The sequence below is a fragment of the Aythya ferina genome, assembly GCF_964211825.1.
Source record: "Aythya ferina genome assembly, chromosome: 3".
NCBI classification, from domain to species: Eukaryota; Metazoa; Chordata; class Aves; order Anseriformes; family Anatidae; genus Aythya; species Aythya ferina.
The window spans coordinates 22,819,865-23,055,436 of NC_140298.1; the positions used below are offsets into that span (position 1 = coordinate 22,819,865).

Here is a 235,572-nt window from a genome sequence, read left to right on the forward strand (position 1 = left end):
TCAAATCTAACAGGAGCAACCAGCGCTTCTCAGATGTGATAACGAAATATGGCCAAGCACCAAGGTACAAGAGTGCAGGGAGTCCAGACACCCACACCCTGGCTCAGCCCACCAAAACCCACTGCTTCCACAGAAGCTGCTAGAGGCACTTCAGTCAATAGGCATTACAGCCCCATCAGGACTAACTGGGAGATTTAATGAGCACAGACATTTGTTCCTCTTGCTGCACAAGCAAGGAAAATAGGGGGACTTTAATCATCTTTTTGCAGATGCATCAAGAGAAAAAGAGAAGTGCATTCAATCCCTTGAAAGGGCTTATTTTTGAGCAATTGTTGTCTGAAACCTGATACTCAAATGCTGTCCTCAAAGAATAAATGAAAGAGGAGGTGGCTCCTCTGGAGCTGCCTGCTTCCCAAAGATAAAGGAAGATGGAGTGCAGCACTCTGCCCATGCTGTACAGGAGGGTGAGAGTCATTGAGATAACTGTGAGAATTACTGTGGTGGGGGCATCTTGTTTGATGTAAGGGGAGAACTGGGATCATGCAGTGGGTTTCTGTGTATATGAGAGTTTTCCCAGTCCTGTTTAGAGAGGCTTCTCTGTGATCATAATTGGAATGAACTCATGAATAGTGCATGTGAGCAGAAAGCAAATCCGAAGCTGCAAGCTGTTAGCTCACCCTGCTGCATGGTAAGTAAGGAGACGTGTTGCATACTCAAGATATAGGGCAGAGAAGGACAAGTTCATCTTACCAAACAGGCAGAGCACTCACTAGAAAATTCTCAAGGTTTTTGAGACCTCAGCTTGCCCCAGGCTTCTCTGTTTTCCAGGCAGGTGGAGGTATGTAGTTGTCTATTGTTGCTCAGGAGGCAAATATCTACCCCAAGAAACTGGTGGCAACCCAAGACAGCTGTGTGCATGTCATGGCTGGTGATAAATGGACAGCAACAGCAGGGTAAAACCTACAGTTCCCCACTGGCTGATTTTATCCTGCATCCTGAACTAAAAGGTATTTATTTCTCTTTTACTGGGAGAGGACTTCCAAATGACAGAAGTGAATACCGTCGATTAGGAAGGTAGAGGGACACACTGTTACAGGCTGTGCTCCCCTTTTAGTCAGACAACTGTAGCCAGTACTAACAAGAAATGCTCAGAGATGCCAAACTGAGGCTTGGGGGCTGTCACAAGGCATTTCTTCCTGCTTGAAGAAAGAACTCAGGAACAAGTGGGTGTGGAGAAAGGCAACTCTTAAGCACACTCTTGGAGGAGAGGTAGACAGAGCCTTAGCCCCATGTCTGCCCTGGGGACACAACCCTTTGCCTGCATTCCTCAACTCCCAGGGAGAAGTGTCAAAGATATGTCACCTTGTCAGATCATTACTCGAAGTTACAGAAATACTTTTCTGATTGCTAAAAAGACTCCTAGATTATCTTGATTGCATTGCTGTGCTATTATCTGCTCTTCATAATACCATGAAATTAAACACAGAGAATTTTATACTTTTAAAGGTTTTACAAGATTTTCGGAAAGCATAGCACTGTTATCCAGTGACTATTAACTTCTTCTCTGAATCATGACCCACATCAGTACCTCCTTCATACACTCAAACTCGACAGCTCTCTACATGCACCTGTCAGATTCCTCCCCCTATGCTTGCCTTTATGAGCTTCTGGGCTTCCATCCTCTTCTCCTAAAACTCCAGACCCCACTTCTGGACACCAAAATACAACTATGGGCAAGAATTCAAAGGAGAAAATGTCAGTTGAAGTAACTTTGATAACTTGTGGAGGAATTGCAATATGTTTACTTAATTCCCTGCTCGGGTTTGGGGCTGTGTCCACACTCAATTTCCCTGGGCTCTCAGCAGCTCATCTGAGGCTGAGCTCTTAACCCCTAGCTTCTGCGGGCACTTGGCATAGCCAAAGAGGACAACTGGCTAGTAAGGGAGTTAGTCAGAGCAGCAACACAAATTTTGGCCACACTCTGAGTGTGGGCTTCTCTCTGTGAAGCACATGCTAGATATTGCTGTCAGCAAAGATCCCTTCCTGGATTTTGAACTCTGCTGAATTTCTATGCATAGTTAGAAGTCAAATCAAAGCCATCTGGGTCAATCTGTGGTATCTGTGGTAAGTCAGAATTTGCGACAGTTCAGCATAAAAAAAAAAAAAAAAAAAAAAAAAAAAAAAAAAAAAGGAGGTTAGGATTAGGTTTGTTTTATTTATTGGTTTGGGTTTTCTTTCAAGAGTGTATTTACTTTCTAACTGACAGGAGATCACTTCATTTTTAATGGGCTTAGAAATAACTTGCCAGCAATAAAAAACAAGTTTCTGTCTGCTTTCCATAACAAGAAGAAGTCAAAGTAGCGATGTTGCATTCAGAGGTCTCTGCTGAATTCATTGATCGTAGTTCAAACCAAAGTGCAGCACAGCCACTGCGGGAGAAGCAGAACAAGAAGTCAGACCATCTGGAATGTTCATAGGGTGCCACCAGGGCACTCCACGATGGCTCTGGGAGAAAAAGCTTGGAAAGACCGTCACCGTGTTGTAATCTGCTTTATGTTAAGGGTCCATCTGCTCTCAAACTTCATGGAAATTCTTTGCCAGGTTTGGCTTCAGACAATGCAAGTGGGGCCTCTTTCAAGGCAGGACCTGTTCTGCAGGGCAAGCTGCATGGTCTTTGAAAAATTTGAGATTATGCAACATACACTTTCAGCTAGATTTAACTAACTGTGACTGAAGGTCATGGGGCTTCCTAGCCATCTTCTTCCCTTTCAGTCAGTCCTCATCTGGAAGGATTAATTGGATAGACCTCTTGGGGTCTCTTCCAGCTGTTTCCTGAGATATATTTGTATTCTGCAAAGGGAAGACTCAAGCTGATTGCTTTTATAAAAGCTTCAACAGGAGAAATTTGCATGAAAAATAATAGGAAAAAAAGAGACCTGGCATTTTAAAAGGCCTCTTCTAGTTCTGGCAGATTGTTCAGTTCATTCTCTGCCAGACAAGAATATTTTCTTGCTGTGTGTTTTCTGATGAGGTGACCACTGCCTTCCAAAGCAGACAGTGAAACACACTGTGTAAACACCTTCTCAAGAAACCTTAGGTATTTTGAGTATATAAGGTAAACATTCATTCTACTACTTCAGACAAGTCTTCTGAGCTGAAGAGCCTTGCAATATAAGAGATGTTTCCCTTTGAATCATTGTCATGTTTACTACTTTATGTTAAAGAAATATTCTACTCCAGTCCATTACTGTATCTTAAAAAACATGGTATTTTAATCCAACCAACCTCACCTCTGCTAAAGAGAGCTGGACAACACCACTCTTTTTTTTATCTAGGAGATGGAACAGTTCTGAAAAGGAGAAGAGAGTAAAAAAAAAAAATAAATAGATGTAAACCACAGAGTTTGGCATGTCTTACAAAATGTAGAGGACTGGCCTTTTGCCACAATCTAGACTGGTTTTGTGAGAGAATACTACAGCTGTTCTTTCCCCTTATAAGTAATTTGTATACCACTTCATAGGGTAGAACAGTTAGATTTACAGCGGCAAACTGAGAGTTTGGCAGCAGGACAAGGACAGCATCCGACGCAGTAGCATCTGATATGATACAGTAACAAACCTGTAAATCAGATCTGAATGAGGACTGTAAGTGATAAATGGTACCATCTGTAGGAGATGGGACAACTTGGTGGGCAGAGCACTGAACATAAAGTGGAGATAACTGTAAGGCAGAAGATCATAGTAGGTTATGAAAACATATCCTCACGCTCCATGATCATTCAGCCAGTAAAGCTTTTGCTATTTCTCTTCTGATTTCTCAGACAAATGCATTTTTGCTGGCACTCTCCCATTTCTGCGCAATCTGTTACATTCACATTTAAAAAAATCAAAAATTTAATGAAAACCCAAAATTGTCAGGAATCCCCCTTGACTGACAAACAGATGCACTTACTGAACAGGGTCTCTAAGCGGATCATACAGGCCACAAAACCATCAAAGTCAATGGTCAGCTTGCTGCAGGCATAGCGGATGGCAATGCTGTGCTGCACCTGACTGTTGAGCGTGAAACCTGAAGACATGAGAAGAACAAAAATCACTGCCACAGCAGATTAATATGCTGTCTTTGATGCAACTTATCCATGAACTACTGCAGCTGCGGGCAGAGCTGGGTTGAGGACTGTTCCTCCCAGAAGGTCTGCTGGACTCCATCACTCACCTCTGCTGTGGGTCCTTTCCAAAGCCCATTGTGCTGGGTGAAGAGAGTCATGAATTTCTTCCACAGCATTTTGTCAGACTGCATATTTCACGTTGTTTCACAGCATAAGCAGTCCTATGTTCCCCAGATAAACCCCTAATTAGTCAGTCTTGGTGCAGCATCTGAATAGCAGTGATTGCAGTAGAGCCAATTGCTCACATAGCACATTGGGTTGTATTCAGGCCCATGGTAGTGATATTTCTGTCTCTGGATCTTTCACATAGACTCCACTGAGCATGAAAGATCAAAAAATAGTGGTTCTGTAGATACCACTGAGTTGGCTAGCACTGCTCCAAAAAAAGAGGATCTGGCTTGGTCATGACTTTATCACACTTGCACCTTCTCTACTGTAGAGAAAGATGGTGGGAGGAAATAAAGGAAAAGGAAGGCTTGGACATAGTTCTGAAAAGGAACAATTATGTTAGGAAATAATGAGGCCAAAAATAGAACAAGCAATAATCAGATGCATAAGAAATGATCACAGCATGGACAAAAATATCAATGGTTCCAAATGCAGAACAGAGGGTGGGTTTTGATGTCTATAACAGCAAAAGGACATGGCAGTGTGTGACTGTCTGGACAAGAGAATGGCAGTTGCAGTGCTGTGATCTAGGAGATGGGAGAGAAGTAAAGCCGTGAAAAGTCTCTACTGTTCTGCTGGTGCTTGTTTTTAGTGGGGGATAGCATCAATCTGATGGTGTCCCTAAGCAGTGCACTCACCTGCCTCTCTGAGGGCATTTTGCATCTCGTGGGCATTGATGGCACCGGAGTAGTCACTGTCCACTTTCTTATAGATTGCCTGCAGCAGAGGAATGAGGGAATTTGGAAATAGGTCTTCAATTACTCGCAGATACAACCTCAGGTTCCTGATGTCTGGGGCCAGGGGCTGCCCCTACCAGTCAAAGCTCTTTGAAATGTTAATGAGCAAAGGAAACATTTTAAGTAGCTACTGGCAAGTAACGCAGACTGGGAAACACATTCCCATGGGCTGGCAGTCTGCCTGCCTCCATGTTACATGGTGGCAGGCTGTTGAGGAAAATATCCTATCATTTGGCAAACACTGCAACAGACAAAGTCCATTTTGCTTAATATTTCAGACAAGATGACAGATGCTTCCCACTGCCAGCAGGTTTATTATCCAGAATTAGAAACCACCCAGACCTACAGCTCAGATTGGAATTGGCTCTCAGGGCTCACTCTGCAAACACCAGCCCCAGGACAAAGGAGAAATGAATGTCTCTTTGTGAGCCTCCAGGACAGATGCTCTCTGCTGACCACCATCAAGCATGATAGCAGCAGACTTTTCTGAAAAGGATGTTATTAAACAAAGCAGGTCCAAATTTGATGTTCGTTTAGACTGCTTGATTCTGGGTGAACTTCTTGGGATATTATATATTTAGTCAGAAAAAAAAAATAATTCTGCATTTGTGCAAGGTTTTAAAAATACAAAGACAAGTTTTGATAGGTCCTAAAAATATGTTTCTTGTGCATGCTAGGGCTCAGCTGGCAATGTAACATACCTCAGCAGCAGAGACATGTTCATATGAGCTTTAATACAGCAGGCAGCAAAGAGCTGTCTTTGCCAACAACAAAAGAGCATTAATCTGGTTTTCCAGAAGGTACTGTGGATTACGGAGAACCGTGAGGAAGTGAGAGAAGATCTGCTGGTGCCCTCTTAAATCAGAGATGCTTCTGAGCCCTGGAACAAACTTCAGCTATGAGAAGGAAAACTTCCATATACATATCTTAACCCTTCTCATTGTTCTGCATCTGCACTTCAGAGTTGCAAGAGAAGAGAGAAAAGTCAGAAATGTTATATTACCAAATACTTTTGAATCTTCATCCAAAGAGTCTTGAATTCTATAAGTCCCAAGGAGCCAGTCCCATTAGTCTGGGTATGTTAAGGAATGGTTCAAAAGTCAGAATTTGTCTATCCTTAGCAAAACATGAGAGCAACCAGTTCAGATAAAAGTAGATCACCCATGCCCACAGCTTTATATTTCCTTAACTACAGGTATGCCAAGAATTTCAAGGCTATATGCAGTCTCAATTAATGACATATGGATTGATAAATATACAAGCACAATTTTATATAGTTAACAGTAGGTTTAGGTCCTCTGGAAAACAAAGGACTTTGGAAAAAAAAAAAAAAAAAAAAAAAAAAAAAGGATTGGCTTTGTAGTGGACAAGTGTTAGAAACCAGAGAGAGGAAGGAACCGCAGAGAGTCAACAGTAGGCTACACAGTGCTTACCCATGTCTCTGAACTTCCCTTCCTACGGGAAACTATGCAGAAACAATGAGTTGGCCCCCATGACACTGTACTTTTTGAGCTGCTCTTTTGGTTTGGGAAACTGTGGAGTGCAGGGCAGAGGCATCAGTTCTCCTAATAGCCAGTGCTCCACAGCTGATCCCTTCTGACCTCAGCACAAACACATCACGAAAACACTAGTACAATCCTGGCAGCACAGCTCTTGACCCTCCTACTGCACTAACTGCCTTCCCCATGCATCAAAGTAGCACTGTTCAGACAGGCTGACCTCCCCTTTCCCTCTGGCTACTCATAGATCATTAGCTCCCATATGTCCCACAAACTTTACAGAAGGGGAAGAGCTCTCCAGCCTGTCTCTGTTGCTTTGAGCTCTGTGGTCTGTAAGCAGTACCTGATTTAGAGATGGAAGCTGGGGGTGTGCTTGAAACCTATCTCCAGCCAAGCAAGCTGTGTACATATCTGAAACTGTACCAGTGGTGCATCCAGGCAGAAGGTTCCTGCTTCTCTTCCTCTATTTTTCGGAAAAAGTTTAAGCAATGCGAGACACAGATTAGGTGAGAGAAACAGCTGAGGATTAAATGGTTCCGGTTTCTGACACCCTAAGCATACAGATGCTTGGCTCAATTTTATGTTCCCAGACAATAGAAGTATAAACTTAGCCTTATCTTGTTAAGAAGTTCTGCTAAGGAATTCCAGAAACTTTAAAGAAGATGAAATGACGTTCAAAGGATACATCTAAAAGGCTGATCATCTCCCTGCAAGTATTAATGTTGAATCCATCACTTTTAATATCCTTTCCTGTACAAAACAGAAGTCAAAGACAGAAATACTTTTAGACAAATACTTTTCTGCAGGCCATCCAGGTGCCAGCTGCCTTAAAATCTTGATAGTAAAGCAAGTGCTCTGCCATTTCTTCAACTATTTCCTTCCAACTGATTTACATGGATTTTTAAACAAAGAAGCAGGAGATGTTCTTGGTTTTGGGAGTGGTAAAAGTCTATCACCCATATTAGAAGTTCAACAAGCCAGGAAAAGCCCAGCTGGGATGAAAACCTCATTTTTTTTTCATTGTCCTTAGCTGACAAAGCTGGGTTTTGTAAGCATAGATCCCATTTGTGTGCTAAAATACTGACATGAAGATGTTCACTCTGGAGAAAAGAACAACTTTGTCTCATCACTTCAGCCCCTGCCTTTGAGCTCCATTCAATGCAAAGTACATAACAATACTCACTCTTCGCCAAAACCTTATTTAGAATAGTTTGAAGTTCAATTGCAGTCACTTCGCAGTCCTGGACAGAAAACAAGTTTTAGGTGTTAGCATGAAAAGCATTTGAAGCAAACTAAACTCATTCACTGTCAGACATCAGCATTATTTTACTTCCATCCCTACCCGAGGGCAAAACCTTCTATTCTTTTTTTAACACCACCATTGCCAGCTGACATCACATAGATGTTCCTCAGAAGCCATGAATATTTCCTACCCTTTCAAGTGGGAAATACAAGGTTTTTTAGGTGCCATAGGGACATGACTGAGTAAATGTTAACTTTTTAGCAGGTTTGACTGAGTTGAGGATTTTTTCAGCTATAAAAGTTCAGAAGAGTATTTGAGATTTTACAGGCTTAAGGAAACTACAGTCAAAAAATAAAATTCCCCTCTCAAAACTCACAAAAGCCTTTCTAACTAATAAGGTGTTTTCCCTCTTCATTGACACTGGCCACTTGTTCATTAAGAGCAAAGTAGTAGCCACAGGTTAGCATAGCAGCCAGTGGATACTGAGGTTTATAAAACACAGTAAGGGAGCGAACATTCAGCCAACAGCTTTCTGATTCCTGGACTTCTAAGCCAAAAGGAAGAAATTGGCCAAATAGCCAATTGTCAGAATTATATGCTAGCTCCAAGAGCAATTTATTTCACTATGCAATAATATTTTCACAGTCCTCACTCCCATCACCCATATTTTCAGTCATTGCATGCCAGAATTACTATGGGAACAAATCACATTTTGCACCAATAAGAGGGAAAATGTAATAGAACTGTTCTATTGTAAAATAAATTGAACTGAAGCTGTGAGTTAATAAAAGGGGAGAACGGCCTGGTTTTTGAAGACCAGACAGTAGGAGGAATTGGCAGGCCAAATATTTGCATAATCATAAGAGTGAGAGATCCCATTTTTTTAATTCCATTTTAATCCACTTACCTCTCCAGAGAGTTTTTGAAATAGAGTCTTGAACTCATCATCTATATCTTTGTTATCAACATGAGGCTACAGGAAGAAGATGACCAAGAGTCTAATTTACAACATGGTTCTAAAAAGCAAGACGGGCATGTGGTAAAGTACCTTTACAGGGAACAATCTATGACAAGGGAAAATGAGCACTTGCTTTACAGAAATAGCAAGACAGAAGCAAAATCAAGAAGAGTCATGGACTGGCTTTATTTGGGAGTAAATACTTTCTAAAGTTGATGAAAATTTTTTCTTCTGTTACCAAGATAGTCTTATAAAATAGCTGCAGATAAAATGTTCCTGCACATGGCCAGGGCAATAATGTGACTGTCTTAATTCAGTACTTTCTTGGAAGTCTGCATTTGCAGTTTCTCTCAGGCTTTGGGAATACTATTTGTTTCTATGAAAAGGATCACTCAATGCCCTCCTCACCTTATTCTACCTGTATGGGATGAAAGGACAGTTTAATGTATTTCAACCAAGTCTACAAGGGTGCAGTTTCTGTGCCACGTGATCCTAGGTACATGAAAATACATGTGAAACTAAGCCATAGAGATAAGTAAAGAATCAATGGAACCAAAATATATTTTTCCTGAGCATAAACACCTACTGTGATCTCAGCTCAGGAGATAAATAAAAATCCTGCATTAATTTTTCTTTCAGATAGTGGAGCAAAGTCCATTACAAAAAAACAGTCTGCCCAGTTAAGTTGTTTACCTCATATGGTTTTGCAGCCACCATATCACCAATCATCCTAAGAAAAAAAGAATAAAAAAAAAAAACAGGAATGATGACTGTACCTTTTGCACTTAAAATCATCATTAAAACAAGCTGTTTTAATAGAAGGTGTTACCAAACGCACAAAGCAAGCCTCCAGGTTCCCTGTTCCCTGCATTCCCCATCCTTCCTCTGTCTCCGACTTTTTTGACAATATTTTCCTTGACAAATCCAGTCTTGTTGCTCTTATCTTGGATCCTGGCTCCTGTTTTTTTTCACTCAGTGGCTGCTGTTGAAACAACCCTTCTTAAAACCATTATCCTACTCCCAGGTCTTTCCTCTGCACTCTTTAGCTGTGGGAACTTCTATTACATAGACCTGAGGTATCTAGTTACCACATCAGTATATGCTGTAGGCCACTTGAAGGGCCATGACTTTGCAACATGGATGTGTGTGTCACATATGGTAGGCCACAGAAGAAAACAGGTCCTAGAAATGGGCCTATTTTTCTGCTTACTGGCTGGTAGATAGAGCACAGGACGTGGGTCTCTCACACAGAGTGCAACATCTGACCTTTGCATTCATGTGTCTAACCAGCAGAAGAGGAGGTTTTACAAAGAAGATACTCACTGAGTTTTAGCCTGTTTCTCAGAAAAAACTCGAAGGCAGAACTCTCCATTTTTGTAAGGTTCAAATGTGGATGGCACAATGAGGTACTCCCCCTTGGGCAATTTAATACGGCTGGAGACCTCACGTAGGTTGACATAAGTCCCAGACTGGGCTATTGGTTGGTTCCTTGCGAAGAAAGCACGGTTCAGATGAATATCTGTGCTATTTTCCAGCTGTGGGAAATGCGTTTATGTTAGAAACCATTTGACAATTCACTTGCAAGCCAGACACCCTATTTAAATTTCAATGCTTAAAAGCTATCTCAGGTTTTTCTTAGCATAAAATAATAAACCCTCAAGTGACGGTATAAAAGATAACCACCAGGGTTCGGTCATGGGAAACAGTCAGGCAGATAATTAGAAGAGATATGTATCTTTCTCTATAAAGATTATCTTTTCATGTGTCTTTGTAATGTGTGATATAGAATAACTAAAAAAATCATAATGTGCACTCAAACGTGGTCAAACCAATACCTGTTCTTACTGATGTTGTTCATCTATTGAGCATTTTTTGCTTCCAAAGGCTTCATGTAAAAAAGTTTAAATTGTTGAATGTCTTTAAACCATTTATGGTAAGGGGTAAATGTTCTAATTGCATAGGAGTTGTAGTCTCTAATTTCTTTAAACAGACAGAAAAGAACAGTAAACAGGACAAAGTAGAAGTCATAAGGGTGAGACTTTTGTAGCTAAATTAGATGATTTACCCTACTTCTGTTAGCAATACTAAAGTTATTGCTTTGGATTATGTGGAAAATAGTACTTAACTTCTCCTTGATATCAATATATTATTAAACGTGAAACACTAATAGCTCACAAAACAGAAAACTGATATAGCAAGAAACAGTAGTGTATGAATAACATCTTTGCTTTAAATCTTCTATTCATTACTTTAGCTCCACAGGGATGTCTTTCAAAAAGTGTGATTCAGTGATCCACAATAACTGCTACATTGTTGACACAGAACATAAAACATTACACACAGATAAGATTTCTGGCTGTGTAAAATCAGAGCATAGAAAGATGTTATCAAACATTTTAAAATAAATCAGTATTTCTGTTGTAAAATGTAGAGTAATATGCCCTTTTCCCCTCTTTTGTTCCATAGATAAGATTGGATTTGGTATTTATTCAACTTTCCACTCTACCATAAGTTAAGTGGGAACTGCAAAGATTAAGAAGTCAGATCCCATATCTTTTTCAACATGTAAAGCTCATTTTCTCTTTGCATCTGCAAGGCTGTTAAAAGAACATACTTAATTGCTACAAAACCACATATTCATTAACTGAGAGGGAAGAATAGGGTTGAAAAGCCTAGGAGAAATTGGCAGTACAGAGTGCTGGACCTCAGTAATGAGTACAGACTATTCCTACTGCCAGACATTCCTGGGGTCTCTTTCTTCAGGAATGAAAAATCTCTTTAACTTGGTATTGACATTTGGGAGGATTAGGGAAGGTTGAGCTGGTTTGGTTTTTGTTTTTTCATTACTAGGAGCCCCAGCTCAGAACTATAAAAGGAATGAGTCCACAGAGTCTGGCAGTTCTTCTAAACAACATCAGCTACATTTTCTCAGTTTTGGAGTGCAAAGACTGTGCCTTCACTTCTCCTAAACAGGCAAATTCTGATCTCTGTTGTACACAATTAGTGGAAGCCAAATTTCAACAAGTATAAATGAGATCAGGATTAGGACTTGGATGTGTGTAATAAAGCCTCATGCCCCACAGTCCCCTGGAAAAGGTTATTCAGAACATGAAATAGTTATCCTGTGATAAAAGAACAAAGCTCTCCAGAAGAACTGTCATTAGTAAGGAAGAAATCCTCCTGGTAGCTAAATTGACACAGGAGGTGCTCATCCGTAGGCTAGAAGTCTTCCACAGCGATTACATACCTCCTGAGGAATCTGAAAGGAAGAGAATGAGTTGATGTTAAAGGGCTGGTACACAGGCACTTCTGTCATTAGAAATAAAATATCACATAAAGTCTCCTTCAGACACTTATTTTTCATTTCCACTTACAAACAGGTTGTATAGTATCAGTTATACGTGAAGTTCTGGCTTGCACTAACTAGAACTGTTCCAAAAGAAAATGTGATTTTCATCCAGAGGATTCTACACAATTGCTTTTCTCCAGATACGGTATTGTGAATGATACTATCCATTGGATACATTTTGGTAAGCCTTGAAATATTCAGTCAGGAGTGTCAACAGGTTAGCCCTACTTTGCTAAATGAAGACAAACGGAATTTATTACAGCAGACTCTGCTAGCCTGCTGTTACTGGAATGCTGATGAAAATATAAGGTTACTGTCACCAGCAGTTAGCCTGAGGATGACTAGATTGTTGTAAGGCAAATAAAACAAGCGACAAATTTCAAGATTTGTCCCTTCCTATATTAACTAAATATGTACAAATTTGTACCTTCGAATATGTTAGCTTTTTCAAAATCAGCTGGTGGTCTTGGAAGCAGAGATTCCATTGAAAGCCAAAGAGAGTGTGCTCCTAAGTCCCAGAAGAATTTTTGGAAATATCACTCATACAATGCTTCCGAACTGCCTGAGATGGCCTCTGGGGACCATGGATCTTGTTCCTTTTATCCAACACATTGGAAGGCCAGAAGCTCATGGATGGGAACATTTACAGTAATTGTCACTACATAGTTTGAGCTACATAACTTACAAAATCTTTGCAGGGCAGGTAGGTTTAAACACACGCATTTTCACCTTCTCTTATACAGATATCTGCTTTAGATCACCATCCAAGTTGTTCTAACTGGACCTTCTCAGACACAGCATCAACATCAATGATATAAATCTGCAGCAGCACATGGCCTGAGGAACTTGGATCATAGCTGCATGTCTACATGAGATGATCTAGCAGCTATTTCTTTCAAAAGAAATCCTTCATCTTGTTAAGAGTCACTTAGGTCTATCCTACTATGGAAAAGGTCCCAGAGGAGGCAGATGGGATGAAATAGATGTAAATAGAAAGAAATAGATGCTCTGCTATCTTCTCCAAGGTTGTACTCAGTGGTATGAGCAGGCAAACATCCTTAATGTGAAAATCCTAGGATGCCAATAGCCTGAGGTGCTTGATGTCATGCAGATAGCAACTCAAAAATGTACACAGTGAGAACCATTTACTTCAGAAACTAGGAAAAACCCTTCAGAGTTTAGAACCATCCTTCACAAGATTTATTACTAAAAGACAGCCATTCCCATCTGTGCCCACCTGTGATGTTTAATAATCTTTATCCAGAGGAATCTATACAACATTTAATTGCTTTTCTCCAGATATGATGTTGGGAATGATAATACTGTTTGGAAATTATTCCATTTATTTCTCTGCCCTCACATCACAGAAGTTAGAGGTGGCACTGTAGATTTTTTCCCTACATTATATTTATGGAGACAGAAGAAACACTGTGAAAATCAAAATAGGAAAAAAAAAAAAAAAAAGAAAGAAAGAAAGAAAGAAAGAAAACCAAAAACCCACTGAAACAGAACAATAGCATCATAGACAATGAATCAAAACAATTTTCAAATAAAAGGAGAAAGAAATAAAGAAAGCAACTACTGAGCACTAATGATAAGCTGTAATCAGAACCACTTATCTGGAATTGCCAGGCACCCTGAGCCTGTTCCCATTCAGATGCTGAAAAGAGAAGTCTCTCAATGAGACTGTTGCTAAATTAATTGCCTCCAATTTTACACCTCTCTCCTGTTAAAATGGAACAAAAATTGAACCAATTTTTTTCTGAATCTTCCCATATTATGTGGGTCAGGAAGAAATGAGAGGTTTTCAACCATCTTGTAAAACCCAGTTCTTATTGCATTGTAGTGCTGAATGTCAAGATGTAGCACATGGCTAATTTTTTCCAGGGTAACAGAACAGAGAATAAAACCTTAAATGAGGAGAAAAAAATATATATATATGTATATATACCTGATAGAGTGAATAACCAATACTAAGTAGACCTTCTCCCATTTTCTTCTGCCTCCTGCGGTTCTTCTGCATCAAGCCCACCAGTATAGTACAGCATGGCTCATTCAAACTCCCATCATGGTCATCATCTGGTTCATCCAGACGGATTTTAAACTGGGGATTGATCCAGTATGTTGCTAAAAATCCCCAAGACAAGACAAAAAGGGTAAGATTTTGTTATTGTAGCCAAAGTGGTTGTCAATAGAATTGCAGATACTGTTTGGAAAGACTTTTGCCTGGATTATATCCAAACCTTTCCAGTACATATGTAACATATGGTTTCATGCTTCTACAGCTATGCTGAGTATCAGTTGGAGCCATGGCAAATCAAAGCACCAAGGTATTTCCTGGGGTGTAATGACAAAGAAGGAGGAACTGATACCATTAATTCTAGCCAGCCATGTATCTACAGGAAATATCCTTGGCTAAGGCTGATATTGCAAGAGGACCAAATGCCAGGCAGCCTCTCTAGAGGTCTAACCCAAAAGTGAATGTGAAACAACACTACAACACTGCCACAAATCTGTGCCACTTTCCTGGCCTTCCTTTCTCTTTGGAGGATTGCTCCAGTCAGTAGCAAAAGCTATGTAAGCAAAGAAAGCACACAAAGAAAAAAAAAAAAAAAAAAGAATTCTGCCATGAACTAAACGCTCAGTGAGCTGACAACCCCTGATGAGGAAATAAGTGTGACTTAGATCTTGGTTTAGATTGCCAAACTTCTGCTTGCTATCTAAACCCCACAGAAAGCACTGAACCTCCAAACCTTTCCCACCTATGGCAACCCCCTGGTTCACAAGCAGTAATTTTCATGGGTTCGTTGGTTGTTTCACCAAACTACTAAGCTGGGTCTCCACCTGGGTAGTTCTGGCAACCCCCAGCAGTTGAACCCCGTCTCCACTGTCCATTGAACATGGTCAGGTCCCATTTGTTGACTTGGTTGCCTGTCAGTGTGTCGGGAGTCAAATTACAGATCTCCAGTCGCGTGAACTGCCTTTGAAAATCAGAAAACGCCATCCTGGTGCACGAAAAGATCAGGGTTAGTTCATCAGCCTGTTACAGTCAAAACAACTGCAGAAGGATGTCTCTCCCAGTGGAACAGCAAGCATTGGCCCTACAGAGCTGCCCAAATCCCCATTTAATTGAACTGTTAAACTTATAATAGGCTTTTGGGAAGCAAAATTTCCCACTCCCTGAATTAACTGTATCTTGTGAAGACAACCGTTCTCAACAGCTGTTACACATTATGGGCTCAGTTGTACCATCTTCTGTCATCCCTGGTCATGGGCAATACCTTGTGGATTTGTAAGTAAACTTAAACTCACTAAAACTGATAGATCAAAACATGCAGTAAGATGCTACTTAATGTGAGCAAGATTTGGTCCTTAAGAGTTACTCTGCAGAAAAATTAGCTCAGTTTGGTATTTTGTTTTAATTCACTTGTTGATGTTTGTTTTTACCATTCCTAGTAGGTCTGCATGAGTGATAGACATTGATCACCCCATGCTGCATGGAGAGGTCTGTTCTTTGCTTTTGCTACCTTGTGTCTCACACTGCTGATTGCACTGAAAGATGATGAGCAATTATCTTTCTGGTCTAGGACAGAGTGACGTGGGCTCAGTACTGACCCACAATAATCAACTAGCTTGGATGGGCTTTCCATTAGGTCTGGGTAAACAGACTCTTCCCCTGCTGCCAATCTAAACCTTTTCATTAGTGTGTAGCATTTAGGAAAAAAAAAAAAAAAAAAAAAAAAAAAAAAGCCTCAAAATATAGAGCATCTGAGGTTCATTCTTGCCACATCATTAATTTTATTACCATCTGGTCGCTATATTTTGGGTAAGCACTGAGTTATGCAAGCTCTAACAAAAGGTAATGTTTGAATGGGAAGGGAGATAAACAAGAGGCTAACAAACAACTCAAGCATGACACTATTAACTCTTCTGGTGCTGGCAGTTTCCCTCCATACAACTGAAAGGACTGCTTAAAAACTATACACGCATATAAAATGTCCAAAAGAATAAGCTAACTGAATGATTCTCACCAAAACTCTCCATCATCTATTTGCTTATCCAGAGCCTGCTTTTGTTTGGGATCAATATAGTTCCATTCAGGAGCACTGCAGACAAAAGACAAAAGCAGTATTGCTCAGCTGTATTTCATTTTGCAACAAGATCAGACAGTTTCTGCTTTCAGTCACACCTGACAAAGGACTATGTATTTCTGCAACAACTAGACCTTCTGCCCCTTCCAGGGGAGGTACACACTGCAACATACCAAACAGGGCTGGAATCAGACTGCAACCATATTTTCAACAAATAAGCCTTGAATTGAATCATCACTGTCAGGTGCCAAAATGTACGAATCACAGACTGTCTGGATTAAGTAACATGCAGCCTGAAAGTTGGGCAGAGCTTCTCAATTGTAAGAGCTATTGGGTTGCCTCATATTCTCCCTAGGGAAATGATAAAAATCTTCACTGCTGGGGTCACCAATGAACAAGAACACAAAAAGACGGAATTAGAAAATATGATTAAAAAAAAAAAAAAAAAAAAAACAGTATTGCCTCTTTCCCACTTCAATACTGTGCAACAAGCCAGATTCTGCTTCAATCTGCTCCCACGTGGCTGTGCAGTTTGGTACCTGTCTCAGCAGGGTTGTCCCATGGTTAAACAGGTGCAGCAAAATCAGGGTATGGCATGTGTGTGCTGGAGGCACATTATCTTGGAACCATGGAATGGTTCAGGTTGGAAGAGACCTTAAAGATCTTCTAATTCCAACCCCTCCTTGCCATGGGCAGGGGCTGAGTGAAGCAGCTCTGATAAAGATATGAATAATTCTGATGTTTATCTGTATTTTCTACATCAGCACCTGCACTGTGGTTAGGAAGGGAATATGAGATCTCAGAATAAGTGCTTGCAAAAAATACATCTTGGCCCAAATAATAGTAAAACCCATGCCATTCTAAAAATAAAAATAAATGAGGGGTTGTCACTGCCACTCCCATGAGATTCCAAGCCCTGACAGCTTTTGATAGCTATTCAAACTTCTTGTCCTTAGCTGAGTCAACATCCCCATTTCTTTCGTGATTCTCCTGTAGAATTCAAATATTTGCCAGATTTAGAGCCCAGCAAACTCAGAGCTGAAGCAGAGGCCTGCTTCAATGTTGTAGCCCTGCTGTATTTTTCAGCAATGGAATTAGTTTGCCTGTCCTGTTAAGGTCTTGGCAGTATCAATCGGATCAGTCTGAGAAAAGTCATCTTGCAAAATGACATGGGTATGGCTTGCATTAGACTGCTTGCAGTTAAAACTTGGACTGTTCTCTCTTATTAGAAAGCTCTGCCTGAGGCAGAATGGATCAATACCTAGCTTTCCTAACAAATTAATAGCGTTTTATTCCAACTGATTTACTATCTTTCCTAAACATGCTTTGTGATTTGATTAAACTGCATACTCCTAATTTAATTTTTAAAAGATACCAAAATATACTGAACAGGGAGAGGCATGAGCATATAAACACCTACTTATCGCTCCAGGCTCCAGTCCATTCCACTTCACCCCAGGGATTTCTAAGCCTCACAAGTTTCTCTGGCCATCCTCGGTAATGTACCTAAAAGATCCACAACAAACAGAACCTGAGCACTCCCATTATTCCAATCATCGTGGAGCAATTGCTTTTCAGAAAGGATAAAACATGATTTGTCCTCGAGTGATGCAGTCCATTACAGTTTGCAATAGTTAGATGTCTTCCACCCTAATTTTTACATTATCCTGTGCCACCAAGTGAGCCATTAACTGCAGCACTCACCATTTCATATAATGACAGCAACCTGCAAGGAAAAATATCAGCTACAAAACAGTGGAATATCTACATCCTTAAAAGATACTGTACAACACAGCAAGGTTAGAAAGAGATTACTTGGCACGGACATCTCTGTAATGACTCCAGTTTCAGAGAAATGTGAATATCTGTGGCAGGCTGGGCAGGTGAGACTGTTGGAGTTGTTCACTAGAGGCTTTGACTCCTTTCCCATTAGAGTTGATTGGCAAAGTACATGCTCCCACCTTATGCAGCATGAATACATGAAGCATTTTTAATTGGTCAGTCACAGAAAGACATCAGAAAGTTGAAGTCACCACACCGTTGCAAGCTGTTTTGTATAATGGCTGGTACAAACACTTCAGCCAGTCTGGATGAGCTGCAGAAAAGCTGGCTTACCTCCTCTGCTCCAGTGACAGAATAAGCGTGTCCCTTTACCAGCTTCAGACTTGTGATTGCTTCTGTTTCAGATGCACGAGTTACCTTGGGCATTAAAAATATTCACACTTACGGCCATATATTGTGTACTAACACAGCTTTCATTAGCAGGTTAATATGGGGGAAGATATACAAAGTGGTATGCACAACAAGTATAAATATTCCTGATGCAATGTATATTAAATAGAAGTGAGATTCACAGCAAGAGTTCACCTCCGGAGTTTCATGCCCTCAAATATGCAGTCAGAGAGTCTGAACAGCAGAGACTTAATTAAATTTAAATCTAGAACCGATTCCCCTTTCAGGTAACAGATCCAGTCACCTGCAGAGATATGCACATGTGAACTCAGCTCAAACCCACCTTGGTTAGGATCCAGCATATCAAAATCAGAGCTCTGGCAATCCTACATGCCATAAGCCAGGATTCAAAACAAGATTATGAAACAGCATATGAAAGGCATGGAGTTTCCAAAACACATACAGACATCGTCTGTAACTTGAGAGAGTTTGTAGGTATCAATTATTTTTTTGATTGAAAATCAAAGCCAGAGTCAGAGTACAAACTATAGCAAAGTACCCAAGTCAGGTACAAACCAAGGAGTGTATGGAGCTGACGTTACACATGATTTGAATGGGAAAAGATACTCAGAGAATGAGAACAGAGTTCAGGAAGACCAGTCCCTTGCTCATTATTCTAAGCATTATAACAGACTGTCTTATAAAAAGGGAGGCATGATGGGAGTTCTTTTTTTGGACCTTGTCCAAAGATTTTATAACTGAAATCAATTAAGTCTGCCACTGATTTCTGTTTGCTTTTAATTCAGACCTTCCTCCTTATGCCTAACATTGGTACAAGCCTTCAGAGAAGAGAAGAGAAGAGAAGAGAAGAGAAGAGAAGAGAAGAGAAGAGAAGAGAAGAGAAGAGAAGAGAAGAGAAGAGAAGAGAAGAGAAGAGAAGAGAAGAGAAGAGAAGAGAAGAGAAGAGAAGAGAAGAGAAGAGAAGAGAAGAGAAGAGAAGAGAAGAGAAGAGAAGAGAAGAGAAGAGAAGAGAAGAGAAGAGAAGAGAAGAGAAGAGAAGAGAAGAGAAGAGAAGAGAAGAGAAGAGAAGAGAAGAGAAGAGAAGAGAAGGCAGTCTCACATCAATGGAACAGCCGAGAAGTGACCCAGCTCTCAGAGCCTTCTGGATGATTTGGTACAAGTTTGAAGGAGCCCTCCGCAGATTATAGGACTCTGAGATGCCTCCAGTAAAATCCTCAAACCCTTCTACAGTGGACCCTCCAGTGAGAGCTTCGTAAGAGCCGTTTAGCCTGTGTGGGGAAATGACAGAGATATGTATGGGGCCATCTCCACTTGTAAGCATGTGCACTGCAGAAAGAAATAATTGATTATCTGTAGGTCTGTCTGATCATCAGTGTGATCAGACAACTTTTGAACACCCAGGAGTGCTACCTCCCAGCCAGCCACCATACTTGGCATAGGCCTTCTCCAGCAGTGCACTCCAGAACTCGTTGCCTTCCTCCGAGTGCACAAAGAGCAGCTTCCCATTCTTGGTAGGCAGCCGGTCATCCACCACGACATCCACCCACTCCCCATACTGCCAGAACTAACAAAAAGAAGAGATGAAGAGATGATTAGGGCTGATGTATAAATAATGACTCTGCACTACCACCTTCCTCTTCCTTGCAATTGAGGCAAATCCCTGTGAAATGCTGAGCAGGCTCCTTAAACACTATTAAAGAGTTGCTGATAGGTACCATTAACAGTAACTTCTTCTACATAACATCTAGAATAGCCCATTCTCCATGCAGAGATTACATAGTGAAGGGTCCAGAAAGCTAGTGAGTTGACAGGAGTCTCAAAAGTCCTGTTTTCTTGTCTAGTCTTCTAAGGTCCAATCCACGGGGGGAGGGAATCATGCCTCTAAAAATGCTGCAAGATGTCACCCAAAATGGGAAGCACTCAATAGTGCCAGTGCCTCCTGAAAATATTGGGAAATGTGTGAAACACTGCTAAGACTAATTTTTTGCACGAGCACTTGAACCATTTACAGTTCATTTACAGAATCTGACACAGTCCTGGAGGTAAAGGAAAGAGGATAATAAACACAATAACCCCTCTATTGAGATGAGCAGGAGGAAGGTATAGGTATGTGCTCTATAACATCTGTCCTCACCCAAACACCTCCTTTAGTTTTGCAGGGTGAATCCACACTGCTCATGCTTGAGTCTAACTTCTATGGTCTGCAAGCAAGGAAATGTAGACAAAGCAGTGGAGAGGGAAGGGAGGAAGTAACCTCATCAGCCTAGATTCCCTCTCAACAGTCAGCAAGACAGATGTTGGCATGGCTCTCATGGTATGATAGTTTGGCTCAGTTTACAAAAACTGTGTAACTTGCTACAGCCCTATCAGCTGTAAGACAGCAGAGCCTACCCAGTGAGTAAATGTCGATTAACATTATACAGCATTTAACTCTGTTCTTTTCTTCACCCTATCAATTTCACTTACACACTAATTCTTGAATATTCAGCCTGTGTCAAAGATTAAAAAAAAAAAAAAAAAAAAAAAAACTGCTTTTCCTCTTTTATTCTCAGTACACTAATGAGAGAGATACCTGGAAATGAAAGATGCCAGCATAGTCCTCCTGGAAACTTTGAGCTTTGGGAACAACACGGTACAGAACATCTGGATTCAAAGTCAGAGATGCAATGGCAGCCAGGAGCCAGCAATCACCTAAAAACATACACAATCCAAGGTGGAAAAGCTCATTAAAAAATAACATTTCGCTGAGCTGGTCCTTTCACCACTATATCACACTCCTACATAGACTAAAATGCCAGCATTATGTGTTTTGCAAGATCCTGTCAGATTCTATATTGGTTCAGCAAATAATTCTTGTTTTGTTGTGTATTGTAGGTTCTCTAAGGATGAACACAGTGGTAATTTTAATGGTCTAGTTAGGCTTTTGTTATTTTGATTTTTTGATGAAGCTGTGAAAGCAGGCAGTTTTAGCTAAGCTTTCTAATATCTTCAGGAAACAAAGAGCATAGCCAGAGAGAGCAAGCATTTGGGTTTGTGGGTTGCAAAGCCCAGCTGGGTGGTGCAGAGTAGATAACCTGTGCTACCTTAACTAGTCCCAAACCAGTGCAGCTGGGAGAGGTAGGGGCTTAGAAGGTGAGCAGAGGGCAAATGCTCAGTGTTGCTTGAAGGAGGGTGCTGGGTTCTTCATTCCTTTTTTTTTTTTTTTTTTTTTTTTTTTTTTTTTTGAGAAGATTTGATTGATAGAATGAAGTTTTACCTAGCTATTTCATTTTAGTTCTTTCTTTGAAGGTCTGACTTGAAGTAGCACCAAGGACTATTACAGCTCTGCTTATGAGTCTAATGGAAACTGAAATCTAGTGGGAACTCTGAAATCAGGTGAGTTTTTCTCTGGCTCACTGGCTGTCCTGAGAAGGGTAGGCATGCCTAGCCTGTACTGGAGACTAGGTGTTTTATAGCTTAAGCTGTTTTCTGGGTTGCTAGCTTGTTGTGGATCAAAGGTTGGGTAGGTGGAAGCCTTTGCTTGCTACTGGGAAATTCAGAGACTCATGGATTTCTTGGTGTATTTGCATATTGCAAAAAGTAGGAAGCATTTCTGTGGTTCTGTGTTACTTTCTGAGGTGTGCACAAAGTCTAGGAAAAAAATTTGCTCTAAAAGTGCTAAATTATCCTGGTTCCCTGTGGATTATTTGTGCCCAGACATAGTTTCTTTGTGTAGGTGCATATACTGCAGAATGAAGTGGCACAACTCTTGCTTCATTAGAAATAAGATAATGGAGAAATCAAGGAAAGAGTTCGATACGTAGCATGATTTAATATCTTAGAGCAGTAGATAACAATTTATATTGACTTAGGCTTTATGTTTCAGTACCATGATTACTATGATTGTAAAGATAAGATACTGGGACTTTTATAGTGCTTTCTGTTACCTGTACTCCGTGGGAGGTACCTGGATGCCTCCTATGAGCTGACCCAGAAACAGCTGATCCCAGACAGGCATGCAAAAACTTGTGAAACATCTGAAAAAAGTGCCCCTGGTGTGATGGCTGATCTGATTGGTAGAGGTCACCCACCCAATGTTCATAGCATAGGCATTTCCAATGGGGAGAGAAAATGTACATGTATCACCAGCCTTCCCCAGCACTTCTCTCTGCCATCCTGGCTGCTACATTCAGGGAATAGCATTCAAACTGGAAGGGCATAGAAGATGTCAAGGTTACCTTTTTATCCCCATCTATCTGCATCTCTTATTAAAATAATAATAATAATAATAAATTAAAAAAAAAAAAATCTTGCTCCTCCTATTCAAGTTTAAAGAGGAAGTGTGAGACAGGACCTTGCAAAAAAGCTGTTTCAGCCAAGAGCTCTTACTTGAAAGGTAAAGTTCCCCTTGCAGAAAAGAGGATAAATCACAATAAAAGCGTCATGAAATATTTAAACTAGAAATAGGAAAAAAGTTGCTGCTGTACATATAGAAGAGAGGATCAAAAAGCTTCAGCCTGTAGAGCAGCTATGACCAAAAACCTTCTCAAGCTCACCTTCAACCTAATTATTTTTGAAATTACTATGCATTCAGTGGGACAGGACCTAAGTCACTGGCTTAGAAGGTTCCTCTTAGCCCTAGACATCTGTGTGTGAAGTAAGTAAAACTGGAGAATTTAAGGTGGTGTGAAAAAAATATAAAAATAAAAGAACCTTCTCTCCCAAGAAAACATAGATGCAGGGAAAAAATGAGAGTGAGAATGCTCAGACTTGTTTTGTAACTATTTCTTTGAGTCTTTTCTTGGTACAGGTGTATGCCTTATGCTGTTATAACCTCTGCCTTTTCCTTGTAGATGTAGAAATAATGGTGGTAAGCCTGGGAAGTGGCCCTTTAGAGGAAGAAGGAAAGTTTTATAGGGTTAGACCAGAAAACCTAATTTTTCCAGCTTCTCCAGGCATTCTTGTTGTTCCTGAGTGAAGCACAGAAAGCTGTTTCTGGGGACATGGCGGAGCGGGACTCCTGGTGTCCCTGCCATGTCCTCCATACCATGGTGAAGCCAGAGGTCTGTAGCAGCGAGGAGTTGGTGCTTTCCCAACAAGCAACATCTGTAAGGGGTTCCTCTTTACTGGTTCAGGCCCAGTTTTTACAACTGGTGAAAGGGAAATTGCTCTGGGCTTTGCAGAGGATGGTACATGTTTGATGCACAATTAGGCAGAAGAGTCAGTGAAATGAGAGGGGTATACTTAGATGTGCTATTTACTTCTCTGACTCAGGACTAAGCAATTTCAGAATCTCATCCTTGCAAGATGCCAAATGCAGCATGAAATCCTTTACAGCTCTTTTATGGTATGAATTAACATCTTAGCATCTGGGAGAGTGAATGACATTGGCACTTCAGTCTCCTAAAAACTCATTATGCAATCCAACTTCCTGCGGAAGCACTAGGGGCAAATCTGTTTAACATGTGCTTGGGAAGAATCGTATTGGAAGAGTTGCAGCAGTGAGCTTGTCCTTAAAAATATCATTGCCTGCCTTGAGCAATGCAGAGCACTGTCTCTAAACCTTACTTGGGGGTGTAATATCTTTGGCTAAGCTTGTGTTTGAGCAGCTATTAACCTTCCCTCTGACAGGAATCAGCTGAGAATTGGCTGCTCTGCAGTAACTTGGTAAAATAAGATGGTTCACATGGGGTGCCTAGATGCGAATGGATTGGGACCACCTTTATATACAAGTAATGCATTATGTTCAGGTTCCTGTGATGCCAGCATTAACACAAATCGAAGAAGATACAGTAAGCTGTCCATATCAAGGAGCTCCCAGGGTGGAGCCTGAATTGTGCAGGTTGCCTCTTCTCATAAATCACAATGGGATCCTGGCTTAATAATAAGGCTTCTCAGCCTGTGATAACGATAAATACTTATGGCTTTTTGGTTCCTTTTTTTTTTTTTTTTTTTAAAAAAAAAAAAAAAAAAGTTCCTTTGGTTCCTTTTGGTTCCTTTTTTTTTTTTTTTTTTAAAAAAAAAAGAAAAAGGGGGGGGGAATATCTACTGACATATCATAGTGTTTATTTTGTTTTGTTTTCTCAAAGTTCACCATTGCTTTGCTGGCAGCAGCTATTACTGTTTTGTTTAGCACTAATGGTGCTGTGCCTGGAGTATAGTGTGGCAACATAAGCTCTCTGGAAAGGCAGCTGATGTAGGACCCCTAAAACTTGTCACAGTACAGCTAAAGGTTATAAGTCAATTTCCAAATTGTGAGGAAATGATTTGATTTCCTTCCTAAATGAGTGAATTTTGGAAGGAGAGGAAACGAGGCCAACTGGCCAATGAATTATATGTATAATTAGACTATATTTCCCACACAATTATAGTCAGAAAAATGACAAATTTCTGCTCACAACATACATTTTAAGTTGTACCCTTTTAGCTTTTAGAAATGAAAAAAGTCTTCTCAGCATTAGACCTGTGAGGCTAAATCACCTACAGGCACATATGCTGCTTCCTGCTCAATCTCATATTTCATGAAGTATTAGACAAGTGCTAATTACAATGTTTACTGCTGTTACTGCTGAATGTGCTAAAAAAAAGCCAGACCGATTCCTGGATCCAAAGTAATTTGTAATGTTGGTGATACTCTTTATTATTATTATTTTGAAATGGACAGTTATGACCTTGAGTTTGAGCTAGAGAAGGTAAATGTGAAACCTAGCTGTGGATACACATAGATACACGTACCTATATACACATACTATTTTGAAGCACTGCTTTGACTATTAGCCTGCTTGAAATACTCTCTCTGCCTGCACACAGACGCAGTGAAATGACCTTCATTCTCAACATTACGTAGGTGCTTCCTGGTTCAGTGACAATCAAGTTGCTGTAATGGATACACAGTCTTTGGTGATGTTGGAGCTGTGTGGCTCATCTGTGTTGATGATGTTTACCCAAGTGCACTGCTTGCACAGGAGCCATAAATTTAATGAGAAATTTGATTAGTTTCAGTTGCTATAAAGCAGCACTTGGTTTCTGTTTAGCTGCTGTCAAAGTGTCTATGCTCAGAACATCTGCACTTTTCAATGAAATAGTAATGGAGGAGCTTAAACCAGACATCCAAGTGTTGAGTTCCACAATCTAAACAGACAGCATAGGAACACTTCTGTACTGCATCCTCGCTTGTTGCTGGGTGCAGCAACAATGCTAGGTGTTTGGAAGGGATCAGAATGCAATACTATTGCTCTTGCTTCCTGCTTTGTCAAGCAGATTTAACTCTTGACTTTACTTTCTGCTGGGAGGGCTTGTTGAGAGCCCCTAGTACCTGTAGCATGCTACCAGACATCACCCTCTTTGCAATTTCTGGCAGTGGAGGCTTTATCTGATTTGAGGTTTCAAAGAAAGGCTTCCTGTTGTTTTATGGAAATTAAGATCTGCAGCTGTGTACTGAACAGCAAAGGACCACCCAGCGAAGGAACAGGTTTTATTCTCTTTGGGACCTGTAGTTAGCTGTGAGTGTATTTTGTATATCCAGGCAATCAACCCAGTAGAACAAGGATATGAAATACCCCTGAACTTGTGGAGCTGAACTTCAGGAGGTATATATGCAAATGTTTATAGCAAAATCAGTGAACAAGTCCAGTACTATAAAGCACTTTGCTGCCTACAGGAGCTCCAAAGGCTCCATTAACAAGTATCAGATCTATTGTAGAGCTGCTAAGCTTTGGATTGGTCTCCAGTCTACCTGGAATCTCTTCAAATCTGCTTTTGAGATAAGAGTAAGACAAAGCATGTCGGTTGGGGTCCTCAGCTGAGGTGCACTGGCTGCAGCTGCATTGGCTTCAGAGGACTTCTGGTGGCAGCCTAGGTCAAGGAAGCTGCTTCCTGAGCCTTCAAAACAAAGGTGCTCCATGAATATAACTTGTGTGGATCTGAAAAGCTATATTAATCCGAGAGGCTTTTGAGTATGTTTTCTATTCTTTAAATTAAATTTATACCACTTCCTTCCTGAGACCCCCTGCAAACAATTCTGCAGCTAACTTATTCAGATAGCTGCAAGGAAACTTTCTAAGTCACCTTTAATAATGAAGACTGTGACTGTATTTCAAGTTGTTACTAGGCTATCAAAAAGATATGGTTCAAAGCACTTTTAAAATATTTCAAGTCTTTCAAGTTCCCATGAAACTTCCCAAGCTGATACTCATCTAGCCTATACTGTTGTCAAAGAACTGTTTAATGGAGTGAGACTGACTATGGGGTTTTTTGTTCCTTTTGTTCATATAAACCCTGACCTGCAGTGTTATTTTAGAAAGAAATGAAATATGTCACAGAAGATTATTAAAAATAGGTTCTGTTTCCCTAAAGGACTTGTTAACAGGTCACACACATGGCTTATGTACATATGTAATAAGGGTCTGTTTCAACAGAAGTGTTTCGCATGACAGCTTTAATAACAAGTCCTTTGATATTTGAGGTATTGGATCAAATAACAGAAAAGCATAGTATACACCTCTGAGATGTAAAGCAAACACCTAAACACTAAAAGGTAAGTCCCATGCCTCTATTCTGAAGTTTATTTTGTAAAGGATCAGTTTCTGTAAAAGCAATTGTAAACTGCCCTTCAGAAACAAAAGTAGATTATATTTGTCCCCTCTTTTTTGGTCTTTCTGCCTGTGTGAAAATATATATAATATTCTTTTTCCACTTTTAGTGACAAAGGGAAGCTTGTAATAGAAGCAGAAGCAAATTATTGGGCTTTTCCTCCAGACCTGGGGGTATTTTTCAGGACCAGCGTTTGGGTTGCAGCCCACCAAAGGCTGGTTGGAGAAATCCCAGGAGCAGGCACCCTCCCCAGCTGCATAGGAGCCATTTGGGCCCAGATCTGTTGCCACCACTATTTGGTGCCTTTGGGCACTGCCCTGTGAAATGAAAGCCTGTTTAGCACAAAGGTCTGGGACTCCAAAGAGATGTTCAGGAAGTGACAGAATTGAAAAGGGGCTGAGGGTATTTGCATTCAGCTTCTAGGCTTAACACAAATAGTGTATTAACCTCTTCTAGTTGGAGAGCAGGTAGCATTCTTCAGTCCTTTAGCTTGTAAGCTGCCAAAGAAAATTAGGTTGTTTTTTTTTGTTTGTTTGTTTGTTTTAATATTGTTATAGAAAAATTGTGAATTGGAGATGACGAGAAATGTTGCTTTTATTACTTATCTGAACAATTCTCCTAGAATACAGTAAGTGATTCCCTGTATTCTGCTCCAGCATCCACCAAATAAATATCCTGGAGCTAGCAGATTGGGCGTCTTATTTTTAGCAGCTAGCATACAGGCCCACACACCAGGGAATTTCTTGGTGATTGCTTTAATGGTGCTGTGTTTACAGGAACAGCACTGGTATTATTTATCGTCAATAACTTGCTGAAATTGTTTGAATCTCATTTTCACAACAGATGGGATGGAGAAGCAGTAAGGTCAGGAGTACTGTGGTAAGCAATGCAGAAGGGAGAAAGGCTGATTTCTCCCTGTCTCATCTATTGAATTCTCATTACAAGAGTTTCAGCCTTTTTGGCTCTGTATGCAGTCAGGAGAGGGTGCTGCCGCTGTCTTTTGCAGCTGGATTTTATCAATGAGGCAGGCAGGAAAGAGGCCAATGCATCAGCTCTTGGGAGGCAGTGGGAGGAGGTGGATAAAAACTGTTTGCATAGGAGCTTTGTTCAGGTGATAGCAAGCACTAGAGAAAAACGGGTAAGAAAGATGGTTTTGCTATGGTGGGTCCAGGAGAGGGTGACTGCTGTCTGAGAGACATCTTGTCAGCATCAGGCCCCAATTCATAGAGCTGGGCAGCATTGCTTTTTTTTGTTGTTGTTGTATTTTTGTACAGCGTGCATGGTTGTTCCTTCCTTGTTATTTGATCCTTCCTGTGTTTGCTCACAGCTCTACCCAAAACACTGTACAAACAGTAGGAGCATTCAACATGAAGGGCTTGGAAAAATTTGCTTGTTATGGATGACATTACAAACCTGATGTGCTCCATTCTTTTTTTATTATTATTTTTATTTTTATTTTTTTTTATGATGTGGTCCATGTTCCTAACTCATGGGCCATCCTGCTTGGCTTGAAATGGCACATCATAGCTCCAGCCCCTGTACTAAACCAGTTCCTACTCTGTTTCCTGGTGATTGTGTATTTTTTCCTTGTGTGAAACTGTGGCTGGATCTTGTTCTGCCTCCCATATAAAAATCCTCAATGACCTGGATAAAGGGTGAAACTTCATTGGTGTCCTTTGGGTTTCTGGAGACTGTCTTCCTGGGACAGGCATGAAACCAAGTCTCTTGCTTCAGGGCAAGTGTTATAAGGTTAGTGTCCAGCTCTGTCTTAAAAGGTTAAAAAAGCAAGGAAGTCTTGCAGTCCACCAGGGATAATCTGCTTACTACCTGCAGGAGACAGTTTGGTGAGTGCCAGATTTGACACAGCTCTTAAAAATCTATGTGCACCCTGTCCTAGGCAGCAGTGCTGTTTGTTTAAGCGCCTTGATGGGAAATGAGCACCCTCGTTGGGTGTCTGCCTTCTTTTATACTACAGCCAGGGTGCCTGACTCAGGGCTGTGAACTAGATGCTGGGATGCTCAGCCTTAACCTGTCTATAAGTAGACAAGAAAATCATCTGTCTATGAGAAATTTTTAAAATAAGCTTCATGTTTTGGAAGAAGAAAGGGGGGGGGGAAAAAGTGCTGTACGTACCCAGCTCTCCTTGGCAGACATCTGTTCGAGTAGCTCCTCCAACTATAAACTGAGGGTTTGAGCATAACTCCTGAAAAGACACATTTTCAAAGTATGCATTACCCCTTCTGGTCTGAAAAGTTCCTACTTCTTGTTCATTGTTTCTGTGTAAAGGTTCAATAAATATTAATCAGTTTTATCATTCCTGAAAGTATTTATATAACTTTTGTCCTCAGGAAACAAAAGCCTCCCCTTCCTCCTAGGCATTCCCCATGAGTCTCTTTCTAGATGGCAGAAATGGTCAGTCCCCAAGAAGCTTAACTTGGTGCCTCACATTGAGAGCAGCTCAGACAGCCACCTGAACTTTCGGAAAGCAAGAGTTGTCAGCTATGAGCACAGCTGTCTCATATGTGTCCCATGTGTCTGGGCTGTGGAGGCAGGAACAACCCACGGCTTCCTTTTGCACGTGTGTCAGATCATGAATCTCTCTTCATGGTAGGTGTGATCTCAGCAACATCCTGCTTGCTTCTGAGGTTATCCAGCTGGTCAGCTGCCTCACAGATGTCTTGGCTAGGAGGCAGCAGTAGGTTACCTACCACACGGAAAAGATTCTTTTTTTTTGTTTGTTTCCTCCTTCTTTCCTCCCTCCAGACTGGTGATCTGTCACAGCTCCTGGAGACAGTCAGCTGTATATATGACATATGATATGACATATCACTCACTTAGACACCTGTTCCTTCTGAGCCACTGCCAAGTGCCACATACACCTTTCTCACAACTGTATCACCAGCTCTTCCTCTTGTATTACCCAATAAGTCTACAACAGTGGAGTGTTTGGCATTTGCTGTCTGCAAACCAGCAGGCACAACCCACTGGGAGATGACTTTGGCAGTAGATGTTTATTTTGCAGGGGGCCATTTCTTCAGCAGGTCTCCTCCAGGCCCCCCACAACTGAACAGTGATCCCACCAGCCTGCAGCCACACGCACTGTTTGCAGAGGGAGGGCTGGGATTTGTAATCCTACCAGAGTTCAGCCCTCAGTCATTGCTAGCCATGCTACATTTGTAATGGCCTCCACCTGCAGCAGACACAGTTTTCTTGCATGGGGAGCAAAATAGAATTTAGTGAGTTATCTGAGGTTTCCATTTGCCCAAGACAGGCAAAATCAAGGGGTACATTCACACTGCTTGTTGCTGAATCACCTGGTGATGTGTTGAAGTGGGTTTGCAAGGGCAGAAACTCAGCTACTGAATCTGCAAATTTCTTTTTCTAATTTTTAGGTAGGGAAAAAATTAGGCCATGAACTTTTCCTGCATATTCTTACCTCCTACCCCCCATCAGAGGAAGGTAAATTAATTTTGTTGTTATTTTTTCCTTCTTCCTTCTCTTCTTACTTTTTCTTGAGGTTGCCGGGAGGGGAAAAATGATGGAGGAGTAGCAAAGTATGTACAGAAACAAATGATTGAAAAATGAAAGCGCATAAAAATCTTTGAAGTCCAGATTTTGTGGCTTAAAAATAAATAAATAAAAACACAGTGTCTTAAAAATTCAATGCCTTTTTTTTTCCTGATGAAAATGACTATTTTAAATGAAAAGCCATTTAGGGGATGTGTCTGGGCAATAACAGTTTCAGTCAGCTGCCTTTCATCTGTTATAGGTAGACTGAAGTGGGGCAGATAGCTTTTTGGAAGTATTAACTTAATTTCCTGGGGTGCCAGCAGAAGGACCATGGTGTCGGTACTGTTGCAACTGATGGTCAGTGGCTCTTGGGCTGCCCTGCTCTGCCTAGATATGCAGAGGGAGTTTGTGTCCTTCCTGGATTACACTCTGAACATGTGGCTCTGAGGAGCTGGGATCAAAAGGGAGAAATCAGATTCCCAAGAGGCAGTTATAGGATTACTTGGTTTATGAAGGGCTTAGAAAATGCTGATTTTGGTGTTTTGTTTGTTTGCTTTCCCCCTTTTCAACCCTGCTTCTGTTTAAAACCACGAAGATAAGGCAGGATAGAATAGAACATAGAAACAAAACATAAAGGAGCAGCAGGCATTCAGCATCAGCACTGTTCTAGCATGGATGCGTCCAGGTGAGTGTTGATTAGACCTGGCCCCAACCAAACATGCCATGATAAAGCACTCTTACCGTGGGGCGCTTCCAGATTATCCCCTGGGTCTTGAAGGAGTAGGGTCCCAGGTCACAGTAGCCCAGCGCAGATGGACAGGCTGGGAACTCCTCATCCTTGAAGAGAGCACCAGCCTGAAGGCACCGCTGCTTCAGGACCTCGTAGTCCTGGTTCAAATACCTGACTGCCTTCCCGTAGGAGCCCAGCCCTTCTGGGGCTGCTCTGTCTTGGCACAGCCTTGCTGCCACCCTGGCCATGTCTGCCTGGCAGGGCTCCCTCCTCAGCCTCTGCTGGGCAGGAGGAGGAGGATGGAAGCAGGTCGCAGGCTGGGGTGGAGCTGGGGCTGCCCCAGGGGAGGAGGCTTAAGAAGTGTAAATATGTACCTGAGGCAAGCAGGCAGCCAGCCTGTGCTGCTGGGGGAGCGGGCACTGATTTGTGTGACTGCTCAATGGTTTGCTTAAAAGCTTGTGAACTCCCGGCTCGTTTCTAAAGCATGCTTTTAACAAGGAGCAAGGGAAAATGGTGTTCTTGCAGGCACGCCTGTTTGCACATTGAGATAATTGTACGCTGAATGTCAGGCTCCAGGACCAGGTCTTTAAGTGCCCAGGTGAGGATGCTTCAGACCTCCTTTCCTTCCTTCCAACATCTGTCTCTATGCTGTTGGAGGGCAGAACAACCACAAAACCTAGGGCTGGATGTCATCTGCATGGCTACGGAGATGACAGTTTTAAAAAACTGAGTAGCAGCAGCACTAGGAACTAGTTTCTGGCTTAGGTGATCTTATTCTAGACAACAGTCTTCGGCACTCTGAAAGGAAAGCATTGGTATGAATGAATTTATTGGCAGCAAAAGGTACAGAAGGCTTTTTGGACCTTAAAGAGAAGTGATTCCCGTTTGTGTCATTCATCTCGCACTGATACACGGGTGCACACCTCCTTGCTAAGTTGGCTTGAAACGTTTGTAGGCTTGAGAACTGAAGCAGGAGCAACTTTCTGCAGGGCAGAGCACACCTGCACTCTGCTTTCCTATTCCATGGTCAGTTTTCCCTAGGAAAGCCCACTGCTTGTACAGCTGGGAGCTGGGTAAACTGTTGCTTTGTTTGCAGGAGGACATGGCTGATGACTACACCTTGGTACATTTAAACAGAAGGTGTGGGAAAGGGAAGAGCAAATTTTTAAGGCAAGAAACTTGTTGAGATAAGAAGTCCAAACATAGGCTAGCCGAGTTTCTTGTCTGCAAATATTTGAAGAGCATGAATGCAAGAGAGGAAATGAAATGACTCGGTCAGTCCCAAGTGGGCACCGGTAGGAAAGACTGGGATGAGGGAATTATGCTGGATATCTAAAAACTAAACGAGATGCTGTTGAAATTGAGTAAAGAAGAGTGGTCAGGATTTCATTTCTATTACATTTCAGTATTTCTACATCTGTTTGTGTATTGAATCAGAATGAAGTCGATTAAGAAAGGGCTGAAAAGGGTGTTTTTTTTTTTCCACTATGGATTTTTTTTTCCTGAAAAATAGACTCATTTGGAGTTACCCCCTTTCTCTGATCATGGGGCAGAATACTTGTCTCACTCGCTCCCTGCACCAAATTCTTACTCTATTTCCTATGTTTTTGTGGCCCAGAGAAAAGCTTCCATTTTGCTGTGATTGCTGCAAGCCTTGGCAATGTTGTACATGGAAAAGCAAGGTGCTCTGGTATTTTAAAATTGCCATTTTGGTCAAGAATTCTTTGTTTCCCATGTATGGTTTTGGTCATACAGAGCATGCAGCGTATCAAATGTAACTCCAGTTGCCACTGGATGTGAGTGGCACAGAAGGGGTGAAACCTACAGCATCACTAGCACGCTGAAGTGTGATATGATGCAAATATAATCAAATTTTAATCTTCAGAAATGGCAGGAAAATATGCCATAGGATTTTTCCCATTCTGTATCTCACATTTGGGAAGAGGCTGAGGACAATTATTTTCTCTGATGGAGGCTTGAACCGGGTAGCCACCCAGTATGTCCACCACAAACCACTGCTCCCAGTAATCTGTAGGAGTGCATTTTAAATCCATTTCCAAACTTGATTAGCAGCAGCATGACCTGCATATGATACACAAGCACCATCTAGAGGATATAAAGAAGAAGAAAAGGTGATGACACTACAGTTGACTTCTCTTGGCAACTAACATATGTGCTATGGCGGGGGAAAGGTTTTAGGTTTTCCATGACTCAAAATTGCTGCTAGAGTGGTATTAACCCCTACGGGAAATAGGAACCAGGAGGGGGGGGGGGGGGGAAGATTAAAAAAATTATTCTAATGTGTTACCTCTGGAATTTACATATTTTTGTCCAGCTCTTCATGCTTTTCTTCACCTTTCTCCCTTTTTTGATAATAGCAAGAGGGTGAGATAATAGAGAAGAACAGAATGAACCAGGAAAAGGCATCATCTTGGTTTCAAAGAAGAATCTGCAAATTATATTAAATCAAAACTGTTCCATATCTGTGGAAATCCTTAGAAGAAAATAACTGCCACTTATCTAATGGTTCTAGACATTTTTTGCTGTAGTGCATTAGAGGGAAATGTCATAGCCCTCCTGCACTGCAGCACTCTGCTAATGAGAATTAAAGCAGCTTAGCAGTATTGTAGACCTTCCACTGTGAAAAGGGATTAGCTTGACTTAGAGAGCTCACATCCTCGTGTTCTGGATATATGGGCTCCTATGCATCATTTTACTCTGGAAATAGAGTGGCTATTAATAGGCAGACCAGTGTCAGCTATGAAACAGCCTAAACATGTATCTATAAGGTTATTCTTTTACAGTCATTGCCCAAGATATGAAGTTCCACAACAGAGAGGGGCTGATCCAAGGGTGGAGTTACAGCCCTGTAGAGAGCTGGGAAGTGCATTACACAAGACCATGACCCAGGCCATGCCACCACCTCTCGCTCTCTTGGCTGGTGCTGCAGTCTTGCACTGATGAAGAAACCTCTAGCTCCAGTGGAGAAAGCAATTCTTTGTTGTGAAACATCACTGCTGCAAGCCTCCTCCTTTGGGACACCACCCTCATCCTACTGTGCTCCTGGGGGAGGAGAGCAGGAGCCCAGCAGGTGCGTAGCCCCATTTTCCCCTTCCCTGGACCATTGGCCATATTTTCTCCTCTATCCTCACAATACTGTACTGACTCAAGTAGTACTCAAAATCACTTCTCTCTCCCGAATTGTGGAGTCACATATCCACACCTGCTGCCAGGCTGGAAACAGCTGACTTGTCAACATAGCTGGTTGCGGAGGGCTTGGTGGGTAGGCTGTTCAGTTGGCTATTTACACAGTCAGCTTCCCACAGAGTGAGTGAAATTCTGCATTACACCAACATGTCCTTGTCTGTCATCAAACCACCTGAGATAGTACAGTCCCTGAATGTTTGGGGCCACCCTAACAAGCCTTGGTGGCTAATGTCCTTCTCTGCACCATCTCAGGGACCTCTCCTACTGCCTCCTGGTTGCATTCTTGCTGGCTCAGTTTCCTTCTGCCTTTGTTTCTTTCTGTTCTCCTCTCTTTGGCTCTGTCTTAGCCCCTGTCCCACTGCAGAGATTCTAAGAAAACTCTGGTAACTGGCTGCACAGAGAGACCATGTAAGTTTCTTGTACACACTTGATCTTTTTGATCATTGTCCAAGCAAAGGCATTGGGCATGCTGTAGCAGACCCCAGAATGGTCTGTGAATGTCACCTATGGGGTACAGAGTAGATGAGTAAGAAAAAGAGCTATTACGTGACAAATCTTAACCTCACTGAAACTTCTGCATCTACTGGAAACTGGCCAGAGGAGTTCACAAAACAAAACTGGTTTTGTAGGCCAGTGAAAACCACTGCTTTAAACTGACCCTCGTTTGCTTTTACTGCAGCTCTGGAAAAAGAGGTCTGATCTGTGGCAGCTGTACAGATTTGAGCCACTATGTGGAGCCAAACAAATGCCTTTTGAGCAGCACTACGGTTACTGGATCCCTCACAGCAGGATGCAACTGGCTCATTGGTTAAATTATAAAGCGGTGAGTTGCTATTGTCTCTTTTTTTTTTTTTTCCTGATTAAGTGGCCTTCTTGCTTATGAAATCCGAAAAGTCCAAAGCCACCAAGCAAGTGGACAGAAAGTGGCCCTTGGTGCATCAACGAAGAAAAACAACCAGTTTGCAGTTTTCAAGGAACAATTCCCACCACATCTCAGCACGTGGTATTTTATGATTCTTTACACATTTTTTCAATCAATAGCATTAATTTTAGTCCACTAGAATGGCTCTGAACAGTTCTTCGGTGCGTAGAGGCCTCAGGACGTGCCACACCAAATGCCGTGCCTGTCCTTTGGAGGCAGGCAGCCGCCGAGTGCAGGTGGTGGGTGCAGCTACCAAGTGCTCTTAGCCTCCCCACCACCGCCTGGGGAGCGCTCTGAAGGCGTGAGTCAGACCTGAAACATGCAACAAACACTCTGAACCCTCCCTGCGAGGAACGCAGCGCTGTGCTGGTGCCAGCAGCAGCAGCGCACCCCGAGCTGAAGCCCCCCCCTCGCCGAGCACCAGCTGTGGACGGACGAGCACTGACAGAAAACCGGGACGGCACGGCAGGCCGTAACCGCTCAGTGTGATAGCAGCGGTTATCATTTCAGCATCGGTTTGGTTTGGTGTGGTTTGGTTTGGTTTGGTGTGGTGTGGTTTGGTTTCCCCCTCCCCGTGACGCGGGGCAGGGCGGGGCAGGCCGCGGCCATGGCGGGCATGGCGGAGGCGCTGGCGAAGGAGCGGGCGGCGGCGCTGGGCGCGGGGCGGCACGGCCACGCCGTCCCCTACCTGGGCCAGCGCTTCGGGGCGCTGCGGCAGGAGTGCCTGCAGGCGGGGCGCCTCTTCCACGACCCCTCCTTCCCCGCCGGCCCCGCCGCGCTGGGATACAACGAGCTGGGACCCAGCTCCTTCAAGACGCGGGGCGTCGAGTGGCGCAGGCCCACGGTAGGTGCCGGCCCCGGGTGGGTGCCCGCCGGGTGGGTGCCCCCCACGGTGCTGCGGGTGCAGTGATGCCGGGCTTGCTGTCGTCCCCAGGAGCTGTGTGCCAGCCCGCAGTTCATAGCCGGTGGAGCCACGCGTACGGACATCTGCCAAGGGGCCCTAGGTAAGGGAGGACATGCAGAAATCTGACTTTTCCGCACCAGTGCTTCCTACATCTTTGTGCATCCTACCGGATTTCTTCCTGTCTGATTGAGCAGAGATGATGCAGACTGGTTTTCTGATGTGTCTCTGAATGCTGCCAGCTCTTGGCTTGTGCTCCTCAGCTCAGCATCTTGGTTTTGCTGTTGAAACAGCATTTCTGCTGGGAGCAGCTGTGCCTGTAGCATGGTGCTTCTTCCCCCAGCAAGAGGGAGAGCGTGCTGCAGGGCAGGCAGCAGCCCTGCAAACCTGGCAAGTCGCAGAATGCAGACAAGAAGGGATTCCCTGCTGCTTGCCGGATCTCAGGGACAGCAAACCTGGGCTATCTGGGGAGAAACGGGTGTACATGCCCAGCCCCACCTGCAAGCTCTCTGCTTTTGCCATGCATGCTACTGAGTTTGTATGGCAGCGCTTTATTTCTATAAAAGCAGCATTTATTACAGGGAGAGCTTTCAGGATTCTGGATTCGACTGATAGTGCAGTTGAGGAAAGCTCTTGGTCTCAGTGTGAGGAAACGTGAGTAATATGCTCCATTCATTGTGCTTTCTCAGTGAGAGTGGCAAAAGAATGAAGCTGACAGGTCTGCCTGTTTGCTTTTCGTCAGCGTAAAGTTAGGGATGTCGTGGCTAGTTAGTTTCTAGTCCTAGTTCCAGTTCTTGATGCAGCTATTTGTGTTTTATTGTAAAAAACTAGGATAGGGAAGCTTATTTCTAACGCTTTGTGCTCATGTTTTCTTTCAGAAGTTATTCAGGTTGGTACTTCAACAGTAAGATACAATTTGCATAAAAAGCACCGAGACTTAAATAAACCCTTACGTTGTCAATTCATTTCTCCTTATACCTCAGTATCACCAGTTGCATGGATGAGGCTCCGTTGTGTGTCTCAGGTCCTTAGCATGTCACTGGCATTGCTATGTCAGAAGAGCAAGCTGTGAGCTTTCTGTCAGCCTCCTTCATGTGTTCTCCTTCTGCTTGGTAACATGATGACTGCTTTGGCATAACACATGTTCAAGTGTGTAGCACACATGCCAGATACCTGTCCTCTATTTTTGATGTGCAACTTTACAGCTAAGTTACTGTTCGACTTGAAATTGCAGTCTATTGTCATTTCATTTCAGCAGCTAGCATTTTGCAGAGATGAGTGTTTCCAAAGGCACTTAGTTGCTTTCTGCGTTCTGCAGGCTTCCAGCTTTTCTATTCCAATGCTGTCAAGCAGCAGTACTGCGGGGGGGAAAGGGGGGAAGTAATTTAGTTTGGAAATGTTGGAGGTGCTGTTGCTAATGCTGAGCCTTGCTGAAAGTTGAAGAAAGCATTTGTTGCTGTAGTTGATCAGTCAGATGTTTTCATGTGGTTGTATTGTACCACCGAAGATCATGAACTGAGTCACAGCTTGTATTTCTTTATGTCCTGAAATAATATTTGAATAGGAGAGTATTAGTGTTCATGTGTGTGTTCCTGTTTTCAATGTGACTAACTATTGCTGTGACTCACCTCACTATCTTCGTATAGATCTAGGCAGAGGAGTTGTCTTCTGTGTCAGCTGTTGATTAAAAATCAGATGCTATTGATCTTTCCTCTGCATAGCCACCGAGTTACTAAGACCTTTGTTGGGTCTGCGCTTTTTGACATGGTGAGACTAACAACTGTCTCATGCAAATGTGTTTTTTTTGCCACTGCTTCACTCGACAATCACATTTGTACTGAGACACTTGCTTAAGTGTCTTTTTGCTAGATTTGGTAAATTTGCTAGTCATTTGCTAGAACTTTCTGTGTTGACACTGATGTCCCATCGCGTTTTGGGATATTCTGGAGGGCATTGTACTGGAAAACTTCAGGTGCTCTTAGAACACCATACTTGGTGTTATTATGCTGCTTTTTTCATAGAAAACTTTCGTAGTCTATTTATCACCCAGAAGGCTTGACCACAGAGTAACAGACCTGTGCTCACAGGGAGCTGTGTAGCTGTTGCTAAGCCATTCAGAGCATCTGAGAGTATTGAAGGGTCAGATCAGGTGTCCAAAGCACATGTGCCCATCCCTGCTGTGACAGGCTTCTTGGCACAGGCCATATAACCAAACAGTTTTATCAGTGAGCAGAAGTTTTTTTTACCCAAGAGCCTTTGGTCTGTGGGCCAGGTATAGCTGACAGATTTGTTTCATCGGTTTTGATGGGTGCTGGATGATGCTCTGACACACAAAAGGCATCCTGGATTGCTAACACAGAGCAATAAGATCATTAGTTTCACTAGACACCAAAGTTCTTCCCCTTCAGCTTTGGGTTATCCTTTGTTCTGTTCCTGTTTGTTTGTTTTTATAAGAAGCTCTTTAAGGCAGTTTTGGAATCAGTTTTGCAGTATCAGGTCTGAAGTCAATTATGCTATTTGGCCAAGAACGGCAGCAAATGGAATTGGTGACTCACTACAGCAGAGGGAAGAAACCAAAGTCACTGCAGAGAGGAAGCTTATTCACCCTTTACCCTGTTCTTTGGAGGGGATGTCACCATGGTATCACAACACTGGGGCATACAGAGCACGGTATCTCTTAGTTGCTGTTAGACACAGATGTCTCCTCCTTCAATACAGATGTGGAAAAGATAGTAAATTCAGTAGGTTGAATTTAGAAAATTATATGCGTGTTTTTCCAAAACTGGGAACCACTGTACTGTTGGTGTGTTGCCACAGCCTATTGTTTCTAGCCAGACAGCTTCCTGGAGTCCCAGGGTGTTAATATAAATACATTCAGCCATTGATGTAGTTGGTAAGCTATAGCTATGAGTGTTTTAATTTATTTTTTTTTGAGGTTCGGTGAATGTACATTTTTTCCTTTGACCCCTTGCATGGGGTCCATGGCACCCCTTTGACTCTTGCGTGGGCTGCCCTCCCAGTGCTCCACTCCAGATGCTTCACTGGGAAGCTTTGCCTCTCGTAGCTCTCCAGAATGGCCTGTTTCAAACCAAACACCTTGTGGCTATGTACATGTATGCTTGCCTTGCAGTAGCATTTTTTTGTTAACGTTGTTTATAGAAATAAGAAAAAATATTGACGGCAACACACAGGAAGCAACCAAGAAAAAAAAAAAAAGGAAAAAGAAAAAAATAAAATTACTCCTAAATTGTGCTTAAGGGCTTAGAGATCCTCTGTGACTTTTCTGAGATTAGTAACACCAATGTCAGATGCTCTGGAAGCCTCTTGTAGTGGCCAAGTTGAGCAAAGCTCTGCAGTATGTAAAATTCAGGTTTATGCTACAGGTTGAGCAACTGGGAGGAAAGACACCCCCAACAGGAGGAGCAGCAGCATCTTTGTTCTGCTGTGTATGTGTACTCTGGATGCTGCTTATAAAGTTTAGAACTGTCAGCTCAGATAAAGACATGTCTAGCTCCTATATACAGTCCTGCTGATAAACTTTAATCCAGGGACCTGTAACTCTGAGGCTGGTAGGTTATTTGGCATCTGTGCTGAGGTGAGACCAGTTAATCTATCGGTTTATGGTTTTTGTGTGTGTTTTTTTTTGTTGTTGTTGTTGTTTTTGTTGTTGTTGTTTTTTTTGAGGTGTTTCATGAATGTTCCTAGTGTTCAGGGTGCTTTGAGATTGCCTGTTTGTTATAAATTAAATGTTGCACTGAGGGTTGCTAACTTTCCCCAGGTATGAATGTGTGTCCCTGCTTGAGGGGCAGTGGCACAAATGAGAGGATGAAGATCCCAGCTCTCTTTCTTCTCTTAGGATTATGTTAGTCTTAAAAACACCCTAATTTGTAGTTGTTCCTGCAGCACTTTGCTGTGCTTAGGCAGCTGATCTGGTGTACATGTATATGTGTACATCCAACCCCTTCTCCCACTGCCCACAGTGTCTCTGGTATATAACAATTCTACTGTAAGTCCATAATAACCCCCTGTTCTCTTGTGGTAACCTCCTTTAACTCAGTAAGCCAACAGAAGGACTTTTTTGTCTGGATTAATGAATTGACTTGTTGTGCAGTGAGTGCCAGTGGGAGGAAAAAAATGTTAAGGAGGAAGGGGAGGAGGCAATAAGGTATTAATTCAGAGGTGGTAAGGTGTTCATTCAGTTCAGCCACACAAGAGCCCCAAAGCGCCAGGGCTGTTCTCTGGCAGGGAGCTGTCTCTAGGACTCTCTGTAAAAGTACTGAAGTTCGCAATCTGTTTCGGAGATCTAAAATCAGGGATCCTTGGTACCAAACAGGTCTCCGGGCATCATCTCCCAAGTGCTTACTGTGTTGCCAGGTTTGTTTGAAAACACCTTTGTTGAAACAAACAAACAAAACCCAGCAATCCTTCACTCTGTGTGGGCAGGCTGTGCATGGGAGAGCACAGGTCTGGGCTGCAGTTGAAGTCCTGTTACCTTTTGATCCAAGAGTTTGCTTACAGAGACCTGTAGGGTCCTGCTCTGTAAGGAGAACTGCCACGAAGGGTCACTACCAAGGCCCTCATGCAGCTGCAGGAAAGAGGGTCATGCCCATGGTAAATGAAAGGTAGCCACTTTGTTAAAATAACATCTGTTTCTGAAAATAATTACAGAAAAACAGAGGTAATGTTTATACAGTTGCAGCCTCCTGCTCTGTAAGAGATGGTGTGGAAAAATACTGTCCAGACAACCGGGACCCCGGGGTTCTGGCCTACGGGCTTGGTGTATGTTGGCTCCATCCCAAGAAGGATGAAGAGGTGTGTAAGACTGGCAAACAGTGCCTGCCTTCAGACCTCTCCTGATTCTCTGGTGGCCAGCGCCAGAGTTGGATGTTGGACTAGACAAAGAGGTCTCTGGCAAGAGCCTCCAGAGGTGTATAAAATCAAAGGAGCTCCTGTTTGGTAGGAGGCTGGCAAGCTCATCCCTAGGGTAGACCTCTAGATGGCAAGTGAATAAGCATTTATGAAGCATGGAGAAGGGAAAGGAAAGCAGCCTATCCTTGAGAAAACACTGGTCTTTTGAGGAAAATAATGCACCTCAGAGTACCTGTGTGTGCCCACAGGCCCTGCGCTTTGCCTTTTCACCATGCTGCTTCCTAACCTGCAGGTACTCTATTGAATATTAAATCTTCTTTTGTATAGTCCCAGCATGGGTGCCTGTTTGTTTTGGTCTTGAGGAAATACCACATTTGCCTGGAAATGGCATGTATTTGTGTACATACACTTGATCTGTTTCAGAGGTAAACTGATGGAAGGGATCATCTCATCACAGCTGCAGTGATTCATCTTCTGAGTGGCGATCAATTGCCTCAGCAGTCATGGTGATCCTCATGCTAGTTAAAATGATCAATCCCTAGGCAGTACGTAAGTTAGAGAATAATTTTGAATAATGAGTTGTCAATTCTGTTTGTTTTTTTCTTACAGGGGACTGCTGGCTCTTAGCAGCTATCGCCTCTCTCACCCTGAATGAAGAAATTCTGGCCCGTGTTGTTCCCAACGACCAAAGTTTCCAGGATGAGTATGCAGGAATCTTCCACTTCCAGGTATGAGGAAAACTGGGTCTTGCCTTCCCCCAGGTGCTGTTGGCTAGGAACCTGCATGGTTGGCCAGGTCTATGTGTGGGACACCTCTTGCAACATCTTAAGGAATGTTGAAAAGACAGGCTGAAAACACAGAGAAACTCTAGGAGAGTGACAGTGATGGAAGGAAAAAGGCCACTGATCACAGAGCCACAGGAGCAGAGGCTCTGTCTGGGGTCTTTCCTCTATTTGCAGATCCAGCTGTACAGCATTGGTGAAGTTACTGCCAGGAGGCTTGCTTTTCCTCCAGGAAATTGGTGTTGGTGGACATGGGACAGTGACAAAGAGTTTGTGCTCTCTTCCAGTTCTGGCAGTATGGGGAGTGGGTGGATGTCGTGGTGGATGACCGGCTGCCCACCAAGAACGGGGAGCTGCTCTTCGTGCACTCAGCAGAGGGCAGTGAGTTCTGGAGCGCGCTGCTGGAGAAGGCCTATGCCAAGTGAGTAAGGGCCAGGGTGGGTATCTTTGGGCAAAGGGGGCTGCTGTGCTCTGCTCAAGAACTCCTCATGCCTCTGTTTCACCATAGCATCTGCCACTGTGCAGATACTACACATTTGTAGCTGCCATGGTGCAGCTGGAAGCAGAAATGCTGTGACAGTTCACACAGCAGAATGCCTGTCTCCAAAAGAAAAGGAGAATAGAGAACCTGATGTGTGTGCATGTGTTTTCATGCAGGCTGAATGGATCATATGAGGCTCTCTCTGGCGGCACCACCACTGAAGGCTTTGAGGACTTCACTGGTGGAATTGCAGAATGGTATGAGCTGCAGAAGGCACCACCCAACCTCTTCAAAATCATTCAGAAAGCACTGGAGAAAGGCTCTCTCCTGGGCTGCTCCATCGATGTGAGTTAGTGGGCTTATTGCTGGACACTTGGCTGCTATATGGGTGGTTGGCTGGAAGGTGGACCTGTGCTCCACCTGCAGGAGGTCCACAGAGGATGTTCTTCTCCTCTGCATCTTGAAGACCAGTTCTCTGCTCACCCTTATGCCTGGAGAATTTGACCCATTTTGCATGACACATGTCAAAGGTTGAACAGAGAATAGGTTGAATCATAGATTTCATTAGTTTGTATGTAAAAGCTCATTGCCTCACTTGTTGTTCTTCCTTGAGACCTAAAGTTTCTGCTGTTTCATAGGTTCATGGTGAAAAATTGTAGGAGTAACTCATTAGGGATCCTGATCTAAGTCTTTGTTCTCAAGAAAGACTGTTGGCAGCAGGCTATCGCAGGCTAAGTGGCTTTGGACGGAAAGCTGCTGCTAATGGTTCCTCCTGTTGTGCTCAGATGTGGCAACCTCAGTCCATCTCACAGCCTGCTTGTCGTACAAATTGCACCAGAAGGTTCCAAAAAAACAACCTGGGGTATGTTCTCCAAGGGAGGCTAGGGCTGTTGCCAGTCATTTAAAAGGTTTTGTCAGAAAACATGTTGCCAAAATCTGAATCTGCAGTGTAAGACGAGCTTTGGCTATGCTTACAGCAATTGAGCATCACTTTTAGCTCCAGTGAGATGAATTTGAGTATTGTTATGGTAACCAACATACTCAAAGGAGATTAGATCTTAGTTATGGCTAAAGGGAAGGTAAACTGTTGACAAGAACTCAATTCATAATGCAGACTCAAGTGTTTTTTCCTATTTTTTTTATGTTAAATCCAAGTCATAAGAGAGGAAAACTTCACAGTAGGACAAGTACTTTGTTAATGTCAACATGTGACTTTACAGGAGCTTCCAGACCTGTTTTACTAGTCTGCATTTATACAAGAATGTGACATCTGGGTTTTTGTCCCAGAATAATACAAATCTCTTGTTGGGGGTGGCAGGAAGTAAACATATTCCTTTGTTGGTGAGTGCTGATGCTTTACATGTTGTAAACTGATTGTTGGTGACTTTAGTCTCTGAAAAATCCTCTAAAATCTTTTCTTGTCTGTCAGAGAAACAGGAAAACACAAATTAAGCTCCGTGGATCCGTAATAGAGCAGGAATTGGCAGCAGGAATCCTGTCTGCTAGATCCCACCCTCTTTTTTATTTTTTTAAGCATCAAGCTTGTTTAAGCATTAAGCTGTGCTTGTTTAAAGATCATATGCTTTCTGAAAAGGTAGAAGGAGAATTGCAAACATGTTTAATAGAGGCTGAAGTGGCTTTAGAGCAGGATATCAAGCAGTCACTTTCTAGCAAGAAGCAATTTTTTTCTGCAGTGTTCATAGGCCAGACTGCACAATTATTGCAATAGTCACAAAAAGAAGAGACAGTGGTGTACCTTCAGGTATGAGTGGCATTCAAAGTGCAGCCTTCTCCCTTGTTGCTGTGCGTGGCAGGCCCTAGGATGCTGGGGAAGGGAAGGGGAGCCTCCCACTCCACTGTGGAGCCGAAGGAGGTGTTTTGGTCTAGATGCAGAGCACTGGGGCTTACTGGATCTGTGTGTGATCCCTGGTGACGCCTTGGCAGACTCAGACTGGTTATCCACTGTGTTCCTGCTGGTCCCTTGACAACACTCCGGATTGCTCTCATTGCTCCTGTGCAGCAGCCGAACCACCCCTGCCACCTCCCAGTGAGCTGAAAGCTCCTGTAGAGGCTGGAGTTTCACCTCTGAGTCCCCCTTGCACCAGGCATGCTGAGTTTCTTTGCTCTTCCAGATCACCAGTGCGGCCGAAACGGAGGCAGTCACATCCCAGAAGTTGGTGAAGGGACACGCATACTCTGTCACCGGGGCAGAAGAGGTAGGTGCTCTGCCCTGACAGGGTCAAACGTGGCAAGCCCTGAGCATAGTCCTCCCTGGGCTGTAGCAGCAACAGATTTGCCTTCAAAGACACAAATTCTTCAGTCTAACCCTTTTTGCAGAAACAGTTTTTTGAGTCTCTTTCTGAAGAAATACTGAGTTAATCCATGTGTTTTGGAAAAACACAAACTTGACTTCTTGGAGTTTTTGACCAAAAAAAAATATATACATTTATTATATTAAATCCTATATACATGCACACACATATATGTATATATATTCTCTGCTGATTCCTAGTAAGCAGGGAGGTGAGAAGCTGTCTGCAGAGGCCACACTACGCTCTGATGACAATGTGGCCCTCAACACGTCTGCAGTGGGCGGCCTTAAATATACAGCAACGTGTGTGAGACAGGTGCCAAGCAAAAAATAATAATCATAATTGAATTATTGTTGTCCCTTAAATAATAGCAAGCAGTGCCTTTCAGTAGAGCACAGTGTTTGAAAGGCAGGTACTTATCAAAGAGTAGGTGACTGGTGAAGTTAAGGTGAGCAAAACCAGAAGAAAACAGACAGGCCGTGGCATCCTTCATATGTGTAAAGGACTTCTGGCCACCTCAGTCATTATTTGTGAAGTCCCTGAAACAGAGTGAGATGCGGTGAGTCAGCAGCCACAATGCTGCATGGGGGTGACCAGCATTAACAGGCAGGTTGGTGTGCTTGTACTTGGTCCTCCTCTCACAGCAGCAGCAGTGAAGAGGGAATTTGGCCTTAATTCACAAATGGACATGACTTATGCAAGCTTTTCCTTTGGAGATATTTGCAGGCTTTGTAAGGAGACTTCATCTTGGACACTGGAACCCCATCCCTGGACTTCTGTGCTCTGCCTATTCTCTGCTGTTTGCTTTGCTTCAAGCTCTAGCGGTGCCCCAGCTCCTGCCGCCAGTTGGTGCTGTGTGTTCCCAAAAATAATGGCTGTTCCTATTGAAACTCATAACGCTTTGTTTGGCCCGGGCTCTGTGTGCACAGCGATCAGCAGATAACACGCCAGGGCCTCTTCAAAGAGCAAGAAGGTACTGCTGCACTGCGGGGCGCATGAGTGGTCAGAGGGCTTGTGGCTGACAGCACCAGGGCCACGCTGAGTACCCCATCCCTTGTAATTGATTAGTTCAGGTCGGGGGGGAACATTTCAATGTGAGCAGGCAGTTTATACTATAAAGATGATGATTATTAAGAAATATCCCCTTGCACATGCTTTTTGCCGGTCTTGGAGTAGCTTTACATTATTTCTGCTTGAAATCCTCTAAGAGGTATTTCCTTAGCAGCACAAAATGGATATTTTGGTTGACTTGAGCTTTGATTTGTGCATGCTGTAAACTTTCTCTGGACATGCTTGGGTGCTCATTCAAAATCAGTTTAACTCAGGACTTATGTCTGTGGACTAGCTGAGTGTGTGCTTGTGCATATACGTTATCGTGTGTAGCACTGAAATATTTACTCTGCCATGTCCTTTAACTCCTGTTAAAAAGATGAAGGGGAGCACAGTGCTGAGTCCCTGGGTAACTCTACATACATTTCTACCCTCAGGTGAACTTCAGAGGAAGTGTTCAAAAGCTGATCAGAATCCGAAATCCCTGGGGGGAAGTGGAATGGACCGGAAAATGGAATGACAAGTGAGTCAGAGGTTTGCGTGTTGCCTACTAGTGTTGGCTGCAGGGATGTGGCTCTATTTCTGCTGTCCTCTGTTTTCTCCCTACCTAAAACTCCTCTGAAAGTCACATCTGGTTGTGGTGATCACTTTGAGCTATTTAAAAGAAGCATCCCACCACTGTATCTCCCACCAGTCCAGCACCCTCTGTGCAAACACCTGCTTTTGTCCTAGCTACAGTGATTTGGTTGGTGATTCCTGCAAGCATTTGTGTAGTTTCTGCTTCTTTAACAGCCCAAACAAATTCAGTGGTGAACTTCTGAAAACTTGAGAATATGTTGAGCCAGATCAGCTACATTAGGATTTATCCTTTACTAATCTGTAGCTAATGTGGGTTTGTCTCTCAGCTGCCCAAACTGGAGTGGTGTTGACCCAGAGGTGCGGGAGCGGCTGACAAGGAGACACGAAGATGGGGAGTTCTGGTAAGTAAGCCTTTTTTCTACACATAGTACCTTCTCCCACCACACTCTCAAAAATGAGTGAGCAAATTCATCCAAAATCTTAGTGCTAAGTTGCAGCAGGAGAGGGGGGAGATGGACAAGGTAGCTAGCCGGAAAAACTGTCCATGCTGAGGAGATGCTCTCTGTGGCATTGCCTCCCACAGGATGGCGTTCAACGACTTCTTGAGGCATTACTCCCGCCTGGAGATCTGCAATTTGACTCCAGATACCCTGGCAAGTGACAGGTACAAGAAGTGGAGCCTGCTGAAGCTGGATGGGAACTGGAGGCGAGGAGCTACTGCAGGGGGCTGCAGGAATTACCCGAGTAAGAGTGTGGAGACACTGCTCTCCTGGAGAAACGCTTGCTCTCCTGCTTGTTCTTGCTCTGGGAGCTTCAGTGTCTGGGTGGTTGTTCTCCCAGTGCAAGGGGCTGGGTTAAAGCCATGGTCCTGGTGAAGCAGTGAGACCTTTCTGCATCTGACCTGGTGCTGGCTTTGTGGCATGGTCAGCCCTGCATGCCTGACATATCCCTCCTGCCCTGTTGCTGCAAATTCCTGTCCTTCGTATTCACTGGTTTGGGGTGTACTGTGGATGTGACTGTGAGGTAGTGGGGACTGATGTCCAAAAAGTGTACATTCATGGAAGACATAGCTCCCTGATAAGGGTCTAGTTGTGGTTGCAAGGCTGGGAGGAGAGTGTTAGTCAGAGCTTGATTTGGAAGCCAGAGCTGCATCTGTCCTAGCTGACATCTTTGAAAGCAGCCGTGTTGATAAACAAAACTCTGAGCAGTTTGTATAAATCCACTTCCCAGACACTTTCTGGACAAATCCACAGTATTTAATCAAGCTGGAGGAAGAAGATGAGGATCCTGACGATCCTGAGAGGGGCTGCACTTTCCTCATTGGCCTGATTCAGAAGCATCGGAGGAAGCAGAGGAAGATGGGAGAGGACATGCACACTATCGGCTTTGCAATTTATGAGGCAAGTAAGGTACACGGGGAGGAAAAGGAAAAAAAACCTGGGCATTTGGCCCAAACTCAGCAGGGCTGAGTCAGACACCAGCAGATGCGAGGAAAATTCCACTTATATGTTTATAAAATTAACCTCCACCAAAATACTGGTCAAGCACAGGGGTTTGTAGGGGTTTGAACCAGATGACACACAGAGACCCCTTCCCACCTATTGTTCTGTGCTTCCACATGGAGGAGCAGAAAATTAATTTAAAAATGAAAAAAACACCTGTAAAGTACAGAAATACAGTTTGAGCTTTGTTTGTCAGGCTGTGGTAAAGAGAGGCTGAAGAAGAGCAGTTGTAACAGGGATGTGACGCTAACTGGGACACCTGCACAGCTTGGGAAGTGTGAACCCAACAGCAGAACCAGCCAAAACACCTGCAAAACCCTTTCTGCTGAATAAAGGTTCAGGGGTGTGTCTGTGGTAGCTCCTTACCCAGGACATTTTGTTCAGAAATACAAAGCAGCACTTACCTGCCACTGGAAGTAGGAATAATAGTCTTGTCTGGGGTTTGCTCTGTAGCTGTAGGTGATATAAGTAATTGCTTGCTTTCTCAGTATCCCAGATTAGGAAAAGGTTTGCCAAAGAATCTGGTACCCAGAGGCAAATAAGGTTTAATGCAGAAATAGGTTCCCTGGTCCTGTAAGGAAGCAGAAAACTGCAAAGAAACACAGGGGCTCAGTACTCACCTTCACTCTCAAGCTCTTATTTTTTTTCTTGTGTGGATGTAGCTGGTAACCAGCAATGAAAAGCAGTAGCCCTGGAGCCCTGTTCAATACACAACTAACACCATTCCTTTCTCCCTGCAGGTGCCCCCAGAGGTATGTAGAGTGCATTGGTATTCAAGGTGCAGAGATGGGGCTGAATGACTTGTGGGAAGAAACAGTTAAGAGGATCCTCCTTCACTGAAGGACCATATTGGCTATGCAGAGCCTAAAGTTAGTGGCCTTTCATTGTGGTAGTGGGCTTGAGCACATGTTGCATTTTCAAAATGTCCTGGGTTGAGGTAAGCGCTCTCTGTACAGCAGAAACTCACAAAAGCTTCTCTTTCATGGTTTTTCTCCCAACTAAGACCCACACTTGTTCCTGGTTTGCACAGAGTTCATGCCTGACACAAAATTAATGTTCCACAGAGGTGTTTATTCCCATTTCCCTAAGCACTGTCCTTCTTTTCTCTCAGGTTGTACCTTCAGGTGGTTAATAGCATGCCCCAGAGATCAAAGAGGGGTTGTATAGCTGTGCAATATGAGGCAGGGCTGTAGACACCTCTGAGTCATTGCTCCTCAAAAGAATGAATGAGGTTGAGCAAAATGGCAGGGTGACCTTAGGACATGGCTTCCTGCACCTGTGTGGGTGCACACAAATCCCTCTTGAGGCACAGGAACGGCATGTGGCGTAAGTGGCTGCTATGTAAAACATGGTTTCACCATAAAGGAAATGCTGTGCTTTTGAATCCTTTAGCAATATTCTGTCAGCCCCTCAATTCTTGACATAGTGGTCCAAAAACCCGATTTGCATTTTAAAAAAAGACTTGAACTACAGTCCCTTAACTGTCTTCTCCCAACATCACCACAAACCGGTTTGAGGGGTTTTGCATTCTTAAAAATCTGGGCAAAGGGGAAGGGGATGTTTCTGAGCTGTGCACATTGCTAGTGATTACTTCTAGATCTGAGACAGCCAGACATTAAAACCCTGCGTATTCTGCATGTCACACTCCAAATACACTTTTAAAATATGCAACATTTATTTGATTCCCAGAGCCCTGCATAACTGGGCTCTCTGTCAGAAGGCAGCCTGACTTTGCAGGCGGAGCAGAGCTGTGGTACCCTGGTGGCACCAGCTCTGGGGCTCAGAGAGACATCAGCTGTAAGACATCCAGCCTTCAAGATGTGCTGTGGAAGAGTTTGCCAAATGTCTTCACAATCTGCAAAATAAAAGCATGGCCTGAATATCTTAGTGAGATGAGATAGTTTGCACCTACAGCTCAGGAGTGTTGTGGTGTGAGACACCCACCCTCTTCCTCTTTCCTCTTTCATTTTGCAGGAATGGATATCTTTTTTTTTCAGACCTAGCTGTCATCTTTATTTTGTCATTTATAAATGCAAATACATGCAAACAGTGGGTTTTCTCTGTTTCTTTGCTTTTTTGTAAGTTTTCTGGCCAGACGAATATTCATCTGAGCAAAAACTTCTTCCTGACAAACAAAGCAAGAGAAAAATCTAATACCTTTATCAACCTCCGAGAAGTGCTGAACCGGTTCAAGCTCCCTGCAGGAGAATATATTATTGTACCATCTACCTTCGAACCCAACAAAAACGGAGATTTCTGCCTCCGAGTCTTCTCTGAGAAAAATGCAGACTCAAAGTATGTAGCTTTTTACTTTGGATTATTTACTAGGAATGGGATGATTTTTTTTTTTTTTTGTGGTAATTCTTGTCTGGGCAGATGCTTTTAGTTGTTGGACTGTAGCCAGCTGGGTCCCAGAGCACAGGTTAAAACAAAAAAGCCCCAGGGAGAGGGAGCAACACGTGTGCTTTCTGTTGTTTGTGAGCACACTGACCACAAGAAACAGCTCACGCATTTGAAATCATGCTGGAAAAAAATTCAAATGAATTGCTCAGTCAGATGCTATCTTTGATAACGCTAAGCTGGGTTTCAGTAGGGCTGGTTCAGAGCACACCATTAGCTGTAGATGTGTCTTGTCCTAGAGAGCATGTGGGCTGAGGCCTTGGGAAGGAGTATGGGATAGCATATCCCCATAGCAACTTCCCAGCAAGCACAAATCTTTCTACTATTCTGTAACCTCTCCTTGCTTATTTTCCGTAGCAGTGAAAAAAATGGGATGCCAGCTGTGTGTCTGTGGTTCAACACTCCAGCTTTGAACATGCATTGTTATTATGATAATTAAAATAGTTTAAATATTGAAGCAAAAGTACCAGAAAAGTGACTTTTCTGTTTTTAATATCAATTTCTTTATCTTTCTAGGGTTATAGATGATGAAATTGAGGCCAATTTTGACGAGGTATATCTTAAATATTTTAAATTGAGATATCTTTGCCATAAATAAATGGGTTTGGACTGTCTTGTTCCCTGCATGGCCTAGTCAGGTGACATTTTTTTGCAGGCATGTTCAAGAACTGTTTTCCCACTTTGGAAACAAATCTTTGGATATGCATAGTTCTATGTCTAAAAAAGAGAGTTGTAAGCAATAATGGAAACAACTGTTGTCCCTTTTCTGTGGTGGTGAACTTGGACCTTCCAGGTGCCCAGGATCAGGTGCTGTCTGCAGATGTAACTGAAGCCATGGGAAATTCCCTTTGCTCTCAGGGAATCTGGAAGCACAGGCCTTTAGCCATAGGTGTGATTTTGCATGGGATTTTGTTTTCATGAATAAGAATTGGATCACCGTTTTTTCAGTCATGCCAAGGCTGAGAATGTCTTCCTTCCAGTACTGTGTCTCTGTATGTCTATAGGATTTCTTTTTTTTTAATGAGAGCTTAATTTTTGCAATCTTTTCTTAAAACGAGGACAGCTAGTCCAACAGTAGTAGCAGCAACAGTAAACTTCTGTAGTTGGTTGTGTCTTTTAACTTTTTTTTTTTTTTTTTAATGAAAGCTATTGCAAAAGTTCTTAGTTCCTGCAGTGTTTGCAACACCAACATTTTGAAGAAACCCTAAAAAAATTGATTAAAATCAAAGTAAATGCACTCCATACCTTCAACTTTGCCATTTAAGTTGTGTTTTACTGGGGGCAAGGAAATGTGTCAAGTCCTTCTCAGGCAGAAAAGTTCCTCCTTTCCATATTCCGTGTTTGTCTCTCTCTTCTAGACTGAGATCAGTGAAGATGACATTGAACCTAGCTTCAAAAAGCTTTTTGGACAGCTAGCAGGAAGTGTGAGTATTTTGTTATGTCTTACTGGGGGCACAGCTGAGTGGGTAAGAGGAACAACTCTCAGCCACTTCAGGGCCAGTGGGGTCCAAACTATACAATGCACATGGTGCAGGTGGGTTTCATGGGAGGTAAAGGTAGACCCACATTACTGACAAACTCCAAGAGATGCTAATTGCAACTAGCAAATGTAGGATGCTTGTGAGATGGTGTCCACAGCTCTTAGTGAAGGCTTCTTTTCTTCTGTTCCACAGGATGCAGAGATCTCTGCCTTCGAGCTGCGCAGTATCTTGAATAAAATCATGGCTAAACGTAAGTACCTTGCTCCAACAGTGACTTCAGATGGATACCAGTGGATACCATGGCCCTGCTGTGGCCATGAGAGCACCATATGAGCAGAGATTGTCCGTATGGCCAAGACCACATGTTCTACTCCTTCAGGGGGTTGCAGAGAAATTTGGACTGTGCCTGAGCTGTTTCGCAGGTTGTGTGTGCACTTCAGTGAGGTGTGTTTGGGTACCTGGTGCATATGGGTGCCTTTTATCCCAGCGCCTGCTACAGGGAATTGACTGCCAGCAAGAGGGACTGATTAAGTGATGGGACTTGGTAGGCCAAGCTGATGGTGGGACTTCAGGATCTTGGAGGTCTTTTCCTACCTAGATGATTCTATGATTAGAGCTTGATAGTAATCAAGGGATGCTGTTGTTGGTACTCGGCATTGAATCATGCAGGATCTTTACATCCTTGCAGAATCCTGCTGTGAGAGCACTGTGGAGTGATGGCCATAAGGGCGCCTCCTGCTGCTAGTGCCTCAGTGACTGTAGTTAGCATCCCAATTTGTGTAATTGCAGAGTCCATCTGTGCCTCTGCATATGGGGGGGGGGGTGGAGAGAAGAAACAGTATTAAGAAACATTAATCCTGTCTCTCGCTCTTTCTTTACAGGCCAAGATATTAAATCTGATGGCTTTAGTATCGAGACGTGCAAAATAATGGTTGACATGCTAGATGTATCCTTTCAGGCTGTTCCTAGATGCTGTTTTTCTGCCTGAAGTAGGTGAGCTGCTGCCTTTGCAGCGAGAGGTCCATACTATCATATCAGTGCCTCCTGAGGCAACAAAGCATGTTTCCTCTGATTCCCCCAAATAAAAATGGTAGCACTTGTTTTAGCTGCTGACCATGACAAGTGAATCCTTTCGGGTGATGGGGAAAAAAGTCCATTTCCAGACAGGGCCACTTGCTTTGAAGTCTTCCTAGCTGTTGCGTGTTACAGTTTATCCGGTGACAGAGTTTGTGCTGGGAAAAGGCACTGGCTTTCAGCGTGGTGTGAATAGCCTTGGCTGGTAGAGTTTGAACATGCACTTAACTGCTTTTTTATCTGGCTGGGGTTGGTAAGGGCATTATAAAATCAAAAGGACCTAGCAACTAGAAAACAAGGCAAACAAATACCAGGAGCCAGAGAGTGTGCTGGCTTTTAGGAGCTTCTGCATCTAAGAATAAGTGCGAAAGTGTAGGATGAAGGTCTCAAGCCTAAGAATAGTTGTGTCCAGCTTCTCTGCGCAGTGGGAGTTGAACTGTGTACTCAGGAAAGAAAGGAAAATTACCAAAACAAAGTGATGCCCTGCTATAATCTGGTGTAAAATACAGCAGTTAGCAAGGGACTCTTTAGTGGTTTTAGGGAGAGAATCAATGAGTGCCTAAGTTCTTTTGTTAGCTGTTTGTGCAAGAAATCTCAAAATAGAAGGCTTGATTGTGGCTTTTCCTGTTTATAATCCAGACTTGTAAGTCGTGCACCTACAACTGCAGATGTTGACCAACTATGCAGAGCAAAATGGCATCATCTTTGCTTCTTTATATGTATATTGAAAAGATAGAAAATTGCTAGAGGAGAAGCAGGAAGGGCTTTTGAACTGATTGTAGTTTAAATGAATCAGTCACTTTATTGGTTTAGAAAGACTAGAAGCCTTGGAGAACAGCTGTGTAGTTACAGGATGAGTTTGTTCAAACAAAGCAAACAAACAAAAAACTGCACACTTCAGAGAGGACTTGCATCCTTTTCTTAATTGCAGGTTGTTTTTTTTTAAATTAAGTCACGTGTGTCCCTGTAAAACTCAGCACAGAGAAGGAAAATCCTTTTCCTTCCTTCCAAAGATATTACCTTGACTCAAACAAGAATGATGGGAGTGGAAAACTGGGACTGAAGGAGTTCCACACACTCTGGACAAAGATTCAGAAATATCAGGTAAGACACAACTTCTTGTAAACTTCTTGTAAATAAAATGTATAGGTGGTTGTAGATTGCTTTGTCTCATACGATATATAGGTATTAGAGAGTTTAACTGTGAGTTTCTGTATGCTGCACCTTTGTGTATGGTCAGTGCAAGCTGTGTTTTACTCTATCAAAGAGTCAGTAAATGTCTTTCAGTCTGAGAGAGACAAAGCCTCTCTCCCCTGCCAGTGATGTTAGTTTCAGAGGATCAGGGCAGAATGGACAAGGAAACAAGAACAGCAGTTAAATGGATATAGTAAACCCAGAGTTATTTAATCCCCACATCTGTCCTACTAATTGACCAAGTCAATTACCTAGCAAAACCAAAAGTGCAACCAAAAACTCCCCCCAAACAGAGTCTACCAGAACATAAGGCAGTAGGAAATAAAAATTGAGTTTTCTTGGGGCATTTTGCTTGGCAGCCTGCTGTCTGCTTGAGGCCAGAAGTTGGGTGGCAGTCACAGTTCTCAAGGCAGGGACACTGCTGGGCAGGTTCATAACTCACCTCCCACCATTCACCCACCATGCATCGTGTGTCCTCAGCCCCCAAGGTTTTAGCCCTCAGTGCCCATGGCTATGTCAGCCTTGCCTTCAGACTTCTGACTAAAGCCAAAACACACTCTGAATTTTTGACAACGTTTTGTGTCCTGCAGAAAATTTACAGGGAAATTGATGTGGATAAATCCGGTACCATGAATTCGTATGAGATGAGGAGAGCACTGGAAGCAGCAGGTATTTGTATTCGTAGTATCATAGAATGGATCGGGTTGGAGGGTAACCCAGAGCAGCTCACTGAATTTCTGGCAGCATTTTTTTTTTTTCCTGTGGTTGTTTTTGTTTGTTTTGTTTTAAATCCTTGTCATCGCATTTCAGGGTTCAAGCTGAACTGCCAGTTACATCAAATAATCGTGGCTCGTTTTGCTGACGAAGATCTCATCATTGACTTCGATAACTTTGTCCGGTGTTTGATTCGTCTGGAAACCTTGTTCAGTGAGTACAGGTTTAATAACTAAACAGACTCTGTTGCTCTGCATTTTCAAGCCCAGGTTATTTTATGCAGAAAGCTTTGTACTGGAACCAAGGCAGCTTTAAGCCGAGATACAAATCCTGCAGCCCATCCCACATGCTACTTCTAGAACCAGGCATCAGTATTTTAGGCCAGGCTGCAGAATCAGGGTCAGTCTTCTGCGCACACAACTAAATGCTGATTTTAAAAATATAAATATGCTTCTTAACAGCTTTATGTTGACAAAGAGTGTTAATATTACAGACTGAACCATGAAAAACGTTCAGTCTCCTTTTCTGCCTGTTTTGCAGGTAGCTCACATACGCTGTCTGCAGTTCTAATATTTCTGTCTGAAGTGAGATGACTTCACAGTGGCCCTTTGTGGCTTGGGTTATAGGCTGTTGTCATAAACTTGTAATCTGGGAAAACTTTCCTCACAGGGAAGAGAAAATCTTTCCAGTCATTGTTCCTGTATTCATTCTTGTCTGTCATCTCTCTCTACTACCACAGAAATGTTTAGAAAATTGGATACTGAGAAAACTGGAACAATAGAACTGAACCTCGTGACTGTAAGTTCATTTAGCTCTAAATTGTTCTTATTTTGGGGGTGGGTGGTAGGGATTAACAGTAGAGACTGTTTTACTCTATTCTGACTGGTTATGGTTGGTTATGTGTTCACATGTATGATGGATTTATATAGCTTGTGTATTTATGAACATCCTGAAGAAAGATTAGCCTTATTTAAACCGTACCTACATCACGTCATGTTCAGGATGGGTTATTTTAACCAGAAGTCACTCGTGATTTACTGGAAGTAATTTTGACTGAAACTTATGCATGTCTCTTCCCTGCTTTTTCTGCCAGTAACACAGTAAAAATGTAGGCATAGTAGTGACTCATGGTATTGACCACATAGGCTTTCTTCACCATGTGTGACCTGCAGAGGACTGTGCTAGAAGAAAACTACCCTCCTGCTGCATGTGTTTGACTTGCTTATTACCTGAACCTAATTTAGTTCTGGACCTAAGTGAGGAATGTGCACATCATTCCAAAATCCCTCTGCCTTAACTGAGATATATAATCAAATCATTCAGGCAATATCCTAAAATTACTCCTGTGATAATATTTATTATTAGGTCAGCTTGGCTGAACAGGGTTCTTCTAGTGCTTAGTCAGGAAAAAAAAGCGTGAGGCCCCCCCTGGAACTGAGGTTGCACAACGTGGGAGGACTACAGAGATTGTTTGCTATTGTAAGGAGAAAATTTGTGTGGCCAAAGTTCAATTAGCTGAAGCTGGCCAGTACTAAGGGGTCAATAAAAAGGGTGGGTTTTAAATATGTTAACAGCAAAAAGTAGGATCAGAGATAACATTAGTATGTTACTTTGTGGGGATGGTCACCTCACAAGTAGGACATAGACAAAGCAGAGAAGTTTAGTACCATTTTTGCCTCTGTTGTCTTCAACACTGACGATAGACTGTTGGACCCCTGAGCTAGAGGACTGTGACTGTGGTAACGATAAAACTCCCAACCAACCCCAAAGCTGTGCAGGATTCTGCTGCTCCAGCTGGATGGGTTTGTGTCACTGGTCACAGCCAAGATGGGTTCACTAGGGGAAACTCCTATTTAATTTATTTTCCTTTTATGACAAGGTCACCCATCTTGGTTGATCGAGAAGCCAGTTGTGATCTGGATTTCAGCAAAGCTTTCGATACCATTTCTCACTGTCTCCTTCTGGACAACATGTGTAGCATACAGCTAGATAAGCACATACATAATACAATAGGTGAACAAGTGGCTGATGTGATGGGTTGGGCTCAAAACATTATAGTAAATGCGGTTACACTGGGCTGTTAGCCCATCACTAGTAGGGTTCTGCGGGACTAGAGAAGAGGGCCAACAAGAGGGCATCGTGGCCAAAAGCTTCCTCTGGAGGGCAAGCAGAAGGGCGCGCACTCTTCTCAATGACAGCATAAAGCTATGGCAGGGAAGGCTCAGACTGGATGTTATGAATAGGTTCTTCACTGAAAGGGTGGTTGGGCACTGGACCAGGCTCTTCAGGGAGCCTACCGGAGTTCAAAAAGTGTTTGGACAACGTTTTCAGACATATGGTTTGCTTTTTGGGTGATCCTTTGTAGAGCCAGGAGTTGGACTTGATGAGCCCTGTGGGTCCCATCCAATTCAGGCTATTCTATGATTCTCTGACTTAAGACTTTCCTCATTATTCTAGAGGTGGAAGCACGCATACTTAGTACAGTTTTTGTGTTTGTTTGTTTGTTTCAACTCCATGTCATTTTCCTCTCTCATAGTGGCTGTGCTTCACTGTCATTTGAGCTACTGCCATAAGCCCAAGATGCTTCAAAAAGATCAGGTGAAGATAATCAAGCAACATACAACACAAAAACAATAATATCCTAAAGTGAATGTGCCTTAACTTACAAATAGGAATTTTGCATATCATTAGAAAGAAGAAAAAGGGCTAGTGCAACAGCAGAAGAATCTGCAACCTCATTTTATAGGCTTAACAGTCTTTATTTGCTACTATATATCCTCTGTACAGCTTTAATTCAGTATAAATTCTCAGTCTACCTTTTAAAAATATTGCTTTGCTAATATATTTAAGATGTTTTACATGAATTCTGAACGAAAGAGCAGCACCACATGGTCCCACCTCTCTGAAGTTAGAAAAGGGATGGTGTTGCATTATCTCAGCATACAGATGGTTGGACAAGATCTGGGTCCCCTGGCTGTTTTCTATTACAGTCTAGCATTATTTGGGTTAAATATTCTTTGAAGGATTTGACTAACAAGTACACATTTTAACAAACTGAAGACAGGACTTTATATCCTGACTCCTTATGTCGCTGTAGCAGGAGGCTGTTGGCAACCAGACTCTTGCAAGATAAAGCACGTGCTCTCAGGTTTTGAGTTTCTGTATCTTATTTATCTTCCTCTGAAATACAAGAAAGAACTTAAATAAAAAGATAACAGTGGAAATAAGGCTTGCAACACCATTATTCCTTTTGAAAAATAAGCGTTTTCCTTAGGGGCTTACAGAGCATATGCAGAGCTTCAGTTGTCCAGGACAGTAAGTTTCCCTTTTAAGAGGGAAAAACAACATTCCAGAGCTGATGAGGCACTATCAGACACTGAATGTGTATCAGTTAATGCAGTCTTAGCCTGACATGTGATCAATGCACAAAAGGTCAATGCTCAAAAAAATGTTTCCAGGAAAGATTATCACTAACACATACCCCATTCCTGAGCTATCAAAATTATGAAGTTGTGAACATGACCAGAGCTCCCACTACATCTGATGTAATTTCATCCATTTGAGGAATTATATCCTCCTTCGTACGATTTCTTGTATTTAGGGGCACCGTTTCAGAAAGTAGTAAAAACGTATTAAGAAAACACAAGCCTGAAGGTGAGTAAATTCCTTACCTTTAAGGAAAGATTTGATCTTCTGTGTTAAACAGTATTTATTACCAAATGGTTATTTCTGAAGAGATAGCTATAAACGTTTTTTTCTTTCATTTGGAAAATATTTGTACCATGTTTTTTTGTTGTTTTTTTCTTCAAATGTGTCCTTTAGAAGCTAAGATTAAGAACAGTTATATGCGAGCATCAGCTATGTCTTAATTTCAAATGCAGAAATATCATTTTAATGAATGGGAAAGGAGGGGTTCAATTTAATACAGAAAGTAGTCAAATGTTAGCATAATGTAGAACAGCAGCATGAAATTGTTAACAGCTTCAGATAGTCTAATAAAAACTTGACAGGAAAACACAGAGTTAAAGTTTAAGAGGAGACAAAAGTTTAATGGTATCACGGTAAAATAAAAACAAGTTGTCAAGGACTACAGAAAATTTCTACATTTAGTTTTAAAAGTAAAAAAAAGTAATAAATACATGAGTCTCTGTAAAAAGAGGAATCTAAAACTACATTGTTATAATATTTTGAATACATGGAATTACTAAGATACTACAGTATTTTAAAAGTTATTGCTTAATGGATAGGTCACGTTTTTCACTATTCAGATGCACTTCAATCTTAGCTTCTGTAGCAAATGTTCTGCTTCCAGCAATAAGCATTTGGGTGCTGTGCACGTACACTTTCATTTCTCCCATCTGGAAAAAAGCCTCAGGATAGATTTGGACAAAGCTAGTTGTCTGTCTTATGACGATCCCTCCAACAGTAAACTGAAAGGATCCTTGTATTTAATGCAGAAAAATGTGAAATTCTTTTCTGCCATGTTTGAAGAAATCAGAGTGGGTACTTGAACATTAGGTTTGCTTAGGCCAAAGGCAGAAGAATTTCATTTGCTTGTAAAAGCATTATTTCAGCTTGTAGAATGCCCTCATCCATTTGCTAATGTATCAATCCTTCATTTGTTTTCAAAGCACATTCTTCATAGCTTTCAAATTACATTGTCATTGAAATAAGTCTCGTGATACTGGAGCCAACACAAAATGAATTTTTTCATTGTAAGTCATCCATGATTAGTACTTCAAGAATCTGGCTTCTGTACTATTTCATGCCAAGCTTCTTTGTCTAGGCTTAATCCTCGGATACAGCTGAGGGTAAAACAGAAATGAGATAAAAAATTAGTGCTTTAAAAGGGTACTTTTTTTTTTTTAAAAAAACCTCTCTTCGGCAATACACTTCTATAATATAACCTTTAGTAGCAAAAGCATGCTTATAAAAAAACACCCAGAGCACTAACAAAAGTAAATTCAGCATTCTTGGGCAAGCGTAAAGAAATACTTACCTTGCCAGTACAAATGAAGGCACTGAAAAGTACATATACTTCAGAGCCTTCCTCTCTACATAGATGGGTGGTCTAGTAAAAGTGTGTGGCTTTGTAAGTTAAGAGACTTTTGTGTTCAATCAAGTATGGGATTTTATCCTGCTCTATAAATGGAAATAGAGAGGTATTAAAGTGTTTTGTTTTCTCTCTCTCTGTGCGTATCAGCTTTTATTGATCTAGCTTTGGGCAAGCTGGACACAGCTGTCTGCACACAGACCCTGGAAATGTAGATGCCATGCTTTAATGGGTGGCCAGTTGAATTCACTTTGCTGCCTGGCTGTAGATCACTATCAGCCACTCTGTGGCCCTTAAGCTGTGTACCATTTACATGTTCTGGCTGCACACAGAGGTATGGAGGCTGCCCCTGCTTCAGATGCAGGATGATGATGGATGGAAGATGGCTTGACACAGCACACAGCAGTGTCAGGTGCTTGGGAAGCTCTTAGATCTCAGCAGCAAAGGGCTTTGGGAACAATACCTGCTCTGTAAAACATAGTTACTGGCATACAAAAATAAAAGGATGAACTTCATACAAGTAGGAAGGATGCATCCTCCATGCTCTAAGCTGTGGTAAGTGTCTACATTACATCTTGCTGTTTTTCAGGTAAAGTTCTCCTTAAAGATACCCTCTTCCCTATACAACCAGAATTTAGCTTTCTCCTTTCTCCTAGTTAGCTACTGATGATTAATGGAAGACCAGCAACTTCACCTAGCAAAGACTTAGCCAGTTCAGAGACTGACTTCAGAGATGAAGTCAGTAAGTTAACAGTAGTGTAACACCTGATAGTCTTCAAAAGATTTCACTTAGTATTGAGAATTCAGTATTTTGACAGTATTTTCCTATTTGCATTTAGTTTTAGAGCTCTTGCATAGTTTATGGAGCTAGTGAGTCACTAAGGGCAGAGTACAGAGGCAGATTAATTCATCTTTGTTTTTCTTCAGTGCACCTAACTGCAAAAGGATAAAAAGTGCTGTGATAAAAGTACAGCTTAATATAAGAATATAATGACTAATATAAGAATATGAATGACTAACTGTTTTTCTCTAGGCTGAACAGCTTTTCCTAGATTTCAGGTGCAACATGAAGAGTCCAGTAGTTATATTTGAGACTAACCATCAAATACTGAGGTAGAACAACTGAACAGACACAGAAACATAACAATTAACACTGGGTTTGGGCAGTGCTCCCAAAGGTTCTGTTGGGGTTGTGTTGTGCAAGGAAGATCCCTGATCTGAGCTCTGCTGCCTTGTGTTTTTCAGTACAGAAGCACAGGGGTGCCTCATGCACTCCATGCACACCTGCACTAAAGGCTGAGTGCGTGAGTTCATGAAGAAGCTGCATTTGCACAGTTTACCCTGGGGCAGAAAAAAAAAAAAGGACAAAGCTTGTGTTTCTGACCTGATTATGCAGGGCTGATGACTGCTCTCAGTTTAGAAATGTTTACATTTACATGGAAAACTAAGCAGAAGTACTACTATGTTAGGGCAAATTTAAGAGTACATCGTGGGTAAGCATGACCTGAAAGTGATACAGAAATGAAAACTGATTTCGCATTAGATACAGTAGCCCTTAGGAGTACAAATTATCTGCATGAGGAGAGAGGTTCAGCCTCCTTCAACCATCATATATCAATCAGCTGAAATTCACGGTAGTTAATCCTTAGCATCAGCAGAACCTCTCATCTCCTGCAGCAGGGCTAGTGGATATGTCAAAAAAAATCTTAATGGAATTTTTATGCATGTCCATCCACTGCAGTTTTCTAGCACCACGAGGAGATCTATGGGGAGATAACTGCAAATACCTATTATCTGTACACTGTTATTAAAAAAAAAAAAAAAAAGTAGCACAGAAAAGGGTGAAGAAATGAAAGGCCACTTACTCAAGGCTTTCGACATACAGTAAAAATATTATTTAGGACAAAACCCAGACTATGATCTGTATTTGACAATCTGGTTGCTTTTTCAACACTAGAAAAAAGATAACCATAGAACTTCGCAGCGCGTTTCTTTTAAATCTCCCAGCACAAGAGGCACCCTGAATACAGACAGGGATGGACTCAAGACTCATTCTTAATACAAGTGGCAGTTCTGAAGGTCCTTTGTACCCATGTATAACTTCTGAAAAGTGAGGAAACCCATTTTGCATACTCAGCAAAACCTTATGTACACATCATGTTCAGGTAAAATTCCAGAAATGCCAAGCACTCACCCCAAGCAGGTTGCGGGGAACGTAGCCTTCCTTGTCATTCAGCCGTGCCCACCACCACTCAATTTCATCTTCATCTTCCCGGCGCAGGATTGTCATGCAGTCTCCCTCTTTCATGGAGAGCTCATCATCGTTCTGAGCCTCGTAATCCCACAGTCCATAAATCACTCCTTTGTTCATTATTCCCATTTTCTCCTGGACTCCTGAAAAATGATAAAAACACAACAGCTCAATATAAAAACATGACACTTGGAAAGACTGCTGTACTCTTATTGGACAGCAGTTCAGGAAAAAATACCTCGATATCTATCACGCTTAGCTCCTTGTTGTCATCAGGCTACTGGAACAGGGGGTACTGCAGTTTGCCACTGCACACTGCAAACATTCCTTCCTTACATCGTGTTCAGAGAACACAAGGTAAACAGGGAGGAAGCATGAGAGGAGCACTGATTGGTAAGAGGTAAAATTTTCATGCCGGTGTTCACATTTCCTATATGTAAGTGATGAGCAAGAAACACTTGTCTGCACTCTTAGCTCATCAGTCATCTCTTTCTGCCAGAAAGAGCAATACCTGCATATGCTGACCACCATTTTCATTTTGTTTCTCGGGTGTCATTTTCTGCCAGTGTCACTTTTATTTCTCAACTTTAAAACAAATTGCACCTCAGACCTACGCCTGAAAGGTCTGCCTGCTTTTGGTTAAGTCAAACACTTAACTCATCAGTTCTTATTTTCTGCCACTGTGTCAATGATTTTTTAAACATTGACATCAGAAACACAAGTCTGTTAAATTGCTGCTAGACCAAGATAATTCATAGTTACATGCACAGATGTTTTTTTAGAATTTTCTCATTTTCCAGCTGTAAACAAAGGTGAAAAATTACTCTGTACACATTCATCAGCTTATAAGCAGAAAATAGAAAAAGGTATTTTAATCAACTGTTATATGAAATCCTTTTAGCTAATTATTCCATTTTAAAGCAGTGAATCCTGTGGTTGTTTGTTTGGTATTAACAGGAGCAAATACATTGTACATGGTATCACTAAATCTGTCATTTCCTTTTCTGTCATTTTGTACAGATTTTTACCAATGTCTGATAAAGAAAGTACCTGTTCAATTGAAGTTCTTCATTTCTGCTAATACCAGCTAATTATGTAAAATTAAATCAGTCCCCACAACATCTTGTGAGCTCTTAACCTGAATTTGAGAATTAGAAAAATTCACAAAAGAAGTATCTCAAGGCCTACTGAACACAAAGACACTATCTCTTAACTCATTTCAGAGTTAAAACCAGTACAAAATATTGGATAACTGTTATGATTGTTAATTTAGTCCTATAACCTTCCTTGGGCATTTACTATTGATGAGAACCCATTGGAATCTGGATACATAATTACTGTATTTTTGTTTAACACACAGATTTTGCTGCTAGTTAGATAAGCTTCTTCCTTTCATAGGGAAAACTGTATATTTGGCACCGAGCCAGGTGAGAACAGCTTGGGCTGTTTTGAAATACACTGTCTGAGCAGCTTACACAAACTCAGACTTCTCCTGTTACACAAAAACAAAAAGCTGGTATTTTCACTGCTATTACTCTAACCTCTTACCTACAGATGATACTCTAGCTGGTGAGCTACAAGGTGGGAGGAGGTCACAAGAACTACATACAAAACACACAAAAAAGTCATCTAAAACGTCACTGACTCATCATCATACTTGTTCACTCTCTCCGATAAAAAGAAGTTTCCCTATATTCTTGAATAAAACCTACATTTAATATGGGATTATTTTTTTCAATGTAAGAAAAGAAAAGCAGCAGAAAATCAAATTCAGTGTTTACTATCCTCAGTTTAGGCAGAAATTTGGCAATACTTTTCCTGGTTCTAAAGTTCACTTTAGGAAGTATTTCTCATTTAAAAGACACTAGGCAGCACATACAAACTGCCTACCAAGTGATCTATATCACTTTTTTTTGTATGTAAAAATATTTACATGCTGGAGTTCACCTAACCATCATCTCATATCAATGCATTTGTTGATACACATACTTAACCCATTTCAAGGTTGTATTAAAATAGAAGAATGTTGTTACTCAGATGTTCTTCACAGGCCCAATGTTATGAAGCTCGTCTCAGTGGGCCTCATTCTGTCACAGTAAGATGGCCAAAACTTCTCTTTCCCAGAGGAATTTTAGGCATGGGTACACAACCCAAGTATATGCAACTTACCACTTCTCATCCAAAAACATACCAACAAGTGCAAAGTCCCTGATAAGCTCCAGTACTCAGCTGTCATCAACATACCGTATAAGAACTGGGAGCATTGTGTGTAGCCTTCCTCCATTTCCTCACACTTGTCTGCTGCTGTCTGCATGTCACTGTAGGTCATAGCAAACACAGCTGCACCCGACTCCACCAGGAACTTGCACACCTGCACGTTATTGCAAGATGCTGCACAGTGTAATGGGGTCCTGCAAGCCAAGAAGAAAAAGATGACACAATTACTTTTATTGCTCATAGCAGTGTTTACAGGCTCCCTTGGGCAAAGCACCCTCATGTGTGACCTCCAGCAATTGGTACTCTATCACTGAAAGCTTCCTACCCAAACTACTTAAACCAGGATTGTCAAGAGCAATTGCTTTTCACAGGTAACAGGGGTTATTAAGAGCTGCCTGAGCCTTAAAGCTGGGTTTCCAAATGGATCTCTAGTTATTCTATCCTCTTCTAATCCGTCAATGTTTTAAGAATATTCCCCAGGACAAGAAAGGAGAAAAAAAAAAAACTTCAAACAAACAAAACCAAAACCCCACACTCAGAAATCCTCCTGAAATCAAGCCTATTACAGTCTAGACAATGATTTCAAAACCTGACTTGGTGACAAGTACAGGTAATTGGAGTAACTGCTGAGGTGGAGGAACAACAAACATCTGTATTCAGTCTCAGGCCTTAGATGCTTTTGTTATAGGTAAAAATAATAATAAATCACCGCCATAACCTTTTAATCGATAAGCTATCTAATACCCTTTAGGACATGTTTGTAACTCATTAACAGTAACATGCCTGGCTTGTAGGCTGTAGGCTTTCTGCTTTCTTTCATTTTTAAGTTGTTTGAGTGTTGGACAGAAAACTAAGGAAAGTTTGTGGGGCTGTACACTACTGCCCATAGCCTACATGGTTATCACACAGAGAGGACACTGGGAATTTCAGCAAATGGCTCATTATGCATAATTTGCCTTCAATATTTAAAATAAATTGTTATGTCTATTTCCTAAAAACTGGGCTTCAAACACATACTTTTTTCATATAAGAAGTATCAGTATAATTTACCTATTTATTACCTATTACCACCACTACCTTCAGAGGGAGCTATGGTAGCCCCGAGCTGCAGCTCTGTTGCAGACAGGATTCATAAAGAAGCACTAAAAGCCTTACCATCCATCGCTGTCTGCAGCATTCACATTCACACCGAATTGTACCAGGAACTTCACGATCTCTGTGTGCCCAGCACACACAGCATTGTGCAGCGCAGTAATCCCTTCATCGTTGGGCATGCTGGGATCTTCAACCTATTCAGCCAGAGAAAGGAACCATTTGCATTCTGGTGAAATTATAATAAAATAATATCCTTGTACAAAAATCAGTTGGCCTATTCTGAAATAGGATTTTGAACCGTAATTCTCTTAAGTGTTTGAGCTACAGGAAGAAAACTACAGCAGTAACCAATCCCACAAGAAGATTCATGTATAAGCTTGTAGGCTCCCTTAAATAGCAAGAAGCTAAAATGGTTCAGAAAAATAGTATCCTGATAACTTAGTAAAAACATTTATAACAAATTTCAGACACTTGCCTATCTAAGCAAAACCCATGTGAATTTTGTTTATCAAATGATTTCATAACATGACAGATAGGGGACAGAACACTACATAAGAAAATGAGGAGAAGAAATTGTCCTGCAAATTTACTGTCCTGGTGCTAAATTTCCATTTCGGATTTAACACATATAAAAAACAGCCTTCAAATGGCCATGTCATTGCTTATCATCTCAAGGGCAGACCTCCATCGTGCATTATTATTTTAGCTTCCCAGCCCAGTCCAGAAGAGCTACTGCTTTCCAGTTTGAACTGGGATTGCTGTTCCTTCTCTTATAAGACAACATCTGTACCTCATAAATGATTCTCTGCACAAGATCAAACTCCCCCTCCAAAGACGAATCCAGAAGCAATGCAAGGGGGTTGAACTTCACTCTCATCCCATGCGCGATTCTCTCAGAGCCAGTTTTACGCAAGTTTGTCCTCTTCCCCTGTGAAAACGGTAACAATTACAGGACATTTTTTCCAGGTTGAGCAAGAATACAAAATTGTGTATGTGAAAATGACAGCAGAAACAACCAATTAAGACAGTGAAATTAATGAAATTTAGACTATTTTTAACCACTTCCCCAATACATTACAAATATAGGAGGTTACGAACATTACAAAAAGATCTCTGCCTTCATCTCCAGGCAAAGACTTTGAAGTCATCGATATCATAAAATTCTCAAATACCTGATGGTCAGGAAAACTATGCATATTTTTTGTATTCAAATTATTTTAGCATTAAATCTCAGGTATGTTACACAAACCAAAAAACTTGAAAGGCTCTACAAAGTACACTTTTTCCTTAAGTACGGATGCTTCGTTCCTAACCTTCTGCAAAGCTTAGCAGAGGTTAACAGGAACAAAAACAGGGAAAATGGTTAGGGAAAGAATGTAGAACTAAGTGTAGAACAGCTTTAGATGCTCCCAATGATACTGGAAAGAAATTATGTCTATATAGCTGAATTTGTCCTCTTTCCTATAGAGAATATGCATACATTAGATCAGCGCTCTCCCCAGCTGGCTGTGCAGCAGCAATAAACACTATTCACAAGGCTATGCAAATTTCCAACAGATGTCCGAGCAAAGATGAATAGAAATGAGTCATGTTTTGCAAAAGCAAACATGTGAAGCTAAGTTTTATAAGAGATTCCTAGAAACTACTCTTTTGCCTGTTGGTTTATACGCATATCAGAAGTACAGGCTTTTTAAAGAAAGACCCTGTCAGCACAACCCAAGTCTTTAAATACGAAATTAAGAAATTGGTCTGCTTTCTTATCATCACAGAATTATTATAAAAACAACCAGAACAGAGTTCTTACAATTTAAGAAATCTACCACTCGAGTTTCCTTTTAAGAGGCAGCAAGGACACAGTCTTAAAAGCATGAAAACTTGCAATGACTATTCTAAGGCTAAAAAAGCATGCTAAAGCTTTCAGCTCCTCTGCAGTGAAATGATGGAGGTATAAGCACTTTCATGTACCTGGTTATTAAAATTACACTCATGATAGGTTTTAAAGAAACTATGAGGAACCAAAAGCATTAAGCATTTCAGATGTACAACCGTGAGATAACACCATACCACACATGTATACACAAACCTCCAAAACCAAACAAGACTAAGATGCCACCTACACTTAGCCCAAAGGACTCCATTTTGATGCAACCTGAGAATTAATTGGTGTCAAATTCAAGTTCCAAACAAACACAAAATAATCAGAAAACATTTGAAAAGTTTGAACTTGAGAAAGTGCAAGCAGCTGATGTCTACAAAGAGCTACTTGAGCAGAAACTAAATAAGTCAGTTTCCCCATACTTTTCAAGGAATGCACTTTCAAATAAACAAGTGCAATCCAGGATTAAGATAATTAATTTCCATCCCAGCAATAGAGGGAAACACTCTGAAATCTGTATGGCTCAAAAAAAAAAAAAAAAGAAAGTTTGGACTTGGTATAATAGGTAAACTTCTATACGGGATGCTTTTTACAGCCCAGAAGAGCTTGCACATAAAATTTCATTTTAAACTTTTCATCATGTCATTCACTTTAGAGTCAGAGCTTTTCATTAGTGGCATTCATTTTGGAGATAACAAGTATCACACAGACAGAGCAGACACCCAAAGAGAGACTTCCAGCCTGTTTGTGGACCTGTTCTCCCACATACGCTTCATCTCTGCAATAGACCCAGGATATATGGCAAAGCTTGAGCTGACTTACAGAGCACTGAAGTTGTAGGTTAGCTAATACTCACAGGAGGCAAGGAAAACTGTCCAGTAACTTCAGGAGGCCGCATATTGAATGAGTCCTCTCCCAAACTCTCTGGTTCCCCTGACGGATATGGGGGTGGTGGGTACGGAGGATATTCCTCTATGTATACTTCCAGTGGCAGTGAAGCCTCCAGGCTTGGTTCTTCTGTTTTTGGCTGTGTGGGTTCATCAACATCTGAAACTGCCTCAGGTACCGTCTCCAAAGCTGAGGAGGGAAGAACAGCTTCGCTCTCATCCACTGGTGTGTTTTCTGCTTCCTCAGCAATTGTTGGTTCTGGCATTGAAGAAACCATTTCTTTCTCTGGTTCCGTACTTGCATAGGGGTTTGGGATTTCCACTGGGCTTTCAGGACTGACAGCTGATGTCATCTGTTTGGAGGGATGTGATGGAGCTGAGATAGTCTCCATAGCAGCCAGAGTTGTCCTCTGATACAACAGCTTCTGAATGTTTGGGCCATTAGGTCCTTCTGGCTCGGTGATGGAGCTACGTTTCTTCAGTGGTCTGGGTGCGTTGGAAAGCTTTTTCCGTAGTGCTTCCAAATCAGCATCGCTCTGGTTGCGGTATGGGTTGGACAGGAAAGGCAGCAGTTTGGTTGGGCTAAGGGGACGGGGTATTCGCTCAGTTTCATGATTCTCATGAGCAGACGTCGTCGTTTCTGTCTCGGGCTCTGGGCTGCCTGGCTTGCCTTGGAGGTTTGAGTAGACATTCTCCGACAGCGGCAGCTGATTCTGCACACCAGCTCCTGCCATCACAGGCTTTCCATACACTAGAGAGCAGTTCAGAGAGGGGTAGAAAAAACAAAACAAAACAAAAAACAACTGTGAGTATCAGATCAACGAATATAACAAGAACACACAACCTGATTCACCTACCTAAGGCAGAGAAGCACAACAGTAGAATCAACCAAACAGAACTAAACCATTAACAAGGTTTACTGTTAGTACTTAATTAACTTGCAAACACACTACAGATGCTCTGCGCTCCTTGTTAATGCTTACATAAAACAGACAAGATCCACCTAAGATTCTTACAGCTGCACTAACCTGCTTAATTCCCCCAAGAACAGCTTTGTACCCACAGATCAGGTGGAAAGTATCTCTCTCTGAGGCTTATGAAGACAGAAGAGAGGTAGAGAACTACAGGCTTACCACTTGGGAAGTGTGGTCCTCTGGTCTGTGCTCTTGTCAAAGCACTTTGCACTGCCTGCTGGAAGTTCTTCCCAGGAGTCTGCTGTTGTGTGTACATGCTATAAATTGAACTTGCAGCCACAGTTTGCGGCTTTCGAAACGGTGGCAGTGAGGTCTCTTTGGATGGCTGAGGGGTGAAAGGTCTCACAGCTGCTGCTGGGGGACTTTCCTGTTTGGAGGAGGGAAGGATTTGTTCCTGGCTAGAAGAAGGACCTACGAGTGGTACAGAAATTCTTTGCTGTATCTGCTGGGAAGGATGAGAGGGCTGCTGTGCCACTGTTTTTTGTTTGTTCCCCATAGTTACGGCAGCCAAAGGCAGCTTCTGTGGGTTTCCATCCAGCTTAGTATCAGAAAGTTGCAGATGACTGGCTTGACCAAAATAAGGCAAGTTTATCTGTTTTGGTTTAGTAGGAACAGGTGGCGGTACCTTTGTTACATTTTTATTGGCTGTCTGAAAGAAGAAATAAGTTAATTAAGATTAAACTGGGAAAAAAAAAAAGAAAAAAAAAAACACACTTGTTTTAAGAGATCTGCCAGAAAGGACCAAAGATCCCCAAAGAACGACATGGTATCTAGCACTTGTACTATTTCTGCAAAACTGTTTACAACCTCCTGGGAATCAAAGAGGCTTCTCAAAACATTTCATCATAGTTATCACAGTTACTTATACTTTGGAACCTGTTCTCCTGTAGCAGCCATGCTTAGAACATCAAACGATGACTGGGCACACTAACTTCTCTAAAAGCAGAGGTAGACAAGAATCTGTAGGCAAGAAGCTTGCTCTACAATGGAGCACCCGACATCCCCAGTTCTCCCATGTTACTTTACCCCTACGCAATCAAATCACACCCTTGAGTCAAGATTTAGGGGGGAAATCTTCCTGCAATCAAACATCTGAAGGACTCTGCTGAATTAAACAGTACATAACTGATTAAAAAGGCCTCATACAAATGCCTCTGTACATAAAATCTTTGGAAAAAATATTTGCACACACACTAGCACAAGTAACACAGCTTTTTTTTTTTTATGTGATCAAATTATAGATTTTCATCACAGTAACTGTAGGGAAAGACTGAGTTACTGGCTGACATTAAGAGCCTAAAATACATTGTTCCTTAGAAGTAGTCTTTTAAAAGAAGACCTAGTTACTTTTCAAAGAGCTTCCTGATAGCAGTATTTGTAAAGCTATGTAGTAATCTCTATCAGATGAAATACAGAAAAACCCAGCAAAGCTCAGAGCTGAGCAGTAGCTTGTGTTCCCTGCATACCTGTGCTTCTCGCAAGAGATCTTCGCTGCTCTGGTTCTTCCTCAGTGAGCCCAGCCCAGCAGACTGATCCACAGAATCAAACATTGAAAACGGCCGCACTTTCTTCTCTTTGTCTCGCAAGAAAGCTTCTCCTTCAGCTGTTAGAGAGGGAGGAAGATTTTATTTAAATGATAACACAATTATAAGAATTAGAATCCTGTTCTGTGCAAAAATCAAGACTGCGTTCATAAGGGATGCTTGTTGCCCTGTGCTAAGGACCCAAGGGCATGCCAAATGCTCTGTCTTGCAAATTGAACTGTAGCAGTTTTGAAGGCATTAGTATCTACTTCACCACCTGAAATAAGGTATTAAAAAAAAAATCCCTGCAACACCACACTACAGTTTGCATTGCAATAGTATTTGACTTGTAGAGCTTAAGGATATGGTTTAGTGGGGACTGTTAGCGTTAGGTCAGAGGTTGGACTCAATGATCTTGAGGTCTCTTCCAACCTAGAAATTCTGTGATTCTGTGACTTTTTTGTGCTCTCAAATAAATTTTACTTTTTACTGAGGCATTTAGGAAAAACAGATGTCATTAACTTGGTTGTTCATATTTTAAGATTAGCCGAGCACATAAGAGCATACCTTGACCTTCACCAGCCACAATTCCTTTTCCTGAAGTTAAGGCTGATCCTTGAGTAACATGATTGTCTGCGTTTAAGCTATTCCAGTCAGCAGCAGACAGGGAAGGTTTTGAACTGGGGACCACAGAACCTAGGAGAGAACAAATGAAACAGGTTTGCTCAGTCAGATAATGACAGGACAAGGGGGAAGGGTTTTAAACTAAAAGAGGGGTTTAGATTAGAGGCTAGGAGGAAATTTTTCACTCAGAAGCCAGTGAAGCACTGGCACAGGTTGCCCAGAGAAGCTGTGGATGCCCCATCCATGGAAGTGCTCAAGGCTAGGCTGGATGGGGCTTTGGGCAACCTGATTTAGTGGGAGGTGTCCCTGCCCATGGCAGGGGTGTTGGAACTAGGTGAGATCTTCAAGGTCTCATTCAACCCAAGCCATTCTATCAGGTTATGCTAAGATACTGCTTTGTTGACTTATTAATTACAGGATTTTGTTTTGTTTGTGTGTTTTTTTTTGGTAGTACTCAGGTCTAGACAGTATACAAGTATCACGCCCAGGTTAACTGCTACAAAACCTATCACTTAAGGTATAGTTCATTTCAGAGAATCAGAGAATCATTCAGGTTGGAAAAGACTCAAGACCACCAAGACCAAACATTCACCTAACTTGCCAAATCCACCACTAAATCATGTCCCTGAGCACCACAAATACACATCTCAAACACCTCCAGGGATGGCGACTTCACCACTTCCATGGGCAGCCCATTCCAATGCCTAATCTCCCTTACCATGAAGAAATTCTTCCTGACATTCAATCTAAACCTGCTGCGACGCAACTTGATGCTATTTCCTCACATCCTGTCACTTGTCACTTGAGAAAAGAGGCCAAGAAACCTCTATACTGCTTGGACCAGAGCTAAAATCCATTCCAGTAGTTTTACAACCTAAACCTAGATAAAACAAAATTGTTCCCCATCCTCCAGCAGAGCAAAAGAAACCTGGTACTTCATAAACGTTTGCTGACACTGGAGAGAGGGGAGGGAGAGAAAGGAACAAAACTGGTCTACTAGCACAGCCTCCGTTTTTCCTTTTGGGAAGATTTGAGTTTCTCCTATCTCCCTGTTGAAAAGCAAGTCTGAAAGATATCACAGAAGAGATATCTGCATCTCTCCAGCTTCTTCTGACTTTCACTGAGCTGAACTTTATCTCACAGGAGGAAGATAGAGAAGCCAGGTAAACCTCCATCAATGCTCAAAGCAACGGAGGCCAAGCCTTACATCACTTGTTGAATTTATGTCTCTCTATACTCCTGTGTCACCAACATGTCAGCAAGCTTATTGCTATTTCTGTGCTGCAATCAACTACAAGAAATGTTATAAAGAAGGCAACGTTCGTTAATCTTTTACACGTCACTTCAAAAATGCATGATCAGAAAACTTGGCTTTGTTAGTTGTTAATCATGTCTGCCGTAAGACTGTCTAGAAAGTCAAACAAACACTATTGTACAGTTTTTAGGAGAGTAAGAAAAACACAAGGGATCACTAATTTATAGAAGAAGCCCCCTATGTTCTGTGCAGTATAACAACTCTAATTATTCACTGGGACAATTACTTAATTTATAACGCATTGAATCCTATAGCCTCAGTGTTTATAAAATATATTCACTGGATCAGGCAAATTGCAAGAAGACTTCCACATAAAATAGTATTTTGTTTTAAAAGAAAAAAAAATCAGGGCTGGTAAATTAGAAGAAAATGAAATAGTTCTGGAGAAGAAATCTTAATTTCAAGCTATTACCTGCAAGAGCTTTAGCTTGTGAACTGCTCCCAGCTCGCATGTTCGGCAGAGTTTGTGTTTTTAGAGGACCATCAGGTGCCTGCAAAGTTTGTGTCCCATCTGAAAACGCTGGCTTCACCAGAAGTTCAGGTCTGGAAGCAATACGTGGCATAGTAGAGGACTGGATGTAAGGACCAACTGCTGCCACTCGACTTGGAGCAGAAGCCACTGGCTGGGGTAAGTTCCCATCTGAAGAAACCTTAAAACATTTCAGGGAAAAAAAAAAAAAATTATGCTGCAGCTTCCATGCATCAGAAAGTTAGAGCTAGAAGTCAAAAAGGATAAAGGAAGTGAAAAAATATATTCCAGTATAAAAAATGAAGCTTTTTTTTTAAACTTTAACAGATATAAATATGATGCAGTAATAACAACAACAAAAAAGATTCCATGACAGCATAAAAAGACTTGTCTGTAAACAGTAAGTAGGTTAACATCAATGTACCATGAAAAGTACTTTAATAATACAAGACTTCCACCACAAACAGATAAAAATCACAATTCTAGCATCTGAACAGCCCTCCCCACAAGCAAGTTGTTACTTCAGTCCATATGTGCCACAAATAATACATACATATTTTTAATTAAAATATCCAGCACTTACTGGTACATTCTCTTTCTGTTGCAGAGCTGCCTTTTTCTTCCAGAGGCGCTCCCGCAGCTCATTAACACGCTTATCCATGACTGCCACCTCTGAGTTGCGCTTGTTCAAACACTCCCTCTGTTGCTGCAGCTTGGCATTCTGCTCCTGGTTCAGTTTGTTCCTCAGCTGAATAAATTCATGGTGGAGGGGGGTGGGGAGAGGACAACAAAACCAAAACAAATTAACTAAATTAACTTTCAGGATGAAGGACAGGAAACAGCTACAAAGGGAAAACCCTTCTAAAAAGTCAAGCCTTGCTTGCAAACTCCTGAGATTATAATCCCCTGAGAAAATGCTGGGTAGTCTCCAAGCTGTGCTCAGGGAGGAGGTGCAGACTGAAAACCCCATCCCCTGCCTGCCTCGAGCACAGTGCCTCCAGTCCTCCATCTGCAGCACCTGGGCGACTGCACAGCTCTGCCCAGAGTGAGAGCGTCGGGATCTCTTCCCAGCAAGGCAAGAAGCGACCTAACCAACTTTCCACCCTTCAAGCTGTGGGTCACCCACAAGCCCTGTGTTACCTGCAGCTCCTTGTACAGGCGGTCGAGCTCGGCTACGGCTGACTGGTTGTCGTGGTAGCCATCAATCCGGCCGTTCTTCAGCATCTCCAGCTGCCTGGTGAGTTCCTCTACCTTTGACACGGCCAGCACTAGCTCACGCTGCTTTTGCTGGAACAGGCTGTTCATCTGTTCAATCTCCTCCACTGAAGAGGGCGAGAGAGCACAATAGTCGCCCTGAGAAACAGCTGAGCGTGGGCTGCTTCCCAAGCAGCACGGCGGGGGCAGAGAGCGCCCTGCTGTCCCCTGGAGCAGCGCGGCACAAAGGCTGTGGCCGGCTGCTGCAAGCCCAGGGCCTCTGGCAAACCAGCTCTTCCTTGCGGGAGCTGCACATGCAAACTTGGTAGTGAGATTATGGAAATCCCAGCTACTTAAAGTACTCATTGGGGGGGTGTTGCTAAAATTTATGTAACGCTCAGATTCCACAAGAGGACACTCACTCAGCCACAAGGCATATTTATGATGCTTATAACTCTGAATTTCAGTCATAGGGAAGACAAATGACATAATGATAAAACACTCAAGCTGTTACATTAAACAAAGCCCTTTTAGAGTTTACTACACACAGCTGTCATCAGCTGTTCTTACTGTCCAAAACTGTTGTATCTCAGAACAAAACCCAAAGCAGTAGCTGTTCAAGCAAGTGCCAAGACCAGACCTTCTGGGATGGTGCAGGGAAGCATGATCACACATGCTCTCAGATCTCAGCTCGTGTCTTTTGTGTTACAATGTGGTGCTCTTCCTTTAAACTGAGTTGTATCGAACAAGATAAATATCAAACAGATAATGCATTCTCCCCACAGAAAATCTTTTGTTTTTATCTGGAAAGCACTACACCATTTTTATCTTTTTACTCTAATAAAGCAGTATATTTTCATTTCAGTGCACATGAAAATGTCAAGTTCTGTATGACACAGACACAGAGGTAGGAAGAAAAGAGAGGCAAAAGAACGTATGTTGACATGAAGTCTGAAATAAAATATTTAATACTGCATCAACTTGCTGAACTGCAATCACCCAACTAGTACTGTAGAAAGACAGACACCAGTCTAATTTTTGTAACTGAAAAGAAAATACACAGCCACTTTGGTCATTAAGTTACCTCCTGCGTAAGAGGCAACACAGGTAACATGCCAATCACATCTTTTTTTTTTCAGGCCAAGAAGAAAATAGCAGTCTAAATATATGTGTAGTTTTAACATAAAGAGTGGAAAAAGTTACTGTGGTACAAAAACATATTCAAGTAAGGAAACAACCTACACTGAAATTAAAGAGCAGAAACACTAGGCTCAAAACAGGCTAGAAATGCACTTATGGGATATTTTGAAATATGATAAGAGAACACTTTTTGTTCTTGGTCATTCAGGAGTGCTCTTGGTAAATGTGAGATGTGAAAACAAAGATTAATTTTTCTTGGAATACTGCAAATACCTCATCTAAATCACTGAAATCACCACAGATTTTAGACTTCCAAGAGCCATGCTCCATGAAAAATCATAGCCTACTTTCTCCAACTCACCTAACTTTCCATTGCTGAGTCTTTTTTGCTCCACATGCCCTTTCAGTGCTCTCACTTTCTTAAGTTTGGCTTCCTGATTCTCAGCAATTTCCTTTAATCGCTTAAGTTTTTCCTGTTCGGCAGCTTGTTGTTGCTGTCGCTGATCTTGCTGTTTGAGGAATTTCAGACGCTGTTCCTACAGACGAGATAAGGAATTTATTTACTTACTTATTTTTAAAAAGAAATTATGGTAAGGTATTGACAGCAACAGTGTCAAAACTTGTATACAATTGCCATTGCAGCTCAGATCATCAGTTGCTACAGCCCAGTATCCTGACTTCCCAGAGTGACAAGGAGAGCCTGTGAGAACAGGGCAAGCACCTCCTGATACCCCAATACATGTGCCCCAATACCATCCTCCAGGAACCACCATTCAGTAATGCGAGAGCCTCCTGAAACAAAGCCATGTCTAACAGCCCTTAGTACATTTTTCTTCCATGACATTGCTCAAATCCTTTTAAGCTAAGAAAAAAAAAATAGCATTTACTTTCCATGATGTTTTCGAGTTTCATTTAATCACCACTTTTTCTTCAGTTGCCAGAACTAGTGGTTATTTCCTCTCTACTTTCTCCATGCTGTACGTTACGCTTCTCTATCATATGCTACATTTCAACATGACCTATAGTCATTTAGATATTGTATATATATATAAGGTATTCCATAAATTATTGATCACTTGTCTCACTCTTTCTACTTTTTCCAGTTCAGTTAGAACTTCCTTTAGCTGGGGAATGACTGCACAGCAAAGCTCTGAAATTTTACCATTTCCAGGTAATAATCACCAACATCACAAAACAGAATTGAAGACATAGGAAAACCTTTATAGTGACCTAGCCCCACTTACACAACAGACATCATCTCAATGGAGAGAATTCTTCTCTCCAAGAGTGTACGAGTAGTGTGGTGCACTATTAGTCTCCATATATATAGAAGTCTATAGTTCAGAGCTAAAAGAAACCACTAGATCACCTGTAGATGATCCTGTAAGTACTAGCCGTATTTTAAGTTACTGGCTCATAGGTATGACTGTCAGTTCTGGAAATTATAGGTTATTCCAATAGTAGGAGAACTACTAAGACTTTCCCAAGCATCCAGCCAAAGACCAACAGCCACAACTTTCAGCGGCTACTAACATTAGAACATTTCCTCCAAAAGAAAATATAAAAACTAATTTGTGGGGGAAAAAAAAAAAAAGAAAACAAAACACATACCAGTCATATTTAGAAACATGGGTTCTTGTGCATTTTGATTAAAAAAGAAAAGCAAGCTTGCTTTCCAGAGAAAACCAGGCAGCACCTGCAGTATCTGCACTTTATACAGTATACGCTATGTTTTCCCATACAGGAAAAAGAGTCAAAAAAAAATATATATTACAGCCCACGTCTAAAAAGAAAGTGTCTTTTTCCTTCTGAATCTATTTTTAATACTGCATCTGATTTCAGAAGGCAGGAAAGTGGCAATGGAAAGCCTTCCTTTAGAACAAAAGAATGAAAAATTAATGAAGAATTCTCCAGTGGGACAACCATAAGGCCACTCCGCTTGCTACCAACCACAGGCAACAGACACCTACCTGATGGGTGGCCATCCATCATACTCAAGCTCTTAACTATTTATTATTTTTTTTTTATGTCTTGTATGACTTCCTTTACACCAAGCGTATAAAACGTTTGTATTTCTGGTTCTATATATACAGTGACTACAATTTCAGAGTTATTACAGAGACCTCAGAGCTATCTTACAAAGATTATCTTACTTTCAGAGCTATCTTACAAAGACCACGTTCTATTACCATCACCTGAGTGAATCAGCCAAGAGAGACAGGGCTTCCAAGAGAGGAAAAGGAGTGAGACAGGAGCCCCAGCAGCCGTCTTTGCCACCAAAGCACATTCTGAAGGGCCTGGGAACTCATCTACCCAGATAGTTAAACGTTCCTTAGGATGGGCTTGCGTGTAAAGATTCTCTGCCAACAGCAGCACTGACAGTGGTATTTTCAAGAGTAGCGTGCAGCAAAAATGCTAAAGCCAAATACAAAATCCATGCTACCATTCTGCAGATATGTTCAAAATATTTTTTTCCCTAAACAATTCAGGAGCAATGGCACCCGTGTGCCATCATTAGCTTTTCTGTTATTGTTCAGCAAGCATTTTATAAATCACTGTCCTAGTTATTTCTATCACATGCACACCATCTTTTCCAGACAGTTGCCCCAGGAAACCAGGCACACTGAACTCTATCAGTAAAAAGCGAGATCTCATTACAGGACAGCATTATACCCAGAAACAAAAGCATTGTTCAGTGATCAAGCTGGTGAATGGCTGGTCACCACACTGAACAAACAGGGCTGGCAGAGGCACCAGGATGAATGGCAATATTAATGCTATACGCTCCATCATTTTAGTAAGCTATTGGGTCACTTCAATCACTGGTATTATTTTAATCTTTTACTATGGGATATTTGTACAGATTGACTTTCAAATTTAAAAAGTGGGAGCCAAAGAAATGGAGACACCTGTTTAAAAGAGGTGGGAAAAAAAAACAACACACAAATCTCTAACCCTCCCTCTACCTCATACAAGTCCTACTGCCTTTGTTCTTGGCTGTAAACAATCTTATTCCAAACTCACCTTGTTAGCCAGCATTTGCTGTTGAGCCTCAATTTGTTGCTGCTGACGTGATGCCATTTCCTGAAGTTCAGCCAGTGTCATATCCATCCTTGGAGCGCTGATCTGTCAATGAAAATCCAGAGCATTCTAGAATCTCAAATTGGGCTAGCATGCAATTCAATGGAGCTACTGCAGAAAACTATGTTTAAAGTCTTTAAAAATAGTAACAACCAAGTATTCGATAGAATAATTATAAAGAAATGGCATATTTCTACTTTAAAGAAATAACAACTTTTAAGCCTTTACAGATGTGTGCCTCAATCCAGCAACACACGTAACCTAACATTCTTGGAAAAATAATATTTCCAGCAAAATACCAGCAGCGTTTTAAAGTGGCGTTTCAGAGCCATTTATAATTAAGCTCAGCATGACTCAGCTTTGACTGACTGAGCCCAGAATGATCAGCCCATGGCAGGATGGATTGGTGGTTACAGGTACACCATTGCAATTCAAAGCACTTCTACTTAAGTTGAAGAAACTGGAAAATTTAAATTGGGGATGGGGGACGTGGGGAAATCAAAGGTAGTACTATTACATTAGTCATCTGTTCATGTCTTTTCTTAATCTAGATTCTATCACATAGCCATAATTGTATCTTCTAGAGCAAGAACAAATGACAGACACTAAGACACTAACTGGTTTCAAATTGAAACCTTGAACTATGTCAGGCCATTTCTCTGACACCAAACTGAATGTGGACAGAATCAGTGAATTGAAGAAGAGAAATGTGAATGGGAGTAGAGGAGGGAAAGTGGTGCTGAATTTGCTGCTCTAAGATCACTCATACAAACACATATCTGGCAGCTAACAGATCTCAGAGAGATCTTAAGAACTGAAAACAAGGGTGATAGCTGTTAGAGGCTTCATGTCTATTTTAGAGCAGTCATTAGAAATCGTCTCTTAGTTTCCAGGGTAGGGTTTGCACAAGTATCTTAAAGGAAGGGAAGCCTCTGTTTTTGCTGTGCTGTCCATTACATCAAGCACTTACTCCATTCTCCATTCTTCGATCACCAGGCACTTTCACACCATTTCTTTTTAGGGATGGATCTTGAGACCTCTGCCCAGTCCCTAGATAGAAATTCAGGATAACATAAACAGTAAGACATTTTGGGATTTTTTTTTTTATCCTTTTAAACATAGCATTCAAATATAAAAAAAAGGAGAAAAGGCTCAATAATTCTTTGTTTATAATCTGAACTATTCTTCCCATGTTCTTATCTCTAAGATAAGTTTAAATGATAACACAAGATATTTTATGAAGGGGCTGCTGTTCAATGTTGACATTTATTTTAAACCATAAAGCTGTTCAAAAACAGACAAACAAGAACAGCTTAACCAAAGGTAGGCTATTTCAATATTTCTCTTGTGATCAACAAGCAGCTGGCCTCTCCTAAGTCTGCATTAGAAAAGCATTGTCACAAAACTGGGTTGCCTTCTGCAAATGACATTGCAAATGGCTAATTCAGAGAGATGCATTTGGACCAGTGTCTTAAAACCAAGCATCTAGATGTTCAGGTGTTGTGTTGGTTTCTTTTTTTAAACTGTCTCACAAAATAACATGAACAACAGTTACCAGTCACATAACATGAAATATGCACCATTTAATCTGTAGTTAATTATTTGCACATAGTGTAAAGTTTAATATCACAAAATGTTTTCATTGTGACAGTCATTCTGACAGGAGAGATGCTACTTAACTAGAATCCAACTTAAATGCTTCCATCAAATCACATACAAATCGTGCTTAGATGCCTAAAACTAAGCTCACTAATTTCCCTGTAGGACATACATGCACTACAGGATGAAGCCATCTTCTGTTAGCTTTTTGCCTAGCTGAGCAAATCCCTGCAAGACTAATAAGTACAGCAGAGCTCCTAACTATTCATTTGGTCCCCCTCAAACATAGTGCTTAGCTATCTTATGGACAATAAAATGCGTATAATACTTATATTAAGAGTACTAAGCACATTGAGCTTGAAACAAAATAAAACCTGACAACTAAACTGTGCCATAGCATGTCTACTATATGGAAGTGGCATAGCTTTAACTTTTAATGAACTCATTCCATCGTCATTACACATTTCAAACAAAGATATGTTCAGCTATTTTAAAATACGCTGGGTACAATGCCACTTAACACAAATAAAATGTTTCTGAAACATGGGAAGATTACTGAAGACCAAAAGGAAAAGTGGAGGAGGAAGAACCCAACAGATTGATTTAAAGGTAAATGTCTTAAGGATTCTTCTACTGAATAGATTAATGTGGGATATATGGAAAACCTTGAAAAGCAAAATGTCTTATTTTTTATAGGATTCAAACTTAAGATTTACAATGCAGTGTTATTACGTTTGTAGAGAACTTGGAGACTAACTATTTTGCTTAATTATATTCCTGAAACTAATACAAATGTTTTGATTGTGGGAGAAACACCAAAGAACTCTACTTTTTGATAACTATGCTAAGTTTATCCCCCCTGTAAAATATTATCCAGGTGAAACACACTAAGCTCACATAATAAATGACATTACCAGAAAACAATGTAGTCACTAAATTAAACAGCAGAGATTTCCATTTTTTTAGGAGATTAATCACAGACCTCTAGATATTTAACTCTGGCTAATACATTTAAACACAGTATGTCTCTAATACATTTAAATACAGTATACCTTTGGATGCTATGGTAATTCTGAGCTCTAGAAAAGCTACTAACTTCTCCATTCATATATAACATTGCCTAGACCAGGCAAGGGAGGATGAAGTCTTTACCAAAAATGACTAAGAACCCAAAGGAGAGCAAACAGTAAGAGCAGTTTTCTGTTACTAGCATTCCCTATTCATAAGAAAATAAAGGTTACACCAGAAAGGGTTGCGACACCAACATAAAATATATTCATGGTGTTCCCTTAACCTTGAGGAATGAAATGAAATTTTACTTCAGCAAATGAACCAGCTGAGACCAACACATACCTGATTCCCAGCAGGGAGAGCGCTCATGTCGAAGAAAGAAACGAACCTCACTTCTCTGCATCCCAAAGCGCTGCAAAATATCCAGCATCCGTTCATTATCAGCTATAGGACGTTCTGAAAGATAAAAAGCCAGCTTACTATTGCATCCCTATGTAGCTAGGGCATGTAACAAAAATATCTGTCCATCATCTTTCATTCCAGCACTGTTATTACTGAGGTTCAGTGTGGTCCTAACCCTTGCCCTCATCCAAGGCATTTCTAACTTTTCTTTGGCTCTGCACCACACCCTTGCTTCTGAAGGTGAACCAACACTTTTGAAAAGTAGATAGAGCCCTTTAGAAGTCTAAAGGAAGGAAAAGCTGATGCACCATTGCAGCCCAAGGGAACACAAACAGGCAATTTAGAGCTATTGGCTCAAGTGCCTTAGTTTCGTATTTGCAAATCACTGTACCCACTCACCACCACAGGAGTAAAACTGGTGGACCTGTTGCCCTACTTTTGTGGTACCTCAAACTTACTGCTCCATCATTCCTCTTCAAGGGCTCTTCACCCCAATTCCTACAGGTGCCAATTTGCTTTGTGAGACAACACAGTGACTCAGGTAAGAACCAGCTATTCTTTTCAGACAGTTGAGATAAAGTATCTTAAAGTTACATGCATGAGTTCCACTGAATTGCTTTTCTTGCTCTTGTTCCCAAGTTCAGGATTCAGTCCCACCTTAATTTTTAAGCTTTACTCTTTGCCTTTCAATATCACAAAAATCCAATGGGAGCCTAAGCCAATGGCCTTCATTTACTGACACTCCTTTTCTGTATCACTGTTCTTTCAATTTTTACACACTTCATAGCTGAGCATTCACAGGCAGGATATAATTAAATTACTTACTGTCCTTCAGATATTTACATAAAGGCAATTGCTTTTGTTCTTCTAAACATTTTAACATATGTTTTTATGCCTATTTTAAAAGTGATTGCAGCTATGCAGTTGACTAATATGTTATAGAGGTCAACTTTACGTAGTCAGGATATTGTCAGTATCTGAGAGGCTCGTGATCAGGTTAGATCCATTTGCATGGGGTACCAGATGGACAAGAGACATTCAGAGAAACAAGGCAAGCAGACAAAGACTGAAATTAAATACCACTAGTTCCATTTGTTCTGACAACGGTTTTGTTGGATATTTCCTTTCATTACTTAGGCAAGGGAATAAGAAAAAGAAGAAATCAGAGTAGAGTTCATTCATATTCAGTAGAGAGCCTTTCAAAGCATCTACCTTAATAAAGAATAATCATTTCACGGACAAAATTGTTCGTGTTAAGAATAAATATTTTCACTTTCATAAGAAGAGGAGCTACTAACACGTTTGCAGCATGTGAAGAGCTTTTTTCAACATAAAAGGGTTTCTTTAAATGAAATAAAAGTGCTGCAGCTGTGCTCAAGCAATCTAGGAAGGAAAATTTCTGGAGTCACTGTCAAAAGAGATTAGCTTTACAGAATAAGCAAGTAGGTCACTGTTACAGAAGAAGCAATCTCTTGGCAGTTACTTGTCTAGACAGCTAAAAAAGCTCTTCATCTGCTAAACCTTAATTCCCCCCTCTGAGAAGAAAAAAAAAAAAAAAAAAAAAAAAAAAACAGTGTGACTGTCAGATTTCCATCTTAAAGAATATACAACAGGCTTATGAGATAGCTTTCTAGCAGCTAGGCAATACTTCAACTGAAACTCTATCATCAAGGGAGATGCCCTTTACCCAAGGATTCTGTCAATACCACTCAGTGACTTCAAAGGAAGGTCAATGATATTTCCAAATACCAAACAAAACTACATTTGAAAAGTTCAAGAAGGAAAGAAATTATCAAACCTCAGTTTTTATACCCTGCCCCTTTGGAGGGGAAACAAAACAACAACAACAAAAAAAAAAGACAAAAGCCTTTACATATAGAGACACACTTTTGGCTGCTTTCTGCGGTCAAGATAGTCATCTAACAGAATTCTGATGATAATAGAAAGATCAAGAAAGCTTGCTGATACTCATCAAATTTCAAGCAAAACTGGGAGGACAGGGAAAGCAGTAAACTTGCCCTCATTCAGCAAACTGAGTGCCTCAAGCTAACTTTCAGCAATGTTTCAAACTATGTTTAATACTGTCTGACAACAGAAGCTAAAATTCCTCAGCATGCATCAGGAGGGAGGGACAAGCTACCTCAGAACAATGTTAGTAATTGAAGTCCAAGCATTCATTTTTCAGCATACATCTTCCATTTCTACCTCATAAGGATGGCTGGCATGTGCCATGTTTATTTTAAAATTAAGTTTAACTTGTTCGGTGTAATAGAAGCCACAATACCATCTTGGCAAAATGAGACAGTGAATTTTGCTGACACCTAAAGCAAAATAAGGTAAAGTTGAGAGCATTTTTTTTTCCAAAAAAATAAATCCAAAATATAAATTAAAATACAGTCTGCAAATGATTGCTGGTGAACGTTACGCAGATGTTTAAGAAAGGACATTTTTTATTAGAAATACACATATGCTCCAGCCAGTAGTCAAGTCTTGATGGCATATGATTTTGGACATACATGCACCGGTGTCCATATAAAGAAGTATATAATTAGTCAATATGACAGGACCAGTGAAGGGAACAGGAGTAATTTGATTTCTAAAAGGAGTGCCAATATTTTTATTGTATAAACAAACAATACTTTATTGTTTGTTTTTTTTTGGTCTTGTGACAATAAACTGCCAGTAACCAATAATAACCAAATAACATAATGAGAATAGGCTTTGCAAAGAAAAGAAATTTTGCTAATCTCCGAAAAAAAAAATTCTACTTCACTTTGTTTCTGTATTCCATTCTATTTTCTTCTATCTCCTCAAGTACCAGAGAGGCTGACAACTTGATTGTGTAACTGTAAACAGGCTGTCCTTGACATATCCTTCACAGGCACCTCAAAAGCAGGTCAAGAAGCCAGGTATGGGAAAAAAAGTGAGAAACTGCTCACAGTTCAGTAGAAGTCCGACTTTGGTAAGGAGGTTTTGGGGGATACTTTGGTTTTGGAGGACATTTACTCTTTTCCATCACAACTTTTGCTCTATAATAGAGCATGGAGCTAAGACTAACCATAATTTCAGAGTATGAAACTACACATATATACATGTACACCTAAACCTTTATTTTACTTGTCTTCCATTGTAGAATTTGAAACTGCGTTGATTTAGACAGACCTGGACAGAGACATACAGTAAAACCACCTTCCTAAAATATCTCTTTCCACATTGGGTTGTGGTTTTATTTTACTATCATTTATACAGAAAAAAATATTTTCTTTTCTTTATGTCTTTTTAAGAAGGAAAAAAAATCTATTGTATTTTTTAAAACTTAGAAGTATCAAAAACATTACATCTGCACCAGAAATGACTAAAAATCAAGAGACCAGACTCGAGTATCTCATGCAAATTATCCATCTCACCAAAGACTTCTTTAAAGAGGTATAGGCCTGAGACAACAGCAGAGAGACAGGAACTTTTATTCTTATCGTCTAATTATTTTATAATTTTTTTAAAGCATCTCAAAATAGCTGGATCAAATAACATAATTTTTCATGACTTAAAAATCCTGACAGTGATTCATCTTTTCTACACCTCTGTGCAGCTACCAGGATCTAATGAGTACCATGGAGACAAGAGATAAGAGTCCCTTCCTATTTAAGCCAGACAAGTTAGCCCTACTTCAGCTTTTGAGTTGCTTGTTGACATGTTCTTCAGTCCCAACAAAGCACTACAAGTTATGGAGACCTGAATTTCCAAAACAAAAATCAGCAAGAACACAGAAAAAGAGTGGGGCAGGAGGGAGGGAAGAAAACCAACCACAAACATAAAATCCTCTTCCACCAGCTCAACAGACAAACTACTTTACTGACCTGTCCTCATCTCATCCCTCCTATCCGCTATGTATCTTCTTTAGAAAGTATTTCATACTTTGTATAACTGCAGCTGCTTCTAATAACACTCCTTCCCTCCCAGAATCAATTAATGCCATCGTGAACAACAAAGTCAATATCTGAAAAAGGAAGTTTTCCTTTGCCAAAGCAATTGAAAATATCTATGGAATTTAGAAGACCGTCTATTCCATAGAACTAACAATATTTATCACTCCAAAAAGCCCACACAACCCACTTTGATTATACCACTGGGGAGAAGAATAAATGAAAAACAATTCCCCTACACCCTTCACAGACTCATTTGAGTTGGAGAAGAGCTACCTGCCCATGTAAAAGAACATCCACATGCTTGGCTTTGCTTCTTTTATTTTCAATCATTTTTTGTATGTGTGTACCTTCCTGTAGATGTGTTATTATACACCAGTTTGATGAAGAGATTAACAAAAATGTAAGGCAGACACTCTCTGGGACAGAACCATGTCTTTCAGGTCTCTGTACCCTACGACAACAGCAGCAGTGAATGCCCAGCAGGTGACAAAGCAGGAGTTTAACCTACCTGAGCCACACCACACTTCAGCCAGGTGGCACTCACTTTCACCAGGCTCCTTGCACAGCTCCACCACGTCTCGGCATGTTGTCTCTGGGGTGACTGGCACCTCTGTGAAGTGTTGTTCATTGTTGCTGAGGTATACTGTCAGAAACATCTGGAAAAGACAAAGACAACAGCATACATTAATTTAGAACACAAAACCAGGCAGCATATCGAGGGCACAATTTTCATTAATTGCATTATTTTCAACATAATAGTACCATTCATCATGAACTACTGTGCATATTGAATTTCAAAACAAACCCAGATTTCTTTTTCAGGTACAAGCCAGTGAGATGTTAGAAGTAATCCTCTGCACACTTCAATTATGTTACTGAAGTATTTTTTGTTTGTTTGTTTAACTGGACCTCCTGCTCCTTCCTTTTCTTTTAAGGTAATGTTATCATATTTCTTCTACCTTACCATACTTAAATACTACACATCCATTTGACGCGACAGACACCTAGAGTTCAGAAATTTTCTTTATTGTGAAAAACAAGGGAAGTGACATCCGTGGAAGATGACTGGACCTTCCAAAAAGGAATTGGCATCAATTTGCACTTCCATAACACTTGGCATTAAAAAGTTTCTCAGAAACACAAGCTGACTTGCCCTGCTTAGGGACATGACTTAGTGGTAGACTTGACAGTGCTAGGTTAACGGTTGGACTTGATGAGAGGTCTTTTCCAATCAAAACAACCAAAACAATTCTATGAACACAAGGTGTTCCCCCCAGGTGCCACTAAGAGGAAAGCAGTGCTATTTTACTTGGCTTTCTCTTCACTGCTGTAGATGGATCCTTTATCTTGGGTTGTTATTCTGTATAAACACACCACACAGCTAGGTGTTATTCTTGCTCATGTCTTTCCTGACACAACTAGAAGACACACATTTTAAGAATTAGTTTCCTTATTTAATCTTTGATAAAACATATTGATCACCAGTTACCTTGCTGTATGCTATTAAACATGCAAAGTTGAGCTGCTAGCTAAAAATGAACATCAATTTTCTTCTGAAATCTATTCTGAACATCAGGATCAAGTGCCAGCTCATCATGTAACTCCCAGCATCATAAAAATCAGCTAAATGTCTCCAGAAAGCAATTACTCCACTACAAATTTCAAGCAAGAGAAACCTTATCAAAAGGCTACACAATTCAGCCTTTTCCACACAGATGGAAAACCTGTCTATGCCAGAAAAAGGCACAAATATAACGTTAGAGAATCTTTGTGTCTCCTCATTTTTCTAGAGGGTAGAAGGGGCCTACATCTTCATGAACGATGGTTCAAAGGTCAAAAAGAGAGTCTGATTCAAACAAGGCAAGAGAGATGCATAAAACGTTCTTCTAAGTTTAAAGAAGAGGTCATTGCTACAAGCAGTTATGCTGTGATTTTGTGGGAATACTCTAGAACAAGTCATTTTTGATGAAAAGTGGAATTTAGCCCATTGTCTTCACAGTTTTATGAAGCTCCCCTCAGTGACTCCACCAGCTTAGAAATGCAAACATCTCTCAAGCCTCCAAAGCAGTGGTCTTTCAAATGCCAAGACCCCCTCCACTCCTATGAGAGAAGCCACCTTTATTGTTTTAAAGAACTTCTATGAAAACATTTCCACACTCAAATGTGTGTTATTATACAGAGCACAAACATTTGTCCCACTTTTGGCAGCACAAACACTTCAGAAGAGCGTTTCAGGCCTTGGGATTCAGCACCAACAGCATACACAGTTTCTGATCTCTGATTTTACACAACTCCCCAAGACAATGCTTTCTGATAAATTCCTAAAGACCTTCTACAAATATTCACAAAAAGCAAAAAGCCTGCAGAAGGAGAGCTCAAAACTGCCCCTAATCCTTTGAAAACCATTCAGACCCCTCAACCATTTCCTTGTTGCGTTATAGCAAAAAGTAGTAAGAACAACTCAGAGCTTGTAAGAGGAGGAATGAGTAGAAAGAATGTGGAAAACAAAAAAAAAAAAAGAGCAAAGGTAGCAAAAATTTTGTTGTTTTGCTGACCCAGAGAATCCCGAGGAGGGCAGGAAGGCCGACAGAGTGGGACACGCCGATTTCAGCTGGACTGAGGGCTGCTGTTCAGTCAGAGGGGAGCATCCCCTGCACTCCACCTGCCCCCAGGACCACGGCTGCTCACCCACATGCCTCAGTTCAGAGGTTTGTTTGCTGCTACTCCCTCCCTGGTATGCTTTGTGTGGGCCAGAAACACACCACAGGCATGCTGGTAGGATCAGCTTACCACATGCCTATTATTACTCTGGGAAGACAGGCACAACTGTTGTGCTGTTTACTGTGCAGCATGCTGATGTACTGACCTAAATTAGGAGACAAAGCTTTCCAAATAGCACCTCCGATATTCTGCTTTGGTCTTTCAGCACCAAACACTTGTGTTTTTTTAGATTTAGTATTTCTCAAGGCTGACGGCAAGAGATGTCGTATGCAACCAGGTAAAAAAGCCATTTAATCACAGAAACTGGGGAAGAGAAGTATAAAATAAAAAATAGGCACTCACAACAACGCTTAACGGCACAGGTGGTGTGTCAGCAGTAAGATTTGTTGGCTTTAAAAGAAGAGCTTATAGATGAGAATTAAAAAATTATACAGAAGCATGGCATTACACACAAAGCAGACCTAATTTGACCCTAGCAGGGCTGTTCGCTCTCCAGTGTGCCTGTTTATCTCCAGCCGTTAATCCTTAGGATTTGCCAGCACAGACAGCTACACAGGAAGGATCACGAGTTGTGATTTCCATCCACAATGCTCAAGATAATTACTAACACATTAGGCCACGAGTGCTCAAACCTGCTGTGTGGAGGCCATTTTTGAGACTTGGTGGTACCTGCAGTAAATCTACCAGGTGTGTTCTTGGGATTGAGGGTGAGAGGGAAACACCACTCTGTGCAAATTCCCTAAAAACATGCCCCTAAGTCTGAAAAGTCTGAAGTAACTAAAAAGAACGCAAAATGGATGAGACTTTTGCAGTTACCTCCTTCCATTTCCCCCTAGCTCCAGGGACAACTCTGAGACCATTTGGAAGTCCACCAAGCAGTTGTGCCCCTCCTCTCTCACCCAAGTGGCAGTGACATCTATCTCCATGCCTCCTCTCCTCCACTATCCACATTTCCGTGAGGACTCCAGCCAGGGCTAGTCTGCTTCAGACTGGCTACATCTAGGGAAAGGATTTAGTAACTCATCCTTCCCCTTGGAAGGGTTAAAATAAAGCATCCACTAACCACCCTACCAGCTAGTTTATATTCCTCTTTGATTGTTGTGCAGCAACAAAAGAGAAAAAATAAAAAGACAACTCTTGTGACACCTTGTTTGGAAGTTTGAATCCTGTACCTTACATCAAGCTAGAGTAAAGTGGTCATTTGTTGCTCCCTGAAACTGAAGATGTTAGAACAGTTGCAAATAAAAACCCAGGAATATGGAAAGAAAAAAATAATAAAAACAACATGCAAAAGGTAAAAATCAAACTCAGTTTCAAGGTAGGCATAAGTAAGGCACGTACTCAGCAGTGGTGAGGTCGCACCTGGCATGACAAGAGGCAATGGGGGTAGACTGGAACAGAAGGGTTTCCATCCAAACATCAGGAAACACTTATTGACTGTGCAGGTGACAGAGCACTGGCACAGGTCACCCAGAGAGTTTTTGGAGTCTCCCTCCTTGGGGATCCTCAAAAGCTGCCTGGACATGGTCCTGGGCAACCTGCTTTTGGCAAGGGTTGGACCGGATGACCTCCAGAGGTCCCTTCCAACCTCAGCCATTCTGTGGTTCTACAGAGCAGACTGATGACACTAAAGACACTAAAGACACACTAAAACAAGGGGAAGACAAACCTCATTCAGACCTTACACTTTATTTCAAAAACAGCATCGAGGCAAATGCTGAAATACCTGACAATTCCATATAGTCTTGGATTATGGTTTTTCATTCTTTCTAAGGACTGAGTTTTAGGAATGCCCAGAGAAGGCTGAGAACTTTTAATCAGGGACCTGACTTTAAATTCTAAAATAAGGGTTTAAATTCTAAACCAAGGATCCCTCCAGTATACTTCCTCCCCCCGAGATGTATTCACCGTTTCTAAGTACTGAAAGGCTTTACACCGTAGAAGCATCCCAGTACTGCAGCACTCTTGCAAGGCACCAGGGATGTGCTGTACATCTAGCAAAGCAGTTCCTTTTAAAGTCACACCACAAATTTCAGCTGACTCAGCTACAGCTTAGAAAATAAAGTTTGCAGTTATGGAGCCACCAAATGAGGCAGTTCGATCGGGTGCACCAAGGGCAAACGGATGACCAAGGGCACATGAGCTAAAGCAAGAGACCATTTTTGCAAGGAATGACTGTGATGAATGACTTACAAGCAACTGGATGGGAAAGCAGAGTACCAGACATAAAGGAAGACTAAGTCTCAAAAAAGCCTGACATTTAAGACACAAACCTATGAAAATCCAAATTGTCGTGAATTACAACTTTAAGTCTTCTCAGCATAAAATGTATTATTTTGTTCCAACCTGTATTATTTCTGCATCACCTCCAAATATAGCCACCAAGTCTGGACTGTAACACACCCGGGAACAGGAAGAGAATGTAGCAAAAAAAAGCAACCAAAATAAAGGAGGTCAGAAGAAGGTATCAATTAAAGCCAGTCACACCCCACCTTATAATCCTCCACCTCTCTCCTGCACACCAGTTCCAAATAGCCTTACACTTGACAATCAGACACGTGTGCTGTAAGCTCATCAACAGCATCATTTCATATAATTGCACTGACATTAAATAAACCATAACAGGTCTCAACAGCTGCTAATCAGTCTCCAACTTAAAGTGAGATATTAAGAACGGATAGCTCTACAAAAGCAATAGTCTATGAACACACTGCATTTTGGCTCCTACTTGGTGACATTAAAAACAAAGAACAGCTTCCAGAACTGTTTGGAATACAAGTCTGAGAAAACACATGCCTTAAAATTTACATCTATCCAGCAAGATACCGTATATATATATATATTTTTAATCAATCTCTCCCTTAGGTAAGAAGGCCTCAATTACTGATTAAGATGGAGGAGACACAGAAATGCAGCTTACTTTACTCTTGAGCTTTGAGAGCGTTTCTGAAAGGATCAGAGATATCTTACTCCTTAACTTTTTGTAAAACTGACATCATACGTCTTAGCTATTAAAAGGCTGTGAAGTTGGACATTTTCCAATTAATATACAAACAATATTAAATTATGCTGCTTAAATTACTTGAGCAGTAATCTCAGAGTGCAAATATTCAGTAGAAAACTCCATTATTTTGTATGATATGGTTTAAAATAACAAGGTCTTCGCGAATCCCTGAAATTTAAAGGATAAGCATACTATTTTCCCCCCAAAGATCTAATTCAGGTCATTAAATTTCAACAACGGACAACAATCTTCTAGAGCAAAACTCATTAACTTATAAAATATTACACACAAATAGACGGTCCATTAAAAATACCAACTTACCCCTGTTTTTCACTATTTCCTTAATTCCTAATCTACTGCAATCTTTTCCTGCATACCATGCAATATACAATATGAACAGTGGCATCTATTCATGTACTATTTTTCATCTTCAAAGCATTTTATAACCAGGAAGTCCTGACACAAGCAAGCAGTTTCCTACTTTACAGACTGGGAGACTGAGGCATACAAGGCAATGACAGAGACAAAAACGTTATTTGCTTGCCAAACAAGCACACTGCCTCTGAAATCATGATTCATTTTATTATCTTGCATTAGAGCTAATAACATAATTTTTGTGCCACATTTCATATTCTCTGTGGTTTAGAGTGATCGTTAATATTCTTGAATCGCATAATACTCCTGTTGCTGGCTGGTTGTCTTAACTCGCATAACAAATTCTTTGATCTCACCTTTAAAGATGCATTAAAAGTCACTCTTAAGGTTGACAATGCAACATTTTACAGCAATATTCTCTCTATTGTTATCTGAGTTATGCCTATTATATGAAGCTGCAAATGGTTCAGGATAGACAATATATTTTCCTACAACATGGAGAGCATATACACCTGACGTGCTGTATAAACAAGTCTCCAAAAAAGAGCTCATCACATGTCCTTCAACAACTTCACCGCAAAGTATGATTACAAAGCAGCAATGTATACCACTGAAAAGCCATTGTTTCAAATGCAAAGTAGCTTTTTGAACAGCATATGGGATGGAGAAGAATGACAACACAATTTACATCCTGAAATAAAATATATTTTTAGAAGATAATTTTAGTTGCCTGAAAAATTAGCACCACAGTTTTTACAATGAATAGATTATCAGATTTTAAGTATAGATAACAAATGAGAAGTAACTGATTCCACCCACAGACCTGATACCTAAAGTTTTAACTACAAGTCAGTTTTTCCTAATATAAAATGCCTTCAAACAAAGAGTTTTACATGGAAGCACCTTACCTAACGGGAACACTGACACTGCACCTTCCTAGATTGCCATGAAGGAATCAGCTGCTAAAAGAGATATTTTTGCTGACTTGATGTAACTTTCTAAACAACAGAAGACAGGCTGCACAACTGCAGATTTTCATGTTCTGAAAAACAGCATTCAGAACTGGCATGCAATTGCGGGGCCTCGGTTTGATTTTTAATGCAAAATATACCTTAATAAAGTAAATCTGTGAGCCTTTCACATGAAGTTCCTCAGAACCTTAAACCAGTCCTTTAGTAGGCAACGTAGTCACTTATTGTACCAGAAAATTAAGGTAAGCAAAAGATTATATAATAGACTTACTAGAAGACAGGCACACAGGACGATTGCTATCCCTGATTTTTTCGCATGCAGCTGTTCAATAAAGTTAGGTTCAATAGAAACGCAGAGTGAAGTTTAATATTTACCTATAGCCACACCCAAATACAGCGAGTCAGGTTCCTTCTGTCTCATCTGCAGCATACACTGGTCCGTTTATATTGTACTGGCTCTTAGCCATAAATGTGAGAAAGGAAGTTATGATGCAAGGTAGGTGGAGTACTGTAGGAAGCACCATAGAATTGTTCAAATTATTCCCAGTCTATATAAAGCATGGCCTTTTTCCCTCTCAATTGTATCGCAGGAGAAAACAGGACTCAGCCTTTACTCTCAAAGGCATGGTAGTTACTGCTTATATACTTTAAAGATAAGTTTATTATGTATTTGTATTTTATCTTTGGTAAACTTGTCAGTTTTTCCAGGGTTTAAAACATAATGTAGACTTCCATGCACTTTTGGGCATGAAAAAGGGAGTAGGAAACAGCAAAGAGAAAGCTGCTTTTCTTTTCCTCCTTTCCTTTTTATTTATAAATCCTTCAAATAGAGAAAACAGAAAGAAAGCCATCTGCTTTTGGTATACATTAGTACACTGGGCAAAAGCTACAGCACAAACATTAATCTCTGCCATATTACATCTCACTATCAGGCATGTTTCTGAATCATCATTAAGGGAATTTGAAGATCTGCATGGAAAACAGGCCGAGTTCTGGCCAAGCGCTGTTACCATCTGAAGTTACTGGATGTGGGTTTGGGACCCACCTACTTCATGAGCTGCAACTCCAAAGACTAAATTCAGTGCTTCAGTTCAGACCTACTGATGAGGAAGATAAAATTACAACCTTCCTGCCAAATTTAACAGAAAATCATCATCATCCCAGTTTAGCTGGTTTAGTTTTGTAAAATCTGTCAGACATAGCTCGTGACTGGTAAATAGAGGGTTCCTAACCTACACCCTCCTCTTTCAGTAGTGCATTACACATGAGGTCATTAAGAGGCGATCTTTCCAAACTAAGAATTTCACTCTGAATCCACATTACATTTTTCCTGACCTATTTTCTTCCATCATCCTTAGGCACAAGAACAGAGCAAAAGTCCTCCCAGAGATCTGAAAGGTCCAGACAAACAAAGCTTGCGATTTTGGATGAACACCAAAACCAGGAGCACCACGCTTCTGCACACTCCGCATGCCTAGGGTTAAACCACCACGTAGCACTGAAGGCAAGGGCGTCTCAATTCAGGGGGAGCTTTTAAAGCCACTTGTACCTTAACGCTGCAGGTATTTATCACAACCTTGGCACTGAGCAGAAGGAAATGTTCCAAAACATATGGGCCAGTTTGTTTGTTTTAAGGGAGAAACAAAATTGGTTTCATTAACATATGTTAGAAACCACAGCCTTTTACTGAGCACCCATAGCTGCCAACGTGTCACGCATAGCTCATTCTGTTCAGACCTGAATCCACACTTTCCACGCTTGGATTTACACCAATTTTGTTAAACAACTGCAAGACTTCAGGGTAAACAAATCCTGACAATGTTCTTTACATCGTACAACACCACAGCATGTTCACGGGCCTCTTCCCATTACCATCTGTGCGTTGGGGTTCTTCACGTTCACATGTTCCCCTCAAGTATTCTTCCCCTCTCCCCATTCAGAAGCTCTCTCCCCAGATCCTTCCGGATGGCTCCTTAGAGCCGCCACTTCCATGCTGTTAGACATTTCACAAAAAAAAAAAAAACACTGCAAGCTGACAGGCAGAGAAGTCAGCCTACACACAGTGTTTGGACTGCCGATGCTGGTGTCTTGCTTGGAGCTTGCTCCTCCTCTCCTCGTGGAGTCAGTGAAAGGAGGATTTGGTCTTTGGAGACGGGCCCCTTCAGTCAGGCTCTGCCTTGTCATCAGTGTTGAACACAGCCACGAAGGCTTGGTATGCATGAGGAATGTCTTGTGTGCCTGCAAGTGAAACACTTCTACCTAATTCTTACCATAGCTACTACACTGGCAAACATAACCGTCTAAATCCTGTAAACTACAGTGAGGTTTACATTTGTTTCTCATCTGATTCCTCAGTATCACAACACATTGCACCTAGCAGAAGAGCCTAAAGCCAAGACAACGTCCATGCATAATGAATGGGGTTATGAACTCCAACTCAAGGCTGAATCATCTCAATTTTCTGTGCTTGCACCAAACCCAGAGACAGTCTTTGTAGTAAATACATAAATTAATTAAATCAAAAAGAAACTAAGCTGCTCTTGCTGTTCTAGAGCATTATATCCTCCCGTTGGGAATAAACATTCTTGTTAGCTCAGCTTCCTAGACAGCTGGAGGCCTATGAGAAGCCATACCAAGTGCTCCCCATTGGGACACCTGAGAATGACACCTCTCAATATACCCCATTAAGATGCACATATATTCTTGCAGTGGAAAAATATATACTTTTTTTTTTTCCTGCTAAAAGAAGCAGACTTTGCATGAGACAAGACTCTTTCACAAAGGAAAGTGAAGGTGCGCCTGTACCAGGGATGAAAGCATATTTAACAACCTACACCTCAAAAGAGCAGGTAGGTTATCATAGCAAAGTGGCAACTCTACCACCCACACCATACTGCCTGCTGGCTAAGGCAGCAATTTGTTCTTGGGTTTAAAAATACCAGTTTTCTACTCTTCCAGCCAACGTATAACAATCTCACCAATTAAAAGATGAGCAGCGTTCGTACCCGGGAGCACTGTGCCTCAGCCCACCAGAACACGCAGGGCGAACCCACGTTCATCAGGTGATGAGTGCTCAGCCCACACACCGAGCTCATTTATCACCTTCTGCTTACCTTCTTTTTTTGCGTGAGTTGGTATCTATATCAAGCAGTCTCAAAAAAAAAGAAAAAAGAACAAGAAAAAAAGAAAAAGTACAAGTTCTGCAATTTAATAGTAAAATGAAGCAAATTATGTAGCAGGTTGGAGGTTTACTCCATTCCCAACTACTTCACAGAGATGAGCACCAGACAACTCTGAAAATACCACTCCTTACATCACGTTAAGACACTCCTCCAAGAACACAGCTGTCAAAATCTTGAGTCCTACTTCCATGACAAATCTCTGACAAAATGAAACGCTCATGACCTGCAGAGGTAGGTCAGCGAACACACCATTTCTGGAACCTGAAAAAATGACACACGTCTAACCACGCGGGTAATTTTTGTGCAGGAAGAGTCATAGGATATACTGTTTGGGCTGCTCTATGATACAGGCTGACCAGTTTGGTATCCAGAAGTGCATTACAATGTGAAACTCCACCATTTTAGTGCACTGCTCCTGTAGTGCACTTTAGTAACATCTCCTTTATGCTGCAACTCTAGAACATGCTGTTCCATCACCTTCCTTCAGGACAAATAGAAATGAAAAAACAGGAATTTCAGACCCCAGAGCACAAGTCTGCATGCTTTACTGCTTTCAAGGTCAGCTTTGGCTTCCTATATACTGGCTGCCAGGGAGAGAAGGCTTCCTGCTATACGAGCTTCTCACTCTCACCAAGATAAATATATGTTTTAGTTCAACTTAATCCTTGCAGTAAGTGAGAACACCCAAAGATGGTGGAGAAACACCCTCTGTTACCATCTCTCAAGACAAGATGGAAGTCAAGGAAAGCACGCGGCAGCAGCCTCTGACTGCTACAGCTTAACCCACCTAAACAGTGAGCTGCCCGAGGCAACCGTCGTGTCCTTCTCTAATTCCCCCATCAGGTCAGATCACGCAGCCACATGGCAAATCACTTCCATTATTTGAACTTTTTTTGTTCCTTTCTGCCTTTAGTGCAGGTGTTTTTCCCCTCTCACTCTGCTGTCACCCAGCACCTTGCTAAGTTCAAGGAGAAGCTACAAAAGACGTGTGGCTTTGGGTGGGGATGGAAATCAAAGGAACAGGAGCATCCATTTGAGCAGCACCCTACTATTAAATTAATTAGGTGTAGCATCACACCATACCCTTGGAGCAGGGTAACCCTTTCCAATTTACCACCAGTTCTGGGTGGGAGCACGCTCCTGTTTCAATGGGAGTGTGCCCTGAAGAATGACCTCCACTTGTCAAACTCAGATGACTGCTACTTCACTAAAGAGCTATCTGCCCATGGATGGCAGTGCAGGCAACCAACACAGCCACCAGTAGTGTCAGAGACAATCACCAGAAATGTCTGTGCTTGGTGACCATATTTTTTTCACAACAACTGCACTTCTTATCCAAAGCCATAAAGAAGAGCTTTTGTCCTAACACTTCTGGGCTGCAAGCATGCAGGAAGTCATTAGCAACCATGAATAAAATTGTATGATAGTGGTACATATTCAACAGGCACAGAAGACACATCGAGCTTTTGCACCAAAGCATAGGGATCTTTTTATTTTGCAAGAAAAAAGGGACTGGTGGGGAAATGATGGATAGTCAACCACATTGTAACAGGATACGTACAACTCACCAACTATAGCAGAACCACAGGAGAAACCTTCCCCACCAATCTATCACCCCACCAAGCACCTCCCTTGATCAAACCCTTGCTCCTGTAACACAGAGCTTCTCTAAAGTTCACGCTTTTAACTTTCATCAGCAAACATTCGGCTTCTACAGCACTACGACAGGAGCTGCAGAAGGCTGGCAGATTGTGCAGCTGATCGCTGTCTGACAGGTTTTATTTAAGAACCACTCACTCCCAGGGCCCTCTCCAGGCAGGACCAGGCTGTACGCAGACCCCAGCTGAGAAGGCGAGGGAGAGCAGCAAGGAAGGGAGAGCAGCAAGGCAGGGAGGGCAGCTCACCAGCACAAGGCAGCGTGGCACCCTGTCACGAGCAAAGTCGCAACAGAGGTCCTCACAGATGGCCGTGTGTGAAATGGTGGGCACTGAGGTGATGTCACAGCAACTTTTATTGATAATAACAAAGTAAAGAGGAGTTTAATTAAATCAACATTTGTACTACGCAGGGTTCTTCAACAGGCTGCTTTTACCCCAAGAACTCCAGAAATCATCCCCCTCGGCCCATTACTATTTGGTCATTCTTTCAGCTTCCCTGGAGGTAGAAAATATTTTCTCTACCCCAACTTCACCGACTGCTGTTTGCACAGAGCTCTCTAAACAGCAATGGTTTTGTGCAATAGTGGGAAACCACCCTGCAGAAAGGCCTCGTGGGCAAGACCTATGCACAATAGCACAGGAACAACACTGCACGGACAAGAGGCATGCGGTTCTGTTCCCACAGCTTCCTCACACAAACCTTTACTTATAGTAGAGTCTGTTCTCAAAATGCTGGAAGATACACCACAGGTAGGAGTGAGGAGGGGATCACGTTTGTGGTGTAACATTTGTCAGGAATGCTGCTCACACATGACCCGTGGCAGTGTTGCTCTGTTGTTTTTCCTATTTCGCAATAGAGATTCATGGAGACCTCCAAGGGGGTCTGGAATACTTTGCTTGGCCCCCGAGCACCCTGCTTTTTGTGACTCTGTGACACCTCTTCCCTTCCCCATCCACTTGCCTCTTGCAGCCAGAAATCAGTCACAGTTACTGCTAGGTCAGCCAGGCTTTCCTGTAGTGCTTCATTACCTTGAGAAACAGTCTCACTGCAGCTGAGATCAGAGTATCTCTACCAAGTTGCAGGAATCCCACTTTACGGGGTTTTCCCAGCCCTGCAATGCTCAAAGCCTCTCACTCTCCTGAGAAGCCAGGGCAGGGGCTGTGGATCACTGCCCTGCGTGACCCAGATAGCAGTTTGGGTGAGGTTCTGCATTTGGGGCAGCACACACTTATGTAAGGTGGAAAGCAGAGTGAAGAGAGGTGTCTGGACACACTGCGAAAAAACAAACCACCAGACAGACTGCCACTTTCAAGCAGCAAGGAAACCATCACTGATTTATAACTGTGCACAGGGATGACAGGAGCAGCTGAAGAACAGCCCCAGCTACAGGGAGTATGATTCTTCTTGGACGTTTCTGCATAGTCTGTTGGCCCAACCCATTTGCACAACTCTGCAATCCCTTTTGCAATAGGGATGCTCTACATCAGTGCCTGAGTCTGGTCATGTTTCTGATTTGCATGTTGCAGCATACAGGTAGTTCAGTGCAGCACTGGACTCAAATGGGATAACAAAGACTCCATTAAAAAAGAGCCCTCTGAAGATCTGAGAAAACATGATTTTCCTCTTTTAATGACAGAGGGAAACTTAAGATAAGAAAAATACACAACTCCTGAGACTCTGCCTTAACTTTCAATTTAAAGAAACAATGGGATTTATTGCAGTAGAGGGAAACTGGTAATCTAAGCCAAGATCTAAACTGTTCCTTAAGCAGTTAAGCCTCACAAAATAAAAGTATCAGAGAACAAGAAAAAAATCACAGCTTGCCAAAAACAACAAAAGAAAAACCATACATATGCCTCTTATACAGTGAAAGGGGAACATTCCCTTTACACACATGTAAAAGATGTATGAACAAACATCTCTTTTGTGGACTGATCTCAAGCATCAACAGAACAAACTACCATCAGGCTTTTTTACCCTACAGAAGGAGGGACACAGGAGATGTAGGCGCCGAGGAGACATAATTCCTGTAGACAAGTTCATTTAATACTGCAGTACATATTTGATTTTAACATTTGTGTGTCTTAATTTGCAAAAAGATTATATAAAAATGAGAGAGTAGGATTTACGTAAGAGGTCAAGGCAAGAAGTGTTCTAATTCCCCTTTTTCAAATTAGATGCCAATAAAAGCTAGGGTACAACACAGCCATTCATCAAAGGTTCGGATCATGTGAACACCTGGAAGCATCACTGTAGCATAGAAGAAATTGCTTCCGAAACAAGGTTACCATCTCACTAATGAAATCCTTGGCATTAATGCCACAGCAACAACAACAACAAGGCTCATCATTTATACATAACTGGATTTGAGCTAAACATCCACGTAACACTATTACTATGGTGAAACAACTGATGAGGACACAGGCATGACTAATTAAACACTCAGAGAGAACCGGAATATTAATGATTAACAAAAAGCAAATAACTAAACCAAGTGGAAAAATGCTTTCTGCCTTTTAGCCTGCCCAGCATCACGACAGTGTCATGATTACTGCTCTTTCCCCAATTCATTTACTGTGCTCTCTCCGTAAGTGTTAATCCCAAACCACAGCATGAGTTATCTGACACTGTTTTAAACAGCGTTTCAGGTCTTTCACGTTCCACTGAAACTCCTAAAACAGGTAAGCAACAGTGACTAAGGTAATTAGGTCTCTTTCATGTGACGTCCAGGAGTTCTGGTGACCTTTATACACATAGCATCTGACTCTCTGAGAACTGAAGATCAAAAAAAAATTGTTTTGCCTGACTCAGAAGTGACTCAGCTGCGAGAAAGCAGGCCTGAAGATAATAAAACTGAGAGCAAGGAGGAGAGCTTTATCTGCTCATTACCTTGCGATGTAATTACAAGTTCCTTTCAGTTTCCAGAGCACTAAATAAGTTTCTGCAGGAAGCTGACGGTGCCCAGCTGAGAAGAGTCCTGAGGTGCCTCCGTGAACCCAGGCAGAAGCAGCCCTCCACGAGCTCTGCCACCCAGCCTCGCAGGGCAGCTGCAGTCAGGCTCCTCGGGGTGACAGCGCTGCCTCCTCTGAGAGGCTGCACGGCAGGACTCTGACCGGCATTAAATAAACAAGCTGTGGGAGAGAAAGGAGTCCCCGAGGCAGACTGCTAACAGGGACAGCGGGCTAAGCGAATGGGGCATTTCCGAGACTGTTTCTCAATCAATAGCCTGAAAGGAATGCTATGCACAACGCCGTTTCCACTCTGCTGGGTTATTCCTCTGAGGCAACCTTTGTACCTGCCTCTTTCAAAGTCTGACTGACTTGCATGTAAATTCATCTCACAAAACAGACTCAATCACTAATAAAGCAGAAATCCCATCTGGGGGAAAATAAATCCCATAAATTATCCATCTATCCCAAACCTCACCTCTGCATGCTAGCCCTTGAAACAGTAAATGCAAGAGTCCCACAGGGCACTCACACCCTGAGCTGCTGAACAAATCAGAAGCAGCATAATTAACAGCTCTCCTGGCCTACACAGCTTGATCTGGCATGAATTCGCAATATTACCCTTCCCCCATTTCCAATAAAAGCCACACGAAGAAACAAAAGGTGTTCAACATATAGCTGAGTAATTTGGCTCCGTTTCAGATGGAGGTCTAAGGTGTTTAAGAAAGCCACCTGAGAAGCTAAAACCATTTCATATAATTCATGAAACAGAAAAGATCACATTGTAACAACATGAAAGAAAAAAAAAAGTACCCTAGAAAACTCAAGGCAATGTTCTCCTATCATTAATAATGACCGACTGTAAGAGAAGTGTGAGAGGTAAGAAAGGTCACCAAAACAGCCCCCTAAGTGTCATTCAGCATTCCAGACAAAATGCTTTAAACACTGAATACCACGTGAAAATGTTTGAATACAACTGCAATACTGCTGCTTTTAAATGTCTAACAACACCCAGAAATTCAGTTAAAGGAACATACAACAGATACTAAATCAAATTAGGAGATAAGGCACGTGCTTAGAAGAGCTCACTCTAAAGTTCCATTTACACACTGAAATCCATGGAGGCAGATGAGAAAAACAGCTCTATGTGGTTGATAAACTTGATCACTGCTTAAATAATTAACAGACTACAGGAAATGGGACTGAGATGCCACAGATGACTTACTGGTATCGTAGCAATCTGTTAACTCTACCTGGGGGTCAGTTTATTTATAGACTTATAGATGACGCTCGCCTGAACATGAGCCAGCAGTGTGCCCAGCTGGCCCAGAAGGCCAACAGCATCCTGGCTTGTGTCAGGAACAGTACTGCCAGCAGGAGCAGGGAGGCGATCGTGCTCCTGTACTCGGCTCTGGTGAGGCCGCACCTCGAGTGCTGTGTTCAGCTTTGGGCCCCTCACTACAAGAACGACATCAAGGCCCTGGAGCGTGTCCAGAGAAGGGCTACGAAGCTGGTGAAGGGCCTGGAGCACAAGGCGTGGGGAGCTGGGGGTCAGCCTCTTCTCGCAGGTAACCAGTGACAGGACTAGAGGGAATGGCCTCAAGTTGCGCCAGGGGAGGTTCAGGTTGGCAATGAGGAGACATTTCTCCTCAGAAAGAGCAGTCAGGCACTGGAACAGGTTGCCCAGGGAGGTGGTGGAGTCACCATCCATGGGGGTGTTCAAGGAAAGGTTGGACAGGGTGCTTAGGGACATGGTTTAGTGGGTGACACTGGTGGTAGGGGGATGGTTGGACCGGATGATCTTGGAGGTCTCTTCCAACCTTAACGATTCTATGTTCATCTTGCAAAGTACAAGACATTCATTTCTTTTAAAACTTCTTAGTTAAACAGTAAGAAAAGCATTTCCAAAGAAAATCGCCCTAGATGGACTAGCGCTACACTATTTCAGTAATTCAGGATCTATACAGCAGTTCCAATTTACTGCCTGTTGGAACAAGCAAAAAAAAATTATATATACATATATATATATATATATATTTATATATATATATATATATATATATAAAATAAACCTTTTACTTACATATATATGGTTTAAGATATATTTTTAAAATGCACATGTCCACAAACTGGTGAGTACTGCAATGAAAGTCCCTATTTTAATCCCTAATTTAAAAAGGTGCCTGCTGGGCATAGCAGTTCAGAGAAGACCACTGAGAACGACTGGAATCTTGTCTAATATTTAAGGTGTTTTGATCCAAAAACTTCACTGGACATTAAAGGATAACTCAATTTCTGTTACCTCCTACAATCTGAGAAAAGCCTTTATCTAGCACGCATGACGCAAATTATTTTTCAATACATACTCATCTTTAGGGTAATAATGTAAAACCAGGGAGAGAGACCAATTATGCTGCAAAAAAAAACATGCTATTTTTGAAAGTGTATCCAACTCCTTTTCACTACTTAGCAGTACCAGTCACACTCCCACAAGCCTTTGGCAGATGAAAGGTGAGACAACTTCACACAGCTTGACAGTGTTAACCCTGTTATTACCTTCATCAGTACAGCTACACACAAATTACTTCGTATTACACTCTTACGCAGACTATTAATCACATTGTCTTGGCATATGGTTAGAGCAGCAGTTTAGCTCCTATCTGTCATCACCACAAGGAAAACGTTCCAATTTCAGGGAAGTCTCCAAAGAGTACAAGTAGTTATGTTTGTTACAGCAGTTTCCAAGCTTTTCAGAAGCAACCAGTACAGAGGTGAATTCCTGTTGGGCTTGTGATTACTGTATTCCCTACTCAGGGTCACAAGCCTTGCTATGCTATTTAATCCCTTGTCCACATTACCTTCTGGTATCACATTACCTTGCTCCCTCCTGACTTTCTTTGTACCTTCCTTTTCTTCCCACACCAAACTTTCAATTTCTTTGTAAAGAAAAATGAGAATGAGTTCAGCCAAAATAAAATTAAAAAGCATAGAAAATAAGAGGATTTGAAAATCTGCAAAAAAACTTCATTAAAATAGTAGCAATTGCTTTTGGCATTACCTCTTCCACACTTTTGTATTCACATGAGTACATTTACTATAAAATGATGTTTCCAAAGCGGCAAGTGGCTGTTTAGGCACCCTACAGCCAATGGACCACAAAACTTTTGAAATACCCTTTTGCACTCTAATTGTTGGAAACCTTAACCTTCTGAAGACTATACCCAAATTCAATTTGTTTGGGTTTTCAGTTTGATTTTTTTGTTTTGTTTTTTTTTAATAGGTGGATTACAGTAGTAGTGTTCATAACACTTGTATTTTTAATTCCTGCAGTCACATTCAGCTTTCGCCAATCTTTCATTATCCACAGTAAGCGCAACATGAAAAGGCTGTATCCGTCCCTTTGTTTAGGGGTTAAAAACCAGGATCACTAACGAGTTGAGTCATCTGCCAAAGAAAAGCCTGAGCCACAAGGGCAGTGCTTGCTCCAGAACTTGCCACCTGCCCGTGCTGGTGGGATGAGACGGCTCCTGCTTGTTTTCTCCCTGATTTGAACTCGGTGACACGGAATGGGCCAGTAGCAGCATCTCTCGGAGGTTTTGATTTTATACAAGGGTGCCTACCTAGCTCGGTTTCGACGTGGGTTGAATTAACCCCTCGTTATTCTTTACTGCTTGTTTTCTTTGGAGTTTTCACGTGCCGACATCACCACAGTTGCTCAACACGTTGGCTGTTTCACCCGCAGTTAAGCTCATATTTTGTCTGTTCCTCCCTCATTAGCGACAGCAATAAAGTCACCCAGCCCTCTCCAGCGCTCTGTGCCATCAAATTATCGCTCGTTATTTCCTCCTAATTGCACAGGAAGCGCCCCACGCCGATAGTTAAAACACGGAGGTCACAGCATCCCTGCAACACCCCTGCCCTCACGGCACGGATTCCTCACCTCCTGGGACAGATCACCCCTGGCTGGCTCCAGCCAGCTCCTGGGAGAGTTAAAATGGAAAATACCCTTTGATAAAGGGGAAATACCCTTTCACAGAGGATCACACGAAGCCGTCGTGCCGAGCTGCCCCCTGCCCCTGACGGGGCGCCCCCCGGCCCCGCCTCCCGCCGCCGCCAACATGGACGGACACCATCTTCCGCCGGGAAACAAAGCCACCCCCCGCCGGCAGGCGCGGCGCTTTGCGAGCCAACTTGAGGAACTTTACCCCAAGATTTATTACTTTTTTTTTAACAAAGAAAGTGAACAGCGGAGGCGCCCGCTCCCGGCGGGACAGGAGGGGCGAGGGGGGAAACTTTGCGAGCGCTCCCTGCCCCGGCTGCCCCCCGGCGCTGGCCCCGCTCCAGCGAGCCCGTCTAACGAGTCGGGCCCAGCAAGAAAATCTGGAAAGAGGGAGAAAAAAAGAAAGAAAGAAATCCACCAAAAAAAAAAAAAAAAAAAAAAAAAAAAAAAAAGGGAAGAAAATCAGAAGGGGGAGGGGAAGTCCGAGGAGGGGTAAGCGGGGGCAGGGTCTGCTCCTCCCGCAGCGCCGCGGGCTCCATTTTCTGCCCCTCTGCAACTTTCCCCCGGAGCCGGGCCGCCCCCCGCGCCCTCCCGGCACTCACCGGCATCATCTTGGAGCCGAACCGCATGGGGGCGGCCGGTGCCGGCCCCGCCGCACGGAGCGGGAGACCGCCGAGCTGGGAGCCCTGGGGCCTGCGCTGCTGCTACTGCTGCTGCTGCTGCTGCCGCCGCTGCCGGGACCCGCGGGGGGGGAGACCTGTTGCGGGGCCGCCCTGCCCGGCCGCTCCTCCGCTTTGTTCCGCCCCCGGCTCCGCTCCGGAGCGAGCCCCGAGCCGGCGAGGAGGAGCCGCGGCGCCGTGCAGCGCCCCGCCCGCCTCCGGGAGGGGCCAAAGTGCGGGGAGCCCGCGGTGGGTCCCGGGGGGAGCCCGTGAGCGTTGGAGCGGCTCCGGGGGGGAGAAGTTGGGGTCCGCGAGGCGCCGCGCGGAGGGCTCGCAGGGGCAGCGGCGCCGGCTGCTCCTCCTCCCGGGGTGAAACCTTCCCCGTAACTCGACGGGGCGGGGGAGGGCCAGAAGTTGCCGGGTGAGCGGAGAACAGAGCCCAGACGGAACCCGTGTAAGCGTTTATTTCATAACAGGCTTAAAACGAGGCGCTCCGGGACCGCCCGCACGGCGGCAGCGCGGCCCCGCTCCTCAGGGGCCGGAGTCCAGCGGGCGGCCCCGGCCCCCTCTCTCCCCGCCCGGCCCCGCTGCCGGGGCCGGCCAATGAGGCGGCGCCGCCCGGGCCATGACATCACCTCCCCCGCCGCTGATTGGGCGCCGGCTGGCGGATGGAGCCCCCAGGGGCGCGCGCTGCCCCGCTGCGGGGCCCGGCTCCGCGGGGCCAGCGGGCAGCGCACGGGGAGCGGCGGTCAGGGGAGTGCGGGTAAAGCGGGGTCACAGGCACCGGGAGGAGGGGAGAGGAAAGGAGAGAAGGGAAAAAGGAGAAAAGAGAGGAAATAAAAGGAGAGAAAATAAAAGAGGAAAGAGAGAAAATAAAGAAAGGAAACGGAAAAAAAAAAAAAAAAAAAAAGGGAAAAAAAGAGAAAAAATAAAGGGAAATAAAAGAAGGGAAAAGAAAGAAGGAAAAGAGAAAATAGGAGAGAAAAGAAAGGAGAGAAAAGAAAATATGAGAGAAAAGAAAGGAGAGAAAAGAAAGGAGAGAAAAGAAAGGAGAGAAAAGAAAGGAGAGAAAAGAAAGGAGAGAAAAGAAAGGAGAGAAAAGAAAGGAGAGAAAAGAAAGGAGAGAAAAGAAAGGAGAGAAAAGAAAGGAGAGAAAATAGAAAGGAGAGAAAAGAAAGAAGGGAAAAGCGAAAGGAGAGAAAAGAACAGATAAAATAGAAAGGGAAATAAAGGGAATGGGAAGGGGAAGGGAAAGAGGAAGGGTAAGGAAAAGATATACCAGAATCATTATTTTTCTCTCTGTGAGTGATCTACTTGGTCTGAACTGCAGAAGCTTGCAAAAGCAGGAAGGTTTTACAAGCAGTAGTTGTAGTGATGGTAAGTAGAAATCATCAGCATTTCTTGCCCTTAGTCTTTTCATTTGATGGATCTAAGTGGGAGGCTGGGAGACACTACTGTATTTCATGCCTTCACCACACTACTCCAAACCTTCAGTTAATTTTCTCAGAGCAGTATCTAAGCAATTTCAACAGCAACTTCTCACACTCTTTTCTTCTTCAGTGTGCCTAAAACTGTCTCCAGACCAGTCTTCTTTTACAGTCCCTGACACGACTATGAGAAGTATCAAACAGCAGACATCAGACAACATCTCTTTGTAATGTCTTGTCATCATTTGCAATATCTTGTAAACTTTATTATTATTATTATTTGTAAATGCTGTGCCTGTCAGTGGTTTATATTGCTATAACCTCTTGAATTCTTCAGGAAAAAGGTAGTGAACCTGGTTCTAACACTGTTTCTATGACGGTAATTTGAGAAACAGTTTGTCAGAAATCAACACAACATCAATGCAACAGGAGGAGGATGTCAACCGCTTTAGCTTTGCTACCCATTGCCACCTACCGTTGAAATTGCACCATATCGAACTTCAGAGCTCTCATTTCTGAAGGATAAAGCTTAAGGCTACAGAAAGAAGGGAAAGCTTCTAAAATAAGAAAGCTGGGAGAAGAAGAGAGCAAGGCAAGAGAATTGATCGCCAGAACTCAACTAGCTGGGACACAGCAGTCTTCAGAACATCAACCCTAACCATAACCCAACAGCTAACCCCAAACCCAACACCAACTCTAATCCTAACCCTAACCCTAACGACTTTAATCTTAACACTAATACAAAATGAACCTACCCCTAATGCCTAACACTAACCCTACAAACTAATACTAACCCCTAAGCCTAAACTAACCCCAAACCCAACACCTAACCCTAAACCCTAGCCTTAACGCTTAACACTAACAAGACTAACCCTAACTCCTATTGCCTAGGAATAACCAGAATCCAGTCATAATCCTAACCCTAACCCTAGCCTTAGCCCTAATGCTAACCATAAACCCTAACTCTTAACCTAATACTAACCAGAAACCATAACCTTGTCTCTGACACTAACGAATCCTAAACCAAACCAAAGTTATAACACTAACACCTAACGCTAACCCTAACCGTAACCCTAACCCCTATACCCAACGCCTAACCCTAACAATAACACCTAACCTAAGCCCCTAAATCTAAACCCTAACACTGACCATAACCCTTACCCTAACACCTAACCCTAAAGGCCCTAACCATAATCCTAAACCTAATCCTAACCTTAAAAAAAAATAACCCTAAAAATAGACTTAACCATAACCCTGACCCAAACTCTACCTAAAAAATAATGAGAAACATAACCTTAAAACAAATCTGCTACTTAATACTAGCCCTAGCCCTAAAACCAACAACAAAATTTTCCCTAAGACAAAACATAATTATAAAAGCATAAATATAAAACTAAACCTAAACCTAGTCCTAAAGTTAACTCTATGTCCAAACCCTGGTCCTAGCCCTAACACTACTAGACATAGATCTAACACTACCTCTAACCCTAACTCCATCCTAACACTAACCCTAACTGTAACCCTAAGTCAAACCCTAAAACAAACTTTAAACACAACCCTAAACCTAGCTCTAGCCGTAGCCCTAAATCTTAGCTTTAACTACAATCCTTTCACTAAAAAAAAAATAAACCTAAGCAAAACATAAATATAAACCTAATGCTAAACCTAGTCCGAAACATAATCCTAAAACTAAACCCTTCTCCTAGCCCTAACACAGTAATCCTAACCCTAATAATAATACTAATACTAACCCTAAAACAAGCCACTACACCAAAACATAACCAAAACCCTAACCCTAGCAATAAACCTAACCTTAACCCTAAGGCAAATGCTAACCCTCCCCCACCCCCCAAAATATTCAAAACCTGAACTCTGACCATAGACACAGCAAATCCTAACTCTAAACTAAAAACAAAACCTAGCCGAAACCATACACCAAAACCTACTTCTAACCCTAGGACTAACACTAACCATGACCCTAACACTAAAACCTAACTTTAACCCTAACTCTAAACAAAACCCTAAAACCTAACCCTAAACTTATCCCTAACTCTAACCCTAACTTTAACACTCAGACAAACAAACACATAACCCTAACCAAAAAACTTGCCCTAGCCCTAACCTTAGCCTCCTAACCCTAAATCTATGCCTTACATAAATATACCCTAACTCTAACCTTAATCCTACTGACCAGAAACTAATGATAAAAGCTAAGATTAACCCCAACCCTAAGGCTAACCCTTATGCTAGCGGTCACCATTACAACTAACCTTAATGACACAACCATAACCCTAACCTCTAATCCTAACACCTAATTTCTAGTCCTAACTCTAAAACCTAACACTAAATGCTAATTTTAACCCTAACCATAGCCCTAACCCTAAAACAAACCCTACTCCTTACATTAACCCTAACATTTACACCAGTAAATCCACAGCCTTTCTGATGTGCACCTCGAGGCTGGGCAAGCCTCTTGTGGCCAAGGCCCTCTGCTACCAGACACCCTCTGGGACTTCACCAGCAGCTGTATTACCCTTGTTCCTGAATAGGCAGGTTCTGAGGCCAGCCGCTACACCAGACCAGGCAAACAGCACTGTGCAAGCACACCCAGGCTTCTCTTTCTCTGCTGCACATATCACTTTTGTGTACAGTTGTCCCTGAGCCCAGCTGATGAGCCAGTGCAGAGCAAGCAGCTATGTGTGAGTCCCCAAGCAAGGCTTCAAAAAGGGCAAGAAGGAGTACCCAGGCAACTGCAGACCAGTCAGCCTCACCTCTGTCCCTGGAAAGGTGATGGACCAGCTCATCCTGGAGGTCATCTCCAAGAAGGTGATCAGGAATAGTCAGCATGGATTCACCAAGGGGAAATCACGTTTAACCAATCTGATATCCTTCTGTGATGAGGTGACTGGCTGGGTAGTACGTAATTCTGCAGCCCTCTTTCAGGGAAGGCACTTTGACTCCAAGAAAATAGCAAGGTTATTTGCCTGAAAGCTTGTCTTTTTTATCCCTTAAGTACATCAGCTTCCCTAATAAATGTATTACATGTCTACAAACCCTGACTCTCTTGTGGAGCTGAAAACACTTTTTTGTTCTTTTTTATTTAAAATAGAAAACTATAATTAAAAAAAAGCCTGACTGTGCAACATGCCTAGCCCACAAAAGCTACTCAAGATCATACAGTCCCCATACTTTCAGCTGAGAGAATCTACAGAGAATATGTTTTCTTTCATCCTCACTCTTCTTTTCAACTTCATTGCATGATTACTATCAGATACCTTATGTATGGTATTACAAATAAATCACGAGGTAGATGTAGATTGTAGAGGTGGTTACTCAACCAGCTTTTTATACAACATATAGCAATACTGGGCCTGAAACTAGTTAATCTGTGAAGCATCTATTTAAATATTTATACTGATTTGACAGAACTCATATTACATTCATATATGAAGCTGTAACTCCAAATGATTCAAAGTATTAAGTTATCTTTTACTGGATCAAAAGTTTTAGTTGCAAAACAGGAATCTGTGCAAATTTACGCTCCGGCATACACTTGTTAAAAACAATTTAAAAGGAAATTTCAGTGTGCTTTCTTTTTTATTCATTTTTTTTAGTTCAGGCTCAAAAGTCACAGTCCCTGGATATGCCCCGATGCGACTGTTCTCTGTTATAAGCCAGCCAGGCCCTGTGTTTTGTCTGAGCCTTGGACTTTACTCTGCCTCAGTATCCAGCAGCCTGAATTAATATATGACTTTTCAAATATAACAGTCTGCTTTCAAACTTAGTACCTCTTAAAAAAAGTAAGATTCATAAAGTGAGCAAACTGCTGACACCCCAGAAAAGAAAACCTGCCTCGTGGGAAGGCATTTTCTATTTTTCTATTGATTATCCTAACTTGATAAAACAAATCTGTTTTCCTCCCACACAACTTCTGCTCTTAGCCTTGGTTTCTGAGCACATTACTCCTCTTTGCTCCTATATTCCCCATTAACATCCCTGTTCGTGACCTAGCTGCACACCTTCCTTCAACCTCAGCTCCTGCTACTAGAATTCTTTCCTTTACTGTTGTCTTCCCAGATGTCCACTTGTTAGCTCCTGCTTCAAACTCTCTTTTTCCCCTTCACTGAATTCCTCCCCTTTTCTCACATTTGATATTTACAACTTTCCTTGTATTTCAGGTAGGCTCCCTCCGCTTCCCCATGCCTCTTGGCAATGCTTGCTGCCACACAGATCACAAGGAAAATATTCTATGTAGGTAAAATATTCTACGTAGATTCAGTAAAATTTCACAGTCCCTGCTGTTCTGAACAGACCATACTCAGATCAGTTGGGAGCACAATAAACATGGTTTTATAAGCATGTAGTAAGCTGCAAGAGGCTGAATCTATTCAGGGTATATATGCCTAAAAATTTATCCAACAAATACTTAGAAAACTAATGAGATTTGACAAAGACTTCTGAGTACAGAAATGTGCAGATTATTACAAAGAAAGCAAAATACACACTCTTGGCCCAAGTGGCCTTTCCTTTAAATCTCATATTCCTAGTACAAAGTACAGAGGCATCTTTAAAGGGGCAAAGTAATATATTCCCCCTAACATCTTTCTTGTCAGTCACTGAAATGTTCCCCTCAAAACTTGGTCCAAGTATATTTATCATTATAACATGGTATAATGAGAACTAAGGTTATTTCAAGATTTTTAAAATTCTTACAAGTACTGCAGAAACCTAAAGGAGCAGCAACCCAAATAAAGGTATGTATCCTGCTTTAACTACAGATATTGTCTACAGAGATTGCATGTTACTTCATATGCAATGGAATCTACATAACATGATATCATCCCTTCCAGGGACTATTAAAGTTATCTGGCTTCACCCTATCCCATAGTAACTGCAAAGATAAGGGACAAATGAATCTGTGACAAGGATTTTGTGAAAGTATGTGTGGTGTGCAGTTCTGCAAATTAAGACAGTGATGTACGCTCAGAAAAATGATACAAGATACCTCATACAATTATGTGAATCAAAACGTGTAAGACAGAATTATCTTACGTACTGAGACAGACTTATTAAACAAAAAGTCATTTATGTAGTTGTAGCTAATAATGTAAAATATGTAGTTTATACCATTAATACACTCTACTTACTAACATAATAAACATATAGAAAATGCAGTTTATATATTATTAAACATAACATCAAACATAAAGGAGTACCTCAAAATCTCAAATTTCTCAAATTACAGGACAAAACAAAAAGCATTCTTGAAACTATTTTAAATTATATATGCTTAAGAAGAGGGAGAAAAACACTTGCTTTTAAAATATTAATGGACTGCCAGCACAACCTTCCTGTGCCAAGTCACAAGTTTATTAAGAATTCTCCTAAGTGTGTTTTAAATTGCTGAGTATGCATATGAAAGGAGATCAGGTCCTAAAACTACAGCCATAAAAAAAACAACTTGTTCTAAGATAGCCAGTTTTACAGCAGCATTGACAAGTTGGGGTGGGGGAAAGAGGAAAAACATTTCCAAATACATACATGGCATAAATTGTTTTGCTTCAAAAAAGGAAATACCAAGTGTACATTTTTGGAGTGCCATTAGGATGACACACATAAAGGCTTGCCCTTGCGTTTCCCCTGCTTCCAAGGTGGTTTTTTTTTTTTTTTTTTTATATTTTATTTCAGTGAATTTCTTTCTTATAAGAGGCAGGTTCCAGGTGGGTTTCTGAGGAAAGAGGAAAGTTGCAAATAAAAAAGGTCACAATTAAAATTCAAGAAGAAGAAGCCTAGAAGAAAAGAAAAGAAAAGAAAAGAAAAGAAAAGAAAAGAAAAGAAAAGAAAAGAAAAGAAAAGAAAAGAAAAGAAAAGAAAAGAAAAGAAAAGAAAAGAAAAGAAAAGAAAAGAAAAGAAAAGAAAAGAAAAGAAAAGAAAAGAAAAGAAAAGAAAAGAAAAGAAAAGAAAAAGGTGTAGGGATGCAGGGGTACTCCAGGCAGGTAGTGCTTTAGTTCTGTAACAATTAAAGCTGTTCTACCTTGTAGTACAGTTACTGTAATGAGCAGTCCCACTCACCACAAACATTTTATGACTTTTTCCCATATGCTTTTCTACTGTCACTTCCAGCATTCATACAGTGATTTTTTTTCTTAAGTCAGCTTTAAGGAGCACCAGTTTCCTAACGAAACGTGCATGCTCAACACTACTGACATGAAAAAGGAAAACGCCAAACAACAGCAGCTGAAGGAAAAGAGGAGACTGGCACTGTACTTTTCAACAGTTGTGCCTTGCTCTGCCACAGAAACGGTTGTGAAGCCATGGTGCAAGTGCCCATGACCCTACTTAGAATTATCTAGGAATATTCTAGAAACAGCCCTTGGTCCCATCCCTTTGCTGCTCCAGATATAGCTATTATGACCAAGACACCTCACTAATATCTACATAACTCTTACGCTGGTGAGAGTTACGTAGTTGCACCTCACTTTGTAGGTGCAGACATGTTTCTCCTTACTGTAGCTCACTCTCTGGAATTAAACCTCATTGTACCAGGCTGCAGCATTGTCTGTGCAGCTGCTGCTATTCCTATAGCGCTGGGGGAGCCTTGTTGGCTTCTTGCTCAACAGCAACTAGGTCTCCTTGAAGCTGTTACATCCTTGGAGGCCCTTCTCACACTGTTCCCACAGCATCCTTGACTGCCTTACTCTTGCTTCTGTTCCTCTGTAGAGTGAAAAAAAAATAGAAAACACAGAAACCTGTAGCTTTACGACTGGTGTAAGATTAACAAGGACAAAAACTAAACAAACAGTCATTTGCTGCTGGTTTATCGAGCTCAGCGTGCCATTTCCAACTGCAGCGGTTGCATTATGTGCGGGGTGTGAGGGACCCATCAGATACACAGTGTTATTTCCCAGTGCTTCCACACACCATTATCAAACTGTCTGTCCTTTAAAAACAAACAATTTGTGCTTTTACCCTCCACCACACTGGCTGACACTGGCTGTCCTGCTTCCTGGGCATGCTATGCTTAAGACTGCTCCCAGTTATTCACTTGTGGTGCACGTCCCACTACTTCAGGGAAGCTCCAAGCAGCCCCCACCACATCCGTGCCACTACAGGCCCCCTTCTACAGCGGCCCCACGGGGGTCTCAATGCCCGGCCGTGCCTTTTTTCCCCAGTTCCCCTCCTGATCCCCGGGGACGCTGCGTGAACAACCCCTCACTCCACCCCTGCCCACCGCCCTCTGCCGCCCCTCAGCGGCGGGGCGGGCACGGCGGGCGGAAGCGGCGTCATCGGAAGCCCCCCGCTCCTCCCCCGGCGGAGGCAGGCCGGGCTCCAAGATGGCGGCGGCGGCGGAGGAGCGGCTCCTGTCGGAGGGGGACGGCGGCGCCCTGTGCGCGGCGCGGCTCTCCCCGACCCCGCTCCCGCCGGCTCCCGAGGCCCCGGCGCTGCTGGAGCAGCCCCCGCAGAGCAACACGCTGATGGGGCTGCCCATCGTGGCCATCGAGAGCATCCTCAGCTTCCTGTCCTACGACGAGACCAGCCAGCTCCGCCTGGTAGGGGCCGGGCCGGGCTGGGGGGGGGCCCTGTGGCGGCCGGGCCCCGTGCCCGGGGGTGCGGAGGGGCCGGGATGAGGCTGGGATGAGGCTGGGGGGTTTTTAATTCTTTACGGTGCCCGCCGCTTTGTGGCGGGGGGCGTGGTGGTGGAGGGGACAGCGCCTCGCGTCCCGCCTGTGGGGTTATTGCTGCTCGGGGGGGGGAGGCCCAGGGGTGCAGGGGGCGCAGCCCCGCCTGTGGGGCACGGAGCGGAGCCCTGCAGGCCCGAGGGGCCGCCTGCTGCTCGCAGCCGTGCTGGCGGATCGAAGGAAAGGTGCTGCCTGCGCTGCCAAGCATCGTCATGTCAAAAAAAATAAAAGCTCACGTGTCAACGAGGAGATAGGTGTTTAGCAGTCCTGAACCGCCTGCATGGAGCCTCGTGTAAAGCGTGGTCACGATGTGAGCATAACGGGATCGGCTGCTGCCTTGCTCCATTTCTGAGGAGATCGTCAATGGAAACACAGCGATGGAGCTAACATGGGGCTTATGTCGCCCTTGGTGAACTTGCCTGTGCTGCTGCTATTTTAAGAACTCACTAGCTTAAACTAGGTAGTGTTACAAGCACATTTCTGCAGAGAATTGGGCTCTGCTTGTCCTTGATCAGCAACCTGAAGTGTGGCAAGCTGACTCTACCTTTAAACTGAAAGCTCTTCGAGCAGAAACTGTTTTTATTTGTACTGCGCCAAACACGCTGTGCCTAAATATTTCTAGCATGCTGTCAGCCTAGTAATCTCAGAAGGCTTTTGCTTCTTCTCTAAGAGTAGGTAGGGGATTTGTGGAAAAATACTTAGTACAGCTTTTTTTGGATTGCAGCCTTTACAGCTTGGATGACAAGAAGTATGTGTGCTGTTTGGGTGTGCTTAGTGCTGTATGGTCTGTATTGCCACACTGGGCACTGTTCACTGCAGTTTTCCCAATGCATTTTATAAATGGTAGCTGTGAGAACTGTCACTAGTCAGTAGGAGGATTTTTCTTCTCGCAAGGGTAACTTAGTGTTTGTAAGCAATGCTTTGTCAGCAGGGAAATTCAGAATAGGAAAAACGCGTGTGTAAGGACTAAAAGAGCTGTTTAACTCTTTGTGCTTCTTACCAAGTGAAACACCTCTTTCATGTAACACAAGTCCGTTGTTCAAGAAGACTGTCATTTGCAGAAGCTTTAGAAATGGCAAAACCAGACCGGATAAGTATCGACTTAGACACACATGGAACAATACTAGATGTAAAATGAAGGAAACTATTCAGTTGATCTTCTCCTCTTTTTATTTTTGAGTGACAGCCAAGAAACTTAATTTGCATCACATTCCACATTTTACCCTTAAGATACATCAGAAAATGTGAGAATTATTCTGAGATGAAAGTACACTTGTCCTCGTTAATCAGCACTAATGTCAAGAATCACCTTCTGTCAAGAAACCCTTCTTTGGCCTAGTCAAAAGTGTGGCTCATAAGCACGTCTACTTGGATCAGCTAGGTCTTCTGGTTTGCCATGCAGAACTAAAAGTGTTCTTTTGGCAATTCATGCAAGTTAAAAGTGTGCCCCAGAATGGACTCCTTATTGCACGTAATGCCACATTGCAAGGGGTTGAAATAGCTTGGAGAAGGTAGGAAGATGTGATCCAGGACATAATTGACCTAAATAAAGCTTGATCATACATATATTTGGCAGTAAGCATGGGTTCCCTAAACAGATCAATTTGAATGCATTTTCTGGGGCTCAGCGTTGAAGAAAATGGATGTCCTAATCCTTCTCTTTGTGGATCATCTTAGTGATCGTCTTGACAGATGCAAACAAAGTCTTTTGAGTTGAATGCGTGTTGAAGCTAGAGCGTGCGCTAGACTAAGGAGTTGGCTGTGTGGGAGGGGATGGAACACCAGCAAGTTTTCAGATTAAAATAGAGGTAGGAACCTGCATTGTTTATGTAGAGTGCAATGAGGTGTATAATCTAAGGCTTAGGAAATATAAGTCTGTTTCAGTGACTGAAGAATGAGGTAAAGGATGTTTCCTGCTTATGATTACCATTGGGCAAAGCAAGAGCATGGGCCTGCCCATGTACGAAGAAGCACTTGCTATACTTAACACAATGCCTTCTGCTGTGCCTGATGTCACAGCATTTTAAAGCATAAATGAGGTACCTAACTGGTTAAGCAGAGGAGGAGAGCTAGACTAGTGGAGACTAAACAAGTAGGTGTTCAGAATGCAGTCATGTCTGAAATTATGCCTTAATGCAAATCTTGAGGTATCAATCTTCTGTTCAGAAAAAGTGAATGAAAAGCAAAGGAACAGCATTTTACTTTCTGACGTTTTGAATATTTACTTAACCTAGTTCTTTTGATACCTTGTCATAAGAGAAATGCATAAGATCATTATGGCTGAAGCTGTAATGCTCAGGAGGAGGTAAAGCCTAGTATGCAGGCTGATGTGGAAGCCAGTGTACCTTCCAGCTTTTGAATGGTTATTTCACTGTAATATTTTTTAGTGTCTGTACAGAAGCTTTAGAATTTTGACCATGTTTTTGAGACGGCAGAGCAGTTCTGAGACAACAAGATTATTGGAAGGCAGTCAGAAAAGCAAGTAAAGCGTTGTTATTCAGGTCATAAGCATGAGAGGGGAACACTCTTGCTTTATTCTGTAGGAAGCCTTACATGCTGTGGATAGGAGAATGGCTGTAGGTTTTCATTCATGCTTTGGCATCATCCTGGAACAAATCATTTTACTGAATTATGCCTTATTCATATTATGCCATATTCACGTAAGTTAGGCCTCCACTTAGCCAAATAAAATGGAGCAAAATGTAAAATGGAGTCAATACTGCCTTCTGTAAAGCACTTTGAATTCTACTGATAAAAGTATGTGTGTGATTTCTTTCTGTTAAATAGGATGACATCATGTTTGGAAGAAACACTCCTCATTTTGACATGAAACACTTGAAATGCTCATTCTAGAGAAGGACGATCGGTTTTGAGCATGGATACCATATAACAGTTTACAACGGTGGTGATACCGCGATGAACTTTGATCAGTTGACCTGAAACAGTAGAATGGGCTTGTGCTGCTTTGTTATCTTTAAAGATGCAGTCAGCTAAGAGGATGAGAGTTGGATGCTTCCAAAGTGGGGTAATAACGAAATCCTTAGTCTGAGCTTGGAAATAGCACTTCCATTCAGGCTGTTACTACAGTGAGCGTGACAGAAAACAAACACTCCATGATTAAAAACAATCTATGAACTCCTCCTATGAAGATAAGGTTATCTTGGATTCTGACACGCATCATAAGTGTCTTAAATTGTCCAGCCAACCCACATTACTGTTCTGCTGAGCACAAATAAGGACGGACGTCCTTTGGACGGCACAGCTTTAATCTTCACAGTTTCAGTAAATCTGTATTTATAGGCATTTATATTTTCAGGCTTCTTGTTGAAGTCATTAGCATTGTTCTTCAGCTTACGAAGGCATTATGAAATAAGGTCCTGTGTAGCCTCTAAATACCTAATAAGTACAGCACGTAATGAATCTAAATAATTTAGTTTATTTTTTTGCTTTCTGTTTTGACAGTGGTCATCTGTTAGTGAAGCTGGGAAGAAGTAAGACATGCTTGAGGAAAGGGAAGCTGGTAGTCCTCTACTAGATTGTGTCAGTTTGGTCACAAATAAAGTGGAAAATCAGTTCTTTTACAGAAGTAGTTATTGTATGCAAGTCACCATGCTGAGAAGCAGCTGCCTTCTCATTCTGGATTTTGTGTGGACCTTGGAACAACTTTTTAACACTGAAATTTGAACACAGTATTCTAGTTGGACCTGACATTTGAGGAAGCTTGTACTGTTATAATTTTATGGCTAGAATAAGAAAATATTCCAAAAATTGGCAAAAACAAATTGAGCAAATTTGAACTTTTGTAATTTCTTACAGTCTATTGACACGGCCTGTAGCTGTCTTGGACCAGCGTGATAATGCTGCTTTATATAGGACTGCTAACTATGCAGTCTAAAACATGTATTGTTCTTACAGCTTCAGATGCCATGTTCTTAAATGGTGCGATCGAGAACCAGCTGAGAACTAAGAGGTGACTGGTAAAATAAGATGCAAAAGCTTCTGTTTTCTGGTGGTATCTGTTTAGTCTCTTAGGGTTCTAGTCTGTTTATATGACAAATACGGGCGGTGTCCAGAAACTGGAGCAAATAATTCTTCATTCTGAGAAGTGTAAGCAAATGAGTTAGATTGGAAAAGGCAATGTTTAAAAATCTAGTGCAGTTTGTGTTAACCCATGGTGGCCTACCTGCTCGCTTGGATGTGCGAGCTTCAACGCAGTAAAAGGTACTTTCTGCCACCAGATGTCAGTATAAACATGATTGATATCTGCGCTTCTAAAGTTTGTCACTAATAATGTATCTAGGATTGCATGTTCGTTTTGGTTTTCTTCTGCTGAACAATTGCATAGTTAATGTAGCCTGTGTGCAAGTACTTATTCCTATTTTGGTTGTTTGATATCATTAGAACTAAATGTAAGCTGTGAAGTCTTATACTTTAAAATGGTGTCAGATCGAAGCATCACTAATGCAGTTAATATCTTAGAAGAAATGTGAGAATTTCATCCTTGTTGTAGTTGAAGGGCTAGCGTTATGTTTCATCCACTGGAAAAAATTTAGCTAATTCTAGTGAATGTGGGGGACAAGTATACTGAGACTACCTCTGGAGTTAGTGTGACTGGTGGTTATCCTCCTTCGACTACTCACAAGGAAGATTGAATGTGAAGAAACACGGACAGACTGACAACCGTTACTTAATGTCTCAAAGACAGATGTGTTTGAGAAGAGTCAGTGCTTACTCAGAGAACTTAGACTAGCTGTGACTAGAGAGATTCTCTGTGGTTAAGAGAAAGTAGAACTTCTCTAAGTGGTACCTTCCATAGAAGCAAAAAATAATTGGTGGCTTTTCTAGAAGTAAGAACCTTCTTTCTCAAGATACAAACTATGTAGATTTCAAAGCTATGAAATGAGTACTGGATGGAGAGCAAGGAGTGTTTGTTTAAATAAATTTAAAAAGAGCAAAGCTGTTCAGTTGGAAAGTGGGGTCACACTTGGAGTTGTGCACTTTCATGTAAAAAAAAAAAAAAGCAGTTTGAAAGGACAGCTGGTTAACCAATCTCTTGCATCATCAGAGCTGTGAATTGCAAATACTTTAAACTTTTGTACACGTCGGCTTTGTCTCGTGACTGGTTACTTTTTAAGGTTTAAATGTAGTAGCTCGTTATGGCATCTGCAGCTATTAACGTCCTTTCTCCCTAAAGCTGTGAAAAAAATGAGGCTATCAGTATGCAACATAGCCAATAAGGGAATCTCTTAAATAGAGAGGACTTATATACAAAACGGAGTCTTGCTTCATGTGCACTGTAGTGCTTCATTCTTTAATTTTGTCTGTCTCCAAAACCTAAGTCCTAAATGTTGAAGGAAAAAACATACTTTCTTGGTTTTAAGGCATCTTTATGAGACAACAAAATATTAACTTTATCTATCAAAATCACTCTGGAGAACAAGTTAGAATCTAGAAACAGGCATTTGCAATTTTGATTATTATCAGAGGGAAATCATGTCTACTTATATACGGGTGGAATTTGGACTACTGTCACTTGTTAGGCAGTATCAGAAGATTCGTTTATTAACTGTGGAATGGAGCTGCTCCTTTATGGGGTATCATGGTCACTGTTAGAGATGGTGATACATTAAGCTGCACTGCAGTTTCTGTGTCTTGAAATGGAAGAAAGAGAATCTAGTACTGCTCAGCAAGTATGGATAAGATAAAAGTGACTTGTGGTATTATTTGAAACTTAAGGGGTGTCTTGTGTGTGTGTTTTGTTTTACTTAAATACAGGTTTGTAAACGAATGGACTTGGTTTGCCAGCGAATGCTGAATCAGGGATTTCTAAAAGTGGAGAGATACCACAACTTGTGTCAAAAGCAAGTTAAAGCTCAGCTTCCAAGGTATGTACCAGTTAAAACTGTAGCTAAACCTCAGAGTGCTAGATTCTTTTCAGCATAATGCTAAAAAGGAATTTCTTGCTAGCTAATTCAGCTTAAATATCTTGAAAATTTGAATGTTTTTTCCTTTTTTTTTTTTTTCCAAACCACCATAAACCTAAGATCTAATAACAAAATAATGTTGTGCATGAACGTAACTTGTGGTATACAGTCCTAGGAGCTGGAATACTGGAAAATGTGTCATAGAAAAGAAGGGCCCTATATTACTCAACCCTTCTGGCAAAGCCAGGAGGGGTTCTTAGGAGTGGATAAATGCCATTCTTTTACAAGACAAACTGCCTTTGGTGGTGATTTGTCTATGACTGATTAAAAAAGCAAGTTTCTTCAGTGCCAAGGATTAAATCAGGGAAAGGGAGGGGGGTTAATGTGTGAGCATTACTGGGAGCTTAAGGTTCTCACTAAGGCAGTGTCTTTTCTCCTCTTTCCAGAGAATAAGTGCAGTTGCTGCTGCTATGTCCTGTCAGGTTTCCCATTCAGGGTGAAGAAACTAAATGCTACTTACTGTTGTGATCCTTTCTCAAAAACTTGTACCTCAACTTATATTTTGTAACAAGCAGTAATATTGTATTAAATTTGTGTATTACATTGAGATACTAACTGTAGGCATATGCCAGGATAAAAATATGCACCATGACTCAGTGTCTACTGCTGAAAGCCTGTTCTTTGAGTCCTAAATTACATACAGTGTTTATGGATCATGTAAGATGTGGTAATTATTTAGAGAAAATACTGTCTTAAAAAAAGTGTACTAAATAATTACTAGCTGATTTTTAATCTATATCACTTTTTTTTTCCCATGCAGACAGAACAATGTTAGTGGTTGTTTTCAAGCCTCTAAAGGGTTTTAAGGATAAATGAGTGTTAGGGTTTTATTTTGTTGACTCACTGTTAAATTACTCTCACTTAATGGTCTGTCTTCTAGACGGGAGTCAGAAAGAAGAAACCATTCATTAGCTCGTCATGCAGACATCCTTGCTGCTGTAGAAACACGACTTTCTCTGTTAAATATGACTTTCATGAAGTATGTGGATTCCAATCTCTGCTGCTTCATACCTGGAAAGGTAAAATGTAGACTAAATTATGTGAATGTTTATGTTTTTACAAAACATGATCACATAACTTAAATTTGTCCCGGCTGTCCCACATTGTATAATGTATGTTCATACTAAAACTGTTTCTCATACTTAAAACACACAAGCCAATACTCTGCTATAGCAGTCAGTCTGAAATGAAAGAACCAGACTGTCTCAGTACTATTTTAAATTTTATTTATATTTTCCCTTAGGATTTTTATGAGAAGCCAGGATACATAGGGTTTAATTCTGAATTTTAACTGTACAAAACAGTTGGAGGCTAGGTCATCAGAGGATGTAATACCTTAGACCATGTATACACTAGGGACTTGGTCAATGAAGAAGACTTTAAGGACCTTTCTTAAGGTTCTGAGTACTTCAGGTTAATTAAATTAAGATACATAGTATGCAGAAACTCTGTTCATTGTGATAATGAATGAGTGTCTGTACATTAGATGGAATATAAGTTTTAAGTGTAGATAAACTTTGTTAAATAATATTACTACTAAACAATTCTGGTGTTTCAGACTGCTACCCCAACATAAAGTATAAATTATCCAAATGAGATGTATGACAGTGATACCACTATTTTATAAGCTGTGAAAACGAAGGTATACAGAAGGAAACTGACAAAATCATAATCTGAGGAAGGCTGTTATAGCCTAGGGTTGAAACGAGATCTGTGAACATAAGCCTGATGTTCGATTCATTGATCTTTCTATGTGAGGTTTGGATCTGTTGATATAAATTTTTAAAGGGAAGAAAACTGAATTGCACTGGGACAAATGCGAGTTAGCTGTTGGGTTGAGATGAAGCATGGCAGGCATTGCTGCATTCAGTAAGCAGGATAGGCTATCAGCATGATTTTTTTCTTTTTTAATCTTGAAGAGGTAATGATTTCTACACACAGTTGTTGCCTTGATACTAAAATTATTAGTTTATTATATTTACGTTTATTTACATTTATAGATACTGCATGTATATATATATTTAAAAACACTGTAGTTTAATAAAAGTCAAATAAACTTAAGGCCTTGGTACTCACATTCTTAATAGAACACAAAGAAGAAATACTGCCCTACTTTTTTGAGGGATAGACAGAAAGGCGATGCTCAGGCTAGACCTGAGGTGTGCAGGAGCTGTGCAAATGAGCTTACCAGCTGTTTTCATTCTGGGCACTGAGTCATAAAGGCCTTGTTTGTATTCTGATGTAACAGCTAAAGAGATTTTTATAAATTATTTACTTGGTATACAAGCCTGATGCTGCTGCTTTCTCTGCACAGTTATCAATTCACCAGAAAGTCATGTCTTGGTCAAGCCTACTCAAGGCTTAGTGTTTACTTGAAGTGTGTGGTTTCCCCCACCTGTCCTGTTTCCCTCAGGAAATTTCCATTTGAAAGAAGAATGCAAAACTTTCAGGATGTTAATTTGTGTTAGAACATGTGAATAAAAGGTGGATAAAATTAGAGAAGTCTTCTGTAAGCTTGTTGCATGATGGCACATTTCAGTCATATCTAGGATTTGCAACTTTTTAGCTAAGCTTCCTTTATTAAAACACAAGATGCAGCTGTGTTGTCTTAATGATGATTCTAAATTCTTGTGATCGTAAGCCATTCTTAGTCATGTGCAAAATACCTGGCTCAGTAGTTTCTGTACTAAGAAGCCAGCACTCCTATCTGGACCTCCTTAGACTATAATTCATTAGATCAGCAAGGCAACTTTCATCTCTCCTAAACAACAGGCTTGCTTTTCAAGCATATAAAGAAGGTGCTTATGTTCTCTGCTAGTTGTGGATTGTTATTTCATAAATTAATACATTGTGCATGTAATCTGAATTTGCAATGTTTTGGGATCGTGCAGCTGAATTCATGTAAATACATAGAGCTCTTCAGACTGACATGACTATAATTACTGCTATTCCATTCATATGTTTTATATGGCTCACGATTGGCTGTGGGAATGACTGCTCTGTTGTGTGGCTTCTACTATCTTGCTTATCCAAAAATAAATCGTTATGCTCTACTGAGCACATAAAACTCAAGTATGGATGCAGTAAAACAATTTCACACAAAACGTGTTATTTCATGAATTTGAAGAGAGTCATGATATCTCAAGTGCATGGTTTCTCTGGTGTATCACAAACAGGACTTTAGTTCTTTATCAGTGTTTTGAAATTAAGTACATCGTGATATACAAGAGTAACAGTTATGTAGTAAAGTATGATATAAATATCATATTTGATTTTGCATTGCTGTTGGTGCTGCAGAAGGTCCTGGAACTGGAATATGCCTGAATATGCCAACACTCTTAGAATGATGTGAAATAATCTTCCTTTTATCAGAAAAAAATAAATATTCTTAAATGTTTTAGGTAATAGATGAAATTTACCGTGTGCTAAGATATGTAAACTCTACAAGAGCTCCTCAGAGAGCTCATGAAGTTCTCCAGGAACTAAGGGACATTTCTTCCATGGCTATGGAGTATTTTGATGAGAAGATTGTTCCAATACTGAAAAGGAAGCTGCCTGGGTCAGATGTATCAGGACGTCTTATAGGAGCTGCCCCAGGTATTAATTCCAACGTGTAGTTGAGGTGTTTTTGTGTGTGTTTTGTTTGTTGTTGTTGGTTTTTTTGTGTGTGTATATGCAAAAACTCACAGCACTGTCTTTTTAAAGCTCCATCCCTTAAATAAGTGAGCTTTATCACATAAGTATTAATGATACTTGTTTCTTAAGAATGCCAACTGTGAAATTCATTTGCTTTGTAATTTAAGGAGGCTTTGTATTACCAAAAGAACGGTCACTTGAATGTATGTTATAATTATGCATAGTGTGTATGCGTTAAACAAACGCTTTTGTGCCACCAATGAATGAGACTTTCTTATTGCACTTGGTTGAAATTTGGCATATGAGATAACAACTCAAGATGCCTTTTATATTTAGTATGATCAGCAAATCAGCCTAAGATGTTACAGTGCATACAGAGCTAGAACATACTTGTATGTGCTTTTTTTACACTTTGCCAGGGCACTAAGGCATATACTAACAAGCAAAAAACTTGTGAATAATGCTGAAAAGGCGATTAAGATAAATCTATAAATAAATAAGCTGTTTCTTTGTATGACCTGTCAGACTTTCTCTAATTTTTGTCAAACAAAGTTTAACATAGTTATCCCATCTAATGGCCAGAAGCAAAAGTTTAGTAGAACTGCAGTGTTTTCCCTTTACTGAAGTTTGTTCAACACTGTTGGGTAACCTTAGGAACTGTGAAGTAAATTCTCTGAAAAGATAACTTAATAAATAAATAGACCCTAAGCAAAAATGATAGGCCTAACTGTAGGAGCTGCTTGTTGTTTCTGGTATGTCCTGTCAATCCTTTTAGCCATAATTGTGTATACCACCTCTTAATTATATCCTCTTAATTATATCTCAGTTTCACTGAGTCTCTCAGCTATGGGAGCAGTGCCCAAAACCAGTATCAATTGGTTCTCCAAACCCAAGGCTTTATGTGGCATAAACATGCCTACCTTGGGTTGAGGGAAGGAATAATCTACCTAATGGCAACCCTTTAGTGTCAACTAACCGAAACTATGCTGTCATCGTAAAGAAAAAAGAGGAGGAGGATGCCTGTTCAAGGCTGTTCCAGATTGTTCTGTCTTTGTAGTGCTTGAAAGTTGTATCTTACTTGCACTGTACTGGTAGAAGAGGAAAATGATAGAAAAAGTGATCGATCCAATTTATGACAGGAAAAAAGTGAAAGAAATGATGCAGCAGCTGTCAGTGTCCTTGATTTGCAGGAACTTTACCAAAAACAACAAGCCCAAGCTCAAAACCCCATATAGTTTTAGGGTTTAGGAAGAATAAGCATACAGCAATGTGGGAAAAAAATCCCCTTCCTGAACAAAGTTAAAACTGAAATACCTTGCTAAGGCCTGGAGCACAATTTTTTAGATTTTAGCTGTATACAACTATGACAGCAGAATTGTACTGCTTTACTGAAATATTTAATATAGCAGTTCTGTAATACACTTAATTTATGGCCATGTTGCTGTGGGTTTTTGACATAACATTTGTAACCCTAAGTCTAACTGAGAGCATAATCCCTCTATCATTTTTGATCCAGCAAAAAAGGGGGGGAGGGGGATCATATTTATATTTTCAGTAGTACTGAAAACAACTTATCATTCATTTTCTAAGTATTTTATATTAAAGTAGTTGGGCCCTGAAATACCATGTGCTCTCATTAGACACTTAAGTAGCTGTAAGTCAGTTTACATGTTCACCTAACTTCCAGCCAGTATTCAGATTCCTATTTGGGGTGTAGAGATAAAGAAAATATGAAAACTGGGATACAATTTGTACTTCTGTCCAGAACCCAGCGTCCCTCCAAACCCTGCATGACCCCACCTAGAACCCAGCGTCCACGATCCTCTAGAACCCAGCCCTCCCACCTGGAACGCTTTGCCCCCCATTCCTCAGAACCCAGCGTCCCCCCTCCCAGAACCCAGCACCACCCATTTTTAAGAGAAAAGCAGAAACTGTGTCCCAGTTCTCATTTTTTGTGTTCCCAGTTTTCTTTCTTTCTTTTTTTTTTTAATCCCAACTTTCTCTGCAGTTCCAGGGCCCTCAGCAGCACTAACAACCATGCAGCTGTTCTCCAAGCAGAACCCTTCGAGACAAGAAGTCACCAAACTCCAGCAGCAAGTAAAAGCCAATGGTGCGGGCGTGACAGTGCTCAAGCGGGAAATCTCAGAGCTTCGCACCAAAGTGCAAGAGCAACAGAAACAACTCCAAGATCAAGATCAGAAACTGCTAGAGCAAACACAAATCATAGGCGAACAGAACGCCCGACTGGCTGAGCTTGAACGCAAGCTGCGAGAGGTGATGGAGAGCGCAGTAGGAAGTTCTTCGGGCTCTGGCTCAAACGAACAATCTCCTAGAAAAAGGAGGAAGGCGGTTGAATCCACAGACTGTCCTAGGAAATCTAAACGCCTTCGAAACAGAAAATAACTTGGGAGTAAATGACACCTTCAGGAGGATACACTGCTTCAGTAGCCCAAGCAGCTCTGCTTGTGTGGATACTGTGACTAGTTTCATGGTGTCCCTTAGGCTGCTGGCTCTTCAAAACACCACTTAGACTCGAACAGTAATTTTCTTTCATTAAGACTTTTCCCCTGCTTCCTGTATGGGTGGGCCTAATGCACAGGATCTTTAAGATTTGCAATAGATACATACTAACCAGACCTGCTCTGTTACATTTTGAAGGGTTAATTATTTTTTTTTCTGTGCAGATGTGTTTAAAGTAAACTTATTTGTGTTTATGCATATGTTCACATAAACTCTTAAATAAATTCAGTCTTAACTGACGAAAAAGTTAAGCTTAAAAACAGATGTCCTGTTCACTTGAAGAAAAGACCCGCTTTTAAAATCCTGTTTTAGAGAACTTGACCTTTTTTGTTACAAGTGACCTTGTCTGGAATGTCTGAAAAGCAGTTAATACTTTTTTGGGATCTCTGTAATGAGTAAAACTGACTTCTTAAGCTACAGTACTGGCTATATATTTTTGTAAACTTAACAAGGAAGGGCCTTCTATCCAGTCTTCGTGTGCGCACACCCTAGTAATTCTTAGGTCCTGGGAGCCATATTCTATGTTTGCATGGATAGATGCATGTACAGCTTAGCCTGCTAAAAGCTCTTGCCTGAAATTGTTCTAAATTCTGGGAGAGAGTACAGAGACCTACAAAGCAATTTCTTTGTTCCTCAGCCATAACTTAGCATCAGCTTTCAGCACAACTGCTTTCTTCAAATGAGGTTGTCTTATGAAGCTAGTTGCAGGAGGACTTGAACCCAGGCTGTCTGCCACTTTCACTGCCTGTAAATTGCAGGTGTTGCTAGCCAAAGCTGGAGAATTGAGAAGCTGCCTATGCATCGCTTGATTCATAGGCCAACATCTAAATAAATATTAGACACATTGTCCCTACAATAACCGAACTCAGGGGGACATAATCTGAATGAAATGCTGTATTATGGAAAAACTTAAACTATTTTCTGTGTATGTGTTCGGGGTGGGGTGGGGTGGAGATTTCCTCTGTAATACTGATGACAATATTCTAGCTTTCTTTATCCTAAAAGGTAAATCACTTCAGACAAAGCTTTAATTTCTTTTGCACTTCTGTTTTGAGCTTGTAACTGGAAAAGCATGTCTTGCACTGTTCAGTCTCTCTGGTCACTTTAACAACCTCAGAGTTGTGTACAGTGATTTTTTTTCCCATCTGTATATTTTTGGAACCTTATACAAATACCATTGTCCTTGTTTTTGTTTTATTGTACTAAACTATGTAGCTTTATCATTTGACTTACGTTTTTTTTTTTTTTGTTGTTGTTGTTGTTTTTTTTTTTTAATCAGCTGCTGGTTTGGGTTTAGGTGGTACTGAATTCACCTTGATGTGGCAATGAAAAGCACAGATGCTGCTTTTATGGCTGTTCAAAAGCCTAATTCTATAACCAGAGAAAATACTATACTAATACTATAACCAGTGCAGGTTTTTCTTATGGTTTGTGTAGCTGTCAGCATAACACAGTAGTTATGCTAAAATCACCAAACAAATCAGAAATCTTCTGATCAAATGTTCTGGATCTGTAGAACTGTCATTTTTTCCTGAAACGGAAGCTACAGCTTTTGCTTCTGGAACATACTAACTCGTATCAGAAGTAACACTGCAAATGCCTAATTTTTTTTGCAGACATTTAATTTTCAAATAAACTTGTTTGCCAGATTGAGGCTTTTAAGAAGTTATGTTTCCTAAGAAAAGCGTGGAGCAAATGGTACAAGGTTATCTGGGGGAGAAGTTGAACTGTTAAAAGGATGACTTGCTATTAGTGGTCTTCCATGGCTCTTAATTTTTTTTTTACTGTTATAGGTCTTTTGAAGAGAGGTATCAACTGTGCAGTTTTAAAATAATAGCATATACTTCTTTTAAATCGTAATTTTGAATGATTCTAAAGGTCAGCGTAAGAGCTGTAATTACTTTGTGTCACTCGGTACAAATTCACTTAATGGTCTTTCATAATGACAAATTCATGTAATAGTCTAATTACCAGATGATGTTTGTGGTTAAATACTTCTAAACAAGTATAAACCTGTGAAGTACATTTATTGAAAAGGCTTATTCATACCTATCTTAATATACCTCAGTTTTAGATTCTTTATTCACTTCTACAAGATGCAACGACATTCCTCCCTTCACAACATACAAATAGTTTCAGGTTAATGGGGAGTACTGTTTATTTGTATGTCTGTGAACTTCTATCTGTAGAAACTGAGGTGGAAAGAACGTCCGTGTATTTATTGTTACATGGAATATTCTCTGTGAACAGTGCCAAGTTGGAACCTTCAGCTCAAGGAAGTGCTGTGTGCTGCAAGTCAGCAGGTGCATCCTGCTCCTCTGCACCCTACCAAATATAGTCAAACTGAACCAAGCCCACTGAACTTCACGGACAGAGGGAAGGCTTACAAACAAGCTCTGAGAAATGCCATCAAGTACACAATGAAGGTGTACAACCTATTTCATTTCCACTTCCCAGGGAGGGGGAGAGAGGTCAGTGATGGTCCTGAAAAGATGGGAGTATATACCAGTACTACAGAAGTAATGATAGTTCAGACAAAATAGCTGGAACACGAACTTCTGATGCTGTCTTTTCCCTTATTTAATAATAATAATATAAGAAAAAAATGGCATTTTGCAATATATGAACAAGTCGATAAATAGGTTATAGTAAAACTAAATCACTTGATTTTGCAGATTTCTGTGCAAATTCACAGTGCTTAGGATGTCAACCTACAGAAGTGCAGTGATAGCAAGCAGTGACAGCAATCAGTGATTGTATCAAGGAAGAACCCCTCGCTGGGGAGACTAAGATGTTTTTATGAAGTAACATGAAAACATTGTTTTATTTGCAGCCAACTATCAGATTGTGCAACAAGTTTTATGACATGGAGCAAGGGCTGAAACAGCTCCTCAGAGTTGAAAGTGATAGTACTGGTCTTCTGGAGTTAGTTTCTGAGAATTGCTTAAAACTGAGGCTGGCCATCCTTTTTGACCTTTTTTTTTAAAAAAAAATAATAATAATAATAATAATAGTAATAATAAAGAACCAGAAGTTTTCATTTCATAGGTTTTGATTTTTTTTTTTATTATTAAAAAAAAAAAAAGTTTGGGTATCTAATGAACATGGTGAAAATGATATCAGAAGACTAGAAGCTGCACGGTGATCCTTTTTTGAGGGAAAAGCCATTCGCAATCATATCTTGCTCCCCAAATTGAACAACCTGTGATTTTTCTGTGAATATGTAAATACAGAAATACAATCACCTTCTGAACAAAGGGTAATAGATGTAATAGGTGAAAGCCCTGAAGGAAGAAAGGCACTACCTGCTTAACAAAATAAATTTATCAGATTAATGACTAGATAGAAATAGTAACTCCTTAAATTTCTAACACTCTTAGCATAGCACATTAATTTAATCACAGAAGTTTATTAATGTTATGAGGATGTCTTTTCATAATTTCTTAATGTGACAGTTAAGGCTGCATTGAACAGAACTTAGTTGCTCTTACTGCAATCTTCCAAGAGTTAACTAGGGAGCACTTAGATTACCTAGGGAATTTTGTACATTAAGGGCCTCTTGAAAAGAGTATGGCATGGGAGCTGTAAAATCCATCTTCAGAACAGAGAAGACTACCCAATTTGTTGGTAATCCTGATGGTTTTAAAAAGGTAACCGATCAATTACAGTGATGGATCATTCATACATTCATCAGTAAATTTAGTTTGGGATACTTTATAGTGATTTGCCTACTAGTTGTGAGCTATTCTGATACCATTCCTTCGCTGCTTTATGCTGTATCCAGACCAACCCTGTTGTCCACGTGCTCTCTGCTGTTGCAGAGGCGTGCTGACTGCATCACACCTTCCTGGTTAAGCAGGGATGTGCTGCCAGGTTTGGTTTATGTGTAACTAAACACTCCGCGATTTCTGTTCTAGCCTTGTGCTGTCTGAAGACGTGCTAGGTACTGGACCTCTCTGTCTTCTGAAGAGAAAATGCCAGGTACAAATACTGCTTGCTGAAGACCTAAAAAATCTGGATTTGTTATGTGGACTGCCTTAACCAAAGAAAGACTCAGTGATTACATAGTAAATAAAAAAATAAACAAACATTTGCACTTTAAGATGCTTGGGCAACTAAATTTTCTAAAACTTTCCTATTTAATATATTTCCCAGCTATTTAAGCCATGTTTGTCTGATAGGACCATTTAGTTTATAAATCTGGAATCTTTAATCAATTTTCCCTCTGAAACTTGTGACTTCAGAAACCCACAGTGCAGTAAATATGCCTGAATGATCAAACACCAGAACGATCATATTCTCCCTCTCCTCCAGCTATCACCTTTCTTACCAGCAGACATTCACACTTTTAGCAGTATCGTTCCAATGGATGAGAAGGTCCTTGGTGCAATGACGGATAGCAGTGCTAAACCTGAAAATACAACTATAAGAGAAAATTTCCAGAAACATTACATACAGTGTTTAGAGTGCAGCTGAGTGAAACACCCATGATCTTGGCAACTTTGCACTCGGTCTTGGTACTGATAGCACAAAAGTACTTCCCGGCCTAATGTGAAGGAGTCAGTGAACAAAAAGTAAAACTTTTTCTAAACATCCCTTGCCAGGACAAAGTGCCATGATGAAATTTAGACATCTGTTTATGCTGCAGCAGTCCTCAGAAAGACTACAAAATTAGATCACGTGGCTAAGCAGAGAAAAGCTGTGAGTTAACTTACCTCCTTTTTTTCACTTCTAATTCATATTTTAACATACACAGATTAAAAATGCATGCAAACAAAACCATTTGCTGTTATGTTTTACAGATCCTGTGCTTTGTCCATTACTTCAGATCATACCATCTTCAAGTGGGGATCATATTTCCCCTGTTTTCACAGCTGCACCTGTGACTTTTAGCAGCTTGCATGTATTAGCCTTTTTTATTATTATCAATAAATTTTAAGTGAGTCAACATGAGCCTTGAGATACCTGTTAATGTCATGAATAAGGTCTTACTTTCTTTGTGGTAACTTCTGTTGTTGTTATCACTACTGTTGGTTATTTGAATATCAATGGATTTATGGACAACTAAAATTCCAAGCAATAGTTGTTTAACTTCTACATAAAGTAATCTTTGTAGTCAAACTGCTCACAGTTAAGTGTAATAAGAAAAATAGATGCAGGTGCAGATTACATTGAGTTTAGTTCTTACAGAGCAGTTTGTCAATGAAGTTCCTAAAACATCATAGATACATAAAGGTTGGAAAAGCCCTCCAAGATACCTGGTCCAACCATCTCCATACCACCAATGTCACCCCCTAAACCATGTCCCCAAGCACCACGTCCAACCTTTCCTTGAACACCCCCAGGTGACTCCACCACCTCCCCAGGCAACCTGTCCCAGTGCCTGACTGCTCTGAGGAGAAATGTCTCCTCATTGCCAACCTGAACCTCCCCTGCTGCAACTTGAGGCCATTCCCTCTTGTGCTATTGTTTATCTGCAAGATAAGCAGTCTTCTCAGCTCCCCACCGCTTCCTTTCAGGTAGTTACCTTCACAATATGTGAATAAAAAAGACCTTGGTGCAAGCATTTTTAATGGTAATTAGGTATCTTTAGGCACCTTACAAAAATTTGTATTTTGGCCAGAGGCAGCTAGTCCTTACAGCCACACACGACTTACCTTTGGAAAAGAGAAAGCATTTTTTCAGGAACCACTACACAGTGCTGTCGTATGCTTTTCCTATTTTCAGCCTTGCTTCCTAAGAAAATGAGTCATATGGGACTTCATTGTCTCCCTATGTACGCCTAGTGACTTTTGGACACGATGCCTGACGGAAACCTCCCAGATAGTTAAAACCACGCGAATTTAACTGAAGCTGGCAGGCGGCTGGGCCAGATCAGCGTCTAACTAAAGGGAAAGGCAGAACCGTCCTGCTGTGCCTCAGCCCGGCTCCAGACCTGCTGCAACGCCTCGCTGGAGAGCCCGTGCTGAGGGGCGGAGAGGAGCAGGCGAGGGGCAAACCCAGCGCGTGGGGCTCGGGCGGCGCCTTCCTCGCCCTTTCGACCATTTTGAGCTACGCGGCCGGCAACGAAGGCGCCGCCGCCTCAACCCTGCTGCCTCACAGCCCCCCGGAGGCCGTTGCCGGGCTCTCCCCGCTGGATTCCCTTCCCCTAGCGGTGGAAGCGGGGCCGTGAGGCGGCCGGGCGCTGCCTCCACCCCCCCCTCGGCACCCCCTGAGGCACCTCAGGGCGGCTCCGCCCGGCCCCGGCGCCAATCGGCAGCGCGCAGGGCGGGCTCCTCGCTATAAAGCGCCGCGCCGGGGGGCGCCCGCAGCCGGGCGGGCAGGGCAGCAGGCATGGGGAACGCGGTGGCCAGGGAGGACTTCGAGTGGGTGTACACGGACCAGCCCCACGCCGACCGCCGCAAGGAGATCCTGGGTGAGGAGGAGGAGGAGGGGAGGATAAGCGGGGGGGGGGTGGTGGCGGAGCTCCTCGGTGAGGGCTGCGTGGCGAGGGGGGGATCCCCGCAAAATGGCTGCCGGCCCCGCGGGGGGGCGGGAGGGGAAGGGAAGGGAAGGAGACGCGGAGGCTGCTGCTGGCAGCGGGGCCTGCGTGGAGCTGGGAGCTGGGGTGAGGAGGAGAAGGAGAAGGAGAAGGGAAGGGGAAGGGACGGGAGGAGCCGGGCCCGCTAAGGAAGGAGGGAGGGAAGGAGCCGCGCGGTGTCCGCCGCGGCCACGTCCTGAGGCCGGAGGAGCCGGGCTCACCTCAGGGCCGCCGGCGCGAAGCCATTTCCTTCCCGGCCCCGCTGGGGTGACAGCGCTGCTCCTCACGAAATCGTCTGGCTGCTTAACAGCGGAAATGTGGTGAAATTGCTTGGTTCTGGGCTTAATCTGAAAGCTCGTTATAGCTATAAATGCACCACGCGGAATGGGGGTCTCTCCTTCCTTAATTAGGAGGAGGGAAAGGAACGGTTATATGCCCCTCTGCCATCTAATTAGGGCGGCATGCTGTGACGAGAGCTTCTAAATAAATTTTTTTAATGGAATTCTCTCCCGTGTAGCTAAGCATCCCGAGATAAAGGCGTTGATGAAGCCAGACCACAACTTGATCTGGGTGGTCGTGCTGATGGTCCTGGCGCAGCTGACTGCCTTTTACCTGGTTAAGGACTTGGACTGGAAGTGGGTGGTCTTCTGGGCGTACGTGTTCGGGAGCTGTATTAGCCACTCCATGACTCTGGCCATTCACGAGATCTCCCACAATAGTGCCTTTGGCAATAGCAAAGCCATGTGGAACCGGTGGTTTGGAATATTTGCCAACCTCCCTCTTGGTCTCCCGTATTCGATATCCTTCAAGAGATACCACATGGATCACCATCGATACTTAGGAGGCGATGGAATCGACGTGGACATCCCTACCAACTTCGAGGGCTGGTTTTTCTGTACCCGCTTCAGGAAGTTCATATGGATTGTTCTTCAGCCATTCTTCTATGCCATTAGACCCCTCTGCATCAATCCCAAACCAATTACTCGACTCGAAATCATCAACTTGTTGGCTCAGCTTTCCTTTGATGTTGTGATATATTATTTATGGGGAGTCAAATCCATTTTTTACATGCTTGCTGGTTCAGTACTTGGACTCGGTTTGCACCCGATTTCAGGACACTTCATAGCTGAACATTACATGTTTTTGAAGGGCCATGAGACTTACTCCTATTATGGGCCACTTAATTTGCTCACTTTTAATGTTGGCTATCACAATGAGCACCACGACTTCCCCAATATTCCTGGCAAGAGCCTCCCACTGGTAAGTTTACTTCCCAGGTTGTTCTTTTTTCTTCAAATGAGCCTTACTCTAATTTGAATATCAGGTTGAACATAAATAGTTAGAAGAAAGGAAGTTAGAGCTCTTGGAAGTTAGAATGGAATATGGCAATTGTTTCTCTAAAACAAAAAATGGGGGTAGATTGATGGGGAGAAGCCCCAAACAAGTTTCTCATGTGCTATCTGTTCTAACCCCTTCCGTAAAAGGAGAGGAAATGCGTGTCTTGCCGTCTTGGCTTTATGCTTTTTACTAACTTTAGGCCTCTGTTATGGACAGCCTTCAATATTCTTCTTCAGTTTGGAAGTATGCAGAAAACTAGTCAAGTTTCAGGCACCTTCAGAGGCTTGTCAGCTCTGTTTCTGAAATACTAAGTAAAACATTGCAATGCATGCTTATCCTTCAGTCCCTTATCAGTGACGTTCTCTGGTGGGGGAAGGAGATACGGTTTGAGGAATGGCTGGTGTTTGTATTGTTGACAAATGTTTAATAGCTTTCTGTTCTGGAGCTGCTGTCTTTCTCTAATGAGAACCTTTGAATCCTAAGTAAGTATCAGCTGTACAATGGCAAGGCTTCAAAACTAAGATCTGTGACATTTGCATAAGTCTAAGTAGCAGATGTAAACTTTTGAATTGGTTCCCTCCCATTTTAGTCTTTGCTAGTTGCTTTTAAGTTGGAGCTTAATTCTTTCTTTGTTTCTCAATGAGAGCACAGGTGTCCAGGACTACACCTAAAGGTAATCTTCAATGAAATGCGTTTTTTGTCACGCTAAATTTGTAGTTTGACAGAAGCTGTAGTGTTGGGCTTGTAGCTTTGTCCTTGTGGTTGGCAAGTGAGACCTGGGTAAGACTGTGCCTTAAGTGGAGTCTTAGCTCTTTTTAAAGAGAAATTACATTTCTTAAGCTATATTTGGAAGATTAAGTCTATGAATAATTTAAGTTGTGTGAGCTCGCCTAACTCACCTTTGATGTGTAGATCTCTGCTGGTAAACCAAGTTTCACTTCATGCACCAATACTGAAGTTCCAAATATGGAATGATTTTTTCCAAGCATTTCATTGCAGAGAGGAAAACTCTTCTCTGCTACAGGACTTTTAGTCTACAGGTTTGATGAGAAAAGTCTTTTCTTTGAACAGCTTAGCTAATTTCATTGGACTGGACTCTGCTATGCTCTGAGCTTAAAATTTGCTGAATTAGTGGGGGTGAACTGAAGACTGAAGTTTACTAGTTAGATGACCTGTTTGATAGTGTGATGATAGATCAAAAGCATCTTCAGTTCTGAACTAAGCATGTAAATATCTTAATTTTGCTTGTTGTTTATAGGCATTGATGATAATCTGTCTGAAACTGGAATTTAGTGAAAGCTCAGTCCTGTTCTATTCAGGTTTGAAAGGTGTTAGACAGCTGGCTGTAGGATTTCTGACAAACTCCAGTAGCCTTAATTTAAAAAAAGTGTACTGTTTAAAAAAAAAAAATAAAATTTACATATAAGAGTAAAAAGCTTTAGAAGGACAGGCATTGAAGAATGACTATAGAAACAAGATGTTCTTCCAAGGAACAAGTTGTTTCTGGGTGCTGAGGTGTGAAACTACGTACGGAAAATGGCTGTGAACTCCTCTTACAACTTTGCTAAGTCTTTTTTAGTGATACTTGTCTGTGTTTGTGTGTTTGTATATATATATACACATACATATGTGTGTGTATATATACACACACATCAGCTCTGAATTGAGTCCCTCACCTCAACTAGCAATCCAACTGCTTGCTTGGAGTTGGTGAGCTGCATTGTTCCTTAGGTAGCACAATGAGTGGACTTGAGTGTTAGGCTTAGTTTGTCCTGGTTAACCTTCATGGTATGTGAGTTTCACGTGAAGGAGGTGATTAATCACCAAAAAGAAACTTTCAGTATGTGAAAGCTTCACATGGTAAAAGCACTAAGAGCTTTTCTTCTAGAATCTAACATCTAAAATAAAACTTCTAGTCTATCTGCATTAAGATACAGGTTGGAGATAGTAAAGTTGTCGTGATTGGTACTAATATAAATAGTAAATGAACCTTGTGTTTCTCTTCAGGTGAAGAAGATAGCGGCTGAATACTATGACAACCTGCCACAGTATAACTCGTGGATTAGAGTGCTTTATGACTTTGTGATGGATGACACAATCAGCCCGTATTCACGCATGAAGAGGCAATTGAAGGGTGAAGTGAAACAAGATTAAAGTTCTGGCAAACAAGAAACTTTGAAATGTCTGCTTGCTTTAAAGTGACTGGTATAAAGTCTCTTGCTAAAGATGTTGACTAGTGTCCTGAATTAAGATCTACAGCAACATAGCAATGCATTCTTAAAGATTTTGTAGCAGACTATTACCAGCTGTAACATTCCTAGCAGTCCTCAGATTCGTTGGTTAAATGTATGTATGTTTGCCTAAAGATCAGTGTTATATGCTTTATGCTAAATTACTTTGTTAAAGGATTTACTCTGGCAGGTGTTCAGTCTGTACAAAATATCTGTTTGGCTCTCAATATTCTAAAGGTTCCCAGTGTAGCACGCTGCCCACACCGTGCTGTTTAGCTGACTGTAGTATTAAGATGCTGTACTTACCTGGTAATTCTAAACTAACATGATTTGTTAACTTAAATCTTCTGTTGAACTTGTTTCCTGATTCATGGGTAGAACTAAATTCACACAAATGTTAAGTCCCTTTTGTTTAAATATTTAATGCCATTTGAAGTATTACTTGGAAGTGCTACCTGTCCTACAGGAAGCACCTTAAAGGAGCATTCTATCACTTACATGAAAATGGCATTATATAGATGGCTTGTGATATCCCTGTGAAAAGTTGGGGAATTTGATGGTATCATGACCTGTGAGGGTCCCCATCTACTCCTTAAACTGCTTGTGTTGGCATGTAGCTTGAGCAGGCAGCATTTGGCATCTTGTGTAAGCTACAAGGTAACTGAGCAAGGTTTTTGCAATATGGAAAAATCTCAGTTCTGTGTCCTGAAGTTATTCTCATCTGTGGAGTAAAATGACTAGGTAGGACCTAGCTGTTTCTGCTGTTACTGTGGTTTTAAATGCTAATATTGACTCTTGTTTGGAAACTTGGCTTGTATGGAAAACTGAATCAGATGAAACAGATACTGTTCTGGCAAACAATGCTAGCTACAACCACCGGCAACTCAGCCCTTTAGGTGTATTAGTCACTTGTGTGCACAGGAAGGTGTTGCTAAGTGTTCTTGATTTTTTTTTTTTTTAAATCAACAGTATCCTACGTAAATACTGGCTTTCATGCATATTAAAATGTGGTGAGAGCATAGGCGATGCTATTGAATTTCTTTCTTAAGAAGTTCTTGAAGTGGGAACAGAGAATGGAAACTTACTGAGCACAGGAGAATATCTACATACCTCAGCGCAGTATTTGTCTTCTATCATGTTATGCATTGGTGATAGCTTTAAGCTGTGGAAGATGGATACAAGTCGCTCTTAAATCTCAAATGGTGTTTCTATGCTATCCATCTTCACTTTAAAAGATGGAACCCGATGAAGGTAAAAGTCTCAGGCTCCTGTCCATACTGGTCTGCTGTAAGTAACTTAATTTTTAGATATCTTAACTTCTACATTTTTATTTTCAAAAGAAGCTGAGTACCTAAGAACGCATTTACATCTGAACCCTCAACTGACTGTGGTCTTGTTTTCTAAGAGTTTTTTTTTTTTAAGGCAGGGCCCTTATCTGTGGTTAAGTAATAGAAATGGTATGAAAGTGTGCCAACCACTTACAAAGCAACTTCATTGTGATGCCAATGATACAGTAGCTAGCCAGCATATTGCTCAGGGTACAGTGTAATATCACTATATACTTTATTCAGTATTTTTACATGTAATTAAAAAGCAAAGATTCAAATAACACGGTGTTTTTTTTAACTACTCCCCTAATGCTGCAGGACTGAATTTTTAGATAAAGCATATTACTAAAGCAGTTGCTAGAAGGCCTGTCCTAATGAGTAGTGGTGCGGAATGATCTGAAGAATTGCTGCCTCCTCTTTCTACTCAGAAGAAAATTGACTTTGAAGACTTTAATAGGTTTAAATTGCAAAGCAGTCACTTCTTAAGCCCTCAACTCAAGAAATTAATGGTGGTACTAAATATCTTCAGTGTTGATGGCTCACCATAACAATGTAAAATCTCTCCAAAATGTTTTGCAGTTAAAAGATAATGTGGAGAAGTTAATTCTCTTAAATACTTATCTCTGAAGACAGATCAGATATGTACTTTCATCCTTAGGCTTAGTTACCTACTTCCAATTCTGATTATAAACACACTTTCACTTTAAAAGGTGCAGAATAGCAGGGAATTCTGAGAGAAATGCCTGTGCTTGCTGTAGGCTTTCTGAAACATCTGCTACGGGCTACCATTTGGAGAACGTGTATTGGACTAGTTTAATCTGGGCCAGTAACATGTTTGGATCTAAACCGTCATCTGACTTTTGCAAGCATTGGTAACCATTATTTTAAGATAACTTAACTCCCATGCATTGCATAAGAGGTGTCTGCATCTGACTTCATTAGCAGGGATTTTGCCAGAAGCAATCTGAAAGCTGGAGGAAGCTCTGACTAACCGCAAAGTGAAGACCAAACAACCTAAAGAGCACTAAAGACCTTGACAGTCTTTTAAAATTATATTCAGATGGAACTGGTTAACTTCACCATTTTTCAACATGCTTGTTAGGGTTTATTCCTTCCTGTGTAATTAAAGCGTCTTCCTGGCTTGTCAGACAAACACATTAAGCACTTCTCACAGCTTTTAACATTTCCCCCTCCCCCAAATTACTTGAAGTTGCTTAAGTGCGGTAAGTAATGCATCCTGGAGTCTGATACTTGGCATGGGTTTTCCCACAGGACAGGCGTGGATGTATTCCCCTTTCACAATAATCTACAACAATCTTTGCCTTTGGCTTTCTTGTTTTGTTGTTGAACCCGTCTGTTCTAGAACAGCAGCCAATTATCATGGATTAAATGGCTGCACCTTCCTGGCTGTGCAATTCCACTTTCAGATCCAAGGCGAGACTTTTTACTTAGAACCAGTATCAGCTGAAAAGTAGTTATGACTTTTGGTTCTGTATCTATAGTAAGGTTTCTGTTAATCTTTATATGTAGTTAGCAAACACATGACACATTTAAAAATAAAAATCTCCAAATACTGGAAAATTGATCTTTTCTAGGTAATTTGCAGGGTCTATCACACTCATCCTATTGGATGAAGAAAAGTTCATTTCAGGTAGTGAACTTGCCTGGTAAGTGGTCCAAGGCAGATTTTAGGAAGTATACTCCTTTGTAAATTTGAAAGAACTAAGGCAAAGCAAGTCCTTCTGTTTTTAACCTTGCACACTGCAAAGCACAGAGCCCCTTCTAGGTCTACCAAGACTTTTCCTGGGACTGTCTACAAACAAGCAAGCTGATAAGTAGGTGTGCCTAAACATTGCAGTGGTTTGCAGATTGCCCTTGGTATTGCAATCTGCAACAGAACTCTACATATGCAATGCTCTATCAAATCCTATGTTTCATAATTGAACCTGCAATGTAAGGAAGGACAGAATTGTTGAAAATGTTTCCTACTGAGCCAAAACCAAAGGCAGTGAATTGTGTTGACAGTTCCCTGGACTGGCTCTGATGCCATCTATGCTTAAGTTACCATCTAACATGCCCTGCTACAGAATCATTACTGTGACTTACATGTAGATATGTGACTAGCTTCAGGAAAAGTGAGAGAATGATGAGATACTTTGTTTCTGTTGGAACAAGATCAAGATGAGGACTAGGGGGATGACTTCCAGCTCCATCTGCTAGGAAAGAAATAGCATTTGTAGAACAAGGTAGTGGTCTCTGTATTGTATGAATGCCTGTCTTCTATGTACAGGCACACATGATCTTGTGTTTTATCACTTATCAAGCTTTTTTCTGATGAGTATTGTAGCCTAAGCAGAATTTCCTATGAGACAAAGTACCCACGTGGGTGCAGGACTTTCTTGTGTGAACAGTCAAGTGTTCAGTTGCCTGCTCTCCTGCTCCTTAATGAACGTAGCCCAGACAAGGTAAGCAAACAGGATACGGTTATTCCACCTCCTTTAATCTTTCAACTTTTCTGGTAACTTCAAACCTTCCTGCACCTCAGTGTCACATTTTCAAGGTGTCTTGTGATCATTCTTCTTAATATTAAGGCATGTTTTGTTGACATGGCTATACTGTTATTACTACTTGAATAGTAATACTGTTCAAGCAGTAGTAATGTTAACTCCTTGGTCTTGTTCCTACCCTGCTTGCTTGTTCCATATATGGAACAGGAATAATATTCTTGTAAGAGGAAAGAATGAGAAAATTCTTGGTGGATATGCCGGGGCTTGAGGACCTGACTCATTCATAAGCTCATCCTCATTCATAAGCTCATCAGCTACAGCTATACTGAAGTCTGCTACAGGATTTTCCTCTATACATCCATAAAGGAGAAAACATTCATGTGGCTGTTTTCAATTGTAAACGAGTATCTTTCTTGCCATGCATTTTTCCAAGAACGGATGCCAAATATTTCTTAAATTGTATCACTGAAGTTGCGTCACAGATTTTTCTTCTGTTCCTGATCATGTTTTTATATGTAATGTATTTTTTGTTTGAAAGCAATGTATGCCACAATTTTTTTTTTAAAAAGCTATAATTCTATAAAAATGCAGAACTGCTTGCGCTTTCAAACTAGATACTTGAAGTAGCATATATTGTTTTATATGGCTCCAGATGGAATTTTTTCCATTGTTCAGCTCTTTCAAATGGTTAAGTGAATTAAGTTATTTACTAAAAGGCTTCACAGCTTACTTTCAAACAGTTGGAGCTCTCCTGTAAAGCAAAACATTTATTCTTAAATGTAAGAAACTCTACAGTTGTAGAGGTAGAACAGAAAAAAATTTAGTTAACATAAATTGTTCTTGTTTAGCTCTATACAGACTTATTGTCTCCTAGATAATTGAGACAGTTTGCGTAGCTCTGGATAGTTTCTTTTGATAACATGAAAAGAAGATAGAAGCTCTGAGAACTTCTGATGCACATCAGAAGTTCATCATGTGTCACTGTGTTTGGAAAAGGCATGATTAATGGTATGGTAACAAACCATGCAACACCTTCCCTGTCTACTTTCACAGCTCTTTTCTTTGTGTAATTCTTCTAGAGTCCTTGTTCTTGAAAAACACAGCTGTTTTCATTAACAGTTGAAAACAGCTAGTAGAGCAGTAGAAATGTTGAAGGGTTAGCCTGTGTGCTTCTGAGGGTTTTCTGACTAAGGGCACCAAATATGGATTAAAATAGCCTTTGATCTTGAGCACTAAAAGTGTTTTTTTTCATGGTGACAAGTAGAAACGGTATCTTTTATTCTTTAAGTAGTTAAATTAAGGATTGTTTACAGCAGTAGATTACAATGACTTTTTTTCAGGTGCTGCATAAAAAGTTGAGGGAGATGTGGTACAGCTTCTTTCCAATCTGTCTCTTGAAATCTGGTGCAGATATTAAACTCCATGTAGAATAAGACTCTTCTAGGAATTGTCCAGATGTATCACCTGCACAGTGACTGACGCAATTCTTCATACATTATTTGATCCTAACAGTGCCAAGATAAGAGGGGGAAAAAACACTTTAGACAACACTAAACACATGCAACACTTACAAGTTACTTTACATAATTATTAAATATGTGAAATAATGAAAACCATGAAAACATAAGCCTCTAGCTCTATCGACCAAGAAAGCTTAACTAAGGGTGAAAATAATCCTGCTGCCCTTGTAAATGAGGTTCTCTACTGATAGTCACCAGTGGTATGTAATCAGCAGAAGCCTTTGGCAGAGTTATTCTACTTAATATTGCCATGCTAGACTTAGAATTCAGCTTTGCAAGAAAGTTACAGCTGTTGTTGCCAGGTCAGTTACCAAACTGTCCATCTACTCACTCATCCATGTCTGCCAAAAGGAGGAGACAAGATCATCTTTTGCTGGTCTAACTAGGTTAAAATAGTTACCTTGTTCTCTCTGGCTATAGTTCAAGTGAATATATTAAAGTATTTTGACTGCAGTATGCTCTTGGCTGTACATGAAGACCTATTAACTAACTGCAACAATAACAATTTATTTATTACCTTCTCAATTACAGTAAGATTAGTGAACAGATTTAATTTCAGATGTTAAAAATAATTAGCCATAAGATAACCTTTAAAGCATGAACTTCCTTGACAAATGCAAATCAGGAAAAAATCACTTATCTCGATTCTTATCAGTCTTTTCATATCTCAGAATGACGTCTCTTGCACATTAACAGAAATGGCTGAGCACCTCCTGGGTGCATGTCCAGAAAGGTGGTGATAAAGTCTAAAGGCCTTGACTTCTAACTAAATATTCTGCAGATGTAAGAGGTGAGGATCAGGTGAGTAACTGATCTGGAAAAGGCAATTAAAAGTTCAAGGTACTACACTGAAAGCTAACTGACAACAGGGTAATCTGTCTACCACAATGTATCATCTGCAGGACCTGCAGGTGAAAAGAGACTTCCATTTCTTAACTTCTCAAAAATATCAGAAGTACGCTGGAACAGAGGTAATGTCAAGTGCTAGAATGCATGCAAGTGTATTGCAACCATCAGTATTCTCACTACTCTCCAACATATAAAGAGTATCCCTTTTAGGGGGATGATCGTACTTACATACTTGAAGTTATTCTTACCTTTTTTGATACTGAAGATTTCACTTTCCTAAAAGCTTCTTCAAAGTGTTTATGGGAAATCCTGATTTCTCCTGAAAGAACAAAGTGTAAAAAATTACTAGACAAAACTGCAGGCAAGTGACAATCAAATGCTGCATTGAAATACATGCAAAAATCACTTATGAAACCAAACTTAACTCCATGTACTAATCAGTTGCATGAGATCTAACTGAATAATTGAGATCTGAATTGAAAGAACACCTCAAGTGTTACATTTAATATATCCTGCTTCTCCTAAGGAGGTGGAGTGAGACCGTGGTTGTGGTGGAGTTCAGCTGCCGAGCAAGGTAAAACAACCGCAGAATCATAGAGTACCCTGAGCTGGAAGGGACCCACAAGGATCATAGAGTCCAACTCCTGGATCCACACTGGACCACCCAAAACCAGAACATACATCTGTAACCATTGTCCAGTGCTTCTTGAACTCTGGGCTGGCTCATTGCTGTGATCACTTCCCTGGGGAGCTTGTTCCAGTGCCTGACCACCCTCTCAGTAAAGAACCTTTTCCTAATATTCAGCCTGATGCTCCCCATCGCAGCTTCATGCTGTTCTCTTTGGCCCTAGCAGTAGTCATTAGAGAGAAAAGATCAGTGCTTGCCCCTCTGCTCCCCCTCATGAAGAAGCTGTAGGCCACCACAAGGTCTCCTCTCTTCCCTAGGCTGAACAAACCAAGTCACTTCAGGCACTCCTTATATATTGTACCTCAGGCAAGTACTTAAGCCCCATTGTCCCTTGTACTTTCAAAGAACACCCTGTTTGTTTCAGAAAGCTATGTTAGTTATTAATGTTTCTACCTCCAGACTGACACTTTCATTGTCAAGGTGTCAGCAACATCAACTTCAGTTAGAATTCACATCCATCATTCCCTTCTAGAAGGAACTTCTCATCCTGCTGCTTCTACTTCTGTGCTTTACCATCTATACATATTTAATATTAAGCTTCTCTACAGAATTGTATTTAGTAACTAGAAAACATTATCCCAATTCTACCACAAGATACTTACTTCCTAAATAATTCATATCATTGTTTTGTTTGACATCACAGAAATGAAAGCTGTTTTTTGCTTTTTCAATTACCTCTAAGTTTTTGTAAATCCCTTCTTTGAGTCTAATGAAGCTATCTAGTTTTTTTTCTTTTTTCTTTCTTTTGTTTGCTGCTGCCATTCTTTGGTTTGGTTTTGGTCTGCTAACAGGTAAGCACAACCTCAAATAAATCACGGATCCCTTTGCTCTCAACAAGTGAGACGTTAGTCTAGACTTAAGAATCCCAAGATACCACTATACAGTCACTACAATGCTAAAGCTCATGTATCACATGCTAGAAGTAGATAAAAATATGTCTATATTCAATTTGGTGAATTTTTTATACATTCAATTAAGATGCTTCTAGCTTTCATGGGTATGTACTGTCACTACCTTTATGAACATCTTGTACTGTGAACAGGATGTACAGATATGAAAAAATTCTTAAGACTTCTCATTAATATATTTGATATATGAGGTAAGAAGAATTTTCTTCTAAGTTCTTCTGAATAGCAAAGAGACTACACAGCAGATGAAAGTCACTAAAGATGATGATTTGTTTAAGATGCTGATAAAGTTCGCTGAACTAAATATACAACCTTGCTGCATTTTCTTATCTCAGTTCTCTGAAGCTTTTATTCAAGGTTTCCACTACCGTATAGTTGTACCAGTAAGAACAAATGTGTACATTTAAAGTTTGAATGTAAGTATTTTAATTTATTTGCCCAAGGCAACACCTACTATTAGTAAGAAAAAACTCATCTTAGGTATTTCACAGAAGCCAAATGGCTTTAACAATGACTCATCAAAACTCCATTAAACATTAAAAGAAAGCTATGAGAATTTCATTTTGCTTTCACTTTTGTTTTGAAGTCTCTTAAATCAAATTATGAAATGTAATATAGTCTGAGCTACAGGGAGGGGGGAAGGGAAAGGAGAAAACAGCATTAGTCAGCTAGGAAGACAATTAGGACATGACTATCAGTAACCGTCATGGTGAAACAGTATGATACAAATTTAACTGTATTAGCTATGGCTAGGTGATGCTTTTACCTACTGCTAGGTGAAATAGTTTACCTCAACAAAGTAGGTTAGGCTGCTTCATGTGTATTGTGTTATAAAATTAGGCACCATGCTTGCTAATGTGAAGTTGGCTGTCAGTAGCCTACACCTTTGCTGCTCCCATTATTTGCCTTGATTTCTGAAGACAAAACCGTTTATCTGGATAACTAAGCAAGAATGTCTTATTTTTTACGACAATTTATCTTCTCTTCAATGATGCATTAATATTAAAGTATACCAGCAGGTATAGTCTTTTTAAAATAAGACTACATAGTTAAAAATTTCAAATTAGACTTTTGACCTACATGAGTGGAGGATAACTGCTTCCCTTCTTTTAATTTAGAAGTATCAAACAGGGATCATATCTTGCTTTTTGAGAGGGGGTGCAGTGGTGGGGGGGGACACTGGAATGGTGAGCCTGGGGGGGAATTCAGGCACGAGGAAATAAGAAGGTTGCAACAGAGGTTTCTACAGAATCAAAAGAATCAGGCGTGATCTCAGCGAAGTGATTCTAAGGAACTGAATGACAAGGGACACGTAGCACTCATCTTCAGCCACATTACATTCTGTGGGAGGGGAATCAGTTGCATGTGTCTTGTAGGTAACACTGGCAGAAGAAATCCAGTCTGTGTATGCACGGTACTCTTCTGAAGATATAAATGAACAGGATTTCAAATCAGAAACTACCGTAAGCACTTCCATAGCAGCCAGGGCTGACATCTTAGAATTCAGAAAACAACATCCCAAACAAACAGCCACTACACACATGCAGATCAATCTGTGCCCAATTTGTGGACTTGCTGTCTGCCAACAGATCCATATAATTTAGTGGTCAGGCTGCAATCCTAAATTTAAAGACTGAATTCCAGTGAGTAACGTTTTTGAATCAGACCTGCTACACTCAGAATGATTATAAAAATCAAACAAATTTCTGAATTTTTCCTATCTAAAACCAAGAGCTTTTTATTCCGTCTACAGCAAGAAAAATGGGCAACCAGTCCCATCCCCCCAGATTAAAATGCTAACTCCCTTATAACAAGAAATACATACAGTCCGCTCTGCTTACCTACTGTTGCTAAAAACAACTAACACAGTACACATTAGCTCAAAAGGAATGAGTCAAAGCTATTAAAAATCCAGTGTGGTTCTCAGAGACATAATAAAAATTAATAACTTTTCTAAGTCCAACTGACAAGTCTCAATTCCATCTTAGCTTTACATTTTGACTTTTAAGTGTAAAAAAAAAAAAAAGTTCTGGAAAAAAAACATGCACAGACATTACATAAAGGGCTCCAGTTTCCAACTACATTCTCCTATCTGTGTGCACAAAACAGAAAAACAGGAAAAAGCAACTTAGAAGTGCTGAGAGATATGGAACGGGCAGAAATAGTACTTGAGACAACTTACAACTCCCTGTTAAAGTTCTGGCAAGAGCCACTGCTAAGCTAAACACCTAAGATCAAAAATCACTCGCAGCTTTTCCTAGCAGCATTACAACTAGATACACGTATTCATTTACACAATACAACTGTGTTCCAAAGGTATGTGATAAGTGTGTTTACAGTAACAGCTGTACACAAACATGTCAATAGGTCAGTATAGTCTTTGATAATTATGTGAAAATTAGGCAAAGACATAATTCAGTTTAGCATAAGAATTATCATTTTGTGCTACTATTTAACATTGGCTTTTCTTTAAGATTACGAGGTTATATTTTTTCAGTAAAACAATTTATGCTAAACCTCCAGCTTAACTGTTTTTTTCCTGTTACTCTCCCCTTCAACTACTTCAAAGGCACTTAACATTTTCTGGAAACAAATATGACTTGTTTTTTGTTTGGATGGAAGTCATCAATCACTTACGCACAGCACGCATGCCTCTGTGCTAGTTATTACATTACATTAAACACTTTATACTCCATTATCTTCTCACAGTTCAGTTAAGATTTCTGTAAAGCTTTCTTACCTTTCTTGCTTTTACTATCATACAGGGCCATTTCCTGTCTCAATGCACAAATTGAAGCCTCACGTACTAAAGCAGAAAGGTCTGCACCTCTGCAGATAAAAACAGAACAAGTTATTTTAGGATAAATTTATCTCGTCTTTTTGGTAGTGGCATATAGGTAGGCAAGACACTACAAATAATTGTAAGAGACTGGCAAAAGGCAAGGGAAATCACAGAAACCTCTTAAAAAATCCACAACATAAATTATTACATTAAAAAATATGAAAAATCAAGTAGTCACAGCAGTTATGCTTGAAAATCTATAATACCTTACAGACTAAGATATCTAAAATCACTTAGGTGCAGAGCTAAATGCATCAATGGGCTACATTTCCCTTTTCTTTCCTATACACAGCTGCATTCTTCTATCTACCCAACAGAGAGAGTGCAGTAAACCCACTGTGTACCTTAGGAAGGAGTTAAGTCCTCCAGATTTTAGCCTCAGATTAAGGTCAAGCAAATGAGAAGTAAGGGAAGAAGCAAAACCCACCCAGTGTCCTCAAAAATGCCAAGGGATTGTTCAATATTGTGCCACTTGGTGGGAACACAATAGATTGTTTTGGTATTAGTCTTATGAAAGCTTCAAATGGCATCACCCATTATTACAAGAGAGGTGGTTGCCAAAAGCTAGATAAACCGACATGCTCCTGATAATAATGGCATCCACAGAATCTGGTCAGCCTTTTGAAATATTTGTTTGCAGTTTCCAGCTGTTAAACTTTTCACAAGCCTTCAGACTGCTGCAAGTCGCTGAACCAAAGAACAACGTTCACAATTCACTTTCTGTGCATCATTGGTGCTGCTATGGATACTACTGTATTTAAACACTTCCCACACCCCTGCTCGAGGACAGGGAGAGAACAAACACTCCTCTTTCCTAGATCTAAAACATGGACAAACTGAAAAATCGTTACTAACAGTAGCCTCCATTTAGAAAAATAAAAAGCAATACATGCTGCTTGTCACAATACACGTCAAACCTTTTGTGACCTCCAGAAAATCATTAACTATTAATAAATCATTTAACAGATTAAAACTTTCTGAAGTACTGTAGAACACTTACTTTGCAAGTTACTCCGGCAGAGATGGCTAACAAGCTTTCCTAAAAAAACATACCTTGGTATTCACAAAGCACAAGTTGGCATAGGCCCTCATTATTACTGTGTCAAACACATTGCTTTCAGCTGTGTGAGAGAACAAGTTAGTTCTGGTCGTTTAACCTATTTGCTTTTATCATCATTGTACATGGATCAACAAGTTAAAGAGGGCTCTTTCATCCTCAGCTTATGCAAGCATTATAAAATAAGACAAGCAAAGCTAAGATGAAAAAGCAGCCTCTACTGATCTGTATTTGCGAGATGAAAAGGGCTATTCCAGATGACAAAGTTTTTAGTGTCCATATATTCCTACTGAGCTCTTGGAAAAAAGCACAAGTTAAAGCATGAAAAAATAGCGTTAAGAGAAAAGATTTATAAACCCTGAAAGTTACAAGGTCCTCTTGATGAATTATCATGCATCACTGCACGTTAATATTAAACTCAAAACCAGAAACTACTCACGTATAACAATCACAATGTTGACTGTAAGCGATTTCTTCAAGGTTTACATCCGTATCAAGTGGAGGCCGGGTGCCATCCTAAATAAATCAGAGTAAGGCAGAGTAAGGGAGCAATACTGAATGAACCTTGAGCAGAACACCAGTTCAGAAGGGAAGAAACAGACAGAAAAGAACAGCCTGATTTTGAAACATCTTGAAAGGAGAAGAGACTGACATGGACACAAGGAGGCTCCATACAATTTCATACGGGATATTTTAATATTTGTTGTAAAAGACTGCCAGGCAATGAAACACCTCTGCTAAACAAGAAACATTTTATGAGTGGAATGATCTGCCTGCTCTGGGTATGAGCACCAGAGAAGCTGATACAGCTTGCAGGAACGTAAGTACACTAGTAATTTAAGCATGTGAATACATGCTTCTCTTGCACAATTAATATGCAATTCAAAAATGACCAATTTGTACAAGTTAACTGATTTGTGCAAGTTAACAAAACTCTTTCACAACAATACTTCACTTTACATCTCATCTATGCTGTTTTCCTAGCATCCCATTGCATTTCTTCCTTATATCTTATCTAAATCTACCTCTCTTTTATCTTAAAACTGTTACCCCTCGTCCTATCTACACTCACTGATATGGAGTCCCTTCCCAGCTTTCCTGTAGGACCCCTTTAAGTACTAGAAGGCTGCTTTAAGGACTCCCAGGAACTTTCTCTTCTTTAAAACAAATAACCCCAACTTTCTCAGCCTGTCTTTATAGGAGGGGTACTCCAGCTCTTTGATCATCTTCATGTTGCCTAAATTAAGAGCTGAGAAAAAGAACCAAATAAAAACTTAACACCTCACTCACTATGAAGATGTGTAGCCAAAATATTAATACTAGTAGTATGAATTAAATATGCTTGGAAGTATCTGGCATTCCAAAAATAACACACATTGATAACTAAAGACAGGATCCACAGGAATCAAGCTCCTAAACACTGAGTAATGTGTGTTGCTTATATGACAACAAGGAGGCTCATGATCAGATAAGGCCCAAGCAGAGATGATTTGTCAGCAGACCTGTGCTCTGATAACAGTATGATGACAATGTTACCACATCACATATGCCACTCCTCTTGGTGTTATCCCAACAGGAAGACAGACTACATCCTTAAAATACCCAGAAGGACGGAACAAAGACAATTTGCAGCAACCTCGCCCAAGATTTATTGCTGCTGAAGTAAGCAAGATTCTGAATTTTTCATTCTTAAAGGGAACCTAGAAAACATTTTTCTCTGTTTGCCATTTTGCCTGTCAAGAGGAAGCCAAGAGATAAAGCAAGGTCACAACACCCAGAATTACTTATCATCGATGCTGCGCAGAACTGATTCTGTCCCTACCACTTGGATACATGTATCTTGGAGACTACGAGGCTGTGAGGGTGTGAGCAAATGGTATGTATGAGAGTGACAAAAATCAATTTTGTTTAATACCACTTTCTCCTTCCATACAGTTTTGCACCAAGCTTTGCTGCATTATTTTCCTACACCACTAATTAAAGTTAGTGATATACTAACTTGAGACAGTTACATATCTACAAAGATTCTCCAGCAAAAAATAGGGAGAGTGAGGCTTAACAACTGTGTTAAAGAAAAAAAAAAAAAGAGCAAGAGAGAAGAGAGTAAGTGTAAACTCTTGTAACCAGAGAATCCTTCCACTCTGTTTATGAAGTCTAATGACTGACCATTACCACCCACTTCTTCCAGAAGAAGGAGGTTGTTCAGAACAATCATACAATCATTCAGAAGTCAGAACAATCATACAAGCCCAGATTAAAAAAAAATGCTTCAAGTTACCTTTAAAAACAAAATAAACAACCTCTATAACAAGCTTCCCATTAGACCTAAAGGGAATTATTATGTGTCACAATTAAGTGTTGAGCAAATACAGCTGGGGCTAGTGAATCATATTCCTGAGTGTGCGGAAACCCCCTCCCCCTCTCAAAAAGCTTACAAAACACTTCTAGGCCCATTACTCACACAGATAGGAATCTTTTAATTAAATCTCTTCAAATTGTGACTATAAAGGCAGCAGTTTCTAAGCTTAACAGGTTGCCTTACTTAAGATTTATCAACCCTTTGCAGTCTCAGAGCAAATTTACCAGCAGATGTGGCTGATGGTTTATTTTTATTACTTTATGTTATAATTCAAAAATGTTTCATGAGACAGAATCCTGCAACTGTTCTGTGAACCTTCATTTGCATTAAATCATTCCACTAAGGTTCAAGATAATGATTTGTTTCCAAATACTCACTTTGGTGATTGTCTTTAGAATAGCGAGTCGATCTTCAGGTGGTGGCAAACCCACGTAGAGTGTTTTATCCAGTCTACCGGGACGCAGGATAGCTGGGTCAATTATATCTTGGGGAAGGGAGAAAATGACACAATTATCCAAAAATTATATATACATTTAGGAAAGTGTACACATGAGAAGTAATATACGCATACTTATACATAGATTCAAAAAATCATTGGTGCAATGTGCAGCTCTGAGCATTAAAATAGCTGACTGAAATAGTTTCATCTCTGCTGGGTAAGAGCCTTTTATTACCCAGTACAGGTAAGCCACATCTGGTCAAATACGGCTCATAAATACTAGTTTCATCTGGTCACAAATGAAGACAAGTCTCTGCAAATATAGTAGTAGAACGTTTTTTTTCTATCATAGCTAGCATAGTCAAGTGAGGAATTCCATGGTAATGTGTAACAATGAAAAAAAAAAATGCTTTCCAGTTTGCTGAGTTGGAAAGAACTCTACCCATATTAACCCCTGCACATCTGCTCGAAGGCCACCACAATAAACTAATTCTCAGAAGTACACAGGGTCAATCATAAGCACGCCCCCACATAAACTCAGTTTTACTTTTCATTTGCATTTCTACAACATATTAATTTTCTAGATAGTAATACAGAATAACCATGAAAACACAAAATTGAGCTGCAAATTACAAAATTTGTTCCCCAGGAAATACGACAGACCCCAGGTTTTATTACATCCAAAGAAGTAAGAAACCAAAGTCATCACAAATGTTCTCTAGAAAAACATTCAAAACTCAAACATAATAGAAATCTCAAGCAGCCTTTTAGCACCACAGGCTTCAATATTGTACTTCCATGAACAGCAGACAAGAATGTAAATACTAAGGACTACTGGTACAACAACCGATCCAAATAGGGTATGTTAACAAGGGAATGACCTAAATTGCTGTCATTCCTGCCCATGTTTTAACACAAACTGCCTGGATGATCCTTCTAAATGACTAAACTTCTTGATGCCCTAGTTTCCCATCTACAAAAATTAGAATGGCATTACCTGCTCTGTTTCACTAAGGGATTCTAAAAATCCACATCCTGTACGCTGCAGTAACATGAACAGCAAAATCACAGAAGCACCCACAGAAGACAAAGAAAATTGTATTTTTAACATAAACTTTTTTTGATGTTTGTAAGGTCTACAGATGTCTTGGGCAGCAGCTATTGCAAAAAACGTATCCAACAGTAAAGGTTGAAAGTTATACTTAAGTGTTCAGCTAGAAACTACAAGAACTCCAAATGAAGCTGTTAACACCCTTAGTTAGATCCTCTTGACAAAATGTAGGTAATAAACAAACCACACGCATTCATGTATATTAATGCAGAAGAACTGGTAAAGGTACCTTGTTGATCCTCATTGTAGGGATGTTTAAAAGCATACAAAACAAAACCATGCACATGGAAGCACAGTTGTCCCCCCCCTTTTTTTTTTTTCAACTGAAAAGAAAAACATTTGCTTAAATCTATCAAGAGTCCAGCTATCTGACCCTACCACAATGTGATCTTTCTTCCCTTTTTAAAGATGTACAGAAGTTTGTTCAAATTATACTGACACCTGCGCTTAAAGGGCAAAACACAGAATGAATGCATACATTAAAAATTGCTCCATGACCTTTTTCTTGGGCAAAAAGCTTTTTTTTTTTTTTTTTTTCCAAGATACAGCAGTCATGACCAGAGACATCTGTGTAGGCAAAACCAGATACCGATAATGTGACAAGAATAGTGGGAAAGTAACAAAAAACCCTCTAAGATGATATTTTAATTTAATCCAGACAGATGAAACATGGGTTAAACACAACCCCTGCCATGGCAGGCCCAGACAAGAACATCTTTCCCGTACCACTGTGCACAGTGCTATATCTGTTATGTTATCTTGCTTTCAGCACAAATGCACTTTCCTGTTTCTGTATCTCTGTGGAAGGAAGTTTTGCCACACATTAAAATGAGATTACAGAATTTACACAACAGATCAATTACAACCATCAAAACAAATACTCTCAATAGGGACTGTATCACGCCATGCACTTCAATGTTCAATTCTAAAGCTCTTAATGATTTTAATATGGAAAATATCATCCCCATTTTACATGCTGAGAAAATAGCGCTTGCCACTCTATTTGTCCAACAATTTTAAGTTAGTGATCCAGTCTAAAGATACATTTATCCATTTGTATGTAAACATGGCCTGCATTCAAAGACAACTCCCACTAACTCAATAAGCTGCAGTCATGGAGGTTTACACAGTGAAGTCCATTCTGCAATTCAAAACACAGATCTACACTTCCCATTTTCTTATGAGTAAATTCACGTCACTCTGTGGGTTCAGACCTGAGCCTTTCCTCAAGCTTCTGGGACTGCAGTTCTCTGTAAAACTTGAAAAATTAGAACCACATATCACAGATATTTCTTCTTCCTCTTTGGTCAAACTCACTCATTAGATGCACTTCATATTTGTTTAAACGAATAAGTAATGCTGCCTTTTTTGGAATTTCATAGCATTCCATCCTGATAAATTATAACGTTCTCTCCATATTTAATATCTGGAAACTTATCTAAACAGCATAGATTCAACTTTAGATTTAACATTTTAATTAAATTAATTATTTTAGATACCTGTTTCAAAGCGCATTATTATCTTCCAAGTTGAAAAGTAAAAAATATTATCTTTCAAGTCTGAAAGGAAATCATGGAAAACCGATGGCACAAAATACTTCTTTCCCAAGCAGCTGTCTCAGGGAGAAACTACTGCCTTATTTTTATTAAGAGAAATGTTTAGTTAGTAACTTTCTGCCTTGGTTTCCTGATGCAGTCAATGATGTTGATTACGCCACTGGAAGACAGCAGTATCCTTTTTGCATGTAAGTTGGCAAAGCGACAGAAGGAGACATTTAGAGTATATCCATCCCTTGCTTTGTTTTTGCAGGTTAGAACAGGCACTAGCCTCCAGAAAATCATGTCGTATTTCAGGTTACTACACTGCTCTCCAAACTACTGCAAAACATTATCTTCTTCATTAAACTCTATTGAAAATTACTTTGCATGGAGGTCTATAATGTGACATTATGTTGTCCTACAATAAAATCTATTAATCTCACACTCATTTCCAGTTGATAATTCATGCCTTATCTTAATTATACACAAGTCAACAAAGTTTGGGAAATTTTTGCACATCCTAGCAAAAAAGACTACTGCGTTGAGTCCATCAAACTTCTATATTCACTACAGCATTTTAAATTATATTCAAAGTATACAAGATCTAAGTCCTCACATTCATAATGCTCTGGAATGTAGGCTCAGAAGCTCTAAAAGGGTTTCAGAAACTCCACAAAGAGGCTCCCAGCATCTTTGGTCTATGTTACCAAAGTCTGTGGAAGATATACAACAAAATTTGTGTGAATTAAAACTATCATAAAAGAAACTGTTCCCTGTATCATATATTAAGTAGTTTTTTAGATCTTATCTTGCCTTTAACTCAGCAACATTTATAAACAAAACAAAAAAAATCGAAACTTGTCATAGCAAGGAAAGACTAATATTTTATTATGCTTTAAATTGTGGTTCAGATGAACAGCTCTACAAAACTAACATAAATCTGCTAAACAAAACAAAACTCACTGAATCTGGGACCATGTTTTAACATAACAGCAGAAGGGGAATTTTACAAGAATTAATTTGAAAAAAGCTAGAGAAAAGACCATGAATATAACTCAAGACATCACTGCAATTACGTAGAGCTTAAATCAGTATCAGCTTGTGGTGCTTCACTGATTACTGGTGTTTTCTCAGGTTAAATACAGTTCATTGGATTCCATGGTAAGCACTGTTGATGCCTTGGCCAGCACTTCTCTAAAGAGTCTATAAATATTCAAGGCCTGAAGAAGTAAAAAAAAGAGGAGAAAACAGCAGTATCCAGTAGTGCAACTCACACTTGTATCTAAAAACTTGTGGGAAATTACAGACCTTACTTAACTGTAGTGCTTGATGTTCTTCTAAGTGTTTAGTCTCGGATTTGAGGAAGGAAGTAGACTAAAAAATAATACATTTATTCTGAGCCAGAAAGTTTCTAACAAGACATGTCATTTCTGCCTCTCCCTCTCTTTTTAATGACATTGAAGGCTTTAAATATTTTATCCTCTCAGGCAAAGTTTGACAGTGTTCTGCATTTAGGTGCAAAGAGATTGAGTTGGGAATAATACTGCATCCCTGCCCTGCTAATTTACGGTACTCAAGATAGATTTTCAAAGGATTTTCAAAGTCACTTTGAAAGTGCAAAAAACATTCAAATATTCTTCTTCTAAGCACTGATTAAAGGTTTATTTCAGCGACCCCAGAATAAAAATTACCACTTGCAAACTGCATATGATAAACAAAAAGAACCAACGTGTGGTGCATGCCCTTTTGACAAAATGGGAATCAGACAGTCCAGGTCCTTAACAGCTACTGTAAAAAACAGAATTTGTCCTTTTTCAGCCATGGGACATATAAAACACCACCATTGTGCAATGGACTCCCTCCGTGGGAGTCGCCTTACTGGAACAACTGTGCGAGGAACATATGTTGATGCTAAAACTGGCTGAGCCACTACTACCCTGTTACTATTATTCATGATAACAATAATACTGTGAGGTAAGACTCATCTTTTGGTGCCACTGTCTCTGAAACTACAATGCTGACAGCATACACAGTTGTTATGAACAGTTACATCAATAAAGTATAAAAGCTACCATGCAAGCAGCCATTTTAAAGAAGAAGCAAATTGCAAAGCTGTTTTGTATCCCATTAAATTACATTCACATGGATTTAAAAAAATGATGATATCTCATACTTCATAATACAAGCCTAGTGGGAGAATTTGTGAAGTTCTGTGGGGACACATTATTTAGATTTCTATTGTACAAATACCCACCATTTCTGCTCACCCTAGCTTTGTCAAGAAAATCTTTCATACAAATGTCAGACTAATGAAGAAAAAGCACTACTTGTATTGTTTGTAGGAAGTATGTAACTGCATTTGCCAATGTAAACTACCATTCCCCTTCAGGTTTCTGCTTGGACATTTAGGTCTTAGGGCAGTAAGAACATGGACTTCACTGTTACCTACCAGCACTGTCCCCCTATTAAGTAAACAGATGATACTATCAAAACTTCTTTTGGTGAACACTGCCTATTCCTAAGCCCAATAATTGTTAAATAAACTATACAGGTAAAAAACGATTTCCATGGTTTAACCACAACTATAATAAAAATTTTTCTGGTAAAAGCTGCATCAATTGGAAGCTATATTTCTTCACACTGACAAATCCAGGTATTACAGCAGAAGTCTGTAGTGTAAATGTATCCAAAGTGTTATTCATATACACAACTGATATCCTTCTTAAGTAAGAGATCCATCTTATCCAAAACGGATACATAATTGCATCCTCTAGGAAAAGTTGGATGTCCCGAGCTTTGCTGTTCATAAATGAACATTACAATGTTCATTGAAATTAAACATTATAATGAAATTACATTGGCAAACTCCTTTATGTAATTCATTTCCATTTACAAATTTTGCAGATACATTTATTCCCTTCAATTTGATGATTACATTTGCTATCCTTGTCTTAGGATTTTATTTACGCAAAGCATTTTTACTTCATAGTTGCTTTTACATCAAGGTCATTTGCTAGTAATACACTGCTTAGTTCATGCCTTACAAATCTCCAGCCTACCCTTATTTCAACCTTCATTTCTCAGGAATATTTTGTAATTTTAACTATTCCAGTACAGCAATATGTTAAGTCTGTGACTGAACAAGACAACAGTCTTGTTCAAGAACAAGACAACAGCTGAACAAGACAACAGTAACTTTTAACTAAAAATTAAAAAAAATAAAAAAATCCAGATATTATATCTGGAATAATACGAATAATACGAAGCTGGTGAGGGGCCTGGAGAACAAGTCCTACGAGGAGCGGCTGAGGGAGCTGGGCTTGTTCAGCCTGGAGAAGAGGAGGCTCAGGGGTGACCTTATTGCTCTTTACAGATACCTTAAAGGAGGCTGTAGAGAGGTGGGGGTTGGCCTGTTCTCCCACGTGCCTGGTGACAGGACGAGGGGGAATGGGCTTAAGTTGAGCCAGGGGAGTTTTAGGTTAGATGTTAGGAAGAACTTCTTTACAGAAAGGGTTGTGAGGCATTGGAACAGGCTGCCCAGGGAAGTGGTGGAGTCACCATCCCTGGAAGTCTTCAAAAGACGCTTAGATGTAGAGCTTAGGGATATGGTTTAGTGGAGGGCTGTTAGCGTTAGGTTGGAGGTTGGACTCGATGACCTTGAGGTCTCTTCCAACCTAGAAAATTCTGTGATTCTGTGATTCTATACCTACCAATACACAAAGGTAATATATGTCAATAGAAAGGTAAAACTGCATCCCATGTGAGGCTTATAAAGTCACAGATTTACAATTGCATACATGTGTACTTCATATATGCATGAAAGTAAGACCCACAACATGTACAGAGTTGGTGTAAATCAAAACAGGCAAAGCTGAGAATTAGTACAAACCTGCGACTCAAGTTTTCATATATTACAATTAACATCTGAATGGCATACACTCTGAACTGGCCCTTATAAATCCACTAAACTACTTTGAAATCTGTCAGTTCTTCACGATCTTCAGCCATAAAAGAGTAGGCTATCCCAGATAACGGAACAGTCACACCAAGATGCAGAAGGAACATTGTGTCTCTGTGAGAGGAGTCATTAGCTCAGAGCAGTGGCACATGACATCTCTGAAAGTATTTGCCTCACTTACACTTGTGGTACATCTGAGATGGCACTGCAGGAAGTCAAGTTGAATGCTTCCTCAACTACAAAAGTTGGAATTCTCAGCCCAAGTTACCAGTTAGAGATCATTACAAGTTGACTGTAATCAGCAATTAGGTACCTACTTCTAATGAAGCCCTCAAGAAAGTAACTAATAAATCAACCTGCTTAATACAAATGATTGCACTAATATAACTCATTTAGTGAGAGATCCCTTTTCTAAGGAACCATGATGACACTACTACCAGCACCCTTGGTACTTTCAACAGTATCTGTATATAGATTTCCTATATTACACAACCTTAATCCTTTTTTCAATATGGGATTAGGTAGTTCACAATCATCATGCTCATGCCAGGAAAACTTACTGCTCTAAGTCAAAGAATTTCTGCAGGTAAAGACAGATGAAGTATCTACTGTTCATACTTCACCCTGTAGACAGCTTGATAATGTTGCAAAGAATTTGAGACAGAAAGATTTACCTCAAAATCTTTGAATTTTTGACTGTTGGAAAATAAAAAACCACCACAAAACTGTCTATTCGAAGTGATTTCATACCAAATTTCCATAGTCTATAGGACCCAAACACTTCAAGCATTTTAACTTCCTCATTTTCAAATTTACATCCAAAGCAGCTACGCTACTATTTTTCCTTGCTAAGTATTTTTTTTTTTTTTTTTTTTAAGAATTCTACGGTTTGTCCTTATGTAACGCATGGATATATAAAACAATGAATTTTGTCCTGTTGTTAGGGGTAATTTACCAAATACACAAATACTCATTCCAAAATTCTGCTACCTCCAACCAGTATGTTTTTACTACGATAGACTATTAACCACGTATTTAATTTTAGTTGCAATATTCAGAACAACGTTAATAATTGAGGAAATGCAACATCTTCAGGCATGTTTTTTTAGTAACAAGCTTCTTTACTCATAATTCTTGGTATCTAGATGGAGCTCCAATTCAGGAATAAACAAATTTATTGCTGTGGATAAAACAAGGGACTTCTCCACAATACAAAAAAGGGGCACCAAGTTGGCTGTAAAACAAACAATATTTGTAAAGTAGATCTCCGTGTTTAGCTTATTAATTTTTTTTTATTTTATTTTACATACATTTTTTTTTTTACAACTCCTGATTTTACAGGAGTTGCAAAAGCTACCAAAAATTGAGAAGCCAGCAATCTTTTACGTTCCATGGAGATATTCCAAAGTTCAATTAAGTCACAGGTCTTTCTAAGTATTTTACAGAAGTCGTGTCAGGTTCTAATTAAGACATAGTTTAAAGACATTGCTTTATCTCAGGCTGTCACTTGCAAAAATGCAGAACAGACTTACTATATTGATAAGAAGAAGTTCAAATTTGAAGTATTGTAATTTTAAGTACAGAACAAGGTTAATTACTGAATTTAAACATGTAAGAACACATGATTTCATGACAAGAGAATTAATAATGTTTCATTTGTTGTTTCTCTTCCTTATGTTTTCAGGTGCTTACCTGGCCTGTTTGTGGCAGCCATAATGAAAACCTGCTGACGGTTCTCCAGACCATCCATCTCTGTGAGTAACTGGTTAACTACTCGAACACTGGCTCCTGACTTTAAAAGAAGAAATTAAAAAAAAGTGAGAAGTAAATATTTTCAAATAAAAGAAACAAAAGATTTACTAGCTCCCCACATTTAAATATTTCTGTGCTAGCACGATGCCACAAAAAACATAACTAAGAATTTATTTATGGAGATATTTTGAGACTTACTTCACGGTCAGATCTCCGAGGGCACAAAGCATCAACTTCATCAAAGAATATAACACAAGGGGCAGAATTCCTGGCACGTTGGAATACCTGACGTACAGCACGTTCGCTTTCACCAACATACTAAAACAAATGACAAAACACAGTGAAACAATGTAAGACATGAAGATTTTACTAGGAAAAAAAAAAATCAGTTCTAAACACAATTTAAGATGCTTTCCAAGGGAGAAGGACCACCTGCTAACTCCCTTCACCAGCTTTGCAGCCCTTCTCTGGACATGCTCCAGGGCCTTGATGTCCTTCTTGTAGTGAGGGGCCCAAAGCTGAACACAGCACTCGAGGTGCGGCCTCACCAGAGCTGAGTACAGGGGGACGATCACCTCCCTGCTCCTGCTGGTTACACTGTTCCTGATACAAGCCAGGATGCCGTTGGCCTTCTTGGCCACCTGGGCTCACTGCCGGCTCATGTTCAGGCGAGCATCAATCAGCACCCCCAGATCCTTTTCCTCTGCACAGCTTTCCAGCTGCTCTGCCCAAAGCCTGTAGCACTGCATGGGGTTGGTGTGCCCAAAGTGCAGGACCCGGCACTTGGCCACATTGAACCTCATCCCATTGGCTTCTGCCCATCGACCCATCCTGTCCAGGTCCCTCTGCAGGGCCTTCCTACCTTCCAGCAGACTAATACTTCCCCCAGTTTTGTGTCATCTGCAAACTTACTGAGGGTGCACTCAATTGCCTTATCCAAATCATCAATAAAGATATTAAAGAGGATTACATAAAGTTAATGAACTGACTGAAGTTAATTTCCTGCCTGATATCAGTATTTGAAGTATACAAAAAAGTTTCAAAAAAGAATAATCAAATCTAGTATTTATTTTTAGTTTCCATATCACTGGTATGCAGGTAACTGCCATAGGTTTCTGAGATATAAGATGCATTTTGTTCAGTTCAACACATTCGCTTAACTCTAGAAAACACTGAATATACATTACAACAATTCTAAGCCCAGTGCTTCAAAAAACAGATAAAAGTGCTGTAGTCTGAGTAACACTTACGATCTTTAAAAGTTGCTCTGATTAACTAAAATAATTGCTCTCCAAGGTTTCAGTTTTCTAGTAAGAAGCTAAAGTGACTGAACAAACACATTTCCAAACTTGAAAACTGAAAATTTTGATTAGTGAAAGCTGCTAATTTGCAGTTACTGACCACCAACGCTTCTCAGTGTTGATTTATTTATTTTTATTTTTTTTGTCTTTTTCCCGATCTGCGTAAGAGCAATGATGTCTGCAGTTGATCATTTAGAAATCCTACTTTACCCTAGTAAAGTATGCCTAGTATCTGACTAGACAGGTAATTTAAACCAAGATACACTTAAACTCCCCAGTTAGCTTTTTCCCTTTCACGTGAAAATTTTCACTGCTAAAAATTTTAAGTAGTGGGGTAAAGAAGACAACTTCTGTTGCACCAGTATCAGTTGTGTAATTATTAGGAATTTTGTTTGCCCCAGGCTTTCAACAAGCATTCTATAAATAACAAAAGCACAACGATCAGTGCATACCATATTTAGCAGTTCAGGACCTTTCACAGATATGAAGTTCAGTCCAGACTCATTTGCCACAGCCTATCAAAAGAGAAAGAGATGTACACAGAGAAAAGCATTTTTTCATGTATACTTTGGTTGTGTCCACAGAGCTATTAAAAAAAAAAAAAAAAAAAAAAAAAAAAAGGAGAGAAGGAGCATAGTTGTCAACTGTGTAAAACACAGAAAACAGTACAAAGTATTGCTATATGCAGTTAAGAGTGGGAGATGTTGGAGGATTTAGCAGTGTTCTCTCTTTAATGAGGTAGTGTGGAATTTATTTTTTTTTAAAATCACATACTAGCTGAAGAATTTTCAGTGATTAATGAGAGTTAAATAGAAACTACATACATAACATTTGAAAACAAAAACAAGTAGCAATCTGGAAACCTGTATGATTTACATCCATATTTTCAAGGGGAGGCTGTAAGAACTGAAATGCTCAAGGAGAATTATTTACAGTAAGATAAATACAAGAAATAAAAATGCATAAAGTGCACAGTACTTCCAATTACATTAGTTACAGTGAAGTATTCTACAGAAATAGGTATCTACAAAATGAGTTTCTTCCTTACTTTGCTACTATCATAATTAACTTAATACTTCAAGTTTTACAATTTCTCCTCATTTAAGCAAAACTGTAACTCTATGCAAGAAAATCAACTTCAGCAGAGAGGCTCAAATTTAATTTTCTGCTGGGAATTGCAAAAGTCCTGCATCAGACAGTACCATCCAGACTCAGTCGTTCCCACAAAAACATCCACTTCAACAAGATTCTCCCGTATTTTGAAACATGTTTAGAAAAATTTATTACCTTAGCCAGTAGCGTTTTGCCACACCCAGGAGGCCCTGCAAGCAGAACACCAGCTGGAGTAGTCAGGCCCAGAGCTTTAAACTGCTCTGGGTTCCGCACAGGTGCCTATACAAGAAAATATCATAGTTCTCTATGACAGAAGGCTAATGTTAAACTTTTGATTTCAGTTAGAGATTAATGAAAATTTGTTTAAAGTAAGTTCTTTATTCCAACTCTTTACAGGCTAAATGAATAAACAGTCAGTCAGCGTCTTATCTTGCATTAATAAATACCCCCATCCTTATTCAGAGACAAAGACTGTATCTATTCAAGTTCTCAGCTTAAGGCGTTAGTGTTAATTATTGATCTGACCAGCAGTGAGGCTGCTAACTGTCCAGCTAAGCAGTGTCAAATTCTTCATGTAGCAATTGTCTAACTGGGGTTATTGGTACAAAACTTTTAGAATACTTGAAATTTAGCAGTAATGAACGTATTGAAAAATGAAACCTTGAATACAACAAATGAAGTGTTTAATACATGCACTAGACCTGTAATAAATTTGAAAGCAGGTTATAGAAGTCTATTTTAAATGAAGATGTTGCAAAATTTCTATTTTGTAGCATGCTATACGTTAAACAAATATGAACAAAGAAACTGAGATATTTTTATTTTCTGCATAGGGGGAGGTGTGAAAAAACCTTTGAAAGTAGTGTTAACACATACCAATATCGCCATAGTCAGCTCCTCCCGAACATCTTCCAGGGCTCCAATATCTGCCCATGTTACATCAGGAATTGTGACAAAGCCTTCTCTCTTGGCAGAGGGTTGCACTGATGACAATGCAACAATAAAATCATTCATCTCAATGCACAGTGTCTGCAGCTGCTCCTCAGGCAAGGGGTCTTGCTTCTTCAGCAAATCCAGAAGTCTCTGTAATTCAACCTGAGTGAATAGCAGAAAAAAGAATAGCAGAGAAAATAGCAGAGAAAAGATTATGCAAGTAATATTTTAAGATTTTTTAGGGCTTTTTCAGCGCAATACTTTCTGCAAGTATAATATTAATTACTATAAAAGAAATTGTTATGTATAATACACTTAGAATGTGTAAGATACCATTAAAAACTAACCAAAATGCTCCAGGAAAGCACTAAATAAATTTAACATTTATTCTGATTTTAGTATGAAATGGCTCTCAGAAGAGAGCAAACAACTCTGCTAAACAGCAAAACCTTAACAATTTGTGGAATATTTGATTACATATAAACCTTTAAAATTCTTAACGTACACTTTTCAGTCACGATTGTTTGCTTAAATAATCTGATTTCAAGTCATTAACTCATTTCCTCAAGCTGATTAGACCTGGTTTTGTAGCCAGGCCCTTATAAAGTCTGGGAAAACACAATACAGATATAGCAAAATGCTTTTAATTTTTTTCCATCTTGCAAAGCACAGTCTGCCAAGAAGCGTGGGGACAGACAGGTATGTTCTAATTATTCAAAATCGGACCCTTGTTAGGGAAAAATTATCTGAGAAAATACTCGATCAAAGAAGTTTACACCTTCACAACATAAATATAACTCAGTTGTAATATGGAAAGGCATTGTTAAAGCAATGTGATATTGCACCTCAAGCAAAACCACTCTGGGATTTTCATTAAGATAAAGGAAATAAAAAGCTGCAAAAATCTTTTTAGTTTCTGTATTTTCCCTACAGCAGAATATGGGATATAGCATTTTATATTGGAAGGCACTAAGATAGCCCACAATGTAACTGACCACAATGAAGAGTTTACAATGCACATTACTCCCTCTTTAAGCCCTCCCTCTTCTTCCTAACAGAAGCATTACGAGAAACTGTGAAATAGCTGAGACCACTGGGTTTGTTTATTGAATCGTGTGAATTATTTTTCAAGGTTTTTGTAAGTTTATTTTTCTATGATAAATATAATATCACTGTTTTAATGACAATACCCTGTATTAGACAATGTCAGCCAGCTATCAAAATATGTCTCTGTTACAATTAGACTTCCTTATCCTTAGCAACTCCTTTGATCAGGGTGATGTTTTTAAAACTGCAACTACCTGTCCCTCCCCCTTTTCTTTTGGCTATTTCAGGTCCCAGGAGACACTGGGAGGTATGCAGTATGACCACATTACTCTAATAAAAAGTCTTGCTAAAGGTTTTTACACTGTTTTTTGTTAATTACATTAACAGTTTTCTTTGACAGTCCTTCTAAAAACAGAATCCAATTACAACATGCATTTAAAAACTCTTCTCTTTTACTTCTTCAGACAAATCTTCATGAATTCAACATATAATACACAAGCAAGAAATATGTACATACAAACTCAAAATTTTGAACAGTAGGTCCAGAAATCTCTATATACAGACATTATGGTTCACTGACAACAGCATGTTACTTGTGGCGTAGATTAATTCTGGCACTGCAAACAATTTTTTTTTTCCAAAATTTCCAGCTGTGCTGCATGTTAATAAATACTTTCTCTGCAGCTCAAGTTTCATTTGCTAATACAACTTCTCTTTTGGATGGTTCTTAAATACCTCTTCCTCAAACTTGCTATAGGTACTACTGCACGCGATTTAATTCATGTAAATGTGTAGCTGGAGGGAAAATGTAGACAGCATAAATATTTCTAAACTTTGGCTAACTGTAAGTATACCAGGTCAGAGAAGAGACTGAGGCATCGTGACAGCTATTTCACTGAGGGCACAGCAAACAGCTTGGTAAAAAAAAATTTACAAAACCACACACCTTGTGTAAAACGCTAACATAATTTTTAGAAGGCCTAGTTTTGGGGAGTCTGTTGTTCATAACCATTATTTGGGTCATTAGGGATGAAGCTTCTGGCTTCAGAGCTGATAGATCTATAGATAAATTTAACATCTCACTGGCCCAAGATGTTTAAAGATTTATGAGCAAAGGCTTTCACAATTCTAAAATAGTTCACTTTTAAGACGTTAGAGGTAAACACTTCATAGAACAAATACCTTAGAAGGAAGGTGTAGCTGTTTGGCATCCTCTTCCACCTGGATTTCTGTTCCTATTCCCACGCTTTCCTCAGCTGTGTTTCCTCCTGCCTGTACGTAGCTTTTTTGCCACTTCCCAGATTTTATCAGGACCCTGTTCACCGTGCATATAGCTGCCTCACGACAAAGTGCCATCAGGTCAGCACCGACATAACCTGGAGTCAGGCGGGCTAAATGAAGAAAGTCAAAGGACTCTGGGAGCTTAAGTTTTCGACACAATGTCTGAAGAATTCTGATGAAGGGAAAAAAAAAAACAGTGAAACAAAGATGCAACTGTGGTCTTTTCTTACTTTCATACTAAAACAAACAGCATTTATTTAAGGTCTCTTCCAGCTCACATGAACTGAGAGAAGACTTCTAGATCAGCTGCCCTTGTCCTTAGGGGGGAACTTCAACCTGCCAGATGTCAACTGGGGATATCACCTAGCCGTGACAAACAGGCCCAGGTGATTACTGAGGCACCCTGATGATAACTTCTTGGTACAGGTATTAAAAGAGCAAACTAGGAGAGGTGCCTTCCTAAACCTGTTGCTTGTGAACAGGGAGGGTCTTGTGGGCAAAGCGGTGATAGGTGAAAGCAAGGAAGCAAGGTTGGGTGACACGGGAGGACTACAGGGATGCTGCTTGCCTTTGTAGGGAGAGAATTTGTGTGGCCAAGGCTCAGCTAGAATTGAAGCTGGCCAGCAGTGTGGGGGACAATAAAAAAGGCTTTTAAAATTACGTTAATAGGAGAAAGAGGACCAGAGCAAACACTGGTCTGATAACTGATGAGGACAATCACCTCATATGTAGGCACAGCTACTAAGACAAAGAGTAGATGTACACTTAATTTCTTCTACAATTTTCAATGTGTGTTGATATGTATGTGTGTGCAGGCAAATAAAGGATTAAACACAATAAAGTACTTTTCCTTAAGTTGTTAATACACTTTTTTTTTTTTTTTTTAAATAATAAAGAAGGTTAAACTTTATAACACATACTTTTCTCTTGCTGCTTCATCCGGTATCCCTAAACAAATTTCTCGATCAAATCTTCCAGCTCGCCTCAGTGCAGGGTCCAAAGAGTCAGGTCTGTTAGTTGCTCCAATAACAAGGACCTGGGCAGTGGCAGCCAAACTATTCAAGTCTAAAGGAAGGAAGGAAGAAAGTTAATGCCCATAATCACATTCTCAACTTTATTCTGATATCTATGCTACTGTGTTTCTGGTAGCACACAGTAATACTCAGAACAGCACATCCAAAATAACCAACAGGCACACCAAACTGATGCTCATCCTTATTTCTACTACCTAGAATAGATATGTTTCAATCAGAAATATGCATTTCAAATAATATTTGACATATCTTCTGTTAAAGTTTATTTACACAACAGAGAGGCTGTGAAAATGTACTAATATTCGCTCAAATTTATTAGAAGCTTTCCCCTCCTACCCCATAGAGGTAAACTGTGCCAAAAGATGAAAAACAATTAGCACTATCTCCACAGAAGTAATTAAGAGTCATTATGGAATGAAAGAACATAATGAGACTGATAACTAGAAAGTTTAGCTTAGTACAGAAGTTCCTGAAACTGACCGTCCATACAAGTTAGGAGCTGGGCAACAATTCTCCGCTCCATGTCCTTCGATGCAACTTCTCTTTTTGGAGTGATCGCATCAATCTCATCAAGAAAAAGGACACATGGTGCACTGGACTAGGAACAAGAAATATTAATAATTACCAAATTATGCTGACATACTGTATTACGAGAGAGAAATCATTTTTCAGATTTTGTTTTAGAGCTGTTACTCTGAGACTTCTGCATGCACTGAACAATCAACCTCTCCCAGAATAATTTTGTTGCCATTTACTGTCTGAAGAGCTGTCAGATTATGAAACTGATGAACTGAGGCTGTGAAATAACTAAGGCAAAGGGATTCAAAATGTCCCTATATACTGATTAAAAACTAAATATATTGCTATGTTGCTTCATGTTTTCTATGATTATTATTCTATTGTTACTGCTTACTTGCTTAAATCCAAAAAATAAAATCAGACAAAAAAGGTCTCTTCTGTGTATTTTTTTTTTTAAATATTAGATCTGTGGAACTTCAAGAGCTAGCATTAATGACACTCATGATGAAACAAAGAGCTGCAGGTGGTCACGAAAACTTGAAGTCTGTCAACTTCAAGATTACTGCAGAGATGAATCATGTTCAAAGAGTCAAAATCACAGTGAGCAATGCTAGGGAGTGTTCTAACATTCCAAGCACTTCACATTAATAAAAAGCCAATGCTAACATAAAATAATAATTAGTGTAACTAACAGAAGAGTGTTTAACTGACATAAGATTATTAACACCATCAATAAAATACTTGTGATGCAGAGGAATACTTAATGAAGACACTAGAATCATCATCAAAAAAAAAGTCTAAACTCCAAGACAAAAATATAGCATTTTAAATCCCAGCCGCTTTATCAGGTACCAACTGCGCCATCTAGCTGTCGTTCAGTTTTTCCTTCACCTGATAGCGGGAAAAAAATAGAACTAAACCATGAAGATTCCACAGTACATGCATAAGGTACTGTTGAACTGTCTTTTTTTCTTCTGCACAAAAATTTAGTACAAAAGCCAAGTGGAAAGGCCACTTAAACGCAAGGGACTATAACAAAGACAACGGTTTTCATTTTTTAAAATGTATTTCATACAACATATTTATTCAAAAATAACTTTTATAGCAACCACCATACATACAAAAGGTATTTAAATCTAAATAATCACTTACTATTTTTCTTCAACACAACATCTTATCAAGGCTTTCTAAAAAATTAAGTTGTAATAGAAACCCAAAACATAATAATCTAACAGCTTCAAAATTAATTATTTTGCCCAGTTTAGCATTCTTTTATACGTACTTTAAACATCAACGTACAGCTGTGGGGGAGGATAGAATGAAGAAGTAAAGTGGGAAAACCAGAATATTCTCAGAGATCAGAAACAGAAAACCATCCTCATGAAACAAAAAATTAACCCAGTTAACAAAAAGAAAATCTGCATTCATTTCAGTTAAAATTATCTCAACCTGTCTGCTTTTCTTTGCTTCTTAACAGGTCTGAAAGTTGCATCAATATCTTATTACAAGACTGGCTAATCACAATCAATCTGAATGTCTGCCAAGCAGCAGCTTAGTTCTCCTGTGCCTCTAATGCTGATATTAAGACAGAGCAAGGCTTCAAATAGGTTTTGACACTGGAACAGGACTTTATTCTTACTCTTTGATATCTGTTCCAATTTATTTCTTTATGCCTAAAGGCCCAAAGTCTTAACTCAAATGCAAAACCAGACAAAAATAAAAAATTAAAAAAAACAACTTGCAACAAAAATGCACAGTAAACTGCCCTTACATCTTTTTTAATTTTTATAAATCATTCCAAGCAGCTCCAAGTAGGTTAATAATTTATGTTGCTCCCATTACTTTGATATGATGAACTATCTTTTGTCAAGAACAGCAATCTTTGTGTTCTGTGATGGCATGACATTTAGTACAATGGAATTCTGGTCACAGCAAGGGAGACACTATGACTTGTGTGCAGCAATATAAAGATTCAGTCACTAATAATTCACTCAAATTCAAACCACAGCAATGAAGGTTGAATCTTTACAAAGAAAAGGACAAAGAATTCAGTATTATTTCTCATGGGTGTCTCACCACAGCCTGCTCGAACAATTCTCTCAGTTTCTGCTCAGATTCTCCTGACACTCCAGACACCATTTCTGTTGCTGCCACTTTCAACATCGGGAGCTCAAGTTCCTGAAAGAGACAAGGAATGTTGAATGATATATCCAGAGGTTAGGAATGCCTGCTGTCCTACAGGACAAATATTTTCCAATATAATATCTCTTATACCTGAAGATTTTGTAAGGAAGAGTAAATCTGAAAGTTATCTTAAAAAAAGACGAGTAGCATCCTCCTTTTAACAACAGGTCTAAGACATTTTGCCAAATGAACAGAAATGAATACAAAGGCCAGGTTTCCTTGATTCAGTTAGAGATAGTTTTGCACCTTAGCCCTTAATCCAGTACTTCACAACACAGATATTTCAGTTCATGCTTCATCTCCTTTGAGAAAATTGTCTATTTCTATCTATAATAAAACATTGCTTATCAGTATGGATGAGTTCCCACCGGGTTTCATTCCCTTAGTCTTACTCTAGAAGTGTATGAGCAGGATAATACGATAAAATACTTGCAAGTGTCACATTCAAGGTTTTCTCCTACTAAAAATAAATGAATAAACCTGTAACATTGATAGACTAATGCTCACATTAGTGCCTATTTCGAGCTCTTTGAGCTACATATAAGAAAAATCCAGACTTACCACAGCTGCCAGAGGCCCTACATGGGGCCTTGAGGAGATATTTTGCCCTAAGCAACACTATACACAATTATGGAAATTAATATAGCAGTATCTTTCCTAACAAAATGATTTAAGAAGTATTCATTACATTTATCTCATCCTTGAAATTTTTTTACTTGTCATGTTCCATCCCCCAGATACCTACCAGGACACAAATGCTCACTGAAGTATTCTATAACACAGATTCATTCAATTGGCAAGATTTCACAGTAAGATATTAAAAAGGAAAATAAGCAAACCTTTCCAATCAAAGCATTTGAAATATAATGATAGAAGGGTCTAACCAACATTGAAGTAATAAACACCAGTGCTTTCAAAGGTTAAAGCTGCACTACAATTGTTTGTAGTTTTATATGTAAGTACCTAAATCTAAGGTTACAATCTAGGAAATTTAAGAAAAAAAAGAGCATTAAATACACCATGAAAAAGATACAGCCTTGGTTAACACCGAATAGCCCCAAATAGCCCTAAGATTTATATCCATGACAGGAACAGAGCAGTACTGCAGCTTCACCGCTCACCAAGTTTTACACCAATAATGTTACATGCTCTTGAATCATCAGCTTGACAACAACCAGTTCTGGAGTTCAGAACTTACTATTTTAGTAAATAGTAAACTGGGATGTCACCCAGTAGAATTAATGTCACCCAATAGAATTAATGTAGTAACTCATAAAAGATGGTAGAGACCAGACTTAAAATGTTATGGTAAGTTTAACCAGAAGCATATTCCACTTACAGCTTTTTCACTACCCATGCCTATACTGCAGTCCTGGGAATGACTCAACACAGTGAAGTCAAACATAAAACCCCGTCACTAGATCCCTTCTTCATATGAGGTTCTATCAAGTACAGATTTGATAGAATTTAAACAAAAGGAAGTAAAAATGAATACAGTTTAGTCTAAAATAGGAAGCAGAAAAAAAGAGATAAAGAGGAAAAAAATGAAGGAGGATTATTTCTTTTCTGTCTAAATACAATTAAGAAACTAAATCTGGAGCTAACTCACCCCAGCAATAGCCTGTGCAAGCAGTGTCTTTCCACATCCTGGTGGTCCATGCAGAAGAAAACCCCGAGGTGGAACTACACCTAAGTGGTTATAGACTTCGGGATGATGAACATGGATCAGCATCTTGCATATTTCCTGTTAAGGACAACACAGACCTCCATTTAAATGACAAAAAACAGTATTATAAGTTGTTAATAGTAAACGCAAGCCAAAACAAAAAGAGGTTCTCTTTATTAATACAATTGCAGTGACTGCTTTCAGAAAGATTAATCAAAGGGAAAACAAACAACAAAGTAACAACCTTTGTTGCTGTTGGTGTAAGTAACTATTCTCAGTGCTACAAGTGAATTCTGCTACATTTCCTGTTCGTCATTTTTCACATGGCATTTTATTCCGAGTGCATTTTGTCCCACAATCTACATGCTAACTAACCTTCAAAGTTTCATCATTGCCTCCTACATCCTCAAACTTCACTGAAGGGTGGTAAAGCTCTGGTCTCTTACTTGTAACTGTTAAGGAGGAAAAATAAGTTATGTAAATTTAGACATAGCATAATGGTAGTTGCCAATACCAAACAAGAAAGAATTCAACCTAAACAATTAGCTAAATACACACAGCAGTATTATTTTTGGTAGCAGAAACAGGAATGGAATTATTTTTTAGAGCAATAAAAAGATTAAATTTCTTAAACAAACACTTCTTTACACCTCTGAATAGTAGTAGTACACTAGTAATTGATTCCGTGGTCACGCACCACCTCTCTCTTTAGAGAGGCATGCCAAAGATAACTTCTTACCTTTCCCTTTAAGTAAGACGGAATTAATTTCTCCGTCCACATCTGGAACTTCTTTTTTTCTTTTTGCTCTCTTACCCTTTGTACTCTTTTTTTCACTCTCCAAGACAGAAAATTCTGTTGACTTCTAGTGTATGAAAACAGAATTGTACAGACAAAACCTTCAGAGTCAGTGAATTCTTGCAAATACTTAACAGAACAAAACACCAAGACATCTACAATGCTTAATATGTATTTTATGCAGATTTATTTAGATTTTGCCTTCTGGATTCCAGCCCCCCCCCCTTTTTTTTTAGATAGCACTTATTTTTAAATAGTTTATAAACTAATGCGATTTCCAAGCCTTTCAATTTCTCTAACCCCCAATCCATCCAAAAAAATTTCAGCTTTCCCCAGGTTCACTGAGACTTAACCACTTATGGAGACTACATGCTATGGCTACAACAAGCTACGTGTTTGTTGACTAGTTAGGCTGGTCACTAGCAAACAATAAATAACAGCTAAGTTCCACTTACCCTTCTCTCAGTAGGGGCACTACTAGTAGGGGCTGCCCTGCTGCTGAGCACTACATTTTCCCCCCAAAACTGTACAAGAAAGACTTTTTAACTTTAAGACAAACATGCTTGAAATTCACCAGAAGGCTCAAAAATCACTTCTGATAGGGCAGAACCATTGGCTAAGCCTTGTCATCTTCAGAAATCAAGCTAAAAGTTAGTACTCTACTGGGCTTAGGCCAGATCTTCCTATTTAACATTAATATTCCTATTTCTTCCTATCTAACATTTTTGCTGTATTTAATATAGCATGCATATCTGTAATAAAAACGATATATTTTAAACATCCAGAAAGAAGGAAAGTCTTTTTGGTCATAATATCAGCCTTCAAAAGCACGTTAAATTCCATAGGAAATTATACTCATACTTGCTACCTAAAACACGTTGTGTTTGAAAAACACAATACCTCAGAAGTCAATTTCTTCTCATCTCCTTCTCCATCCTCAGAAAGGTCAATGAAAAAGTCTTTTCCACCTGGAGTTTTATCAATGAACCAGCCACCTTCAGAGATCCTAGTTACAGCACAGGATCCTGATGAAAGGGTGCTTCTTTGAGGTGCTGTTTGCACAGGAGAAGAGGTTTCCACTGGTTCAGTTTTTGGAGTGGCTGGAACAGAATCGGGATTTCCTTTCTTGTATAACGTCAGCAGGGAATTGTTCATGTGATTTGTAGACTGCAAATTCATGCATTTTTAAGAGAAAATATACAAGTTATAACTTGGGTTATTTATATAAAGATACCAGTGAAAAATATTTCATACATGTCAGTTATGAAAATACAACCTCACTGGAAAAAGTAATCACTTATCTTCCATCCCACTCTTCTGCATATCAAATAACTGCAGACAAAACTATATCTGCTGGTTCAACAGGCCTTTATGATTTACCCTAAAATAACCCGTTAACTGACAGTTATCATTTTAGCTATAGTCAGATGTGTCAGTTCCTTCCATTGCTTCATTCAACTGCTAGCCAAGTTTTTTGGGTACCCAGCATTCTTTTGTCAAGAGTGATTCCCCACCACAGGTTCTTCCTTTTATGACAGTAATATCCACCTTTCAGCTGTACCACAGATTCTCAGTTGGAATGGCCAACTCTGCCTGCAACTCGTCTGCATCTCCACTTTTAAACTTTTCAAGTGGACTGCAATTTTACAACACATAATCACATGTTACACAAATACGAGCAATCATAATAAAACACAGCTTACTAGATCTTCTGGATAATCATCATCATCATCATCAGAGATATCTGTGGCACTTCCTGCTGTCCTTTACATGGAGGGGAGACAAAAACTATTAATGTATCACAAAACTGCAAGCGAAACACGCACAAAACAGAACAAATGCAATTTCCACAACATGGTTCCTCACAACTATGCAATGTGGCATAAAACCAGAAACAAACTCCCAACTGGCGTGCTCTAAATGTATTGTTATGAAGAGTTTTAAACTTCTTTCCAAGGCTGCAATGAGTTGGATCAACTTGACAACATGGCTAAAAGACAGTCCTACAAAAAAGTGATGTTGGACCAACCTGACTGTGTAGTTTCATGATGAGCTGAATCACCAATGTTGGCACAACAGGGGACATAGAAGCAAATCACTGCTGAACTATACTAAATCCTTCTGATTACAATGTATTAATTTCCCATGAGATTATTGGCATCTATCACAGGTTAGAAACCAGAATGGTCCATGAGACTGCACATAGCTTTAGGAGTTAAGAAATCTTAATTCCGACATCATACCTAGTGGTGACTTTCTCTGAATAGCCTGTCCTGTAGTCTTATTAATCACATTTAGGTAATACGCATCACACCCAAGAAAGATTAAGAACAAAACAAAGGAACTGAACCATTTCCAGGACTGTGGCCTTATATGGAAAACCATAATGTAAACCAAAAGAATATCCATCCACTCAGAGCTGTGCATTCACCGCAGCAGAGAAATTACAATCTACTCTTTAATATCTGCTTGTCTTAATTGAGAAAAAATAATGTTTCAATTAACTACAGGCAACTCCTGAGGAAGACAAGTGTACGGAAAATCAAGGATATGCCAGTAAACTTAAAACTACCGAAACTTAATAATATGAAGACAGAAAGATTTAAAGTAATGTTAAATATTAATGACATTACTGAAGTTAGCTAATGATAGAAATTCTTACTCATTTTTATCTTCTCCATGTCTTGCTTTTTTTGCCACATGTTCAGCTTCTAGAACTGTTAAATCTTCATGTTCTTTTTCATTACTGATTATTCCAAACACTGAAGAAAAAGTTCAAGCATTAACAGAATAGCCAAAGGATAATCAAAGAATTTGGCATCTTGGACACAGTACTAACAGAACTACCTTTTTCAACTTGTATTCTAAAAGCATTTCTTTTTCTTCGTCCATAATCGGCACTGAAAAAAAAAAAAACAAACCACAAAGTAGCAGGTTACACCAAGTGCTTTTCTCCCAACACATTGTTATTCTCAGTGAAAAAAAATACATTGTAAGTTGATACTCAAGCTTTTACGTTAAGTTCTTATTAAGAACCAACTTGAAAACGTGATTGTTTTTTCTGAACCCTACAACTCTGTGATAGCTGGGATGAAAAAACACTAAAATTTACTCATCTCTAAAAGGATGTTTAGTAAATGTTATTCAGGTCCTCTCTGCAGCGATGGAAAAGCAGCAATGTACAAATGGATTCTATTACACAACAACAACACTCATTTTCTTATTTTAATTTAAACAAGAACATATGGACATAAGAGTATGGTCTAGAAAGCACAGTCCAGTACGGAACAACTGCAATAAGGAATAACAAACCAATGTGAGAAAATCTGATTCAATGAGCACCCTTACCTGCAAACAAACATCGTCAACCTTTCATTTTCAGTTACAGAGCAAACATTTCGTTTGCTTTTCTGCAACAGGTGACAGAGGAAAAATAAAACCTAACCCCAAAACCCACAAAAGTCCACAGCAAGAGTTTGGGATCCTTTTCTCTAACAATGCACAAAAAATAGATTGTAAAAACATTAATGAATATACTTCTCTCCACTCCTTTACTCTCACATTCATTAATAATCTGCCTTTCTACCCACAAAGAAAGCCTTCAAATAATTATGTGAGGTAGACTGTCCTCCTAAGCAACCGAGGAAGATCTAGTGTCTTACTGACTCCTGTTACCCACCCCATCTGCCTGCATCCAAGTGTTATTTTCTCTCATGTTTTAAACTCATCACCTGTATAAGGACCAAAACGCTGTAACGTGTCTGTAGCTGTTTAACAGCAACAACAATTAGCAACTAGATCTCGCAGTACTGATGCAATCATAAGAGATAAATTACTAGATACATCAGCAGAGGAAAACACTGGAGTGGAAATGATCTGATTGCTTCAGTTAACCTCAACAACCAGTAAAGAAGGTAACAAAATTAAAATTTTGACAATACGCAAACATAAAATAACAAAATAATGTATTCCATATTCTGAATGTGGAATGTAAGGATACAAATCTTTGCTCACCTGTACGTTTTCTGCAAATCTGACGCTAGAATCCCAATGTCAACATACTGGCCACATCTACTGCTTGCAAGGTACTAAAATTAAAAATGTTAGGAAGCAAGATAAAATCTTTGTCAATAACCTCATTGGAATAGCTAGGTCTAATATGCCTGTTTCAAATTCATAATATAAAGCGTAATATAATATAATGTAATATAATAATAATATAATATTCAGCAATAAAGCTCAAATATGCCTGTTTCAGACTCAATATCCTGGCTGAGTTTGTGAACTCAAGGTGCAAGACCCTAAACTTCTGAAGAGCGAACTCCCAGCTGTTTGAAGACCTGGTGGACGAGACCCCCTGGCCCACTGCCCTGGGGAACAGAGAAGCTACCAGAGCTGGCACCCCTCCTGAGCGCACCAGAGCTCTCCTTCTGCTCTATAAAACGCAGAGTGGGGCGCTCCGCCTGGAGCCGCGCTGGGCTGCCTCACGCCGCCCCGCGCAGCCATCTTGCCGCGCAGGCCCCGCGCCTCCCCCCGCGCCCCGCCGCCCCGCACCTGCTTCACGCGCTGCTTCAGACGCGGGTCCGCCGCCCGCGGCCGCACCCGGACCCGCATCGCCGGCAGCCGGCCCCGGCCCCGGTCCCGCTCCCGGTCCCGCTCTGCCCGGTGCGGGAAGGCGGCCGCGGGGCCTGCGGGTCCCGGCGTGCTGCGCGGTGACTCCGCCACAGCAGGGCAGGGCAGGGCGGAGCGGGGCGGGGAGGCTGAGGGGCGGGCGGCGGCCGCGCCGCCATGGAGTCGGTGGTCTTCATCTTCGCGCTCATCGACTGCTGCGCGCTCATCTTCCTCGCCGTCTACTTCGTATCCTTACCGGCGGGGGGAGCGGGACGGGCCGGGCTCGGCAGCGGTGGTGCTGTGGGGGTGCTGGGGTCCTCATTTCGGCCGAGAGGCCGCGGCCCGGTATGTGGGGGCCCGGGTGGGAGCGGGGCTGGGTGCCCGGCGCTGAGGGGGGGGAGGAAGCGGGTTTGGGGCCCCCCCGGGCCTAAAAATTGGTGCGGTGCGCTCTGGTCACGGAGGGCAGCTCGCTGGGTGAGGTGGGAGAGGGTGGGAAGGGCGTGTGGAGTTCCTGTGGCAGGGTTTCTGCGTTATTGCTACAAAAGCGCCTGCAGACTTCGCTGGAGGGTGTTGTTAGAACAGGACAGGGCTGATGCCTCCATTTATGTGTTCCGGATTGAAGGGGAAGCTGCCCTCATGCTCAGATCCTGGTGTTTCCGAATTTACCTGGTTGTCCTAACAGAAAGAAGCCCAAAAGCACCTGAAAGAATCTCACCTTAGACAGATATTTCACTTATTAAAATTGAAAGCCTTCACCCACCTCTTAAGAACAGAAGGAAAAATGCATGCTTTCCTTGAAGAAAAGGAACACAAGCGTTACAGGCTATAACCTGATGATGTGCACATGTTGTGTGTTAAGCCTTTTTTGATAGGGCTCTCTGAAACCTTTGTATTCCAGGTGCTGGAAGTTCATGTGATAACAACATGAACCTCTTCTTTCATAGCAAACTGGGAAATTACCCAATGCTACTCTAAATGTAAAATAACAAGATTTAGTTCTAGAAGCTGCAATAGCCAGCTTTATTGTGAGTTTAAAAGGTGCATCAACCTTTCCCTGCTTTTAAGGTTTTGCTCCAAGCATGGTAATAATGATTGTGATACCAAAAATACTGAGTTTGCCTTCCTGGTCTGCTTTTAGTGTTAAATTGAACTTTAGCACTTGTGCAACAATTGCTGCTGGAAAAAGTACCATAAAATCATTTAGCCTGATAATAAAATATGGCCTGTCCGTCCACCTAAAGTAGGACTGAGTGGTGGCTAACTGAAACGTGCCTTTGGCAGATTTGTAGAACAAGACAGAAGAGTGCTCACCCCAACATACTGGATGAAAATAAAGCTTAGAATATTTTGACTTCCTATACAATTTTTTCCTTATCCTGAACGTCAGATAATTACGCTATCAGATTTGGAATGTGACTACATTAATGCGAGATCTTGCTGCTCAAAACTCAATAAAGTAAATGATTATTCTTTGCATTTAATGGGGTTTAAAAAAAACAACAATCCATCATCTCAGCATCACAAATAATGGGGGTTTAATGTATATCTGAAGAGCATGGATTGGCAATACTTATTCAAAGCATTTATGTTTCTCTGCAGTCCACTTGTCATTTTTGGGCTCCTGTCTTCCATAAAACTAGCCACAAAAGGCTGTTCTGCTAATCTTTGGTGCTGAGATGGGCTGCTTCTCTGAATTTGTGGGACTCTTCCCAGAGCTCTCAAGTTTTCTTTTTTGTACATGTGCCATTAAGTAGCGATGTCTACTCCTGGCTGAACTCAAATCTTTCTAGCTACTTTCCCTGATACTTGTATATAATTCTTAATGTCTTGAACAGCAGAGTGTTTTGCTGTGATAAGGAAAAGTTCCATATTAATCAAATCTGCTTGAAGCTGTTCTTCTGAAATCCGTGTGACCCGCCCACATGGGTGTTCACTTTGATTTAAAAGTCTTTCTTAATGTAAGAGAGAACACTGCAGGATGCTCTCAAGCCAAAAATGTCCTCTTGGGCTGACCCGATTTACCAATGTCAATTTTAATATCGATCAACTTTCTTATCTGTACCAAGTCTGGAGGTGCTTATACGTTCTGCGTCTATGCGGACTTATGTGCTTCTTATGTGTTTCTTTCATTCCTACACCAAATGTTCTCTGCAGTGACTTCAAATGTGCACTGTATTCTTTCTTAACTCGCTCTGAAGTGCATGTGTAGTATAACTGTTTAAACAATGTTGTGTTTCTTTCTGGAAATTGCTGTGTTAAACACAGTACCTCTGTTTTAATACCTTAGGGCATAATTTCTGGCTTACTCATGTGCAATCTGTCTGAAGGTATTCATTTCCCTGCATTGTGATGAAATCACATGCATCTGTGAATTTTGTCAGTTTGATGTGATTAGAATCAGATGATAACACCATATCAATTTTTTTTTTTTTTTTTTTTTAAGAAATAAATTTATCCTTATAACCTTCTTTTTTTCTTCCCTTTTTACAGTGGGTCATCCCAGAGGTGATTGGCCATGCTGTTGTAACTGTATTAATGCTTATTTCATTGCACTGGTTCATCTTTCTCCTTAATTTGCCAATAGCAACATGGAATATATATAGGTAAGTGTGAAGGGTTGTGTGTGCGTTTCATTCCCTGTTGCTGGTTTAGCTTTAAGTGTAATATGAAGATAATATGTCATAATGAGAAGTTTCAGTTGTGTTCTTCAGTTCCTAACAGTCTTCTGGTTAACAAAACTCTCCTCTCCTTGCAATTAAAAGTAGAAGAAACCCAGTGGAGTAAATGACATAAGGCTTTGGGCCTTTCCTTGCGTTCTCTCTAATGCCCAGGAATCTTGATCTGTGAGTCATTCCTGAGTTTGTAGGAAATAATGGCATGTTGGTTGGGATTACCAGGTAGCACTGCAGACACGGTCACTAATGTTTCATTCTTTGCCTATGTGCCTGGTAGTGTTACCAGCACAAAACCATTTACATCAGCCTGAGTGATGGTTGTAAAGCCATCAGACTGTGGTGTTATCCCAAACACCCTCCTTTGTCTGCAGTCCTGTTTCTCCCCCTTGTGTGTTTGGACCCCTTTTGGGTCCACTGTCTTGCCTGTTTATTTTTGGAAAGGTTTCCAGACTTTTCATGTTATGATAGCCGTCAGTGTTACTGGTCTTTTCACCCCGGGCTGTCTACCGCTTTGAAATGGTTTGCTTCCCACTAGAGGTTTGCATGAGGTAACACTGGGACTGTTGGTTCAAACTTGTGCATTTTATTTTGTATAATTGTGAAATGTTTGGTGTCACTTAAGGCATAAAAAGTTAGCTACAATTCTTTTTTCTCTGTACCTCGTTAACACTATTTGCAGGGATGAGTCATTTTTTAAATACAAGAGGTTTCATAGCTCATAAAAGAGAAGATTCCTTTACTGATATTCTGATTGTTCTTCAGCAAAATATAATTATGTACTTAACGTCTTTTGTTTTCCACAAAACTTCTAGTAAAGCCTTCAAATGTTTCTCAGTTGGAGAAACATGAGGCAGTGTAACTTTTACAGTTAATGGCTGCATATTGCCTCCATGCACAGGCGGGGATAGTTTTGGCCACCTGTAGGTACAAATGTGTGTTTGTGCAACAGTTGCACAAAATGAGTGATGGTCCCTTTGGTGAGTGTAGTATTAGTATTTGGTGTTTCTTTTTTGGTTAGACTGTTTCTACGAAGACACTGAAGGGAGGAAGGGGGAGAGAGACAATGTATTTTCTTTGAAATCTTGAGGATTTCTTATCCTAGTTTCCCCCTTGCTTCCTTCTAATATGTTAAAGCAACATAATTTACCATTCTGTTAATATTTAAAGTAGCCACTTGCTTTCTCTTCTCAACATGGTCAGAAGGAATTTTAAAAGCTATTGATTTCTGTTTCCATGCTTTAGGCAGTAGGCTTTGAATGTTGTTTCGAAATGACAGCTCTCATTTTGTATTTGTCATTTGGAATACCCTAAAATCCTGATGTTGCCTCAAATGTAGATGTGCAATGCATGTAATAAATGAATATGACAGTGTAATACTTTGCCTATGCTGCCATAAGAAGTCGGAACGTTAAGACTACTGTTAATCCTGCCTCATTTCTGAGGATCAGCGACTTGCACCCATACTGGTAGCCTAGAGTACCCCATTCATGGTGAAGGAGCTAGAAGTTGGCAAAAGCAACTAAACTATAAAACTAAACTATATGTTTAGTATTATAAAGGGAATCTGATTGATGGTGTGGGATAGAACTTATATTTCACCCAGTCATTTAATGGACACAGGGTATGGTAGTCAGAAAAATGGTGGATTGAAAAGTAGTTTGAATAAAGTGTCAATGACTAAATTACAATCAAGTGGGAACAGATTGTGTAAACCTGTTACTGAGAGCTGCAAGCTTCCAGCATCAGGTGGGTGTGTTTGAATTGTCTTCACTTGTCACAGTATTTCAAGAAATAATTTCTGGAGTGAATTTCTGCAACAGGTCTAAGCGCAAGGTGCGGCACCTGGGTCATGGCAATCCCAGACATGGGTGAAGAACTCACTGAGAGCAGCCCTGCAGAGAAGGACTTGGGGGTTTTGGTGGACAAAAAACTTGTCATGAGCCAGAAGTACAAGCTTGCACCCTAGAAAGCTAACTGTATCCTGGGCTGCATCAACAGAGGAGTGGGTAGCAGGTGAGGGAGGGGATTGTCCTCCTCTGCTCTGCCCTTGTGAGGCCCCACTTGGAGTGCTGCATCCAGGTCTAACTCCCAACCCCAAGAAGGGTGTGGAGCTGTTACGAGGAAATTCTTCACTCAGAGGGTGCTGAGGAACTGGAGCAGGTTGCCCAGAGAAGCTGTGGATGCCCCATCCCTGGAGGTGTTCAGGGTCAGGTTGGATGATGCCCTGGTCAGCCTGATCTAGTGGCTGGCATCCTGCTAACTTGTGTTTGTCAGCATCTAGCATCATTGTGTCCATGACTACAGTTCCCTGGATGTGTAACATAAGCTAAACTAGACTGGGGGCCTCTTGGAAAAAATAACTCCCAAGTTCTGGAAACTTTAAATAATTTGTGTCATTTAAGTGTCACTGCTTTTAAAACACAAATTGAATAAATACTATCTTTATGGTACTCGTATCCTAGAGATGTAAGGAAACGGTGCACTATATATCTTATTTCTAGGGTCAAATGATACAGGAAACTTGTATACTTCCTTTTATTTCAATAAAATGTACTACATTTCCATGAAAATGGAAATTAGTGTCAGAATTATAACAATAGATCAATCACTTAAAGCTTCAAATTTAGAAGAGACTTTGAAATTAATAATTTCACGAGCTATTCTTAATGGGACATAATTGTTACTAATTAAATATGTGTCAGTACTTTTTAATGTTCCTGTGAAAATAAGAAAAATAACACTTATTTCTGCTGCTATAGAACCTCTCTTCCCCTCCTATTGCTCCTGTTACTGCAGTGAATGGTGCAAGATGGGGAGGGGCTGCTTTTTCTTTTGCTTGGTAACATTCTTCAAGTATATAAAGAAAACCTGTTCTGTTCAGAGACCTTGCTCTTGCTCAAGGTCTACGACTAGGAGTTTAGGAGTTAAATTGCTGTGTAGAAAAGAGCATTTTTCCAGGAAGGTAGAACCTGTATGAGATTTAAGTGAGATACTACTAATAGTACTTGTTCTAGACTGGGCTCGGCTGCAGTGACAACTTCAAGTGCTTGCATTTTTTTCTCTAGAGAAATGTGTATGGTGAATGACTGTACTGTTGCTTGAATTTTCACAAGACACAGGCATTTACTGTACTGATTTTACTCTTCTTTTTGCTTACATTTCACTTTGTTTCACTCAGCTGCTGTTCTTACGTGGATTTAGACAAGAAGTACTCAAATTCTCCAGTCCTGCCCAGTTTTTCAACCTGTCAGCCATAGGAAAGCTGTGTATTTGCTGTGATAACACAGGATAGTTTTGCTAAAAATGGAAATAATACACAGATCCTAAGTCTTATCTGCTTTTGACCACTGGAGTTTGTGATTTTCTCTATAATTTTTTTGTAATGAAAACACTGATTCTTAAGTTTTTTTTCCAGTCTCTTTCAGTTAATACATCTTTCCAGTGTGGGTAGAGGTTTTCTTCCTAACACGGAGTAGTCACAAACAGCAATTAAAATGATCTGGAATTGGCTTTTAACTGGAAATTCTCCCACTTATACCTGGGAAGCTGGGCTAACATTTTCAATACTGCTTGACCTCTGGATTTTCATTGTGTAGTGGCAGAGATGTACAATATCCTGAGATTGAAATAGAAATCTTAAAAAAAGCTCCATTATATTTAACTAGGAAACAAGCTTTAGATGAATGTCACTTCTGTGCAAATTCTTCTCCCCTCCTCCTGACACTCCTTAATGTTTTAATGATTATACTTGTGTGTTTTTTTTCTTTCTTAAACTTTCAGGTTCATTATGGTGCCAAGCGGAAACATGGGGGTATTTGATCCCACAGAGATCCATAACCGAGGACAACTGAAATCGCACATGAAGGAAGCCATGATTAAACTAGGCTTTCATCTGCTCTGTTTCTTCATGTACCTGTACAGGTTAGTCTCAAAAATTGCTCCCAAGGAACAAAGGAAGTGTCTGCCAGCTATTTTTACTTCCCCTATTCTGCTTGTGCTGGTATTCATAATTCTGATCTTCTTCTGCTAACCTTCAGTAATATATTTTGACAGTCAACTGCATGCTTATTATATGCTTTTATGCTTTCTGATCAAACATTGTTTGAAAACTCAGACTACTACTTAATCTCAAAACTACTATAAGTAAATACAAAACTACATGATTTTAGCACCTAGAGTAAGCAGCCTGTTTAGACGGGGTAATCTTGAGGGCTAAGTTTATTTCACAGATTCTGTTTTAGAAAATAAAGTGCTCAGGTTAAGTTACAACCTGATGAGTTCTGTGATTGGGTACTTTCTACAAGGTAGAACTATCGTTCTTCTACTGCAATATTACTTCTGCAGTCCTCGTCTTCATAAATAATGCAAGTGGCACAGTTGCCTTGACTTTCTATTTCAGAATCAAGTGCAATTTGCTACTGAAAGTGATAGCTGTTCCTACTTGCCTATGCTTCAGTAATACACTGGGTCTCATGTTTTCTGTTTTGTCACAGTATGATTCTGGCTTTGATAAATGATTGAGAAGTTGACAAAGAACCATTAGCTGCCAAATGGGGTCATCACTCCAGTGACTGGTTGTGGAGCCACAGACACCTTCTGAACATACCTAGACCAGTGTCGTCATGCAGTATATTTTTCCTTTTTGAACAAGAAATATTTTTCTGTATTTTTAACATAAAATATTTTCAAAAGACATTGGATTTGTGTAGCAGTTGTTTTTGTTCCTTCTTAAAACCCAAATGGCTGTAGCTGCTGCTTTGGTTCTGTAAACAAGGATTTCACTTTACAAATCTTATGGGAATGACAAGATGAGAGGGAAACTCATTTCAACTGCTTAGGCTGACAATAGTACTAATTCTAGAACAAATTTAAGAGCAGTTATAATGCTTATTTCTTACCAAAAGTGTCAGGATATGCCTCTGGCAGTCAAGCTGTCCAATTAGCCTGGTTTGAAGCTGTCCTTGGTACATCAATTTCAAAAGCAGAACACTAGCACAGCTTGCATCTTTATGTTGTTTTGTGCTCAGCTAAAAAGCAATGGAATAAAAGTTGTGCTTTTTCTCATTTTCCATTCCCTCTCCCTCCCACCCCAACCTGTATGAAGTCTAGTGTATGGCAGAATTAAGGTCACTGTGACACTTGTAAGAGTGGAAAAACGTGTTGCTGCAGATAAATGTAACACTTGTGAAGCAAGTAATACTTGTTTTTTTTTTTCCTTCAACTCCTGTTTTGTCATCAAAATAATTCATAGACCTCCCTGTAGAGTAAACAGTGCATCAGGGTTGGAGTCAGTAATGGAACAAAAGTAATGGAACAAAAGAATCAACCTGCTTTAATCATATCCAGTGGGGTGAATCAAGAATGTCTACTTAGGAATCTACTTAAGAGAGGTGGTCTGTTAAACCATAACCCAGCTATCCCCACATTTCTGATGTGATTCTGCTTCAAAGGCACCAAGAAATTTCAGTTCTTCTTGAGCAGCTCTTACATCACCGCCAAGTATACAAACCTGAGTTTGTACCCTCACTATCCAACTTTTTTATATATACGCATAAAAACAAATTTTTTTAAACAAATGTACCAAGTGAAATACTAAAAAAAATCCAAATTTTAAAGTCCTAAGAAGGAAAAAACTCAGATTTTAAGAACTTGTCGTAATTTACTGTACAGCTATAGTTAGCATATTATATTGGTCTTAATGTGGTATCTGTGTGCAACAGCTTGTTTTTGTGAGCAGGTGGTAAAAAGACAGCACTGAAGCTTGATTGCTGTAGGTATCTTGCACTCAGTATTTGTTTTAGGATAAGCTTAGCCTTAAATTTTTGACAGATGGAGTCTAAGTTCAGCTGTTGTAAAGACCAAAAACTACTGAAAAGCATGCTCATTAGAAAATAGCTACCACAGCTACATGCAAGTGACTACCTGACAGCACTGCAAAACAAAAATTACAGCAAACATTGCTTTGTAAAGCTTTATGCCAGACAGGATATAGATCTGTAAAAAGGAGAGAACAATATTTCAGAAGAGAAAAGTCACCGACTTCTGTAGCAGCTCACGTGGTAGGCAAGTACCTTATTTGTAGGTGAGGACAATTTAACTTCATTGACTTATAGCCTCTTGTATATTCCTGTGAGGGAAAAAAAAGTCCACCACATACCTATACTTTATAAGAGCAAAGTTAGTAAGCTGCTTGAGGTAAGTCCTTGCTGTAGCGCCAGCAGTAGATACATAAACTTCATTAGTGACATGTAAGTTCCATGCTGAGAACCATGACAAGTAATCTGTAATCCCCTCACTTAAACTAGCAGGTTTTTAAAATCTTATTCTAAAGATGGATTTTGAGGTAAGAACTTTGTCAGTAGTTAAAATATTTCTAAGATACAGTAGTTAGAAATCATTGAAGACAATTACAGTAATGACATTAGCTAGGGCAGACATATTCCCCTGTGGAACCAGTAAAAGATCTCACACTCCCTCTGAAAAGCTCCTATTCCCCTCTACTTCATGAAACATTTCTTCAGAAATGGGAGGGGGACATGGAAAGGTAAAGGAAAAGAACAATATCTGGAGGGGGGGGGGAAAAGGGGTAGCATGCATCTTAGTTCAGATGTCTGACCTAAGGGATGTTATTGTGGATTCTTCCCCGCTTCCCTCCTTAAGAATGAATTACTAACCACAACAGAACAAGAACTACAGCTATGTATGCTGTCCAGTATTAAGCAAACTGTACTTTTAGATGAATACAAGTTTCCATCCTGTTTTTGAATAAATTCTCTGTTCATTCATCTCCAACAACTTTTTGTAATTGTTGTAAAAACCTCAGAAGCAGATTCTGGAGACCACAATTCTGCTGAGTCATTACACTACTAATTTTTGAGCCTGCCTTGCTGTATAAGTCATTTTCTGCCTTAACAATGACCTTCACAGAGCTCAGAGTCAACAGGAAAAATGTGATAAAAAACCCTTGAACTACAGAGATCCTAACTTTTGAGCAAGGTTGTTAAGCTCTTTTCCACGCTCACGGTCTAGAGCCTAGTTAGCTTGCTACAGTGTCAGTACTTCAACTGCTTACAGTGACTGGGTAGCTGTTGTAGTACTGCAGTTGGGAGTGGAGGATTAATTAAGATAGGGGAAAACGTGCTAATCAATCAATACAGTTATGGACTGTTGATTATTTAGCTAGTTTTATTAGTGAATGTACTTACCTTCTCACCTTTCTCAAGCCAAAAAAACAAATTTCCTTCATCTGCTATATGGATAATTTTTGGCTGAATTGGGTCAACTCTTCTACAAATACTAGTACCTGAGGGAAGCAGCAAGAACAGGTACATGGAAATGGATATGGCATAACTTGGAGGGAATAAAAGTTGATGGAAAGGTGCTACTGGAGGCCATAAAGACCTTTTTCTAATCAAATACAGAAGCTGAAAAGAACTGAATGCATTTCACCAAAAGGTTTGAGTTTAGAAAACCTACTTGAAGACAAATATAGGCACAGCTTTCATTTAGCAGAACATTAGCTAATAAAAATGCCTACACCACCAGTATATGGAAAACACAGGACAAAGACGAGATTCCGTTCTGCTGCACAAGGAGGAGAGACCAGGTTAGTTGGAACAAGAAAAGCAACAGCTGAGAATCAGCTTCAAGAGCTACAAGAGCTGCTTAGGTCAACCACAGATAAAAGAGGTCCTTGATTTCTAGTTACTAGCAGTTGGCAAGAAACATCTGAGCAAGAAATGGAAGTACTTTAAAAGCACCTTGTTAATTATGGGAGAGAATTTTGTAGGTATATCTGAATTACAGTTAGCAACCTGTGTAAGATACCTAAGCAAGCTCCAGGATTAAAGAATCAAGGCTCTCACTGAGCCTCAAAGGAGCAGATGTTCAACAATGCAGATAAGCACAGAATGGGACACAGGCAAGTAGTGTGCTAAATGGCATAAATGTGCAGTCAAAACAGAAGTGTTGGGTAGATTAGAGCCAGGCATCAAAAATTGGAAAGCCTGCACACAGCAAGAGGGAGCTCATCTTCAGCTGAACTGCCACAAATGATTTTTCGTCTCAAGGAAATGAAATGCTACAACCAAGGAAGAATTCTATAATTAGTGATCAAGAAATGAACATCCCAGTGATATTCACGTAAGTGAAGTTTAGGAAACTAAGAACTATTCATTCCAGTTATTTATTCTGTTTATTGAATTGAAAGAAAGGGAATACAAACATTTCTGTTAAGTGCTGTGCACCAACATGGAAAAAGTGTATTTTTTTAAAAATCCTAATAAAAACAAATCAGAAGTTAATGTAGTTCCAATTGAACAAGTTGTAAAGATATGTTTAAAATACTACACATTTATAAAATAAAAAAGTTAAAACGGTGTTCTGTAAATAATTAGTAAAACAAGTGAAAATAAATACGAGACCCAAAGTTCTTATGTTTTTAATGTAATATAGCAAAGAAATTTTAACTACTTAATATAATCCAAGGAGAGTAACAAAAATCCAGAAAGTTTTAAGAACGCAATCCTTTGAAACATTTAATATCAGTCCATAGCAAATAGTCATTACATACCAAAAGCTCTAAGTGTTAAACTAGTTCCACCACAACTCCATATAAATCTTGACAACTTAGAAATCTTGAGATCAACAATAAAGTTCTTTTCTTGATCTCTACAGCTTGGTTTGTAAGTACATACATGCTTTGAGGATCCATTTTGTCCCATATTTTTTTCAAGGAGCCAATAGCTTTTTCCATCTGTGCCTAAAAATGTTAAGATTCATATCTACCACATATACCCTAACCATGAAAAATGTTTAAGAAAAAGATGGGGCACAATGAATTTCAAATTTATAAAAATATACTGATATTAACCAAAACCTTCAGGTCAAAGGACACTTCACATACACACGACTTAAAGTATGCAATAAAACATGACAAGTACCTAGAACGTTTGGTTCTATGCCTGTTTATGTAACACATGCACACACACATTCATACCAGATGGGAGGAACACTCTCACAAACTTTTTATTGAATCCAGATAATCTGGATAAACAGAAAACTTGTCTACAGTTTATTTCAACAACTAGAGGCAGCTACTGCAGCAGTAGTTCAACACTGCACACTTCAATCAAGTCCACCCTGTTTAGAAAAGTGTCAGAGTTAATCTTTTTGTTTCCTAAATATCGTTAAAAGTAGCAGTTTTCAAAATTAAGTATGGCAGCTGAAAATGGTCTCAAGCCAATGTGGAAAAGACAGGGTGAAGTAAAAAGGAGGATTAGCCATTTATGGGATGAATGTTCCTCTTAATTGTTTCAAAAAAAGAAAAAAAAAGCCAACAACAGTGAAAACCATTTAGCAAATACAGGTGTATTTTGTAGCTAACAATATGGACAAACTATTGAAAGTGCATTTTTCCTCCTCCCCCTTGAGTTACAGTAGTTTGTCAGTAAATCCAGCTTTTCATGTTCATTCTTCTTTCTCTGCCTCCCCAAATGGGTCTAACAACATCTCCCCTTCAAACTATAGCTAATTATAGGAGTCCTTGTTTTGTACTAAGGAAGCCTTGCTAACTGATTTTGGGTGGGATCATTGCTTAGCAGTGTAAGGAGATACAACTAGACCCAACCTCCAAGAGCATACTGAATTTTATTAAACATTACCTGTTCGAAGCCAACTTGAGAAGTAACTGGCAAGATCTGGATAGATTTCTAGCTTGCATCTTTGCTCTAATCATAAAAAAGAAGTCAACTTTAAAGTTGGAGAACTTGAGAAAAAACAGGGAATTTAAACAAAGATGTAATTGCCCCCTACTACCTCCCCCCATACCCAAAGGACAAATTTAGCATGACTGCTTATTTTCCCTTTTGTGCTCCATTGTGCCTTGAAAATTACTTACCTGAACAGCTAAAGAGCATTCAGATAATAAAATGCTTTAGCATTTTTATTTATTAAAAAGAAAAAAAAAGAGATCTGCCTTTAACAATAACCTGCGGCTACTGTATTTTAAGCTAACAGCTTACCAAAGTTACAAAAGAGTAGTACACACTTACAGTATTTTCCTCTCTAAAAACATAGGTTTGTTCACCAGAAATACAGTAATTTATTGCAGGTGTGCAGTTGTTCCAGCCTTAGACTCCAGCCTATGAACATTTTTAAGCACATGGAAATCAACACATTGCAAGTGAGCAAGCTTATTACCCCATCCCCCACCCCCCATCTCATTTTATAGTCTGTGCACAAAAAGTATTGGTACTTTTCAATTCACATAGTGTGAATACATGACATGTCAGAAATAATCTTGGTTCCTCTTTAATCGACATTTAGAATGGTTCTCACTACCACTAGACCTATAGCGTAATCACTGTGGGACCAGGTACTGTGGTCAAATAAAGTTTACTCTCTCTAATCTCCACACATCATCTGTGATAAGCAGAGATCTATGCAATATGGTGTTATTTACACACTGGAAAGAATGCTATCTATATGATAAAGGAGCTTTCCCTTATATTGCATAGTTTCACCACAAAACTAAATTAAAGCAGAGACACCAAGAACGTATGTTTCTCCTTAACTTGCTTCTAAATCCCTGATGTGTTTTGTTTTTTTTTTTTTTTTGTTAGAGGTACATACCAAGTCCAGAAGAGAAAACCCAGAATGGAGGTCAGGTTTTGGTAGTAGTAAGTTTAAATTTTTAATTACAATGCATTGCAGTAGAAAATAGGCATCAGGTCATACATACCCCCACATAGCTTGTACCAGGTAAGGAGTCTTGGCCAGGTACGGCCAGCCATATTAAAAATGCCTGTTGAAGTGGATGTGAGACTTCAAATCTAAGCTTGAGACTTGATCACCTTGAGACTTCAACACTTGCCTATATTTCCTACTAAGTCCCGTGAGTATGAGGTAAGCAAATAGTGCGAGTTGTACGCAATATCTTTGTTAAGAGACACCAAAACCAGGATTATTCTCCTCCCCCCTGCTCTCCCTAAATAACGCTTTGTTTAAAAACATGAGGTCCAGAGTAAGACAATACAGGGATAACTTCCAAAGATTCACATACTAGCATCGCTTAAGAATTACACTATGTTTCGAAGATAGAAAATACTGCTTGCAATTTAGGTATTCAATATTTATTTAAAACCCGGAGGTTTATTTTACTAAAAATTAACCTTAGGAAAGTTGTCTGCTTCTCTGCAACACCGATGCCACAGACAAGACTGACCAATCTTATGCTGTCCGAACTAGCAACAGAAACAAACAGCTCCTTCTAAAACTAGCTAATGGAAGGAGGAACTGATTTGTAGTCTTCAGTTTACATACATACTCCCAGTATGCTATAACTCCCTTAATTGCTATCAGCGCAATTCCCCTTAAGAAAAAATGAACTAGGTTGAAGATAAGAACGTTAAGTTCCTATTTCATTTTGGAGGTACTAAACCAGAAATGAGTACATCAGATTCAGGGCTGGCTTCAATGAGAAGATTGGAATCTTCAATCATGTTTCAGATGGCACACAGGGCAAGGAAAACACCGCCACCTGATTGCTGGAATCTTAAAAAAAAAAAAATCCAACCCATTAAGTTTTGTTTCTTTGGGAAAGAAAAAGGGACTGTTTATGTTAAACACCACATTCCCAATCAAAGCAGCTACACTGCTCTTCCCAGGAACTCTGGCAAACCTTCCCCCACCCTTCTTCCACACATGACTAATGAGGTCACTAGATTACCATCTCATTAAACGATGAAGCCCACACTTCCATTCACATCATTCTTGGTGACACGCCCTTTCCTGCTCCCTCTTTACTTCACAGCACTACCAACACTACCTTTCCACCCATGGTAGGAAATGGACTCCAGCGCCATCCCAAAGTGAATTTGTGTGTAGTGCAGAAGCATTGAGATGTCAGGCCATCTGTTTATTGAGGACAAAAACCACACGTGATGTCTTTCTCTTTTCTAAACATGGCATATTAGTGGAACTGTTCCTAAATGCGTCAAGATGTTCACAGCACCAGCTTGCAACAAGGTCTAGGAGAGACATTTAAATTTGCAAACTTAAAAGTATATTTTCAGAAAGAAAATCTATACATCTTTGTTTATCAAATAAAGTTTTCCTTCATAACACAAGTGTTACTTATGATTTGAATGTTAATTACTTTTACAAAATGTTTACTTTGTTTTGAATACTTTCTTCACATTCTTTTGTTGAGGTGTAGCCTACCTTTAATCCGTATTGTTGCATGTATTTATGTAATTAAAAAGAAGACCTTGTCTTGTTTAAACTCTTAATCTGGTGGTGTACTCTGAACACTTCTTTTTTTCGCTAAATAATACGATTTTATCTGTTAATATGGACAGTGAGTTTCTCTTTCTAAAACAACCTTTACTGACTACATAAAGTTCCTTCCAGCCACTGCTTTTGATCGGGTCTCAAGACACTCTGGAAGAGCGTCAGTGATACCACATTTTACAACACTTCTTGCATCGTTTTAGTTCCAAACGTATACAAATGAAGTCGTTTTAATCCTATAAATAATTTATTTTTAAAAAATTGTGCTGTTAACCCCTTTGCAGGGCAACGAGCTATGTGAAAAGTACAAAACTTTTTGTCAAATGTGATATTCAGAGTGCTTTTGACATAGTTCATTGGTTTATCTCAATTTATATGCGCAACGGGCAAGGCTAGAATCCATGAACCAAGCTGCAAAGATCTCAAGCTAAGTAAGGCGGAGAGATTTGAGAAACAAGAGAAGGAAATACTTTCCTATCCAATGTATACTCTTCAGACTAAAGCACTCTTTCTATCAAGCCTTCTAAACTGTTAAATAAAGTGTTCCAAACAAGCATTTAAACTTCATTACACAGAAGAGCAACAAGAACAGTAGCCTGCCAAACAAAAAGGCAGGAGGGAAAAATATATAGAGTTCAATGGTTAGCCTGAATGTAGCACAGTTCTTCACAACCGATGGGGGGGTAATTTCAACACGGTGTCCAACAACGTTCTAACGACGTGCTTCATCTCGACTGGTTACTATGAAGCAAGGTGGTAAATGTTTGGCCCCAATCGGGCTTCAGAAATGGTTCTTTTTCATGACGAGCATGTCTGTCCAGCTATCAATCATGTTTGTTTGCACCAAATCCCAAGCCATTTAAAATACGACTAATTAAGTTAAACTGAAGTCGTCTGCTCCAAATTCGCCATCAACTATCCATGCTACTGCATTCCTCTGAACAAAAACAAAAAAAAGAGAAAAAAAATCACACCTTGAAGATTTTATCAGTAATTAACATTCCTATTATAAGGTCTCTAATACAGTGTATTTACATAAGTTTTACTGATCATGCATTACTTAACGGAACTTATAGTGTAACTAAATCCTACATTAAAAATTAGCAATTTTAGGTATCATTATTCGTATTAATTCAAAGGTTAATTTATCATGTTATCTGTTGGTACAAAGAAATCATCTTTTGCAGAAGATATCAATAAATTACATACATTTACATTTAAGTTCCAGGGGCTCGTGCTAATTACAAAGCTGTCATCCATTTAAGATTCCTAAGTTGCTGGACATTATTCTCTGCACCTATACCTTTTATAGATGCACTACCGCAAGAAATTCAGTTTGTATCATTTTTATTTTTATGAAGTTTACAAGCTCATTTTCTGGAGAAAATGAGAAAGAATAAGCAGGCAAGTAATTGGGAGAAAACAAAAGCAAAAAACAAAACAAAACAAAACAAAACAAAAACACAAGTAAAGCCAGCTGGAGGATAGGCTCTGAGTCCCTACATGTATGTTCAAGATGTTACAAGCAGGACTGGCAAGGCTGGTCCACCTAGTCCAATACTAGAAGCAGATGCGTCAGAAAGCACAGGAACAGTAAAAGGAAGTAATCCTTCTATATATCCTTCCAACTTTCAGCCACTTTCACCTAGTGGACATTCTAAACTAGAGGTGTTTACTCGTCTACTCACACTTCATGGATTTCTCCTTGATTGTTTTGTTCAGGTTCCCCTTGAACTCATGTCCATGCTTAGTATTCACTGTAAGTTTTTAGCATGAGATTGGATGTGTAATGACAGAAGCCTATAGGCTGCAGAACAATCCCCTAGTCGTCATCTTGTTAATAGTTCTAGGGGGGTAGGTAAGAAGGGTTGGGAAAAAGTGTGCATTTTGACAGTGAAAAAAGTTGCACTTATTTCAGAAGCATCACTCTCCTGATAACATCAGATGGTTAGGAAAAAATCAGTGGTGTACAGATTTTAGGGTGGAAAAATTTCAGTCTCTCCACATTTTGGAGATTACTTTTATAAGCACAGTAACACCACTATTTGTTTTCCAGTGTAGTCAGAACGCACTACTCAAATTTTAGTAACATTGCATGCACTTGAAGCATTGAAGGCGGCATTTCTAAGAAGTCTACCTAAGTCACTTAATAAAATACTACGGCCTCAGTTGACACCACTGTTTTCTATAGGACCTTTCTGTAAAGGCAATGATTCTAACCCAAAACTTGTGGGCATTTTTCTATTCTATTTATGACACAGAAAATCCACCAAACCAGCTGCCTTTGACATACATTTTTATTGATTAGAAAACATACACACATGCACACACACACCCTTACCTTCAATATCCTGGTTGTCTACGAATGGCGCTGGTCCCCATATTCTAACAGTACCATCATCAGAGGCACTGGCCATCATGGATGGAATCTGCGGGTTCCAGCTCACACAGTTAACAGTACGTGTGTGCCCTGTCAGCTCCGCAATTGGCAGCTCGCTACGCTTGTGCCAAATATATACTTTGTGATCTAAACAAAATATGCATTTTGAAAAACATGAGAAACATTGCTCCGCACAAACCAATTTGTCATATCAAATAGCACTTCCACACCTAAAAAAGCATTAATGTTGTCAATTCTAAAACCCACATCTGTTGAATGTGCAACGGCACTAAACATTTTCTTCTAAAAATGATCAAAAGAACATGGGCAAGGTTCTACCACAAAGGGGCATGCTTCCTTTAAAAGACTTGCAAGAAAAACATTCAACTGCAGTGCAAATAACCTAGAAAGACAAACTGAGCTACTCTTAAATTAAGGACATGGGGTAGTAACATTATTCAGAAGGAACACTTGCAGAATTTTTTTTTAAACAATCATATTTACAGATTAGTACACGCATTATAAAGTCACAAGTGTTAAGGCAGGATATTGACTGTATGAAGTAATGAAGTGCTGATGAGTAATACCTAAGTATCCCATAGGGCATCCTGATCTCTAAATTGGAGAGAGAGGGATTTGTAGGGTGGACTATTCAGTGGATTAGGAATTGGCTGGATGGCTGCACCCAGAGAGTTGCAGTCAATGACTCTATGTCCAGGTGTCCCTCAGGGGTCTGTATTAGGATCAGTGCTGCTTAGGATCTTTAGAAGTGACACAGACAATGGGAACAAGTGCACCCTCACAAGTTTGCAGATGACACCAAGCTGAGTGGTGCAGTTGATATAACAGAAGGAAGGGATGCCATCCAGAGGGACCTGGACAAGTTTGAGAAGTGGGCCTATGGGAACCTAATGAGGTTCAACAAGCCCAAGTGCAAGGTGCTGCACCTGGGTCAAGGCAATGCCAGACCTAAGTACAGGCTGGGAAAAGAACTCATTGGGAGCAGCCCTGCAGAGAAGGAAAAGCTTGACATGAGCCAGCAGTGTGAGCTTGCAGCCCAGTAGGCCAACTGCATCCATCAACAGAGGAGTGGGCAGCAGGGTGAGGGAGGGCATTGTCCCCTTCTGCTCTGCCTTTGTGAGGCCCCACTTGGAGTGCTGCTTCCAAGTCTGGGCCCTCCCCCACCCCAAGATGGATGTGGACCTCTTGGTGTAGGTCCCAAGGAGGGCCACAAGGATGATCAGAGGGCTAGAGCACCTCTCCTATGAAGAAAGACTGAGAGCTGGGGATGTTCAGCCTGAAAAGGAGGTTCTGGGGAGAACTCACTGCAGCCTTTCAATACTTAAAGGAGGCTTATAAAAAAGATGGAGAGTAACTTCTTACTCCAACAGACAATGACAGGACAAGGGGGAATGGTTTTAAACTAAAAGAGGGGACATTTAGATGTTACGAGGAAATTCTTCGCTCAGAGGGTGGTGAGGCACTGGAACAGGTTGCCCATAGAAGTTGTGGATACCCCATCCCTGGAGGTGTTCAGGGTCAGGTTGGATGATGCCCTGGTCAACCTGATCTGGTGGCTGGCAGCCCTACCTATGGCAGGGGAGTAGAGCTAGATGTTCTTTAAGGTGCTTTCCAACCCATGCCATTCTAAGATTCTATGAAGTTCACAGCTCTACAGTTAATGAAATGTGTCTTGGTACTGAAGACCTGGAAATATTCCACTGCAAGTGCAAACTGAGAAAGCGAGTGATGACAACAAGGCTCAATGTCTGAAATCGCAAGCTATTACTGTCTGACAATTAATTCTTGCGTTGTATTCAAGACATTGATTTGTACTTAAAGCAGATGCAATAAACAATCCCATAGATCTTATTTTGTGATAGGAAGCTTTTAATCATTTTTCTTTTAGCAAAATGCTTGAATTAGAATAGTGGAGTCAAACACTCCATTGCATTTTGTTTGTTTGTTTTTAAGCATTTTATAACCAACCACATTTAAGAATAAGTGACTAAGTCAGGATTTTTTTTTTCCAACTGTAGATTAGCAGCCTTTAACAAACCTGTGGATTGATCTCTCTAGGAATGTCTTTGGAATATTCCAAACACATCTTTATAAACTGAAAAAGTATGTGCCACTAATATTACACAAAACCTTAGTATTTAGTACTAACAGATGAAAATATTTTAATTCAATATATTTGGATGGTTTTAATGTAGAAGTCATTCTGAAGACTTAGCAAACAAGTCAATCTTTCTCTATTCCTCCTCCCGGCCCCTTACAAAACAAACTTGCTCTCTGACCTACCTGCTAGAATAGCATCATGGAATCATATTATAACTTAACTGTCTTCTGCTGAGTCAGCTCATTTGAGTACAACACCTTTATATACACATGTATGCAAACATTTTGGTTGAGTTTACATTCCACTTACGATTTCAAGAGACTAAATATCCATGCTATTCATCAAATAACACAATTCACTCTCTGCTTTAACACTGGACACGCAAGCCTCTGCTGCCTGGGAGAATCAAAGCCTAAACACAAACCAGTATTTTGGTGCTTGTCAGAATGCCTGTATTTTGTTTTGGAAAAAAAAACAAAAACACAAAACAGTTAACTAGATTAAGGCAGCGGTCAACTTCCTTCTCAGAAAGAGACCTCCATTTTCTTCCTATTGATAAAAGTGTTAGAAAAAAAAACTAGGTAGCTGACAAGGCATCTTCCTAAATTCAAGAGGTCACCACAATGTAATCTGTTACGTTCTTGTTTGTTTCTTTGCTTTATTTTGTTTGTTTAAACATAGAGAGGGGTTTTCTGAGTAGCCACATTTTCAACAGTTACAAGTTGTCACAGAGACAACAGCCTCAGACAGTCCAAACCTAAGTAAGTAGATTTGTCTAAGTTGATCTAAGTAACCCTCAGCTTCTACCAGTGCTAGGTGGTTTTAGACACCAAACATCTAAATAAATAGAAAAAAAATAGGTGCGCTGTAGTATTCACACCTACACATTTCACAGCATCTTTATGACTCTCAACAAATCTTGAACTTTCTGGTTCTAAGGCCCCAAACCAATAATTTTGTTCAACCATGAAGAAATTCACACTGAATTGGAAGTACTGTCCTTCAGTCATTATCTTCCAGTGGGTCTGGTAAAGAGTGAAATTTAATTTTGGACATATTTGCTACTCCAAAAAAAAAAAAAAAAGGATAGTAGTAACATCCTAGGCAACACTATGTCCTAACAGCTGTGTGTTACAAAGTACTAACAGTGATTACATACACATTTCAAGTGTAATTCTTAGCCCTGCATAGGCTTGAATATTAAGTGACCTCCACAGGGGGTGATGGCACTATAGTGACAGAACCAAATCAATTCCAGACATGACCTATTAACTAACTTCTTTTTTTGCCACAGACAGTTGAATAAAAATACACCACAAAGCCTTTGATTACCAAGAAAACCTACTAGACAGTGTCAACAACTGCTTGATTTGAGATAACTACTTTGTAATGAAGCTGAATCTACTGAAATTAAAATAATCTTGCCACACCTGTATCTTCAACAGGGGAAATGAAGATGTTACTCCCCAGAAGTATTTCTGATTCAAACCATAAGCCTAAGAGTCATACCACAAAAATAAAAGAGCCCTCAAGAACACCCCACCCACTTTCAATTAACACAGTTCAGATGCTTTAGAGGAGTATGTGAAAAATTTGTTCCAGTTGCTCACTTTCAGAGATGACAGCTGCTAACAACATTATAAAACTAAGGTATAGGAAGGAAGGATAAAGTGTTCTAGTTTTCTGCACAAAAAGGAATGATATTACCTTCGCTGCCACTTGCAATGAAGTCTTCATTATGACCTCCAAAACATGAGTGAATTGTGTAAAATCCTTGTGTAACACCTTGATACTTCCTCACTAAAACTCTGTCCTGTAAGTCCCATAAGTGAACTCCCTGGGAATAAGAAGTACAGAGGATTTTTTTTCTTCAATTGAACATTATCCCTTGCATTCTTTTGAAACAGTAAATGAGTTTAAACACAATGAAAACATACTTTTTACTAGATCAAGAAAGTAAACATATACCAGATTATTAGCTTTAACTTCCAATCTATGGTCCCTTCTATTTTGAAAACTCATTCTCACAGAAGGTTCCCAAAGTAGAAATAAAATTAAAAACAAACAACCCCCCCTCAATTCTAACACCCCTCCCCACCCCCCCACTAAACATAACCTGCCACAATTCTTGCTGCATCTGGCTTCTCAATGTTATTGCCAGATACTAAGATTTAACAATGCATTTTTCATAGTATCAAAGCCTTTACCATAAAAGTCAAAAATTCAGTTTTAAGAATAAGATCGCCTTCTTGTCAGAAAATGCCACAATACATTTAAGAACATTAAGGCCTCATATTAAATAAATACAACTATATAACAGCAAGTATTCCAGCTTCCATCAAAATATTTAAAAACAGTTAGTACTTGCAAGCAGGCTTATTTGCATTTCCATTTATTATCACCAACTCACCTGAGTTGCTACATTTAACAAAGCTAAGCGGCCATTTTTTGAAATAGTAAATGACATTATAGGGTGATCTTCTTGTACTCTGAAATCGTAAGACACATCAATGTTAAGAGTACACTTAAACAAAGAATAACGTACACCAAGACAAAAGGTATGTCCTGTCTCTGCAATATTATTGTCAGGTATAGACAGTGTTGAATTTGAAATTATATTTGAAATTAGGTATATCTCAATGTCAATACAAGCCAGGACTGCAACAGTTTGTTAGTTTGCTAATACTTATGATAAAACCCAAGACCAAAAGGGACCTGAAGGCTCAAATACAGCTCCTAACTTTAAAGCACGATCTACTAAAATACGTCAGGAATTGTGAGGTAAAGATCTCTTAATGATGGAGGTGCCAAAACATTAAGAAACTTATGCCAGTGCATAGAAAGTTATTTCTAATACTTGATCTAATGCTTCTAGCTACAACTGGAAATCACTTAGTTCTTGTCCCATATTATTCTCCTCTTTTAATACTGAGAGCATTTTTAAGACCTTATTTCTCATCCTGCCCCACAAACCCTTTCTCAATCACCTTCTTGCACTAAACTAGGAATTCAAAAGCAAAGAAAGAGGTACTTACATGTTCCTGTCTGTAAGATCTTCAAAGTTATAACCCCGAATTCGCTGGTGTGTGTCTGATGCTAGAACAGTTTTCCCATCACTTAAGCACCAAAGGCATTGTACTCTCACCCCTTCCCAGGAGTCAAGGAGATTACCATCTAAATCCTGATTAGAAAAAAATAAATTGAACTGTTAGGGTCAGATTTCTGAGGAGTTCTCTGACAACTATCTTTTTTACTTTGCTTTCTGTAGCAGCCACGTGAACACAATCTTACCCTTTAACAGAGAGGGCTTAATGAATTAAAAACATGACTTGTGTTAACTCTTGTAGGCATCAGTCCTGGAGAGCTGCGAATCCCTTTCCTTGCACTATCAGATGAGAAAAAAAAAAAACTACTTCGTGTTGGGGAGAAGATCCGCAAGCTCATTTGTGCAGTGTGTGAGGTTTGCACACTGCTGCATCATTCTGAACACCAATTCAGATGACAAATAATCAAGAGTATGGGTGAGGCTTCAAATCACTATCCAAAATCAACTCTATTTGTGTATTGAAAATTTCCAATTTCTAAGCACTAAGTAAAGACAGCATGCAAAAAACTAAGAATGACATAGTCAAAATTCTGTGGAATAAATGATATTTGTGGGCAAAGGCATAAACATGAAACGTTTTCATTAGCATATTTTCTAGAGCAGTTATGATAAAATTCCAGCCCACAAATCCTCCTTTCAGCAGAGGAATCTCTTTGCAAAAAAAGTTCTTGAACCCTTCTAACTATTACACACAAACAGAAGTGCTGCAAGGATCAGAACGTTTTTGTTTTAAAAATAAACTTCTATGTCTGAAAATCAAGTTATTTTTTAGTGTACACGCACAAGAAAAAAATAGAACCTCAGATTTGACTGTGACAAAATGTTTCTTTCTAGCTTTATTTTCAGTGGGACAGATGCAGAGAACTTACACACTGATAGAACTGTCCACGCTGACCTCCTGTTACAAAACGCTTCCCATCAGGATTCCAGGCCACACTTGTTAAACTGTCTTCATGAGATTGGCTCATCTTTGTCCTCAGCTCCCCAGTCTAGAAAATAAACAGAGCAACAAGGTCTTATACCAGCCAGGAGAACCCTCTCCCCAGAAGACATTGATAACTTTATCTGACATACATAGGGTTTGGAGGTACATAAATTTAAACAGTTTTGTTAAAAAGCAACACAAAAATTATGGATAATGCAATAAAAGGGCAAGAGCTACCACAGTATTTCCAGTGACCTCATATTTGATTTAGGAATTATTTTTTGTCCCTCAGATCAGGACAGATGAAGTAGTGGGTATGTCAGACAACTGTAAGATTATAATTTAAAGAGGGGAACTCAAAGAAGTTGGGAGAAAACCTAAGTACAAGAAGAGACGAGTAAAAATAAAATAAAAGATGGAAAGTGAGAAGGCAGGAGTAGGCCAAAAGAAAACTGAGGTGACAAAAATACAATTTAGTAAAAATAATATTTACAACATTTTCCTCCCTGAGCTGAAGCTCTCCATGCCAAAACTTTCACTCCAGCTCATACTGTTGCTGCTTCACAAGACACTGAGCCAACAAATGGCTTACCACTGCCAAAACAGTAAGGACTTCTCTCTATTCCCTTGTGCCAGCTCGAGTTCTCCCCACTAAGCCAATTTATTTCACTAAGCCAATTTAATTAATTAAAACAGAAAAAAAAGCATTCAAAGGATGAAAAAAGGAAACTTTTTGTTTCTAGGTAACTAAATTAGTTCAGAGTCCAAGACAGCACAAGACTATATAGCCTGCAATTGAGGCAGGGGATGCTTTTGTATCAGCCCAACTGCCCATAAAAATCAACAGCGGGAAAAGGTTTCCAAAGTCATAGAGGAAGTCAGAAGAACTAGACAAATGCCCTAGTATTTGACTGAAAGACAAACTTCTGAAATCTGAAGTCTAAGCCTCTATGAACCTTTCACTAGTACCACTGGGAGGGATACACAAAATAAAAATAGTATCTTTTACTTTGCCACTTGTTAAAATCTTCAGCAATAAATTCCTCCCCTTAGATGATAATTCTGCTATCTCTTTCTCTTGATTTCCTTTTCTTCTCTTCAGCAGTTCCCTATCATCCTTGGGATTTCTGCAATCCCTTCTTAGACACTATTTATCTAGAAGAGATGCACTAGAATTGCTGCAGAGTCCCATGCAATCAGACTTGAACCCTATTTTCAGTATCTGTGCAAAGCAAGTACAGAATTTGTAGACTGACACAGTTTTTTCTCAAATTATGGAGAGAAGAATATCTTTTTTTTTTTTTTTTTTTTTTTTACACTTGCACCTTTGCACAGCAAGTTTTGTGGAAGTAACTTCCTTCATGCTTTTTATACAGACATATATATTTACTAAAAAAAAAAAAAAAAAAAATGGGCAGTAGGCTGATCACAAAGTTTTATTTTGTAACTCTTAGTCACTACTTACTTGTACATTCCAGAGCCAAAGCTCAGAACAATCATCTGGGCCACAGGCAACAAGATAGTTGTCATCTGGACTCCAAGCAATATAAGAGACACCATATGCGTGACCTTCTAACGTCTTAAGTAGTTTTAGCTGGTGAGTATCCTGAAAAAGAGAGATTCTGTTGAGACAATAGAAACAAGCTCCTACTAACTTCACATATACAGTGTGTCCAAGCACAGCAAGGACACTTGGCTTTTTGCATTTTGTCAGTCACATGAACAAGTCCTCACTGAAAAAGCAGCTGCTAGTTTACAGAGTAGGACCTTAAAGTGAAAGCTGCTAAAATCTGATGTGCAAAACAAGAATATTTGGAAGACTAGAACAAAATACCTACAAGATTCTGAATGTGGAGCTTGCAAAATGTCATTGTGTACAGAGTTGTACATTAAATTATACTTGATAATACAGAAACCTCATATGCTAGAACAAGTCTATATACCTACTGGACTATAAAAGTACTATTACCCACATTGTATAGAATTAAGTTAGTTCTTAAACATAAAGCATAATCATGCTGGAAAATTATTATGGTTAAACAGAATTAACCAAAACCTTCACGCTTGCTGAGAAGGGAAAACTTTCAAGTGCTAATGCTTCTATAAACTGTATCTTGAGAGCATCTTACGTGCTGCTCAAGAAAAAGGTTTACAGAAAAATATTTTTAAAAGCATACTTGAGGTGTTTTTTTTTTCTTTCTAAACGCTGCCTACAGCAAGCTGTGCTTTCGTTCTGCCAGATTTAGTGAATAAAGCATACTTTTCTCACACTGACTATCTTACATGACCTTTACACTACAACTGTTCTACTGATGACTTGTCAAAGGAACTTTACTTTCAAGCAGCTTCTTATGAAGGTAATATAGTTATATACTGTGAAACCATAGCTTCCAAATGAATTTGTAGACTGACAAGCTTCCAAAATACAGAAACATGCTGCATAGAACAGATCTCGTTAAACCGCTTACAACAGTTTTTGTGAAGTAGCTTGGAAAAGGTGGTTGTGGGTTGTTTTTGTTTGTTTTTTGATTGGAGGGGGGGCGTTGCTTATACCTCATACTTCTCCAAAAAGGAGTCTGACTCATTTGAAGATGTAGCTTGATTTCTCAAATTCTCTTCTTTCTTTTGTTTTAGCATTAATCAGCAGAGCACCTCTTGACTTGGGATTCTATAGGAAGAACATTATCAACAGAGAAACAGTCTGACACAAAGGTCGGTTTCTTAGGACCAGCTGCGAGGGATTCAGTGATTCTCAGTCAGCCTGCAGCTTTGATAGTTCTGCTAGCTAGAAAACTAAATTCTTCAATAGAAAGTAGGCTAAGAATAATCTTCAAAGAACAGACAAAATAAGCAAATGCATGGAACTACTCAAGACCCCTTTATTATTCCAGGTCTGCATTAGATACTGCTGTGTCTCTTGCTGCACTGATCTGCGAAGAAACTGAGTCACATCTGACTTCATCCCACATCCTGGGGCTTGCCTGCAACTGCTGCATTCCTTTAAATTAATCCCAGTGCAAGGGTAGACAGCCACTTCTACTGCACCTCATTGGAGAGGCAAGAGGAACAGGATGCATACGGTATTTCTCTTCTAATAATAGGACCTGGGACTATCTCTCTCTCACGCTGCTCTCATACTTTCCTCCACATATAGCAGAACTGCTATACCCTATTTTGCTCTCACTGAAACAGCAGTCAATGGTATTTCAGACAAACATCCCCAAATTTAGTCACTTTGCTTCCCACCCTCTACCAGAAGCAATCTCAGTACTTCTATCCCTTACACATAGCTTGCCAGATTTTTGTTATGCAGAACAAAAAACTATTCAGCCTACCAATTTAAGTCCATAGTAGTTGAGCAAGTCCTTGGCTGAAAAGCAAAACACCCATCAATAGCTTTTAGAAAGAGCAGTAAAGAAGAAAAGTTTCTGTAGGAAACAAGTTAAAGGAGAGCTCTATCAAAGAAGATGCACGCTAGATATGCCTGCTGTGCCCATCCTTTGTGTTCTAGAGATTCTGCTGCACTTTTTAAGTCAAATAATGCATTTCACACACAGACCTAGCTCACTCAAGATATTATTTAATGCTGCTGAATCTGCATAAGAGCAGTGAAGTGAACAAATGAAAATGAAAACAGAAGCACAGGATAAGAGTTTAGAAGGGATGTAGATAGGTCTTAAAAAGAAATAAGAAGTTAGTGTCATGAAGAAAAAACAAGGAAACAAGGTTATTATGCTTAGGAAGGGGTGATGGAAAAAAAGGGGGGAAACAAAGGATTCTTTTCACAGTATAGTAATTAATGTGTGAAAGAATACTTTATTTAAAATAGTATGCTCATTTCTCTGGCCTAGAGTTGGATGGATGCTTCCTTATATCCTTTATATACAGATTTAAATAATTCTAAACGCGTAAAGCCTTGAAAACCCAATTAAACTAAACTGTTCAAAAGACATTGTCAACAATGGCTACAGGAAATTTTCTCTGGCAAATATGAAATCAATTAGAGTTATCTGGCTTGATGTTATTTATAAGGCTACCTCCTTGAAATGGTTTCAAAGTTGTTGGGTTTTTGGTGTTTGTTTTTTTGAAAGTACTCAAATACGGAAGATAGAACTCTATACAGCTTTCCTATTATTTACTACAGATTTTGTTCCCATAAAAACCCATGGGCTAAAGTGTTAAAATAATTTAAACACTCACAAAACATCTATTTGGCTCAATTAACTAGATGTTAGCTAGCAAGTAACTATGAAACATACTACCAAGCTGTTGTGTATTAAAACCCACTGATATAAAAGGAAGATGTGCATCTACAGTCAAATAACAGGTCAACAGCAAAATCATTTGATCCTTAATTTACTTGGAATTGATCTGTCTATTAATAAAAATCAGTAAAAATCAAAGTACAAAAGTCAGATTATGCAGCTGTGTATCTCTTGGCTCAGAGCACACTGTCTCCAGTAACAAGCCCCAACATTTCTACTCCTGAAAATTAACACTTGTTAATTTTTAAGAGATATATAACAATTATATACAAGCAAAATGGTTTTAAGTTCTTCTATCTTCATAGGAGAAGAAAGGACTCAAAATTATATAGCTTCCTAACCCAGAGTGGGAGAAAAGAACCAACTTCTGCTCTCAAATCCTACTGAAAGCTAGTATGGGACTGCAAAAGCTTTTCATCTTCCACTTAGCATACCAGTCTGCAGATGTATAATTAAGAACTAAGAATCTTATTTCTGATAGTGTTTTACAAGCATTAACAACTTCAAATATTGTATGCATACGTTCTAGTTTATTCACAGTTGTCAGTTGTTATGAAATATATGGAAATACTGTAAGATATTTCTAAAACACAATTTAAAACAGTCTTAGATTTACTGCTTAAGCTTTTATTTACAAAAGTATAGACACAGGTAGGAAATATAAATTTTGTGTCAGTATAGATATTTAATATAAGAGGAATAGTGCCACATGTCAATATCAAAAACTAAAAACATGGTCTGTATGGAAGTGGCTGGGTATACCTTTGTGTGTCAGTGAATTCTGCAAAGTGTTTGAATCTTCATCTCAAAACAAAGCAAATCACACAACAGCAACTAGCTAGCACAAAGTGGTATAACAATGCAACCTTAAGCACATACAATTTATTACTCAAATAACGTAATAAATGGTGAAATAGATATTTAAACTCAAATACCCTAGTAATAACAGGATAACTGAAGAGGTTTAGTCACATATTTGAAGTACTCTTAGTGAGTGACTTGGAAGTTCTAAAAGAGATCATTTCTCATCACTGCCATGCTCCTTCCGCTCTCACCCAACACTTCTCATGGCCTTCAAGCTGAGAAGCTCCCCTTGATGTCACCAGCAGGCTCTACATAGCAGTGCTGGTTAGGGGCACAGGATCTCCTGTTCCAGGGCAGTCAATGTTTCAGGCACTATAATACCTGGTACATTAGGGCATCAGGTATTCAAGTGCCTTCACTAACTTATACTGACTGTGATCTTCGTTTTTTTATATCCCAAATATGCTAGTCAGTAGGCTACAGTACATACTAGCCTGTCCTACAAAATTCAAGCCATCCAACCAAGAGAAAATAGAGATTGAAGAGGCGAAAAAAACAGAAGTCATACATATTTAAGACATGCTGCACACTTACTGGATCAACCTGCCATATAATAACAGTTGTGTCCTTAGATCCCGTTGCTAGTTTAGTGCCATCATTGGAGAATTTACAGAACCACACTTCATTACAGTGCTCCGTTAGTATCTGCTGTGTGTAGCATGGGAACTGTTTCCTAGGAAAAAGAAAAGGACACATTAAACAGGTTAATAAGAAAGCAGTAAGAGATAGTTCTTACTAGCTAGATTAAAAAACCACAACAAGCCAAAAATGTATTTAGAAGCCAAACCACTTGGAAAGTCTTCAATTAACAGCTGCTTCAAATAAGCACAGAATGAAGTGTCTTATCTGGTAAAAACCTCTTATCACCAAGTAATCATAACTAATCTTAAGAGCTTAGAGCTACTTTTCTTCCCCTCACATAATTCATTTTGCTTCATATAACTTGGAATAAAACTGACCTCATTATGGCAGTAACAGCTTATTAATATAAACGTGTGACGTACAGAATATACTAGAGTTACATACTCATTGAATCATACCTGAAGTATTTTATTTACATGTAAACTTTTTTTTTTTTATTATTCATCTGAGCTATATCTTGCAAAATCCTTAGAAACAATTTTAGATACAAGTTGAATAAAATGATAGTCTTTTTCTTGAATGTGATATTGCAGTAAGTCGTGTTTGTTTTTTATATTTTCTTTGCAGAATACCACATGCAACTTTAAACATCACAAGATAGAACCTAGAACCACAGAACAGTCTGGGTTGGAAGGGACCTTAATATCATCTAGTTCCAACTCCCCCCATTCAGATGGGCTAGCAGTTAGCTGCCTAACCATTGACACTTTTTTCTGAACTGCAGGGGTCCTAGAGGGATTTAGCCTTACGATGAGCTTTTATGTTGCCCAGCACAAAGCAACGCAACTCTGCAGGGACACGAAGGGACTACTGTAACAATAATCTATGTGAACATACAGTTTCATTTATCACTGGAGATAGATAGCCTAAAAAAAATTACTTCTACATTTATGTTTTGAAGTGCATTTCGGTGGTTGCAAGGCTGACAGACACCTGGAAAATGCTTTTTTTTAAGCAGGAACTTCTGCTTAATATGGTGACTACATTCTCTCAGTCTATTTTCTTTTACTTGAAGATGCTTTCTAATGTATGCTTGAAGACCACTGAGCAACACTAAGCCACCATGCCGTCCCTCACTCCCAGTCTTATGACGGACAAGGATAACCACATCGTATATATGCATATTTGCGTTTGGCTTCCTCGGGTATGTTTTTCTACAAAAAGTGAGTAGATAGAGGTCTACTTCGCCTTATTCTGCCTTAATCTGACCAGGAGCTGATTGTCACTAGAACTACCCCAAGCCCTAGGTAAAAAGCCCCACACATGAAATAAAATTTTTCTTCCTTGAAGCCTAGAGGGAGGTTAGACAAGTCCTTACACAGACATGTACACCTACAGGTTTTATTATTATTTAGCCATATTACAATAAGTTAATGTTTTTTCCTAAGAGCAGCAATTCCTTATGGAAAGTAAGATTCTTTATTCGTAACTCATACAAAGTACAAGGGGCACACTCTGTCTCAGGAAAGTCTTTTCCGTATATTTCATTAAAAGAAATACTCTATAGAAAAGAAGTGCTTGTATTGTAAAGGTTAAAACCTTGGCTGCTTTTCTTAAAGACATGGAAAAAAAAAGCAGTGTAATGCTGGAGCACATAATTTTCAGAGTAAGGTGTCATTTAGGTTTCTTAAAAGGGTAGCAAGCACAGTCGATATAGTTGGTGCATATATATCCCATGTTGAACCATGCTATTCACAATCCAGTCAGAACTTTCTGTGGGAGCTGTGGTCTAACTAATCAAACAATCCAGCACGTTTGGCTTCACGAACAGCAAAGAATACATTAAATAATGCTGCAGTCATTCAACAGTTTCTTGTCTAGGTAATTAGATGCTATTGTAGCTCAAAGTTTTGGATTTTTTTTTTTGTTCTATTTCCAATTGTTCTGTTCAGCACAACACAGTTGAGTCATGTTGTTCACATACTCAAAATATCTAATATGTTATCTACTATTGTATATAAAGAAATTTAAAATTCTAAATTCAACACCAAACAGATGCTTTTTTATTCCCTTTATGTAGAATGGAAGACTTATTTTTCAATTTCTGCAACAGTTCTTTTTCAAAAATGCTACACTGACCTAGTAGAAGCATGCATGAATGCAACAGCATTCACTTCTCATTTGGGATTCATTATTTGTTTGTAAATTCAGACTGCAGTATATTTACATGAAAGCTAGAAGAGAGAATTCTGGGGGGAGGGAGGAACAAAAACAAACCACATAACCTGAAGACTCTCAAGGTAAAAAATAAAATTTATATATATATATATATATATATATACACACCCACACACATATATATAAACATATATATAAATAAATATAAATGCTCACCTCCAAGAGCATCAATTGTTACCAAAATCTGATGCACAGCAAGATTGAAAGTCTCACCTTCACTCCCAGCAGCTTCTCCCTTCTACCTCCCACTCTTATGAAGTGATTAGTGAAGAGTTAGTTAAACATTTTACCCATTAGTGCAATTCGAGCATGCTTGCTCAAAATAGTGCCAGAAATCCACAACATATTGATTCTAACTAACAAGGGAAAGTTGTCAGTGTTCCATCATTAAGATATTACAGAACTTAAATTGTCTAAACTATTAGACTACTGTTACTTCTGTCAGTTTAATCAAATTTTGGCTTCCACTGTCTTTAACTCACCTCATTATGCCCAAGCATTGCAGCATGTACAGCACACCACATACTGATCTCAGACCCCTGCAATAGGTAGGTACAATAGGTTGAGTTGAGGACAGAATGGAAGCCTTTATTTTGAAATGTTTTGTTTGTTTGGTATTAGTTTGGCCAAATTTTTATGTCAGCAAATAGATTCATGTAGGTGGAAATCAAGTCCAGCTTTGTCACATATGGCATCTTTTATATCCAAATCTATTTAGTCCATCTTCAGTACACCACGCTCTTTACAGCTGACTTGAATGCTCTTTAAGGTTTGATCGACCACTTTAAACCCCCTACAGAATATCCAGTGCTATTTATGGACTTGGGGAAAGACTAAGCCACTTTCTGTTGGTCTGATTTTAAGACTTGTTTCTGAAATAGGGAAGCCACAATTCCTGCGTCTAACCATTTCCAATAGCTCTTAAATTGGGAAATATTCTAGCAGTTTCTTGTGTGTGGACACTTGACTAACGTGACGTAGCCAAATATAATTTAGTCTAAAAAAAGTTTCCTGAATGAAGTACCAACTATAACAATTTTAAAGCCTTAAGACAGCTTCAGTGAAGACTGCATCTTTAAAAGCAGATTCCATATAGTCAAAGTAGCTGAGTTTAGGAAGTTTCTAAAAACAAAGTTTATCAGACAGTACTTAACTTCCTCAGATGAACTAACCTTAACTCAGAGTCCTCCATAAGTCCAAGTGTTAGCCTACTACATGAAAAAACATGCAAGGGTATCTATCATATGTGATCATGTATGGCCCCTGTTTTCTAGGTGTCCTAACCCTTATTCCTGTATTACACCACGCAGAGCAGTATTCTATAGAAGCTACATGTAGTTTTTAAGATCCTTGGCCAAGTTTTCAATGGATGAAGAAAACCATTCAAGTCAGGTATTTGTTAAAAAAAAAAAATAATAATAATTAAATAAGGAAACAAACACACCACCCCAACATCATCTTGCTTATGTCTACTGTATGATATTTCTAATGTTCAGAAGCAACACTGATACACATGTAGATACATTCAGCTCTTACTACCTTATAAAGCGCTACTTTCGCAATTTTTTTTTTTGTCATTCATACTATATATTAAACACAAGTGTTTTCTGTGCATTTCTATTCTGTCCAAACTTTTGTCTAAAAGCACCTCTCTGTTTACTATCAAAAGCTGAAAGTTGACTTCACAAAGTGTGCTTCGGTAGTCTTTCTGCATTCCAGTAAGCTTGAACGCAGATTCTGAGTACGTAATGTAAAAGTGATTCTCCAGTCAAAACAGAAGTCATGTACTGATGTATAAACAGACTGGCTACCCAAAGTAATAAGCAACAAGCAGTTAAGGCTTAGAATAGTAATATATTCTATTCATTCATACCCACCTGATTAAAATTGTTTAAAGCTTCAGTCTGACCCCGTTAGCCCATAACCAGCTACCAAAGTCTTTCATACACAGTTTCTACTCCATCCCCCCTTCACTCATTTATCAAGAGCTGTCTTTTGCCAGTCAACTGCTGTTAAACCAAACCAGAATATTTTTTCATGCTTCTGTAAATATTAGGTACAATTAAATTACTTTAAGAAATAAAGACATTGCTGTCCAACTTAAAAGTAGCAAGGGCTTCTTACCTACTACAAACATGATCTATAAGCAGCGAGACAGAATCTAGATTACTATCTAGTTTGGTATTATGATATAGGCACCGGTCCCGTTGTAGTTCCACAGCCTGACGTAGCAGGTTCTGTAAACGCCTGGGAGGAAGCATCACTGATGGGGGCAAGTATGCTTTAAAAAAAAAAAAAAAAGTAATTGAAAAATACATTTATCAAGACCAAGTAAAAGCATTTCTTGATTTGAAAGTTTTTAGAAGAAACTTTAGTAAATAAAGCTTAAAAGCTACAAGAAAGAGAGCACACAGCTTATCATATTTACACGTATACACCCAGAATTACAAGCAAGAACTTCTGGTAAGCAGAGCTGTATACAAGTTATTTGTAGTTACAGTATATACTGTCCTGGCAAACAAGCATCATTTACACAAATTCACTCGCAACACAGTATTTAACAAAATCTATCAAATTATAAAACAGTATCAGTTGTGTTCATTTGAGGAATTCTCAATTAGTAATATCAAAATGAACAATTTATTTTACAGCATAGTATTCTTGTTGCAAAATCCATGGTTTTACACCAGTCACGAGAAACTAGAGGAGAAACCAAAATCCAGAGACTACAGTCTCAGACCACTATTAGTCAGTACTGGTATTCACAGTGGTTCCAGGACACACTTAGTTTCAACCTTTCAATATAGCTGGCATTTACAAAACAACCTTCCCCCAACCCCAAAACATGCATTTAATCATCAACTTGTATTATTAATGCATGCAACAGAGCTAAGAAATGAGAGATGAAGATTAGATATAGAAGAACAAAGTGTTAATGGGGGTGCCTTTAGGTGCCTTAACCAAGAACTAAAAAGAAACAACTAGTAAATGCAATTAGAATCAATTCCCTGGAATACATTATTATGTAATGTGTACTGGATTTACAGCGGCAGGAATAAATTCTAAACACCAGAACATCTTACTCTGGAGTTTGTCCAAAAGTTTAGATCTGGAAGCTGTTCCTTTTCCTTCCCACTCTGCTTTTGCACGCAAGTCTTCTGCATGGCTACACATCAGATACCTGTTAAAAATAAAGAAAATAAAAAGCATACGCACACCAACAAACCGAGTCTTTTTGGAAACATTCTTCCCACGTGATAAATAACGCTCTCAATTTGATTCCAGTTCATGTCTTTTGAAATCACTTAAGCTTAGACTGATAGGAACAGAGGCAAGGAACACATACACACATTTCAGAACAGATAGCTACAAATTGTCAATAGAAAAAAAGAGCCACAAAGAGGTTTTTGGAAAGTTAAAAACGTAGGAGTTTCATCTAAAAACAATCCAGACTATTTTCACCTACCTAAGCATGCTTATTCAGTTGTACGATTACAAACTAACAATTCTCAAGATCAGATGAGCGCACATGTATTCATTTGAATTCTGATACATAAATCACATTGCTATTTTGATGCTTATAAGACAGAACATTATCTACTGAACGCTTTTCCTTACTCACCACTTTAGATAGCACATCTCACTACTGGTTATTTATCAGAAGGGTAATAGCTTTAAAACTGAGGGTTGTTGTTGTTTTTTTGTTTTTGTTTTTTTTTTTTTAAAGAGACAGCATAACCTAACAAAAGCTACAGCATTTCTTCAAAAATTCCATAGAAAGAGTTCTCAAAGTCCGAACACTTACCCACTGAGGACATGAATGCGTTCTGTATTATATTTCAGAGGTGTCAGTTCACAGCGTAGAACTTGAAGTGCCTCCAGGACCTTGCCATCCTCCAGGTACTCCAGGTACTTCTGCTGCAGCAGCAAAAACTTCATCCTCTGACATGACAGAAAGCAGCAGTCAGGGGAAAAAGGTTGACTGAAGTTTCAGAAAACGTTTGAGCCTAAACAGAACAGTAGAAACCATTCTACTATGCCCTTCAGAAATCAAGCTATATGTAATGTTTCATCACTCAATTTCTTTTTGTTGGATTTCAACAACACTATAGCAATTAAGTTACTGATGTAGGTATCCTCCTACCTCATTTCTCAGATCCCCCCTTCAAGTTGTCTCAATTTCATATTCACACCCTTTTCACTGTTTTCCAAACATGGAATTAGACAGGCTTCCCAATCTTAGATTCTAACAAGAAAGAAGCAACTGACCCCATATTTAAGACTGCATGACAGCACAGAACACAGCAGGCCAACTCAACAAGTCCTCAAACTGCTTACACCAAAGCGGACATGGATTGTTTGCATAGCTGCATAACATAAGACCTCAGGCAATGTCATTTTTTTTATTGTCATGTTTTATAATTACACGTTAATTTGTTTTCCTTGGGTGTTTTATCATTTTTCAGGAGTACAAAGGAAAAAAAAAATACAGTTTCCTACACTTAGGAATCATTTCACTTTTCAGTTATCAGAAGTAATCACTGTTATTCCACAGTTTTCTTTTCATCCTGTACAATTTTTGATTCTTAAAAAAAAATAATAATCAAGCCTGCTACTCTAACAACTAATATCTATGGATAAAAAAGCAGGCATTAATTTATTAGGTTCAAGAAGCCAAAGTCCTGGAAATTCCTATTTATACTAAGTTCTTAGATAGTTTGACTGTTTCTGAACAAAACCAACTAGTCAGTGTTTGCATATTTTATATATATATATATATGAATATTTATATATTTGTATATATTGCATTGCAGTGTTTGCAAAGTAGTCATAGTTTGCATTACTGCTAGCAGTTGATTAGAGATGCCTTTTTCCTCTTATAAGAACTCACCAAGTTAGAGGAAAATGTACATTCTTAAACATACCAGTGAGAAACAGAACAAATATCAAATGCAGCAAATCACATCTCCTTTACTAATGAATACACAGCCATTTTAATTACCAGTTTCCTTTGCTTCGTCAGATCTCAAGTACCTCACTATTTTCATGCTCATATTTGGTCAATGTTTACTTGTTAGTTTCAAACACACTGCTAGCCTCCTTAAATAAAGGGCTAATTGGGAAGTTTAAGACGTCCCTGTCCTATTAACATTTACATGGAAGTTTAAGGCTTCAAACCCATAAAAAATAAAATTAAAAAACAAAGCAATTTCAACTTCCAGAGACATTCAGTTCTTCAAAAGAATAGTATTTCTATATACAAGGCTACTAAATTACCTCACTACTCTGTGAAGCATAAAACATTGCATAGAAAATTTGTTATTTTATATTTGTTATATAAAAAAAATGATATGTTCAAACATGCCTGTAGCACTCTGTTGTCCTCTATGTGATATGCATTCCTGGATTACATCCCCTATCGATCTCTTTAGTTTATTTGGAATTGTTAGAACTATGTGTGAAAACAGAGCATAACTGCACAGGCCTTTTTTTTTGTTTGTTTGTTTCTTTCCCTCCTCCAGGTAAAACAGCAGCTTTATACTGTTTTGGAGATATGGTCAGAACTAAAAACAAACAAAACCAAAAAAACACACTGACCTCAGTGGTTGATTCCATGCACTAGGCCAGCAGACCTCACGCTGTTTGCTTATACAGCAGCAGCAGGAGGGAAAAGAGCTTCCTTTCCTAGCTGTGTACAAGCTCAGAAGGATGCATGAAGGTGCTCAGACAGTAGTCACATACAATTTTTCTTTCCTCTTTGTCACCTGACATTGATGATAACCACGTAAAAGTTGCCTCATATTTCCAGTTTGTAACAGAAACTAGAATTCCTCCAACTCTTCTTCTCTAGTCACTACATAAAGTGCTTACTAAATTTATATTGTCTTTTTCCTTAAAGACAGATACACATATGGTTACTAATTACTCCCTCTCATACTTTTAGAACTTGGCATGTCAATTTCATTTCTTTAGAGGAAAGTTTAAAAAACAAACAAACAAAGAAAAGAAAAACCTACAAAACATTCTTTGCATTGACAATCCCAACTCCAATTGCATGGAACCATTACAGGCACAGTACCATGCAGAATGCTGCTGCCAAGCCATCCAGAGAAACAGAACTTCAGTTTGGGTTTAGAAAATGTAACTTCCAAGAAAAATCACAGTGCCATGTGCAACTTTGGCATATTAAGAATACAAAAGCATCCAAAACAACGTAGTACCATACACTTCATATAGAAGTCTACTGTTAACATAATGGAGAATAAGAATAAAAGAAAATCAGCTTTAAATTGTAGAACTCAGTCCCTGCCTTTATGCTATCGAAAATGTTGACAGGGAAACTAAATTGGTTTCCTATGCTATTTTGAGCGCTCCAAAACTTACCCTACAGCATGCTCAAACAACACTATGAATACAGCCTCCTTAAAGCAAAGAGTCAGACTTCAGTGACCTTGTATTTCAAACCATTTTTGATATCAGGAAATTCCATCCCTCATAGCGCTTATTTTTGCACAACTACTGTCTCTTGTCTAACAAACGTTTCACTGAATAAGTTACTTTTGCCTTCATTATCTCTCAGCTACTTCTATATGCCCTAGTAATAGCACTGCTAATTACTTGCAGTACCATTTTCTCAGGGTAAATAAGACCACTTTGAGTACAACATCTTTTCTAGAGCCCAAGTAATTTCTTCTAGGATGAAAAAGAATCAGTTATAATGTTAACAACTGTGGAGTAAAAGCAGAAACCCCACTATTTAAGTGGAACACAATGAGCATAAAACTGATCAGATGCAATGCACACATAAATACAGCTTACTCATTATCCAGATTCGTTAGCTGACTTCTGAAAAACGGAAATGAGAATTATTATAATCCAAATTAAACCACGTACAACATAACAGAAGGGCCTGGGATTTGTTGTTCTCATTTCAGCGTTTGCAATGGAAATTCAACATCATTACACTCCTCACTGTTGAACAACGTAAATCCAGATACTACCATCACTTAGCTTATAGCATAGATTCTTCAATCTACAGAAGCCATGGAAGAACCCCAATGCAACAGTATCATCATAGCAGTGTGACTATTCTTGTTCAGTTAGTACCACTTCATCCTGTCTTTCAACTCTATAGAGCAGAAGAGGATAAAGTGCATCACTTCACTGTTTCCAGAAGCTACTATACAAGTGTAAGCTGAGCCTCTGGTCATCCCGGGACAAAATGAAGACAGAATTAATAGAACTAGAGTTGTGTTTTTGGTTTGGTTTAAGTGTATATACTATTAGCATTTTGCTTTCTCTGAACTACAGCCTTCAATTACTAACATGTAGGTTTAGTTCTTTACTGTTTGTAATTAAGCCCCTTGCAGAACCTAAGTTTTATATACACCAACACTAACTGAAGCACTATTTACCAGTACTAGCTAAAGGCAAAAGCCTCAGCAAAACAACAGTAAAAAACGACAGGACAAGAATCCCACCATAGTCAAGAAAATATGCCATTCTGATCGCTGGTTACAGTAGCAAATCTTCAGTAGTTTAAAGACTAAGACACATAAGAACCTAATTTTAAGGATTAGATTTTATTATTTATGACCTCCATATCTTGACAATTTCCAAAACAATTTCACTGCTGTACTAAGAGTCGATAGTTCAAAATAAACACAAATGCTGCTGAAACAACTCTTTGTTGAAATAAAAAAGATAACCAAAAAACATGCTCAAATCATCACCTGTTGTTTCAAGACATACACTCAACACAGTAGCTGTCTTCTTATAAACCTGCAGCACTAAAACTCCTGTTTCCATTACTTTTACCTTTAGTACTTTGATAGTCCTGTGAAAGTACAACACAGATAAATAAAAACACTTAAAACCATCCCAAACCTAAATGTAAGATTTGATAATGTAAGAATAATTGAAAATAGAAATAATTAAAAAAAAAATTATGCCAGACTATTTTCTGCCCTATAGAATTTATAACAAGGCTTCAACCATACCAAGTCTTGTCACTTAAAAAGTAATTTACTCCAATGGGGAACTGTCCCTAATGCTGGTAGCAAGAGAGGCACCCTACAGGCAGGTGGAGCACTTCACTCACATGACAAGATAGGTAACCTATGTTGTATTGCCTGCTGCATGTTGTACACTTCCAGAACTTGGGGAAAACCCAAAGAAGTGAAAAGAAGTAAAGTGCAGACAACTGAAAAGTATATTCTAGACTATAATTACATGCGTGATCCCCAGATTCCTTCCCACAGCCAATTAGTTACCCAAGAGAGATGTTGTACATCTGAGTAGCCCTACACTAAGCAAAACATTGGGCTGGCTTACAGCTGATATTTCCTATGGGTAACCAAAGCAAAAATTGCAATTATCATACTTGAACCAACTCTGAGGTTTTCCTACAGTTTGTCTCAAGACAGCTGTATCTTATATGCTGGAAAAATAAACATGACTAATCAGACGATACTGATAGTATACAGCCGTCAGTTGTGTTGATGCAAACAGAAATAGTAGACTTCCCACACATACATCCACACACCACTTTTTAAAACGCATCAAAAGCTTACAAATTGAGAGCAGACATTTCATCATCAGTGCTATCAACTGCAGAACTTTTAGCACCTTGCAGAAACACGGAAACTAAAACAGAAGTAGAGTTTTCAAGGTACATGTATCACCCCTTCACTGAATAGACATTTCAAAAGAAGTTATATATCCTGGTTATTCTGACCAGGTCACATAAAGAAAAAAAAAAACACATATAAACCACACACACCCTACTTTGTTAAACACCGCGTCATCTAAGCTTCTAGGTACCCATTCTTCTTGTATGCACACATTTTTAAGACATCCAGTCATACAGTATGAGTAACAGGTCAGGAGTCAAACAAAACCAAAAATCTCATTTTCTGTTTTTGAAAATGAGCAGCAGCATCTTGTTTGGACATGTCATCTTCATTAGCTCTGTCTTTGCTGCAGTCTGGATTACCTACAGAGTATAAAGCATCCCTTCTTACCTGTAATGGTCTTGTACTAGTTTTCCAGTTGCTGACTACAACAATTCCCACCCATCGTCTCAAATCACATACAAGAAAATAGGGAAGAAGGGGGGTGAGGATAGAGAGAACTGTACTTATCCTTTCAAATTAACATTGTCGTATTAAGGAAGACATAAAATGTTTAAAACTTATCCATCTTCAATCAGATAAAATTTAGATAAAAAAGAATGACTTAAATAGTTAATATTTGGCTTAGGTAAAAATCAGTTTAAATCAAGTATCGGTATTGTACCAAGTTTTATTCAAGCAGTTAAACATCAACCTTAAAGAACAGGAGCATGCTTCCAAAGCTGTCCAAGACAGCAGATGACAAGTGTCCCTTCCCCCCCCCAAGTAAGTTTTTCTGGAGAGTACAGTGGTGATACACAGTCAAACCCTCTCAATTCTCAGAGACATAAAACATTTGAATACTATGAAGAAACTTGGTAACTTCCCAAAGTTAGAAACATGAGAAAATTTGCTTCAGATGACCACCTTCATATTCATGCACAGTGGTTTTATACTTTCAGTCTTCATATGCTATCAAAACCTGCATGCTATATTCTAAACTATTTGAACAATAAATCTTACTTTCATCAAGTCATTGAGCTAGGAAAAAGTGTACAACTGGTCTAAGTAAGAAGTGTTAAGTTTTGGTCAGATTAACAGAACAGAATGCGAACTTTTCAAGTCGAACTTCTCTGATGTTTTGTTAAACATCTGTTTTCCCTACTTCACTTCCTGTTCTCTCTCTTTCTCTCCCTCCCCCACCAGACAGGAAATAGTCTTGACAACAAATGAATCAGCTAGAAGTAGAACTAAGCAGCCATCAGCTGATTCTTCATTGTTTACAGGCACAGACACTTCAAAAAACATTGCCACTTTTTTTCGTCCTAAGTAACCATGGTTGTCCTAACTTCATGTCATTAAAATCAACAAACAAACACAGCAGAACAAGCAGTCCACAGAGCTAAGCAGTCATTTTTGATTTCAAGACAGAAAAAATAAACCAAGAAACACTTTCCTCAAAGTAACAGAAATCGTAACAGCCGTTGTAATTGTCAAGTCACGGGATCTGTCTATTTCTAGGTTCATCTTTGAAAAAAGCCACCCAAAGAGAAAAAGCTCTAAATAAAATCCCAAACAGCAATACAAATACATTTGCTCTTTAGAAGCCATCTGGAAAAGCAACAGTATTGTTCATGTTCTATAGCAGCCTCTATATGCCTGGGATGTGCTATTACAATGCCAACTCCACATTTGTATTACTTTTACTTCCAAGTTTTTCTCTTTCCTTAAGCAAGCCTAACTTCAATAAACACAGCAATTGTGAGAATTATTTCAAATTTGAAATTAGTATTCAATGCAAGCAATTTCTATGGAAACTGACTTATTTTAGAACTGTTAGAGGATTTATATTTTATCAGTTAACGATGCCTATCAATATTTAAACATTCAGTACACTAAATACTAGTCTTAATACTTTTGGGCCTCTATCTCACATTCCAAAAATGAATTAAAAGTTAAAATTATTGTGATGTTTGAGACAGCATGCAAGCCACTTTAAAAAAATGAAAACAAGAACTATGGACAACTAGCTCCATAGTACAAGATTATACTACTACAGCTAGTCCAACTATTCAGCTCTGAAAGAGTTCAAGCGTGTCTCTTACCACAATTGCATGCGGAGAATGCACTAAGGCCTTAAGTTCATTCAGGTCGTTCTCAGCCTGCAGAAATTGGCATAAGGAAAAAAAAAAAAACAACACAAAAAGTATATAAGGAGGGTGAATTTTGAATACTCTCACAGATACTATGAATTTAAACAGTGGTTAATACAGTCCTATAATCCCTACGTTACCTTATCCCATTCTCCTTCCATGACATGATTGCGGAATTTGGTAGCAGAAGGATGTTCTAAACGACATCCTGACTCTTGCATGAGAAGATCAACAGTCTGGCTGCAGGAGAGATACAGTGTAAAAAAACCTGACCAGTTTTACCCTCACAAATACACCGCCTGCCATGATAACAGTTAGCCATATTCAAACGTAAGTTTAATAAAGTAAGAACACTATGACCAGATGCAGACACTTGTCCAAAAGATTATCTCAGTTGCCTGAGACACGTAAACAGCTGCCTATGTCTAAAACATGTCATCAATTAGTTTGAGAGCTTTACTGAAGTACCATGAAGTATGTGACTTACCAGCCACCATAAACAGCCAGCCCTGCATAGAAGATAGGCTTCATGAAGGAAGAGACAGACCATAAACCTGTTAGCTACTGGCTACTAACCCCTGCCCCCCTCCCCACCTCCCATAAAACAACACAGACAGCTACTGCATCTACCACAGGCCTAATTTTTTCTTTATTGTGTATTAGAAGCCTGGCTCCTTAAAATAAAATAAACAAACTCGTGAACCTGTAAGCCCTCCCCCTTTTACACTAAAAATAGCTTATTTACTGTGGTGTCGTCTATGAACAGTCACGAGTTGTCTGCTGCTGCTTTAAACTTGCTTCTTGTGTCAGGGGCAATTTATTCTATGTACTAAGCTCTTTATAATTGACCCATCCCGCAGTGTTTTGAAGACTTGTTTTGCGGTAGCTACGTGAAGACTTTGGATTCCTGCTCCAAAATGACGATGTGTTGCCTTTAGCTTTACTCACGCACACGCGCAAATGTTGTGATTAAATTCTTAGGCCTTCTTTGCTACACTGTAAAATTATTTTCCTTATCCCGATCTCAACAGCCAACACGCTTGCTCCCGGCCCCCAGATAAGATTATTATCAAAAACATGTGGCCGGAACAAATCTGCAAAGGCCCTTCACCGTTCACAGGGACGAAGAGGCTTCCCGCAGCACCCAGCCGGCCTCTTCCAGCGAGGGGTTCAATTCCTGCCAGCTGACAAGCCAAACCTTGGAGCTCATCTGCAGAAACCCCCCCCCAGAACCACCACCACCCCCCCCGTCTCTCCGCCCAGCTGTGCGGGCTCCATTCCGTTTCCCAGCTAACTTCTCCCCCGCTATCGATCCGCCTTATCGGCCTCGACTTCCATTTTGCCGGCCCAGGAAGAAGCTCCTGGCCTGGCCCTTTCCGACGGCCAGGCCCCCGCAGCTCCATTTCGGCAGGGGCCCTACCCCCACACCGCTCCCCCCCCTTCAAGGGAGGCCCCATCCCGGCCCCGCGGCCACTTACTTGAGGCCCAAGCCGTGGAGGTGCTGCCCGATCAGCCGGATCACGTCCTCGTCGGACTGCGACAGCCGCTTCTTCTTCTTCAGGGCGCTGCCACCACCGCCACCGCCACCACCCCCCAGCTCGGCGGCGGCCGGGCCGGGCCCCCCGGCGGCGGGCACCCCGTTGTTAACGCTGAGCCCCCCGGGGCTGTTGGCCGCGGGCAGCAGCCCGTTGGCGTGCGCCAGCTGCTCGCCGGCGGCCGTGCCCGCCGAGGCCTCGCCGTTCTGGGCGCCCAGGCAGCCCAGCTCCGGGCCCTGCTGCTGCTGCTGCTGCTGCGGCGGCTGCTGCTGCTGCTGGCCCCCTCCTGCCCCGTTGGCCTGCATGGCGCTGGGAGCGCTGCTGCTGCTGCTGCTGCCTCTGAGCGGAGGGGCGGCGGCGGGGGCGAGCCCGAGCCCGGCGGGGAGCGAGGGGGACTGGGACGAGGTGAGGCCTGCTCTGGCCGCGGAAGCCCCGGGCTCTCCTGCTCCCTCCGCCGCCGCCGCCGCCGGGGAGGCCCGGGCTTTCTTCCGCGGGGGCGGGGAGGCTCCGCCGGTGTCCGAGTCGGAGGAGGAGGAAGCGGAGGCCAGAGTTTCCTCGCCGAGAGCGGCCGTGGTGGGAAGCCGGGGGGAGGAGGGCGAGGATAAGGGGGGGAGGCGGCGGGGGTGAGGGGAGGCGGAGCGGGGCCCTGCGCCCCCGGGGGTCCCGGAGGCAGCGCCGCCGCCGCCGCCCGCTCGGGGCTCCCTCTGCCGATGGCCGCCGCTGCCCTGAGCCCCCCCCGCCCGGCAGCCCCAGGCGCCCGGCCCGCTCCGCTCGCTGCCCGCCGGGTCTGGCTCCTCGCAGCCCAGCTGCAGCCTAATGGAGTCCGGGCCGGGACGTCACAGGAAATTCCTATACTGCCCCCTACACACACTTCCGCCGCCCGCGGCTGGGGGTGGGGTGCGGGCGCTATAGGGGCAGGGGGGCGAGGGTGGCTCTAGGGCCGGTGGTGGGTGGAGGGGTCCGGGGTGGCCCCGGGGGCACTGCCCTGAGCGTGTAGGGTCGGGGCTGGGAGGGGGGAGCTGGGCGGCCCCGGGGTGCAGGAGGTGTGCAGAAAGTTCCTGAAGCGGTCAGGGGGAGTTTGGGGGTTGCTTGCGTCTGGTTGGGTTTAAAAAGGGGGAAATGTTTAAAAAGGGGAGATGTTTTAAAAGGGGATAGGCCGAGGGTATGTGCAACCACCCCCTGCTGTTGCCAAGGGGGGTCACTGGTAGGGCTTGGACCTGGGCATGGCTTCCACAGTTGTGATGTGAGTTAGCACCAAAAAGGGAGAAGATGGTGTTTCTGCACGGGGTCTGATGTTTTACAGTACAGAAGTATTGAGGTGTGGGGTGTGTTTGCCAGGAAGACAATGGGCTGTTTGGGGGTTTCCATGTTTTTCCTCGGAGGTGTCTCTGTCTGCCTCCCGTGTGATGGCGGCTCAAACCCCCAGCCGAGCCTCTGGTCAAAAGTCATGAGACAAGTAAAATCCTGTTTGAAAACAGACTCGTGAAAGAATCCGTTGTGTGGTGTTTGGTTTTAGAGCCTGGAGTTTTCGTCTTGGATGCTTTCAAACTTTTCTCCAAAACGCAGAGCAAAATAAGTGTTTTCATTAATGGGAGCTGAGATTAACATCTAATCATCTGCTTTCAGGAAGCAAGGTTTAAAGAACACTGGATATTTCCAATTAATGATAAAAAGATAAGTTTGGACAATAGTGCTTTCTTCGGAGTACAACTTTGAAGAAGGCTGACTGAGGGAAAACGCCTCGAGACCAGTGTAGAAGTTTGTGAAGAGACAAAATACTTGAAAAGGATGAAACTAGAGAAAACCAGACTGCATGGGGGCAGTTGAAGTAGATACCATAGCTTGCCCCTGTTTATAGGTCTCAAAAGCTATTTGACTAGCAACAGCTGAAGCACACTTAAACCAGAGGGAGAGGCTGGAAAAAGCTTTGTCACACAGAGTTCTGCCCAGGTGTGGCTGTAGGATTAAATTCAATATTGGTCTTCCAGAGAGAGAGGACTGTTTAGGTTTTGTATTCCTCAGTTCACCAGCCACTGCTGGAGAATGCATTGCTTATGTTTTAGCCACTTCAGCACAGCTGTTAGCTCTTCTCATCTCCATTGCTCTGTCTCTTCTTCGTTCTTGAGGTCATCTTCCTCATTCCTCTCACTCTCTAGTTGCCACGATTGAGCCTATAATCCAATGATCTGGGGTAAGGTTGCAGGAACAGCACCCAGAGCGACATACAGCCTGTGGCGATGCCTTACAAAGCAAACTAAGGAGCAATATGTTTTTTCTTTAGAAAGGTAAAGTTGCCCATTTTTCCTTCCTGCTCAGTCTCCAGGGGATGAAAGCCCTTTACCACCATTACCAGTTTGTGAGACTGTTCCTCCAGCTGCTTTAATCTGCCGTGCTCCTCTTGCAGTGCCTGGAGAGCCTGGCCTTCCCTCATCAGTCACTGCTTTGATCACCTGCATGTAGCCTGCTGCTCCCACACACCAACTCCTGTGCTGTGTCAGTCACACTGGAGGAGTTGGAAGGAGGAAAGATGCTGATGAGTCTGCGAAGAGCACATCTGTGATGACAGAAGAATCCCTTTACTGTATCTGGGTGATATATGGATAAGCAGCTCTATGTACCTGTCTGTGGTGGGAAAGGCTCCTGCAGAGTAGCAATGTATCCCACTCATTTCAATTAAATATTCTAAGGGAGTAAGAGCGGTGTTTGGAGTTGAACCTAAAATACCGCTTTTAAGAGGTACATATTACTGCATTAATCACGGTGAAAGTTCTTACACCCCCCCACCCTGCTTCGTTTCCTTCCCTGGGGGAGGAAATATCCCAGCAGAAACACAAAGAACTGGAGGAAGAAACTCGGTGTTGGAATGGCACAGGCCCTTGGCTTCCGTGCCAGGGGAAGCTGGGACACGACATTTGAAAGTTTCTCAGGATCCCAGCTGACACAGAAGTGTAGGAGAATGATTCAGAGCCCCTGGTGTGGAGAGCGTGCCTCAGCCAGATCGTAGCCCACGTGTGGAAAGTTCCTGGAGCAGTTCCTGCTCCTTTCCTCTTCATCACCAAGAGGGGATCCTGAAACAGGTCTGTGGCTTAGCAGACCTTCCTCCTTAAAATGCAGAAAGGAAAAGGAGAACTGGGAAAGGGACAATGACACCGTGCTTGGGAAATGTGTCAGTAGTTGAGCACTGATTTGGAACTTTCTACTTCACACTCTCATGAGAGACAACCAATTTAATGGCAGTCCAAATAAACACGCTTCTACTGAGCAATTTGGCAAATCAGCAGTTAAATACAACACATCTCATTTGTGTCAGAAGACTTTATTATGAATTATGCATTCATCGTGCCCAGACAACTTCAGTTTCCCAAAAGTAGAGATGTAACAGTACACCAATGAAAATTGACAAATTTATGAACACACACAAGAAAAAAAAAAAAAAAAGAGGCAACCTTAAATACAGCTATGATGATATCAACCATGTTACTGAAGTACAGTACGTTTTGCTTTAGAGGATGGGGCAGGAAGTCCTGATCTGAATAATAGGAAGGAACTCTTTCATTAAGGGGCTGGTTTTTTGATGGTAATCATATGAAGCTGCTTAGGCAGAACTGAAATGCTACAAAATAGAGAAAATCATGGAGAGATGGGTTAGTAGTCAAAGCTACACTATGAGCATAAGGAACCACTTGATTCCTCTTGTCAGATGTATGTGTGTATACATAGGATCATAGAACGCGTTGGGTTGGAAGGCACCTACCTTAAAGATCATCGAGTTTCAGTCCCCTGTGCCTTACCACCACCACTGTACACACAGTTTCCTTTTCCTTCTGCACTGAATTTGAATTTACTGGAAGCAAAACAACTAGAAACAACAAAGGAAGAAAGAATGGTTTAGAATAATGGAATTTTGCATAGTACCAACTAAATAAATGCTATAAATAAATAACAGACACCTGCCTATGCTTGTAACTTTCAAAAGATGAGACACAGGTGAAAAACAACCACTTTTCTTACATAGCATTCCTAGAAAGCAATCAGTAGATAGAGGGTTTATAAGCAAACCACACTGGGCCATTGCCTTCTGCAGAAGATGGTCACTATTTTAGTGAAGGAGGAGAGTCTGGAAAGCCAAAGCTTGGCTGGAGCTGAAACAGAAAAAGAATAAATGTGAGGTGCAACAAAAAGGGCTTTTACAGAAGCAGCAGCTAAAGGAAGGTGAAGAAAAATGTGGGAAGGAAAATTTGCTGCAGAATTAGTCACTGACCTAGCGGTAAAGAGCAAGGAAAAGGCTGAGATTCTCAATGCCTCATTTGGCCGTTATTGGAAGAAAATCCTGCATTTCCCTAGCTTCTGTGGCCAGTAGCAGAGTGTAGAGGAGACTAGAAGACTGCCCATCCTGGTGGACAAGGGAAGTTCAGCATGGGAATTTCAACAGGTGTTGAAATAGGGCTGCATTATCACTGTACCCAGCAGGTATATGCTCTCTGTGTGTCACTGGAGAGACCACATTTGATATCCAGTGTCCAGTTTGGGGTCCTCCGGTACAAGAGACATAGAGCAGCCTAGAGCAAGGTCAGGAGAGGCTGCTAAGGTGGTAGGGACTAGAGCAGGTGGTGTACAAGGAGAAGCTGAGGAAGTGGGTTTGACTGCAGCGGGATCTAACTGCAGTGGTCAGCTTCCCCAGGGCAATCACAGAGAGAACAACACAAGGCTTCTCTTCAGGGTGCACACCAAGAGGACAAGAGACAAAAATCAGAAGTTGCACCTGAAGAAATTCCAACTGTGCATAGGAAAAAAATTCAAAGTGAAAGTGGTCATGTGCTGGAACAGGTTCCCAGAGAGATTGTGGACTTCCTGTCCATGGACATACTAAAAACTGGACTGGACAAGGCCTTGGTCAAAGCTCTGAGCGACCTTGTCTAGCTTTGAAGACAGCTAGAGGTAGAATAAGTGACCTGCAGAGGATCTCTCCCAACTTTTTTTTTGGCTACGATGCTAAATATACTTCCTGGAAGAATCCCTGTGGTTTGGGGGAGCAATATTTGTGACTCAATAAGTGTCATGTCTCAGGGGTTACTGATACTATGCCCCAAAGCTTCCGTAAGGATGCTGTGTTGGCAAAGATAAGGGCATTAGAGCTATTGTTGCAACTTAATTAAATATTAGGTAATCACACTCTGTCTTCTGTCCACCAAAGTCATGTGCATTAGACTGATGATGACCTCTGCACTCTCCTAGGCAATCACAACACAACATGGTAACAAAAATATCAGAACGTGCTGAAGAGTCCATGTAGTATGGAATATCTTGTTTAAGACAATCTGTCGTGGTCAATACAACTTCTCATATAAATAACATACATGACATGTATTTTCCTGCGTCTTTCTGGATGCCCAGGATGCCATGTATTGGGGCAAGTCGAATTTATCTTTATGGGCAGATAAAGCATGGATCTGCAAGAGGTCTGAAGCTAGGCTTGTACTTACTGTGCAACTTCTCCAAGCATGTACAGCAAGACAATATCACATATGCTGTGACTCTTATGTGTCAGGCTTGCTTTGCATGCATGATTTATCTGTCTGGGACTATCCTAGATATCAGCCTGCAAAATCTGTCTGTGTGTACTGTGTTATATCAGTCACGTTGAGATACACTAGAAAGTTATTTGTAGCCTGGATTTGGAAAGATGGTAGGTCACCGAGAGATGTTTCCACACTTGCAACGGGCAGAATAGCAGCATCCTTGCACTTTTTTTTTTTTTTTCTCTTGACACCTTGATAGGCGTAAATGTTAATTCTAACACTTACTGAATCACATTCTGACTCTGTGTGCAGTAGAAGCTCATTTCGTTCTGTGGGGTTTTCCAGGCCCATTGTTTAGAGTGTCTCCTGTAGTCTGTGTAGTCCTTAATATTAGTGTGTAGAGTTCATGTCCAGAACTCAGATGGGTTGCTGGTGTTTATGTGCAAGACTAGATTTATCATTCTATTGTTGCAGTTAGTTTGCTTTTCCTACTTGCGGGTTGCTCCCCTGCCTTTTACTTTGTGCTTGCTCTCAAAGCAATTGTTATTTCAGGCTTGGTAATTGTGTCTGCCAACTCTTACATAGCTCCTAGAGCTTAACCCTGAGTGGGGTAACACTGTGCTTTCTGTTGCCTAGCCACTGAATTATGCCCCGCCTCTCCCAGAGTGACATGTATGGTAGTCCTTTCTCTCTCCTTTTTCTGTTTTCTCTAGAGGGTTATATTGCAATGAGCTCTTGCACCTGGAACTAAAAATTCAAGACCAGGCATGTTGGCTGTAGTATCGCATATCCACTCTGAAATGGGCAGAGAGGGGAAGTTATTACGTAATCACCAGCAGATTATATCTTAATGTTAAGATTCAGAATAGCTCCTTGGAGCCCAGGGATTATTTAGTAATCTTTTTTTTTTCCTTCTTAATCAGGAATATATGGTTTTCCAAACTCCATGTTTAAAAAAGTATGTGAACCACCAGACCCTCCTTACATGTTTTGGAAAAGAGATTAAAGGTTATAGTCACAATGTCTTTGCACTACTATTTAGGTGCTTGCTCCTTATTTTAAGGTGAAATCACTAGTTTTTGCTGCAACTGTGTCTTTGCTTAAAGTACAACTTCTTCCACAAACTTCTCCATCCTTGTTGTCGCATATTACTTACATTAGAAATAAAAAGCCATGAAGTTACAGAAAAAATGCATTCACATGGCTCCATACATTTATATGGTAAAAAATCTTCACCACTTCACTGAATTTGTAATAGTTTTACAATGCATCAGCTCTGACACTACTAGTCATACTTAAGACCTTGTAATGTTTCAAATAACTGCTATTTTTTTTTTTTATTTATTTTGTTTTTATTTTTGTCTCTGACAAAAATATTTGGGCTTTACACGTAGGTAATGAAACAACCTGGTTTCTCAAATAGGAAAGGTAATGTTCCCCAAATTTTCTAACTTACTTGGCTGTTTCTTGTTTGTTTGTTTTTCAAGAGGATACAGTCTGTGGAATATAGGTGGACATATTTTTTTACTGACATTTGTTTGAGGTGACTAATATGAGTTATTTGAATCTTTGCCTCGTAAATAATATAGTCATTCCAAATACATGCAAATTAAACCTTTATGCTTTTGTGGCTTCTCTCTTAAAGAAGAGTGCCAAGAGAGTTTTTGAAGCATGGCATGATAGGAGGGCTTTGCTAACATTCATTTGGCATTATCAGTTTGACTAATAGGGAGGACACTCTATATATTGCCATTTCTATTTTTATCTGTCACTGCATGTTAATACAAGATAGTCAGTTAGGCCTATAAAATTTCTGAATTCATTCTCAGTTCTCTATAAATACCAATGTCTTTTATTGAAGCACCTCCTATTTAATAGCACTTCTTCCGAATGCCACATCTGAGAGTGGAGCATGTCCTGCTGGATCCACACAACGCTGAGAGGCATGGTGGGGAGTAGTTCCAGCTGGAAGGGGGAAAGGGAAGATTTTCAAAATTGGGACCAAAGGCATGGTCCCAAAGGCATATTTCAGTGGCTACATAGACATGCTTCCATGTGTAGTACTATTTGCCATGTTGTCACAGTTGGAACCTAGTGTTATGAATTATAACAAACCTATCATCTGAAAGATGTCCCCCTGTACTCAGCTCTGGCGAGGCCGTACCTCGAGCACAGTGTTCAGCTTTGGGCCCCTCTCTACAAGAAGGACATCGAGGCCCTGAAGCATGTCCAGAGAAGGGCTATGAAGCTGGTGAGGGATCTGGAGAACAAGTCTTACGAGGAGTGGCTGAGGGAGCTGGGCTTGTTCAGCCTGGAGAAGAGGAGGCTCAGGGGTGACCTTATCGCACCCTACAGGTACCTTAAAGGAGGCTGTAGCAAGGTGGGAGTTGGTCTATTCTCCCATGTGCCTGGTGACAGGACGAGGGGGAATGGGCTAAAGTTGTGCTAGGGGTGGTTTAGGTTGGATATTAGGAAGAACTTCTTTACCAAAAGGGTTGTTAGGCATTGGAATGGGCTGCCCGGGGAAGTGGTTGAGTCACTGTCCCTGGAGGTCTTTAAAAGACGTTTAGATGTTGAACTTAGTGATATGGTTTAGTGGAGCACTGGTCAGTGTTAGGTCAGAGGTTGGACTCGGTGATCTTGGAGGTCTCTTCCAACCTAGAAGATTTTGTAAGACTTAACTATTGCTGTATTGCACACTGTAGCCACTTGAAACTTCACAGTACATTCTGAAATGAGCTCTGACTTTCTATCCTGAAAACAAAGGCTCCTGTCCCTGAAGCTAACAGAATCCCCATGTGCTGTTAGAAGTGTGGTGCCAAAGCCATGTAGTGCCAATGACACAGCTGAACAGGATGGCTTCCATTTTGCCAGGAGCATTGACAGAAATACTAAGTAGGTAGTTTGAGAAATCCATTTTGCTGTTACTGTTGTAATAGCATTATTAGCATGAAAATTTTGACAGAACTTTTTTAAAAAACAAACAAGCAACCACAATAACAAAAACATACATTTTGATATTCATCTCGTCTGACTCTGTATATCTGTCAGTTAAGCAACTAGCCCAAGCGATGTTTCTAGGTATCCTCTGGAGAAATGGAGTCACTTACAGAGGTGATTCATCCCAGATACTTATTTTAGGATGGGATGAATCACCTTCTGGTGCCTCTCTCCATTGACATTAGGGGGAGCCTAGTCCAGCTATATTAGACTACATCACTGTCTTGGTGAGTAAAGTTAAAAGAGGTATATTCTGGCATAACTTCAATCACTTTAATGGTAGATTTGAATTTGCAAAGAGTGTCATCATGGGTCAAAGATGCCAATATGACACTGACAGTCACAGTAAGGTATGACAGTTGAGCACCTACTCCCATATTACTGGGAGGCCAACCTGTGGCTCATGAACTGCATGCAGTTCACAAGCTGTTCAGAGCTGATTTCTGTGTTGGAGCCATACTGACACATCACTTCTCGGTGATCTGTCATTGTCTATCTCATTTCTCTTTTCATTGGTAGAAATAAGAACAGTGGCAGGTATCAGGTATCCCGGGTTGGAAGGGACCTCAAAGATCATCTAGTTCAAACCCCCTGCCATAGGCAGGGACACCACCCACTAGATCAGGTTGCTCAGGGCCTCACCTAACCTGGCCTCATTTAACCTGAACACCTCCGGGGATAGAGCATCTACAGCCTCTGTGGGCAACCTGTTCCAGTGCCTCACCATCCTCTGAGTGAAAAATTTCCTCCTAACTTCTAATCTAAATCTCCATCCTTTTAGTTTAAAACCATTCGTCCTCATCCTGTCGATATCTGATTGAGCAAAGAGTTGCTCTTCACCTTTTTATAAGTCCCCTTCAAGTTCTGAAAGGTTGCAATGAGGTCTCCCTGGAGCCTTATCTTCTGTAGGCTGAACACCCCCAGCTCTCACAGCCTTTCTTCATAGAAGAGGAGCTCCAGCCCTCTGATTATCTTCATGGCTCTCCTGTGGACATTCTCTAACAGCCCCACATCCTTCTTGTGCTGAGGGGCCCCAGATCTGGATACAGCACTCCAGGTGGGGCCTCTCAAGGGCAGAGCAGAGGAGGACAGTCACCTCCCTCTCCCACTGGTCACTTCTCTTTTAATGCAGCACAGGATGCAGTTGGCCTTCTGGGCTAAGCTTTCTTAACAAAACATGCCCATTTGTTCCCTAAAACAATTCTCTTTTTTCATATTTGTTTTTAAATTTAATAAGGTCATTTACCCCACAAGAGATACTTAAAAAGCCTTCTTCAGCAATATTTTAGTGGCGTTATTTCAATATTGAGAAAAGACTTAGGGAAATCTACTTCATTGTTATAAATGCCTGACCATACAGATACCTTAAAATGTCTGGTATCAACACATTATGACTTTGTAGAAATCTTGTGGGATACTTATTGCTAAAACATCTTAATCTGTCTTTTCATACAGAACTAATATATTACTCTACTGCTTACTTTTATCATTGATTAAATACTAATCTTTTAATATTATTAACAAAAATTAATATTGTTAACAAAAATGTATGGCAGCTATTACATGAAATATAGACCATGTATTTTACATATTCTCTAAAGTTTGTCATAGGAATTACAATTTTATCCATGCCTCCCAACATCTAATGTCTTTTATCATTTTACCTATGTAACAAATGTATCTATAAACGTGAATTTAAATTATAAATACTTTAATGTATGAAACAAAACTTGGATACTTTGAATACGGTAAGTTGAGGCAGATTCAGATTGTCGGCAGTACTGCTTTCATGACTTCACTTTTGAAGCAAGTCCTTTTGAATAATATTGCATAGGTGTCTATTGTACCACCAGGCAATTCCCAAACATAATTAAAATATTTTTTTTATTGAAGCCTTCTAGCAGGTTCAACCTGCACAATTTTATATTGGGCCTTTGTAATTGTTAGAGAACAGCACTGCTCCAGGTTTCAAAAGAGAGCGTTTTCAGGGGCCAGGCACAGTAAAACCTCTGAAGTGGGGGAAGTTTTGCTGCTTCTGTAAACATAATCAAAATAAGATGTAGAAATCATCTCTCCTGTGTTATTTGACCTATGCTGATCTGTGCTTTTCTTTACTTAATCAGTAGACTTGTATCAGTCTTTTCATTTCTTAGGATATTTTCATCAAGAGCTGTCAAATTCAACAATCATTTTTATTTGTCATTATATTCTATTTGTACAGATCAGGCTGCAAATTTTTCTTTCAGTTGTTTTAGAGGTTTTCAAAGGCAGGGAAGAGAATCGTATTGTTCTTAGTGACACTGACATGGAAATAAATAACACTGAAACTTGGAAGAGTGTTAATTAGAAATTATTATAACCTGACTGACCTGGCTTGGCATTATGGTATCTCGCCAAACTGGCTTTTTATTCTTACGCGTGTCTGGTTTGTTTTTGTGGTGAGAAGCTAATGATTTCATGGAATCATTTGGCTTAATCCTGCTTTTCTTACAGTATGGAAGTCTTATGTGAGGAAGACTAAGTAAAATCAGAGCGAAGTTCACTGGGTGTGGCCTATGGTGGTTAACCCAAATGATACTTTGCATAGGTTTCTATTTGAGTAAGTTTATATATATATGGTATATTGGACCTGTTGTTTGTTTACTTAAATGAGATTTACATTAGTTTCACTCTGAATTCTAGTGTAAGACTGGCTAGCACCTGTGTAATTCTTCTGGCTTCATTGCAGTTGTGTTGTTTTTTTATTTCTTAGTGGAATTAAGCCACCGGAGAGTCCACTGAAATAAGTGACCATTTTCTTGAATGATGTAATGAAGCAATAACCCAATAACCCAACCTACCGCAACTTTTAATCACATTGCTATCCTTATAACTCTGCTGGGAAGAAGAAGGATGGCTGTGCCTACCTGGACTGGAATCTGACCTAAAGAGGTCCCTCAGCCAAAAAAGAGACAGATCTTTACATCCATAAGTCTGACACAGACATCAGAAGGCTATTTCTTAGAGTCTTTGAAGTGAGGTGGGTTGAACATTCGGCATACTCCTCACTCCAGTTCCTGCAGACACTGAACTGTTGGCTAGGCAGTGGAAGCAGCCAGTCTCCTAGAGTCTCCTGGGGCAGTGGGAGCAGCAGATCCCTGGCACTTGCTGCCTTCCGAGCTGCTGGCCATGCTCATTAGTCGGGTGGAGTGCCCTGATGACACACCTGTACAGCATCTTGTTTTGGATTTAGTTTGGTAGGAGTGCTGCGCTGAGGCGTGCTGTCATATCCTACATTTAACTGTAGGTTTAAATGAGTAATTGGTCAGGTAGCTAAACCAAATTTATTCAGAATATGTAGCACAAGTGACGCAAATACCAAAGAGGTGCCGCGGGACCCCGCTTTGTGGCCAGTGCTGTGTTCAGTAATTGTCAGTGTGGTTTGACATGTGGCTGTAAACAGCACAGGAGCATTCCCAGTATGATGTATCATACCGTGCTTTTTGTATCTAGTTTTTCACAGTTCTTTTGTTATTTTCAGGAAGAATTCCTGGAGGGTTTTTGTTTTGTTTTGTTTTGTTTATTTTTTCAATTCTCCTTGTAAGGTATGTAGTAATAACCACAAATCGACATTTCGTCCCATTACCTACAGTATGTAAACACAGTGGGTGTAATATCTGTGTGCCAGTAATCCCTATAGGACAAGGCAAGATGAACCCTATTTTCACAGATATTCAGTACAACATTGGCATCAGTCTTTCAGACTATGGGATAGGAAGCTATTACCAAGGAGGGATGGGAAGGGGGAAAAGGAGAAATAGTGTCACATTAGTGTGAGTTGATGGGGCAGAAAGAATAATTTTGAGTCAGAGAAGCTTTTGGTAACTGACTGTGTAGAAGTAATACAATAGCACGGGGAGAAGAAGTCTGTGGGTAAATCATGAGGAGTCAGTCCAAAATTTTGAAATACATTGTTGATGCTTGCTGGCAGCTTTTAACTTCAGCTGAAATAAAAGAGCCTCTTAATTCAAAAAAAGAAAAAAAAAAAAAAGGGAGGGGGAGGAGGGGAAAAAAAAACAATTAATCCATAACACTTTCCTCCTCCAACTCAAGTGACTGATAGTAAGGGAGCAGCTTTCAGACAAGGACCCTGGACTGAGTCCTGTTTGGGTACAGTGGAAGATTTCCAGCTGTATTTTAAAACACAATTCACCTCTTGTGTCTGAACTGTTAATGTGCAGTGGGGTCACTCACAACTTACACTATTGCTAGGACATTAATGGTCTAAATAACTGCACCTGCTATGTTAATGAAAGTGTGCATAATAGCTCCAGTAATTTAGAAAATTAGGTATTGTGTTGGGGTGGGGAGGAGAACAAGGAGGAGGAGACAAGGGTATAAGGGGCTAGAACTTGGTCAAAAGAAATACAGATTTCAGATTACTTGCTGTTTTATTGCTGCAAAGTTATCAGTGCTGCTAGTACAAAGCTTTAAGTATTTTAATGGCTGCATTCAACTGTGCACTTGAACATGTTAAAGAGTAGGAGGGCTTTTTTTGAGTAAGGAGAAAGGGAATTGGGATTATGATAAGTTTAAAAAAAAAATCTGCCTTTATTTTTGCTGTGACGTTTGTTTAAGTCTGACCACTGGCAGAATATACACCATCACCCTGGATCATAAAATCACAGGATAACAGGACTGGAAGAGACTTTGAGCAATCTATTCCTTGCACCAGTCTGAGGGCAAGTATTTCAATACGATTCATGATAGATGGTTGCCCAACCTGTTTTTTAAATCCTTCACAAATTCCTCCAGCAATCTATTCAAGTCCTTAACTATGCCTACTGTTAAAAAGCCATTTCTAATATCTAATCTAAACCTCCCACCTGCAGTTTACACCTATTACTTCTCATTGTGCCATGCTGGGCACGAACAGCTTAATTTTCTTCCTTTCTGCATCCATCTTTTTTGTATTAGATAATGCTTACATTCTTTTAAGTGAATATAGTGTAGGCCTTTTTGTGTACATTTAGGCTCAGAGGAAAATAGGTTAAAGGAAAAAAGTAAGAAAAAATATGTTTCTAGCTGAGAGTCTTTTTAGCCAATTAGGGAGCAAGTGTCTGAGATGGAGCATTATGTAGCTACCAGTTGGAAATGCTGGGCAGGGCACAGAGATTTGCTTAAGGCAATCTAGGGCCCCAAACACATTGCATATGAGAGAGGCTGATGCCTGCCATGTGTTACACATCTGTTATGACAGAGCTTGTTTGGCATTTCTGTCTCACCTGCCCATGTCTCAGCCTGTATCTTGAAAGTGTCACCTGAACTGAGGCCAGCTGCTTCTGTTGAGCCTGATTTTTAGGGATTAAGTTATTTCTCTGCTTCCTTTTTTAGTTCTCTCACTTCTTGAAATAAGAGATGGGTAAGAAAAAGTAGGAAATGAGAAATCTTGGAATGTTGCAGCAGCTACAAGTTGCCCAGATGGTGGAGACAGAAACTGAAGGGTCAGAATTAGTCCCAGGCTCCTTCATTCAGCCCTCAACTGTTGAACTCCAGCATATGCCAGGAAATGCCTTCCTCCTTCCTTCTTCACATCTTGTATGTCCTGGCAAAGATCCCCAAAACTCTGTTGTCCAGAGTGATCCCCACCATGAGTCCCTGACTGATCTCATCACGCACTCCAAGCTGCTGTTCCTCAGCACACATACTGCAGGTACTTCCCAGGCATCCTGCAGACGCTGCAGTGTCCCTGGGCAATTAGGAGCACTGGCCTGCTTGTCCTGACACACTTTGGCTATCCTGTGTGCCTGCTCCCAAGCGTCCATAGCTATGTTAGCCCTTCTTGGTGGTGTTTCTTGAGAGCGAGTGTCTGGAGTCTGCACTGAAGCTTAGTGGTTAGACGGATTAAAATTTAAAGTATGTTAGTCTGTATGATGGCAAATAATTTACTTTAAATGTTGCACATGGTGCTTTGTACGCTGTGGATGCAGGGAGCAGCTCTCCAGTACTCCAGATACAAGGTCTGCAAGTGGGTGGGTGAAACCAGTACATCTCCTCATCCAGCAGGATCCTTGGTGGGGATAACACTGGCTGGGCCCTTTGGAGCTGACAACTGTACGAAGACATGAAGGAGTTCATACAATTTGAAGTTGCAGTCTGTAACCTTGAATAGGCACTGATTATACTGGGGTCACATTTTCTTTTCTGTGACCACAAACTTACTTGTAAATTCAAAAATATGAGCTCAGCTAGTTGCATGATTCTAAGAGCTGGGATGTGAACCATAAGGCCGGATTGTTATATATACTGCCAAAATGGTTAGATTTTCTTTGAGTGAGTGGGTTTCTTAAAAAATGGAGAGGAAAGAAGTGATTCCTCTATCACAGAATTTTTGAAGTGGAAACCACTCCTCCAGCCAATGAAGTCTAGAATTGTCTCATTCCACTCCAGTAGAGAAAATACTTCTCAAATATGCAGTATGATAGGATCTTACAGCTAGACTAAATTTAAAGGACATATTTCCATTTCGCTGACGTTACTGGAAGAACACTGTTTATATTAATGCTAACTGATTTTTATTTTTATTAAGGAAATTGTCTTCTAGTATTGGGATGGGTCTAGCTATGAATATTACGGGTGCAGGAACGGGTATTATCTCTGACAATATGACTGTGTTTTGAAAGAAACCTGCAGAAAACCTCTAAGTGCAGTTTCCTGTTGATAACTGTGACACCCAGTGGTCATTGGAAGAACGATAGAAATATGGTACAGAATGACTGCAGTGAACCTAAGGGCTGCACAAGATACTGAGGTTTGCACAATGAATGTGTGCTACTAAGAGTACTACTCTTTTCTTCGATAATGTGTACGTATAGTAAAAATAAACTGTTTTAGGAGTCATAAATTTTTCATCCATTTAGTTTATGCTTTACTATATTTAACATATATATATATTTGTATTTTCTCATACAAAGCGTTTTTATATCTTGTGATGCTGAGTTTACAGCTCAGATGTATGGCAACTTTAAATAATTACTTTATCACTGCAAAGTACGCAATGGCTTTTAATTCTTATTGGCAAGTGCAGAACCCTGCAGGATAATAGGACCTTCTTTCCCCTCCTTTGTTTGCCATTGACTCATTATGTGACTTAGAGCAAATTGCTTGTGTGAATGGTTGATAAGTACTTCAGTCAGCATGTTCATAAAGGTGTGAGGTGTAATTAATATTAGTCTGGCAGTCGTTCACTTCCAACTATTTGTGCCATTTATTCTGTGCTGAATACATCACATATATACTACAAACCATAATGTTAATTTATGTGCTGTGTTTTATTGCAGAGCACTGGATACAGATTTAGTCCCATATATGCAGCAAATGAGAGATTCAATTCTATTTTGTTTATGGATCACTGAACTTAAAACATTTATTCTTGGTCATGTTTTAAATAAAAAAAATACCATCAAAATTCATAACATCTAATTGCAGTGGACCCAGCATCACATGCTCATTATATATATTGTTCCATCTGTTGTTTGGGAATGTCTCATGGAACTAAAGAAGCTTCTCCTTGCAGGCAGAAAGAGTTACACAGCAAGAGGATCAACATCAAAAGGTACCCAGTTAAAAAACTGGAGATTAGACAAGGCTGCAAAGTCAGTTATTGCCTAGGGCCCTCTTCTTGGCTGTGTTAGCTATGTATATAGTGTGTGCCTCAGGAGTGCTTTTCAGCTCCCTGAGTGTGTGCTTTTTCTACTCCCAGAATAGGGGTGAAATCTGAATTCCACCAGTTATTCGTCTCTACTTGGT

At 40.3% G+C, this 235,572-nt stretch overlaps 8 protein-coding genes and 2 long non-coding RNA genes across 18 annotated transcripts; 4 read left to right on the plus strand and 6 right to left on the minus strand.

Moving 5' to 3' along the window:
* Window positions 1–2,195: 2,195 nt before the first annotated feature.
* On the minus strand, window positions 2,196–31,491 carry CAPN8 (calpain 8). 5 transcript variants are annotated; one of them, XM_084513015.1, is made up of 21 exons: window positions 31,229–31,488; window positions 29,111–29,180; window positions 20,979–21,097; window positions 19,837–19,970; window positions 19,506–19,674; window positions 18,329–18,412; window positions 17,634–17,719; window positions 16,154–16,228; window positions 14,967–15,127; window positions 14,074–14,249; window positions 12,021–12,032; window positions 10,097–10,308; window positions 9,467–9,503; window positions 8,723–8,788; window positions 7,756–7,813; window positions 7,258–7,322; window positions 6,077–6,145; window positions 4,975–5,053; window positions 3,952–4,068; window positions 3,291–3,349; window positions 2,196–2,429 (listed from the first exon to the last, which is right to left on the minus strand). In XM_084513015.1, the coding sequence occupies exons 1-21, from the start codon at window positions 31,463–31,465 to the stop codon at window positions 2,406–2,408; spliced, it is 2,109 nt and encodes a 702-aa protein (XP_084369141.1). In that variant the 5' UTR covers window positions 31,466–31,488; the 3' UTR covers window positions 2,196–2,405. The 5 variants fall into 5 exon arrangements, with proteins under 5 accessions (XP_084369141.1, XP_084369142.1, XP_084369143.1 ...); XM_084513016.1 differs by lacking the exon at window positions 12,021–12,032 and having other exon boundaries at window positions 31,229–31,491; XM_084513017.1 differs by lacking the exons at window positions 2,196–2,429; window positions 3,291–3,349; window positions 3,952–4,068 and adding an exon at window positions 4,238–4,329.
* A 3,831-nt stretch (window positions 31,492–35,322) lies between these two features.
* On the plus strand, window positions 35,323–57,372 carry LOC311433674 (calpain-2 catalytic subunit). The gene is made up of 20 exons (XM_084513020.1): window positions 35,323–36,190; window positions 36,281–36,350; window positions 41,726–41,844; window positions 42,186–42,319; window positions 42,556–42,724; window positions 44,512–44,595; window positions 46,179–46,264; window positions 46,647–46,721; window positions 46,904–47,064; window positions 47,551–47,729; window positions 49,906–50,117; window positions 50,739–50,775; window positions 51,581–51,646; window positions 51,896–51,953; window positions 52,585–52,649; window positions 53,813–53,881; window positions 54,562–54,640; window positions 54,782–54,898; window positions 55,425–55,483; window positions 57,222–57,372. Exons 1-20 carry the CDS (start codon window positions 35,954–35,956, stop codon window positions 57,243–57,245), a joined length of 2,100 nt encoding a protein of 699 aa, XP_084369146.1. The 5' UTR covers window positions 35,323–35,953; the 3' UTR covers window positions 57,246–57,372.
* A 1,335-nt stretch (window positions 57,373–58,707) lies between these two features.
* On the minus strand, window positions 58,708–105,365 carry TP53BP2 (tumor protein p53 binding protein 2). The gene is made up of 18 exons (XM_084513014.1): window positions 104,785–105,365; window positions 85,831–85,978; window positions 81,337–81,450; window positions 79,355–79,434; window positions 78,328–78,429; window positions 75,665–75,839; window positions 74,110–74,291; window positions 73,553–73,717; window positions 72,913–73,150; window positions 71,129–71,257; window positions 70,505–70,641; window positions 69,198–69,687; window positions 68,034–68,815; window positions 66,092–66,229; window positions 65,362–65,495; window positions 64,234–64,400; window positions 61,933–62,132; window positions 58,708–59,490 (listed from the first exon to the last, which is right to left on the minus strand). The coding sequence occupies exons 1-18, from the start codon at window positions 104,809–104,811 to the stop codon at window positions 59,449–59,451; spliced, it is 3,450 nt and encodes a 1,149-aa protein (XP_084369140.1). The 5' UTR covers window positions 104,812–105,365; the 3' UTR covers window positions 58,708–59,448.
* Window positions 105,366–112,287: 6,922 nt separating this feature from the next.
* On the minus strand, window positions 112,288–113,473 carry LOC311434831. Its single transcript, XR_014691755.1, has 2 exons — window positions 113,238–113,473; window positions 112,288–112,982 (listed from the first exon to the last, which is right to left on the minus strand). It is a non-coding gene; the product is annotated as an uncharacterized lncRNA (long non-coding RNA).
* Window positions 113,474–113,592: 119 nt separating this feature from the next.
* Window positions 113,593–126,506, plus strand: FBXO28 (F-box protein 28). The gene is made up of 5 exons (XM_084515548.1): window positions 113,593–113,818; window positions 119,723–119,832; window positions 120,812–120,950; window positions 123,333–123,528; window positions 125,576–126,506. Exons 1-5 carry the CDS (start codon window positions 113,603–113,605, stop codon window positions 125,968–125,970), a joined length of 1,056 nt encoding a protein of 351 aa, XP_084371674.1. The 5' UTR covers window positions 113,593–113,602; the 3' UTR covers window positions 125,971–126,506.
* On the minus strand, window positions 125,910–132,199 carry LOC311434984. The gene is made up of 2 exons (XR_014691864.1): window positions 131,745–132,199; window positions 125,910–130,510 (listed from the first exon to the last, which is right to left on the minus strand). It is a non-coding gene; the product is annotated as an uncharacterized lncRNA (long non-coding RNA).
* Window positions 132,200–132,343: 144 nt separating this feature from the next.
* On the plus strand, window positions 132,344–136,519 carry DEGS1 (delta 4-desaturase, sphingolipid 1). The gene is made up of 3 exons (XM_084515549.1): window positions 132,344–132,502; window positions 133,125–133,867; window positions 135,953–136,519. Exons 1-3 carry the CDS (start codon window positions 132,421–132,423, stop codon window positions 136,097–136,099), a joined length of 972 nt encoding a protein of 323 aa, XP_084371675.1. The 5' UTR covers window positions 132,344–132,420; the 3' UTR covers window positions 136,100–136,519.
* A 774-nt stretch (window positions 136,520–137,293) lies between these two features.
* NVL (nuclear VCP like) lies at window positions 137,294–175,593 on the minus strand. Of its 2 annotated transcripts, none has more exons than XM_084515544.1 (23): window positions 175,461–175,593; window positions 174,921–174,994; window positions 173,754–173,806; window positions 173,569–173,668; window positions 172,610–172,670; window positions 171,807–172,073; window positions 170,850–170,973; window positions 170,486–170,562; window positions 170,054–170,188; window positions 168,337–168,438; window positions 166,222–166,339; window positions 165,628–165,772; window positions 164,609–164,879; window positions 162,323–162,541; window positions 161,621–161,725; window positions 160,786–160,848; window positions 159,231–159,350; window positions 158,973–159,072; window positions 150,612–150,718; window positions 148,315–148,391; window positions 146,717–146,805; window positions 142,629–142,699; window positions 137,294–141,516 (listed from the first exon to the last, which is right to left on the minus strand). In XM_084515544.1, exons 1-23 carry the CDS (start codon window positions 175,518–175,520, stop codon window positions 141,472–141,474), a joined length of 2,583 nt encoding a protein of 860 aa, XP_084371670.1. In that variant the 5' UTR covers window positions 175,521–175,593; the 3' UTR covers window positions 137,294–141,471. The 2 variants fall into 2 exon arrangements, with proteins under 2 accessions (XP_084371670.1, XP_084371669.1); XM_084515543.1 differs by lacking the exon at window positions 137,294–141,516 and adding an exon at window positions 141,523–142,306.
* A 39-nt stretch (window positions 175,594–175,632) lies between these two features.
* On the plus strand, window positions 175,633–182,887 carry CNIH4 (cornichon family member 4). Of its 2 annotated transcripts, none has more exons than XM_084515550.1 (5): window positions 175,633–175,763; window positions 176,905–176,973; window positions 178,008–178,120; window positions 181,973–182,113; window positions 182,686–182,887. In XM_084515550.1, exons 1-5 carry the CDS (start codon window positions 175,695–175,697, stop codon window positions 182,711–182,713), a joined length of 420 nt encoding a protein of 139 aa, XP_084371676.1. In that variant the 5' UTR covers window positions 175,633–175,694; the 3' UTR covers window positions 182,714–182,887. The 2 variants fall into 2 exon arrangements, with proteins under 2 accessions (XP_084371676.1, XP_084371677.1); XM_084515551.1 differs by lacking the exon at window positions 182,686–182,887 and adding an exon at window positions 182,246–182,333.
* A 3,480-nt stretch (window positions 182,888–186,367) lies between these two features.
* On the minus strand, window positions 186,368–220,064 carry WDR26 (WD repeat domain 26). Of its 3 annotated transcripts, XM_084515546.1 has the most exons (15): window positions 219,209–220,064; window positions 217,871–217,970; window positions 217,683–217,739; window positions 210,771–210,907; window positions 210,049–210,146; window positions 209,090–209,246; window positions 207,448–207,504; window positions 204,680–204,818; window positions 200,482–200,622; window positions 198,961–199,080; window positions 198,021–198,166; window positions 197,396–197,474; window positions 196,693–196,822; window positions 192,825–193,010; window positions 186,368–191,420 (listed from the first exon to the last, which is right to left on the minus strand). In XM_084515546.1, exons 1-15 carry the CDS (start codon window positions 219,568–219,570, stop codon window positions 191,395–191,397), a joined length of 1,935 nt encoding a protein of 644 aa, XP_084371672.1. In that variant the 5' UTR covers window positions 219,571–220,064; the 3' UTR covers window positions 186,368–191,394. The 3 variants fall into 3 exon arrangements, with proteins under 3 accessions (XP_084371672.1, XP_084371671.1, XP_084371673.1); XM_084515545.1 differs by lacking the exon at window positions 207,448–207,504 and having other exon boundaries at window positions 219,209–219,721; XM_084515547.1 differs by lacking the exons at window positions 186,368–191,420; window positions 192,825–193,010 and adding an exon at window positions 193,017–195,435 and having other exon boundaries at window positions 219,209–219,721.
* Window positions 220,065–235,572: the final 15,508 nt, after the last annotated feature.

What these genes read in the sequence shown, in the direction of transcription:
- CAPN8 (XM_084513015.1), bottom strand. Translation starts at nt 31,465, where the DNA reads ATGGCCAGGGTGGCAGCAAGGCTGTGCCAAGACAGAGCAGCCCCAGAA. An exon ending in TAATCTGGAAGCGCCCCACG is followed by an intron (nt 29,181 to 31,228) that starts GTAAGAGTGCTT and finishes GTGTCTTTTCAG; the next exon opens with GAGTTATGCTCAAACCCTCA. An exon ending in TCCAGCTCTCTTTAGCAGAG is followed by an intron (nt 2,430 to 3,290) that starts GTGAGGTTGGTT and finishes CTTCTCCCGCAG; the next exon opens with TGGCTGTGCTGCACTTTGGT.
- LOC311433674 (XM_084513020.1), top strand. Translation starts at nt 35,954, where the DNA reads ATGGCGGGCATGGCGGAGGCGCTGGCGAAGGAGCGGGCGGCGGCGCTG. An exon ending in CATCTGCCAAGGGGCCCTAG is followed by an intron (nt 36,351 to 41,725) that starts GTAAGGGAGGAC and finishes TTTTTCTTACAG; the next exon opens with GGGACTGCTGGCTCTTAGCA. An exon ending in TTGAGGCCAATTTTGACGAG is followed by an intron (nt 50,776 to 51,580) that starts GTATATCTTAAA and finishes TCTCTCTTCTAG; the next exon opens with ACTGAGATCAGTGAAGATGA.
- TP53BP2 (XM_084513014.1), bottom strand. Translation starts at nt 104,811, where the DNA reads ATGCGGTTCGGCTCCAAGATGATGCCG. An exon ending in TGAAGTGTGGTGTGGCTCAG is followed by an intron (nt 81,451 to 85,830) that starts GTAGGTTAAACT and finishes TTTATCTTTCAG; the next exon opens with AACGTCCTATAGCTGATAAT. An exon ending in ACTCAGCAATGGAAAGTTAG is followed by an intron (nt 74,292 to 75,664) that starts GTGAGTTGGAGA and finishes CGCCCTCTTCAG; the next exon opens with TGGAGGAGATTGAACAGATG.
- FBXO28 (XM_084515548.1), top strand. Translation starts at nt 113,603, where the DNA reads ATGGCGGCGGCGGCGGAGGAGCGGCTCCTGTCGGAGGGGGACGGCGGC. An exon ending in AGACCAGCCAGCTCCGCCTG is followed by an intron (nt 113,819 to 119,722) that starts GTAGGGGCCGGG and finishes ACTTAAATACAG; the next exon opens with GTTTGTAAACGAATGGACTT. An exon ending in TCTTATAGGAGCTGCCCCAG is followed by an intron (nt 123,529 to 125,575) that starts GTATTAATTCCA and finishes CTTTCTCTGCAG; the next exon opens with TTCCAGGGCCCTCAGCAGCA.
- DEGS1 (XM_084515549.1), top strand. Translation starts at nt 132,421, where the DNA reads ATGGGGAACGCGGTGGCCAGGGAGGACTTCGAGTGGGTGTACACGGAC. An exon ending in CCGCCGCAAGGAGATCCTGG is followed by an intron (nt 132,503 to 133,124) that starts GTGAGGAGGAGG and finishes TCTCCCGTGTAG; the next exon opens with CTAAGCATCCCGAGATAAAG. An exon ending in CTGGCAAGAGCCTCCCACTG is followed by an intron (nt 133,868 to 135,952) that starts GTAAGTTTACTT and finishes GTTTCTCTTCAG; the next exon opens with GTGAAGAAGATAGCGGCTGA.
- NVL (XM_084515544.1), bottom strand. Translation starts at nt 175,520, where the DNA reads ATGCGGGTCCGGGTGCGGCCGCGGGCGGCGGACCCGCGTCTGAAGCAG. An exon ending in AATTGTTCGAGCAGGCTGTG is followed by an intron (nt 166,340 to 168,336) that starts GTGAGACACCCA and finishes TCTTGTTCCTAG; the next exon opens with TCCAGTGCACCATGTGTCCT. An exon ending in CAACATTGTGATTGTTATAC is followed by an intron (nt 146,806 to 148,314) that starts GTGAGTAGTTTC and finishes TTTTATCTGCAG; the next exon opens with AGGTGCAGACCTTTCTGCTT.
- CNIH4 (XM_084515551.1), top strand. Translation starts at nt 175,695, where the DNA reads ATGGAGTCGGTGGTCTTCATCTTCGCGCTCATCGACTGCTGCGCGCTC. An exon ending in GCTGCTCAAAACTCAATAAA is followed by an intron (nt 176,974 to 178,007) that starts GTAAATGATTAT and finishes CCCTTTTTACAG; the next exon opens with TGGGTCATCCCAGAGGTGAT. An exon ending in GCAACATGGAATATATATAG is followed by an intron (nt 178,121 to 181,972) that starts GTAAGTGTGAAG and finishes TTAAACTTTCAG; the next exon opens with GTTCATTATGGTGCCAAGCG.
- WDR26 (XM_084515546.1), bottom strand. Translation starts at nt 219,570, where the DNA reads ATGCAGGCCAACGGGGCAGGAGGGGGCCAGCAGCAGCAGCAGCCGCCG. An exon ending in CGCATTCATGTCCTCAGTGG is followed by an intron (nt 210,147 to 210,770) that starts GTAAGTGTTCGG and finishes TATTTTTAACAG; the next exon opens with GTATCTGATGTGTAGCCATG. An exon ending in AGACAACCAGGATATTGAAG is followed by an intron (nt 191,421 to 192,824) that starts GTAAGGGTGTGT and finishes GTTTTTGTTCAG; the next exon opens with AGGAATGCAGTAGCATGGAT.